Source organism: Anopheles moucheti, chromosome 3, assembly GCF_943734755.1.
Source record: "Anopheles moucheti chromosome 3, idAnoMoucSN_F20_07, whole genome shotgun sequence".
Classification (NCBI taxonomy): Eukaryota; Metazoa; Arthropoda; class Insecta; order Diptera; family Culicidae; genus Anopheles; species Anopheles moucheti.
The window spans coordinates 41,626,486-41,878,413 of NC_069141.1; the positions used below are offsets into that span (position 1 = coordinate 41,626,486).

Here is a 251,928-nt window from a genome sequence, read left to right on the forward strand (position 1 = left end):
AGTTCCGACCCGTTCGCGAAGCTTGACCCACCGATTGCCGGTTGTAATGAGCAAGTATTATAGAATCCGTGCTAATTCTCATCTCCCGATTCGTGGTCGGTCCGCTGATGAGCTGTTTTAGGATAAATTTAGCACTGGACTCATCGAACCCCGCATGCAGCTGGTTGACCCGGTTGAAGTGTACGACGGGTTACGGGTTGGTAAAAGTGCAACAATAGCAACAAAAAACATCCTCCACAAAATGATGCCCAGCAAGAATTGCACACCGATGCGCTCATTCGCGGAAGAACGCAAATGAGCGCTGTAACTTACAGTTAGGCGGTGCGTTCGGGGCTGAAGGTTTCTGTTGGGTTTTTGTGCGAAGCTTAGCTCGATTCCCGTTTCGCGATTAATGATTATCACAGCAACTCACCACCAACCCGCCGACGGTGTCAATTAGCCGTTAAGCGCTAGAAATTTACCTTGGTACGGCATGATTGCAGCAAATGTTGTTATCAACAAAAAGCCGCATGTGTTGCATCATCGAGATGTGCAATCAGACGGGCCGTTTCGATGCTGCTCAATAAAGAAACCGGCGAGCCGAACAGTGATAGACCGGAGAAATTTCTTCTCACGCCGGCCCGTGATCAACCTGATGGTTGTAAGCGATCGGAAGGTAGTAATAATTTACTTCTTGGCGCACTACCTATGCCCGAGAGGTCGAGAACAGCACACAGTGGATTGCTGAAGGTGGCCAGCCTTGAATACCGCTGCCGCCGATAAAGCTTGCTGGCCATATCTAATGGTTGACCTTGAGGATCCCTCGGTAGTGGGAGAAGAATTTCACACAAGCGACCGGCTGTAGCAGTGCGTTCCTTCTGTAGCAGTCCGGCTTGATTGGCCGCACCACCAATAAAAGGAAAATACATTACTGCGTAGTGCTCGTGTGTTTTCTTCATTTTCTTCATTCGTAGTACAGCGATACGACCGGCGCAGGGATCTTACGGCATGTTAGAAATGCGTCATGGAATGCACGAAGAACGGGGCGCAGTTTCGTGGCTCTTCGTGATTGCCAATAATCAGCAATTAATCGCATCAAATGTTGATAATGCCGGACACGCCAGGAATGACCGCGCGTAGTAAAATTACCTACGATGCGATCGTCACCATAGCCTCGTGTGACTTTCGTTAGCCAGCGTGTTGCGATCTGGACGCGGTTAACGGCTACAAACACCGCCAAGTGTGTGAGCCAAACGCTTCTATCGGAAACAGTATCCAAGGCGCATGGTTCTGCCGTTTCGAGCACATCATCGATTGGTACCACTTTTTAGTCGCATCGCTGGGTGACCGCTAGGCACCTGGAACTGGAACTGGACGAGAAATTGGTGGACATGTAATTCACCGTAAAATTGCACCGGTGCCGTGACGCCTCATTTCTTTTTTTACCTCCCGATTCGTTTTATTGCTTTATAATCTTGCTGTAATATGTTCGCGGTTAACCGAATTGAGGCGATGGTGTGTCATTGTTTAGTGATGGGTTACTTTTTTCTGGTGTATTGAGTCTTCGTACGCGACAGGAATTTGTAGTGAGTTGGTCTGCGGATCTGCATAAAAGGCAAAAGTAGGTTGACATCACACACACGTAAGAATGGAATCAAATGGGCAGTGACGAAGAATAACATTATTTTTGCAGAATGGCAATGGAATGAAATAGATAGAAACTGTAACTATTGGAAGATTAGTTAGTTTTTGTACGTGTCGTGTACGTGTTGATTGCTTGCCTGGCAACCCAGGCGATTGCAAAGGTTATTTCAATACCTTGATTGCAGATTGATTAAATAATGGTAATATGAATGGTTTTACGTATGAATGATTGGAAAATAGATTATTTTTATGAATAAAATCCGACAACTCGGTTGGCAGAAGCGCGAACTAGATTGAAGATGAACGATTCCGTTCCTTCCAGTAAAAGATTCTAGATCTGTCCTAGAATTTTTAGGTAATCTAGGTTTCTTCAAGGGATGGCTGTACACAAGACATGACCTGTACAAAATCTCATCTGGACCCATCTCCCAAACCTAGAACTAGTTATCCATCTACGGATCATTAAAATATGCTGTATGCTATGCGGACGAGCGCCGTCGTCAGCCAACCGTTTATCTAGGCCTTTCTGGCGGACGCATCAACGCCATCACTCCATCCCATTTTGGGCCTACCAAGCCTCATCTGTCCATGTGGACGACCTTAAAGGGCTATACGGTCTGGGTCGTCAGGAGCCTGTGGAGTCTAATATGCTGTACGACATTAAGTTCACCGTAGAGCTCGTAGAGATCGTCATTACCACACATACGGGGACAAAAAACCCTTCTGAGCATCTTCATCTCGAACGTGGATAAGAGGGTTCATTTGTTTCGGATGAAGTCCATGTCTCAGAAGCGCATGTACGTACTGGAACTATATAAGTTCTATATAGTCCCAGCTTCGTTCGTCGCGACAGGCGATTTGTGTGGAGAAGTTTCCTGACATCGGTTGGCAGGCGTATCTCAACATCAATGTTTATCGTCGATGCTGAGTTTTGAACCAAGAAATGTAAAATTTTGGACAACTTCGAAAGTGAGAACATCTATTTGTACGTAAGTGAGGATTTCTTCGCAGGGCCGCTGGTGGTGCTACCATTAATTTGATTTTTGCCTCCGTCATCTCCAAGCCGATGTTTTCTGTCACCTGCTCAATCCTTTGGTAAGCATCCGCTATGTAGGAGAACCGTAAACCAATGATATCTATGTTCATGAACATCTTAATTTTCCAGCAGGATAACGCCTCCGTTTGAGTAAGCATGGTGATAAGAACCTTTCGGCAATTGCAGAAAATTAACACAATGACCGGGTAAGACGCTCCATTCTGAAGAATCTTTGGTGTTTAGCTTATGAGCGGACACCAGTTTACCTAAATAAACATAAACATAAACATAAACTAGATCTGACTTACAATGTTAATGTTTGAAGAATACTAAATCCAAGAACTTACTACCACTAATCAAGAAGTCTAGAAATTGAGAAAGATTCATCAAACAATAGGCGGTACGACAAGATAGGCGGTTCTGAACAGTACACAATAAGAAAAAAAACTATCGTATGTCACTAAACATTTTCTTTTGTTTCAAAAAAAAGATCGTGAAGCAAATTTACGAATTTAATCTTCATTTGGCTACAACAAATGTGTTAACTTATATCAACATATAGATATCAACTTAAGCGATGATATCATTTTGGAACAACATCATTTCTACGTTTTTTGTTCCTACTGTTATCTTTACTTTATTAACAGTTCACATTTAAGGTAATTTGGCCGTTAAATGCACAAACATACTTGTCATACTATTAATAATCATTTGATGCTTTATCTTGACCTAAGATAGAAAAAAATACTAAAGCTATCATTTGGGTCATAGGGCAAATGGATCTGGTAAACTGACAGAAACCATAGTTCAGAGCCAATTTTGAGAATATAAGTTATTGCTCAACTGAAGTTCTTCATACGAATGCTTGACTTGATCATAATGGTAGGTCAAGGACCGACAAGAGTCGTAAAGCAAAAAAAAGAATCGAAGATGTCGAGTGCTGTGAGTATAAATAAAGAAATATAAATATTAACATAAACATATGAGTAAACATATCAGACAACGATACCATACTAGCGAATTGCAACCGTGATGGTAAAATCGTGCTCATAAACTCACCTGGAGACTTGACAAACAAAACACCATTACGTGTGCACACAATAAAAATATCCATGTCATACTGCAACCAATCAATTTTGTACGTGCAAGATTTATGGTTTGCAGTCGATAGATACAATTGAATTATTTCTCACTTAACACATACCGGGAGCACAAGTGCAATACGTTTCACGATGCAGAGTTTCGTTCGTTACGGTCTCTTGTATGCTTACCTTTTGCCAGTGGTAGATCTCACTTTACAGCTCACACTTTACGGCATTGTGGAGTATCAGTCGAACGGAATACAAGCCCGTCTGTATCTAGACACCGCTGATTGCTAGAGTTCCTTGGGCTCAACAACATAATAGCGATCATAATAATGATGCACAAAAACCGGTGGAATTCCCTAGCAAGATAAGATGGGAAATTAAAACAAAACAAAACCCGATTCTGGTGTAAAAAAAATGAAGACAAGAATGAACAAACGATCGCAGCACCCCGAGGACGATGCGCCCTTGCGGGGTGATAAGAATACAGAATCGCAAAGAAAGAACGAAAGAAAGGTGCAAAAAAAGCAAAAGTGTTCGATCGCTATCGCAAGCAACCCAGACATTGAATTGTTCGCTGATTGCATTCGCATACACAATGTAGCGCAGGAGGAAGTCACGAAACACGCTCAAATGTTTGTGTTGCAACAAACAGCCCTACAATGCGGGACAGTGCGGCGGAGTTTTTGTTCTGCGCCTTTTGAATCGTCCATTTCCTGTGGTTGTCTTCGTACAGACATCCTCCCGTTTATCGTCTATCGTCGTCTTTATGCACCATGCAACCTCAACCAAAGTCAAGGATGGTTACGCCGCACCGGGTGTGAGTATTTATGAACGAAAGATTTGAGTTTTCGAAGAAAAGCCTCAAGCAAAATCACTCACAGCCGGTCATCAAAATTTCAAGACGATGGCAAGAAGTATTCAATGCTGATACGCCGAGCGACGAGACGAAAGATGATGAAGTTTGAGAAGCCATTATCAGACCACCAAAACCGGCAATCGTTCACGGCAAAAGCCACGTCGGAAATTGTGGATTTTGTTGAAGTTTTGCCTTCAAACTGTGCACGAATGTTTGCCAACAAACAAACATTGCACCGAAACGGCGTCTTTTTTTGTGCGCGTTTCGTTTCGGTGTGTTCAAGCCTGTAACCGGAGATATGATCGCATCGATTGCCCGTTCTCGATCGAACCTATGTTTTGAGCCTTCAAAAGACTCGCTTTTTCTGATGTCCCTTTGCGGCCTTCGGCTGATGGGTCGGTGCCAAGGCAGGTAGAGCAGGTTCTGCTTCACACCCTTTTTGGCAGATGAAGTTGTGGGACGAGGTGGCCCCGGGAAAGGGGGCGTTAAATCCCAATTCTTTTCCGGTCAATCCCAAGACCCCTAACGCCTGTCGGCTTGTACTGCTGACAAATAATGCAATTGACCCTTTCCGGTGTAACGTGTTGCATGTGATGCGTTCGTCGCGTTATGCAGCGTTGATGTCTTTCCTTTAGCGCGTCATTCGCCGGAACAGAGCGGGCGAGTTTTCAAGAGTATGCATCGTGCTCGGAATGGAGTTTCCCGCAGCAAGCAGTCAAAAACGTTGAATGCCGGCAAGGGTGAGCAAAGGCATGAACTAGCTACACCGTAACTCACTCTCTCAGAGCAGAAATGAACACTGCATTAAATGTTGTAGGTTGCGAGAGTGGATTTTAGTGAAATTCACAGTTTCAGGGTAGACTCGCCTTGCAGCAAACAATCCAGCATGATGTCATCGATTGCACTGATGTGGAGCATATTTTAATCATTACTAAAGAAAACTATGCTACTTGCATTGGTAATTAATGTTACAATGAATTCATTACATATTAAATTGTGTGTGTGTTTTTTGCTGAAGTTCTTTTTCTAATTTGGCTTATTTTAGCAAATCAATGCAGCTGACATTTATCGCATATCTTGAACCTTTGCCATATCACTGAAAGGTAAGAGTGCATAAAGCTTAATTTCGCACAGCTAATTTCACAACGGATGAAATCACGCACAGCCTCCAGCTGGCGGCAGCATTCCAAAAAAGTAGCAAACGAAAGATGATTGACCTTAAGATCGACCCACAACGAGGCACTGCTAAACCGTACACGACTCCCACTTGGTATTTGAACGATCTCGACCGCGAGTCCAGCAAACCGTTGGCCACGTTAGTTCAAATCTCTCGCCGTGGCAGGGCGGGAAAATTTTGCGTGAATAATCTCCACCGGCAAAAGAGCGTGAGTGACGCTACGGCCACACATATTCACGGTCAAACGGTAGGAGTAGCTCGATCGTTCGAAAAATCGACGAACGGTGTTGTGCCTTTTACTCACCTTCGCTCGTGCGCTCTTTTTCTCGGGTGATTTTAAAGACACGCAACGACAACGCACCCTGACTCTCCGGCTGAAGTAAGGCTTCTTGCAAGGCACAAACTCCCACATTACGATCGTCGATCACCTCTTTGGGCAGCACTCTCTTGATCGACGATACGCAGCGCTGCCGAAGTCGCGGAGCACGAGAAACCCTCGAGATCAGTCTTGCTTGAGACTTGGAGTGAACTGGAAGTGTTTTCCCTCTAGTTTGTAGTGGAGCGGCCGTTAAAGAAAAAAAGAAAGGAAAAAAGGCAAAAGGCAGCAGAGTCTTGGGAAGAGCAAGAGCACCAAGTTGGCTAGTGTTGGAAGCTCCCTTCGGTACGGGTTGTGGAAAACGGGGAGCAACATTTGGCTGCCAAGCAAACTACACAAAGTGCAAAGGTGTGCGCGCGCGCGATTTGATGCTGAATCGTTTCGGTGCAGAAGGTGCAGACGGCATCGTGTTGAAAGTGCGCTCGTGCAAGTGATTGGCTGGTGAATTTTGGTGCGAATTTCTAAGAATCTTTGAAACAGTGCCGTTCACCCGTTCGAGCGAAAGGAAACGATTTTCTTCCGAGTTGTGTGGAAAAGTGATTACACGATTCTGATCAAAACAGCAGGTGAAGCGTAAGGTGCCCAGTGTCAAAGTGCCCCTGTGTGAGCTCGAAAAGCCATTAGGCAAGCGGATCGTGAAGCGTTAGCGTGTGCGTTTAAAGTTTGCTCGACGCTACTCTCGAGGTATTGCGGCATTGGAAAGTTGGAACACACATAGCGCTGTCGAGCAGGCAGGATCGATTCGATCGCTTTTTCTTTTCGCGGATACTGTGCCGTTTTGTGGATACAATATCGCCGTTGACTGGGCAGCTGCGGTAAAGCGTTTCGTGACCAGGAAGGAGGCAACGAATCAAACGAATCATCCCGGTTTCCTTCCCGTGTTGCCTTCGTTGATGGCAACGAGCAGCCATGGTGAAAAATGGTAAGTAATCGCAAATCGCGAGAGAAAAATCCGTCCGACCAGCGATCCAAAACCAAAAAGACGAAAAGCGGAGCACAAGACATAACAACAAAAAAATGGTGGCTCAATCGGTGGTCGGCTCATCATCAGCATCTTTGCTGCTGGCTGGTGGTTTAAAATGGCAGCCGAAGCAACGCTGGATGAACGTGAAAGATGAAGTATTGCCAAATGGTGCCAGTTGTTAGTTTGGATTTACTTCACAGTGTTGGGAAACACGAATTTACGACAAATAATGTGTGGTGGTGGTGGTGATAATAGAGCTCATTTTGTGTTGAACATTTTAGACGGACTGTGATATTAAAAGTCTCTAAGAACAGAATGTTAAGAAAACAAATAGGTATTTTAAAACAATAGGGTTATAAAATTGAAAAGCTTTCAAAATATGTTTAATCCACATTATTTTATGCTGATTCAACTTCAAAAGTGGAAAAGTGTTCAATTGAAAACCAAATTCACCACTCAGATGATTTTTTCGTTGTTCTGATATTCGTATTAAAGTAGCATAAACAATTCTCAATCATGAAATAATTGTTTTCATTATATCAGACAATGCCATGGACTTGCGAATTTGATTAATTTTTTTTTCGGTGCAGTTGTACTTGAATACCTGTTGTCCAGTTTCTTTCTGTTTCGCTGTCTCTCAATAGCCCGTGTGCTGCATTTCTGTGCAATTGTTTCACTCGTTCAGTGTGCCAAACGCCTTCGAGCGCAGAGCAGGAGGCCACTGGTTGTGCATTAATATTCAGCATTAGAAAGCATAAGAAACCATCCGCTTCATCATCCGTAGTGGCGTGTAATTCCGAAAATTACGTTCAAACGCTAACCTACATAGACGTCGACGTTGAAGATTGGCTCTCTTTCACGAAAAAAAAAACCCACCTCATCGTAGACAACAACAGCAAAAAAGCAACGATCACGAAAATATAAATTCCAACTCTCACTCACAATCTACGAAGCAGACAGGGACTTGCCGGGCAGTTGTATACTTTCTCCGTTACATACGAGTGATTTTTACGCTCAGATGTGTAGTGATGGTTTCTTACGCTGTGCACGAGGTTGAAGCAGCAACAAAGTGACCACCGATTGTGGCTGCCAGTGGCAAGTGCCATCCGATGTGCAACATGAAACACTTGCAAGGTGAAGCGGATCAAAGAATAGTCTTCTTAGGGCCGAGCGATCGATACAGTGACGCTCTCTATCTTAATATGATCTTTTACTTCATTTCAATTCGGTCAAACATCCACAAGCCCAGTGTAATCGACAACTATGGAGGGAGGGTAGAAGCACATGACCAGAGAATTAAGAAAAATCATTTTGAAATGGTTTCGTGCCCTGACGCCCTTTGCCTTTGCCAATGGCGGTGGTGGCAAATGTAGTGAACGTCAGTTGTCAATACACATCGGTAGCAAACGGAGCGGGGGGTTTCGCTAAGAGCGGCCAACTATAGACGGCTGACGACCGGACAGATGGACAGCTATCAGTGATGTACTGACGTGACCGGTTGTGTCTGATCCGTGCCATTTTGCGCATTCCACCGTGCGCAGCACCCCTCCCAGCGTTCCGAGAGCCCGAGAGCATTACCTTCCCGCCGGGCTGGGACATATCGGTGTTAAAAGGGGCAGTCCCGGTTGTCTCTGCATGTTCTGTGTGCATTTTGCCACCACCGTTTCGAAGCGATGGCTGGCGATGGTTTGTAGCACCGATGCAATGCTACCAGCGAGATGGCGTAGAAAAAAGGAATGGCTGAGCAATTTTTGCTAGCCTCGTGGAACATGCTGCACTTTTGTTTTTTTTTTTGCCGCTCCCATTTGGTGCGGTGCATGGTTCTAGCAAATTGGAAACATTGTAGTAATGTCTCGCCCCAGGGTCAGATAGATAGGAAACCAAGTTAAAAACCCACCACCGGCAGTACATGGACAATTATAAGGGGTGTTTGTGAACATCTTTCTGGGTTCCGTTTTCCGGCAGAGCTAAAATTTTTCTTATCTCGTCGCGGACGGCAGCCTGTTGCGCGGGAAGCTGTGGGCTCGGTAATAATGGAAGCACATTTTTAAAACAACCGTGTCCTCCAGGCTCACACGATGTGTTGTCAATATCTGTTACAATTATGACAGGTTTGTGAGCTGCAAATGGGTCCAAGGGGCTCCTTGCAGAGATGCAAAATAAAGATATCAACCTAAGAAGGGTTTACACTAGCTCGAATTAATGGCCTGCAGGAGACAAAGCCTGGCTGGCTGGCTTTGGACAAAACTGGCACAGCATTCTTTGATACAAATTATCACCTCACAATCACAACGTGCGGTGCGTTGGACGTTTTCCCTTTTGCAAGCGAAGAGCTTGAAGGGAAGCGCGGCACTTGTGGCATGAAGTTAATTGTTATCGTATCGCAATTAGTTCTTAAGTGCGCTCGGAAGCTTTCGGCTGAGGCGGGATGTGTTGCACCGCGCACGGCAGAATAAAGCGACGCAACTTCCTACTGTAACCGACCACACGTTTGGCTAATTCGTTATTCGCTAATTAAACTATCAACGTTTCAACTCCTGCCAACGACCTGATGGCGCGAGCTGCCTTTGGTGGTCGGTGTTGAATTTCAACCCCTCTTTGCGCTAGAACGAACCACAGCAGCACACAGTGGTAGTAGCACAGGGCTGCAGAAGCTTTGTCGTGCAGCGGCGCGCTGCAGTAAATGACACGCGGAGACTGCAGCGGGCCTAGTGTGAGACGAACCACACTCTTGGTAGCGTCAATTATCTACAATTATCGACCAGTGCCTTTTTGTCTTCTTTCTATTAATTGTTTGCGCTACGAGATTGGCGCACACAAACTAGCGGTCATTAACATTCCACCTGTATGTTACGATTTTGTTGCTTGAATTCGTTGTTTGAGGCTTTTGGCAGCACGGAGATCGTAAATTGGCGCGGAGACCATAAATAGGATGCCATGTAAAGGAACTGTTCGAACAGCACATAAATTTACACTCAGCGGGAACAAGCCGGGAACGTAACGATCTAGGCAGATAATGATTTAAAGGTTATGTTGCACCATAACTTTCATCGGATGGAGCAAAGCCATCCAAGGCCATAATTGTTTTTTTTTTCACCGAAAAACCATCTCGACCACTGTATGTATTTCCCTCTCTCCAACGACACCTTATCCTGTGTTTTTTTTTTTTTGAAAACTCAAGCGACCCAAAAACCGGTTGCGAATTCGGCTGCGGAATGGTTGGCCAAAGATTCGAAAATAACCCAAACCAAACCACCCCGACGCAGCTGGAAATGTCAAAAGCATAATTTGTGGAACAGGTCTCCTTTTTGGAGAAGTCCGATCATGCATGTGGTTTAGCGATAGTGGTAGTGGTGTTCGGATCGACTCCTTCCGTTCGCTGAGCAAACCCACGGAAAGATCCATCGGCACCAAAAGGTCGGTCCGCTCGCGGTCCAAACTTTGCCGCAAATTCAAAAGCCGTCCCCACAAACGCAACCGCTTCTCGCGGTCGGAGAAAAACTAAAGTCAAGAAATAATATTTTTTAAAATGCATACACGACAACAAAACAAGCAGAACGGCGCTTCACGAAACCTTCGAAAGTCAGCCAACCGGAGCGGTGGAAACGAAAGCAGCAGCAAAAAGAAAAAACAGCACCCAAACAACACTGCCTCCGAAACGGATTTAGTCAAAATGTCGCACACGCGGCTTACGGCAGCGGTTGGCTTTAAATGTCATTGAAGTAGGCGTTGCGGGCAATGAAGTGGTTCTTGCAAAAACGGTGCGCTACGTGTGTAACGATCTTGGTGGTTGCTGCGACAAAAAAAAAGTCGATCGATCGCGCACGGTAAACCGAACGGCCTTGGAGATTGTTGTGCGGGTTTGCTTTTGTTTGTCGCAAAACCCCAACCGGACCCGAATCGAAAACGGCTTATGACGTGGCCTACCAACATCGAAAAGCACTCTACATTCGCGTAGGCTTGTGGATGTGGTTTGTGTGTCGAGTAGGAGTAGGTCTTAAGATTGTCATACGTACCGTACGGCCTTCACCGCCATGACGGGTGTGATTCGTTGCTTCCTCCGGAAGCTCCAACGCTAATTGTTTCTTGCTGTTGTAAAATTACGCCCGAGAGCTCGGGCCGCTGACCCGGGTTGCAAAACTGTTTGGAAAGCACGGAAGAACACCATCAGTGCGCGAACGAAACGGACGAAAAAACAACGTGAGTAGAAACCAGATTATCATACAGCTGGTGACATCACCGTCCGATCGCTCGCGACGTGGCTGTTTAGCGATCGTTTAGCGATCGATCGGGAAGCGGGGTAAAAGGGGGGTGCGAGCGTGGCCCGCCCAGGTTCAACAGAATCATTCCGTAAACCGGTTGACATCCTGAGTAGCGGGGCTTCTTCATTACGGCGGTTAGCACCCCGGACGATGCGAAAGATGTCATCAGATTTGAATGCCGCCTAGGTGACGAACCTCCAGTTTTCATCCAGCCGTAAAATCATACTGCCGCTGCCTGCAACGGATACGATGCGGCCGTTTGGCTGTTGGCGCTGCACGACCAGCAAAAAAAACCCCTAAGCCAGCGGGAGTTCTTCCGAGTGGGCAGAAGAGATGGAAACATTCGCTGCAGGGCTGACGGAATGATAACAGGTCGCATGACCACACACCAGGGTTTCACAGTGTGTGCCAGAATGTGCAGCCACCACGCATGTGCGGTTTAGCGGTTACATTCGATACGCCTGTTCATTGAGCGTTGGTGTACATTATTTTTTTTCATATTTTCGTTTCACAGCGCATTGAAATGAGAGTTTAACGAAAAAAAAAAAACATGAACAACAAGAACTGCACGCTAGAGTGATAATCACCGAGCCTAGACTAATTTATTGCCGATTTAAAGATGCAGATTCTGACTAGAGTCACCACCAGAGAGTACGGGTTTGCCCGTTTTCGCCTTTTAAAGGGAGACATGGTGAACGGTGTGCTCCCACCCTCTGGGCGTATGTAAATGGTTCTGATTGCAGTAACGCTCCCCTTCCTTACCACCGCTACATGCACGTTGCATGTTCTTAACCGATAATCGACTCCATCCAATCGATTGGCCGATCGATCGAAGAGGGCATCGTCATTATCGTCAATTCAATACAACTTTTGATGCCTTCGGGGCGAACGAAACGAACGCAAAAAATGCATTCACCGGCGCCTTGGCCATGATATCTCGTTCGTCGGGATCACAGCGACACAAGCGACGAACCGGTGTGTATCCTGCCCGGTAAACTTGTTTCATCACCACCAGAGGTCAAATCCTTTACCCCTTAGCACATCACGTTCAAAGAAAAGGAAGATAGGAGAAGAGCCTCACACCTTCATGCATTCGAAACTGTACCGTTCCGTTGAATGTGTGCGATGGAATGGCATGTTTTAGATGATTTGAATACCGCGTGGGCAGAAGCCTGCCAGTCACACCTTTCCAGATCGTTGCTGTGCGTTGGTTGGGTTTCATTAGCATTGACTTAGATTTTCATTACCACCAGCGCGGGTTAGAAGCCGCCACTGGTCGACTGTTTTACGCAACCATCCCAAAACAAACAACCACCCAGGCCGACCACCGGTACGTGTTGCGTGCGTGCGTTTGCGGCAGACGAATACAATATGTGCATTACGCGAAATGAGGTCATCCCCGTGCAGTTTGTCGATCTGGCGCATCTGATGTCGCACTGGCATCGAGTCGATCACATGGCGGCATTGGAGTTTCGAGTGCAAACATATCGCAACAACTCTCTTGCTGTTTTCTCCCTCTTTCGCACACTGGCCGAAGCTTCATTCGGATCTAATGCATCGCGGCTTGTCAATGTCAGTTTTGCCTCCGTTGCCACACGGTTGCGTTTGCGGTTTAGCGTTTGTTTTAGAACTTCGGTGGTGTTTGATTAGCTGCAGTCCGCTCCGAGAGTAAAAGTGTTCCCGGTGCGATACGGTGCGCCATCGATCTTCAAGGTGTCGCACCGTTTCCGATGCGGTGTGTACCGGTGATCGGTCGGTGCGGTGCGAATCCGGTCGGCTTTATTCAAGGCAGTTTAGCCGTCCCCTTCACTAGCAGGTTAAATGCGACGTAATTTTCTGCTTTTCGATTTTGAAAGTACCACCGTGGTGGCACTGCCAAGGGATTTTGACCACGTCCGTGAGCGGTAGGATTTATTATTTTCTGCCGTATATCCTTGGGTGAACAGTAAGTAAAAATGTGTTTCATGTCTGGTGCGCTTAGTCCAAATGCTAAAAGTCACCGAGCGGGCTGATGTCAATCGCATACGCTTTTAATTCTCCGTTTAGCCGAGCTCCACTACTGAAATGATCTATTTTATATGATAGCAATTACCCCTCCCAGCGAGGCGGCTCAATGATGAACGATGAGGCATTTGAAGGATATTCTTGACGGTAAGAAGTATTTAAAAAACCATCCCCCCGTGGTTAAGCTTCAACTGCCAATGTGACTCGAACACTAGCAGCGCTTGACCACGGACACGTCAGCGCAAACAAGGGCAATGAATAAGTGATACCTGCCGATATGGGCCGCCCGTTCATGGGGGTTGTGTGTGCGGTGGCTAGACTATGACAGAACGTTTGTCGGCGGGCGCCTCTAAGATGCACTTTACACCATTTTACTTTACCGCGAGCATAAGCAAATGTACGGCGGAGGTAAACAGTAGATTCATCTAGCACTCTGTCGGACATCGAACGTGGCGCGCAAGCGGCAGTGTGCGTCCAACAATATGCCGGGGCACGAAGCATCAATTTTGCTTTCGAGCTATTATTTACCGATCCGTCAAATGGCAACCGCAAGGCGCCCTTCTCAGAGCCCAAACACACACACGCATCTTCTCCCAAGATGTAAAACGGTGCGGCTCGGCGATGTAAATGGCGCGAATCCACAGCTTATAACTCATAATCGCTGCACATTTGTCGGTAAATGAGTGTTCATTTGCACTTTACCATCGTGCATGCACACGCTCCAAAGCCGATCGCTGTCCGGGCGATGCAATGCGCCACTTTGGATTATGCCAGTAGAGAACCGATAAGTTGGGCGAGCTGGTGGCGAGAACACGGCAAAGATCGTACGGGCGATTCACGTCGATATAAGGATCGCATACCGCAAAAGTCAGCCAGAAGCAGGTTGCCATTTATTTTACTTAGGATATCGATGAATTATGAACCAATCTTCACAGCACAGGACTGGCACCCGGTATGTTGGTCGAAGCGGAACTCCCTTTTAGCGGGCGGTCTGCAAAGAAATGCGTATAATGAAATTACTCTGCACTCCAACAAAGTAGAGACGCATGTACATACAGTGCGCAGCACAAGAGCTGGGTGATTTCTCATCTGAGGAATCGAGTGAAACGAGGTGACTTTGATTGATTGGACGCACAGCGTCTTTTGGGGAGCCGTCTCCACAAGAAATAGGACACCACATGCAAATGGAACATCCAAAACCACAGCCTCGCATCACAATCCGACGCAAATATCCATGACGCCGAAAGTAAGTCAACGACCAGTGCAACGCGTTTGATGCGTTTTTTTTAAATTCCTCCATCTCATCCGACCCAACCGACAGCACAGATCCAAATCCACAAAAATGTGGAGTAGGAGAATGTACTTTTTTCGGGGTTCGGCGGCTTTTTCCTACCTTACTACCCTTTTTTGATAGCGTGTAGAACGAGCGTTTGGTACGTTTGGTTAATTACATGCCTGGTACACACACCGTACAAGATCGTTGAATGCCCGGCCATAACGAACACTGGGGTCTTCTCACCCGTGCACCAACAAGCTCATCGTACCGATGAATTTTCGTTTCCATTTTTCAACTGCGCGCCACAAAATTGGTTTCCTTGGGAGATTTCCCCTGGGAGCTGGATAGGAAGGGAATCTCCCTACATTTCGTCTTCCTCTAATTAACTTTTGGTTTCTTCTCCTTTCTCGACGCTCCAACATTGTACCGGGAGTTTTTGGGAAGCAGGCGGCAAGGAGGGTGCGGGTGTGACGAAAGTTTTCCTCGTTTCCTCTGTTGCGGTGTTTTTTGCTGCACCAGTATCACGAAACGATGAATGTTGAACATTTCTGCTCGACATGGTTGACAAGCAGCACTCACATCAGCTTTGCCGCTTGAAGGTCGTTCGATTGATGGACATCTTTAATGAAATTGTCATTTGATAACTTTGTTGTGCTTGGACATTTTTCTTCCATGCTTTTGCGCCTGTCGGTCGACCTCTCGATCAACGTCACTGGCTGGACTCATTACAGCAGCGTACGGGCATTGATTTGCTAGAACACAGAACACACAATCTTTCCTGCTGCTGTTACTAATGACGCCACCTAAACGCCCGCTAACGATCTTTAATCGCCATGATCGATGATCGTATTAACCGGTCCGATCGAGGAATGCAGTTCGGTTTTTGTTGATGACGAGACACCGTCCCGAAGAGCTTATCTAATGCATTTCGAATAAAATTCAGCTCACTCGCAGCAAACGTGGAGCCACGCAAGGCGGTTGAGTGTTGGAAACGAACGAAAAAGTGTTACGCCGTTCCACCGAATGATGGATTGTGATTTCTTCGGTTTTCCAATTAATTGCCATTCGATTGATGTGCAATGAATTTCAAGCAGACCTAGATCTTAAACCTAAAGCTTACCGAAAGTGTAACGAGTGCGTGGTGGTGAGCTTGGGCAGCCGTAGCATCGTTTTGTCGTATAAACTCAACAATAGCATGGATGAAGGCAACAATCGTTAACATCATTATTAAAACGGCCACACTGTCGGACCGGTGACTGTTCACGTTTATATAGGTTTCCTTAATGAGCGACGAAGTAGTCGAAACCCAATTGACTGAGTCGTTTCCCCACTTTGGCTGTGATGACAAGTACGTTTGCTGCCACAGCGGTTGCTGTATTGCTGGACGACGGTTTTACCACAGGTTTGCATTGTCACCGGTCACCGGTCGGTACTTCGAGTAATTCGTTCTTCAAGACAAACAGTCAAAAAATCGGTTCCATGGTCGGCCGTATAAATCAAGCCCCAGCAATCGTAATTACGAATTGTTTTACTGATTGGTTGACAGTAAAGAGAACTTTAAGACGTCCCGATGTCCATTATTGACTCTCACCCCCGTGTTGGCTGCACCGGTTGACAGACGCGTAATCTTCCTCCCATTAGGGTCACGATGAAATTATAACTATCGCTCACGGTCGTCCTATCCACCTGCGTACACCCGCTCACACCCGAACGGTTCGAGGAAGTACCTTCACGAAACAAGGGAGAACCCAGTCAGAACCGTTCTGAGCGTAGCTTCTCCACTTATGTTTCTTCGCATCACATTCTCTCCCTCGCGTTCTTCATGTGGTAAAGGGCCACTGACGTTTCAGGCTAGACCGCAGCTTAAGCTACTAGCGAAGATGTTGGTGCTCGGTGTGATCGTTATGTCCATTATAGCCGTCATCATCGTCATCGCTGTCGACTGCAGCGCTTCAACGGCAACGCACTCGAAACTACCTCTTTCTGGGACTCTCCCCAAACCCTCTCCCCAAAACGATGTACATTCTGCGACGACTCCGATCACGCACTTCACGACCAGCGTTCGTCCACCCATACAGACGCTCGGCGGATAAAACGCGCGGGAGATAGGGCTTCATTACGATTGTATACGAGCGATCCACTCATTCTGGAGCGTCCATAATCATCAGCAGCTCAGCTGGCTAATTGGTTGTCAGAGCTGGTAGCTTCTGTATGCATGCAACCGGACACGGATTTCCGTGACTTGTCGTATGTGTCCTGGGCCGTTTCTGGCAGTACGTCAGAGAGTTAGAAAACGGAACACCGAGAGCCATCGGGCATTGATTGATGCTCTCGTTTTTGGAAGTGCCATTACGAAGCGGATCGGTTGATTGTTTATGCTCACTAAACTATCCCTCTGTTCGGTGGGGTATTTTTAGGAATTTGCCTTCCCTGTTGCTACCTTGTCCTATCGACCACTGCCCCAAGGTTCCCAGATTTTCCTGGTGAAGTCGTTAGAAGATTGTTCGACAGCTTAAGTGACGTTTCAGAACGATGGAACTCGGGTGCTTAGAATCGAAGAGTTGCTTTTACCCTTATTTGACAGCCTGTTGATGACTGATGGAGAGCCTTCGGACGGACTTGGTATGTGGCTGAGTGCGAGATTATGCACAAAAGTGTCTACTTTTAACGGTGTAGTTATTGATCAGGTGCCGAGCTGGTAACAGTGGAGTGGATCACTTTTGTAGCGAAGAAAAAAAAAAGCGCACACGTACATTTCTGAATCTAACCAGCGGAGAGATGCTGCGAAAATGAAGTCGTACCTCATTACATGACTCCTCGAGTCACTCCAGGCACTCCAACGGTATTTTTCGACGCGAGCTCACGCAGACCAGATAGCATTCAAGCCATTCCAGCACCGAAGTCACGTCAGAATGGCCTGGATGGTTTATTGTTTACCCATCGGCAAAGTAAAAACACGCCTCACTTGATACCAAAAGTCCCGTGTTTCCCACATACTTCCCGAGTCACCGTTCCCTATCTCACGGCACACACCGGGTGCCAATACGGAGGAGGTAAAATGGCGCCTGACTCATTTCCCGCCAATGGCATGGAATACATTGGGAGCAAAAAGAGCGATGCGGGGAAAAACAAAATCCCAAACTGATCGAACGTGTGTGTGAGCGCGCGTGAGGAAAAAAAAGGTCACGACCCACTTCAGCACACACATTGCGGTTAGTTACACTTACTTACCTGAAGGTAAACACTAACACACTGGCACGCATGACGCGTAATCGTCTCCTTTTGCGAACCAAAAGCTTAAATCGACCGAAGTGCGCACCGGTTCAAATCAATTAAATTCATTATGCAACAGGTTTATCGCCCGGGTGCGTGCATGTGTGCGGGGCAGCGCCAACAAGCAACAAGATGGCCGATAACGTGGGGTGGGGCAGTGGTGGATCAGCAGCTTCCTGCGGGTGCAAGCGGGCCTGGATGACAGGCTGGGTGATTGGATGACTTAAACGCATCTAACGGTATCCAGCAACCCCGTAGCACCCGATGGCAATGTAACCTGGAAACGCCAAGCCTACTTGTATCCCACCAAGGAATCTTCCGATGGGGAGAAGGTATGGAGCTAGTTGTCTTGCACTTGGCGTGCACTTTTAGCACGATAGGGTGACTAGCATTAACAGTTATTTGTAAGACATAATCAACGCCAACTATTATAAACGAGTCTGTTGCGTCGATTTCGGCCCGATTTGGCCGGTGATGGTGGTCCGCTGGTAGCGTGGTTGAACAGGCTAGACCGAACTGCACGCTGGTGTTTGGTTTTAGTTTGTCACAACAGCGAAACAAGCTCAAGCCGTACACGCCACAGCGGAGGTGCGTGACGAAGCAAACGGACATGATAAGGTAACATAAATCACTTCCAGTGGTGTAGTGGTCCCATACGTGGGGAGTTTATACGTGTTGGTGAGTTTCTTCAATGGGTGAAACACATTATGCGATTAATTTAAGACGATCATATTTGCATGTGAAATTATATGTTCGCGATGTGACCGTAAATGTACTCGATATTCAACATGGTGTTGATGTTGGTTAAAGTGATTGTTATGTAACTATTTCGTAAAAATTGATGTCGCTGATTAACTGGAACTATACACCTAAAATGGATCCAAATTATTTTTTTCATATTATAACAGTTTCAGCAACAAGTTATAATAAATTCTGTTAAAAAGAATGAGAGATTTTGGAGAAAGAGGTTGAATGAATTAAACTACTTACTAAATTAGTTACATGTGTGGGAAATGATGAAAATACCTTCTGCATGTGATGTCTAATCAACATTTTCCAATGATATCGATTAACCACAGTCAATCTGTTACTTGGGCATACGCCACTAGTTGCAATGCTTGCACTTGCACAACAGTACAACACGTGCACATCTCCTGCATGTGTGAGTGCATGTACAAGTCAACCGGTTAGGATGGAGGGGGATAGGCTAAGAAAGAAAAGGCATGGCGGATATTCACGTGATAACATTTTCACGAGCAATTAAGTACGGAACAAGTCTTGAGCTGGAGGCTTGCTGTTGGGCTGTTTTACATGCCGGCGGCTCAGGTTTCACGAACGATTCGTCTCGCCGAACGGTTCGGTGTTTTGCGGCTGCTACATGCGTGCTGGAGCGCACAAAGCCAAGCAACCAACGAGCCCGATGCCTGTAGCGCCAATAAGAAGCGAAGCCTAATGCTGTGCGTTGCTGTGGATGGTTTGAAGCTGTCCATTGAGGTTGAGCTGGGACCTGGGAGGTTTTTTTTTATTATTATTTTAATTCTGTTTTGCTCAACAGTGATATCGTTACACTAAACTATTTCTTCCCCAATTTCTCTACCAAGCGTGCTGCGCATTAAACCATTCGTGGTATTTAATGTGTTCGATTACCGCAGCTTCTCGCCAGCGCTCGAACAGATTAGGGCGCATTACGATCCTTTCTTCCCTCGTGCGGCGCGCATCGTATCGGTGTGTTGTGGTGGTTTTTGCTTCCTACCATTTGTTTTTTGTAACCGTTCGTACTTAGGCCTTTTCGACTGAGACTGCTTAAAACAGTTATGTTAATAGTCGTGCAAAGATACTTGAGCTCGTTTGAAGCCAAAGAACAAGTTTTAGTTTTTTGTTGCCGTTGTGGCGTTGCGGTGGCTTAACTTCATCGTGAGGCTTTCGATCCCTTCGGGCTCTCCTCGTTGCATTCCACCGGCTTTTATAGGCTGGGGCATGTGATGGGATTGATCGCACAGCGCTGTTGCGCCGTGTGCGGAACATTTTTAGAAAAGCCTAAGTACATGATCAAAACGTTGTTTTTTTTCTTCTCTAGCTTCATTCTCCGGCGGCCTGGTCTGCTTGCCGTTCGTTCAGTCAAGTGTATAGCAACACACTTCGTGAGCATTGATCGCCACGGTCAAGCATCGGGTGGGAAGGGCTTTCGTCCACGGGGCAACCAACAACATAATAGCGGACAGATTTTACCGTTCGTCCGATACGAGGCGGGGATGGATGGTGCAGCTCGCCATTCATGACCTTTGTGCCCTTTTGTGAAGGGGTTCGGTAGCATTCACGCCGAAGCAAAACCGATCGGATTGGAAACATCAATACGTTGATTAGAAAAAGGGCATTCCAATTATCACACAACGAGGAAAGGCAAAGAGAAGCTCACTCCCATCTGATTAGCCCTACTGGTTTTTCCTTTTTTCTGGAAGAAGCACATTAATATAAATTAATCTTGGGGCAGAACAGTTTTCAAAACATGGGAAACATTACTATTTACAACAAACTCTCCCGCTAGGCTAGTAGGAAGAAGCACATCATTCCTTGCTTTAAAATTCCGTTCTCAATACCGCACCGTGAAAGGTTGAACTAGAATGGCTTACTCTCAGCAAGGAGTTGTGTCGTAAAATTAAAATTTTATAGCTTCCCCCATGCAGCGCGCGTGGATGAAATGATGCGCTGGAAGCTGTCCGTTGAAAGGAGGGTAAGAAAATTCTTAACTCCCGACGATCCAGCCGCCCATAAACCTAGCTCGTAACGATTTAAATAGTGGCCTATCGCTTGTTTATATGCTTCCAGATAGAAGCTGCACTGCCCAGTGGTTCTATTTTTAATAGAGATGGAGCTGTGTGCGTGTGCGTGTGTGTGTATAAATTTTTGTCTAAATTTTCCCTGTCACAGTACTGCAAAAGAAGTGGCAGCTAGACGTGCATTCCTGCTGAGGAGATGGTTCCAAATTAATTAGATAACGATGATGGTATTTATCCTAAAAACTTTAGGCCAGTTCGACCCCACCGTGAAAGACTCGGTCGACAGCTTAGACGACGTGACGAGCCATCAACAGCGAGGTCATGCTGTTTTGGAAGAAGATGGTTTGGCGATTTCTCTGGGAAGCTCGTAAGCATACAATGGATCATTGTGCCATTTCCTAATGACTACAACTGGGAATGATTTGGACGCTTTTTTACTTCTTAAATCCTGTCATCAATTTAGTTACACGAGCTTATTGGTTGCGGTAACCACTGCGGTACTTGTGTAGATCGCTAATCAACAACGTAACGAACTGTTTAGAGTTCGGAACGATTTCGTCAAAAAAAAAGTTACCTTTTGTTTCTGTGGAGATGCTTTACGGTCTCCCCCATCTAAAACAAAAGACTTAAGCGACGAACCCCTTTTAAATTACCAAATTTCTGTGTAACTTGAAGTCGTTGTGGTAGTTTAAAACTTCTCTAAACAAACGCTTCCTTCTAATCAAATGGATTGTAAAATTTTCATTCACCTCAAGAAAGAAAGTGGCCTAGGTAAATGTAAACTTCATTACAAATCTAACCGTTCGCTTACTGCTTGATCGACTCCGTTCGTGAAAGCTGCTTCGAACCCCTCTGCGTCTGTGCAGATTATTATATGTAAATGAGAGTAACGCCTCGCTTTTGCACGGCGATCCAAGTTGGTAACTATAACCCACACCTAGCGCACTGGTGGGAAACTGGATTCCACCATCTGTGCGTCCGGGTCCGTTACGGCGCAGGTTCGAACCGACCAAATGAGACGCGCGTAATGCTAAGGTGCCCCAAGTGTGGAGAGAGACGGCGAAGGGAAGGTCGATTGGATACGAGTGTTATGAGCGAGACTTGCTCCGCCGACGTGCAAAGCAAGTTTCCCTAGATGTCTCGAGCTGTTCGTTTTGGAAAGGCGTGATTTCTTTATTTTTCGATTATATGTCCCCCGGGCCGCACCGTGTGTGGGGAAGGATTGCGGGCCGTTACTGTCACCCGAGTTGCGCCCGAGCTTTGTGACTACACCTACGCCACGCAAAGGTTGACGAGGTTTGAGTAATTCATAACAGACGAACGAGGTTAAATCGCGCCTTTTCGAGCCATTGTGATGCCGTCATCTGTCGCTCTGTTACAAGGCAGTAGTATTTCACATTTTAACATTGATTTTCTTTACTTACCCCTATACCTCTCGTTCATTCTTTTGCTCACACTGCCTCTCTCTCTCCCTCTTCATCTCTCTTTACAGGTAAGACCAGTTGTACTTACACCGGGTTAAACAAATCTTGGTTCTGTAGATTCTGCCATCGTCAAGATGGGTGGTAAGACAAAGGTAGACAGGGTTGGACCGCACGGTACATTCATCAGAAGCCATTCACCCCTATTTCATCGATCAGAAAGTGAGAAGTTCATGTGCGATAACTATCCAAACGAGAATGAAGAAGAAGCGGGAAGAAAGAATCCAGGAAAACCAACCAATCCGCCCAACGGACCGGGGAAAGAATGAGAGGAAGGAAAACGGGTTAAAAGAGATAGCACTTGATCAACAGATGCGATGAAATGAGCAAGATCACGCAAGATGATCTCTCACAATGAATTCAATTAAAACGATGATCGACACCATCGCACACAAAGATTCGTGATCGATCACGAACACATCGGCTTGAAAGCACTGGCTTGGGGATGCGCGTTGTCCGAGAAAGAGATTCCATTCCCTTGGGCTGAATCAGCTGCTCTATTGAGGTCGTCGATGAACGCATGATTGAACGCTAGATTGTGATCGAATTGCGCCGCCTGATTTCAGAGCTAGTGATAGTACTTCACCTCTCCCGTATTTCTCTGTCCATCAATACCGTCACCATCGATTGGAGGTAGATATTTTGACAATCTCGCCTCTAACGAGCAGCGGTCGCTGTTACTGTTTGAACGACGACTGTGGTGCTTTGGTGTGGTTCTGGCTGCTGGCGTCATACCCCTTTCGGCTTGTTCGCGGATCCATAGCCATAGTTCACCCATACAATTATGGTGCAGCAACCGGTAGAGGTGGAAATCGGACAGCCCAAGAAGTGTGTTGAATAACGAAGTTTCTTCGCAGTTGTTCAACCACGGTTTTACCTCAATTTCTTGACGGCCTCCTTTTTTTTTGCCCGTCTGTTCCCCAACACACGAGTCATTTCCATTCCTTTTTACCTACCTGTGCCCCGTAGCCCCGGACGATCGGTTCGATGCTGCGGCCATCATCTCTTTCCGTCTCGCTGTGCAGAGTGCGCCCGCCACGCGAATGCTGCGTATGCTGCCATTCTCCATATGTGGTCCGCGGGCCACTACAGTGCCCAATATGGAAGAATTATGTATCCAAACCTTGACGTTTTCGAACGGAAACCGTTCGAATCAAATGGGTACCGGGCGGTTACCACCGACCGATAATGTTTTCAACCTCCCGTGCTATTCGGCTGTGGGAATGGGATGTTTTCGGAAAAGCGAGACAGAAGCTTAGTGGGAAAGAATATTTTTCAACGTTGTGAAATTTCACTCGATTGCGTAGTTTCTTGAGGCCAACAACTTCGCTAGAAGTCCATGTGGTAACTTTCAATGGAAAAAAGAATGTTGCGTACGGTTCCAGTAGTCATCACAAGTGTCTTCTGCTCAAATAGACAGCTCCTTGAAAGGAGTTTCTCGAAAGGAAAGAGTCCAAATCTAGCCATCTAATATGTTATGAATTTACTGCAATCAGTATATGTTTACGTTCCAATGATTTAAGCTGGCAAGAAGTAGTATCCGTGAGGTGTTTATGAATCGCAATAGGATATCTACTATCCATCAAATCATCCTTCAGTTGCTAATGAGTTAGAACATATGCACCGGTGGATAATGTACAAGAGTTCTCGTTATGAATCCCAATTAGCTGCAGAAGGGCGCTTTAGTGATAAGCGAACATTAAGAACTTAGTGCTCGTTAGAAAATGTTACCTCACGGGGTGTAGTAGAGCAATTACACTCACGCTTGAAAACGGTCACTTTGGTTCGCACCAGCTATTAGTGTGAAAACCCACAGCAAGAAGCGCAGTGCTGAAGATGCATACGCCAATGAAAGCCATAAATCATCAAACCCCCGACGAGCTTTCGGCCATCATTTGCGGTTTTCCCGAGGAAGGTTTCTAGTTTCAGTGCAATAATCTCTGCCTAATGAGTTCACCCGATACGTGCAAAATGCCATTCTGGTTTATTGCTGGTTCGATCCGAGAGGGAGTGAACCGCCAGCTGCCGCGATTGTGGAGCAATCGAAGAAATAGATCAATGATCTTTTCGTGTTGTGTACGCAACAACTGGTGTCCATCAGGAGAATCGGAACAGAAGTTCTTCAGTCAATACATCTGCGCAGGAAGAAGATGAAGCGGCAGATACTTATCCAAAGGAATATAACGTTGTTGAAGCTCAGCGCAGGCGGAGTCGTAATGATTGCATAAACATTTTGCGCTTCACGTCAACCACGTTCCACGAATCGAGCAGCGCGGAAAGAAGAAATAGCTAGGTGAAGAAAAAAACTGCATAAACACTGACCAAGCCGCCAATAGAATGGCAGCACTGCAAATGTCTCAGACGATAAACCCTGCTAGAGTGCATTAGTTCATTAAAAATAGATCATCCTAGTATGTGACGAGAGAAAAAAGGAGATAAAAAACGGAGAGAGTGAAAGAGCAAAACAGGTGGAGTGGAGTATGAAAGGGTGGTGTGTACATGATTGCATGAAGATTCTTAAGCCACTTGGCTTGCCCGGTGATCGCGCGCATGTAATCGAGATCAAGGGCAGGTGAGAATACACACACGCGCGCGCGCGCCGGTGCATCTCGTGCAGGGAAGGGTTGGCAAGAATTGCAGCATAACCGAGACATCGGAAGCATCGGTGCGTTGAGCTGGATAGAGCGCTGCGTTCGGAGTGCAGATTTAGCGGAAAAGCATGTTTTTCCAGCACTGATTAGCTGCATCGGCGCGGGCAGCGGTGGAAGGTGTTGTCGAACATCTGTTTGGTGGTTGGAGTTTTTGTTTGATCGCTTTTAATAGTTGTCTTAAAGAGTGGTCCGTACGGAACGCCAGCGTCGTCGCCGAGATCGACAGCTGAAGCAGCGGAATGCACCCGTACACACGATGCGCGTATCAGCTCGCTCGCTACATGCGCATTGCCGGATCCTCACGGAGTTTGACAGGCTACAAACTACGCGCGGACTAATTGCACATGCGTTCACTGATTTAGTTTTACTCCGTGCTACGCTCGGATTCAAGGTACTAATTATCGAACTTGGGAAGTTACAAATTACCACTTCTACCGCTGAAAAAGCCTCAGTGGTCCCCATTCCAATAGCGTCTGCGAAGAGAGCGAAGCTGGCAAATAAAGATTCTGAAATATTTCTTCGACCTTTGCTTTTGCGCCGGTTCGGACATTGTTCAAATGATTTTGCCTCGCAGACAGGTACGAGCAAACCAATGCGACGGATGATCGACAGCGATCAACAGCTTCGGCAGCAGACACGCTCTACAAGGCGCGAAGCAAAACAATGGAAATGGTTAAAAGGCGAATGAGAAAAATGTGCCCATCGCTCCCATCCTCAGGCAGCATCGTTCAATGGCTGGAATCAATCGTCAGTCCATCTGACAAGCGATGTCCATTGGGGTGGAAGATATGATTGGGGGTAGTGCTTACGCAGTTGGTGGCGTTGGTGGATGGTACCGGTGGCAGTCACCACCAAATCGGCCTTGCTTGTTTGCGTGATTGTTGTTTGATTTTTTCCTCTTTCCACAAGATGATTCAGTCCGTGTCGAAGCCTCGCATGCGAAAGACAAACGTATGCAGGAATATTCCTTCCACCGCCATCCGCCATTGGTAAAAAGTGAGAGTTCAAATAGAAACGAAGCGAAATCATCGCACGATCCATGGAGAAAGTGGCAAGCTCAAGCGCAATGCAAACGCACACACACCTATTTATGAAACTGGGATGAGATTAAAACAATCCGCTCGGAGACGAATGGCTGGTGAAGTGAATTTCACCATAGAAATGTTCCATTATTTATCGTTATCTTTTATTCTCGTCGAGTCTTTCTGCTTCAAAAACTTAAGAAGCAATACGTGATAGCTCGGGAGCATACCAACCAGAAGTGTGCGGGAAACTCGCAAGAATGTGACTCGTGGCAGCAATAAGAGAGTACGTTAATTACGGATATCGTTAGCTGACGGCTGCTAGTTTGAAGCGCTAAATAAAGGGAGCGGAGTTCGAGAACCAACTGAAAGTGACCGATTTGTACGAGTTGTTTGGGGCGTGCCTCCACTTGGGCACTAACCTTCCTGGCCGGAATGGGATTCTGCACTAGATTTTACGTAATTTGTGTATTCTGTTTTGCCTGATTGACCTTAATTATAGAGGAAAATCGAACATACAGTTTACATTCGTCGTTCGAAGGATCTGTGCGGAGGTGCCATTACCAAGGAATGGTAGTTTTTTTGTGTCGTTGTTGTTCGCACCACATTTCAATGAATATGTACTTGAAGATTTTAAAACTTACCGGATGAATACCGATGGACGCAGAAACGTGGCTCCCATATTCCAGAAGATGTAGGATGTAATTTCGACGGTCATCACGCTAGTGTCTTAAGTACAACGCACGCAATGTTGGTACAGGAAACGATTCAAAATACGCTCGCGATTCATTAATGACGGATGTGCGGCATCACTTAATGATTTGAAAATTTTTGTCGTTGTGATTCCAACCACTTTGCCCGCCAGCCCATTACTCATCATTGACGATTATGCGTGAAGTAGCAGTAGTTGGACCATTTTTTGCTCGTTAATCGCGCACAGTAACGTCCTGCTATTGGTCCAGACCGAGAAAGATGCTTCCGATAGTAAAATCTTTCATAAACGTGATGTTAACTTGTTTTTTTTGTTTACCCAAAAAGATGTGCCATGTTTGGGATTTTTTTAGATATTTAATCAGTTCTACCTTGGTCGGTTGACGTTTTACATAAAATACCATTTTGCAATCAAGGCCGCGCCGAAGGTTCTGGAAGCGATGAACCAAGGCAAGGTCGGGACTGTTAGGACAAAAGCGTTGAACCAATTGTTGCGTTCATTAAAATTGATGATTACCAGCCTTCTCTTCCGTGGACCTAGTGAACCGGCGTGTTTGACCTCCAGCACGGGAAGAGCTGGTGTATCCGTGGGTCCAACGCACGAACCGTCCGTCTTATGGTCCATTGTTTTGTGAGCGAAACTCCAGTGCTCTATGCGTTGGTGCGTACCGGAACACAGTGTCTCAAGCAACGCCCATTTCTATTGGATGCTGGCGCGTTCAGCAGTCAAGACTACTTAGTGCACTAGCGATATGTATTCCCTCCACTCCTGGCGGACTCAATAGTCTTCCAGCAGCCGACCCACAGTCGGTGACTTCCACTTCCGACCTGACCTTGGAGCATTACCAAGGGTGTAGTAGGGTTTTGTGCATGCATGAACGCGTGTCTGAGAAGCGGCTGCTTTATTTGTTGCTTTTCCAAATGTCACAAACCATCAGTCACACGCGCTGTGCTTCGTTCGACTTGTAACCTTCGTTCGCTACGGCGCGCATAACTGTGGAATGAAGTCATACCGCGTTGCCCCTAGGCAACTATGACAGAAATTCACTATAAAACGCCTACTGTAACGACTTCTTTACTGTTTTCGTCTCAACCAAAACAATCAAACCAACCAACCAGATGGCGGCGCCTCTTTGGTATTAAATTTCTCTCCATAACATATCTCCTCGTACTACGCACCTTCTGTTGTGCAGTTTTTCCCCATTTTGCTTACGTTCGGCTGGTCAAAGGTTTACGTCACAAATGTCAACTTTCACCTTAATGGTTGGAAACTACTGTTACTTACGGCAGATGTCCGATCGTTTATTGTATCTCTTCGGGCGGGAGACGGACACGTTATGATGGAGGCCGGCAATAAATAAGTCCTTCTTTGGTGTCATGGCTGGAATCCGGTTTGATTGTTTGGCGATATTTTTGCAAGATTTCACCAATCGGTGTGTGTAATGAATTGATTGTGCCTTGAAATGAATTGCATCGCAATGGTGCTGCTGCGTGTTGTAATCCAAGGATAAGAGCACTAAACATTTAACACTTTTTTACCTTTTAGGTGACAAGGCCATTACAAGCGTGATGCAAAAACACAATGATTGATTTTTAAACTTACTTTCCTACGAAATCGAAATACGAACAAAAAACTAAATCCCAACGCAAGCACTAAGAATTTGGTCAATCGCCAACAATTATTATAATTAGGGCCATCATATTTTGCTTATGTCACGATTTCATGCAAGGCGAATAAAATTTGCACAGTTGGAACTATTTTGGGAATTATGAAAGCACGATGACCTTGCTTCTTAGTTTTTTTTCTTTCTATGAGACATGTATTAAATGCATGCAAACAGTCACATTAATCATCATTTTTCCTTCATCATATTCATCTGAGGAAATTCATTTCCACTACCGTCTGCCGATCCCATTGGTGATCAATCTCCAATAGTAACATCAATCCATCAGACGGTATTGTGTGAGCAACTTAAACAGTCGCTTCGGCACGTCTGTGAATATGCCGAGTTCGTGAGAATCAACATTGTCATGAAGTACCGTATAATGTCTAAGCACTTTAACGCCACAAAAGGAAGTCGCAGCTTCCATCACAATCCAAGGAAAAGTTAACCTTGCCCTCGAAAAGACTTCTTCGGAGGGGATAGCAATAGGCGAAACCAGTCGCTACCACAGCTACGTAAACCATCTTTTGCTTGACAAGTCGATTAGATTCGAGCACTTGCAATAGCTCTTTCAGTCAACCGCCAAGAATGTATTTTATGTCTAGAACAGCGAGGCTCAGAATAGACGGTTGAAGGTATAAGATGAACTTTATGATGGTCTTACTTATTCATCCGGCCGACATCTTCATGGCTCAATTGTGTTGGCTACTCTGTTATTCGTCTCAGGTCAAACTTCCGAAGTCTTCTTCTGAGAAGTCCTAATCATTTAATACATACTGTTCTTATTGATAGATAATTTCATAATAACTAAACGAGTTTAGCAACTTCAACATAATCATAATGTTGGTTCCGAAATTAGCTTTTATTGAGTAAACTGCTATGTTTTCACTTTGCTCTCCGCCACTTTGCTTCCACGAAAGTGAACAAGACGTCTAACCTTCTGCTGCTAAAGTACCACGTTTCAGAATGTGGCATCGAACTGTACTTCACCGCAAGAACTGATTAATCTCATTCAAGCTGTACAGCGAAAGGGAGAAATGCTAGTAACTCCTCACGCAAGAAGTACACTGGAAAGGCGACGAACCCTTGCAAAGGGCTGTCTACTCCCGCCGTTGAAATGCCTCCTGTTGCTCAACATCGTCAACCTCTCATCACCAGCAAATGGTGACGAAGGTTTCACTCTTTTCGTTCTTTACGCCCAAGAATGAGGAGGGAGTCTGGTAGCGCAGCCGCACCGGTGTGCTACTTGAGCGGGTTTTCTTTTCACCTGAGTTGGCCCGTAACAGGAAACTATCATCTCCCATCCTCCCCCTTCCGCTCCAGCCGATTGTCGATCCCGGCTTTTACTACCGCGATGCGATTCGTTCGTTCGGCTGTGACGGGCGAGCACTGGTGAAGTGTTTTTCCACCAGCCGCGCGCAATGGCACTGTTTGTAATGGAAGCGTCTCGGAAGAATCGAAGCTGAAAGCAGAATTTAAATTGCTTCTCACTTCAGCAAACGCATTTCCATCCTTCCGCTTGTTCCGCGGATGATATCGGCTTCGCGTTGGATCATTTCTCGGTTTCGATGAACTTGAAAAACTCTTCTGCGGCCACTTGCGGCATACCATTGTGAGGCTGGCGTGCGGTTTTTGCGGACCACCACCCGGACACCCATCGCCTGACCACGCACCGGGATTGGATATTGAGCGGAAAATAGCTAAATAATGTGCTTACGTAACGTCCGACACTCGATACGACCGTGTGTGTGCGAGTGCGCGTGAGATGCTGCCGAGTAGCTTCAGGCGCGGTAACGCAGCCGAGGATAATGATGACAGAAGTCTTCTACCCGAGCGAATCAACTTTCTCCGTTTGTCTGTTTGGTCATTACCTGTTGGGAGAACATCTGCGCCTAAGCTACATTGCGTCGGACGGACGGGACCGCGCTCGTTGGTCACAATATCTTCCAGATAAATGGAGCTGTTGCCGCCACGACTCGGTTCGCCCGTCCGTGCTTGATTATTTATGCCAGCAAATGGCTTTTGCTGCATAAATGCGTCTTCTGCTGAAACGAAATCCCATTGAATGCATCTTGTTGAAATTCTTTTAGCGCAACATCAACAAAAAACCATCCAATCCGACCCGCACTCCGGCTCAGCGTAATGATATTCACCTCAGTGGAAGATGCGCACGGTGCAGGGGTTAAGTCAAATTGTAAGAACATCCCAATCCCCGCACCACATCTTTGCATCACCGCACCCAACACACAAGGATGTCTGAGATAAGTGGAAAGAAGGAAAAAGGCGAAACAGGTACAGAAGAAATGGCAAGCATATATAGTTGATCATAAAAGTGACCTCCAGCCCAGTCCAGGTCGGTTGCAGCTGGTGGTTTCTCATGAATTTTTGTATTGTGAAAAATCACCGATATATCAAGAAGGAAGCAACAACAACAACAACAACAAAAAAGAGTGGAAAACAAGGAATGATAAAAAATGGAACTGGGTGGTGGGCGGAGGATAAAGAACATGGCAAAAATCGGAACCACAATAACCGGGCAACAGGGCCTGCCTGGAGTTCTGCCTGGGCGATGTTCTCTCCCACTGCGCAAATTCATCGGGAATGTTACAGCATTTTTTTGTTGTTGCTTTGCTGTGCTTTGTTTTTTGGTGTGCTTTTTCACCTCCCCGGGGGTGGGGCAGAAATTGTAGTGGGTGGTGTGTGGGAGAAGTAAAATAGTTGCGATCTCGCAGGTTCGCGGCTCTGGGTAGTGGTCTTTGATGGGTTTGATGATTTTTCTATGCTGCATGAAACAAAACCAGCGAGATTATGCCGCAGCTGAAGCAAATTCAAGCGTCTCTCGCTCTCTCTCTCTCTCTCTTGCTCTGTGTGTGTGTATAATGGTGGTGGTATTTAAGTATGCAAAATTATGTTCCATTGTTTTCTAAGTACAACGCAGAAAAATGAAGACGCATCTCATATTTTCCCACTACACACTCCCGTCGGCTTGGTTTTGTCGACAAGAGAAGTGTGTGTTTTTTTTGTTGGTCTTTCTCTGCGCTCTTGTACCCGCCGATGGGCCACTATCGGCTTAATGACGAGACCGGCCGTGCACAAACACCGTCGACTCCAGGTTTGGGGTTGTACCGTGTTTAAGCACCTTCACGAGCAGCATTCACGACTGCGATGGCGGTTGTGCCGTTATGCCGTTATGTGAAGACATCACGAAACGTTGGTAATAATTATTCGCGCCCTTCGTACTAGTGGGGTTGCCGTTTAACGATTCGGTGCTTTAAAATGGTATAGAAGAGTAAGGTTGGATGTACATTGCCACCCGCCAACGGTCAGCGGATCGGTAATGTGTAGACCAAAATTTGTACAAAACCGAACACCGTTCCACACTCACCGACGCTTACGTGAAGAGGCAGGCCGAAAACTACGGAACCCCATCGCTTGGCGCTTGGCGCATGAATGAATCACCGCGACTTCCGAATTATTCGATTGCCTGCTGAAGAGCTCTAAAAATAACTCAGCGTTAAAGTGTTTGCCACTTGAGCTGGACAGCAAACGAAAAGAACCTTAAAAATTCTGGTGTACTTTTGGTGTAGGTGCATTTGTATTCACATCAGCAACCGATGATGCGATATGAATAAATTTCGTGTGCTTTTCACCGCCAAGGTCCAACAAACCCAAGTCCCAGACTCGAAGAAAACAACAAAAAAAAACATGTCTGAATATAAATACATTGCCTTTGATCGTGGCAGCTAGTAGCAATCCAAGCTGCTGACACGTTCCGAGTCGAGAAAAGATTTACACTGAATGCTTCACGTGATGATGACACGAGCGTGCGGACGAACGAATGCTACCGGCTCAGTAAGGGTTGGCGATTGTCAACAAAACGATCGACAGGATAGAAACGACGTGTTCGGCCTGGTTGAGATTGTCTAACTGTGCAGTGCACCGCACCGGATGCACCGCTTGGCGGACACCCATACACACACTGGCGGTTATTTGTTGGAGATGGGGTCGATCTTGTACGTGCCCGCGAGTAGTTGGTGAAGCCGAGGACAATAAGTGCATATTAATTATCAGGTAGCTAGGGTTACACAGGGTTCTCTGCCATGATGCTGCTGCTACTGCTTTTCGAGTCTCGTTACCAGTGCCGCCCGAGCATCGTGCATAGTTCATTACCATATTAGTGTCGATTTCCTCCATAACCGTACCCTGTTAGTGGCATTCCCTCTGCCTACCATGCTTCCGCACCATCAATCGTCCACCAGATGTGATGTCATCTGCACTGTCTTTTTCATTTCACATTATGCAATCCATTGCAACGATGATATTGAAATAGTTTTTGTTCCATTTTATTGCAATTGATTTGAAATTTATTTCATTTTTTGCTTTCATTTTCAGATGCATACGCTTAGGAAACATTCATCAATATTGGGTAAGTGTTTGTAATAGAGCTTCAAGATTTGCTTACCATATAGTTGCCTTAATGCCAAAGTGCATCCAAGTGGAAGATTCCGTTCGTACGTCAAATAGGTGGTAAAAGAAACCCATCTCATCGTGGTAGCAAGTTTAATCTACCCCACATCTTAAACCATTGTTTTCCATCTGACTGAGAGCAACAAAGAGTGCACTATTTAACATATTTCATGTACCATAGCGTATTAAGAAACCAACGGCATGGTTTTTGGTCTGTATGTGTGATGAGAGTTTGTACATTTCTTCAAATAAGTTGAATTTCCAAACTAAATGACAACCTACCGTATTATTACGATCGCCTCAATCACATTTTTCCATGTGTGCAAGAGCAGTGTTCATTAATAAAATGCAATAGCAACGGGACTGGTTTTCACACGCGATCCCAAATGCTCTCATGGAAATGATGAATTTGCCTCATTCGTCACTAGCGTGATGCGGCATCCACATAATCATCGTCCACTTTACGAACCGGACATGCCTCGCGAACCAGGCCTATCGCTAAGCCGTCCAGGATGCGTTTGCATATCACAAAATAAACTTGTTAACGCATGGCAAAATTAACCTTATAATCAAGTCCGCAAACGGTTCTGTAAACTGGTGCAAATCCCTCCGGGATATGCCCTCACAGTTGTGCTTTTGCACGCCTTACTGCAGGGATATTTGTTTGCACCAGTGCAATATCCACGCGATCGTTGCGATGCTGCGAGTCGTTAACGGACGCCGTGTGCATGTGTGACGCCACGAACCGGAGAATATATTTAAATACGGCCAGCAACAGGAAGCTGGAGCGCAGTGGTTTGGGTGCATAAAAAAAGTGAAACTTTTGCCTGGGTGTGGCACGGACATTGCACCGGTTTTTTTGAAGGTAAATCGTGGTGAACCGAGGCGCAAAGTAAAAGTATAAATGCACGGGTTAAAAGTACGTCGTACAGTACACACGCCCGCTGGAACTGGAACGATGGATTGAGTAATACGAGACCGCATAAGGGACCGTTTTCCCCAGGGGCACGGGAACACTCTCTGTGTTGCGGAACGTTAGGGAGGTCTTTTGGGTGAGCAAAATCAGGCAAATAATAAAAAATATATAAGAAACCTGATTAATTCCTCGACCCCACGGTGACGGGCCGGCCATGTTTTTGTGGGGAATTTTTTCCGGTGCTGCCTTGCCGAAGCCTTCCGCAGCTTAACGTGACCCTTGCGTGGAGGGGAAAAATCGTGACAGCGTGTTGAATTTCTTTCCAATTCTATGCTGCTGCCTTGCCCACACCCGATCTTTTGGGTGCGATCGTGCAGCATGCGGTTCGTGAGATTTGACATCGAGCAAACCCGACAAACGAAAACATTGCCGGTGGACAAAAGAAAAGAAGAAATGAAATGGAACAGACGAACAAAATTGCAGAAACAAATTGTTGCAATCGTAGCGCAACACATTGCGTACGCCGCCCGGATTCAGGGTTCGTCGCTTAAATTTTGGGCATTTTTTGGCACGGAGCGGGCATTGAAGTCGTTTGTTTTTCATACCACGGGTGTATTGATTGGATTGGAATTGTTGTCAAAAATGTATTTACATAATACATATGAAAATAAACACAAGCGTGATTAACGATTTGGGAAGGAATTGGAAATGGTATTCACGACATTTTGCAAAACCACGAACAGTATTAAACGTACGTTATGAGCTATAATTGGACCACACAAAAAAAAACCTAAATCCCATTCCTACGGAAACTTTTTAATCTTTTTTTCCCTTCATCGTTTGGCTGTATTAGTATTTAATTTAATGAAAACATACACCCCCGGACCACAAACCGGTTGTAAATCAGTTCTTTTAACCACCGATTCAAGCATCGACACGAAGTAGGTGTAGCCCAAGGTTGTTGCTGGCAAATGCGATTGCTTTACTTGTTTCGAACGCGGTAGGGTAAATCGAGCCACGGGTGCTGTGCGCTAGAAAACGTTTGATATTTAAACTGAACCTTCCTTCTGACCATATGCACAGTTAGAAGGCAGCTCAAAGTGTTCCGTCGGTTTTGCTTTCCAAACGAACCCGCTGACAAACGCCTAATGGGACGACCCCAGAGCCTAGCGCTGGTTGGATGGAGCATGACCCGTTTTCTCACTTCTGTAGTGTGTGCGCATACGATCACGCGAGAGTGTGTACGTGTACGTCATGTACGTCGACTAATTTCTCATGGAGTACGCATCCAACGCTGCCAACACCTACGAGCTTTTTTATCATCCAATAAAACCTCTCACTCGCTGTTACTACAGTTGTTGCATTCTGTAGCGGTGGGTGTACGCCCGTGTACTTTTATAGTCATGTGACGATGACGCTGCTGCTGGTTGGTGGTGAGTTTGCATATTACCTAATTGCATGAGCATCTCTACCTTGAGCTCAATTGGTACTCAAATCGCTGAGAAAAGATCTAAACACTTTTAAATGAACCATTTTCATTGAAAATCGAGCCAGTTTGGTTATTACTTTTTCTATTCCATAGGTTACCTAGAACAAACGATACGTGAGATGTGTTTTGAAGATTAAACTTTATTTAGACACGGTGTTGTGGTCACCGCGTACGGAGCGTTTTAATTCCTTTTGGAAATAAAAGTGAACGGTACACATCGAACGTAACGTTAATTTTGGAAAAGTAGAACGATCGAATGGACTGAGGCATGATTTGTATGTTTAGCTCGCATATCTGCACCATGCTGTTCGAAAACAAAACGGCCAACCAGCAAGTAAAAAGTAAGGTAACAATCTCCGAAAAAACACTACACCCGATTGCGATTATCGCTGCGCCGTACAAATGATCTCATTGGACAAACCCAAACACGAACCAATCGGAAACTCAGAAATGTTTGCGTGAATGTTGTGTGTTTTTTTTTTACTATGCGCCCCGGAAAGATAATCTCCCCGGGAAACGGCGGAAAAAAACCCTCCAACACCACCGTCAAACGGTGCTTTCCTGCGTACCAGAGCCAGAGCCTGAACTCGATGCGGCTTCGAGCTTGTTCAAGTTAAAACATTCTTCATCACTCTCGGACCGACCGGTTACGTTGGCCGATCGATGAGTTAAAGAAACTGATGAGCTGATGGCCGAGGTATTCATCTTCCCGATGTAGTCAACTCGTTGCTTACCCCCTTAACTAGTTGCATCACTTAGGAAGGTTTGGCGTTTCGGTATCATTTGAAGCATCGTACTTTATCTCGCTGCTTGAGATTTTTCGTCAGTCTAGCAAGCACAACACCACGATCTTCAACATTACCATATCGCATAAATTATACGGCGCACTGGGATCGTCTCACTTCGCCAAACGAATGTGAAAAAAAAACGAATCAACACACTCCCTCGAAAATTGGCTTTTAACCAAACAATGTGTGACTTTGACTAACACCCACCAGCAAAGGCCATGCAGTTTTCTTCCCTCGCGCGGCATTGAAGTCTTTCGTCGCGCCCAGTTCCCGGTCGGCCCGTTCGGTTGGCGCAGCTTTAATTAAACATTCAAACAGACGCATCCGCCAAACTGCGGGCTGCGGGTGGACCGGAATATTCGTGGAAGCAGCGAAAAATAAAATGCGGTTCCGCGTGTGCGTGCCGAAAGACACACCGCGTGCGGCAGAACACCAACACACCGTACGCGCTGCTGGCCGTATAAGCATCTTGGTGGTTTCAGTTGGCCGACTCGTTCGCTCGCTCGCACACTGTTTACGTAATCGACGTCCGCGAAGCGGTGACGAACGCAAACGCCCCGGTGACTGGCGTCACACGTCTTTCGTCGTCTTGTGTTGCGAGTTTTATTTTTTTCGGACAAGGGCAACATACACACACACGGCAGTGCGGCGCAGATGGTGAAAAATATAGCAAAATAACGGGATAAGCCGGGAATTTGAAATGGGTTTCGTAATCCAATCGATAAGCCGGTGGTGAAATGATCGTCCGGTACCAGTGCCGAATACATGATATGTCGCCAAAGCCTTCATTCCCGTAGGAATCGAGGCGAAACACGACAAAGGGAACATTCCGGACGTGCTGGGAACGAACAGTTTGAGAAGTTTATCGACTTTTGTCCCCATTTTTGCATACGTTGCCTGCGCTCCCAACCCAGGGTGCCGAATAACTTCACCGTGTAAATGGTGACGGTAGACTCCACCATCACACAGTCGCACATGAAGCTGTTTTGACGGTTGTCAACCATCAATCGAATTGGTTGCATGATCGCACGGATGGAACTGTGTGTGTGCGTGTGTGTGTTTGTGTGTATGGGAGTGTGGAAATTCGAACCTTCTTCAAAGCATTAACCCGCAAGGCATATGATATGTAGATGAGAGAGAGAAAAAAAAATCACAAAACAATAGTACGATGAGGCGAAGGTGTTTCCTGTTTCCTCTACCGGTTGTCGTAAAGCAAAGAACGAGAGATCACAAAAAAAAGTAATAGCTATGGGCTCAATCAAGCAAACGCCGTGTGGCACATCAAATCGGAAATCGCTATAGAGTAATTTCCTGTTTTTAATCACTGGTAACATTGGACCCCGAGGGAAACGAAACGAAAACAGTAAAAAAAAACATGGCTAACCATTTATGGTATTCATTCATTAAACGGTGGGAGTAGGAAAGAGAAAAGGAGTTCCAATTTTCCAACCGGCCAAGATTTATTTGAATGCAATTATGGGTTGATAACTGCGGATGCTGGAGAAACAAAAACACAACACAAATCAACAAGCAGTTGATACAAAATCATCAAAGCTTTTAAAAAGAAATATAACACACTATTGCACTTACGAGCTCTGGTGCCGAACACCTTACAGGCATGAAACATGATAATTATGCCGTACCCTCTTCTCGGAACTGTCCTCGGCCGTGTCATCATCATCATCGACTTCGCCTGGTTCGCCATCACACAGAGGACAGAAATTACAAACAATTGTCATGATTATTTTGTTTCCTCCTTCGACCACAAACCGGAGCATATGATTGCGTTCTTTCTGTGCGCATCCGGCACATCCGTGCGGTTTATAGTTCGTCACCGCGGGCTGGCGGGACAACGTCAACATCCACGTCAATCTTCACCCATAGCAGATTCTTTTTGTTCGACAATGAAGAGCTAAGTGCTTGGTGAGATCGATAATTTCCTGTTTGAGAAATTCCAGCCCTGGTGGCATCCCGTTCACGCAGAGCTTGCCTTAGCCTGCCTTCTCTTCGTGTCCATTTTGAAGCGTTTTATTTGTTTGGCCGATCAAACGTTCTTCAAATGCAGAAAAACGCACAAACGATGACTTGCGTGTAAGTGTTGCGAGAAAGGCAAATAATGTATTGCCCGTTTGCAAAGTGGCGAAAGGTGTTTGGTGGGTGCCCTTTTTCCCATAATTTCTCACATCCTGCGGGACATAATCGTTTGTGGATGTGTTGGGGGATATTTTCTAGCCACACACAGCCCGGTAAAGGGAACGTTCCAATCGATAATGCTGCTACCAACAGCTATATCCATCTTAACAAGCTAATAAGAATGCTTCTGAGGCGAATGGCGTACCTAGAAAGAAGTGTACTGACCCTTACCAAACCCGAACGGAATGCCGTCGCTATGTGGCTCTCTGGCTTATAGTTATGGTGGAAGCAACGAAACTAAAGCACCTGAGAGATGGCCACGAGCGGTACGGTAGGAAGGTGTTAAATTGCTTTAATTAATGGCTGCACACGATTGCATCCACTTAAACGCTCTATGCAAACAACCTCATAACATGCCGCACGACCCAACTTTCCCCCTAAATCATCCCAATGGGGGAAAACGGATTCACCAGTGGCTGCCTCTTTTTTTTCCCATCACCACTTCCACCCCAAAAGTCGCCCCATGTTTAGGCCCCCGTCTTTTGGGGAAGTGGAAGTAAAAAAAAAACACCCGAGCGGTATTTTCCTGCACAGCCAAAGGATACAACAGCATCATTGCCAGTACCTTCGGTTCGTACAGTTTACGAGATTCTGTTAAGTGATAAGGAAAATGAAATTCTCGCTTCGTTTAAATCATTTATTTATAAGAGATCCATCGGCGCGATAAGCCCACTAGGAGGGTTCACTGGAAGGGTGGTGGTGGTTTTTGCTTTCGGTCTATGTTTCGTATTAACAACCTCACCTCACAAATGGGCAGACACACACCGCGCGCGCGCAATGGCGAATGGGAGAGTGGGGCTCAAGAATTTGAGTGCAGCTCAAACAAAATGAGCATCCGCTGCACCAGCTGCGGCAGACGAAAAACAATCACGGTCCCGTCGGTTCGAAATAAAAGTACCGGAGCACAACAACATACTCAGCGCGCGCCACACAGCCTTGTGCCTTTCCATTGCTGATCTCGTAGCTGATCGGCTCGTAGCTGGGGCTCCGGCTCGAACCTGCTGCCTTCGCCGCCACGGCAAAGGTTTCATCGTAGAAGCATCCGCAAAAAGGGGAAGCAAATATTTATAAACACATATAATTTTAATAGACCGCAAGATCTAGCGGTCTTGGTTGGCGGGAAGCGATCCTAGACCTTTCGCGCACCACTACCAGCACTCGTTCTCTCGGCGAGGATCAACTCGCACCCGATAGAGATTGTTCTGATCCAATATGAATAAACATATGTTTGGCCATACATTAAACATGAGCCTGATGATACGAGATGGATGAGCGATGCTCTGTTGCTGCTGCTGGCCCAACCACCGCCCTGCGTCGCGTTTCCGCCTCCTGCAATCGAGTTCGCTTATCGCACATTCTTACGCAGCCCCGAACGAATGACGCGTAGATCGCGATCGTTCGAACAACACGTCACGTCCAACGGGTTTTTGCAGGCGGAAAAATGAATCTCCTGCTGATGATCGAGACTGATCGTGCGCTGCGGCGTGCTAAGCGGGACGGAAGGTAAATGAACGACCTTCTCGTATCCTTAAGCCATTATCAGCGGTCCACGGTCGTGTCGAGCGTGGCGTAATAGGAAGGGCGCATTTCCTTTCCCTCTGCAGCATAGCAGCTGGTGGGGGTTGTGAGAAAATTAGCATTCATATTTCCTACGCACCGCCTAACTGTTCTTCGACTAGTCGGACAGGACACTCTCTAATGGTACCCTCGTTACTCGTTTTTCCACCCTAAGGCGGGCAACGCCATCCCGAGCAACCTAACGTTCTAGTAACGTATCTGAACTGGGAAGAATCTAGTTTTGCCAAGTTAGATTCCATCACGAATGGCAAATTCCCGCAACATCCGCAGTTACTTTTCATATTTCTGCTCACCCTTGTAAACCCGTTCCGTTTCTCGTAATGGGGTCGGAATTGGTACACCTACCGGTACGGATGAAACTGCACCGCTTGTTCAGTGTATGAAAGTTGTTTTGATGCTTCAATCAATACCACAAACTGTATGAGGGAATGGAAATGCTTTCCGATTTGAAGGGTGACGTCCATTAGGGGCACATTTCTCCACTGTTTATGTTATGATTTGGCGTGTTTTCATGCTGGAATTTATTCGAGCTTTTGCCACACTGCAACACAGTGCATGGTAAAACTATCGTCTCCAAACATCTCACGGCGGGCTCGGGCAATAATTACTGGTCTGTAACTGATTTACGGACGTAATTAAAACGAGCTTAAAACAAGCCAACTTCTTGTAACTCCACGATGCACATGCTGTACAGACGCGAGTATGCGAAGCGCATGAGACAGCATCGAATGACAAGAACAGTGTCAGCGAATCGCTATGCTCACCCCATTCCACACACCTCCCTTTCCTTCCAATTGCAGCGGAAACGCACCCATGTCTGGCTTTCTTGTAGTCAGTCAAGTGTTTTCTGCCGTTGTGATTTTTTTTTGCCCTCTTTATTCCCGACCTGATCCTGTTTCACCTGCTGCCGAGATCTTTTGCCGAGACAATTAGTGTTGGGTTTGTGTGTTCATTTTTCTTCCTCGCCACCGTTGGGGTCTCTTTTGTTTCTGGCGCAGAATGCAATGCCAGAATTCTGTAAGGGAAGCGTGCTCGGTTGGCAGTGGCATGTGGGCAAAAATGGTCATATCAATTCGAGCACCAGCACCACCAACAGTTCCGGCGGTGTTGGGCGCGTGCTACACTGCACTACTGCCTATGGGGCTTTCCATCCCGCGAGGGGGGGGGTTTTGCGACATGTGGTGGGTTTAATAAATTTGCATTAACCTTTCATTGTCGCATTTCTTGTTAATATGTTGAGTTGCCGTCGTGTAACATGCTTGTCGCGTAAAAGCGATCCAATGTTCTGCCGTTGTTCCAGGGCTAGGTGGTACGGCTAGCCCGCACGCTGGTACATGCTATCATGACAGAGCAAATAATCGCTACATAAATTGTATGCATGTTATTAGGGAACGCGAACGCGACGTGTTCTTTAAGGGTGGAATCGTTCAATCATTTAGCTTAGCACAGGAACACTTAATTCTGGCACAAGGCGAGTATTAGCAGAGTTGTAGCATAAGCTACAACCGATGGCACGGAACATAACCCAACCCATTGTGGGTAGAGTTAGAGGAAATTTATGTCTCCTTAAATATATTACTTCTCTCATGAAACTCTTTACAATATGTATAACAAAGGTATTCTTATGCAGCACAGATCAGCATCTTATTTTTAATACGTTAAATTGAATTCAACGAATTTACAATCTTGAGCATAAATTTCCATTGCAAAACCGAAAAAAAAAAATCCAAACCTGAGTTTTATGATATGACGAACAAAACCTCAAACATTTTCCATCGCGCAATTGCATAATACATTCTAGTTAAGTCATTCGGTATATCGTTGCCGTCCCTCACGCTGTGATACGTTTCATAATGAACCGGATTGTCTCCTCCGCTTTAGTTAATTGTGAAAAGAAGGTCTGCCTCATAATCTCAGCCACATTGGGAATGTAGCTCCCCAACGCTTCAAAAAACAGTGCATCTGGAGCATCCCCGGTGCCAAGGGTGCTTAAAAACAATGAAACAGGGTAGAAGCTGGAGCACCGTGTGCCCATGCTCCCGATGCTAACCACGGCGCTGCTAACCATCTCAGGTCCCGTTAGCCATGCTACAACTAAAATAATGCAGAGGGAATAGGGAACAAACTGAGCCGAACAAATCTAGCACAAATCCGTAACCCTCCGGCGTCCGGCCACACCAACCTTCACGGATCTGCGCTCCGCTACGCATTCCGTGGAACTCGTTTTACACCGCACAATCAAGCGTGTTTAGACGCTGCAAAGCCAAACTCCGGACGCTTTTCCACCGTATCAGTGGGCAGCGATCGCTCACCGTCCTCTAGAGGATGCTGCACCATACGCCGGCAGCAAGCAAAACGGTTGCCAGCAGATGCAGCCGGGGCACCAATTGAAATAAAATCCTTCCTGGAGAACAACGAAGAAACAAAACGTAGCACACAAAAAAACCGTCAGACAAATCGAAGTAAAATTATATAAATTAGTTCACCTGGTTCTAGGTGGGCAACGGCATCAACCGTGAAACGTTTCGTCCTTCCTTGGCCAGAAGCGCGCGCGCGGGCCCAGGCAAAGCGGAATCACGATCGCGGGAAATCAAACCACTACCGAGGCTACAGTCTTGTCATGGTTGTTTTATTGTAATCATTATGTTTGCTCGCGGGTCATCTTAAGGATGAGCCGATAGTGGCTCATCGTTTCCTGGGTTGCTTTCGCTACGGGGACCTCAACGTGGAATTAAATGTTGTAATCAGTTGGCTTATAGAGCCTCTTTAAGCTAGTGTCGAAACAAACAAATTCCTGAATATCTTTCGCTTCTTCTTTGCGATGATGTATTCCAGCACGTCCATTGCTACTTTGAGTCAACATTCGACATCTGTGAATGACAAACAGACGTGCTACTGGCAACCGCATCCACTGAGATTGAGATCATCATCAGTCCGGCTAATTTTACATGTTAGCCGCGCTGTAGCATGAGCTTGCATTTGAGCGTTTGTACCCGTTCGGTACATTATGCGCAGATGGATCCACGTCGTCTTTTGCGTTCGTTCCGATGGTAGACTTCCTGGTTCTCCACACACACAAAAATCCCCACATGTTCACGATGGTAGGATTGCGATGTGCCCGAGATGGTTAGGGGATGGTTAGCATTTAGCAAAACGATCTCTCTTGGCCAGCATCAGACGCTTAGAATGTGGCTAGTCATTTCCTTTTCGTTGCGCCCAACTCTGGCAATGTTTTCTTTCCACCAATGTCCATATTCTTCGTGTATTGTTTTGTGCCCATATGCCATCCGGTACCGCGGGATGTCGATCGTTCCCGTCCAATGCCAGCGTTACATCTTCAGCGTCCTAATCCAGTATGGTCCAGTTTTACGAACTTGTTTCTTTTTTTATTTAGATGGATGGCACACCGGTGAACCGTTACGAAGCCATGAGTCCATGAGTTCATGTCTGTCCTGCCTCCTAGCACCAAATTGGAGTCACTCCAGTGATGCCCTCTTCCTCGATACCCATTTCGTAACAAATTGATTCCATCGTGCTCGTGAAAGCTCATGACGCTTCGCAGAATACGTGTTTTAAGGGCGCTTTCTTCCAACTCATCCTTGCGAATGACAATCATCGTACGGAACGCGGACGGAAACGGAGCGGTGATCGTGAATCTGCGCGATGCATTTCGAACCCCTATTCCCGTGCCCTCCATTGAGGTCCGTTGGTTCGGACTCAAGTTCGTTCGTTGATAAACGAAAATTACAACTTTTCCCGTCACTCCCGGAGGAACTAAACCCGGCACCGAGCTCCCACCGAAGAAATGAAGCTCCGTGCCTTCATCGATGGAGCGCTTTGACGGTTCGGACCAACATAGCTCAGTGCACTCCTTTTGTGCACTCGAACTTGCCTCGATCTAATCTGAAAATGATGAGGTTCACGAGTTGGATTGCGCACTCACACTGGCCGGCTCATGGTTCAATTGACCGGCGTGAGGCACCGAGATTCCCATACATCATGCAGCATCAGTGCCCCGTTGGATTAACGGGTTCGGTACATCTTCTAAAACGTGGCATGGGATTGTTGCTGGGAGGTTGCCCCGGGTTGAGATCTAGAACCCCACGGCGAGCTGCCCTTTTTTTGTTGTTGTTTTGTTTGTGCCTTGCCCATTTTACGGCAGAAACGATGTACTTCGGGGTGCCGTTGCATCACGACACCGAACGCGGGACACACTGAGTCAATTGCATCGGGTGAGCGAAAACAAAAATAACGAACCAAACGACAAAGTGCCCACGGGACAGTGACCTCTTACCCGTGGCGGTAGCGGCGTTCGGACCGGGCAGAGGGAAAGGAGGCTTCCTTCATCAGGCTACATCGATTACATTCTGATGATATGATGATGTTCCGGCCATGCCGGGGCCGGGTGAGGACCCGACTAATGGAAGGCTGCGCAAGAACGTTGTGTTAGAATCGCTCGGGTGCATCTTGTAGCTTGCAGCGCGAACCGAAACGAAACGGCATTGTTGTTGTGTAACCGTCCAACGCAGTTTCCCGGGGTAGCACTGGAATTACGGGCTGCCGTCGAGCGAACGATCATAGGACGCGATAGGGTGAATGGCAAACGGAAGATATGATGCAATAAGTGTAATCATAACTACTCACTCACTCTCGACGGCCGGCACTGCTTTGTCGGTGGTGCACGGTCTAGGCGTATTTAGATGTAGCAACCAGAACGGTAGAATCTTAACAGGAAGATACAAGCGCGAACTCCAGGCATAAATGGGCAGGAAAGAAAGACGAAGAAAAAACCGAGACGAGATAAACTTTTTTATCGATCGCAACGAGAATCGAGAGGCGGAAAATTACCGCCAGAAGGGACACTGAACTTGAAGTGCTTAAGCAATAACTCCCCTTAACAGTACTTTTTGTATGCGAGTACGCGAAACTACTCGTAATGCGATGAAAATGAAGAGATTTTGTCATTTACTCAAAAACAAAGATTAACCTCTCAAAGTTTCATCTAATTTAACCCGACGAAAACAACGAAATTTCCATTTGATTCGGAGAAGAAAAACACACACACACCTTTTTTAAAGTTCGTTGAACTGTTGTGGTTTTGTTACAGTTTGTGTTATGCGTTGAAGTCATTCGCTGGAGAACGAACGCACATTTCGTATGTTAATCAACCCGAAGAACCGCTCATGTAAATCAGACAAAACGGGACAAAACGGGGCAAAGCAAAACAGAAATCGAACGGGTTTCAATGACACACGATGCCGTAATTCTGATGCTGGCTAATTCATGCTCAAAATGGTGATCACCCCTCACACTGATGATGATAATGGTGATTATGATGAACATCACGATAGTAGCAATGATGTGTGTGCAACGAGATGCTATTGTTGGTAGAATGCGAGCAACATAAAGAACTGTTCGGCAGGAACCGAATGAAGAAAAAACAAACCAACAACGAACGTTACAAGGAATGATGAGAGCAACTACGAAATCTCCGAAATCAGTTACCGGCAAAGATGAATGTTCATGTGTCTGTGGGCGAAAGCGAGAAGGTTTGAACCGCTCAGAAAACTCCAGCGTCACCAGTCCCAAAAAGCAATGGCAATAAATAACGAAACAATAGAAGCAGCTTGAAGAGATGAGTGGAAGGGAGAGGAAAATACGCAGAACAATCTGTAACGGGATTGTGTAAAATGGTTGACTTTTCTTTTCTTCCCCGACCTCAAAAAAAAAAAACAAACCTCCCGTACCATGGAAATCATGAACTTTGCCGGCTTTTGAATGTCCAACTGGGAATATTTCAGTGGAAGGAATGAAATATACTACTTGAAAGGCTGGCATACATCGTTGACAGTTCGGCACAGCTCTACCAGATCGGTGACCATACGAACCAGACAGCCATCCAAGGATTTACTGGGTAAAAGATTGATAAGCATCAAGGTTGTTGCGATGTTATTCAGCAGCGGGTTGCCGGTCGGAGAAATCCAGCATCAAGCATTGTGTGTTGTACAGGAGAATAGGAACGTTATCTGAATTGAAGCCCAACTCAATTCTCTATAAGCAAGATTGATCCTTTCGAACCCATTCGAACCGGTGTGCTTAAGTTAGTTGTTCAAAGCTAACGCCATCGTGGAAAAAGTCCAACTCTCGGGACGGTAAATTAATCTGTCATCTATTTTTGTCCACCACTAGACTAGTTAGGACTACTGTACGGTTGCTACCTCAATAGACACTAATTCTCCAAACAGAGCAGCCCGAATCACTGCTTTAAACCACCGACGATCGATGGATGTTTTCAATTTTCCACAGTGACAGCGGGTGGGTATAGAATTTTTATGACGTCTCCCCGGTGCGTCGCCTGCGGCTAGAAACGAGCTCTATAAGGCGTGCAGCAGTTCTGCCAGAAACATGACATCGATCCCGATTAACGCAGCAAGATCCCCGTCGTTTCGGTCGGCGTTCACAATGGCGCAACATTCCACAGGTATCGCAGGCCGGGGGTAGGGAACTGTCACACCGAAACACTGGAATGGTGCGCGTCGCGAGTACTCCTTTGATAGAGCTGTCTACACACTGCGGCTAATGATAATGGCTTAGCGGATGGCAAACCCCAGCGAAGTAGTTGCCGCGAAATCCGACGAGAGCAGAATTAATGAAGAGGTAAAGACAAAACTCCCAACAGACAACGTGACACTCCGTATGTTGGCAGCTTCATCGCACGTCCTTGGCTATCAATTATCTGGAACGTAAGCTGCTCGGTTCCGTCCACACTGGATACATCTGTTCGAATGTTGCGCGTACCCGAATGGACAGCGCACCTCACAGGAATCAATAATCGGTCCGAGCTGGAGAAGCGCTTTGTCGATACTTGTGCCGCGCCGCCGCGGGTTTTTGTTGAATCTGCCGTGTTTGTTGTGCTTTATTTCTCGTCCGTGCAGTTATGAAACGCTTCACAGCCATAGCCTTCGCTTAAGCCGACGATTGACTAGACGGTCAACAGATCAGTCTGGACTTTGACTTCCTGATCCAACAACTTCGATGTCGGTTTTGCAGCTATCGCGTAGCGTTACACCTTCTAGTAACAGCAACAGAACGCCCACTCTCGCACCACGGGTAGAAGCATGAAGGTCACCATCACCGTACATTCGAAGTCAATCGACCGTGAATCATTGCCGTACTTATCACCCACTCAGTCGCCGGATCATTAGCGCACGCCTTAGGGTTACCTGGTACCAGCCTTTACGCCCGGTCGGTTCCGGCTGCGGGTCAAGCAAACAAACACACTTGGCGTTTCTGGCACCAGGGACAGAAAAGGGATACCTTTTCACACCTCATTCAGAGCTGCCGGGCTATCTCATGTGATACGCACCGATACCGAGGTTGCTCCGTACTGCGATGAGTAGGCTCAAGAAATATGATCCAATTTTAGGATCCGTGAAATGGGATGTGATTTATATTGCTCATTTCCTTCTGCTACTATCCCGTGGTGTGCGCACCCTCAGACAGTAGCACGTACCGCTCGCAACAGGTACCTCACTACTAGCACCACATATGTGCTCAACACCGACTATCCTTATGTGCTCGGAAATGTGATCCTCGCACCGGGACGGTACGTATGGAAGGTGAGCGTTTGGGATGAAGCGCTTGGAAAGCGTAGAACCGAACCAAAGTCGTAATGTTTAACTTCCAAAAGGATAAGCAAACAGAGGGTGAAAGAATGCACACATAAGACCTTTTCTTTGGCCTTGGAACACGGTCCATTCCCCTTCGGGTGTTGCTCGCAAAGGAAAGGTGATGGTGTCAAACGATCGATTATTTATCACCAACCGGTTTTGGCTTCAGGATGCGAGGTGAATTGCAATTCAACTTCAAGTATTCGATTTATACGAGTGATTTATACATGATTAATGGGGTGTGGCTTTCCAAGCCAGCGGTATGTTGAATGATTTTGGAGAACACTTTAAGATTTCGAAAGATGCTACCAGAATTTTGGTAACAATCGTCGTGACATTCGACAATTTAACGATCAGCAAAGAACTTCCAACCGAAGTGGACTTAAAGCAGGTCGAAAAGACCGGCCAGGTGTATCGCTTATTTTTCAGTAACCAAGAAGCATAAATCACTCTATGCAAATTGGAAAGAACATTATAAATTTCTCAACCCAGCAAAAAATCTTTAAGAAATGAGCACTTCTCGATCGTAAGCAGCTCATCAACAGAAGGACATTTACTTTTGCCCCAGCATGGTAGTCGAGTGGCTCTTTTAAGTAGTACTTAAAACCGGAAAAGAACAACCGAACTTAAGCTCATTATACGATCGTAACAAATTAGGTTCCTTCTGGCAGATTGCCGATACAGACAAAAACGGTTAAACGGAAAAATAATCCTCCTCCGTGACTGGTAGGATCACCCAGAATAATCACCTTGACAGTTCGTAATTCGCGAGGCCGCAAAAGAGCTTTGTATTCATTTGGCCTTTTTAATAACAAATCAAATGAATTGGCTATTAATTGCCACCGGCGAACCGGAGATATCGCACGATTTCACCTTGCGATGTACAATCTGTAGCACCGAAACCGACGATTCGCCCGATGCCATCTCATTGCCCCATTTTGCAGCGCACCTACAGCGTACGATTTGTATGCCCTCCCAGCACAATGCCGACGCCTTCGGCTGATGAAGAAGCAATAAGAGAAACTCGATACAGAACCCCACCATACACGCGGAAGGTTGTACAAAAAGCTTACACCAAATCTCACCTCTTTGCAACGGCACAAGGGGGGCGAGGTGCGGTAGAATAGTTCAAGTTTTTATTGCAATTTTATTTCTGTCACGAGTATGTAAGACAGCGAACATTGCCGTCGTCGACCATCGTCAGTGATCGAGACCTCCCCTGCAACGCGCAAAAAACCAAGGGAACAAGGGATGGAGCGTTTGATGCTTCTTCGACTTCAGGATTTTTTCGTATGTATATGTGTTCGATCTTCAATTTCTGTGCTCGCTTTTTTTGCTGCTGGAGGTGAAGAGTATGTCCGTCAAGTAGATTACCATAAAATGAAGCGGGGGCCTCTCGTTTGTTAGCAGCTTTCATTAGAATTCTTGATCGTGTAGATGGACCGCGCGACATGGTTCGGCTCCTTCAACTTACTCCCTCCTACTGTGCAGGCTCGGCTTGAGGTTAGTGATCTTACGACTTCTAATCAGCTGTCTGGGGCCATTTATCGTCTCGTGCGCGCGATTCTCCTGGTGCGAGCTGTTGGTCGAAATTTATGATTCCTGGTTAATGGAAATAAAATGAAGCCGTTTTAATGCGCGTAAACATAAGAAGCACCGCCCCAGTGGTAGTCAGATCGTACGAAAAAAAATAGCCGCGATTTATTCATTTCCCTAATTGATACTAGCTCGGGTACGACACCAGGAGTTCAATCACGTCCGGAAGCCTGATACGATACCATCAGCAGGATAAGGCGAAACATCCATCGCCAATGTTGTACCTTCACATATAAGGCAAAACACGTTCCCGGGGTCATAACGCTACATACATTCAAACACTCGTCCACCGTATCAGCAACGATCCAAAAGAGACCAGAACACCGCATTCCTGCGGCAGAACACCCTTTTCTGGCATTACCAATGACAATATTCACAGAACGCATCGCTCGTTGAATGACAATACACAAATGAAAGAGAGAAAAAAAAACAATAAAAAGGTTATTTATGATAGCAAAAACCCGTCAAGTCACGGCGACTTTGCAAGCTGCCGTTGGCTGCGTGTGTGATTAACATGGCATAAGATTGTAAGCAGGCTCCGTGCGGGAAATGTGCACACACATCGCTGACGGTGGTATTTTTATGTAGTGACAAGCAGGAAACAGTCCAACCGCGGCTGGATGCGTCCAGCTGCGTAAAAGCATAATTTATGTGTATCAAATACATCGAAATAATTCAATCACTCAACACCGGTTTCATCGCATTCTTTCGCAATTAAAATTCTTCCATTATGGATTACTGTCGGTGCGGGACAATGATTTTATTCCCGATCAATACATTCCGATCACCGATCGTAGTGACTGCTGCCTGTGATGGCAGTCGATGTTTTACGTGTGCAAAGATGCATCTCACCGCACTATTCGCCGCTTTCTTCATCTACAACAGCTACAAGACTAACCAGCGATCGATGAATGTTGATGCATGTTTTGCATAGCTTGTGATGCGTATTTAATGAAGCTTATTTGTATCGCTGAAGCAAGCTGAATAAGCTACCAACTGTCATGCAATAAATTAGATATCTTTTAACGTTGGAAAACGAATGCCTTGCCAACTGACTTGCGGAAAACCCAAGCATTTCTCGTCCACATTGCCGACCCAATGGTGCAAATGAAGTGTTCTTGCGCATTGCTCTAGCTTCTATTCTTCCCCAGGGGGGAAAGACCCTACTTTCTCACCAGCCGGACTTTGTTATTGAAAGAAAAAAAAACACGGACCTTCCCGAGCGTTCCTGTTAAAAGCATCTTAAACGAGACTGTATACCACTCCTGGCAATCGGTGTAACTTGTGCTATCAGAAAAACATTCCCCATCTCACGTAATAAACCCCTGCCGGGGGGATCTCCAACCAGAGAGTCGCACCCTTTTTCTCACGCCAAAGGAAAATCCGGCCATGTCCACGTTGGTACGCTCGCACTAACAACAGCAAAAAGGAAAAAAGCTCATTTAATGAATTATGGCCCCTTTTATCAACGCCTACGAGGTTTGCGACGTAAGCTTAAACAAGCGCGGTGGCGGTGAAATGGAGTACGTTAATTGTGTGGCTCGTGTGGTATTACGCTTTTCCGCTGGTTCACCCATTGGCGCACTTTCGTTCATTTTCACACAACGCCGCAGTGCTTTGGCGAGAATGGCAAAATTTATGGAGAACCCTTCGTACGAAAATGGCAAAAATGACACAGGTCTTTTAATGAACCAACCTTTCTTCGGCTCGCGGGGTCGCCTTGCTTGGATAGAGGCGAGTTTTCTGCGACGGCCTACCTTCATGGTGCACTCACTATACCTCACTTTATACGCTCAAACGGATGCTGTACGTGTGTCTGTTGTCAAGTGTAACTGTCTTTCCTTCCATTGGGTTCTATCTCCAGTGCCCTTCTTTCCGCCCCTTTTGTTCCGATTAATCCATTTCGATCTGCAATTGAGCTAGGGAACCCTGCTTGCCCTGTTTCGGGTCCAACCGAGATGACTTTAGCGGGACCACCATCGCCACCATCGAAGGCGTAATAAATTGTGCTGAAAATGTACACGATCCGATCGGTTTTGGTTGAGAATGAATTTTACACGCTTAATTTAATTCCATCACCTAGAGACCACCTAGACCAGGCTAGGGGCATGAGCTGCGCAAACCAACGCGTTCGACCGGTCGCTGTGCAGGGAGCATTCCTTACATGGGCCATTGTACTTGCTCCTCCACCTGATTGCTAAAAGGGTTCGCCTTATGCGAATGCTCATTTTCCCATACCGATCGAGAGCACTGCCAATAAATCTTTTGCACCCAAAATGTTATGGATGATACGTTGCTCAAGCAATTGATGTGATCCGGTACTGGCCATCCAACGCCCATCCTAGATCCCACCCACCCGTAATTGAATGTAGCCGGTTTCCGATTATTGGCAACGTTGACCATTCCCCATTCCATGGATACGCATTCCTGCAAGGATCGATCGGCTGGTCGGGGTGTAATTAAGGGAAACACTCATAAATCATGTCTCTTTCCTGTTCTGCATTTATTCCGGCACACTGGCACATTCAACGTCCCGGATGCATCTCGCACCTTGGGCCGTGGCAAAGCATGCGTGTGCGACCTGTTTTGAATTGTATGCTAATAGGATTTTTATTCTGCAAAAACCCCCCCTTGCGCCCATTATCTTATCAAACGGAGGCCGGCGCGCAAGAATGTGTGCGTAGCTGGGTGTAAGGAACATAGGAGCCCTTATGCTCGTCGTGCGGCATACGCAACGGGCGGGCGTAAACGTTCGGATACAGCCCCGGACGCTCAGACATCGTTTGTTTGCTGGCGTTAAGATGCGCTGAACGATTCCATCGATCGCGAAAGAAGGATCGCTTCAGATTCCAGTGAGATTATACGGTTGTGCTGGTCCCGGTACCACTGCCAGCCGCAGTCATAAATCAGTGATCGATTTCTGTGCTAACAAGCGGAGGGAATTCATTGTTTCTGCAATCATAAATATTGATAGTCGAGCCCGTACGAGCCCGTTCATGGGCTTGGGCTTGGGACTGCAAAACCCTCCGGATGCTGCGGGTTTGCAACGTGAGCTCGGTTATTGGTTTACCGGCACGTTCGGTCCTGTGCGATGCTCTCCCATTCTATTGGAGGGACTCCACAGAGGAAGTGAGCCTGCACGTGAGGCAAATTTGTATTTTACATACATCATTACGATCGTACTATTACAATCTCGTCATTCACGTTTTGTTTTTATTATCGTTTCGCTGTTACACCTTCGACAGCGCCCATCTTCCGAAGAGATGCGATAAAGGTGAACGAACGTTTGCAGACTTCATTCCCGACGGCAGCTCACAAGCATTCCCCGGTGCGAAAATGTGTACTGTACAGTCTTCGATCGGAAACGATACGGTCGAAGGCAGTAAATATGTAAAGTAGATGCACTTTTATAACACTACACTAAGAGAGCTTGCGGTCCAACACTGCGACGGTGACCGTTACGGTTGTTGGCCATCGTCATTAAACGAAACCAACGCGATGAAGTAAATCAGTGTTTGTCAAGTTAGCGTTCTATCCTAAACGTCTTCGAAGCGTTTAAGATAGAAAAATAAAATCTAACGAGCAATACATCACCTGCATCCTGAGTGCCAAACAAGAAACAGACACGTTCCACGTCCCAGAACGCATCGAATGAGCCGCCGTTCGAACAATATAACACGCAGCCAATCGCGACTGTGCTGATTGTTTTGCAATTATCCGTTGCGCAAAGGAGGCACCCATAGCGGTCAAACATTTGGCAACCAGTTAGCCTGCAAGCGAGGTGCCATATCAGGAGCGGTCACAACGGCAACACCAGCAGTACATTGCGCCACACGGTTTAACGGTTTCGCTGAGCACCGGACAATGCATCAACCTGCGCATCTCATGGCCGTGCGCTGGCACGGATCTGTCAAGCGGTGGCTTGGTTGCGTAAGAAACCACACTCTAGGCCCCGTTTGCTTTTGGCACCCCAGCGGTGCTATTATTATGCAAAATTGAACCGATTTCTAGCGTACGATAGGGGGCATCGGACGACGCATCTTTTGCATGTGTTCAGACGCCCTGAACGAGATGAGTAAGTAACGGAACGGTCCAAACGGCTCGGTAGGAGTAAAAGCTAATGCAACAACCGGAGTCTACCGGATTCAGTACAGCGGGGATGAAAAAGCGGTTTCGCATCTTCAGTGTTCTTGCTCCTGCCGGGCTCATTTGTGGCGGTGGGATGATCGTCACAAGCTGCTATCACCACCGCATTGTGACCTCCCTCGAGCAGGGCGACGGAAGTCTGCCTTCGGTGATGATGTGCGACAACGGTGGCCAAGATCGTGTCGTCTTTGCTGAACCATGCCTTAACCATGCCTGCCCAGCCTAAATGGGTTAGTCACGCATGCCACTTTACACCTAAGCGTCTGGCATCCGGAAGAGTAAAATAAACGCCGAGCCTTTCTCATAGCTATCCATAGCGCTTGCTCCGGTGCGCTACGTACCTCACCCGAACGGTGCAACCATTCGCCGCCATCCACGGTGACGATGAATGTTGGAATAACTGTAAAGATGCAACCAGAAATCATCAAACATACAGAACCCACCCGTAACCACAAATGGGATCGTGCTTTTTTTTTCGCCATGTCTTCCTTTTAGAACCATTACGTGAAATCATCTGCGTGTATACTTTATTTTAATTTGTTTCTTTATTTTCTATTTCGTTACAGCAAAAATGAAAATATTTTTGCCACTAGTGGTGTGGATAATTCTACTATTTCGAACGGTAAGTAATAGGCTGTGAACAAGCCCTGCATCATACTCACTAACTTGTTGAATTACATAAAAGTCAAAATCTTCGGTGGGAGCATATGCCAATTAAATAGTTTCCCGATTCGTGGCATACCTTTCTGCTAGCATTTCATCATTTCGTTTGATATGCAGCTGAAACTGCCTTCCACAGATAGCTGATTGTATTAAACTGATAGCCGGAGTTTTTCCGGTCGACATCAAGACATAAGTGCAGCCATGATCTTCCATAAGTACACCCCCAAAACCCGAACCCGATCGCACCGTTACTCAACAGTTTCCCACTCAAACACGACTCCGGACCACATTTATATCGCACATGCAACCATCGCCACCGTGCGTATCACTTACCAAACGAGCATGTTTGCTTCTTTTTTGAGTTAAGTTTCTTGTAGTTCGCTGTGTGGTGAGATTTTTTTCTTTATAACTATATTTCTCTTCTGTTAGCTTCTTCCCATTGCGTGAGTAAACGTATAGGGCAAGCCACTCGTTTTCGTAATTAGCGCCCTGTTCCCTGGCGACGGTTCTGGGATACTCGAGCCAGTGTATTAACAAGCTTTGCAGTTCGTAAGGCTACGAAAATGTGGCGAATGTGGCATGTGTGTTTGTGTGTGCGCATATGCTAAATTGGAATTTTATTGTACGTCCCAGGAGCGTACAGGAATTGCAATTGAAGTGCTTGAAAAAATAAATAAAGAAAAAACCATGCTCGTTCGTTTACCACCTTCGATCATTACGGTTGGTATGCAGACTGAGCCAAAACAAATAGCCAATCACATGCGCCATCCATTTGTGGATAATTGCTAGAAATTCTATGATTTCATGTTAGCGAAAAGATGGACACAGTATGAAACCATCGTTAACCCATTACATTAACCCAGCGCATGACATTTTACACGCAGCATTTTTTTTTAAACCTATTCAATTAAAAAGTCGACCTTATTTTTAATTGCTTCAGATGTTAATTTGAGAGTGCCTTCAATGCCAGGAACACTTTGTGGATCAATTTTGGTTGTTTATGTTATGTTTTGTAGTGTGCAAAGTATCGGAAAAATCAAGTGGATAAAATGAGCATCAAAAATATCAAAAATTCAAATATCTCAAACAGTACGTATGAATTTGAACTGAATGAAACTGTATGAATTTGTGATAAAATGATAACATGATCTACAACCGAAAAAAAATATATTTGCACAAAATTCGAAGAAATTAACAAAAAACGTAAAATTTCTGAATGAAAATTGATCATTTTTTTCTTCACATATCTCGAGTTCTGAAGATTACCATGGATTATGAATTTTTGAAAATAATGCTTCAGCCACCCCCTTTTACCCTTACCCTTTTTAGGTAATTTCTATAAGGACAACAATATTTCATGAAATTTGAAATAATCGTTCGTACCCCTGGAATGTAAGCGGTGAATATAATCATAAACTGTGGTTGACGATTTTTGTAATTTAAAAAGCGAGATATTCATTGTATAAATTCACTTCAAAAATGTACCACTTCATCTGCACATGCTGTGCGTGATCTTAAATTAACGATAGCAACAAACCACACAACACAACACCGCTCTTGTTGCAGCCGCAGACGTTTGTTAGCACTCGTTGCTCGTTTTCCTGCAGTGTTGATCAACGTGTAAAAATCAAACAGAACCCCAACATCCCCTCACGAAACCTACGGCCAACCGGGGGTAAACGGCGTACATTTTTCATACGACTGCTGGCAACAGCTGAAAACGATTACTATCGCTTCGTTCGCACTTCTGAGTTAAGCGAGTGCGCGTTTTCGCCAACCAAACCAAGCATTCCCGATCACCCATTTCATCCCCAATGGTGCCAAACAGTTGTCGTGCCTGGGATAATATTGTGGCAAATTTATACTCAATGAACACGGGCAGCTAAAGGAACCTCTTCCGCGCATCGATGTCGGAAGAGTTCAATTCAAGGCCGGTCGTTACGGTTGATGTGGTTCGAGCGTTACGCTACGCACCCTAACCCACCTCGGGGTGAAAAATGCTACAAATCCTTTTTCCGTTTTCGCTTCTTCTACCGTCTCTGCGGCGTGATTCAAAAACAACCGAACGTTATTGTTTGAAATGGGTTCGCTAAAGTGGGAGGCACCCACAATAATGGGTGGTGGTACTTTATGTGCCATTTTTATGATTGGAAAAGCATATTAACACCGCAAATTGAATATGCAACGCAGAGTGAATACAGATGTTCATTACATTTGCAGTATTTTACATCTGCCTTCACCTTCAACCTTCTGTGAACTTCGTCAGGACCGGGGGCAAACCACTCCAATCCAGATCTAGCATGGTTTTGATTGGTGGTAACATTCGAGAATTGTTCGATTATAAGCTAATGAGAAAAACGTTCTAATAGAGGAAAAGATCACATCATTTCCCAACCATTGGCAAAAGGTGCAAACCCGCTTGGGGCGTACGTGTTGTACATTCGTCTTCGGAAACTGTGTCATTAGCTTAACGATCGGGCTAAAGAATCGTACGACGTTGGGCTCCTCTTCTTCTGTGTGACCAGCATTGAATCATTGCCCGATACGTTCCGGTTTCTAACCGGCCCTAAACGGTTGGACAGCCGGTGAGCACTACCACTACAGCTAACACCTCATCTCGTGCTACCGTGGGAGAACCTCCGAGATCCGTTTGATTGATCAAAGGACGCTGGTGCAATCGGATCGGCTCGATCTTCACTAGTGGTGAGCTGCAGGGGCCCATGTTTAGGGATTACGGTACAGAACCAGCTTCTCTCACCAGTCTAGTGCACGCCATTCCACCAATGCCCTGGGACAAGTGACGGGAGAAAGAATAACTGTTCTTTTTTCCTCTTGACGACGACGGCGAAATCGACCATCACTTGGTCGGTCGTCTTGTGCTACACACGTAAGAGTATTACGCCGCTGGGTTGCTACCTCGCTTACCCCGAACGGAAAACGGCACAGCGCCCCGGTTTTATCTAACCTCGGTGAAAAACCCCCAACACCCCCGTGGCGTGGCCCTTGCGCTGCCGGAAGATGCACGGGTACGCCGTACTGGTTTGTGTGCGGAATTCCCATCGAGGTGAAATTATGTAGGCCGCTACCATCTCGGGCCGGGCTGCGTGCCCGGGCGCGAATAGTAAAAGCCAAATGTCATACGGCTGCTGCTGCAGCACTGCCAGTCTCCACCGACAGGCCAAGGCCTCATTTGCCGAACCAACGCGGCCCCGACCATCGTTGAAACCAATGGAGCCTGGATGGAGTGGTGCATCGGCGGCATTTGTTAGGTTTTCCTTTTCGGAAGCGGTATGGCCGCGACTCGACGAACGGTGGGGTTTTTGTTTTTCCACATTCAAAAAAAAAAACCGGTCAACAAACATACATTTCGAAGAAAGCAGGAAAAACCGGTTCGTGCCGTGCAAACAATCTGCTAATCCGCCACACTCCCGTAAGGCACTCCCGGGTACACAGCCATCGGGTACACGCGGCCCACACGCTATTCATCTCGCTTTGCACCGCACACATACAGGCGCGCTGCATGTGCGAATGCTGTCGCGTCGCCGCTTTTCCAGCGCGAGCGAACTGGGTCAGGAACCTCTCGGAAAATGTGTGGAAGACGGGTGGTAAAACCCTAGCCCTAAAAGGCCACCGGGCTACCTTACCGAAACAATGGTTGCCGCGGAGATAGACGTAATTAATGACAACGACGGAAGTGAGCGCTCTGAAACTGTCATCAGTGACCCGGTTGATGCCGATGCACTGATCACGCTCGTTCGTTTGTTATGATCCGTTGCTCAGTACAGTTTGTTCTAAGCGCACTCGATACATCCTGTGCAATCACAAGAACTAGAACTACCTTCTCCTAGCACTAAATCCACCGTCCATAAAGTATCGGTAATAAAAGCATCCAGATATTCGTATGTGCTTATTAAATTAAATCCTTCCCAATAGTGGATTGCGATGCCCCGCATGGTCCTATAATCAGAATATTATCGACAGCAATTTAAAGCCATGACTAGCTCAAGGACGGCGATACTCTGGTTGATTGTTGAAGTATAGCAGATAACACCAACAACACCTTCACGAAACTCATTAAATTCGGACGATGAATTCTTGAGTAGAGCGGTCGCCGATGTTCTCATCCGCCCATCGCGGCACTCCGCTTCTGATTGTTCTGCCGAGCTCACGGAGAAGAAGAAAAGTATATTCTGGGTGCCAATTTAGCGCGTAATGGAGACAGTGCCTCTGACAGTGCCGCCACCGGTTTTCGAGCTTAAAGGCGTCGACCGACCTTCCTCCTGCACCGCTCCACTCGCCCTTACCATGTGTCTATCGGGATTCCTTTATTTTCCGCTTATCCGCTTTCCACAATCCTATCGGCTACACTCTCGTACGCCCTTTTGCGATGCTGCCCCAAAAGGGTAACGCTGGCAGCCGTGCTTCTAATCATTAGCTAATAACTATTTCTCTCGGTTAATGTCCGCAGCTAGAATAAACAAAATGTGGAATAGAAAAGGATTGCGCGATTGTCCGCGCTCCCTAAAAGTGTGTGCCAACGGAGCAGAAACTAAACGGCAAGAAATCAAGCAACCGCGGTACGGTGTGCACGGACGTTGAACTTTGTGGAGCCCGTGTGTAGCGAGAATATTGACCGCATCGACTCTTGGCATTGCGGGCCGCGCCTAGCCTTCCCGGCGGACGCTTCCTCCCTTCCCGCCTCTCCCCGATCCCTGTTCCAGCATGATGAACCTTTTTTTGTTGATGTTGTAATTTTCAATTTCCTACGCGCATCACTCCCTCACGGTGGACCCACGGCGGACCCGTGTACATCAACCATGCTCAAAATGGTGGACCACAGCAGCCGGAACGTCGTTACTTGTTTTTTTTTTTGGTATTGTTGCTTTTTTTTCACCTTACTTCCCCAACTTTATTTGCTCGCCTACATACATATGCTATCGACCAAAACGCCAAATGGAAAATTGAATAATTTCAGGTGTTAATTGATATTTGTTAGGGGTGGAGTTGTGCCGAACGCCCGTTCGACTCATTGGATTTTCGATGCTTCGCATTCACATTTGCCGACTGTTGTTTGCAATCAATCGGATCACCGGGCAGTGGTTTGTCTGCTCAAGGCGTGGGGTGTATTTTTTTTTTTTGTAGTTCGATTCACCCAACAGCTTGGCGTCCGATGGGCGGCATGCCTGCCCCACATGGACCCACATTCTATCGATGTTATCGGTCCACAAAACGCTTTGAGGCAATGTTAATTTTTATTTTGCACCGATTCACGCACACTAATTACTATAATCGGTTGAATGTACCGTTGCTTTTGTGCGATAAGGCTAATAATTAGACAGTTGTGATAACAACGCCCGTGTGCAGATAGAGGATTATAGGAAAAAAAAGAATTAAAAGGCTTACGAGCAGACACAATGAATAATATAAGATAAATGATCCTCAAATAATAACATCGCACACAAATTTAGTGGTACACATACCACCACACCATAGCTGCAAACCAGTTCAACTGTCATGCGGTAGAAAGATTTGTGCGATGGAAAAGCGACGAACCCGTTTATTGGTAGCGAAACTAACACCACAGTTCAACTTCAACGGTTTCGTAGCAGCTGACCTTCCTGCAGCATCCATTTACCATTGATTTGCACACAAGACTCACACGTTACGGCATTGCTAGGGCCTCACTTTCCTTTTCTGCATCATTTATGATTCACTTTCACTTCTTGTCGTCGTTTCTTGCGGGTGGGGCCATTCATAATGCGCATAGTCTCGCTTTTTCATTTACCCTTTTTGCGACCAAAACTGCACTCCCGAACCGATCCAACCGGTTTACCTCATCGGATACATTCGATCTAAATGCAGCTTATGTGCAATGTTCTCATGCCACCATCACAGCGCCCTTGCCGTTGAGAACAATTACGAAAACTGTCGAATCATTAAGTGATTTAATTGAATAATTGACATAGGCATAGCGCTTCTTCGACAGGGGCGCTTTATTTTTGCTATCATTTCCCTGCTCGTTACTGATTAAAGGCCGTTGCATCGTGCAGTATCATCCGTACGCTGTTCGCGATTTAAACAATCTCGCAATGGTTGGGATTCTGTGCGGCAACGGTGCGGTGTTTTTCAACAAAACCGTCTGCGGATAATGGAAGAATTCCTTTATTTGCCTGCCGACATAGCTTACGCAAATATTTGCCGTAATGATGCACAGCCAGCATCCTAACCTTGAATACATCCCGACGTGAAAGCTTCTTTTTTGTTTGCTGCCGTTACTGTTTCGCCTTTTTGTTGCAGCAAGATTATTGCACTCCCCGCAGGGTGGCTGCCCAGTTTGCCGACGCTGTGTGTATAGCAGACCCTGTGTACGGGTGGTGGGGAATCTAAATCAAGGCACTGTGGTAGCCCGGCAGCCACCGGGGCTGGTGAACTGAATTCCTTTATGTTGGTGGATTTAATGAACGGGTTCGGCATCCCGCAGCCAAACGTACGGTCTTCATTGGAAAATTCCTCTCCAATTCTACTGCTGCTGCTACTGCAGGTTGATCTAGACACATGTTCAGTGATAAATAGTACCCTAAATTGCTAAATATCATCCTCTTCCAGTTCCACCGCATACGAGACACTCACACCATTTTCGTGCGATCTTCAAATCAAGCTCATAACTTCATAACTTCCAAAGCACACCACAGGGTCACGCGGGCAGCCGCAATGAGACGTTAATTTGCACTAATGTTCCTTTCATACTCAATTTTCCGCTTCCTGTCCCCTATGTGCTTCGTGCGCGATACACTAATCTCACCAGCCGGGCGACCATTTTAAGCCTAATTAAATTAATGGGCCACACTCAATGGTCATTGTTTTCGGACCGTGCTGCTCGGTGGAAAAGATGCGTTTATCCCTTTCGTAGCAAGCGGCCGGTAAAGTTGGTTAGCAGGCAATCACGAGTGCACGGGTCTCGGGTCCTTAGGTCTAGGGCGCCATAATCGTAGCCATTCGACATTAATGTGGCAACGTAAGGTGTTCACACTACTGCTAGCGTAATGACAAGAATGTTTGATAACCATCCTATTTGGCGGATGTCTTTGAACTCGGATCTCCAAACATTTGCTTCCACCGAGTTCATGACCGAGATGAGTTACGCTCGCGAGTGTGGACCTGAAACGTGATGTTTCTCCTCACGTTAAAACGTTAACATACTTTTGCTTGTTCTGTTTGTTCCCAGTCCGCTTCGGTCGGGCGACTGGTGTTTGTACGCAGCGCAGTTCGCAAACACTGAAACTGGACCGCTGCTGAAATGGAGTCCCGGGTCAGATTGGTCGTAAAGATCGACCAGCCTACAAACATTTGCCGGAGAGAAAATTGTGGCCACCACAAAAACCTGTTCCGCTTAATATTCGCACACACACATACCGTTCTGACGAATTCTGCACGGAAAGCAGCAAAATAAATGGCTTACTCTAAAGCATCTTGTTTGTGCTGCTCGTTTATCATCATTCTGCCTGGTTTTCGACTGCTCTTGTGATTTAAAACGATGAGAAATGGCAAACTCGCAAGATTTCACATTTTTGTTATGAAAAGAATTCCATTCCACGGTACGATTTGGAGACAGAACAGTGAAAAGTGCTACCGGCAGAGTGAGAACGACAGGAAGCCAAAAAGAAAAACTCTTTCTTTCTCGAGGATGGTTCGACAACGGACAAGAGAGTTAAGGTCGAAGAATGGGCTGCTTAAAATTAGCATCAAAAAAGGAAACCATTACCCTGATCCACATGCTGGAGTTTTACTGCACTCTTTGCTGAGGAGCTTTATATTATCGCACAAATACCAATTTTAGGGTAATAAATCGTTGTGGTGCCATAAAATCGAAGTTGCGGCAAATTAATAAGCCTCGCTTATTCTTCACCAGCCTCCACACACACATGGCACGGTATGATTATTTTATTACCGCACGCAGCCTGGTTTTGGCTGGCACAGCTGTGCGTACACTGCGGAAACGGAAAATACCTTTTCCATCGTTTCAGGCGCGCCCGAGTAACGGTTCTGGCACGATGGTGCACTGGTGTGCGTACCATTATTTACAGTATCACTTCAGCTTCAATGACCTCCGTACGATGCCGATAGAAATCGGCTAATTACCATGTCGAAAGCGTATCGTAATTAAATGCAATCAATAGCAACACCATCCCGGGAACCGAGAGCTCATCATGATGTGCGGACCGAAATCAATCAAGTCGCGTGACAATCAGTTTTACGCCACGGGGAATGATTGGTGCGCCGATCGGATCGATAGGGTGATAGCGTTTCCATGTCTACCGTTAGAAGGGTTGGAGCCGCTTTGCGACTTCATAGTAGGAAAGATGGGTGTTTCATACTCCGGCTGTGATATTGTCCTTGAGCCATTTAAATTGTTTTATACAAAAAAAAAGATATCATTACCCTGTGTTCTTACATTGTGGACATTATTGGAAAAAAAGACAACTTAAACTGATACCGCTAAGTTCCATGCGGGGATGAAAATAAATTCTAAGCGGAAAAGTCGACCAGAACAACACATCGGCCCTTCTTATACGTAGGCGTACAGACGGGCACTATCGTAATCCAATTTGCCGCCACCGATACATCTCTGTCCGGTGGCGTGCCATGGCGAGCAATGCGAATTGACTCTGCGTGTAATTTATCGATTAATGTAGGTCCACGATTCACGAACCAAAGCGTGCGCCTCGCCGCCCTCGTGGAAAGTGGAAAGAATGCAAGCAGAACGAAACACACCCGATAAACAACAAAGTTGCTGAAGCGACACCGCTACCATTATGACTATTATCTTCCTCGTCCTCATCATCATCATCATCATCATCATCAGCATCATGATCATCGTCGCCGTCGCCTGATCCTCGACCATCAGCTGCAGTCTGGAAGGAAAAGTTCTGGGATTAATTTCCCCCGAACGTTACGACGCCCTATTATTTATTCACAATGAAGAATCGGGCGCTGGCGCCAAATCGATCGACGGCTGATTTCCCTGCTTCCCGTTTCCCCTTTACCGTGCGTGGTAATAGTAGCGTAATGAAGCAATAAATTGCGTACATATCATACACATTACGCGGAATGTCATTTGTCAATCCGAATGACCAATGAATGAACGGGGCTATAAACAGCAATAATAGTTCTACCGCGATGTTGCACTGTTGGTGGTGGATTATCATTTTTCAAGATTATGGTACGCGTTTCCCTCAACACTGTCGGTGTGTTTGTCAGTGCACAGGAACGGCAGTCGGAGTCGGAAGCATAACTTAAAACGATAATGATTATCTTATCGCTAGCGGCAAACGTTTAAGATTCGATCGCAAAGTGCAAAATCGTAACATTGGGACTAAAGCTCGGTTAGTTGCTCGGTAGTAGTGTGCGAAAAACACAAATGCAATAGAAAACTTTCACTTCGGTTTATTTACAAAATTTGGCTACACCCGATTCTCATCCCGCATTCTGGATTAGTAATAACCGTACTTGAAAGTTCTTTAACCGCTGACTAATTGTACCATTAGCTTCGCCATCGTTACGTGTAGCGATTCGTTCCACACCGAAAACTGTGCACAAACCTTATGGCGCGAGAATGGCATAAAGCAAACGATTTGACACTTGTGAAGACGTTACTTTTAAATGGCCGCACACCTTTGGGTGAGAATTAAAATAACTTTCGAACCGGCAAGCGGCATGAAAGTGTATTAGAACCCGTTACATCATTTTCCTTTGCGTCCCATTACCTTTGGAGTTACGCGTACAAAATCCATACGAACTCGGGGTGAAATGGATGCGAAGCAACCATGCACCGTTACTTCAACCCAAGCCCATCTCCTCTTCCTTCTCACCGCATCAGCATTGAACAGCGATGCCAATAGTGTGTGCGCTCTTTGATCGTCTTAATTGTACGGTGTGGACAGGAAATGTTATTAATTAGCAATAATCATCTCTTCGGAGCAATAGCGTAAAAAGCCACGCTCCGATTCTAATTCACTTAGAACTATCTGACCAGTTCAATGGCATCTTAATTGGTGCCCCATCATGCTTGTGTGAAAAATTAATCGAATCTTACCGAAAGGGAAATATAAAATGAAAACCAGATTGGATACTTCTTATTCGTGTGCTTCGTATCAGTCGATTAGGTTTTTGAAGATGTTTATTGCAGATTGCAAAATCGTATCTTGATCTCTTTTTAACATCGTACTGTTCCTAAGACACCTTTCTTAGTCCTGGCTGAGCAAGGAGATGAAGTTGTAGATGAAGAACTTTCTAAGGTTTGGAATCCAAAGTATTAGTGGTGGATTGTTTCTAAGAAAAAATCCATGGGTCTACAGGTAGATGAGAAAGATATAAACAAACTCTTAGAAAAACAGTCTCTGGCGGTCTGGAGCTATTGACCGAAAGAAAATCCAAAGTTTTGAACAGGAGCCAGAGATAAAAGAAAGATATCCCTACAAGATACATAATGCATATCGTCAAAATATGGAAGAAAGATGTATTGCTGGTCGTGTTTCGAAGTTATCTTCGCAATCAAACCTTTTTGGACAGATTTCTCAACTTCATTACATCAGGTTTTTGTGCAATGGTATTGTGAAAAGTTATTATTTTTACTTTAAATATTTTTATTGTTAGCGGTTCAACAAATTCTGAAATTAAATCGCTAGCAATAGTGCTCATTAGCATTAGTGTACGATCGAAGGTAATGTTCACATTATTTTATGGCCAAGTGCAAAGTACCACATCCGTACTAGTATTGTTAACTAAATAGCACATCTGCCGTATCTGCAGACTCAAACGTCGTCATACACAAACCTACCACTTAAGGCTGATCGTAAATGTGTAAAGTTTAATGCAGCAGTAATCTACAAACATACATGCAACATTAAACAACACTCGGAATCACACGTGCTGGAATCACAGGTTCTGAAAACAATTACTGGCTAAAGCTTGTTTGTGCGCTTATGTTTCCAGTGCCTCGTAGACACTCTGTAACTATAAGACACACCTACATCTTCAACATGCCTCCCGCTAAATGTGGCTTGAAATATTCAATTTATTATAGCGTTAGTATCCGCGTACAGCGGTTGAATTAAGGTGCAATACCCATAAAACATGGCCAGCAGATAACGTGTTGGAAAAGGAAAACATGTTTCCTGCTGTACCAAGGGCAGAAAGATTGCAAATCGGAGGTTTATCTCCATCGAACTTAGGATATGGATATTGGCGCACAGTACACAACACAATAAATCAATGCTTCTTTCGATCGTTTTATGGCGAGGCACATAAATCAACGGAGATATAAAATCGAAAGAGGTTCATTCAGCGCTCATCGCGAAGAAAATTCTAAACATGTTTACTTTTGACTGTCCTCAGGTAAATCAGCTTATAAAATGTAAATGATACTATTTACAGCTGTTTTCAACCGGGTGTAAAACATCGTTTCGTTATTTAATCCTTCATAAAACTGTTTAGTATCTGATGCAAATACTGGAATACATTCACAACGATGGCATATCTATGTTTAAAAGCTTTTTTTCCTAAACTTTTTATAGCAGCATTCTTTTTGATCCAAAAAATCATACTTTGAACGATTTTTAAGACTCGCTCCATCACTTTAAAATAAACCTGTCATAATCACCAGCTGCCAATATTAACGCCTCATGCTGTTGCTGATGGTTGTGTCGAATGGTGGTGTCGGGCGAGTGTTAAACTTCGCATTTAAGAAAATAGTACCCTATCATCACAAGCATCGAATTCCAATTATTATCCCTCTACCGTCGAGCGTGTTTCGTCGCTTTCAACGCTCATCATTATCAACCGGGAGATCGGTGAAGCAACCTGGAAAAAAACACATCTAAAAACCGGTAACGACGAATCCGTACGTATATGTATTTTGCTAACAAGTTGACTCAGTGACGTTAGCTAGAGCATCATAACACGGATCCGAGCTAATAGCATAGCATTTTCTAAAGCTGGTGTCATGCTTTTTGCGATGAAACGATTATGATTTTATGACTCCTCAAACACAATTATCGATCGATCGAGGCTCGGAGTTGGATCGTTCCTGTCCGGCAAGGTCTGTTTATTGTACAGCACTAGATATATAACTTAATGTACACCTTACGCGATCACAAGCGCACACACACCCCTAATGTACGCTTGATTGCTTCCTGCTTCACAACGAATCTACCCTGATGGAATGTTGAAATGACGCACAGATCAATGCACCTTGACATGAAAGGTTACACCAAACAATCGGGTCCATTTCCTTAACATCGAAAGCGCTGTGCTGAGCGAAAAAAAAAGGATCCAGAACACATTATTCCCGCCACAGTAGCATGAAAACAATTTCTGGGATGATAGGCCTATTTAGATGTCAACTAGAGAAAGCATCATTTGAAATCCGGCAGAAGCAGCTGTCGTTCGCGTGGTACCAGTTTGTTTGTTCGCCTATTTTGGCAGTGAACCAAAATTACAATCGATACCCCGTTACGAAGAGATATCTCCTAGGGAGTTGCTGGCGTAGCCAACGGCCGAAAGACTCCAGACTGTGGGATTGTAAAGTCATTCGTCGTTGCGTTGATGAACGAACACGTAGCGATGGAGCGAGATTTTATACGCGTCATCGTTGTCAGCCCCTTTTCAATGGTTTCGGTATTAGTCGGGTAATTGTTGGAATGTTCTTTACGCACTCTTCGTTCTACAACGGTCAGTACGCCCGAACCACCCAGCGCGTGACAGTGAAACGCATTGCGCTAGCGTGAGCCAGAGCCAAGGTTGCCACCAGCACTATTGGTTCGGCCGCGATCCACACAATTTCTACATTTATCTCGTCCCGTTTTGCTGTTCTGTGCCGTGGCCGGATATTAATATTGTACTACTTCCACGGGAGTCTCGGACCGTAATGGAACAACTGGGTAAATTGAAAATTCGTCCAAGGTGCATCTCTATTCCCAGTAGCTGAAATTACTTTAGATAAAAAAAACCGCTCAATCATGCACTATAAACTTCGTGTAATGACACGAAGAATTTCATTCATGGCCAACACGTTTGACAAATGCATCAATTACATTTGTAGAGCGATCATTTGTTTACAAACAAGCAGAATTTCGACTCAATTGCAACAAACAAACAACTTACAAACGATGAATCAGGGAATAAATCTATGCTTTGAAATCACTTTAAGTAATTGATCAACGTGTTCGTTAAATATCTCCTAGTAATGTTCTCATCCAACATCTTTTCCTTGCAGACAAACGCACAGCTCTCCGCGTCGCGCAAGCACGTGGGAATATTCGGTTTGAAGCACGAAGTATTTTTTCTCAACCTCGAGGATGGCTATTTCGGTTGTCAAGTCAACGAATCCACAGACTATCTACAGCTTTACGAGCTGTCCAAACTTTGTGATGGTACATCGGATTGCTACATGGGCTCCGATGAACTTAGAAATAAGTTAAAGTGTACAAGTAAGTAACTCGTTCCTCGATGCGGCAGCGAAAACTGGAGTACATTAGGTCTACATTCGTTCGATTACTTGTTTCCTATTTACAGATGATTGTGATAAAGATGGCACAGCTTGCTCGAATGGAGTGTGCTTAGACGGTCAATGCCACTGCAATGATGGTTTTGGCGGCTGTAATTGCCAAGTTCCGGGTAAGTTCTCGTGATTTTTCTTGATCAAACTATGACGTATCTACTGCGCACTTACTAAAAGTCATATGTCTAGTAAGTATTAACTATTGTTGAGCAAACGAGATTAAGGCTCTCAAAGGATGTAGTACATACTGAGCCAGAACTGCCGGTTAGAAATTTCCAGTAACTTAAGATGTTTCAAAACCCTTAAGCTTGCTCAGATTTCAATTAAACGATCGCCAACCTATTCCATTTCGCAGATGAAAACGAATGTAAATATCGACCCTGTGACGTTTTCGCCCACTGTACGAACACCTTAGGCAGTTTCACCTGTACGTGCTTTCCTGGCTATCAAGGCGATGGTCTTCACTGCGAAGGTAAGTGCAAGCAATATAGGCAGACTCAGCATCAGATCCTTACCCTGTATGTCGACTGTGACTCATCCCAATAGATATCGACGAGTGTCAGGATCCAAACATTGCCCAACGATGTGTGGAAAATGCCGAATGTTGCAACTTACCAGCGCACTTTGTGTGCAAATGCAAACCCGGCTTCGAGGGTGACGGTGAAGAACGGTGTGCAGGTAAACAAGAAATAAACTATTTCTGCATTATCAAGAAACTCCACAACCTTTTCCACACGCACATATACAATCACACAAACACATCTTTATTCACTTTGCCGCAGATGTCAACGAATGCTTGGATCCGCAAGCTTGTGGCCTGAACGCGGAATGCGTCAACCTGCCCGGCAACTACACGTGTCAGTGCCGGGAAGGGTATTATGGCGATCCGTACAACGGGTGCATCGATGTGGACGAGTGCGTTCAGCCCGGCGTTTGCGGACCAGGTGCCATATGTACGAACCTTGAGGGTGGTTATCGCTGCGACTGCCCGCAAGGATTCGATGGAGATGCACGCTCGGCTCAGGGTTGTCTCGATTACGACGAGTGCGCACGTTCGCCGTGCGGCCGGAATGCGCTGTGCCGAAATGAGGTGGGCAGTTTCAGGTGCGAATGTCAGCAGGGCTTTTCCGGTGATCCGATGACGGACTGTCAAGGTAGGTACAGGGGATGGAAGCACTACACTGGCGGTGAGCCACACTCTCGCCGGTGTCGTCTCCCAAAAACAAAAAATGGTAAAACACATCGCTTAACAAACTAACGCATTCGGTATTCTAACTTTCAATCCTGCATTTGCCATATATCACATCCGCCTGTGGGCCCAACACAACACACACATACATGCGCAATTCGCCACGGACCACCTCACTCCGCCACCGACAACATACACGACGGGCGAATCGGGCACTGGTGCGCCAAACACGCCTGCTACTAACACGTCCATCGCTCACGTCACGGAATTCCATCTTGCCTACGTTCATCCTTTGACACAAACCATCCACAAAACCGCAACACGAACCATCGACCAACATCCGAGTCAGACGTGGACGAGTGTTCCGGTAATCCGTGTGCGGACGGTGCGATATGCATCAATTCGCCCGGGGGCTATCGGTGCAAGTGTCCGCCGGGATTGATGGTTACGGACGACGGCCACTGTACGGACATCAACGAATGCGCTAAAGCGAACGCTTGCGGAGAGAACGCGAAATGCATCAACTTTCCCGGATCCTACAAGTGCTTGTGTCCGCAGGGATACGAGGGACGCGGTGAATTGTTCTGCAAAAGTTAGTCCATTGCTTTCATACCTCATTGTTTGCTGCCCAATTCCAATACACGGCCGCCGGCAAGTCAGGCCGTCGATCGTGCGGAACACGGCTTGCAATTCGCTTTCATCGCTTCATCTACTAATGTACATCTCACCACTTCACACCTCACACACACCTACATATCACACGAACACACGCACACATACATGATTCTATTTTCACCTTCTAGATGTAAACGAATGCCTTGATAATCCATGCGGGGAAAATGCGATATGCACGGACACGGTGGGAAGCTTTATTTGTTCATGCAAACCAGAATACACCGGCGACCCCTTCCGGGGCTGCGTAGATATAGACGAATGCAGTGCGTACGAGAAGCCGTGCGGTGAGCACGCGGTGTGCGAGAACGCCTCGCCCGGGTATAATTGTCTCTGCCCGCAAGGATATGTGGGTCGGCCGAATGCGAAGGTGGCCTGCGAACAGGCCGACGTCAATGTGCTCTGCACGAGTGCCTTCGACTGTACCAACAACGCGGAGTGTATCGAGGGTCAGTGTTTCTGTCAGGATGGGTTCGAACCGCAAGGATCGGTGTGTGTTGATATCGATGAGTGTCGCGGTGGCGTGCGGTTCGGCAAAGGGTCCGGTGCGGGAGTTTGTGGACCGTCGGCGGTGTGCGTTAACATACCGGGCTCGTACCGGTGCGAGTGTGAGGCGGGCTTCATCGGTACACCGCCCCGAGTGCCCTGCAAACCACCCTGTGCCGATGTAAAGTGTGGCAAGAATGCGTACTGCAAGGCGGAAGGTCAGGAAGCGTTCTGTATCTGCGACGAAGGTTGGACGTTCAACCCATCGGACATTGCGGCGGGATGCGTCGACATCGACGAGTGCGATCCGGCACAGGGACCGAACGGGCGCTGTGGTTTGAACGCGATCTGCACCAACCACCCCGGCAGCTACAGTTGCACGTGTCCACCTGGGTTTACCGGTGAGGCGACGCGACAGTGCCAGGATGTGGACGAGTGTGCCCGACCCGGTGCGTGCGGGGTGAACGCGCTCTGCAAGAACCTCGAGGGATCGCATCAGTGCAGCTGTCCGGCGGGTTCGATTGCCGATCCGGACCCAAGCGTACGCTGCATCAGCATTGTCGCCTGCTCGAAAGACGCGGACTGCCCCGGCAATGCGGTGTGTGACCAGCAAAAGCGCTGCCTTTGTCCGGAACCTAACGTGGGCAATGACTGTCGGCATCCGTGCGAGAAGGTTACGTGTGGTCCGAACGCTCACTGTATGCTAGTGCCGGGCGGAGGAGCACAGTGTCTGTGCAGTGAGGGATATACGGGCCAACCGGGCCAGTGTGTGGACATTAACGAGTGTGGAGCAAACCCCTGTCCGAGCGGGGCCGTCTGTACGAACCTTCCCGGAGGTTACACCTGCCAGTGTCCCGGCGGAAGTTCGGGCGATCCGTACTCGGGTGGCTGCTCGAAGTCGGCCCTCAACGCCTGCGGTGAGAACAATCCCTGTCCGGCAGGGGAGAAGTGTATTCTTGACGCGTACAGTGGCAACAGCGTGTGCATCTGTGGTCAGGGCTACAAGCGAGATGCGAAGGGAAGTTGTCGCGATGTGGACGAGTGTGCCGACAGTGCGAAGGCGGCCTGTGGTGTGAACGCTATCTGCAAGAACCTGCCAGGCAGCTACGAGTGTCAGTGCCCGGCCGGATTCAACGGAAATCCCTACCAGTCGTGCGATGAATGCCACAGCGCAGACTGTCGCTGTGCTGCTCCGTACAAGCTAATGGACGGAAACTGCGTGCTCGATAGCTGTTCACCGGACGGAAAGTGTCCGGGTGGTGCCGAATGTATCTCGATTACCGGCGGCGTCAGCTACTGTGCCTGTCCGAAAGGTTTCCGTACGCTCGCGAATGGCCACTGCGAAGATATCGACGAGTGTGGCGAAGGGCAGCAGGTGTGCGGTTATGACGCGATCTGTTTGAACACTATTGGCGGCTTCGAGTGCAAATGTCCGCTCGGGTACTCCGGTGATCCGTACCATGGGCTGTGTACGCTCGCCCAGAAACGTTGTGCGGCCGATCGTGAATGTGGAGCGAACGAACGGTGTGTCCAACCCGGGGAATGTGTGTGCCCACCGCCGTACTACATGGATGCGTACGATGGAAACCGTTGTAAGAGCCCTTGCGAGCGGTTTCCGTGTGGAATGAATGCGCGCTGCACTCCATCGGATCCGCCCCAGTGCATGTGCGAGGTCGGTTTCAAGGGAGACCCTCTGACGGGATGCATCGATGAGGACGAGTGTGCCAACAGTCCTTGTGCGTACGGTGCGCAGTGCGTGAACCAGCGCGGCGGCTACAAGTGCATCTGTCCACCGGGAATGGTGGGCGACGCGTACAAAGGAGGCTGCATATTGGAGCAAGGCTCTGTGAAGAGTCAGTGCCGGAGAAACGAAGACTGCGCGGATACGTTAGCTTGCGAGCGAGGTACTTGTGTGAGCCCGTGCGCAAGTCTGCTTTGCGGAACGAACGCGTTCTGCGAGCCGGAGAAGCATGCGGCATGGTGCCGTTGCCGTGCGGGCTTCGTCGAAGGACCCAGCGGGGATTGCGTATCTCGTAAGTTCACAACAACACTTCGGGCTCGGTATGTGTTGGCTAATGTTCCTTTTCCCTTCTACTTTCCACAGAATGTGAAGGCTACATGTGCGGGCAGGGCGCATTGTGTATCGTGTCGAATACTGGACCGACATGCAAGTGTCCACCGGGCGAGATGGGCAATCCGTTCCCGGGTGGTTCCTGTACCACGGATCAGTGCTCCAACAGCAGACCGTGCGCGGATCCGCAAGTGTGCATCAATGGGCGCTGCAAGCATAAGTGCGATGGGGTAGTTTGCGGTGTTGGTGCAACCTGCGATGTTGCCAGCGGAAAATGCATCTGCGAGCCGTACTTCGTCGGCAATCCGGAACTTATTTGTATGCCACGTAAGTACACACGACACACGCTGCTGGTTACAGTGGGACCCCATCAGTAACGAACTCTTTTCCTTCTTTAGCCGTATCATCGCCTGCTTGTGAACCCTCGTGCGGGCAGAATGCACACTGCGAGTATGGCGTCATCCAGAACGTGTGTGTCTGCAATCCGGGAACGTCCGGAAACCCGTATGGACTGTGCGAACCGCAGCAACGCAACATGTGCAGTCGTATGCGCTGTGGAGCGAATGCAGAGTGTCGGGAGTCGCTCACCTCCGCGGAGTGCATCTGTCCAGGCGGATACAGTGGCAACCCCTACGTTGCCTGTCGAGATGTGGACGAATGTTCGGCGGCAGGTGTTTGTGGTGAGGGAGCAATCTGTATCAACTCGGCCGGTAGCTACGACTGCCGCTGTCGACCCGGGTACGGAGGCAATCCGTTTGTAATGTGCTCAGCTATCGAAAAAAGTGTCTGCGACAATCCGCGGCAGTGTCAATGCCGCAAGAATGTGCAATGTCCGCCTGGATATAGCTGTCAGCGCGGTACCTGCAGAAACCTATGCGCGAATACAAACTGTGGTCCCCGTGCTGCCTGCGATTCCGGTCGATGCATCTGTCCACCTGGGTACGCAGGTAATGCAACGGATCTCAACGCGGGATGCGTTCTGGAGGGACAATGCAACAGCGACGCCGATTGTGAAAGCTCCAAAATTTGTTTCCAAACAAGCAAGGGTCTTCGCCGTTGTGTGGATGCCTGCAGTAAGGTCCAGTGTGGCCCGAATGCGCTGTGCGTATCCAACGACCATCGCAGCACGTGTATCTGCGCACCGAGCTATGTCGGAAATCCCGGAGATCTTACGGTGGGATGCCAGCAGGAAGCAAAGTTGGTAGCGGAATGTAAATCGGATGGTGACTGCAAGTCGGGCCACGTGTGCACCGTTACGGAGAATGGACTGCACGCCTGTGTCAATCCGTGCAATGCGGTCGAGTGTGGAGTTCACGAGTCGTGCACGGTTAATGAGATCAATCAGCCGGTTTGTCACTGCCAGAATGGCTACCGGTGGAATCCGGTTTCGTCGAGCTGCGTTAAGCCGTCGATCCCAGACTGCACCACCGATGCGGATTGCCATCAGGTGGCGGCCTGCCGTCCGGATGCTGTTGGCGTGCTAAAGTGTATCGCCGTGTGCACAGAGTTCACTTGTCCACCGAACTCGGTGTGCGTGTCGTCGAACCATCAAGGCAGCTGCCAGTGTCTGCCGGGCTTCACCGGCAATCCAAACGACCGCAATGGATGTCGTCCGGAACAACAAAACACCTGTCTCACGAGTGCGGAGTGCGCGGAATCGGATGTGTGCGTAGTGCACGAGGGAGCGCTTTCTTGCCGTCCGGCATGTGAAGGTGTTCAGTGTGGACCATTTGCGCTGTGCATCACCAACAATCACAACGCACAGTGCCAGTGTCCACCGGGGTCATACGCGGGTGATCCGTACGATCTAACCAAAGGCTGTCAGTCGGTGTCCTGCGTCTACAACCGGGACTGTCCCTCGAACCAGCTGTGCAATCGCATGACTCACAGCTGCGTCGATGTTTGTCAGGAAGATACGTGCGGTGAGAATGCGGTGTGTATCGCAGAAAACCATCGTTCGGTGTGCCAGTGTCCGCCGGGCTATCGCGCAAATCCCATTGCCGATGTAGAATGCGCACAGGTGCGATCATGCGATCCGAATCCTTGCCATCCGTCGGCGTCCTGTGAAGCCGGTCCAGATGGGTACGTCTGCAAATGTCCCGTGGGACAGATTGGCAATCCGTTGACGGGTTGTCGCGATGAAGGAGCTTGCCCGGGAGGGGACAGCGAGTGCCCAGAAGGAGCTGCCTGTGTCAGTGGAAGATGCGTTGATCCGTGTGTGAATGCTTGTGGTATAAATTCACAGTGCGCCGTTGTTAACCGCGCCCCTGTCTGTAGCTGCAAGGCCAAATATGTCCCGGGCGCTACCGGATCTGCTCGAGATGGGTGTGTACGGTTAAGTAATGGCTGTATGAGCGATCTCGACTGCAACGGTGACGTTTGTCATGGTGGCCAGTGCATGGTAGCTTGTCGCAACACCAAGGATTGTTCAGCAGGGGAACGCTGCCTCAACAACATTTGTGCGGTGCCCTGTTCTGCCCACAGTCAATGTGCGGAAGGACAAGCGTGTGCCGGTGGCATATGTGCCATTGGATGTCGCAGTAGCCGGGACTGCAGTGGAACCACCGCCTGTATTGATTTCAAATGCACGGACCCGTGCAAAGCGGACCGAAATGCCTGTGGACCAAACGCGTTGTGCTCGAGTGTCGATCACGTACCGCAATGCTCATGTCCAGCCGGGTTCGAGGGCAATCCTTCGCCCGAGCAAGGTTGCGTGCGGATGCCAGCCAACTGCGAAACATCAGCACAGTGTGCGGCGGGTCATATGTGTATCAGAAATTTGTGCAGTCTACCTTGCACTGAAACAACGCCATGCGCCATTGGCGAGCGTTGCCACAATAGCGTGTGTGCGAAGGTGTGCTACACCAACAACAACTGCTTGCCGGGAGAGGTTTGCAGCGAGGCCGGAGTTTGTGTGCCGGGATGTGGAACCGATGCTGACTGCCCTTCACAACGCGTCTGTCAGGGTGGAAAGTGTAAGTGCATGAAGGGTTTCATCGGCACTCCGTTCGGCTGCACCGATATCGACGAATGTTCCGACGAACCGTGCCATTCGACTGCCGTCTGTGAGAACATCCCCGGTTCCTATCGCTGCCAGTGTCCGGAAGGCGCTGTCGGAGACGCCTACGCGAACCCAGGCTGTCGGAAACCGAACCAGTGTCGTAAGGATGCTGACTGTTCGGATGAGTTGGCCTGCATCGGTGGCAAATGTCGCAGCCCGTGCAGCACCAAACAGTGCGGACTGAACGCGGAGTGTCAGGTAGCTGGACATCAGGCGGAATGCTTCTGTCCTGCCGGATATTTGGGCGACGCTACAGACCGAGAGACCGGAGTTGGATGCTTCAAGGTGGAATGTGTACATAGCGAAGACTGCGGAGTGGATCGTGCCTGCAGCGACGAATCGAACCGGTGCATCAATCCATGCGAACAGATCAACTGTGGGCGAGGAACGTGCCAAATCGTAGACCACGAAGCGACCTGCACCTGCTACCAAGGCTATGCATTCGTTAATGGCAAATGCGAAGACATCGACGAGTGTACGGAAGCAAAGCCAGCGCCTTGCCACGAGAGTGCCGTGTGTGAGAATCTGCCTGGCAACTATCTTTGCTCCTGTCCGGTTGGTTTGGTAGGCGATCCAGTCTCCGGCGGTTGTAAGCGATCGGACGAATGCATCTCCAGCGAAGACTGTCCCAGCGGAGCGGTGTGTATCGATGCGCACTGCAAAAACCCCTGCGCCGAAGAGAATGTGTGTGGTGAAAATGCACTTTGCACTTTGGTTGGAGAACGTGCCACATGTGAGTGTCCTCCAACGACTCGCGGTGATCCGAAGGTAGCCTGCCGGAAGCTCGAGTGTACAACCGCGGATGAGTGTACGGCAGACAGAACGTGCATTGGGTATCGCTGCATCGATCCATGTTCGTTGAAGAGTGCGTGCGGCAGCAGTGCAAATTGTGTCACTAAAAACCACCTGGCGATCTGCTCGTGTCAGCCAGGAACGACTGGAAACCCTCTGCTGGGTTGCGTACCGCTCCAGTACTGCAACAGCGACCTGCAGTGTCCGACCAGCACGAAGTGTAGTGCTGGTGTGTGTTGCTCACTGTGTGCCACCAATCGTGACTGTCTCGACGATCAGCTCTGCATACAGGGCGTTTGTCAACCGACCTGTCGTTCTAACACAACCTGCCCCGACTTTCAGTACTGCCACAACGGTATCTGCACGAAGGAGTTCAAATGCCGTGCGGACGACGAATGCGACGCAGACGAGATGTGTATCACCGACTCGAGTGGACGCTCCGAGTGTCGAAATGCGTGTAATACGGGACGCGTGCTGTGTGGTCGCAATGCTGACTGTGCTGCCCGCAATCACGTGGCTGAGTGTGAGTGTAAGCAGGGATTCTTCCGAGATGCGGCCGGTATTTGTCGCAAAGTGGAGTGTGCAAGCGACGAAGATTGCTCTTCGGATAAGGTGTGCGATAACCATGCGTGCAAGATCGCCTGTCTGACGAGCGACACACCTTGCGGAGCTAATGCGCTCTGTTCGGCCGAGAACCACCGGCAGGTGTGCTACTGTCAGCCGGGTTTCACCGGCGATCCGAAGCGAGGTTGCTCGTTGATAGATTTCTGCAAAGAGCGGCCATGTGCGCCGAATGCCAAGTGTCGCAACAGTAGAGGCTCCTACCGATGCTCCTGTCTGGCAGGTCTGGTCGGTGACCCCTATCAGGGAGGCTGCAAGAAGGCAGCTGAATGCGAGCGTGATAGCGACTGTCCGGATGCTGCCGAGTGTGTGCAGGAGAACGGTGAATCGAAGTGTCGCGATGTCTGTGCAAACGTCACTTGTGGTCCGAACGCTGAGTGTGCAGCCCGAAAGCATAACGCCGACTGTAAATGCCGGCCACGGTTCGAAGGTAATCCGAAGGATCTTACCAACGGCTGTAAGGCAAAACCCCAGTCTTGCAAGCGCAACAATGATTGCCCGGAAAACTCGTACTGTCATGGACAGATCTGCAAACGTAAGTCGGTTGGGTTGGGTGCAAGCGTGTGAGCAACGTGGCGCGATGCGACGCATGTCACGCCGTTTTGTTCGCTGGTTTTCCGTTTTGAGAGTTAGGAAACAAAGAATTCTTTTATAATACTTTCTTTTTCTAGAAATGATTCCCAAGGTACCTTCGAAGTGTTTGATTCAAATGTGTTCATGCATTATTTATTCATGCGTTATTTATTTATTTTCCAACCAAACACAATCATGTCTAATTTCGACACTAAAATTTGATATAAACCAACAAAATCATACACTAGCACAGCATTGAAAACAATTATCTTTCATTATCAACTCGCTGAATTTCGCGAAAAACACAAAATTCATTTCATGTAATAATTCAATCGTTGCACTTAATACTTCAGTTATCAGTAACTTTAGCAGTATCAGTATAACCACTTAGTAATCTCATTCAACCGGCACTGACTGAAATGTCACAGCATAGACATAGTTCTTCGGTTTTCACAAAATCGTAGCATTAACTGGATCCCATCGAGGGGACTCTCTAATACGTTTACTTTATAATCCTTTAAGCACAAGAAGTTAGATTGCATATGAGCGTCAATATTGAACGACACACACAATCACTCATCAATGCACTATCAATTTTCCTACAGCGGCCTGCTCTGAAACGGACGAATGTAACCAGGACGAGGTATGCTCGAACGGACAATGCATTAACCCATGTCACGAAGTAAACGCATGCGGTATGAATGCCGAATGTTTGATGGGTGCTCACACGAAACAGTGCTCCTGTCCAGCAGGTTTCACTGGAGATGCGGCCGTCGAATGTGTGCGAGGTATGTAGGGGAAAAGTCATCGTGTGGTATGAAAAAGTAAAATCGGAACGAACCCGGAACTGATTCTTTTGATTTTCAATCACAATAGAACGGATAGATTCGTTCCTTTTCGGTCCTTTCGTTCCATTGGTTGGGATCGTGGAACTCTGTTAGTTACGGTCTGCATTTATTCGTAACTCAAAACTCCAAACTTTTTTTTCGGAACGAACATGTTTGTATACATTCAACCCTGTTACAAAGAGATTAAATTGTTACAGTTGATTAGTCGTTTTACGAAAAAATCGTTTTGCGCGATCGTCTTTTCGAATTTGTATGATAAGTGAAATAATACGTTCCGCGCCATTATAATATTCACTCAAGGTCTTCAAATTTGAATTTCATTTTAGTGCAATGATATTTTTAAAGATATACTCACTTGATTGTTTGATAATGTTCGTTGATCAGAAATGGGAAACAGCACGCCTCGTACATACATGGAACCACTACAACTTCAACAAGAAGTATGATAACATTGAGGATTGATGACTCTAATCTCTCTTGAGATGTCGTATTGAGTATTGCTTCTACCTTTTATTGCAGAATGTTTTTCTTTACATCAGTAACTGAACAACTTCCTTGGGGGATTCGAGGGAATTCTTCAAAGTTATCAATAAGAATCTTTTCGATATAACTGTTTAAAGTTCCTCATCCTGAATTATTGACCAACATCATATGTACATTCTAAATCTGAACAGTTTCAGATTCAGAATAACAAAAAAAGAGTTCTTCAAGCAGACTTGTAATGTGATATCGTTTTAAACTTTAAAATTACTTGCAATTACCTGTGTCTTGGTATCTTTTCGCTCTTGCTAATGTTCCTTCGTTAAATGTGTCTTCTTTCGGTCTTTACAGTTCCGATTTCGTGCGCATCCAACGCAGACTGTGTGGATGGAAGCATCTGCAAAGAATCCATGTGTTTGCCACGTTGCAGGAACGATCAGGAATGTGCACTGAACGAAAAATGTCTGCAGGGCAGTTGTATGCGTAAGTATTGCACATTATTCAACCCATGGCATGTGCGTTTAACCCATAAATTGCTCGTTCCTTCCTTGCAGTGACCTGTCGTCTCGATAACGATTGCTTCTTAGGCCACATCTGTCTAACCGGCCGTTGCGTTTACGGATGTCACGCCGATAGTGACTGCAGTGCAAGTGAGACCTGTCGCGACAATCGTTGCGTCAACCCCTGCTCGGAAAATCCTTGCGGACCGAACGCTGCGTGTACGGTGGTTAACCATCGGGCTAGCTGTTCCTGCTTCAACGGCATGGTACCAAGTCCGACGGCAAAGGTAGGCTGTGTCCGTGCCCCGGCTCTACAGTGTACGGAGAATCGTGACTGCGTGGACGGTACATCCTGCATCGAGCGGCTGTGCCGCCCGGTGTGTGGCAATGATCAAGGGTGCCTGAACAACGAACGCTGCGACGGTGGGTCGTGTAAACCGATTTGCCGCAAGGATGACGATTGTCGCACGGGTGAAATCTGTCAAGGGCAGACGTGTATGATTGGATGCCGATCGGACGGTGGATGCTCCGATCAGCTGGCCTGTGTTGGACAGCAGTGTGTAGACCCGTGCCAGGAACCGACCGCTTGTGGAACAAACGCCCAGTGTGTGGTCGTATCGCACAGGAAGCAGTGCAGCTGCCCGGGCGGGCTAGTCGGCGATCCGTTCAACTTGGGCTGCCGTCAGGAGACGCACCTCTGTCAAACACGCACCGACTGCCCGAAAGGACAGGCCTGCTACGGTGGTACGTGTATGCAAACGTGTCGCAACGATCAGAACTGCTTGGCGGATGAGCGATGCGTACGGGGAACATGCCGAACTGTGTGCAATAGTGATGCCGCTTGTGGTAACGGACTTATCTGCGAGGGGCGCATTTGTCAGGCAGGTTGCCGATCGGACAACCAGTGTGCCACAAATCAGGCCTGCATCAACAAGAAGTGCACGGATCCGTGTGGAACGCTGGGACAGTGCGGTTCCTGCTCGGAGTGTACGGTGATTGATCATGGAGTGCAGTGCAGCTGTCCCCATGGTTATCTTGGCAATCCGCTACTTTCGTGTAGTCCACCGGCAGAGAAATGTAACGCTCAGTGTAGTTGCGACGAAGATGGCATGTACTGCGTGAAGAACTGTCGCCAGGCGAAAGACTGTGGCTGCGGACAAACGTGTCAACGCGGCAAATGCCGCGCCAAGTGCAATCCGGGCAACTGCCCAGCGGGATTACTGTGCCAGAACGGTGCCTGTGTAGCAGGTTGCCGTACAAGTGCCGATTGTCCCAGCGAGCGGTCCTGCACGAATGGAAAGTGTGTGGATCCGTGCGCCGATGGCAAAGCCTGTGGCAAGAATGCCCTCTGCCAGGTGTCCGACCATCGGTCCCTGTGCCTGTGTCCGGATGGTTTCCAGGGTGATCCGTCGGTCGGTTGTGCACAGTATGAATGTCAAACCAACGATGACTGTGAGCTGGACAAGAAATGTGCGAGCGGCAAGTGCATCAACCCTTGTCTGATACCGGGCGCCTGTGGCTTGAACGCGCAATGTCGGGTCGTGAACCGACAGGCGCAGTGTAGCTGCACGCCCGGCTTTTTCGGCAACGCGCGTCAGGAGTGTCAACCGGTGCAAAAGAATAGCTGTGCTCAGAATCCCTGCGGCGATAATACCGTGTGCCGGGAGGATGAGCACGGTTACGAGTGCTCCTGTCAGCCTGGCTGCGTGGGTGACCCGCGGCAGGGCTGTTTGTGCGAGGGAAAGCTCAAGAAGGACGATTGCGAACAGTACGCCTGTGGTACGAACGCGGTCTGCCGCATGACGGAATGGGGCGCACCGTCCTGTGTCTGTTTGCCGACACATCCGCACGGCGATCCGTACATGTCGTGTAAGTATTGCGTATTTGGTGCCCTCACAAAACAGCTAATGGTAATGTTGGGTTTGTTGCATATGTTTACTTACAAACAGGCACTCAAGACGATACTGCGATCGACTGCCGTACGACCGGATGCGTAGAAGGCGAGTGTGTACGTGATGGTGCGAAGTTTATCTGTCGCAAAGGTAAGCTCGTTTGCTATATGTCCCCTATCTTTCCATACCTCAATCGGTGAACTAACGGTTCGAACAATCGTTATATCGTACGGACGGTGTCCTGCCGCAATGGTCCTTTCCCGCGAACCGATGCGGCGGCTCTACACTGTCAGTGTATGCTCACAAAATTCAAGCACCATCGCTAATAGAACCATTCCACTTCTCAAAGCGACGATAACGAAACAATCATGCGATTTTATCTTATCACATAACTTTTTAAATCATTAATATCGCTAATTTTTTTTCTACAATTTACATTTCAATAACTGATCTCATCGTTCATTAAATTAGCAGGATCGTTTATTTACTATACGTAATAGTACAATAATTGTTATATTTTATGAAACTAAATCAAATTTACGATTTAACAGTGTTTATCACACCTAAGGTTCTTGAATGCGTTCAACTTTCTGTTTTATACACCGTTTTCGATTCGGGCACCGCAGAAATAACGAACATCTGATTTTGGCTCATAGCAGCAGTATTATCAGAACATTACATTATGAGATTGGGTAAAATTATTGTCTATATATTATTACACAATTTGTAACATTTGAAAATTTAGACTTCACAATGTTATGAAATAATTCCACTTGTTCTGGCAAACAATTTGCCGTAACGTCAGAAATGGCGAAAGCTATCTCAAGCCGCGGGAAGCAGTTTGACAATTTGCAATGGTACTCCACCTGAAAAAAAAAAACACACACACTGAATCTGAACATACACCCTTCACCGTACACTTACGAATGGTCACTTTACTTTTACACACCCTTTTAGGTTAGAATTTCAACATATTCCGTTTCTGTATAAATATCGCAATTTAAGCAAAAAAAAACTACAACAATCTACCGCACGAATTATTCTACCGATCTCATTGCATATATAAAAGTACACCCTATCTGATCCTTAAGTTAAAACCAAAAACAAAATCGTTCTGTATTTCGGGATTTGTTTTCCTTTGTTTAATTAAACACATTTACCCTAACTGTTTCAAACCAAAACAACCGATCTATTGTTCAGAATTGTCACTGTCAACATCGCGGTTACCCAATCTGCGCTACATTCACAGTTTACATTTCTTTTTCACGTTCTCACATGCCCCGTATTGCGTTCCTGGAAGTGCAGTTGCACGATGCAACCGATGCACTTCCGCACAGGAACGATCGTGAGCGAGAACTTACGGAACTGTTCTAGCTTTGCTGGTTTACAAACTTTTTTCTCTGTTATCGTGTTTCCCTGTCAGACGACAGATTGCCTGTTGAATGTCGTTTCCTTAAGCTTAACTCTGGTAAAATGTATAATGTAAACATGTGTATGCAGCATCATGTGCATTGCCCTTGTTCCCGGTTAATGTTGAACCTGTTACGATTAAAAATAGTACCTAGTGTAACGCACTCCCTCCCCCCGTCCAGCGAATGGAGAAGAAATTATTTCAAATGTTTTACAAACGCCGTAGCTCGTTGTTACTCTCGTCTTTCTTTACCGCTCTAGCTTCATGTTTGTTGTTTTGTTTTGTGTATCGAACTGCTTTCTCGCCAGATTGGGAACTGTGGACGGGACACTTCTCACAAATAGTTCACTACTTGCACGTGTTAGGCCTCGGGTTTTTGTTTTTGTATGTGTAAACAAATTTAAGGTTTATTACGGGTTATTCACGTTTGTTTTGTCATGTTTGCTATTTTGTATTACTTTTTACCTTTGATATTTACAACAACAACAACAAAAAAACACACACAAAAATATTGGTTTGTTTTGCACTTGTTTCCCCAGTATTAAAAATTTATTTTCAGACTTTTCTCTCTTTCCATGCCTATTTTCCCCTATGTCCTGTTTTTTCCTTTCTGTTCACTGTCCTGTACTTTTCCATCGTAATGCAATTTGGCTGTTTCTAATACAATTTTGGATTGTGTTTGATGAAATGTCTATCGCGTTTATTTCTACTTCTATTTGCTCGTGTGATTGATCCCGCTTTAACTATAGCTTGTGTACCTATTCCGCATAGAAATGAAGTTGTACTTCATCTGTACATACGATTATCTAATGGCAAGTTTGACTTTTTTTATGCATTTCTATACGATTCGATCTACATTTTCCGATCGACTGCTAGGACAGTGTCGATAAAAATGTCGTCTTATTTATGTTATTTCGTTCAAAGGTAGACATCGTTAACGGTCGCCCGCTCTCTGGCGACTGTAGACTATTTTCCAATCTCGTCCAACTTTCGATCCCTACTTCTTTTGTTTCTGCTTTCCTACACCCCAAATCAATTCCCCCCCCCCCCCGGGCAGAGCGCATGTGTTGGATGTATTTCTATTGTGAGAACTAAGAACACCAACCGATAGGATCAGTCTCGTTGTCCATCGGGTTCTAATCCTCGATACCACAGTTCCTCACGCAAAGATGCGTCTATCTGGTACGTCGAAGGCTGCAGCAAACAGGGCACTAACCTGTAGTATTATTTTGAAATAATTTCTCAACATTTCCATTTTCTCGCCTGGCGAAGGCGCGGAGCCCTGCGAGAGAAACGTTTACATTTTGCGTGTTGTGAAACTACGTAACAGGATTGCATCAACGGCTCGGTCAATGCACCAGTGTTGCGCGTGAAAGACACATTGACAGTCTGCTAGGATTGTAAGAACATTCGTTTCGATCGGTTTCGGCCCATGCCCCTTCGGTTAGAAGCAGCAAACAGTGTTTAGGCAGCAGAACTTCATTACGACCATTTTGACAAGGACCGTTCCACCCCCACCCCCCCCCATTCCATCACCAAAACCGACCCAAACGACTACAGCCGACGCAAATGTTATCCGTACAGCCAAAATAATTGCGAAAAAGCAAACCACTTATCATCAACAATCCACTAATCATCATAACAACACCTCTAGACGAATCCTGTGCGAACGATTTACAATGCGCCAATGATAAGGCTTGCATAGGAGGCAAATGCTCCGATCCGTGCTCGCTGCGGGGCGCATGCGGTGACAATGCGCTCTGCCAAACGGTACTGCACAGACCAAGATGCTCATGCCCGAGCTGCTACATCGGACGACCGAACGTCGAATGCAAACCGGATCCCAAATGTGAAGAGGTGACCACCCCAAGACCGAATGACCCGAAGATAGTTTCGGTGGCATGCGAGACAAACGACGACTGCCACGAAAGTCTGCGCTGCGACGCCAGCGGACAGTGCAGCGATCCGTGCACGGTACCGGCACCGTTTGTGTGTGACGCCAACAAGAAATGTGTCTCGCGCCGCCATCGACCCAGCTGCGTTTGTACGCACGGTTTCATCGTGAATGACAGTGGCGAGCTCGTGTGCGCACCGGAAAAGCGCGAATGCTTCGGTGATGATGGCTGTGCCTCGAACATGGCCTGCCTCGATGGTCGCTGTCTCAATCCATGCTTTGGCAACGGTAAGCGCAGCGCTCCCTGTCCGGACGACAAGGCTTGCGTGGTGGTGGACCACAGGCCGACGTGCGTATGCATGAAGGATTGCAGTCCATCGCTGTCGATCTGCTTGCGCGACAGCGGTTGTCCGGATGAGTTGGCCTGCCGCAATTATCAGTGCGTCAATCCGTGCGAGACGACCACTTGTGCCGAAGACACGCCATGCTATGTCGAAGATCATAAACCAATCTGTAAATTCTGCCCGCCCGGCTTCGTTAAAGATGTCCGACATGGATGTTTGAAAGGTAACATGAACACAACCCAAAAACCAAACTCTCTACTCTGTTTCTGTTCGTTTAGTGGCGATTAGCGCATTGATCCATAGTCGAACTCTTCTATTTCCGAATCATTTCCGCAATCTTCCTACTCTCCGTCTCTGTACCGTTACCATTTCGATAGGGGCAAAGAATGGAGTGGTACACGATATACTTATTGCAAACACTATCGAATTTCTGTCCCTGTTCTGTTCCACAACCACTACCTTACTTCCAGCGATACTATTGAAATTACGTACAGTTCCTCTCTCACTGCTTCCACCTGTTCATTAATGTTATTTTCATTTTCTCGGTACATTCATGATTACACATTCATTGTCTTTTTTCTGTTGTAAGCCATTCTTTTTTATATATTTTTTTTGGAAATTATTTCATCTACTTGTATGATTTTGACCTATCATTCTATTTCAAGTAATGCTCAACATTCGACACACTCCAAAGAAGTTTCCATTACCTGTTTTGTGATCAATTTCTTTTGCTTCAATGAATGGATGTTTGTCCATTGATTGAAATTCCTATCGAAGTTGTACCATATTGAATTTCAACGTTTGCTAATTAAACATGGGTTCATTTCCATACTTTTGCAAAGTATGTTAGATTGGTCTACATTCTCTTCTTCTCCTTCCTATGTCGATCTTTCACATTTCCTGCTATCTTTAATTATCTGATGCTATCAGCCTTCTACTTAGCAGAACTGTTATTACCAGTGAATAACGCGCATAGAACGGAGTGAAATTTAAATGATTGATAGAATAGAATAAGATTCGTAACGCTCCGAATGCAGCGCCTTACTACCGATACCGAACTTGCTGTACATTACGGTCACTGTTGCACAAACATTCACACACGCTCATGCCTTTCATCGGTCTCTTGTTGTCCTACATTCCTGACATATCCCTTATCCTACACTTCAAAAAGTTCCTATGTACAAAAACTTACTCATCTGTCTATCTTCGCGCACAACTTGGACGTAAATTGACAGTAACGGGTCGAACAGCTGTTCACACTACAATTTAAATGAAACCAACGCTGATAGCATTCTCGAACGATGTATTTCATCTCTCTTCTGAAACATGCTGTTTAAATCGTTTTTCCAGCATGTTACATACTGTATCCAGCCTATCATTAGCATCTCTGTCTGTCTGTCTGTCTCTCTGTCTGTCTGTCTGTCTATCTGAATCTTCCGTCTGTTTGTTCGTCTGTTTTTCCACTATGCAATCGCTCATCCTTCCTTCTGTCGCTGTTTACTGTACAACTATCTGCTTGTATGTCGCATTATGTGTCTAATGCTACTAGCACCAAATATAGCCATGTCAATGGTGCATGTTTGTATATAATCTCTGTACTTGACACAATATCATAGCCGATAAATAATAATGCCACTTCTTCAGCATCCGTGGCCACACTTATCGTGCTCTGTTTTATTGGTAGCAACTGAAATATTATACTGTTGCGTTCTGCCTCCTCTTCACTGTACCCACTATCGATTATTGTTTCTTAAAATCTTAAATTATTATCATTTTTGCCACTATCCTTCTCTCCTACTCTTTCCTTCATTCAGTTCTCAATTGTGTTAAAATGTAAAAATGTGTACATTATTCTGCATATTGATTATAATTATATGTATCCTGTTTGTAACCTCACACCAACTACTTACACCTTACTTTCACAGCTGTTGAAAAAGATGAAAATGAAGGAGAAAAAACTCATGACATGAAGATTGTCAACTGTTCGGAGCACTCCGACTGCGGCGAAAAATTGCACTGTTTAGTCGACCTTTGCGTTGATCCTTGTAGGTCTGGTTGTGGTGAACGGGCGCTTTGCACAGTGAAAGCACACATTCCTATTTGTTCCTGTCCATACGGTTACACCGGGAACCCATCGAAACGGTGTTTACCATTGGACGGCATTAAGAGTAACACTTCTGTCACGTTGATGCCTGAAGGTACGACTGAATATCCTGAGGAGTACTATGATGGACACAAAATTGATCGATCAGATGAGTTTACCACAATCGACACTGATGTTGATATTGATACTACAATAAGCAACGAACCAGTCGCATCAAGCACACCGACACCTGCAGAAGATTTAACCACATTACCGACAGATACGAAACAAAATGAATCAATAGATGTAAATAACGTTGTAAGCTCAACTTCAAAAGATGAAATCATAGATGACAATGGAAAAGCAAGCAACCAAGCATTTTCAACCATTTACCCCAATACCCAAACGGATGATATTCTAACTACACCAGAAACATTTGCGTCTACTATTCCCACGGATGATGCGATTTCATCTACTTCCACTATTGTTCCGAAAATGAACCATTCGACAGAAAAACCCAATAATCATGCTGATACACTGACAAAACAGGATCGCAAATCTACCGATTTGGAAGATACAGATCAGGAACCAACTGTAACAACACCGATTGATGATTACTTCGTTGAGCTGTCTTCCACCTCCAAGCATTACGAATTAATGCAAAACAGTGAGGCCACTGTTACTCCGCTGGGAAAGAAAACCAGCACTACCAGCATGACTACTTCTGCAGATATTCCTACCACCACCGAACAGTATATATTGGATGATCGTAGCTTACCGCTTTCAACATCCGGGTATGATGGCGATGATTATATAGATGAAGACAGTACGTCAACAGCGACGGCCATAGAAACGACTTCAGTAGTGAAGTCGACTCTGACGGCTACGAACGCAACTAAACCGTACGACACACAACCATTGGGTACAACGGCGCAACCGATATTCGAAATCATGCAGTGTCGCACAGAACACGATTGCAGTGCAAATGAAACGTGCTTTGGTAACATCTGCATCGATCCGTGTACTCGATTTAATCCTTGCCCTCAGGATGTTCCATGTCAAACCTTAAATCATGCTCCCATGTGCTTGTGCAATAGCGATACCGTTACCGGTTACAACGTTGATTGTATGAAAAACTCAGGTAATATATTTCAAACAACCACAAAAATCATCCAACGCAACCAACTATCTATCCTGTTTAGTAGGCAGCCAGTTCAATTCGGTTCGTGGATTGTACGCAGTAATCTTGCGAATTGTTCAATTCTGTCGTCATTTCCATTTCCAACCTGGATAGTTTCTACGTATGTTTGTACCTTTGCATGTCTTGCACGCTAGATGGGTTTGAATTTTATCAATCGCAATCACCCTGCATGCTAAAGAAACATCGTCGGCCCAAGCTAATGCTGACAACAACACCCAACAGCGTAGCTGAAGTCGATCGGAACCCGTATATGTGATGCGATTTCAAGCTACTCTATAAAACCATCACTATCTTCGTAGTGTTGCTAGAACCCAGCGGATCAGAAGCTTCACTTTCAAGCGATCCTGTTCTGCAGTAGTCAACACATTTAGAAACTTTCTTGGCTATTCTGTTCTGTCTTTTGCACTGTCTGCGATCATGCTCATTCACATGATGCCTCAGTGTTCCACTATTTCAGTAGAATCTATCATTTCGCGATTCGAAGATTTACTGCGAACGTATAAGCTTTGCTGGTGCTGCACTGCTGATCCACGTACCGATAAAAACCGGTGTTTGTCTGGTTAGAGTTGAAGAACAACATACAATCGATCTGGCATGGCATTGGCAATGCTCTCATTACCGTATTTTGAATCATCTATCTTTTTCCGTCATGGGCGTTGCATATTGCTGTATGGAATTTGTTTCATCCAATGGCTCCCATACAAAGACATCCCCTTACTGCAGAACGGACCACTGCAGCCGCATGATAAACTCTCCTGAGATCAGAGTACCATCAATTATCCTTCTTCATCGGAAACAAACGAATAGTGACAAATTGTAGTGTGTAGTGTAATTATTGGGAACCAAGGAACGTGTAGTGTATGCTGATGAATGTAACTATTGTTGTACATGTGTAGCCAAACTTATGTCAACGCAGCTGAGTTGCGTATATGTTTACAAATTTGATTTCGTATATTCTGGTATTGCATAACATTTTTAATTCGCGGTGAAGGTGATATTAATGCACTTATTCAACTGTCTTATCCGTAAGCTTAGCTTAATCACTTAAATGGCGTTAATTAGCATGCAATGGGTGTGGTTTTGCTTTTGGTTAATGTTTAAATATGTTTCAATTCCATACCTATTTTTTATTTGTATGTGTACGGATTAAACATTCTCAATCAATTGAGGATTAATAATCCCCATTAAATTTGATATTCAAATGCTGCACTGATGTCGTTATATTAGCTAACGCATTTCCTTTGTAACTTCCAGAACTAGGATGTAGACATAGCAACGAGTGTCCTTTGGAAAGATCGTGCATCAACGGTATTTGCGTTGATCCATGCCGATCTGGCAATCCTTGTGATGTTGGCGAAGAATGCGAAGTGCAAAATCATGAAACAGTCTGTGTAAAACGTAAGTACATATTTTATTGTTTTAACAACACTTATGCTAGTAATTTCGATGCTATTTTTTCGCGCTATTATCCTTTCTTAGTGTGCCAATGCGAAAAGGCAGCCGACTGTGGCAGTGGGCTGCTGTGTGATGGATGTAACTGTGTGCAAAAGGATACCGACCGTACAACTGGTTGTGAGCATTGTCCGCCTGGCATTCCATGTGACCCTATTACTGGAGGTTGCGTCAAGGGTAAGTACTTAGAGCAACTCATAATCTCATCTACATTTACACCCATCAATATGGTAAAATTGCCATATTTCCATTTCTCACTACGAAGCGTCAACTCAAACACCTCCTCCCCGTGCTAAGGATGGTTATGATCCATTCCATATTCAGATACATGTATTTTCCATACTCTAGACTCATTTCTAGTCCCATTCTTAGTTAGCTAGTTCGAAACCCACTTTTCTTCTGGCTTGCTTATACTCTGTCGCTATGCTTATGTATTGGAATTTCTACAAGAATTATTCATCGTGATCGTAAGTTTTCGGTATCATAACATTATTATTAGATGCAATTTGCTTTATTTTAATTTCACTCACATAACTTCACAGTCGCATTATTGAATCACTACACTACACTGTCACATAGGCATTTGAAACTAAACAAAACAAAAGAGCAACACATGTAGCATAGACTCAAAGTCTCTGAAAAAAACTAAGCTACACCATCAAACAAACAAGATTCTCCATTTTGTTTTTTAACATACGTCAAAACACTATATAGATGACATTTCTCATACATCATACATTTTACAAACACATCATCAACAATTAAACATGTACATATGAAAATGAACTTAAGAGTTAATTTTGTTTTGTTTTATATCTAAAAAAAATGAATAACACAGAACAACACACAACCACCGACACTTATCCAGATGTAAATAGCACAGATACAGATAAATTTGTCGAAGGAGGGCATACGCAAACCGTTAACAACGTAACAATCACAGCAATAACAACGCCTTTGCCTGAAAGTGTAATGGAAGAGCTAACTACTGACACAAGCAAACTTACAACGGCTCGGAATGCAACAGCAACTTCTAATAACAAAGAAACTACAACAGCAAATGATGAATTAATTCTATATGAAACAAGTACTACAGAAACAATAGCCCATTCAACCATAAACGTTCCTACCGAAAATGATTACCAACAGAAAATCCCACTAGACTCGGACAATCAAATGACTAACGCTACTAAAACTATCGAACAAACTACCACTTTTACACCTATGACAATCACAACATGGTTATATACACACAACCAACCAAACTTCACAACACTAACAAAAGATGCTACACCGAAAACTACACCATATTTCCAAGAAAGCACTACTAAGACACACACAGAAACAACACGAGCATACATTATAGTAGATTCTACGGATCGGTCAACCATCCGAGATGATCAAACTACTACAGCAGGAGGAATAGACTCAACCACGCTATATTATGATGAAAGGTTTGCTCAAGGTGATACAGAAACAACACGATCATACACTACAGTAGATTCTACGGATCGGTCAACCATCCGAGATGATCAAACTACTCGAGCTCCTGAATCAGACACAACTACACCATATCCTGATGAGCGAACAACTCAACGCGATACAGAAACAACACGATCATACACTACAGTAGATTCTACGGATCGGTCAACCATCCGAGATGATCAAACTACTCGAGCTCCTGAATCAGACACAACTACACCATATCCTGATGAGCGAACAACTCAACGCGATACAGAAACAACACGATCATACACTACAGTAGATTCTACGGATCGGTCAACCATCCGAGATGATCAAACTACTCGAGCTCCTGAATCAGACACAACTACACCATATCCTGACGAGCGAACAACTCAACGCGATACAGAAACAACACGATCATACACTACAGTAGATTCTACGGATCGGTCAACCATCCTAGATGATCAAACCACTCGAGCTCCTGAGTCAGACACAACTACACCATATTCTGACGTGCGAACAACTCAACGCGATACAGAAACAACACGATCATACACTACAGTAGATTCTACGGATCGGTCAACCATCCTAGATGATCAAACCACTCGAGCTCCTGAATCAGACACAACTACACCATATTCTGACGTGCGAACAACTCAACGCGATACAGAAACAACACGATCATACACTACAGTAGATTCTACGGATCGGTCAACCATCCGAAATGATCAAACTACTCGAGCTCCTGAATCAGACACAACTACACCATATCCTGATGAGCGAACAACTCAACGCGATACAGAAACAACACGATCATACACTACAGTAGATTCTACGGATCGGTCAACCATCCTAGATGATCAAACCACTCGAGCTCCTGAATCAGACACAACTACACCATATCCTGACGAGCGCACAACTCAACGCGATACAGAAACAACACGATCATACACTACAGTAGATTCTACGGATCGGTCAACCATCCGAGATGATCAAACTACTCGAGCTCCTGAATCAGACACAACTACACCATATCCTGACGAGCGAACAACTCAACGCGATACAGAAACAACACGATCATACACTACAGTAGATTCTACGGATCGGTCAACCATCCGAGATGATCAAACTACTCGAGCTCCTGAGTCAGACACAACTACACCATATTCTGACGAGCGAACTACTCAACGTGATACAGAAACAACACGATCATACACTACAGCAGATTCTACGGGTCGGTCAACCATCCTAGATGATCAAACTACTCGAGCTCCTGAATCAGACACAACTACACCATATCCTGATGAGCGAACAACTCAACGCGATACAGAAACAACACGATCATACACTACAGTAGATTCTACGGATCGGTCAACCATCCGAGCTGATCAAATTACTCGAGCTCCTGAGTCAGACACAACTACACCATATCCTGAAGAGCGAGCAACTCAACGCGATACAGAAACAACACGATCATACACTACAGTAGATTCTACGGATCGGTCAACCATCCGAGATGATCAAACTACTCGAGCTCCTGAAACAGACACAACTACACCATATCCTGACGAGCGAACAACACAACGCGATACAGAAACAACACGATCATTCACTACAGTAGATTCTACGGATCGGTCAACCATCCGAGATGATCAAACTACTCGAGCTCCTGAGTCAGACACAACTACACCATATTCTGACGAGCGAACTACTCAACGTGATACAGAAACAACACGATCATACACTACAGCAGATTCTACGGGTCGGTCAACCATCCTAGATGATCAAACTACTCGAGCTCCTGAATCAGACACAACTACACCATATCCTGATGAGCGAACAACTCAACGCGATACAGAAACAACACGATCATACACTACAGTAGATTCTACGGATCGGTCAACCATCCGAGCTGATCAAATTACTCGAGCTCCTGAGTCAGACACAACTACACCATATCCTGAAGAGCGAGCAACTCAACGCGATACAGAAACAACACGATCATACACTACAGTAGATTCTACGGATCGGTCAACCATCCTAGATGATCAAACTACTCGAGCTCCTGAATCAGACACAACTACACCATATCCTGACGAGCGAACAACTCAACGCGATACAAAAACAACACGATCATACACTACAGTAGATTCTACGGATCGGTCAACCATCCGAGATGATCAAACTACTCGAGCTCCTGAATCAGACACAACTACACCATATTCTGACAAGCGAACTACTCAACGTGATACAGAAACAACACGATCATACACTACATTAGATTCTACGGGTCGGTCAACCATCCTAGATGATCAAACTACTCGAGCTCCTGAATCAGACACAACTACACCATATCCTGACGAGCGAACAACTCAACGCGATACAGAAACAACACGATCATACACTACAGCAGATTCTACGGGTCGGTCAACCATCCTAGATGATCAAACTACTCGAGCTCCTGAATCAGACACAACTACACCATATCCTGATGAGCGAACAACTCAACGCGATACAGAAACAACACGATCATACACTACAGTAGATTCTACGGATCGGTCAACCATCCGAGCTGATCAAATTACTCGAGCTCCTGAGTCAGACACAACTACACCATATCCTGATGAGCGAACAACTCAACGCGATACAGAAACAACACGATCATACACTACAGTAGATTCTACGAATCGGTCAACCATCCGAGATGATCAAACCACTCGAGCTCCTGAATCAGACACAACTACACCATATTCTGACAAGCGAACTACTCAACGTGATACAGAAGCAACACGATCATACACTACATTAGATTCTACGGATCGGTCAACCATCCTAGATGATCAAACTACTCGAGCTCCTGAATCAGACACAACTACACCATATCCTGACGAGCGAACAACTCAACGCGATACAGAAACAACACGATCATACACTACAGTAGATTCTACGGATCGGTCAACCATCCGAGATGATCAAACTACTCGAGCTCCTGAATCAGACACAACTACACCATATTCTGACGAGCGAACAACTCAACGCGATACAGAAACAACACGATCATACACTACAGTAGATTCTACGGATCGGTCAACCATCCTAGATGATCAAACTACTCGAGCTCCTGAATCAGACACAACTACACCATATCCTGATGAGCGAACAACTCAACGCGATACAGAAACAACACGATCATACACTACAGTAGATTCTACGGGTCGGTCAACCATCCGAGATGATCAAACTACTCGAGCTCCTGAATCAGACACAACTACACCATATCCTGACGAGCGAACAACTCAACGCGATACAGAAACAACACGATCATACACTACAGTAGATTCTACGAATCGGTCAACCATCCGAGATGATCAAACCACTCGAGCTCCTGAATCAGTCACAACTACACCATATCCTGATGAGCGAACAACTCAACGCGATACAGAAACAACACGATCATACACTACAGTAGATTCTACGGATCGGTCAACCATCCGAGATGATCAAACTACTCGAGCTCCTGAATCAGACACAACCACATCATATCCTGACGAGCGAACAACTCAACGCGATACAGAAACAACACGATCATACACTACAGTAGATTCTACGGATCGGTCAACCATCCGAGATGATCAAACTACTCGAGCTCCTGAATCAGACACAACTACACCATATTCTGACGTGCGAACAACTCAACGCGATACAGAAACAACACGATCATACACTACAGTAGATTCTACGGATCGGTCAACCATCCGAGATGATCAAACTACTCGAGTACCTGAATCAGACACAACTACACCATATTCTGACGTGCGAACAACTCAACGTGGTACAGAAACAACACGATCATACACTACAGTAGATTCTACGGATCGGTCAACCATCCGAGATGATCAAACTACTCGAGCTCCTGAATCAGACACAACTACACCATATCCTGATGAGCGAACAACTCAACGTGGTACAGAAACAACACGATCATACACTACAGTAGATTCTACGGGTCGGTCAACCATCCTAGATGATCAAACTACTCGAGCTCCTGAATCAGACACAACTACACCATATCCTGACGAGCGAACAACTCAACGTGGTACAGAAACAACGCGATCATACACTACAGTAGATTCTACGGATCGGTCAACCATCCGAGATGATCAAACTACTCGAGCTCCTGAATCAGACACAACTACACCATATCCTGACGAGCGAACAACTCAACTCGATACAGAAACAACACGATCATACACTACAGTAGATTCTACGGATCGGTCAACCATCCTAGATGATCAAACTACTCGAGCTCCTGAATCAGACACAACTACACCATATCCTGACGAGCGAACAACTCAACGTGGTACAGAAACAACGCGATCATACACTACAGTAGATTCTACGGATCGGTCAACCATCCGAGATGATCAAACTACTCGAGCAGCTGAGTCAGACACAACTACATCATATCCTGATGAGCGAACAACTCAACGCGATACAGAAACAACACGATCATACACTACAGTAGATTCTACGGATCGGTCAACCATCCGACATGATCAAACTACTCGAGCTCCTGAATCAGACACAACTACACCATATTCTGACGTACGAACAACTCAACGCGATACAGAAACAACACGATCATACACTACAGTAGATTCTACGGATCGGTCAACCATCCGAAATGATCAAACTACTCGAGCTCCTGAATCAGACACAACTACACCATATCCTGATGAGCGAACAACTCAACGCGATACAGAAACAACACGATCATACACTACAGTAGATTCTACGGATCGGTCAACCATCCTAGATGATCAAACTACTCGAGCTCCTGAATCAGACACAACTACACCATATCCTGACGAGCGAACAACTCAACATGGTACAGAAACAACACGATCATACACTACAGCAGATTCTACGGGTCGGTCAACCATCCTAGATGATCAAACTACTCGAGCTCCTGAATCAGACACAACTACACCATATCCTGACGAGCGAACAACTCAACGTGGTACAGAAACAACACGATCATACACTACAGTAGATTCTACGGATCGGTCAACCATCCGAGATGATCAAACTACTCGAGCTCCTGAATCAGACACAACTACACCATATCCTGACGAGCGAACAACTCAACGTGATACAGAAACAACACGATCATACACTACAGTAGATTCTACGGGTCGGTCAACCATCCTAGATGATCAAACTACTCGAGCAGCTGAGTCAGACACAACTACATCATATCCTGATGAGCGAACAACTCAACGCGATACAGAAACAACACGATCATACACTACAGTAGATTCTACGGGTCGGTCAACCATCCGAGATGATCAAACTACTCGAGCAGCTGAGTCAGACACAACTACATCATATCCTGATGAGCGAACAACTCAACGCGATACAGAAACAACACGATCATACACTACAGTAGATTCTACGGGTCGGTCAACCATCCGAGATGATCAAACTACTCGAGCTCCTGAATCAGACACAACTACATCATATCCTGACGAGCGAACAACTCAACTCGATACAGAAACAACACGATCATACACTACAGTAGTTTCTACGGGTCGGTCAACCATCCGAGATGATCAAACTACTCGAGCTCCTGAATCAGACACAACTACACCATATCCTGACGAGCGAACAACTCAACGTGGTACAGAAACAACACGATCATACACTACAGTAGATTCTACGGATCGGTCAACCATCCGAGATGATCAAACTACTCGAGCTCCTGAATCAGACACAACTACACCATATCCTGACGAGCGAACAACTCAACGTGATACAGAAACAACACGATCATACACTACAGTAGATTCTACGGGTCGGTCAACCATCCGAGATGATCAAACTACTCGAGCTCCTGAATCAGACACAACTACACCATATCCTGACGAGCGAACAACTCAACGTGATACAGAAACAACACGATCATACACTACAGTAGATTCTACGGGTCGGTCAACCATCCTAGATGATCAAACTACTCGAGCAGCTGAGTCAGACACAACTACATCATATCCTGATGAGCGAACAACTCAACGCGATACAGAAACAACACGATCAGATTCTACCAACACAGTAGATTCTACGGGTCGGTCAACCATCCGAGATGATCAAACTACTCGAGCTCCTGAATCAGACACAACTACATCATATCCTGACGAGCGAACAACTCAACGCGATACAGAAACAACACGATCATACACTACAGTAGATTCTACGGGTCGGTCAACCATCCTAGATGATCAAACTACTCGAGCTCCTGAATCAGACACAACTACACCATATTCTGACGTGCGAACAACTCAACGCGATACAGAAACAACACGATCATACACTACAGTAGATTCTACGGATCGGTCAACCATCCTAGATGATCAAACTACTAGAGCTCCTGAATCAGACACAACTACACCATATCCTGACGAGCGAACAACTCAACGTGGTACAGAAACAACACGATCATACACTACAGTAGATTCTACGGGTCGGTCAACCATCCTAGATGATCAAACTACTCGAGCTCCTGAATCAGACACAACTACACCATATTCTGACGAGCGAACAACTCAACGCGATACAGAAACAACACGATCATACACTACAGTAGATTCTACGGATCGGTCAACCATCCTAGATGATCAAACTACTCGAGCTCCTGAATCAGACACAACTACACCATATCCTGAAGAGCGAACAACTCAACGCGATACAGAAACAACACGATCATACACTACAGTAGATTCTACGGGTCGGTCAACCATCCTAGATGATCAAACTACTCGAGCTCCTGAATCAGACACAATTACACCATATTCTGACGAGCGAACAACTCAACGTGATACAGAAACAACACGATCATACACTACATTAGATTCTACGGGTCGGTCAACCATCCTAGATGATCAAACTACTCGAGCAGCTGAGTCAGACACAACTACATCATATCCTGATGAGCGAACAACTCAACGTGATACAGAAACAACACGATCATACACTACAGTAGATTCTACGGGTCGGTCAACCATCCGAGATGATCAAACTACTCGAGCTCCTGAATCAGACACAACTACATCATATCCTGACGAGCGAACAACTCAACTCGATACAGAAACAACACGATCGTACACTACAGTAGTTTCTACGGGTCGGTCAACCATCCGAGATGATCAAACTACTCGAGCTCCTGAATCAGACACAACTACACCATATTCTGACGTGCGAACAACTCAACGTGGTACAGAAACAACACGATCATACACTACAGTAGATTCTACGGGTCGGTCAACCATCCTAGATGATCAAACTACTCGAGCTCCTGAATCAGACACAACTACACCATATTCTGACGAGCGAACAACTCAACGTGATACAGAAACAACACGATCATACACTACATTAGATTCTACGGGTCGGTCAACCATCCTAGATGATCAAACTACTCGAGCTCCTGAGTCAGACACAACTACACCATATCCTGACGAACGAACAACTCAACGCGATACAGAAACAACACGATCATACACTACAGTAGATTCTACAGATCGGTCAACCATCCGAGATGATCAAACTACTCGAGCTCCTGAATCAGACACAACTACACCATATCCTGATGAGCGAACAACTCAACGCGATACAGAAACAACACGATCATACACTACAGTAGATTCTACGGGTCGGTCAACCATCCGAGATGATCAAACTACTCGAGCTCCTGCATCAGATACATATACACCATATCCTGACGAGCGAACAACTCAACTCGATACAGAAACAACACGATCATACACTACAGTAGATTCTACGGGTCGGTCAACCATCCTAGATGATCAAACTACTCGAGCTCCTGAATCAGACACAACTACACCATATCCTGACGAGCGAACAACTCAACGCGTTACAGAAACAACACGATCATACACTACAGTAGATTCTACGGGTCGGTCAACCATCCTAGATGATCAAACTACTCGAGCTCCTGAATCAGACACAACTACACCATATCCTGATGAGCGAACAACTCAACGTGATACAGAAACAACACGATCATACACTACAGTAGATTCTACGGATCGGTCAACCATCCGAGATGGTCAAACTACTCGAGCTACTGAGTCAGACACAACTACACCATATCCTGACGAGCGAACAACTCAACGTGATACAGAAACAACACGATCATACACTACAGTAGATTCTACAGATCGGTCAACCATCCGAGATGATCAAACTACTCGAGCTCCTGAATCAGACACAACTACACCATATCCTGACGAGCGAACAACTCGACGCGATACAGAAACAACACGATCATACACTACAGTAGATTCTATGGATCGGTCAACCATCCGAGATGATCAAACTACTCGAGCTCCTGAATCAGACACAACTACACCATATTCTGATGAGCGAACTACTCAACGTGATACAGAAACAACACGATCATACACTACAGTAGATTCTACGGGTCGGTCAACCATCCTAGATGATCAAACTACTCGAGCTCCTGAATCAGACACAACTACACCATATCCTGACGAGCGAACAACTCAACGCGATACAGAAACAACACGATCATACACTACAGTAGATTCTACGGATCGGTCAACCATCCGAGATGATCAAACTACTCGAGCAGCTGAGTCAGACACAACTACATCATATCCTGACGAGCGAACAACTCAACGCGATACAGAAACAACACGATCATACACTACAGCAGATTCTACGGATCGGTCAACCATCCGAGATGATCAAACTACTCGAGCTCCTGAATCAGACACAACTACATCATATCCTGACGAACGAACAACTCAACGCGATACAGAAACAACACGATCATACACTATAGTAGATTCTACGGATCGGTCAACCATCCGAGATGATCAAACTACTCGAGCTCCTGAGTCAGACACAACTACACCATATCCTGACGAGCGAACAACTCAACGTGATACAGAAACAACACGATCATACACTACAGTAGATTCTACGGATCGGTCAACCATCCGAGATGATCAAACTACTCGAGCAGCTGAGTCAGACACAACTACATCATATCCTGACGAGCGAACAACTCAACGCGATACAGAAACAACACGATCATACACTACAGCAGATTCTACGGATCGGTCAACCATCCGAGATGATCAAACTACTCGAGCTCCTGAATCAGACACAACTACATCATATCCTGACGAACGAACAACTCAACGCGATACAGAAACAACACGATCATACACTATAGTAGATTCTACGGATCGGTCAACCATCCGAGATGATCAAACTACTCGAGCTACTGAGTCAGACACAACTACACCATATCCTGACGAGCGAACAACTCAACGTGATACAGAAACAACACGATCATACACTACAGTAGATTCTACGGATCGGTCAACCATCCGAGATGATCAAACTACTCGAGCTCCTGAATCAGACACAACTACACCATATCCTGACGAGCGAACAACTCAACGTGATACAGAAACAACACGATCATACACTACAGTAGATTCTACAGATCGCTCAACCATCCGAGATGGTCAAACTACTCGAGCAGCTGAGTCAGACACAACTACATCATATCCTGACGAGCGAACAACTCAACGCGATACAGAAACAACACGATCATACACTACAGCAGATTCTACGGATCGGTCAACCATCCGAGATGATCAAACTACTCGAGCTCCTGAATCAGACACAACTACATCATATCCTGACGAACGAACAACTCAACGCGATACAGAAACAACACGATCATACACTATAGTAGATTCTACGGATCGGTCAACCATCCGAGATGATCAAACTACTCGAGCTCCTGAATCAGACACAACTACATCATATCCTGACGAACGAACAACTCAACGCGATACAGAAACAACACGATCATACACTATAGTAGATTCTACGGATCGGTCAACCATCCGAGATGATCAAACTACTCGAGCTCCTGAGTCAGACACAACTACACCATATCCTGACGAGCGAACAACTCAACGTGATACAGAAACAACACGATCATACACTACAGTAGATTCTACGGATCGGTCAACCATCCGAGATGATCAAACTACTCGAGCAGCTGAGTCAGACACAACTACATCATATCCTGACGAGCGAACAACTCAACGCGATACAGAAACAACACGATCATACACTACAGCAGATTCTACGGATCGGTCAACCATCCGAGATGATCAAACTACTCGAGCTCCTGAATCAGACACAACTACATCATATCCTGACGAACGAACAACTCAACGCGATACAGAAACAACACGATCATACACTATAGTAGATTCTACGGATCGGTCAACCATCCGAGATGATCAAACTACTCGAGCTCCTGAGTCAGACACAACTACACCATATCCTGACGAGCGAACAACTCAACGTGATACAGAAACAACACGATCATACACTACAGTAGATTCTACGGATCGGTCAACCATCCGAGATGATCAAACTACTCGAGCAGCTGAGTCAGACACAACTACATCATATCCTGACGAGCGAACAACTCAACGCGATACAGAAACAACACGATCATACACTACAGCAGATTCTACGGATCGGTCAACCATCCGAGATGATCAAACTACTCGAGCTCCTGAATCAGACACAACTACATCATATCCTGACGAACGAACAACTCAACGCGATACAGAAACAACACGATCATACACTATAGTAGATTCTACGGATCGGTCAACCATCCGAGATGATCAAACTACTCGAGCTACTGAGTCAGACACAACTACACCATATCCTGACGAGCGAACAACTCAACGTGATACAGAAACAACACGATCATACACTACAGTAGATTCTACGGATCGGTCAACCATCCGAGATGATCAAACTACTCGAGCTCCTGAATCAGACACAACTACACCATATCCTGACGAGCGAACAACTCAACGTGATACAGAAACAACACGATCATACACTACAGTAGATTCTACAGATCGCTCAACCATCCGAGATGGTCAAACTACTCGAGCAGCTGAGTCAGACACAACTACATCATATCCTGACGAGCGAACAACTCAACGCGATACAAAAACAACACGATCATACACTACAGCAGATTCTACGGATCGGTCAACCATCCGAGATGATCAAACTACTCGAGCTCCTGAATCAGACACAACTACATCATATCCTGACGAACGAACAACTCAACGCGATACAGAAACAACACGATCATACACTATAGTAGATTCTACGGATCGGTCAACCATCCGAGATGATCAAACTACTCGAGCTACTGAGTCAGACACAACTACACCATATCCTGACGAGCGAACAACTCAACGTGATACAGAAACAACACGATCATACACTACAGTAGATTCTACGGATCGGTCAACCATCCGAGATGATCAAACTACTCGAGCTCCTGAATCAGACACAACTACACCATATCCTGACGAGCGAACAACTCAACGTGATACAGAAACAACACGATCATACACTACAGTAGATTCTACGGGTCGGTCAACCATCCGAGATGATCAAACTACTCGAGCTCCTGAATCAGACACAACTACACCATATCCTGACGAGCGAACAACTCAACGTGATACAGAAACAACACGATCATACACTACAGTAGATTCTACGGGTCGGTCAACCATCCTAGATGATCAAACTACTCGAGCAGCTGAGTCAGACACAACTACATCATATCCTGATGAGCGAACAACTCAACGCGATACAGAAACAACACGATCAGATTCTACCAACACAGTAGATTCTACGGGTCGGTCAACCATCCGAGATGATCAAACTACTCGAGCTCCTGAATCAGACACAACTACATCATATCCTGACGAGCGAACAACTCAACGCGATACAGAAACAACACGATCATACACTACAGTAGATTCTACGGGTCGGTCAACCATCCTAGATGATCAAACTACTCGAGCTCCTGAATCAGACACAACTACACCATATTCTGACGTGCGAACAACTCAACGCGATACAGAAACAACACGATCATACACTACAGTAGATTCTACGGATCGGTCAACCATCCTAGATGATCAAACTACTAGAGCTCCTGAATCAGACACAACTACACCATATCCTGACGAGCGAACAACTCAACGTGGTACAGAAACAACACGATCATACACTACAGTAGATTCTACGGGTCGGTCAACCATCCTAGATGATCAAACTACTCGAGCTCCTGAATCAGACACAACTACACCATATTCTGACGAGCGAACAACTCAACGCGATACAGAAACAACACGATCATACACTACAGTAGATTCTACGGATCGGTCAACCATCCTAGATGATCAAACTACTCGAGCTCCTGAATCAGACACAACTACACCATATCCTGAAGAGCGAACAACTCAACGCGATACAGAAACAACACGATCATACACTACAGTAGATTCTACGGGTCGGTCAACCATCCTAGATGATCAAACTACTCGAGCTCCTGAATCAGACACAATTACACCATATTCTGACGAGCGAACAACTCAACGTGATACAGAAACAACACGATCATACACTACATTAGATTCTACGGGTCGGTCAACCATCCTAGATGATCAAACTACTCGAGCAGCTGAGTCAGACACAACTACATCATATCCTGATGAGCGAACAACTCAACGTGATACAGAAACAACACGATCATACACTACAGTAGATTCTACGGGTCGGTCAACCATCCGAGATGATCAAACTACTCGAGCTCCTGAATCAGACACAACTACATCATATCCTGACGAGCGAACAACTCAACTCGATACAGAAACAACACGATCGTACACTACAGTAGTTTCTACGGGTCGGTCAACCATCCGAGATGATCAAACTACTCGAGCTCCTGAATCAGACACAACTACACCATATTCTGACGTGCGAACAACTCAACGTGGTACAGAAACAACACGATCATACACTACAGTAGATTCTACGGGTCGGTCAACCATCCTAGATGATCAAACTACTCGAGCTCCTGAATCAGACACAACTACACCATATTCTGACGAGCGAACAACTCAACGTGATACAGAAACAACACGATCATACACTACATTAGATTCTACGGGTCGGTCAACCATCCTAGATGATCAAACTACTCGAGCTCCTGAGTCAGACACAACTACACCATATCCTGACGAACGAACAACTCAACGCGATACAGAAACAACACGATCATACACTACAGTAGATTCTACAGATCGGTCAACCATCCGAGATGATCAAACTACTCGAGCTCCTGAATCAGACACAACTACACCATATCCTGATGAGCGAACAACTCAACGCGATACAGAAACAACACGATCATACACTACAGTAGATTCTACGGGTCGGTCAACCATCCGAGATGATCAAACTACTCGAGCTCCTGCATCAGATACATATACACCATATCCTGACGAGCGAACAACTCAACTCGATACAGAAACAACACGATCATACACTACAGTAGATTCTACGGGTCGGTCAACCATCCTAGATGATCAAACTACTCGAGCTCCTGAATCAGACACAACTACACCATATCCTGACGAGCGAACAACTCAACGCGTTACAGAAACAACACGATCATACACTACAGTAGATTCTACGGGTCGGTCAACCATCCTAGATGATCAAACTACTCGAGCTCCTGAATCAGACACAACTACACCATATCCTGATGAGCGAACAACTCAACGTGATACAGAAACAACACGATCATACACTACAGTAGATTCTACGGATCGGTCAACCATCCGAGATGGTCAAACTACTCGAGCTACTGAGTCAGACACAACTACACCATATCCTGACGAGCGAACAACTCAACGTGATACAGAAACAACACGATCATACACTACAGTAGATTCTACAGATCGGTCAACCATCCGAGATGATCAAACTACTCGAGCTCCTGAATCAGACACAACTACACCATATCCTGACGAGCGAACAACTCGACGCGATACAGAAACAACACGATCATACACTACAGTAGATTCTATGGATCGGTCAACCATCCGAGATGATCAAACTACTCGAGCTCCTGAATCAGACACAACTACACCATATTCTGATGAGCGAACTACTCAACGTGATACAGAAACAACACGATCATACACTACAGTAGATTCTACGGGTCGGTCAACCATCCTAGATGATCAAACTACTCGAGCTCCTGAATCAGACACAACTACACCATATCCTGACGAGCGAACAACTCAACGCGATACAGAAACAACACGATCATACACTACAGTAGATTCTACGGATCGGTCAACCATCCGAGATGATCAAACTACTCGAGCAGCTGAGTCAGACACAACTACATCATATCCTGACGAGCGAACAACTCAACGCGATACAGAAACAACACGATCATACACTACAGCAGATTCTACGGATCGGTCAACCATCCGAGATGATCAAACTACTCGAGCTCCTGAATCAGACACAACTACATCATATCCTGACGAACGAACAACTCAACGCGATACAGAAACAACACGATCATACACTATAGTAGATTCTACGGATCGGTCAACCATCCGAGATGATCAAACTACTCGAGCTCCTGAGTCAGACACAACTACACCATATCCTGACGAGCGAACAACTCAACGTGATACAGAAACAACACGATCATACACTACAGTAGATTCTACGGATCGGTCAACCATCCGAGATGATCAAACTACTCGAGCAGCTGAGTCAGACACAACTACATCATATCCTGACGAGCGAACAACTCAACGCGATACAGAAACAACACGATCATACACTACAGCAGATTCTACGGATCGGTCAACCATCCGAGATGATCAAACTACTCGAGCTCCTGAATCAGACACAACTACATCATATCCTGACGAACGAACAACTCAACGCGATACAGAAACAACACGATCATACACTATAGTAGATTCTACGGATCGGTCAACCATCCGAGATGATCAAACTACTCGAGCTACTGAGTCAGACACAACTACACCATATCCTGACGAGCGAACAACTCAACGTGATACAGAAACAACACGATCATACACTACAGTAGATTCTACGGATCGGTCAACCATCCGAGATGATCAAACTACTCGAGCTCCTGAATCAGACACAACTACACCATATCCTGACGAGCGAACAACTCAACGTGATACAGAAACAACACGATCATACACTACAGTAGATTCTACAGATCGCTCAACCATCCGAGATGGTCAAACTACTCGAGCAGCTGAGTCAGACACAACTACATCATATCCTGACGAGCGAACAACTCAACGCGATACAAAAACAACACGATCATACACTACAGCAGATTCTACGGATCGGTCAACCATCCGAGATGATCAAACTACTCGAGCTCCTGAATCAGACACAACTACATCATATCCTGACGAACGAACAACTCAACGCGATACAGAAACAACACGATCATACACTATAGTAGATTCTACGGATCGGTCAACCATCCGAGATGATCAAACTACTCGAGCTACTGAGTCAGACACAACTACACCATATCCTGACGAGCGAACAACTCAACGTGATACAGAAACAACACGATCATACACTACAGTAGATTCTACGGATCGGTCAACCATCCGAGATGATCAAACTACTCGAGCTCCTGAATCAGACACAACTACACCATATCCTGACGAGCGAACAACTCAACGTGATACAGAAACAACACGATCATACACTACAGTAGATTCTACGGATCGGTCAACCATCCGAGATGATCAAACTACTCGAGCTCCTGAATCAGACACAACTACACCATATCCTGAAGAGCGAACAACTCAACGCGATACAGAAACAACACGATCATACACTACAGTAGATTCTACGGGTCGGTCAACCATCCGAGATGATCAAACTACTCGAGCTCCTGAATCAGACACAACTACACCATATCCTGACCAGCGAACAACTCAACGCGATACAGAAACAACACGATCATACACTACAGTAGATTCTACGGATCGGTCAACCATCCGAGATGATCAAACTACTCGAGCTCCTGAATCAGACACAACTACACCATATCCTGGCGAGCGAACAACTCAACGTGATACAGAAACAACACGATCATACACTACAGCAGATTCTACGGATCGGTCAACCATCCGAGATGATCAAACTACTCGAGCTCCTGAATCAGACACAACTACATCATATCCTGACGAACGAACAACTCAACGTGATACAGAAACAACACGATCATACACTACAGTAGATTCTACGGATCGGTCAACCATCCGAGATGATCAAACTACTCGAGCTCCTGAATCAGACACAACTACACCATATCCTGACGAGCGAACAACTCAACGTGATACAGAAACAACACGATCATACACTACAGCAGATTCTACGGATCGGTCAACCATCCGAGATGATCAAACTACTCGAGCTCCTGAATCAGACACAACTACATCATATCCTGACGAACGAACAACTCAACGTGATACAGAAACAACACGATCATACACTACAGTAGATTCTACGGATCGGTCAACCATCCGAGATGATCAAACTACTCGAGCTCCTGAATCAGACACAACTACACCATATCCTGACAAGCGAACAACTCAACGTGATACAGAAACAACACGATCATACACTACAGCAGATTCTACGGATCGGTCAACCATCCGAGATGATCAAACTACTCGAGCTCCTGAATCAGACACAACTACATCATATCCTGACGAACGAACAACTCAACGTGATACAGAAACAACACGATCATACACTACAGTAGATTCTACGGATCGGTCAACCATCCGAGATGATCAAACTACTCGAGCTCCTGAATCAGACACAACTACACCATATCCTGATGAGCGAACAACTCAACGCGATACAGAAACAACACGATCATACACTACAGTAGATTCTACAGATCGCTCAACCATGCGAGATGATCAAACTACTCGAGTAACTGAGTTGGAAACAACAATGCTGTATTATGATGAACGATTTGCTTTTGGCGATACAGAAACAACAAAAACACACACCATCCTTGATGACATTAACCCGAACGCTAAAGAAATGATAGGACTAGACTTATTGACTACATCACGTACAAATTACATCACTTCGACATTTCCATCCTTCAATATCGCTATGGGCACAACAATTGTTTCTGAAACTGATGAAAGTTACGGTTCAACTGAAGGATCTATAACCACCGCTACTTATCCAAGTGAAATGCCAAATAATTCAAGTTTGCTACCAGCCACCAAAGCCTGCCAATCCACAAAAGAGTGCACTGAGAATGAAATATGTGTAAAGTCACAATGTTTCGTACTATGTAACTCAACCAACCTCCCCCCTAACACTCCTTGTGCAAGAGGTATTATAGCTGCCTTTAAATCTGACCAATTTACCTTCACCTATTTTTGTCTTTGTAAATATGTTTTATCTGAAAACCTATTCTGTCTATGTTTTCCCTCGTTTCAATTCTCCTAACTTCCTTTGATTTTATTGTACCTGTCATTCCCTGTTTTAATACTGTCCAATTCGTTTTCGAGATTTTTCTTTCTGAATTTTTGCTTTTCCTATCCTAATTTCTAATCAAATCATTGTACTAATTCATACTTTTTAAACAACTATTGATAACTAATACAGAACCACCAGGGTCGCCAAAAACTCCCGAGCCTTGCCAATCTGATAACGACTGTCTAGGTAATGAAGCGTGTTACATGGGCTTATGCGAAAATCCTTGCTTATTCGACGGCGTTTGTGCGGAAACGGCTACATGTCTGGCTAAAATGCATCGTCCTATATGCACCTGTCCACCAGGACATGAGGGTAACCCAACCATCAAGTGCACAGTGCTGGAGCCAAGTAAGCAACACAACTTAATTACTGCTTTTTTAATTAAGACTTATATACTCTAATGCAATTAAAAATGTTTGTGCAAACTCCAATATCACCCTCAACAACACAAGTGCTTTATCATGTCCATTTCAATTTGCATTATTATGAATTTTCCGATCACTTTATATCTGTAGTATAAATTCATTCTAAGGCACGAAAATTGTCTCCATTGTACTTTATGTATATATTGGCACATTTATCACATGTACGAAACCACTCTCTTTCCATATGTTTGCACCAATCAGTACAATGCACCACAAACGATGAATGTTCACTTACGGAAGCCTGTGTTGGAAACGTGTGCCATAGACCGTGTGATGTAAAGAATCCATGTACGACAAATGCGGTTTGCATCAATACTAACCACGGTACTGACTGCAGCTGCATCGACGGGTATCATGGCAACGGGTTTGTGCAATGCATACCAGGTAAGATAGCTACAACGCATGGTCGGATAATTACGACGAATCATTTATTGTAACTTTGGACAAGCAATACTTACTAAAAGTTAACTTTTCAGTCACCACAGTTGGTTCGGTTTGCCAATACAATGAAGATTGTCCGCCGGATAAGCTATGCGACCGATTGAACCGTGTCTGTATTAATCCATGCCAGAGCGATTCCTGTGGCGATAACGCAGATTGCTATCCGGTGAATCATGGAATCGATTGTCGCTGCCGACCAGGTTACGCTGGTAATGCTTACATTGAATGTACACAGCCTCAAGGATGCCTATCCGATCGACAGTGCAACGATAACGAGGCATGCGTTAATGGGCGTTGTGCATCACCTTGCCAATGTGGACCGAATGCTATGTGCGATGTGAAGAAGCATAAGGCCATTTGCCGTTGCCCACCAGGCTACGGTGGTAATGCACGCATAGGATGCAATCCACCAAGCAACCCATGTGATCCAAACCCATGCGGAATCAATGCAATGTGTGAAGTAGACAATGGCAACCCTGTGTGCTTCTGCCCGCGTGGATTAACCGGAAATCCCTTCAAGAATTGCAGTAAGTATAGCGACTGATATTACTGCTTCCCTGCTTGTTACATGTCAGTTTATTAGCATTTTTAACTTCAAAAAACAATCTTTCTGCTTTTTTTTACCATTAGTTCCCGAAGGTGACGATTGCACTCCGAATCCATGCGGTCCCAACTCGGGATGCCGAAAAATTAACGGTAAAGCGACGTGTTTCTGTTTGCCAGAGTTTGAAGGAAATCCCCCACAGACACCATGCACATTGCCACAAAATCCATGTGTTCCGTCACCGTGTGGGCCGAACACGCAGTGCACAATACTAAGCAACGGTTATGCAAAATGTACTTGTGTGCCAGGTTACATCGAAAGTCCCAATACGATTCGTGGTTGTGTAGAACCTTCGACTCCATGCGATCCGAATCCCTGCGGTTTTGGAGCAATATGTGATGCTACGCGAAACCCCGTTTGCTACTGTCCAGACTCGATGATCGGCAACCCGTATCGTAGCTGTTTCGAACCGGTTATGACACCGGAACTATGTCAACCGGGACCATGCGGTGCGAATGCCGATTGTTACGTCGCGGAAGGCAGAGAACAGTGTTACTGCAAACCGAACTTTATTGGAGATCCTTACGGCGGATGCGTGGAGCAGCCAAGATCAGTGTGCGAACCAAACCCTTGCGCTCCTGGTGCAGAGTGTGTACTGCTGGTGGATGGTTCTCCGGGATGCCGATGCCCGCCAGGGTTGAGTGGAGATCCAACGACAACCGGTTGCCATGCCTTCGAATGTCTGAACGACGACCAATGTGCCACAGATAAGGCTTGTATCGGACTTCGGTGTTCGGACCCGTGCCCGGGATCATGCGGTACGGGAGCTCACTGTCGTGTAGAGAAGCATCATCCGGTATGTTTCTGTGACACTGGTTTGACAGGTAATCCCGCCATTCAATGCTACAGCTTAGATGAACGGCCTCGAGACGCTTGTAATCCTAGCCCGTGTGGTGCAAATGCTCGATGCACGATGAGAAACAAACGCCCGGTCTGTAAGTGCTTGACAAACTACCAAGGTGATCCACGGAAAGGTTGCAAACCGGAATGTGACATTAATTCTGACTGTACACCCGACAAGTCTTGCGTCAATCACAAGTGTGTTTCGCCTTGTGCATTAGGAACGGTTTGCGGTGTGAATGCGGAATGCAGTGTTAATTACCACACACCAATGTGTAAATGTCCTTCCGGTTACACCGGAGATGCTTTCGTTCAATGTGTGCCGATACCAGAGGACAGAAACATGACGAGACAACCGTGCTTGTCGGATCCGTGTGGTCCTGGAGAAATATGCTCGATCTACGGGAACGATGTAGCACTGTGCGATCCGTGCGTGGCCCCGGACGCAATTCACAATCCCCGATGTCGACCACAATGTGTGTTGAACACAGATTGTCCATTCAATATGGCCTGTCTGCAGTCACAGTGTCAAGATCCGTGCCCAGGATCGTGTGGCTATAACGCTCTCTGCACCGTGGAACGCCATCGACCCGTTTGCTATTGTCCACCGAACATGCAAGGAAACCCTTACGAGCAGTGTAAACCACAGGAAAGTCCACGGGAAACGTGCGATAGCATACGGTGCGGTGCAAACACACAATGCAAACAGCAGAACGGAGTTTTAGCATGTGTGTGTAAGAAAAATTACTACGGAGACCCGTTAGTAGGCTGCCGGCCGGAATGTGTGCTGAACACGGATTGTCCGATCAGTAAGGCGTGCGTAAATTCGCGCTGCGTTGATCCGTGTGTTGATGCATGTGGTGTGAACGCGCAATGCAAGGTTGTCAATCATTTGCCAATATGTTACTGTCCGCCCACGCACACCGGCGATGCACTGGTCGCGTGTACGGAACGCACCTATCTTCCGCCGGATAATACGCCCTGTGATCCCAATCCGTGTGGTCCGAACAGCAAATGTCGCTCTACACCGGATGGTTATGCCATCTGTTCGTGCTTACCGGGATACCGTGGAGTGCCGCCCGCCTGCCAGGCAGAATGTATGATCAATGCAGAGTGTCCGCAGAATAAAGCATGCATCAACCTGAAATGTGCCGATCCATGCCCGGGTACGTGCGGTGTCGGTGCACGGTGTGAGGTGCTAAACCATAATCCGATATGTAGCTGCGGTGCCAACCAGCAGGGTGATCCGTTCGTGATATGTGAATCTCGCCAGAATGAACCACCGAAGGAGCAAAGAAACCCTTGCGATCCATCACCATGCGGACCAAACTCACTGTGTCAAGTACGCGGCCGGCGACCGGTGTGCTCGTGTCAACCGAACTTCATTGGGTCTCCGCCCGCCTGCCGACCGGAGTGTGTGCTAAGTTCGGAATGTCCCCAGGACAAAGCGTGCATTAACGAAAAGTGCCAGAATCCGTGTGCAAACGCATGCGGAGCGAATGCTGACTGTCATATTGTGGCGCATTCGGCGTTCTGCAGCTGTCGTGCAGGGTTTGAAGGAGATGCATTCATCGGTTGCTCCGCTGTTCCGAAGGACACGCCCAGGGACGTTTGCTATCCGAACCCGTGTGCAGAAAACGCAATATGCAGTGAGCATAACGGTGCTGCAAAGTGTACATGCATTACACCATATCTGGGAGATCCGTACAATACGGGATGTAGGCCGGAGTGTGTTTTGAATTCTGACTGCCCAAGCCATACGGCGTGCGTCAATCAACATTGCCGCGATCCGTGTCCGGGTGTGTGTGGTACGAATGCGGATTGCACCGTAGCTAACCATATACCAGTGTGCGAATGTAGCCGTGGATACGTGGGCGATCCATTCCGCGGCTGTCGTAAGGATATTCCACCACCGGTGGCACCAAAAGATCCATGCGCTTCCTGCCCATCGAACAGTGTGTGCCGCGTGGTGGGAGGACGGCCAACATGCTCCTGCGCCGAGGGATACCGTGGAACACCACCGGCATGCAGACCGGAATGTTCTAGTAACGAGGAATGTCCCCACGATCGTAGCTGCATTAACTTAAAATGCAAAGATCCTTGCCCAGGATTGTGTGGCATCAATGCGCAGTGTCAAGTTATCAACCACAAACCGTTTTGCAGCTGCCAGCGTGACATGATCGGCAATCCATTCGAACAGTGCTATCCGAAACCAGCGGAACCGGTGCATCCTTGCCAGCCCAGCCCATGTGGAGCGTACTCTGAGTGTCGTGAAATTGATAACCGTGCGGTCTGCACATGTGCGGCCGGCATGCTGGGTGCTCCCCCGAACTGCAGACCGGAGTGCGAAACGGATCAGGATTGCCCATCAAATCGTGCGTGCTTCAACCAGAAGTGTCGCGATCCATGCGTGGGTTCGTGTGGCTACAATGCGGACTGTGTTGCCCGCAACCATCGACCGGAATGTTATTGTGTTAATGGTTTCGAAGGGGATCCATACAGTGGTTGCAATCCAGTCGGTAAGTGCCCGTCCTTTTCTATTTCCCGTAAACCTCAATGTCCGCTTTCGGAGGTTATGTTTTACAACATTTCGTCCAGTTACCTATTCTAACGCATATGTCCGTCAGTGTCAGTAGACTGATCGGTTTATGTCCATTAACAAACTAAATATAGAATTTACTATTTTTTTGACATCAATGATGACTTAATAACCTTAATACACCTTTTGTAGCGATTAAACGGGACGAAATTATTGAGCCATGTAATCCGTCGCCTTGCGGATCGAATGCGATCTGCAAGGATCGCAACGGAGCTGGTTCGTGTGCATGTATGCCCAATTATTTCGGTGATCCATACGTCAACTGCAGACCGGAATGCGTTCAGAGTTCAGAATGTCCGTCAACCAAGGCATGCGTTAACATGCGCTGTATCGATCCATGCCTTGGTACATGCGGTCCAAATAGTGAATGTCGTGTACATAACCACTCGCCGTACTGTAGCTGTAGTCCCGGTTATACAGGCAATCCATCACAGGCTTGCCGTCTTATTATTGTGGTAGAAAGTAAGATATCTGTCCAGACAATCTGTCCTATCACTCCTGGTAAATGGAATCACTTTCACTAACGTGTAATATACACACACATTCCATCTTCTATTCTTCTCTTCCATCTTTTGCACGTTTTGCTATGGTTTTGACACCTGTCACCTATCGTATTAGACCTTCCCGCTCGTCATCCGATTGATCCCTGTTCGCCGTCTCCATGCGGACCGTACAGCATATGCAGGGTGCTAGACGGTCATCCCGTTTGCTCGTGTCAAATCAGTTGTTCCGGCGTTCCTCCCAACTGTCGTCCAGAGTGTCTTATCAATGCCGAATGTCCGCGCGATAGAACGTGCCTGAACCAGCGTTGTATTGATCCTTGCCCAGGTACATGCGGCATGAATGCGCGGTGCCGTGTGGTGAACCACAATCCTATTTGCAGCTGTAACGCTGGATTTACGGGTGACCCGTTTGTGCAGTGCTCACCAGAGCCAAGTAAGCTATCAGTCCTGGCCAATGCAAGCTAATTGCCAAGCATTAAACCCCCTAGCTTTTTCGCTTAGTGCAAATGCTGTTTTCCACGCTCTTTTCAACTTGAATATCAATTGTTCAATATCATTTTCCCTTTTTCTCCATTTGTCAACCCTTCCCAACGTATGTGTTTGCACACGATGCAGCACAACCTGTGTTGCAGGAAGAGTACAGGAATCCATGTCAACCATCGCCGTGTGGAGTTAACTCTTTGTGCAAAGAGCACAACAATCGTGCTGTTTGTTCGTGCCTGCCCAATTACGTGGGCCGTCCACCAAACTGTAGGCCCGAATGTACCGTAGATTCCGAATGTCCTATGAATTTGGCCTGCATCAATGAAAAATGCGGCAATCCTTGCCTTGGATCGTGTGGAGTAAATACCGAATGCGTTGTAGTTGCTCACAAACCCTTATGTAGCTGCTCGCCAGGCTACAGTGGGGATCCTTTCGCTGGATGCAGCATCATTCAGAGTAAGCCACCGACAACCGTAGCGAAAAAAACTTGTAGTGGCGATAAGGCAGCTAAGCATAATATCTTATGAATTGCGAACAATAACTGCTTTTGAGGCAAAAATAATGCTTCTGGCTTTAAAAAAATATTGATACGGACTAAAATCTTTAGTCTAAACACGCTTGTTGGATGGGTACACTTGTTACATTACACACAAAAGCTAAAAAAAATCAACATTATACTATATAACAATGTTTACAACGGTGATATAATTTGTGTGTTCATGATTCGGTCATGAATAATGCAAGTATATTGAAACATTTCACTACCACTACACTGAATACACTGAAATATTTCAGAGGCTGTGCATGACGCACCCAAATACACCCAAAGATATTTGATAAGTTGGCTTCAGAGAGCTGATTAAACCATATTTAATTGCTTCAGTTGAAATTTTACATCGATTCGATGAGAACACGGAAACTTGATTCCAAAAACCCTAATGTAACATTAAGTAAAGCTATTACATGTATTTGCTAAAATTTAAATCATCCATTGATGATCAATTGCTTCAACAGTTTATTGGCATAGTAACGGCTACCTAACAAACTATCTCAAATGTTTCGTTCACTTTTCAGTTGTTCAAGAAGAAACGCCCATGCCATGTAATCCCAGCCCGTGTGGAGCGAATGCAATTTGCAAAGAACGCAATGGGGCGGGATCATGCACCTGTGCACCGGAATACTTTGGCGATCCATACGTTGGGTGTCGTCCAGAGTGTGTTATGAATAGCGATTGTCCTAGAACTCGTGCCTGTATTAATAACAAATGTCAAGATCCGTGCCCTGGAACATGCGGTGTTAATGCTGAATGTCACGTTGTAAATCATTCGCCGAGCTGCGTTTGCGTAGCCGGGTTCATAGGAAACCCATTCACCGAATGTAGACCCCAGCCAGAAAGTAAGAAATTCTGTAGGAAACAATTCTATTGTTAACGTTCGCTCATGGCGAAAAAATTCCTTGTTCTGATGCATGTTTTCCTCACCTTTTGTTTCCATGCTCGAATGTTACACTTAGTTCGAGATGAGCCGATAGTTCAACCTTGTCAACCGTCACCATGTGGTCCGAACAGCATTTGTCGCGTGTTGAACAACCATGCTGTATGCACTTGCCAGCAGAACTATATTGGTTCTCCGCCGAACTGTCGTCCGGAGTGTGTGGTCAGCTCAGAGTGCCCTCTGGACAAATCGTGTGTTAAAACGAAATGTACGGATCCCTGTCCGGGGACGTGCGGTTTTAATGCACGATGTCAAGTAGTTAACCACAATCCGATATGCAGTTGCAAGGCTGGTTTTACAGGAGATCCTTTTGTGCGATGTGTACCGGAAGAACGTAAGAATAATCAAAACGAACGTAGTTGTGTGGTGTCTGTAAGATTACTACAAATTTACTTTCCTCCCTGCAAATGCAATTTTTTCGACGCGTAGGTCGTCCAGTCGTACAGGAAACACCTGCCGATCCGTGTATTCCTTCGCCATGTGGACCGAATTCTCAGTGCAAAGCGGTTGGTCATACTGCCGCCTGCTCTTGTCTTCCAAACTACATCGGTCGTGCGCCGAACTGTCGCCCTGAGTGCACTTCCAACTCGCAGTGCACACCAATGAAAGCATGTATTAACGAGCGGTGCGGTGATCCTTGCCCTGGATCATGTGGCTCAAATGCGCTCTGCGCTGTACAAAACCATCAGCCTAACTGTCGTTGTATCGAAGGATACGAAGGAGACCCATACACTTCATGTACGCTCGTAATAAGTAAGAATCGGTCCACAAAAATCGTAACAACTGAACGAAACTATCAATTTTCTGATACAAATTCCATTTTGTTTCTTCGTGTTTATTGTGCATTGCAACATTACCTCTACTCTAGTACATCGCGAACCAGAAATTATAGACCCTTGCAATCCTTCGCCGTGTGGGATTAATGCCGATTGTAACGTACGCAACAATGCCGGATCGTGCACTTGTGTGCAGGATTACTTCGGTGATCCTTATCACGAGTGCCGTCCCGAGTGTATGCTCAGCTCGGATTGTGCAAATACGCGAGCGTGCTTGAACAACAAATGCGTCGACCCATGTCCGGGAATGTGCGGTCTGAATGCTGAGTGTTTCGTCATGAACCATTCACCTTCCTGCTCTTGTCTGCCCGGCTACACTGGCAACCCATCACAAGCATGTCGCGAGATACCGAAACGTAGGTTTTTTTTTTCAACGCTCGTCGTTGCTAGTAGTGGAAGAATACCGTTGTTCCTAACAGTCGTATTACTTATCTTTCTTCGGCAATGTAGAAATAGAACACACACCTATCGATCCGTGTCGTCCATCGCCCTGCGGACCATACAGTCAGTGTCGCAATGTTAACGATCACGCCGTCTGTTCGTGCCAAGCACAATATATTGGTACTCCGCCGGCATGCCGACCAGAGTGTACAGTTAGCTCTGAATGTGCTCTGGACAAGGCTTGCATTAAGCAATCGTGCTTGGATCCATGCCCAGGAACATGCGGTTTTAATGCCCGTTGTACGGTGATTAACCATAATCCCATCTGTAGCTGTCCCTCCGGTTTCACGGGCGACCCGTTCGAGCGATGCGTTCCGGAAGAAAGTAAGCCGAACTTCCCTTTCTAGTTATATCCTCGTTGGATATCCTCGTATGCGTCCATTCGTCACGGTCAATAATGGTCCTCCGAATTCCTCGTCTTCCGTTGTCCTTTTTTCTAGAACAAGTGGTTCAAGCGGAACCAACGAATCCCTGCGTTCCATCGCCGTGCGGACCGAATTCGCAATGCAGGGCAGTCGGCAATGTTCCGGCCTGTTCCTGTCTGCCCAACTATGTTGGACGGGCACCGAACTGTCGCCCTGAGTGTACGATCAATGCGGAGTGCGCTGGTAATCTTGCCTGCGTCAATGAAAAGTGCGCCGATCCTTGTCCGGGTTCGTGCGGCCCCAATGCCGTGTGTCATGTGATCGAACACTCTCCTACCTGTTCCTGCCAAACCGGATATACGGGCGATCCTTTCTCTGGATGTACAGTTATTCCTTGTAAGATTTCTTTTCATTTTCCTACTATCCCACTACTCTTCTTTACGCACTTTATGTGAAGTATTGTGCAAGCGTAGCTCATTCCTTTATATGACAGGATGACTGGTCTACGCTTGCGCCATTCTCACTTCCTCTGTAGATATGTACAGTTCGTTTGCATGTGTGTATATATAAATAACATTGGCTCTTGACTGCTGCGATACTGATCGACATTAACAAGACAAATTGTCTATCAGTTATCGCAGATGTCATCTCGTGTACAAAATGTGATTGTAACCAGTAGCTCTACAGATTGAACGATTACAGAACCGTGCGATGTAATACAGAGTAGTAGTAACATGCAATATATATACGTGTAAGGTGTGGGACTAGCAACTTTGTATAAACTACCTCTCTTCTTGTAGTAACACCTGTTCGTGAAGAACCACGAAACCCATGCAACCCATCGCCCTGTGGATCCAATGCGGTATGTAAGGAACGAAATGGTGCTGGATCATGTACATGTCTGCCAGACTACTTTGGCGATCCGTACAGCGGCTGTCGACCTGAGTGTGTTACCAATAGCGATTGTCCTCGCGTGAGGGCCTGCGTAAACAATAAATGCGCCGATCCTTGCCCTGGTGTTTGTGGCATCGACGCCGAATGCTACGTTGTTAATCACTCTCCAAGTTGCGCTTGCCGACCGGGCTTTACCGGTGACCCTTTCACGCAATGCCGTCTACCAGAGCAACCTAGTAAGACAGTTGTTCCCTTTGCTTGGGCTTTCACTCCTACGTGTATTGGATAAGCTTACTCATTTAAAACTTTTTTGTACACTTTGCCCACATTTTAGAACAAAATGAACCGATCAATCCTTGCTCTCCGTCTCCATGTGGTCCGAATAGCATATGTCGCGAATCGAACGGTCATGCCGTGTGTACTTGCCAGGCAAGCTTTATCGGTACGCCACCAAACTGCCGACCGGAGTGTATTGTCAGTTCGGAGTGTCCTCTCGATAAGGCTTGCATCGGTCAAAAGTGCAACGATCCATGTCCTGGTACTTGCGGACAGAATGCCCGTTGCCAAGTAGTGAATCATAATCCGATATGTAGCTGCTCGCTTGGTTTCACCGGAGATCCGTTCGTTCGATGTGTGCCTGTTGAAAGTAAGCACCTTGTACAGAATGCTAGCATTCTTCAGCGATACTGATGAGATGAAACTACATCATAAAACTTTTTTTTATTTTTCTATCCTACATTTCTTGACTTTCCAATGCTTTCTTGCTCTTCGCTATCTTTTTCTCTTGCTTTTTTGCTTTCTTGCTCTTTAAATCCATCGATCTACTGTTACGCGTCTCGGTATCATCGTTGATCACTACATAGAAGCTCCGGTCGTACAAGATCCAGTAGACCCATGCGTTCCTTCACCTTGTGGACCAAACTCTGTCTGTCGCGCCATTGGGTCGACACCTGCATGTTCTTGTTTACCGAATTATATCGGCCGAGCGCCAAACTGCCGTCCAGAGTGTATGCTCAATGCCGAGTGCCCTGCTACGTTGGCATGTGTAAATGAACGTTGTACTAATCCATGTGTGGGCTCTTGTGGTATTAACGCACGATGTACAGTAGTGAAACACAATCCGATCTGCGAATGCGAGGCTGGATTTACCGGAGATCCTTTCTCTGTCTGTACAGAAATAGTCACTACCAGTAAGCATAATAGTTTTAAGAATTGGCTAAAAATTGTCGATTCATTTAATAGTTTTAGCCCCTATTCGTTAAATTACCTCTCCAATTTCGTATTTGTCCACTGCTAAAAGATATTGTCTTCAGAAATGTGCATTTAAATTAATAACAACACTTTCCAATTGCTAATTTTCCCACAATAGTACGTGACGAAGAACCAGTCAATCCGTGCAATCCATCACCGTGCGGCGCTAATGCGATATGCAAGGAAAGGAATGGAGCTGGATCATGTACATGTATGCCAGAATATTTCGGAGATCCTTATACAGGATGTCGTCCCGAATGTGTGCAGAATACCGATTGCGAAAAGTCGAAGGCTTGCATGAATAATAAATGCCGAGATCCATGCCCGGGCGTGTGTGGGCTTAATGCTGAATGTGCAGTCCAAAACCACAGCCCAGTGTGCTACTGCTTGGAGGGATATACCGGCGATCCGGCCAGTACCTGTACGCTGGCTGAGATTGTAACGGAGCGGCCAAAGCTACCAGGCTGCCAACCGTCACCATGTGGGCCAAACAGCCAGTGTAGAGAAATCAACGGACATCCGGTTTGCTCTTGTCTGGCAGGTTACATCGGTACGCCACCGATGTGTCGTCCGGAATGCGTCGTTAGCTCGGAGTGCAGTCAGGATCGAGCTTGCGTAAATAAGAAATGTGTTGATCCGTGCCCGGGAACTTGTGGTACGGAGGCACGTTGTCAGGTGGTTAATCATAATCCAATATGCAGCTGTCCTCCTGGATTTACCGGCGATCCGTTCATACAGTGTGCAAAGAAGGAGGAACAAAAGGATATCACTCCTTTGAATCCGTGTGTACCTTCACCATGTGGACCGAACGCGAACTGTCGAACAGTCGGAAGCCAGCCTGCTTGTTCATGCGCACCTAACTATATCGGAAGACCTCCAAATTGCCGACCTGAATGCACGAGAGACGCCGAGTGTCCAAGCAATTTGGCATGTCAAAACGAAAGATGTCTTGATCCCTGTGCAGCTGGATGTGGTTTGAACGCGGTTTGTAGAGTAATCAACCATAAACCAGTCTGTACGTGTGATGAAGGTTTCGAAGGAAATCCGCTTGAACAATGCAGTCGCATTTTGCCGCGTAAGTATCTGGTGATGGGAATATCGCAGCTCTCGACAGTAGCTAAAACATTTCGGATAATCATTAATTCCTTTTTTTCTTGATTACAGCTACCACTGAGCGTCTAACGCCTTGCACACCTTCACCTTGCGGACCGAACGCTGAATGTCGAGAGCGAAATAATGCTGGAGCTTGCTACTGTCTGGCTGGTTACGAAGGAAATCCGTATGATGTATTTTCGGGTTGTCGGCGTGAATGTGACGTAAATTCCGACTGCCCAGATAAGCTAGCATGTGTTCAGTATAAGTGTGTTGATCCCTGTCCAGGTGTTTGTGGCGCTCAAGCTTTGTGCGAAATTCATAATCACGTTCCCACGTGTATCTGCCCAGAAAACATGGAAGGTGATCCATTCGTTCAATGCAATCTACGAATGGCAGATCCAATAACGCCTGCTCCTCCTGTATGTGATAAATTCACATGTGGTCCGAATAGCATTTGTCGTATCCAAAACGGTGTAGCCGTCTGCAAATGCCAACCTGATATGGTTGGTAGTCCACCAAACTGTCGACCAGAATGCCAACAAAACAGTGACTGTGAGGCGAACCGAGCTTGCGTCAACTTCAGGTGTATAGATCCATGTCCTGGTTCGTGTGGCCAAAATGCTAACTGCAACATCATCAATCACAACCCAATATGTAGTTGTACACCCGGGTTTACCGGCGATCCGTTCACTCGTTGCTATAAAGAAATCGTTACTATCTCAACAACGGAGGCTCCACGAGCATTATGCACGCCATCACCATGTGGACCAAATGCCGAGTGTAAAGTTGTTGGAGACAGGGAAGCTTGCTCATGTCTACCTGGTTATATAGGAGCACCACCCAATTGCAGACCGGAATGCATTTTAAGTACAGAATGTGCTGACCATCAAGCTTGTATCAGACAAAAGTGTACCGATCCGTGTCCTGGATCATGCGGGCTAAATGCTAAATGTTCCGTTTCACGTCATACGCCGAGCTGCAGTTGTGATGCTGGATTTACTGGAGACCCATTCACTGGATGTCAAGCCGTTATCGGTAAGTACTGCAAAAAATATTCTATTTGTTTTGCATTCTCACGCTATGACGCAGATTACGGCAATAGGCTTTTACATGTGCAGTCATTTCTCGAGTTATGCGAATAATGCGTGGTATTCGCGTAATAAACATTTTTCGCATAAGTCGAATTTCTTTTATAATATCGTTCATATGTAATATTCACGGATTGAATACTTCTTTTCACGTTACGTAGCACATTCATAATTCAAATTAAAAAATGGTGCTTTTATAAAAAATGAAAATAAAATAATGTATCGTGAAAAAAAATGAATTTCACGTATAAAATTACACGAACAGTCAAAATTTCTAGATTTGCGTATGTCAAATTCGCGTATCTCCGGAATCGCGTAACTCGAGAAATGATTGTATACATGTTTTTCAATAATAATGTATGTTAAATTCATGAATATTTAAAACAAATTTCAATCAACACCATCCTCAATGACTACAGCATTCTGCACAATTAGTAAATCAAAAACATGAGCTAGAAATAATTAGTACATTTCAGCTAGTTTTATCGCACATGATCCTAGCAAGGACTTTAAAAAAATCAAAAATAATCATGAATTATGCATACTGTTTAGAACGTTCAATTTGTTTGATGCTATTATTGTTAAGGGCTTTAGCTTGTCTCAAGAGAATTCGTAAAGGTAAGTTATTGAATTCTCCAACTATAAAAACGCACGCTGCTTCCAATAAAATATTATATTACGAAAACCACACTGTCACATAAAACTGCTATGCAAAGGAAAACACTCGCTTTCAATGGTTATTTGCCACAGGTTGGGGCTTCACACAAAAGAGCTTGAACATCGTGCTACCGCTTGCTTAAACGTGCAGTAGTTACACAAAACAATAAGCGCCAATGTTTGGTTTCAAAACTTGCAGAAGATGTACCTGTTATAAATCCCTGCAACCCCAGCCCATGTGGAGCTAACGCTCAATGTAGGGAACAAAACGGTGCCGGATCATGTACATGTATTGAGGATTACTTTGGAAACCCCTACGAAGGATGTCGTCCGGAATGTGTGCTCAACTCGGACTGCCCATCGAACAGGGCTTGTGTTAGGAATAAATGTCAAGATCCTTGCCCAGGCACTTGTGGTCAGAATGCTGACTGCCAGGTTGTGAACCATCTGCCCTCATGTACCTGTTTCCCTGGCTACGAAGGAGATCCATTCCGATATTGTAACATCCAACAAAGAGAACGTAAGAAACCCTTCATCGCATGCTTTGCCTGTTGCGTGCTTGAGACCTCGCTTCACTCGACCAAGCTTAGTTCGACAATCGCTGTTCACTGTTGACCCGCACCTCTTCTTGGACAACCAATGTTAGACAATCCCGACAAAACACACGAAACACGAGACTTTGACTTTGCAGATCCCTTTTCCATGGCATTGCTTTCGCTGTATGTGTTGATTAGTTTTGTTCAATGGCCTGTTGTGTCTCCCCTTTATCGCAGCGGTAAAAGAGTACGTCAATCCTTGCCAACCGAGTCCCTGTGGTCCCAACAGCCAATGTCGAGAGGTCAATGGACAGGCGGTCTGCTCGTGTCTACCCACTTATGTCGGCTCTCCTCCGGGATGTCGCCCTGAGTGTGTGGTGAGCTCTGAATGTTCCTTAGATAAGGCGTGTGTCAACCAGAAATGTGTTGATCCGTGCCCTGGAACATGCGGAACCAATGCTAGATGCAACGTCAATAATCACAGTCCCATTTGCTCATGCCAATCGGGATACACAGGCGATCCGTTCACGAGATGTTACCCCATACCACGTAAGCGCCCCTTTCTCCATACTCAAGCCGCAGACTCTTCCATCTCTAGCCCTACTGTATCGTTGTTCTTTTCTACAACAGCTCCGGTACAAGATACACCAATCGTTGTGAGGAACCCATGCGTTCCGTCTCCGTGCGGTCCTAACTCGCAGTGCCGTGATGTAAACGGCTCTCCTTCATGTTCATGCTTGATCAACTACATCGGATCTCCGCCGAATTGTCGCCCCGAGTGCTCCATTAACGCGGAATGTCCGAGCAATCAGGCATGCATGAACGAGAAGTGTCGAGACCCTTGTCCGGGATCGTGTGGCATCAATGCCAGGTGTAATGTGATCAACCATACTCCCATTTGTACATGCGAGGCAGGATACACTGGAGATCCTTTCACAAGTTGTCGACCCATGCCTCCGCCACGTAAGAATCTCTTCGCTTTCCTCTGGCTCCCAGATCTTTGCATAACGAATCCCCTTCCTCCTACAGCGCCTGAGCCCGTCAATGATGATCCGTGCAATCCTTCGCCCTGTGGCGCAAATGCGCAATGCCAGAACGGTATTTGCACATGTTTGCCCGAGTACCAAGGCGATCCGTACCGAGGCTGCAGGCCAGAGTGCGTATTGAACTCGGACTGCGCTCGGGATAGGGCCTGTATTCGCAGCAAGTGTGTAGATCCTTGTCCGGGCACTTGCGGTCAAGATGCACTGTGCGAAGTGATCAATCACATTCCGATGTGCCGATGTCCGGATGGAATGGCCGGAAACGCATTTGTGCAGTGTCGGCCACAACAAGCTCCGGCTGTGACCAATCCTTGCAGTCCATCGCCCTGCGGCCCTAATAGCCAGTGTCGCGAAATCAACGGACAAGCCGTGTGCTCCTGTGTCCCAGGATACATTGGAAGCCCTCCGACATGTCGTCCGGAATGCGTTGTGAGTGCTGAGTGTCCTCAGACTCAAGCGTGTACCAACCAGAAATGTAGGGACCCATGTCTAGGAACATGTGGCGTAGGAGCCCGGTGCTCGGTTGTGAATCATAATCCAATTTGTAGCTGCCCGGAACGATACACGGGCGATCCATTCGTCCGCTGTCAGCCAATGAGTATGTTTCTCAACCATATCACTCTGCGCTTGTTTTGGTTCGCGATCGCTTACGATCACTCTCTCCTGTCATTCTTCATCACTTTCAGTTGAGCCTCCAGTACAAATGACCCCAACCAACCCTTGCCAACCTTCCCCTTGTGGACCAAATGCACAATGCCGTGCAGTAGGTGATTCACCGTCTTGTACATGTATAGAAGGCATGATAGGTGCTCCGCCCAATTGCCGTCCGGAATGTGTCAGCAACTCTGATTGCTCGAACAACTTGGCATGCATACGACAAAAGTGTCAAGATCCATGTCCAGGCGCCTGTGGAGTCAACGCGGAATGTAGGGTTGTCAGCCACACACCTATGTGCATTTGTGCCGTCGCATATACAGGCGATCCTTTCACACAATGCGTGCCTTTCCAACAAGATACGCCCAAAGATCAAACGACTCCTTGCCTACCCAACCCATGTGGAGCTAACGCTCAATGTAGGGAACAAAACGGTGCCGGATCATGTACATGTATTGAGGATCACTTTGGAAACCCCTACGAAGGATGTCGTCCAGAATGTGTGCTCAACTCGGACTGCCCATCGAACAGGGCTTGTGTTAGGAATAAATGTCAAGATCCTTGCCCAGGCACTTGTGGTCAGAATGCTGACTGCCAGGTTGTGAACCATCTGCCCTCATGTACCTGTTTCCCTGGCTACGAAGGAGATCCATTCCGATATTGTAACATCCAACAAAGAGAACGTAAGAAACCCTTCATCGCATACTTTGCCTGTTGCGTGCTTGAGACCTCGCTTCACTCGACCAAGCTTAGTTCGACAATCGCTGTTCACTGTTGACCTGCACCTCTTCTTGGACAACCAATGTTAGACAATCCCGACAAAACACACGAAACACGAGACTTTGACTTTGCAGATCCCTTTTCCATGGCATTGCTTTCGCTGTATGTGTTGATTAGTTTTGTTCAATGGCCTGTTGTGTCTCCCCTTTATCGCAGCGGTAAAAGAGTACGTCAATCCTTGCCAACCGAGTCCCTGTGGTCCCAACAGCCAATGTCGAGAGGTCAATGGACAGGCGGTCTGCTCGTGTTTACCCACTTATGTCGGCTCTCCTCCGGGATGTCGTCCTGAGTGTGTGGTGAGCTCTGAATGTTCCTTAGATAAGGCGTGTGTCAACCAGAAATGTGTTGATCCGTGCCCTGGAACATGCGGAACCAATGCTAGGTGCAACGTCAATAATCACAGTCCCATTTGCTCATGCCAATCGGGATACACAGGCGATCCGTTCACGAGATGTTACCCCATACCACGTAAGCGCCCCTTTCTCCATACTCAAGCCGCAGACTCTTCCATCTCTAGCCCTACTGTATCGTTGTTCTTTTCTACAACAGCTCCGGTACAAGATACACCAATCGTTGTGAGGAACCCATGCGTTCCGTCTCCGTGCGGTCCTAACTCGCAGTGCCGTGATGTAAACGGCTCTCCTTCATGTTCATGCTTGATCAACTACATCGGATCTCCGCCGAATTGTCGCCCCGAGTGCTCCATTAACGCGGAATGTCCGAGCAATCAGGCATGCATGAACGAGAAGTGTCGAGACCCTTGTCCGGGATCGTGTGGCATCAATGCCAGGTGTAATGTGATCAACCATACTCCCATTTGTACATGCGAGGCAGGATACACTGGAGATCCTTTCACAAGTTGTCGACCCATGCCTCCGCCACGTAAGAATCTCCTCGCTTTCCTCTGGCTCCCAGAACTTTGCATAACGAATCCCCTTCCTCCTGCAGCGCCTGAGCCCGTCAATGATGATCCGTGCAATCCTTCGCCCTGTGGCGCAAATGCGCAATGCCAGAACGGTATTTGCACATGTTTGCCCGAGTACCAAGGCGATCCGTACCGAGGCTGCAGGCCAGAGTGCGTATTGAACTCGGACTGCGCTCGGGATAGGGCCTGTATTCGCAGCAAGTGTGTAGATCCTTGTCCGGGCACTTGCGGTCAAGATGCACTGTGCGAAGTGATCAATCACATTCCGATGTGCCGATGTCCGGATGGAATGGCCGGAAACGCATTTGTGCAGTGTCGGCCACAACAAGCTCCGGCTGTGACCAATCCTTGCAGTCCATCGCCCTGCGGCCCTAATAGCCAGTGTCGCGAAATCAACGGACAAGCCGTGTGCTCCTGTGTCCCAGGATACATTGGAAGCCCTCCGACATGTCGTCCGGAATGCGTTGTGAGTGCTGAGTGTCCTCAGACTCAAGCGTGTACCAACCAGAAATGTAGGGACCCATGTCTAGGAACATGTGGCGTAGGAGCCCGGTGCTCGGTTGTGAATCATAATCCAATTTGTAGCTGCCCGGAACGATACACGGGCGATCCATTCGTCCGCTGTCAGCCAATGAGTATGTTTCTCAACCATATCACTCTGCGCTTGTTTTGGTTCGCGATCGCTTACGATCACTCTCTCCTGTCATTCTTCATCACTTTCAGTTGAGCCTCCAGTACAAATGACCCCAACCAACCCTTGCCAACCTTCCCCTTGTGGACCAAATGCACAATGCCGTGCAGTAGGTGATTCACCGTCTTGTACATGTATAGAAGGCATGATAGGTGCTCCGCCCAATTGCCGTCCGGAATGTGTCAGCAACTCTGATTGCTCGAACAACTTGGCATGCATACGACAAAAGTGTCAAGATCCATGTCCAGGCGCCTGTGGAGTCAACGCGGAATGTAGGGTTGTCAGCCACACACCTATGTGCATTTGTGCCGTCGCATATACAGGCGATCCTTTCACACAATGCGTGCCTTTCCAACAAGATACGCCCAAAGATCAAACGACTCCTTGCCTACCCAACCCATGTGGAGCTAACGCTCAATGTAGGGAACAAAACGGTGCCGGATCATGTACATGTATTGAGGATCACTTTGGAAACCCCTACGAAGGATGTCGTCCAGAATGTGTGCTCAACTCGGACTGCCCATCGAACAGGGCTTGTGTTAGGAATAAATGTCAAGATCCTTGCCCAGGCACTTGTGGTCAGAATGCTGACTGTCAGGTTGTGAACCATCTGCCCTCATGTACCTGTTTCCCTGGCTACGAAGGAGATCCATTCCGATATTGTAACATCCAACAAAGAGAACGTAAGAAACCCTTCATCGCATACTTTGCCTGTTGCGTGCTTGAGACCTCGCTTCACTCGACCAAGCTTAGTTCGACAATCGCTGTTCACTGTTGACCTGCACCTCTTCTTGGACAACCAATGTTAGACAATCCCGACAAAACACACGAAACACGAGACTTTGACTTTGCAGATCCCTTTTCCATGGCATTGCTTTCGCTGTATGTGTTGATTAGTTTTGTTCAATGGCCTGTTGTGTCTCCCCTTTATCGCAGCGGTAAAAGAGTACGTCAATCCTTGCCAACCGAGTCCCTGTGGTCCCAACAGCCAATGTCGAGAGGTCAATGGACAGGCGGTCTGCTCGTGTTTACCCACTTATGTCGGCTCTCCTCCGGGATGTCGCCCTGAGTGTGTGGTGAGCTCTGAATGTTCCTTAGATAAGGCGTGTGTCAACCAGAAATGTGTTGATCCGTGCCCTGGAACATGCGGAACCAATGCTAGGTGCAACGTCAATAATCACAGTCCCATTTGCTCATGCCAATCGGGATACACAGGCGATCCGTTCACGAGATGTTACCCCATACCACGTAAGCGCCCCTTTCTCCATACTCAAGCCGCAGACTCTTCCATCTCTAGCCCTACTGTATCGTTGTTCTTTTCTACAACAGCTCCGGTACAAGATACACCAATCGTTGTGAGGAACCCATGCGTTCCGTCTCCGTGCGGTCCTAACTCGCAGTGCCGTGATGTAAACGGCTCTCCTTCATGTTCATGCTTGATCAACTACATCGGATCTCCGCCGAATTGTCGCCCCGAGTGCTCCATTAACGCGGAATGTCCGAGCAATCAGGCATGCATGAACGAGAAGTGTCGAGACCCTTGTCCGGGATCGTGTGGCATCAATGCCAGGTGTAATGTGATCAACCATACTCCCATTTGTACATGCGAGGCAGGATACACTGGAGATCCTTTCACAAGTTGTCGACCCATGCCTCCGCCACGTAAGAATCTCCTCGCTTTCCTCTGGCTCCCAGAACTTTGCATAACGAATCCCCTTCCTCCTACAGCGCCTGAGCCCGTCAATGATGATCCGTGCAATCCTTCGCCCTGTGGCGCAAATGCGCAATGCCAGAACGGTATTTGCACATGTTTGCCCGAGTACCAAGGCGATCCGTACCGAGGCTGCAGGCCAGAGTGCGTATTGAACTCGGACTGCGCTCGGGATAGGGCCTGTATTCGCAGCAAGTGTGTAGATCCATGTCCGGGCACTTGCGGTCAAGATGCACTGTGCGAAGTGATCAATCACATTCCGATGTGCCGATGTCCGGATGGAATGGCCGGAAACGCATTTGTGCAGTGTCGGCCACAACAAGCTCCGGCTGTGACCAATCCTTGCAGTCCATCGCCCTGCGGCCCTAATAGCCAGTGTCGCGAAATCAACGGACAAGCCGTGTGCTCCTGTGTCCCAGGATACATTGGAAGCCCTCCGACATGTCGTCCGGAATGCGTTGTGAGTGCTGAGTGTCCTCAGACTCAAGCGTGTACCAACCAGAAATGTAGGGACCCATGTCTAGGAACATGTGGCGTAGGAGCCCGGTGCTCGGTTGTGAATCATAATCCAATTTGTAGCTGCCCGGAACGATACACGGGCGATCCATTCGTCCGCTGTCAGCCAATGAGTATGTTTCTCAACCATATCACTCTGCGCTTGTTTTGGTTCGCGATCGCTTACGATCACTCTCTCCTGTCATTCTTCATCACTTTCAGTTGAGCCTCCAGTACAAATGACCCCAACCAACCCTTGCCAACCTTCCCCTTGTGGACCAAATGCACAATGCCGTGCAGTAGGTGATTCACCGTCTTGTACATGTATAGAAGGCATGATAGGTGCTCCGCCCAATTGCCGTCCGGAATGTGTCAGCAACTCTGATTGCTCGAACAACTTGGCATGCATACGACAAAAGTGTCAAGATCCATGTCCAGGCGCCTGTGGAGTCAACGCGGAATGTAGGGTTGTCAGCCACACACCTATGTGCATTTGTGCCGTCGCATATACAGGCGATCCTTTCACACAATGCGTGCCTTTCCAACAAGATACGCCCAAAGATCAAACGACTCCTTGCCTACCCAACCCATGTGGAGCTAACGCTCAATGTAGGGAACAAAACGGTGCCGGATCATGTACATGTATTGAGGATCACTTTGGAAACCCCTACGAAGGATGTCGTCCAGAATGTGTGCTCAACTCGGACTGCCCATCGAACAGGGCTTGTGTTAGGAATAAATGTCAAGATCCTTGCCCAGGCACTTGTGGTCAGAATGCTGACTGCCAGGTTGTGAACCATCTGCCCTCATGTACCTGTTTCCCTGGCTACGAAGGAGATCCATTCCGATATTGTAACATCCAACAAAGAGAACGTAAGAAACCCTTCATCGCATACTTTGCCTGTTGCGTGCTTGAGACCTCGCTTCACTCGACCAAGCTTAGTTCGACAATCGCTGTTCACTGTTGACCTGCACCTCTTCTTGGACAACCAATGTTAGACAATCCCGACAAAACACACGAAACACGAGACTTTGACTTTGCAGATCCCTTTTCCATGGCATTGCTTTCGCTGTATGTGTTGATTAGTTTTGTTCAATGGCCTGTTGTGTCTCCCCTTTATCGCAGCGGTAAAAGAGTACGTCAATCCTTGCCAACCGAGTCCCTGTGGTCCCAACAGCCAATGTCGAGAGGTCAATGGACAGGCGGTCTGCTCGTGTTTACCCACTTATGTCGGCTCTCCTCCGGGATGTCGTCCTGAGTGTGTGGTGAGCTCTGAATGTTCCTTAGATAAGGCGTGTGTCAACCAGAAATGTGTTGATCCGTGCCCTGGAACATGCGGAACCAATGCTAGGTGCAACGTCAATAATCACAGTCCCATTTGCTCATGCCAATCGGGATACACAGGCGATCCGTTCACGAGATGTTACCCCATACCACGTAAGCGCCCCTTTCTCCATACTCAAGCCGCAGACTCTTCCATCTCTAGCCCTACTGTATCGTTGTTCTTTTCTACAACAGCTCCGGTACAAGATACACCAATCGTTGTGAGGAACCCATGCGTTCCGTCTCCGTGCGGTCCTAACTCGCAGTGCCGTGATGTAAACGGCTCTCCTTCATGTTCATGCTTGATCAACTACATCGGATCTCCGCCGAATTGTCGCCCCGAGTGCTCCATTAACGCGGAATGTCCGAGCAATCAGGCATGCATGAACGAGAAGTGTCGAGACCCTTGTCCGGGATCGTGTGGCATCAATGCCAGGTGTAATGTGATCAACCATACTCCCATTTGTACATGCGAGGCAGGATACACTGGAGATCCTTTCACAAGTTGTCGACCCATGCCTCCGCCACGTAAGAATCTCCTCGCTTTCCTCTGGCTCCCAGAACTTTGCATAACGAATCCCCTTCCTCCTGCAGCGCCTGAGCCCGTCAATGATGATCCGTGCAATCCTTCGCCCTGTGGCGCAAATGCGCAATGCCAGAACGGTATTTGCACATGTTTGCCCGAGTACCAAGGCGATCCGTACCGAGGCTGCAGGCCAGAGTGCGTATTGAACTCGGACTGCGCTCGGGATAGGGCCTGTATTCGCAGCAAGTGTGTAGATCCTTGTCCGGGCACTTGCGGTCAAGATGCACTGTGCGAAGTGATCAATCACATTCCGATGTGCCGATGTCCGGATGGAATGGCCGGAAACGCATTTGTGCAGTGTCGGCCACAACAAGCTCCGGCTGTGACCAATCCTTGCAGTCCATCGCCCTGCGGCCCTAATAGCCAGTGTCGCGAAATCAACGGACAAGCCGTGTGCTCCTGTGTCCCAGGATACATTGGAAGCCCTCCGACATGTCGTCCGGAATGCGTTGTGAGTGCTGAGTGTCCTCAGACTCAAGCGTGTACCAACCAGAAATGTAGGGACCCATGTCTAGGAACATGTGGCGTAGGAGCCCGGTGCTCGGTTGTGAATCATAATCCAATTTGTAGCTGCCCGGAACGATACACGGGCGATCCATTCGTCCGCTGTCAGCCAATGAGTATGTTTCTCAACCATATCACTCTGCGCTTGTTTTGGTTCGCGATCGCTTACGATCACTCTCTCCTGTCATTCTTCATCACTTTCAGTTGAGCCTCCAGTACAAATGACCCCAACCAACCCTTGCCAACCTTCCCCTTGTGGACCAAATGCACAATGCCGTGCAGTAGGTGATTCACCGTCTTGTACATGTATAGAAGGCATGATAGGTGCTCCGCCCAATTGCCGTCCGGAATGTGTCAGCAACTCTGATTGCTCGAACAACTTGGCATGCATACGACAAAAGTGTCAAGATCCATGTCCAGGCGCCTGTGGAGTCAACGCGGAATGTAGGGTTGTCAGCCACACACCTATGTGCATTTGTGCCGTCGCATATACAGGCGATCCTTTCACACAATGCGTGCCTTTCCAACAAGATACGCCCAAAGATCAAACGACTCCTTGCCTACCCAACCCATGTGGAGCTAACGCTCAATGTAGGGAACAAAACGGTGCCGGATCATGTACATGTATTGAGGATCACTTTGGAAACCCCTACGAAGGATGTCGTCCAGAATGTGTGCTCAACTCGGACTGCCCATCGAACAGGGCTTGTGTTAGAAATAAATGTCAAGATCCTTGCCCAGGCACTTGTGGTCAGAATGCTGACTGCCAGGTTGTGAACCATCTGCCCTCATGTACCTGTTTCCCTGGCTACGAAGGAGATCCATTCCGATATTGTAACATCCAACAAAGAGAACGTAAGAAACCCTTCATCGCATACTTTGCCTGTTGCGTGCTTGAGACCTCGCTTCACTCGACCAAGCTTAGTTCGACAATCGCTGTTCACTGTTGACCTGCACCTCTTCTTGGACAACCAATGTTAGACAATCCCGACAAAACACACGAAACACGAGACTTTGACTTTGCAGATCCCTTTTCCATGGCATTGCTTTCGCTGTATGTGTTGATTAGTTTTGTTCAATGGCCTGTTGTGTCTCCCCTTTATCGCAGCGGTAAAAGAGTACGTCAATCCTTGCCAACCGAGTCCCTGTGGTCCCAACAGCCAATGTCGAGAGGTCAATGGACAGGCGGTCTGCTCGTGTTTACCCACTTATGTCGGCTCTCCTCCGGGATGTCGCCCTGAGTGTGTGGTGAGCTCTGAATGTTCCTTAGATAAGGCGTGTGTCAACCAGAAATGTGTTGATCCGTGCCCTGGAACATGCGGAACCAATGCTAGGTGCAACGTCAATAATCACAGTCCCATTTGCTCATGCCAATCGGGATACACAGGCGATCCGTTCACGAGATGTTACCCCATACCACGTAAGCGCCCCTTTCTCCATACTCAAGCCGCAGACTCTTCCATCTCTAGCCCTACTGTATCGTTGTTCTTTTCTACAACAGCTCCGGTACAAGATACACCAATCGTTGTGAGGAACCCATGCGTTCCGTCTCCGTGCGGTCCTAACTCGCAGTGCCGTGATGTAAACGGCTCTCCTTCATGTTCATGCTTGATCAACTACATCGGATCTCCGCCGAATTGTCGCCCCGAGTGCTCCATTAACGCGGAATGTCCGAGCAATCAGGCATGCATGAACGAGAAGTGTCGAGACCCTTGTCCGGGATCGTGTGGCATCAATGCCAGGTGTAATGTGATCAACCATACTCCCATTTGTACATGCGAGGCAGGATACACTGGAGATCCTTTCACAAGTTGTCGACCCATGCCTCCGCCACGTAAGAATCTCTTCGCTTTCCTCTGGCTCCCAGATCTTTGCATAACGAATCCCCTTCCTCCTACAGCGCCTGAGCCCGTCAATGATGATCCGTGCAATCCTTCGCCCTGTGGCGCAAATGCGCAATGCCAGAACGGTATTTGCACATGTTTGCCCGAGTACCAAGGCGATCCGTACCGAGGCTGCAGGCCAGAGTGCGTATTGAACTCGGACTGCGCTCGGGATAGGGCCTGTATTCGCAGCAAGTGTGTAGATCCTTGTCCGGGCACTTGCGGTCAAGATGCACTGTGCGAAGTGATCAATCACATTCCGACGTGCCGATGTCCGGATGGAATGGCCGGAAACGCATTTGTGCAGTGTCGGCCACAACAAGCTCCGGCTGTGACCAATCCTTGCAGTCCATCGCCCTGCGGCCCTAATAGCCAGTGTCGCGAAATCAACGGACAAGCCGTGTGCTCCTGTGTCCCAGGATACATTGGAAGCCCTCCGACATGTCGTCCGGAATGCGTTGTGAGTGCTGAGTGTCCTCAGACTCAAGCGTGTACCAACCAGAAATGTAGGGACCCATGTCTAGGAACATGTGGCGTAGGAGCCCGGTGCTCGGTTGTGAATCATAATCCAATTTGTAGCTGCCCGGAACGATACACGGGCGATCCATTCGTCCGCTGTCAGCCAATGAGTATGTTTCTCAACCATATCACTCTGCGCTTGTTTTGGTTCGCGATCGCTTACGATCACTCTCTCCTGTCATTCTTCATCACTTTCAGTTGAGCCTCCAGTACAAATGACCCCAACCAACCCTTGCCAACCTTCCCCTTGTGGACCAAATGCACAATGCCGTGCAGTAGGTGATTCACCGTCTTGTACATGTATAGAAGGCATGATAGGTGCTCCGCCCAATTGCCGTCCGGAATGTGTCAGCAACTCTGATTGCTCGAACAACTTGGCATGCATACGACAAAAGTGTCAAGATCCATGTCCAGGCGCCTGTGGAGTCAACGCGGAATGTAGGGTTGTCAGCCACACACCTATGTGCATTTGTGCCGTCGCATATACAGGCGATCCTTTCACACAATGCGTGCCTTTCCAACAAGATACGCCCAAAGATCAAACGACTCCTTGCCTACCCAACCCATGTGGAGCTAACGCTCAATGTAGGGAACAAAACGGTGCCGGATCATGTACATGTATTGAGGATCACTTTGGAAACCCCTACGAAGGATGTCGTCCAGAATGTGTGCTCAACTCGGACTGCCCATCGAACAGGGCTTGTGTTAGGAATAAATGTCAAGATCCTTGCCCAGGCACTTGTGGTCAGAATGCTGACTGTCAGGTTGTGAACCATCTGCCCTCATGTACCTGTTTCCCTGGCTACGAAGGAGATCCATTCCGATATTGTAACATCCAACAAAGAGAACGTAAGAAACCCTTCATCGCATACTTTGCCTGTTGCGTGCTTGAGACCTCGCTTCACTCGACCAAGCTTAGTTCGACAATCGCTGTTCACTGTTGACCTGCACCTCTTCTTGGACAACCAATGTTAGACAATCCCGACAAAACACACGAAACACGAGACTTTGACTTTGCAGATCCCTTTTCCATGGCATTGCTTTCGCTGTATGTGTTGATTAGTTTTGTTCAATGGCCTGTTGTGTCTCCCCTTTATCGCAGCGGTAAAAGAGTACGTCAATCCTTGCCAACCGAGTCCCTGTGGTCCCAACAGCCAATGTCGAGAGGTCAATGGACAGGCGGTCTGCTCGTGTTTACCCACTTATGTCGGCTCTCCTCCGGGATGTCGCCCTGAGTGTGTGGTGAGCTCTGAATGTTCCTTAGATAAGGCGTGTGTCAACCAGAAATGTGTTGATCCGTGCCCTGGAACATGCGGAACCAATGCTAGGTGCAACGTCAATAATCACAGTCCCATTTGCTCATGCCAATCGGGATACACAGGCGATCCGTTCACGAGATGTTACCCCATACCACGTAAGCGCCCCTTTCTCCATACTCAAGCCGCAGACTCTTCCATCTCTAGCCCTACTGTATCGTTGTTCTTTTCTACAACAGCTCCGGTACAAGATACACCAATCGTTGTGAGGAACCCATGCGTTCCGTCTCCGTGCGGTCCTAACTCGCAGTGCCGTGATGTAAACGGCTCTCCTTCATGTTCATGCTTGATCAACTACATCGGATCTCCGCCGAATTGTCGCCCCGAGTGCTCCATTAACGCGGAATGTCCGAGCAATCAGGCATGCATGAACGAGAAGTGTCGAGACCCTTGTCCGGGATCGTGTGGCATCAATGCCAGGTGTAATGTGATCAACCATACTCCCATTTGTACATGCGAGGCAGGATACACTGGAGATCCTTTCACAAGTTGTCGACCCATGCCTCCGCCACGTAAGAATCTCCTCGCTTTCCTCTGGCTCCCAGAACTTTGCATAACGAATCCCCTTCCTCCTACAGCGCCTGAGCCCGTCAATGATGATCCGTGCAATCCTTCGCCCTGTGGCGCAAATGCGCAATGCCAGAACGGTATTTGCACATGTTTGCCCGAGTACCAAGGCGATCCGTACCGAGGCTGCAGGCCAGAGTGCGTATTGAACTCGGACTGCGCTCGGGATAGGGCCTGTATTCGCAGCAAGTGTGTAGATCCTTGTCCGGGCACTTGCGGTCAAGATGCACTGTGCGAAGTGATCAATCACATTCCGATGTGCCGATGTCCGGATGGAATGGCCGGAAACGCATTTGTGCAGTGTCGGCCACAACAAGCTCCGGCTGTGACCAATCCTTGCAGTCCATCGCCCTGCGGCCCTAATAGCCAGTGTCGCGAAATCAACGGACAAGCCGTGTGCTCCTGTGTCCCAGGATACATTGGAAGCCCTCCGACATGTCGTCCGGAATGCGTTGTGAGTGCTGAGTGTCCTCAGACTCAAGCGTGTACCAACCAGAAATGTAGGGACCCATGTCTAGGAACATGTGGCGTAGGAGCCCGGTGCTCGGTTGTGAATCATAATCCAATTTGTAGCTGCCCGGAACGATACACGGGCGATCCATTCGTCCGCTGTCAGCCAATGAGTATGTTTCTCAACCATATTACTCTGCGCTTGTTTTGGTTCGCGATCGCTTACGATCACTCTCTCCTGTCATTCTTCATCACTTTCAGTTGAGCCTCCAGTACAAATGACCCCAACCAACCCTTGCCAACCTTCCCCTTGTGGACCAAATGCACAATGCCGTGCAGTAGGTGATACACCGTCTTGTACATGTATAGAAGGCATGATAGGTGCTCCGCCCAATTGCCGTCCGGAATGTGTCAGCAACTCTGATTGCTCGAACAACTTGGCATGCATACGACAAAAGTGTCAAGATCCTTGTCCAGGCGCCTGTGGAGCCAACGCGGAATGTAGGGTTGTCAGCCACACACCTATGTGCATTTGTGCCGTCGCATATACAGGCGATCCTTTCACACAATGCGTGCCTGTCCAACAAGATACGCCCAAAGATCAAACGACTCCTTGCCTACCCAACCCATGTGGAGCTAACGCTCAATGTAGGGAACAAAACGGTGCCGGATCATGTACATGTATTGAGGATCACTTTGGAAACCCCTACGAAGGATGTCGTCCAGAATGTGTGCTCAACTCGGACTGCCCATCGAACAGGGCTTGTGTTAGGAATAAATGTCAAGATCCTTGCCCAGGCACTTGTGGTCAGAATGCTGACTGCCAGGTTGTGAATCATCTGCCCTCATGTACCTGTTTCCCTGGATACGAAGGAGATCCATTCCGATATTGTAACATCCAACAAAGAGAACGTAAGAAACCCTTCATCGCATACTTTGCCTGTTGCGTGCTTGAGACCTCGCTTCACTCGACCAAGCTTAGTTCGACAATCGCTGTTCACTGTTGACCCGCACCTCTTCTTGGACAACCAATGTTAGACAATCCCGACAAAATACACGAAACACGAGACTTTGACTTTGCAGATCCCTTTTCCATGGCATTGCTTTCGCTGTATGTGTTGATTAGTTTTGTTCAATGGCCTGTTGTGTCTCCCCTTTATCGCAGCGGTAAAAGAGTACGTCAATCCTTGCCAACCGAGTCCCTGTGGTCCCAACAGCCAATGTCGAGAGGTCAATGGACAGGCGGTCTGCTCGTGTCTACCCACTTATGTCGGTTCTCCTCCGGGATGTCGCCCTGAGTGTGTGGTGAGCTCTGAATGTTCCTTAGATAAGGCGTGTGTCAACCAGAAATGTGTTGATCCGTGCCCTGGAACATGCGGAACCAATGCTAGATGCAACGTCAATAATCACAGTCCCATTTGCTCATGCCAATCGGGATACACAGGCGATCCGTTCACGAGATGTTACCCCATACCACGTAAGCGCCCCTTTCTCCATACTCAAGCCGTAGACTCTTCCATCTCTAGCCCTACTGTATCGTTGTTCTTTTCTACAACAGCTCCGGTACAAGATACACCAATCGTTGTGAGGAACCCATGCGTTCCGTCTCCGTGCGGTCCTAACTCGCAGTGCCGTGATGTAAACGGCTCTCCTTCATGTTCATGCTTGATCAACTACATCGGATCTCCGCCGAATTGTCGCCCCGAGTGCTCCATTAACGCGGAATGTCCGAGCAATCAGGCATGCATGAACGAGAAGTGTCGAGACCCTTGTCCGGGATCGTGTGGCATCAATGCCAGGTGTAATGTGATCAACCATACTCCCATTTGTACATGCGAGGCAGGATACACTGGAGATCCTTTCACAAGTTGTCGACCCATGCCTCCGCCACGTAAGAATCTCCTCGCTTTCCTCTGGCTCCCAGAACTTTGCATAACGAATCCCCTTCCTCCTACAGCGCCTGAGCCCGTCAATGATGATCCGTGCAATCCTTCGCCCTGTGGCGCAAATGCGCAATGCCAGAACGGTATTTGCACATGTTTGCCCGAGTACCAAGGCGATCCGTACCGAGGCTGCAGGCCAGAGTGCGTATTGAACTCGGACTGCGCTCGGGATAGGGCCTGTATTCGCAGCAAGTGTGTAGATCCATGTCCGGGCACTTGCGGTCAAGATGCACTGTGCGAAGTGATCAATCACATTCCGATGTGCCGATGTCCGGATGGAATGGCCGGAAACGCATTTGTGCAGTGTCGGCCACAACAAGCTCCGGCTGTGACCAATCCTTGCAGTCCATCGCCCTGCGGCCCTAATAGCCAGTGTCGCGAAATCAACGGACAAGCCGTGTGCTCCTGTGTCCCAGGATACATTGGAAGCCCTCCGACATGTCGTCCGGAATGCGTTGTGAGTGCTGAGTGTCCTCAGACTCAAGCGTGTACCAACCAGAAATGTAGGGACCCATGTCTAGGAACATGTGGCGTAGGAGCCCGGTGCTCGGTTGTGAATCATAATCCAATTTGTAGCTGCCCGGAACGATACACGGGCGATCCATTCGTCCGCTGTCAGCCAATGAGTATGTTTCTCAACCATATCACTCTGCGCTTGTTTTGGTTCGCGATCGCTTACGATCACTCTCTCCTGTCATTCTTCATCACTTTCAGTTGAGCCTCCAGTACAAATGACCCCAACCAACCCTTGCCAACCTTCCCCTTGTGGACCAAATGCACAATGCCGTGCAGTAGGTGATTCACCGTCTTGTACATGTATAGAAGGCATGATAGGTGCTCCGCCCAATTGCCGTCCGGAATGTGTCAGCAACTCTGATTGCTCGAACAACTTGGCATGCATACGACAAAAGTGTCAAGATCCTTGTCCAGGCGCCTGTGGAGCCAACGCGGAATGTAGGGTTGTCAGCCACACACCTATGTGCATTTGTGCCGTCGCATATACAGGCGATCCTTTCACACAATGCGTGCCTGTCCAACAAGATACGCCCAAAGATCAAACGACTCCTTGCCTACCCAACCCATGTGGAGCTAACGCTCAATGTAGGGAACAAAACGGTGCCGGATCATGTACATGTATTGAGGATCACTTTGGAAACCCCTACGAAGGATGTCGTCCAGAATGTGTGCTCAACTCGGACTGCCCATCGAACAGGGCTTGTGTTAGGAATAAATGTCAAGATCCTTGCCCAGGCACTTGTGGTCAGAATGCTGACTGCCAGGTTGTGAACCATCTGCCCTCATGTACCTGTTTCCCTGGCTACGAAGGAGATCCATTCCGATATTGTAACATCCAACAAAGAGAACGTAAGAAACCCTTCATCGCATACTTTGCCTGTTGCGTGCTTGAGACCTCGCTTCACTCGACCAAGCTTAGTTCGACAATCGCTGTTCACTGTTGACCTGCACCTCTTCTTGGACAACCAATGTTAGACAATCCCGACAAAACACACGAAACACGAGACTTTGACTTTGCAGATCCCTTTTCCATGGCATTGCTTTCGCTGTATGTGTTGATTAGTTTTGTTCAATGGCCTGTTGTGTCTCCCCTTTATCGCAGCGGTAAAAGAGTACGTCAATCCTTGCCAACCGAGTCCCTGTGGTCCCAACAGCCAATGTCGAGAGGTCAATGGACAGGCGGTCTGCTCGTGTCTACCCACTTATGTCGGTTCTCCTCCGGGATGTCGCCCTGAGTGTGTGGTGAGCTCTGAATGTTCCTTAGATAAGGCGTGTGTCAACCAGAAATGTGTTGATCCGTGCCCTGGAACATGCGGAACCAATGCTAGGTGCAACGTCAATAATCACAGTCCCATTTGCTCATGCCAATCGGGATACACAGGCGATCCGTTCACGAGATGTTACCCCATACCACGTAAGCGCCCCTTTCTCCATACTCAAGCCGCAGACTCTTCCATCTCTAGCCCTACTGTATCGTTGTTCTTTTCTACAACAGCTCCGGTACAAGATACACCAATCGTTGTGAGGAACCCATGCGTTCCGTCTCCGTGCGGTCCTAACTCGCAGTGCCGTGATGTAAACGGCTCTCCTTCATGTTCATGCTTGATCAACTACATCGGATCTCCGCCGAATTGTCGCCCCGAGTGCTCCATTAACGCGGAATGTCCGAGCAATCAGGCATGCATGAACGAGAAGTGTCGAGACCCTTGTCCGGGATCGTGTGGCATCAATGCCAGGTGTAATGTGATCAACCATACTCCCATTTGTACATGCGAGGCAGGATACACTGGAGATCCTTTCACAAGTTGTCGACCCATGCCTCCGCCACGTAAGAATCTCTTCGCTTTCCTCTGGCTCCCAGATCTTTGCATAACGAATCCCCTTCCTCCTACAGCGCCTGAGCCCGTCAATGATGATCCGTGCAATCCTTCGCCCTGTGGCGCAAATGCGCAATGCCAGAACGGTATTTGCACATGTTTGCCCGAGTACCAAGGCGATCCGTACCGAGGCTGCAGGCCAGAGTGCGTATTGAACTCGGACTGCGCTCGGGATAGGGCCTGTATTCGCAGCAAGTGTGTAGATCCATGTCCGGGCACTTGCGGTCAAGATGCACTGTGCGAAGTGATCAATCACATTCCGATGTGCCGATGTCCGGATGGAATGGCCGGAAACGCATTTGTGCAGTGTCGGCCACAACAAGCTCCGGCTGTGACCAATCGTTGCAGTCCATCGCCCTGCGGCCCTAATAGCCAGTGTCGCGAAATCAACGGACAAGCCGTGTGCTCCTGTGTCCCAGGATACATTGGAAGCCCTCCGACATGTCGTCCGGAATGCGTTGTGAGTGCTGAGTGTCCTCAGACTCAAGCGTGTACCAACCAGAAATGTAGGGACCCATGTCTAGGAACATGTGGCGTAGGAGCCCGGTGCTCGGTTGTGAATCATAATCCAATTTGTAGCTGCCCGGAACGATACACGGGCGATCCATTCGTCCGCTGTCAGCCAATGAGTATGTTTCTCAACCATATCACTCTGCGCTTGTTTTGGTTCGCGATCGCTTACGATCACTCTCTCCTGTCATTCTTCATCACTTTCAGTTGAGCCTCCAGTACAAATGACCCCAACCAACCCTTGCCAACCTTCCCCTTGTGGACCAAATGCACAATGCCGTGCAGTAGGTGATACACCGTCTTGTACATGTATAGAAGGCATGATAGGTGCTCCGCCCAATTGCCGTCCGGAATGTGTCAGCAACTCTGATTGCTCGAACAACTTGGCATGCATACGACAAAAGTGTCAAGATCCTTGTCCAGGCGCCTGTGGAGCCAACGCGGAATGTAGGGTTGTCAGCCACACACCTATGTGCATTTGTGCCGTCGCATATACAGGCGATCCTTTCACACAATGCGTGCCTGTCCAACAAGATACGCCCAAAGATCAAACGACTCCTTGCCTACCCAACCCATGTGGAGCTAACGCTCAATGTAGGGAACAAAACGGTGCCGGATCATGTACATGTATTGAGGATCACTTTGGAAACCCCTACGAAGGATGTCGTCCAGAATGTGTGCTCAACTCGGACTGCCCATCGAACAGGGCTTGTGTTAGGAATAAATGTCAAGATCCTTGCCCAGGCACTTGTGGTCAGAATGCTGACTGCCAGGTTGTGAATCATCTGCCCTCATGTACCTGTTTCCCTGGATACGAAGGAGATCCATTCCGATATTGTAACATCCAACAAAGAGAACGTAAGAAACCCTTCATCGCATACTTTGCCTGTTGCGTGCTTGAGACCTCGCTTCACTCGACCAAGCTTAGTTCGACAATCGCTGTTCACTGTTGACCCGCACCTCTTCTTGGACAACCAATGTTAGACAATCCCGACAAAACACACGAAACACGAGACTTTGACTTTGCAGATCCCTTTTCCATGGCATTGCTTTCGCTGTATGTGTTGATTAGTTTTGTTCAATGGCCTGTTGTGTCTCCCCTTTATCGCAGCGGTAAAAGAGTACGTCAATCCTTGCCAACCGAGTCCCTGTGGTCCCAACAGCCAATGTCGAGAGGTTAATGGACAGGCGGTCTGCTCGTGTCTACCCACTTATGTCGGCTCTCCTCCGGGATGTCGCCCTGAGTGTGTGGTGAGCTCTGAATGTTCCTTAGATAAGGCGTGTGTCAACCAGAAATGTGTTGATCCGTGCCCTGGAACATGCGGAACCAATGCTAGATGCAACGTCAATAATCACAGTCCCATTTGCTCATGCCAATCGGGATACACAGGCGATCCGTTCACGAGATGTTACCCCATACCACGTAAGCGCCCCTTTCTCCATACTCAAGCCGTAGACTCTTCCATCTCTAGCCCTACTGTATCGTTGTTCTTTTCTACAACAGCTCCGGTACAAGATACACCAATCGTTGTGAGGAACCCATGCGTTCCGTCTCCGTGCGGTCCTAACGCGCAGTGCCGTGATGTAAACGGCTCTCCTTCATGTTCATGCTTGATCAACTACATCGGATCTCCGCCGAATTGTCGCCCCGAGTGCTCCATTAACGCGGAATGTCCGAGCAATCAGGCATGCATGAACGAGAAGTGTCGAGACCCTTGTCCGGGATCGTGTGGCATCAATGCCAGGTGTAATGTGATCAACCATACTCCCATTTGTACATGCGAGGCAGGATACACTGGAGATCCTTTCACAAGTTGTCGACCCATGCCTCCGCCACGTAAGAATCTCCTCGCTTTCCTCTGGCTCCCAGAACTTTGCATAACGAATCCCCTTCCTCCTACAGCGCCTGAGCCCGTCAATGATGATCCGTGCAATCCTTCGCCCTGTGGCGCAAATGCGCAATGCCAGAACGGTATTTGCACATGTTTGCCCGAGTACCAAGGCGATCCGTACCGAGGCTGCAGGCCAGAGTGCGTATTGAACTCGGACTGCGCTCGGGATAGGGCCTGTATTCGCAGCAAGTGTGTAGATCCTTGTCCGGGCACTTGCGGTCAAGATGCACTGTGCGAAGTGATCAATCACATTCCGATGTGCCGATGTCCGGATGGAATGGCCGGAAACGCATTTGTGCAGTGTCGGCCACAACAAGCTCCGGCTGTGACCAATCCTTGCAGTCCATCGCCCTGCGGCCCTAATAGCCAGTGTCGCGAAATCAACGGACAAGCCGTGTGCTCCTGTGTCCCAGGATACATTGGAAGCCCTCCGACATGTCGTCCGGAATGTGTTGTGAGTGCTGAGTGTCCTCAGACTCAAGCGTGTACCAACCAGAAATGTAGGGACCCATGTCTAGGAACATGTGGCGTAGGAGCCCGGTGCTCGGTTGTGAATCATAATCCAATTTGTAGCTGCCCGGAACGATACACGGGCGATCCATTCGTCCGCTGTCAGCCAATGAGTATGTTTCTCAACCATATCACTCTGCGCTTGTTTTGGTTCGCGATCGCTTACGATCACTCTCTCCTGTCATTCTTCATCACTTTCAGTTGAGCCTCCAGTACAAATGACCCCAACCAACCCTTGCCAACCTTCCCCTTGTGGACCAAATGCACAATGCCGTGCAGTAGGTGATACACCGTCTTGTACATGTATAGAAGGCATGATAGGTGCTCCGCCCAATTGCCGTCCGGAATGTGTCAGCAACTCTGATTGCTCGAACAACTTGGCATGCATACGACAAAAGTGTCAAGATCCTTGTCCAGGCGCCTGTGGAGCCAACGCGGAATGTAGGGTTGTCAGCCACACACCTATGTGCATTTGTGCCGTCGCATATACAGGCGATCCTTTCACACAATGCGTGCCTGTCCAACAAGATACGCCCAAAGATCAAACGACTCCTTGCCTACCCAACCCATGTGGAGCTAACGCTCAATGTAGGGAACAAAACGGTGCCGGATCATGTACATGTATTGAGGATCACTTTGGAAACCCCTACGAAGGATGTCGTCCAGAATGTGTGCTCAACTCGGACTGCCCATCGAACAGGGCTTGTGTTAGGAATAAATGTCAAGATCCTTGCCCAGGCACTTGTGGTCAGAATGCTGACTGCCAGGTTGTGAATCATCTGCCCTCATGTACCTGTTTCCCTGGATACGAAGGAGATCCATTCCGATATTGTAACATCCAACAAAGAGAACGTAAGAAACCCTTCATCGCATACTTTGCCTGTTGCGTGCTTGAGACCTCGCTTCACTCGACCAAGCTTAGTTCGACAATCGCTGTTCACTGTTGACCTGCACCTCTTCTTGGACAACCAATGTTAGACAAACCCGACAAAACACACGAAACACGAGACTTTGACTTTGCAGATCCCTTTTCCATGGCATTGCTTTCGCTGTATGTGTTGATTAGTTTTGTTCAATGGCCTGTTGTGTCTCCCCTTTATCGCAGCGGTAAAAGAGTACGTCAATCCTTGCCAACCGAGTCCCTGTGGTCCCAACAGCCAATGTCGAGAGGTCAATGGACAGGCGGTCTGCTCGTGTCTACCCACTTATGTCGGTTCTCCTCCGGGATGTCGCCCTGAGTGTGTGGTGAGCTCTGAATGTTCCTTAGATAAGGCGTGTGTCAACCAGAAATGTGTTGATCCGTGCCCTGGAACATGCGGAACCAATGCTAGATGCAACGTCAATAATCACAGTCCCATTTGCTCATGCCAATCGGGATACACAGGCGATCCGTTCACGAGATGTTACCCCATACCACGTAAGCGCCCCTTTCTCCATACTCAAGCCGTAGACTCTTCCATCTCTAGCCCTACTGTATCGTTGTTCTTTTCTACAACAGCTCCGGTACAAGATACACCAATCGTTGTGAGGAACCCATGCGTTCCGTCTCCGTGCGGTCCTAACTCGCAGTGCCGTGATGTAAACGGCTCTCCTTCATGTTCATGCTTGATCAACTACATCGGATCTCCGCCGAATTGTCGCCCCGAGTGCTCCATTAACGCGGAATGTCCGAGCAATCAGGCATGCATGAACGAGAAGTGTCGAGACCCTTGTCCGGGATCGTGTGGCATCAATGCCAGGTGTAATGTGATCAACCATACTCCCATTTGTACATGCGAGGCAGGATACACTGGAGATCCTTTCACAAGTTGTCGACCCATGCCTCCGCCACGTAAGAATCTCTTCGCTTTCCTCTGGCTCCCAGATCTTTGCATAACGAATCCCCTTCCTCCTACAGCGCCTGAGCCCGTCAATGATGATCCGTGCAATCCTTCGCCCTGTGGCGCAAATGCGCAATGCCAGAACGGTATTTGCACATGTTTGCCCGAGTACCAAGGCGATCCGTACCGAGGCTGCAGGCCAGAGTGCGTATTGAACTCGGACTGCGCTCGGGATAGGGCCTGTATTCGCAGCAAGTGTGTAGATCCTTGTCCGGGCACTTGCGGTCAAGATGCACTGTGCGAAGTGATCAATCACATTCCGATGTGCCGATGTCCGGATGGAATGGCCGGAAACGCATTTGTGCAGTGTCGGCCACAACAAGCTCCGGCTGTGACCAATCCTTGCAGTCCATCGCCCTGCGGCCCTAATAGCCAGTGTCGCGAAATCAACGGACAAGCCGTGTGCTCCTGTTTATCAGGCTATTTTGGAAGCCCTCCAATGTGTCGACCTGAATGTACTGGAAGTTCTGAATGTTTGTTGTCACAAGCCTGCATCAATTTCAAGTGTGCAGATCCTTGCCCTGGTAGCTGTGGATTTTCGGCTCGCTGTACAACGGTTAACCACAATCCTATTTGTACCTGTCCTCCAAAGATGACCGGAGATCCATTTACAAGATGTTACGAGATCGGTAATTTTTGCCTTCAGTTAGGGATATCTGCAGTTCTCTTGCTTACCAAGTCGATATTTTTTCTTATTATAGCCGAAAAATCACCTCCTCTAAATATACCAGCCGATCCATGCCATCCGTCACCCTGCGGTCCAAATGCACTCTGTGTCAATGCAAACGGTGTTCCGTCATGTAGTTGTCAACCGGAAATGTTGGGTTCTCCACCAAATTGCCAACCAGAGTGCACTAGCAATTCGGACTGTTCCCGTGTTCAGGCATGCGTAAGGCAAAAATGTGTCGATCCTTGTCTGAACGCGTGTGGCACAGATGCTAGATGTCACGTCTCATTGCATGTACCGAACTGTTTCTGTCCCGACGGTTACGAAGGGGACCCGTTCCGCATTTGTACATTAAAAAGTGAGTGTTAATCCTTTGCTATAGCGTGTGTGTTTATGCAGTTAACTTAAGAAAACATTGCAATATTTGTGTGATAACATAATTTATGTACCTCGTTGTTTCTTATAACCCTAGCCCGCCTACACTGATGAATATTATGCATGATTATTTCTTTAATTATCGTTTATACATTACAGTAACCACACCGCCACCACAGGCTGAACCGCGAGACCCATGCTATCCATCGCCATGCGGTATCAATGCACGGTGCCGCCCAGCTAACGGCGGAACGGCAGTATGCGAATGTATTGAGAACTATTTCGGAAATCCATACGAAACTTGCCGTCCCGAGTGCGTTGGCAATGGTGACTGTCAAAAGTCGCTGGCTTGCATTAACAACCGCTGCAAGGATCCATGTCCTGGGGTGTGTGGCAGAAATGCGGAGTGTTCCGTAGTTAATCACACACCCGTATGTTCATGCCCAGAAGGCATGAAGGGCAACGCTTTCGAGCAATGTCTACGCGACGAAGGTAGGTTGAAAATATAATGATTGAAATGCAACTCACGCTAATGGTACTGCATCTTTCCACACAGTTCCTCCGCCACCTTCGGATCCTTGCTATCCATCGCCTTGTGGACAAAATACTGTTTGTCGTGTGTCGAACGGCAATGCGGTATGTGAATGTTTGCCTGAATTTAGAGGAAGTCCTTTCGGACGGGGTTGCTACCCTGAGTGCGTGATTAACAGCGACTGTCCACGAGATAGAACGTGCGTCAACAAGAAGTGCGTCGATCCGTGTCCCGGCGTGTGTGGTTACAGAGCGGAGTGTCACGCTATCAACAACAGCCCGGTTTGCTCGTGTCCACGCAACATGATCGGTGATCCATTTGTTGAATGCAAGGTTGCACCTCCAAAGGATCCATGCAGTCCTTCGCCATGCCGTACCAACGGCATATGTCGCGTGGTTGGTGATCGTGCCGAATGTCAGTATCCGGAGTGTATTATCAACTCGGATTGCTCAACGAACCGCGCCTGTTACAACCAAAGATGTCAGGATCCTTGCATCGGTGCCTGTGGTATAAATGCTCTGTGCAGTGTGATCAATCACGCGCCCGTGTGTTCCTGCCCGGCACGACATGCAGGTTCACCGTTCGTTCAGTGCATGCCACAACGTGACGAACCGCTACAGCCACAGCCGGAATGTACGAACGACAACCAGTGCACAAACGACAAGGCATGCATTAACGAGCAGTGCCAGAATCCGTGTACGTTAGGCACAGGACTTTGCACGCAGAATGCCGAATGCCGCGTACAGTTCCACCGTGCGATCTGTGCCTGCCGCGAAGGTTACACGGGCAACGCACAGCTAGCGTGCTACGAGATCGGATGCCGCAGCAATAGCGACTGCCCAGTGACTGAAGCATGCGTTAACAAGAACTGTATCGATCCATGTCGTCACACGCAGTGTGGTCGGAATGCGTACTGCAAGTCGGACTACAACCACAATGCACGTTGCCACTGTGTGGACGGGTATCGAGGAAATCCATTGGTCGGTTGTACGCGTCCAGAATGCACCACCAACGACGAATGCCCGTACCATCAATCATGCCAAAACGAGCAATGCCGAGACCCGTGCAACTGTGCGCCAAATGCCCAGTGTCGAGTGGACAATCATCAGGCCAACTGCCGATGCCCGCCAGGATACACAGGAGATCCGCTATTTTCATGCGAAAAAAGTATGCATTATTATCGTTTAATGGAGTGTATAGTTGTGAAGTCTTATTAATAATTCTTCAATGTTACCTTTTTTTCAGTTCCTGTGCGAGATCCAGCACAATGTACGATGGATGCGGATTGCTCCAGCAAGCTTGCCTGCTTCGGAGGTGTATGCAAGAACCCGTGTGCAGAAACGAAGCCTTGCGCAGAACATGCAGTATGTACAGTGCAGGACACCTTACCGCTCCGCACAATGTACTGCGTGTGCGAGGAGGGATATGCGGGTGATGCTGAAAGACAATGCTTGCCAGGTATATTCGGTAGATTCGTGCGAAGTTGCCTAACTACCATATTGCTTCTCTTCAACAGTTCCCGTAGAAACGCATTTTTTCCACGCTTTAACCTATTCCTTCTTTCTGGCTTTCAGACAACAGTATAATGTTTCTTTCTCATTTTTAGCTGTTATGATGCTTTTACATTCCCCTTTTTCTTTACACCCTGTATCTGCTCTGTCAAACAATACCCACATCCCTAGTCAACGCTTCGTAGTGTACAGTCCACAGCAACACTTGATGTGCAATCACTAATGGACGTTTATTTCATCGGTATCCTACAGTGTCCAAAGACGAACCCGGATGCTACAGCGATGTTGAGTGTGCACCGACCGAATCTTGTCGAGCGAGAGCGTGTGTTGACGTGTGCAGTAACTACAATCCCTGCGCACCAACGGCAGAATGTTTGGCTCAAAGCCACAAGGCCATCTGTTCCTGCCCCGTCGGTACGGTCGGTGATCCATTCCAGAACTGCTACAAGCCGCCAGTGGTGTCGCCGGAATGCGTCGTCGATGCCGATTGCTCATCCAGTATGGCCTGCGTTAACGAACGCTGTCAGGATCCATGCGCCGGAAGCAACCCTTGCGGTGGCAATGCTGAATGTCGCGCTGTCTACCATCGACCACACTGTACGTGTCCCATCGGCTGGGGTGGAGATCCAAAAACACAATGTTATAAGCGTAAGTATTCAATTATATCACACATCTAATGATGATGTACATATGACCACTGTACTGTACTGTATCATTAACGCTAAACGTGTCTAATGTGTTACAGCGGAATGTAAAACCGATACAGAATGTCCATTCGATAAGGCTTGCTTCAATGAAAAATGTATCAGCCCATGTACGTACGGTGCCACCCAGTGTGGACGGGGTGCGAACTGTGTGGCGCAAAGCCACCGTGCCGTGTGCATCTGTCCACCAGGCACGCAAGGAAACCCGTTCGTATCGTGCGTCACTGGCATGTGTCAGTACAATGAAGATTGCGCTGAGCACGAAGCTTGCGACCGACTGAATCGTGTGTGCCGCCCGGTATGCGACGACGAAACGTGCGCACGTACGGCGACCTGTGTGGCAAAGAACCATCAGGCGAGCTGCGAGTGCGCGCCCGGAATGCGGGGCAATCCGTACGTCGAGTGCATGCGCGATGTGCCGGAACCGGAATGTCGCATGGACAGTGAATGTGCCTCACAGCAGGCCTGCATACGCAACCGTTGCGTCAATCCCTGTACGGAGCTAACACCCTGCACGAATCAGCAGGTGTGCAGTGTAATCGACACTCTGCCACTGCGCACAATCATCTGCGCCTGCCAGACGGACATGTTGATGGACCGCTCCGGAAGCTGCAAGCCGATTGTGATAGACGAATGCCGTTTGGACAACGATTGCGCTGATACGGAGAGATGCGTGCGTGGTCAATGCATTACAGCATGCAAAGTGGATCCGTGCGGTATAAACGCCCAATGCACGTCTGTCAGTCACCGGGCGCAGTGTACCTGTTCGCCGGGATACGTCGGAAACGCTCACATCGAGTGTCTACCGGAACCACGCGTTATAACACCGAAGGAGTGTGTCGTTGACGATGACTGTTCCGATGATCGATCGTGCTTCAACGATCGGTGCGTCAACCCGTGCGTCAACGATGCTTGCGGACGGGGTGCACTGTGCCGCACGAACCAACACAAGGCGGTGTGCAACTGTCCGGCTGGATATACGATGGATGCCAATGGAAACTGTATACCACGTAAGTGCAATGGTTTTGGTGGTCCCATTCGTAATGAAACCTAACAAACCTTCTTTCTGCCCAATTTCAGCTGCTGGAGATCTTCCACGGTGTCGATCGAACTCGGATTGTACGCGAAGCGAAACGTGCGTGAATGAAATCTGTGCCAATCCATGCAACTGTGGCCAGAACGCGGATTGCTTTGTGAAGGATCACTACCCGGTGTGTAGCTGTCGTCCGGGTTATTCCGGTAACGCCCAAACGGGTTGCTTCAAACTCGAGTGCCAGAGTGACAACGATTGCACGAACGACAAACAGTGCACGAACGGGGCGTGTGTCGATCCCTGCCTGTACCAGAATCCTTGCGCACTGAACGCGGAATGTTACGGTGATCGGCATCGGGCTGCATGTCGTTGTTTGCCGGGGCTGGAGGGCAATCCTTTCGAGCGCTGCAGACGTGTGGAGTGTCACTATGATGGTGAATGTCCGCAAACGCTCGCATGCCAGCGGGAGCAGTGTGTGGATCCGTGTGCCAACTCACCGTGCGCCCAGAACGCACAATGTTTCGTGATTAACCATCTGGCGCAGTGCAAGTGTCCCGAGCGGATGCCGGAAGGTAATCCATACTCGTTCTGCCGCCCGCGGGCCGTGGAGCGTGAAGAGTGCCGCGTGGATGGAGATTGTCCGAGCCGTCTGGCGTGTATCGGAAACCGTTGCGTCAATCCTTGCGATGAGCTGAAACCGTGTGCTGCGTCGGCACTGTGCACTGTGCAGGACTCCGTCCCAGTGCGGACGATGGTTTGCGAGTGTCCGGCCATGCACGTGCCAGATAGCGCTGGGGAATGTAAGCGCGTCGTGCTGCAAACACCGGTTGGAGTTTGCACGACGGATTCCGAATGTCCGGAACAGGAGGCATGCATCAACCGACAGTGCCGTGACCCTTGCAGCTGTGGAACGAATGCGATCTGCTCGATCAAGAACCACCGCGCGGTGTGTTCGTGTGAGGATGGCTACGAGGGCAATCCAAATATCGCGTGTCGTGCGATTGGTTGCCGCGTCGATTCGGAGTGCGAAACGAGCAAGGCGTGCGTTAACGGAAACTGCGTCAACCCCTGTCTCGACCATGACCCGTGCGGTATTGGAGCCGAATGCTTCGGACGTGCGAATCGCGCTGAATGTCGCTGCCTGAGCGGTTACCGAGGCAATCCGTTGGTGCAGTGCAATGTGGTTGAGTGCCGTAGCAACAACGACTGTCCGGACGACAAGCAGTGTCGCAACTCGCAATGCGTCAATCCATGCATCTACGAGAACTCGTGCTCGGCACGAGCGGAATGTCGGGCGCAAAATCATCTGGTCGTCTGTCGTTGCCCGGTCGGGCTGGTGGGTAATCCTTACGTGGATTGCCGGCCGGAAATCGTCCCGGAATGCCAGTACGATACGGACTGTCCGTCACATTTGGCCTGCATTGACAACAAGTGCACGGAGCCTTGCAATGCGCTGACACCGTGTAATCAACCGGCCCGTTGCGAGGTGGTACCTTCTTCGCCGGTCCGCACGATGTTGTGTACCTGTCCAGATGGGTACGTCAGCAGTGGTAGCGGCACCTGCAAACCAGTGGTGAAGGCAGGCTGCATATCCGACTCGGATTGTTCTAGTGATACAGCGTGCATCAACAGTATCTGTCGCGATCCGTGCAACTGTGGACCGAACGCGGAGTGCCGCGTCAAGGACCACAAGCCGGTCTGCTCCTGTGCACAGGGCTATGACGGTGATCCAGAGACGCAGTGTATCAAGATTGAGTGTCGATCGGATAGCGATTGTTCAGGACAGCACACGTGCTACAACCGTCAGTGCGTGCCGGCATGCTCGATGGAAAGCTGTGGTACGCAGGCTGAATGCATAGGCGTTAACCATCGTGCCGTATGCGAGTGTGTGCCGGGTTACGAGGGCAATCCGAAAGTGGCCTGCAAGCTGATCGGCTGCCGGCGCGATTCCGAGTGTCCACTGGACAAGGCATGCATCAATGGAAAATGCGAGAATCCGTGCGAACTGCAGGCAGTATGTGCACAGAACGAGCAGTGCCAGGTGTACCAACACCGGCCCGAATGTGCCTGTCCACCACCGTTCGAGACCGATCCATTGCAAGGATGTGTGCTGCGTGACGATCGTTGCATGACGGACGGCGAATGTCCATCGCAGACGGCCTGCATACAGGGCGAATGTGTCAACCCGTGCAACGTGACGGAACCGTGTGGTGTGAACTCGATCTGCAAGGTATTGGATACGTTGCCAGTGCGCACCATGATATGCGAATGTCTCCCCGGATATCAAGGCAATGCAGCGATACAATGCGACAAAAGTAAGTGTTCCCGCTATTGATGAACTATTTTGGGGAACTCAATCGTTTTGCTAATGTAAATGATTCTCTTTTCTACTTTCAAACAGTGGCGTTATGTCCAACGGATCGTGGATTCGTGCGTAACTCGAACGGGGAATGTGTCTGCCCACCAGGGTACGGGCTGTCACTGTACGACGATTGCCAACCATGCCGGGAAGAGGATGGACTCAAAGTGGACGAGACGGGACGCTGCGTTTGTGCACTCGAACGTGGTCTGATCATCGACGAGCGTGGTCGCTGTATTTGCCCAATCGAGTATGGCTACCGGTTGACCAGCCGCGGTGAGTGTGTTCGCAGTGAGAAGCCGGAATGCGAACGGGATGAGCACTGTGCCGAATGGCGATACTGTAATCTTGATTCGAAGACATGCGATGATCCATGCCAGAGGAAAGTATGTGGCACCAACGCACTGTGCAATGCGACGAACCACCAGGCGGTGTGCCAGTGCATTACGGGATACACTGGAAATCCAGAGGAACATTGCAGTAAGTAGCATTTGGTGGTTGATAATTTGGTCGCAGTTTCCGAAGTATGCAGTACTCACCGTTTTCTATCCTATTGCAGATCAAACGACAAACTTCAGGACGGACTTCCCACAGCCAGAAATGGTAGTAACGTGCCAGGCTGACGGTGTTCAGGTCGTTATCGATCTAGCAGAATCGAACTTCAACGGGGTGCTGTACGTGAAAGGTCACAGCAAGGACGAAGAATGTCGCCGAGTAGTGAATTTGGCCGGTGACACATCGTCAGCTCGCACCCAAATATTCAAGGTACACTTCGGCAGTTGCGGTCTGATACACGTGAACGGTATCGCCAGCTTTGTGCTGGTAATTCAGAAGCACCCGAAACTAGTGACGTACAAGGCCCAGGCGTACCACATCAAGTGTGTATACCAAACGGGCGAACAGAACGTCACGCTTGGGTTCAACGTGCAGATGCTGACGACGGCCGGAACGATCGCGAACACCGGACCGCCGCCAACCTGCGCCATGCGCATAGTGGCGTTCAACGGTGAGGAAATCAATTCGGCCGAAATCGGAGACAACTTGCGACTGCAGGTGGAAGTACAACCAGCAAGTAAGTGTGGCCTTGATGTGCATCAATCTCACGACACGTACTAATGGACGGTGTTTTTCTTTCCTTGCACAGCTATCTATGGTGGATTTGCTCGCAGTTGCGTTGCCAAAACCATGGAGGAAAGTGTCGAGAACGAATACATCGTCACGGATGAAGACGGTTGCGCTACCGATCCGTCTATATTTGGCGATTGGGAGTACAACGCGGAAACAAACAGCCTGCTGGCGAGCTTTAACGCGTTCAAGTTCCCTTCGAGCGACAACATCCGCTTCCAGTGCAACATTCGGGTCTGTTTCGGCAAATGCCAACCGGTCAATTGCCATGGAGCGAATGCGTACGGTAAACGGCGTCGGCGTCGTGAGGCACTTGGCATCGATATGATGCGCACGATCGAAGTGGTGTACAACCGGACTCGGCGTGCCGCAGACGAGACCGCCCTGGCTACGGATGATTCGCTTGGCGTCGAAGGCACGCTGCGAGAGGAAATTACGATTCAATCGAATGCGATATTGACGCTAGAGAAGCGTGAAGAACGATCGTTTGACTCAAACAACAGTAAGTATAGCGGGAATGTTGTTCACAATGCTCATCATTCATTGAACGAACCATACTTACATGTGCTCTCTATTTACGTCACAGTCACACCGGCGGCACAGCGAGTGGAGGACATTTGTGTCTCGATGATTGGACTTATCCTGGCGCTGGTTATTACGGCTCTGCTAGCCTTGGTGGCCGTTGCAGTTGCCGTGTCGTGCTGGCTGATGGCCTATCGCAGAAGACCAACCATAACAGGACCATTGCCACATCCACCCGAATTCCCCAACCCACTCTTTGCGCACCACGAACCATCGGAACCGTCACATCATGATTTCATGGGATAAAATAGTAATAATTACGAGCGAAAGTGTAGACGAAAGCTACGAAACACAAACACAAATATCGAATTATGACTAACCGAAACGAAAAGAAACACAAAGAAACTGTAAAGAATTACTATAATACGGCTGCACATCGATCACTAATCCAAGATTAGGTGTAGTTGTTAACATTCATTAAACGAACAGCAATTGTAGACGAACCTGTTAGAGTTTCCCTCTATCTCAAACATTCTCAAACGGCGAGAAGCCACAAGTAAGGGATGAATCTGTAAATAGCATTAAACTCGATCGGAAATAGGGAGCTACAAAACAAAGGAACGATAGTTGCTCAAAGAGCACCCAGAGCATGCTCTCTTGCAGTAAGACCAATCGAAAACCACCCAGCAAGATTAGTTCGAGATAATCGTAAAGCTCATCTTATCGAACTCAGAATCAGTGTCCTTCCTTAGGTTCATTTAGTTAGCTTAGTTGCAAATTCTTATTAGCATTGTAAAGGACGGAATGCGAAAGATCAGGGGCAGTAGAACCATGATCGGTCGCATTCCAGCACATCCATACCATCTCCTCCGTCGATCGTTACTAGTCCTTTATTTATTAATGTTAATATGAAGGTTAAAACGTCACGTGGGGTTAGTTTCCATAGTCCCAAAAGTTTGCTGAAGTTTACGGTGCGTCTATCGTCTGCGTCTCGCAGCTGCTAGGCCACCCACCAAGGACATGCGGCACACTCCGCGCGTATAATTGCATCTGCGCCGTTGTACGAACGATAGCTTCGTGAGGCCCATTTCCGTTTTAACTGTAATTTATTGATATTTTAAAGTATGCTTTTGATATATACTGAACGAATGAACGACGATCGGCGGAGGATTTGACGACGGCATGTTAGGAAAGTATGAAATAATAATTTGTTTTTTTTTTTGTCAATGTTTTTTTTACATTTGAACCACTTGGAATGTAGTGTTGTAATATAGTTTTTGTGGCTACGGGCGTTATAGAAAAGGCGCATTGGAGCGTTGATGAGACGGCGACATACTGCTGCGAAAAGTGATGTTAACACACTTGACGATAAACTCTTGTTCTAGATATATGATATTTAAAAAAAAAAACAACTTTCCGCCTAACAACACTCACTACCTTTTACTGCCATAGATGGGTTTCACCGTGGAAAAGGACGCATATTCTTCCACCGGTTGTATGTAAGACTGGTTACCAAGGATTTTGGGCGACGTGCACAACATGCAAGGAGCAGCGACCTTGCTTGCTGCATATTTCCTGTAAATACGGTACCAACCAGACTACAAACCGAGCAGAGATATGTGTTTCACCTACGCTTCTAGAATTATCACCAACAATGAAATTTACTGCCAACTTCTACGCATTGTACCGATATGTCTATTGCCAACCTATATGCCGCTCCGAATGGTTCGGTTCCAGCAAGTGTTCAGACCCGATCAAATGCAATCGATGCACTAAGTCACATTTTCGGAGCAGAACTTCACACACAATGTGAGATCCGCTTACTTCCAAATGCCGTGCTTAACAATAAACCTTGACCCTTAAGTAGTTGTGTAAATGTAATCAGGTTCTCTCAGAAGACTGCCACCAAAACCAATCAGCACTAAAACCGTACTCTGCGCTTTCTTGCTTTGTACAGCAAGGAAAATACTCGCACAGCGTACCTTCCTGTTTCCGTTCATTTGTATTAGTCTTTGTTTCTATCGATGCAGCCGTACGGAAACTTGCAACGCACTCCTATACGAATACGAATAGTAAAAACGAAACGAATCTTAACTAATAGGAAAAAGAGAAAAAAATCGCGATAATAAACAATAATACTAATCAACATATGGTGTTTCATTCTCCCCTTTTGTGCTTTTCAACGTAAGTGTTCTGTAATTAAGCATTTGCCCTAACAGCTATTTCCAACCAGTCGCTACGATCGAAGCTAGGACTTTATCGAACCGACGTAGTTTCGTTTCCTCAATAGGATTGGATTGAGGATCAATACGACGAAGACAAAATACCTGCTTGCCGGGGGCTCTTATCGAGATAGAGTCTATCTCGGAAGCAGAGTATCAGCAGACGGCGACGATCTCTAGGTGGCAGTGGAGGATCAATCCGCTTGGAGGCCCAGGGCGGAATTGTAGTTGGGGCCTCCAATTTTTAAAACGATGCAGGAGGGAAGGGGAACATGGAACAGGGGACTTAAAATGAGACAAGGCGAAAAGCGCAGTAAGAAGGGGCCTACTCCGCCTACCGTTTGATCCGCCGCTGGGCCGCCCCTAATCATCTTCTTCAAATGGTCCGCCAGGGCCATAACCATCTTCGAATACAATATCGGAACCGGCTATATCACCACCAACACCAGTTACCACTGTACCTGTACTCTTCTGTATGTACGCTACAATCATACGTGCGCCAACTTCGAGAAGCTGCACGTGGTGGAATTTACAACTACAGCATCCAAGGAGCACTTTGCCATCGAATTGGTTCGCTCGATGTTCTTCCGGGATATTCGCCATGCAACACTCAGTTATACTTCTTCGATCTTAACTTAACTTTACAAAACATTCAAGCACCAGTATTTGGTGGTGGACATAATCGATATTGTCTGTCCTGCAGCGAGTATTTATCACTCGCAATCTCCTAACTCGGATGTTCAGTCATACGTATGAACGCATGAACTGTTCGCGATGAACTGCGCCTTTGCCTTCTTTCACGTATACCAGGTATTGACCAGTTCCGGAACAACACACCAGCGGCGGATCAAACGGTAGGCGGTGTAGGCGGTCGCCTAGGGCCTCGCCGTGTCGGGGGCCCCAAAAAATTTGTGTAGTAGTAACTTTCCACTTTGCACTTTGCACTATGCAAAATTTGCCTCATCCTTTCGAAGAAACTTGGTGAGCGAGAGTGTAAATTGTTCAGTTTTTCATCGGAAAATGTTTGCCATTTATTTTTGACGAAATTGTTGTTCAGACTATTAATACGGTTAGATTAGTGTTTTAAGATGTAGAGAAAGACAATTTATTATAGGACTTGTAAATTCAGTTCACCAAGAAAGAAAATCTACAGCATTTCGAATAAGGAACGATGTAACAAAAGAATAAAAATCACTGTAAAGTTTAGCATTACACAAATAACAAAACAATAACTCATAAAGTATAAAAAGAAGCTAAAAGAAGTTAATTTCCACTACGAAATTATGCACTATCCGTGAAATTATCTTTCCCCTCCACATTTACTATTGCTGAAACTGCTGGCAACTGAATGTGCCGAATCTAAAGCCGTGTTTAGCTTTACTGTAGCTGTAATCTGTAGCACAAATGCTTCTTAAAAATAGAACCATGCAGAAAAATAACTATTACATTATTTTTTTTTTAAATTCCATTATGACGGCAATGCCGTATTTTCAACTACTATTACATTATTTAATGAAAAAATCGTCATGCAGTACTTTGTTTTTAGTATCTTTCATTTCATCTTTTATTAATACATTCCAGATTTACTTGATTGGTCAATAAAGTACATGTGTGATATTTGCCATTTCACTAATTCGATGTAAAATATTATTTTTTTATCCGAGAATACGCGAATTTCTATTTTTAGTTCCAAAGGTACGATACAAGATAACGAAATATGTGTATAAAGAAATAGGTGTATAAGAAAAGCTGCGATTAGCCGGACATGTTGGAGAAATATCCAAAATCCCGAACAGTATCGCCATCTGACGGCATCGAGGCTTCAAAACGAAACACTAACTGTTGTGGTGTGGTTTACTTTTTGTTGCCCTTTCCAGCAGGTTTGCTTCCCTTCGCTGCAGCTCCAGACCCTTTAGCGTTCGTGACCGATATGCGAACTTTAGTGTTCGTAGCTTCCGGCCCACCGGCACTCGTCTTCTTCCCGGGTCCTCCTTTTTGGGTCACAATTTTCGCACCCGGTCCAGTGTTCGTAGCCTCCAGCCCACCGGCACTCGTCTTCTTCCCGGGTCCTCCTTTTTGGGTCACAATTTTCGCACCCGGTCCAGTGTTCGTAGCCTCCAGCCCACCGGCACTCGCCTTCTTCCCGGGTCCTCCTTTTTGGGTCACAATTTTCGAACCCGGTCCAGTGTTCGTAGCCCCGGCCCACCGGCACTCGTCTTCTTTCCGGGTCCTCCTTTTTGGGTCACAATTTTCGAACCCGGTCCAGTAGCTGCCCTGGAGGTGGCGTCACCTTTCCCATGATTCGATACTCCACCACGTACTCCGGGAGCTTTGGATTTTACGTCTTTCCGTTGGTGAAGCGTTGGTTTCTGCTTGTGATCCCCTTGTGCAGGATCATCCGTACGGAAGCCGACCGTTTTTTTCCGCGAAACGGGTACACTATCACTGACACGATCTTTGCCATCGGCAGTCGGCTGTTTGGTAGATTCGTCGTTGTCATTTCCATTTAGATTCGTCTGTTGCATCTCATTCGTACTTTTCCCTTTAGTCGAACCCAGTTTAACGGAGTCGTGTTTGGGACCGTGAGATGGACGGGACCGGTACGCCACGGACGACGGGTAACAGGTCTGGTCGTTGGAGCGATTGCAGATATAATCTGATGAGGAACACAGCTGAAAGAGCTGAAAGAGCTGGACGATTTGGACTCATCCTTCAGGCTCATTTGGTATGCGCAATCGATACAACGAATTTCGCAAATGTGGCACAATCGACACGATTGGGAACAACACGATTGGGAACTTCCATCGACACGATTCGGAACTTCCATTGTGTCCAAACCGTAGATAGATGGCGTTTTTCCATTGGGTGCCGGCCCCAATTCGGACGGGTCGTTGAAGCAGGTTGGCAGAATTGATTTTGCCAAAGGTTCATCCTTTTGAGTTTTGTCGCCACACTTTGGACAGCAGCACTCGATTGACAGCCACTTCAAGCAGGCCTTGCAACGTTCACAACATTTGAAATATTGCGAAAATAAACAGTCGGAAGTAGTCGTGGGATCTTCAATCGCAACATCATGCACGACTTGCCGCATCAACGTTATCGTTCCCACCACTTCATTGTCGGCGTCGTGTACGAAAAGTTGCTCTTGCACCGGTGAACCATCTCTGGCAGCGCAATTGAAATTCTTTACATACGCGTCCTTCAGATGAAGTACGCCCTTGTAAACAAATCCAGCGGGAATCCGTGGAATCAACACGAATCCTTCAGGTACTTCACTCAACACCATCATGTAAGCTGCTTGGATAGATGGTTGCTTGGATAGTAATGTTATATTTCAATGTTGCTAAAGGTTTATATTAGCTATGGTTGGTTGCTTCGATTGTAAACTTCTGAATGATTATATTTCAATGTCGCCAAAGGTTTATATACATGCAACTTCTTCCGACCTTATTATCGGGTTTCGAGTACAACTAATTAGTTCTTCATGGGATATAAAAACATTATTCACATACAGAATGTGTATTAAGTAATTACAGAATATATATATATACCCAAGCTCCAAACGTCACACGAAAGGGCGCCCGAAAATGCTCCCACAGGGCGCCCGAAATTGGTACCGTCGGGCGCCCGAATAACGATGGCTAAGGCAGGTTTTGACATTTGCAGTAGCCAAAAAATTGGCAACGCTGCCAAAAACAAAATTTTCGGTTCCATCTTGCCCCTCTCTCCCACCATTCCCTACCAGTTCATTTTTTCTTCTATGCATCCCCCAATCATTTTACTGTCTATATTTAGAATCGAACTCGTATTGTATGTGTTTGAATCTCTAATGTGTTATGTATTTGTCTTTTACGTCTGTGTTGAATTGGGGGCTAATATAGGGCTATAAAAGCACCCCATGATGGAGTCAAGCGAAATATGCACTGCTGTGTATGTCTTCGTCATGAATTTGCGCTAGATGCACCAAATTGATGGTGCAGTTAAAGGTCGGTATGTATTTTGGTTTCGTTGAAGCCTCGGCCTCAGCGAAAAGTGCTTCCTGAATTGAATGAAGGTATAAATAGTCTGCATTTAACATTCATTTTCAGACACTGATTCCAGTGGAACAGCATCATCATTACCGTCATGAGTTTGTCTCATCTTGTTTTCGTGTGATCGTAGCGTAAACTATTGTAAATACATTAGAGGAGCAAATATTATGTAGCAAGAACTCTGCTTGCAAACCATTCGTGCGATTATAATGTCTCTTTTATGACGCAGAATATCACATGCACATTCAGAGGTCGGTATCGCTGAAGAAAATTGTAACCCATTTTAACCACTGCAAGATGGCACTGGAGCTGTTGTGCGATGTAACAGGGTCATTTACGTGTTTAAGGACCTCTTCGGGTACAGGATGAACCTGTAGCATAGTAAAAAAGCACATTCATACGACATAAATTTCTTTCATTCCTTTGGTTCTGCCGGCAGCATGATCATGACGGTGGAACCAGTTGCACGAACATGGTGGTGATACAGAAGCGAATGACGCTTTATTCGCAAGGGTAGAAGCTGCAGAAGACTCCTCACTGTTATTTTCTGCATGGAAACAACTGTATTTCACACAATTGCAGAAAAAATTGGTTCGCTTCTGCAGCGGCTTCTCTCATGTTGTTTACGTGAGCTTCTTCTTCTTCTTCTTCTTGATGACGGTGTGACACCCAATATGCTGCCCAAGGTACCAACATCAACAATAGCAGTGCCCCCGAAGGTGGGCTAAAACTTGCAAAATGTTGAAAAATCGACTGAATGTTAATAAAACGTGTTTGCAAAATTAGGTAAAATCTTTTTAAAGTCATATAAGATAAAATTGCTGACCATAATGCAGTAAAAACGCCTTAAAAACACGTGCACTCTTGAACTGTGTTGCGTAAATCGACAATGTTAGCCCGTCCGGCTGTCTTTTGCATGTTGGGTATATATATATATATATATATATATATATATATATATATATAATATAAGTATATTTTCTATACTCGTATGCTAAGTGTTGTGATCCAACCTGGCCGAGCTGATTAGACCAGTTGCTCGCCGTTGACAGTCAAGCTGTCAACGTGTCGATGTATAGGTGAAGGATCAGCTCGGCAGGTCAATGGGCCCTACACCGAAAAAGGGAATGGCGCAAATCCGCTTGGTGCGATCGGTCGGTGTGCGCGCGCGAGTCTAATTTTATAAGTTATATTAAATATATGTAGTAACGTGTACTTTGTGAATTCGAATTAAAATAATATCACGACCGAAACATAAAAGTGGCGACGAGGGAAACCTGAACTTTTTCTGTTTGTGACACATTTTACTGCGTGTGTGTGCTTGTGACAAACATGTTAATTTTGTAATAGTTTCGTGCATTGTGAAAAATTCCGCGGCCACCGATTAAAAAGCGTAAGATGAGCACCAACGAGAACGGTGCATCAGACGCGAGCGAGGAGGAAACACGTCGATCTTCACTGATCCGTTCCAGCGCTTTTGGCCCCTCTCATCTCTTCGCTCCTCCGCCAACGCAGAGCGTACCGTCAGCGCCATCGCAGCATCCCGGGACGCCGTCATTTCCACAAGCGGGATCAGCACCGAATCCCGAAACTGCTGCGCTTTACCAAATGTTGCAGTTAATGCAACAACAAATGTCCCAGCAGCAGCAAATGATGGCACAAATGATGCAAATGCACACGACACAGCGTAACCCGGAATCCCAGCATCAGCAGCAGCCGCTTAGCCCGCAGCAGCCCGAGCTCATCATGGAAGCCTTGGCGCGCAGCTTAATAGAGTTTCGGTACGAGGCCGAATCCAACGTAACGTTTGAAGCATGGTATGCCCGTTACGAGGATTTATTTAAGCAGGACGCCTCCCGACTCGACGATGCGGCTAAAGTTCGCCTGCTACTAAGGAAGCTAGGAACGATGGAACACTCTCGCTATTCCAATTACATCCTGCCCCGTCTTCCGCGCGACGTATCTTTCGAGGAAACAGTGTGTATCCTGAAGTCGCTGTTTGGATCCGCTGAATCCATCGTTAGCAAGCGTTACCAGTGTATGCAGCTAGCAAAAACGCGCTCGGAGGATATTCTAGCGTTCATTTGCCGCGTGAACCGTTCATGCGTCGATTTTCAATTTTCATCGATGAACGAGGACCAGTTCAAGTGCTTGATATTAGTATGTGGGCTGAAGAATGAAACTGATGCAGAAATCCGCACAAGGCTTCTCGCGCGAGTGGAAGAGAGAAATTATGTCACGCTAGACGAACTAGCAGCCGAGTGTCGGCGTATAAAACATTTAAAAGGGGACAGCGTAATGATTGGTGCAAAATCAAGTGACCAAGTTCTGGCCGTTCATAGAGGATCTTTGCAAACGAAGCCTTCACACCATCACAGAGCCACTGTGCAACAGCGAAAGTCTCCGCAACGAAAACCGCGACGCGTTACTGCGGCGCGTCGAGGCGCAGTAGGAGACACGGAGCCTTTAGAAAGCGCGATCCGGTTGCCACACGTGTCGTGATGGTAAACGTGTGCAGAGTGAACGAACGGCGAAAGTTCATTTCGATAAGGATTTTCGGGAGAGACGTGCGGTTACAGCTAGATACGGCATCTGACATAACCGTAATTAGTCGTGCGTTATGGCAGTGTTTGGGTCAGCCGCCGTTAAACGCCGCAAGTGTCTGCGCAAAGACCGCATCTGGTGATGCACTACAGCTCGATGGGGAATTCGAAGCGGAAATCACGCTCGCTGGCAAAAGAATGAACGCTACAGTCCGGGTTGCTCCAGCCGACGTGAAGCTGTTCGGCGCCGATCTGATCGAGCTTTTCGATCTCGGTTCCATACCCATGGACGCGTTCTGCAGCGTGATAGGGTCCGAACCCTTTGTGAAGAAGCCCGAAACCGAATACGTCATCGCCAGCCTCGAACTAGAAAACGACGTAAGATCTGTTGTGGTAAAAGCAATCGACTCATTCCCTCTTAATTTCAGAGACGTTGAACAACACACACAAACTGATCCCCTACTGCGGAAGGTGCACAAATACGTTGTCGAGGGCTGGCCGCGCAATGAATCATTCGGAACAGCGCTATCGGCATTTCACAACCGAAAGGACGCTCTCTCAACGGTAGGAAGCTGCATTCTTTTTAAAGAGAGAGTGGTCATCCCCGAAAAGCTGCGACTTCGATGCCTAGAACAACTCCACGCAGGGCATCCGGGAATCCAGCGTATGAAGGCGATAGCACGCAGCTACATTTATTGGCCTTCATTAGATGGGGATATAGCCGACCGCGTAGCCAGCTGTACACCCTGCATGGCAGCTGCTAAATCACCTCCCATCGCCGAGCCGCAGTCTTGGCCGAAACCGTCGAAGCCATGGGAGCGTGTACATATAGACTACGCCGGGCCAATAGAGGGTCACTACTTTCTTATCGTCGTTGACGCACTATCCAAGTGGCCCGAAATCGTTAAGACGTCAACCACAACCGCCATGGCTACCATTTCAATTCTGCGAAATATTTTTGCACGTTTCGGTATGCCACGGAAGCTAATCAGCGATAACGGGGCTCAATTCACCAGTGAAGCATTCAGCGATTTTTGTATCCACAACGGCATCGAACATGTTACCACGGCACCGTTTCATCCGCAGTCTAACGGACAGGCCGAACGATTCGTGGATACCTTCAAGCGCGCCCTACGTAAAATTCGAACGGATAGCGTTCCTCTCGAGGAAGCTCAGGAAACCTTCCTCTTATCCTATCGCTCGACACCGCATCCTGGCCTTGATGGGCGTACGCCGGCTGACATCATGTTCGGTCGAAACATTAGAACGTCTTTGGAGTTTCTACGCCCACCGTCATCGTTACAAACCGAACCTGCCCATCCGCAAGCCAAAGAACCGTATAACGGAAGACAATTTCGGTTAGGAGATCCTGTATTCGCCAAAATGTTCCACCGAAATACCTGGAAATGGATCGCCGGTAAGGTCTCCAAACGAATCGGCGACGTGATGTACGAAATCACGACGCATAACCGGCAGACACATCGACGCCACGTGAACCAGCTTCGCAGGCGTGTATGTGATGGCTCGTATCTCGACAGCCATCCCAGTGATCAATTACCGTCGGACCTTCTAGACGAGAGTCCGCGAAACGCGAATGCACCGGCAAACCAACGAAGGGCTTCAATTGATGAAGTGCCCTTACCGCATTCACCGGGTACATCGCAACCTCACCGCCAGAAGCCATCAATTCGCCTGGATCCATCAATCCGCTTAGATTCATCAATCCGTCAAAAGCCTACGTCCGCGGTTACCAGTCAACCAGCGGTTCATTCGCCACGCCGGTCTTCTAGGCTTAGAAGACTTCCGCGTAGGCTCGACGCGTATCGGCTCTATTAAAGAGGGGGAGATGTTGTGATCCAACCTGGCCGAGCTGATTAGACCAGTTGCTCGCCGTTGACAGTCAAGCTGTCAACGTGTCGATGTATAGGTGAAGGATCAGCTCGGCAGGTCAATGGGCCCTACACCGAAAAAGGGAATGGCGCAAATCCGCTTGGTGCGATCGGTCGGTGTGCGCGCGCGAGTCTAATTTTATAAGTTATATTAAATATATGTAGTAATGTGTACTTTGTGAATTCGAATTAAAATAATATCACGACCGAAACATAAAACTAAGTTTGTTTTTATAAGTGGCGGTTCAAACGTTAGGCGGTTTAGGCGGTCGCCTAGGGCCTCGCCGTGTCGGGGGCCCCAAAAAATTTTTGAAGTAGTAAAAGGTACAAAGGTACTCCGCGAATTAAGAGCAGAGTTAATTTATAAATTGTGCTATAGCACAAAATCTAATTAAAAAGGTTAAAAAATTTACGAAAATATCTTCCTTGATTATATAAAACATTTGTTTCTATTTGACTAGCTATATCGGCCCGGTTACACGGCTACGCTAGATAAGTATGCAGTGTATTCAAACTCCTTCTTCTTTATCGGCACGACATCTTTAGGATGTTGAAGCCTACCATTTCTATTTTTTTTACTTTATTTACCCGTGGGATAGTCAATGCTGCGTACGGAGGTTTGGTGGTCCAAATGAAATTTTTCCGTGGTCCTGTCTTGTACAAACCGACTGCGCTACCAATACACCATCTGGCCGCCCCGTGAACCCTTATATTCCCTTTCACTTCAACCTATTCATGTATTCTCTTTCTTGAACGGGATTTTCGAGTTAAAGATTTTCATATTTCATATTTCCATTTTTTTTTCATCTGTTTGTAAATGATCCTACCGTTAGATGCTAGAATAGAAACCATTCTTGTTTTCACTTCCGTAATATTCGCCAGCTATTGCCATTGCGATACTCGTGGAGTGGTGTTCTTTTCTCTCACCGATTGTACCGTGAAAATGACCTGCCTGCGTGTTTCGGAACAGTATTGTGGAGGAGTATTGTGTTTAGAATTCCGATTGCCACAATTTTTGCAAGTTTGCAAGCCGGTAATGATGTTATAACCGACACAATCTGTCAGTGTACTACGACATAGCTAGCATTGTCATAGAATGAAATCATATTGCAATCATTAGAACTCTCTTTTCCATTTCATATTACAACCTCATGATTCTTGGAATACCATTTCTGGCTTTCTTGATTTTTACTTATTCGAAGCTGGATTGTAGGACCAGCTTATAGACTTTATATCTTCGGAAAAATGGATACACAGATACACTGGTAACTGGTGTTGGTGGTTATATAGCCGGTTCCGATATTGTTTTCGAAGATGATGATGGCCCTAGCGGACCATTTGAAGAAGATGATTGGGGGCGGTCCAGCGGCGGATCAAACGGTAGGCGGAGTAGGCCCCTTCTTACTGCGCTTTTCACTTTGTCACATTTCAAGGGCCTCAATGTCCCCCCTCCCCCCTCCTTCATCGTTTTTAAAATTAGAGGCCCCAACTATACTTCCGCCCTGGGCCTCCAAGCGGATTGATCCTTCACTGCGAGTATCTGAAGTCCGTAGATCTTCACCATGTCAACAGTATTAAACCTGTGTAGACCTTCCTAGCTCATCGCCGATACGTAGATCCAATCAAATATATCCGAATTAATTTTTTGCACCTACATGCGTAGCAGTCATTGTGTATTTTTAGGACTGCTACTGCCTGGTCTTAGGAGATTTCTCGATCAGCTGCTGCCAAACTGCTTCAGAGCTATTAATCTATGTATAATTGGAAATATTAAGAACAAAAACGCTACATCTAGGTAGGTATTGTATTTTTGTTTTTTATTAATGGATAGTTTTATTCTCACGTTTGCAAAACTATAATAATGAATATATACTGATAGCACACCCGTTGGAACCTGAACAAAAGTCTATATACTGTACGGAACTAAATGCTTAAATGTTTAGTCGCACTATTCGCAACTATGCGTTGGGATGCCTAACAAGATCAAGATGAATGGAGTAAACGCTTCGAATGGAAAACGAAGCGAGCTGCAGGCGAATGTTTTGTCTTACACGATTGGACTGGACAATTTAAATTCGCTTTGCAAGATATTCGGATCACATAAACGCATTCCGGAAATAAAATGTGCAACACTGAATGCAGTGCAATGCAATGCATTATATTGATATACGCTACTTTTCCGTACATTGACCGGCCTGCCCCTGATGTATAGTGTGCAAGCGAAAGTTATATCAAATAATCGGTGTTACACAATTTATTTATTTTGTTCTGTTTGCTTGTTTGTTTTTGTCAAAAATGCACGCCATGCAGTTACAAGCTGGAACGAGAGTGTTTAGCAGCCTAACATATAAGGTATAGGTTGGGTGATTTTGCACATTTAATTTTCGTAATTATTGCATATACCCTTTCTCGCATGTATGCGTACAGCAATGCAGTTTTGCCGTTTTGTCTGGTTATTTTTGGAATTGGCGTTTTAACTATGATTTGCAGTTTATCAACCTACGTTCATCTCGGTATCCCATACGGTATTGTAGTGTGTTGGATAACAGCTTGATAATGACATCTTTTAAAAGCTTGTGTATCTTTTTATCCGACACTACTGTGACAATACCGCGCACATTTTGCATGTGTGCTGCGTGTTTTGATGTGTTTGATGATGTGACTTTATACTTTCGTTCACTAATAACATGTATTCTTTGCTACTCGTTGTTACACACACAACACACACATTTCCATCGTACTAGGTTTTAGCAACGGTTTGGGAATAATCGTCCTTCTCCACTCGATCATCAACGTAACGAAGGTGATGTTCTTTGCACATACTTTCATGCACCTGCTGGTTTGTCATTTCTTCATTCGATCCTTAAGCAACTATATCTTCTGACTTTGACCGATTACAGCATAACGCCAGAACTCGAGGACTATTTGAACCTTTGTCGCTTGTTTTGTGTTACTCCGTACAAAAATAGGAAAATTTAATTTTTTTCTAGCCAATCGCATTCCGGAATTCCGAATAACTGCTTATAGCATAAATGTCTACCGAACATGTTGCAACGATTCGATGATCATAACCATGCCGAGACGGTTCACTCTTGCTAAGCAAAGTGCCAAATAAACCAAATTAAATCCTTGCCCCAGCGATTCATCTCAGTTATAGGGGATTCGATGTGTGTATTAATCAACATTTCTTTCATTCATCGCTTGTTTCCTTACCCAGCAACAAATGTTACCGCACACTGATTGTAATCCAGATGTCTTTTTCTTCATACTTTTTTGGCTGATTTGTTATTGATTATTCATCATTCATAATAAGAGATAAGGTATAATAGAGTAATTTCCATTACTCCGAACATTCCGAGTTCCCTAGAATGCACTTATCCACGATGTTTGACGCGCGGATCTGCGGATACTTCTACTTCTCAAGAAGATACCAACAATTTAATTGTGATTCTACTCATTTCCCGAGAGTGCGAATATATGAATCGTGGTAGAAACATTGCGAAATGGTGTGGGAGCGACAGGAGTAGAGAATGGAGAACACATTTAGAATCGTTTGAGGAGCGCAAACGAGTAAAAGTAATGATAATCTTCACATCATTCATCATTTTCTACATCCAGCTGGGAACCACAGTTGCTCACTAATCCCGATGCTGCTGCTGCTGCTGCTGCTGCTGTACGTACATTTCGGCATTTGCTCATGATGGTTCGAAGCACAAATTAAGAAATAAAAGTTTACAAAAAAAGCCCTAAATTGGAATAATGATTGATAAATGATAGGGTTAGATGTTGCCTCCATCGGCACTGCACCTTTGCTCCAATCATTAATTTCTCTTCAGCGAGTGCAACTGAAGGTTCTATGCTTTCCACACTCAGCTAATTGTTTGCTGGCTTTCCTCCCCTTTCCCATTTCCATACTGTGGCATTCTTCTGCAGGGTTGCGCAGGCCAGTTTACTGCTCCTCGTCACCAAGTTCCTGCTTGATTTTGGAAAAGTCAAAGTCCTCGCCAGTGCCGCGCTTGAAAATGTCAAGCACATCCAGACAGGTGGTCTCAAAGTGGGTGGTTGCATCGTACGACTGCGAGATGAACACCTGGGACTGCAAACCTTCGTCCGTCGGTTCGTAGTAATCCGTGATGGACACGAACTTTTGTGCGACGGGCCCGAGCAGATCAAGACCTGGCTTAATCTCCGCTTCAGGATTGGCGGTTTCCACGGTGGTCGATACCATGGCAATGAACCATCCCTTGGCCGATACCTGATGTGTCGAGCTGATGAGCGATACGTAAATGTCTGACTTGCGGTCGACCTGCATCTGTGGAATGATGATCTGAGTCGAAAGGGCATCCTTCGTATTCGGGATCGGGTGATCAAGCAAGCAAATGCAGCGAATAACCTTTCCCGAGATGCGTACCTGCCGGAAGAAATCGTAAAGAGACTTAGAAACACTGCTGCCTGAACATCGCACAGTTACTTTACCTTGTTCGGTACATAGGTGGGATCGCAGTAGACCTGTTTACATTTGGCCACCTCTTCACCGGAACGTACGCCAACTACTTTTCCGCTGGCGTCGTACACAATTTCATCGATCGGTTTATCTAGCATGTACGTACCGCCGTATATAGCCGACAGTCGGGCAAAGCCCTGGGGCAGTTCTCCCAAACCGTACATTGGGTACAGATACGGCGACTTGCCGTAACGTGCCAGCGAGTCCGAGTACAGCTTAATGCGATTGATCGTTTTGATGGCCGGTTCGGTAAGATACGAATCATCACGGTACAGGGCCAGTGCGTGACCGGTGAAATCTTGAGTGCTCTTCTCCAGTCCGAACTTTTCGTACAAGGCCTGCATGTCCTTGGTGGATGGGTCAAAGTCCTTCCATGTTTTTGGGTCGTCCGCGATAAAGTCCTGCACGTAGATCAGGAAGTTACGGAACCGTCGTTTCTCAAACAGCCCTGAAAAGATTGCGTGAAAATAATTATTAAACCAAAGCATTGCATTAGCGTATCAATCTTGCAGCTCTTTTTTTGTATTTATTATAGTTTAGTAAATTAAATCGAAGTCGATTTTTTTCTGTTTGACACAATGCTTGTTTTTTCTTCCTAAATACCAATGTGAAAACGAAAAACGAAAACGTGTGGTTGATAATCGTAGCTAATAAAAACTTTCACCGTTGATCGATGCCCGATCGGTGTTATGTTTGGTGTAATATAGCTGTCAAACGATTGGTAATACTTATGGACACTATTTAGTGTGTGGAATTGAAATACTAATGAGTAAGTTAATGCTACATGCTTTCGTACCGTCCGTCTTTTCTCTTCCTAGTGTGCTCTTTGAAACATAACTAGCAACGGTTCCTCTTGGAACGATATATTCATGAATGGATGTTTTCTTCCTGTTGTCCAAACGATTGCATTTATCTGCTTGTCTCGCCGTATGTGCTTTGATGTCAAGAATTGCCCTATGCCCTCAACACCATCATCACCAACAGCATCCATACATGATACCGTATCAGCGGACGAGAGAGGAACTGCCTCCCGGGTTGATTCTAGCAGGAAAACTTGGAACCATCGAGCAACGTGTCATTTTCCTTCTGTTCGTTTTGGTTCATTTTTCGCACTCTTCAACGAGCGTTTCCACGCCACAACACTCCATCATTACGTGTTTTCATGCGTATGCTTTCGCGCATTTCTGTGTGCGTGTGTGTGTGTATGTGCGGGCCCCCCATTACTGTGCAATTGGAAAATGGACAATATAATTCAGACACGGCTTGCTCGAGAGCGGGAAAGAAAGAGAAAGATACTACGGCAGGCGGCACTACGTCACCAACAGAAAAGGGAGAGACGACACTACGTGCAATCAACATGAGTGAATGCGTCGATGTGAGTAAGCAGCAGGCCCACACGACCAAAGAGAGAGATTTTGGGTGCAAAAAAAGAAAAGAAAAAGAACGAATCGTTGGAAAGTACCGAAATTTTTGTTGGAGCCTCTCTGTACTTCAATGGACAAAGGTAGACACTGCTTCAGGAATTTATTCTGCTGCTTCATACATTATACTACGTACCCATCAGATCCGACGCAAGAGCCTCCTTTTGATCGACCGGAACTTTGGAGATTTTGCCACCTTTGTAAACGTAGCTTCCTTCCACTGACTTGAACTCCAAATAGCGGGTCACACCCGTGTGTATTAGCAGCTTCACCAGCAGCCCGTTGGCCATCAGGAATTTGGGAATCAAATCCACGTTCCAGTCCCGACCGCGACCATACTTTCCCTCCGGGAGGTCCACGGCGAACCGCGAGAACAAATCCTCGAGGGGCGTAATTGAAGCCGATTCACCACCATAATACTTATTGCGGTCGATGTGCAACACTTTCTTGCCCGACACGGACAGCATGCCACTGAGGATACACTCCTTTAGGCCGGTTCCGAGCACGATCGCGTCGTATTCCTCATCCATGATGACGGTGGTTTTTTTCCTAGTGGGTCGAAATGTAACTGCTCGCACAAGGAAGGGAGTCTACTGCACAACGCACACGAGATTTCGACGCGACAAGGGGAGTGCCGATGGATCCGGGAGTTGCTGGAAACTTCTTCACCACCTTTCTGTTTGTGGCTTCTGCTTAACGATGGCTTTTGCGAATGTCGTTACCGTTGCTGCACTTGCAACAAATGCACAACAATTTCCTGCAGTGCACACTGCTCTATTCGGCGAGAAACTCGGCTGTACACCGCAAAGAAAATAGAGGCTGCAAAAATCGACCACTACGCTACTGTAGAAAAAACACGATATGAAAAAATGATGATGATGAAGTCACGGATGATGCAAATACACGGATGATACGATTTCTTTGTTTGACATATCACACTAGGAGGTGACATGGACATGTGCTTAAAATAAAAATATCCAAAGCCGAAAACGTTTTCAATCCACTTGTCTTGTGAAAAGTCTGTTGATGCTATATTTCATGCATCTCGTTCAACCATGATCATGAGTATGATCGTTTAATAAAAACTGTATGCAAAGACATTCAAATGCCCTCGCAATTTCTAACTACTTTGTCAAGCAGTGAAAGTTTGGTTCTATATAGACCGAGATCGCAAGCAGCTGCTGAGAAACTACTACTTATAATATCAGTCAGCTGCAATCATCATATGCTGTCAGTTAATTTCTCAGATCTCAGACAGTTAGGAAAAGTGCGTGTAAACAAAAAACAAGACAACTTCAATAGGCTAGAAGCGGTGTGTTTGCCGATTTGATGGAATGAAAATGTATGATTTTCCCCGTTTTCAAAAGATATTATATTTACTATTAAATAATAGAATTATATTGCATATCAAATAAAATATTTCCTCCTAAAATCAACCAAATAGAGTCATCAACCTGTATAAAAATAGCATATCGATAAATTTCATGCTCTACCAAGAAGGATGTTTTAAGTGGTCGTGCACAGGGTTAACGTAAGCTGTCAAAAGCCTTCATCCGCGATTCTGCGAACATCAACTGTCAAATCTTTCGGCGTGATAAAACCTGGCGTAGGTATATTTTGAGGACAGTTGACGATATCGCTGGTATTCCACTGGAAGGTGGAAGTTTAAGTTTGTCGTGCGTTGCGGGATTCAGTTCGTTTTCAAGTTTTCCGCAAACCTAACTTTGTTACCGTGCTTGTTGCTGTGTTTTTACTCATTTTCCTTTGCCCGTGAACGAGGTTCCGTTACAGTTCTAACGTAAAGAGGCGCAATCCACACGTGAATGATCCGATATTTGTCGTTCGCGAGTGCAGTGGCCGTTTTAACCGTTATGTCTGCCAAGGCAACAGCATCGTAGTGACGAAGAAAGTAAGCCATTCTGCGGATTAGCTTTCTCAGCTCTTTTCATCCGATCCGAGCACACGGTGAAGGTGGTGCTGTGGGATACAAAATTTTATGTGTTTTTAAAGTGTAAGTTTTGCTTGGTGATCAATTCGCATGCTTTCGCAAATCCTTGTGGTGGTTGTATGATGAAGAAAATGTCGTAAAAGAAAGGCAAAGGCCGTGGAACCGCGCACCAACTTCAATGCAAAAAAAAATTGCTAGAAGCACAAGAGAAAAGAATTCCGTGCGTTTCTTCGTGTGTGTTTATGTGTATGTGCGTACGTATGAGTGAGTGTGTGTGTTCGTTTACTTCCATACGTATTCGTTTGTGATTCACGCACATGGGCCTGGTGGATGCTGAACGGTTTTGATTGTCTCTTGCTCGCTCAACCACCCGTGCGCCATTGATCCGCCGTCTCTATCATTTTCTTCCTGTTGGTTATCCACGATTTCTCCGGCTGCTCATCTTTGGCATGATGATGGTTTTCGATGCTTCCTCTGGTGTTTCGAAAACCGTGCAGAGAATGTAGCGGCAACGCACAAGAAATGCTCCGTCCACATTTCTAGCGTAGGAGCAAAGCGAGTTGATTTAGAGCGGCAGAACAATAACATTCGCCACGACTACAACTATTCAGCAAAGGCCACACACAGCAACCCAGACTGCAATGTACTTCACCATGGCAACAATATCAGGATCAGGCAGGATGGTTTGTGCTTTGAATGGGACCTTCGATGGATGCATAAAAATATCATAATTTTCAGAAAAATCGCTATTACTGTTCTACTTCCAACGTTACCCCGTGAAATCAAGAGTTGTGAATGAAATATCAGCTAACAGATCATCCTTTGGCAGATGATCAACTTAACTTGAAGATCGATTCCAAAGATCGTATTGCATTTTTTCAAAGTCATGCAACCCTCGAAGCGGCCCCTTTTTTCACCAGTTGTGATATTGCATTATGTTGTTCCTGTTCCTAGAGTTGAACTGGTTTTATCAGATAACCGTTATCTTGCACAGCAATATACTTGAGATTGTTTCCAAATAGAGAGAATCGTACCAGACCCTCGTTCTGGCAAGTCTCCATTTCACACCCATTCTGTCTCTCGAAACGGTGTGCTGGTTCGTATGTTGCTGCAATGGGCTGTAAGTTGTACCGTACTGTACAATAAATTAATTACACCTGGCTGTAACAATGAGAAATTTAACGTTTCATGTGTCCACTGTAAATGTCGATAATGTACAACATTAATGTTGGTTTGTTTTTGTGGTTTCTAGTGTCATTCCTATTCCTTTTCTAATGATGAGTGAATCAGATCTAGACTTATGGATGCGAAAGGATCTTTGAACAGAATCTTTGAATGAACAGAAATTCTTGTTTCAGTAGGTAAAATATAATAATTAAATATTTGGGGGCTTATGAATCTTCGGTGCTATACGAATCTTTGAGGATTCGTGAATCTACAAATAGTTATGAAAGATGAATCTTGATTTACACTGCACTTACACTGCAAAGATTAATAAGGCACACTACTAATATTTTCCATGTATTATTTTTTAGAGTTTAAATTCAAGAAGACGAAAATTCGAAACTATCGACGCATACAAAAGCAATCGGCAATCGATATAGAAAGCAATAGGCCATCAACAACATCTACGCCGTCACCAACAACACGATTACATTCGAATAAAACGCATTCACAGCCGAGAATGCACAACCCCGCTGTATACCAAATTACTAGAAGGAATTCTGAAATGTGAATCCTGAAGATGGTCTTGTGAAATTATGCATTACACAGCATGTGCTATAGAATTGATGATATTCAACAAGAGGTTAGTACTTTTCATAGAATCCGAGGGATTAGTGTGATAATAACGATCTGAAAGTCTTACACTTTTCTTCCCTCGTTCTTAAACCTGTTTTCGGTTACGAGTTCCGATTACGTATACGTGTGTGTGTGTTTTTTTTTAAATCATGACCTTCAGGATCAAGTTGCTTAAGTAATGCTTGATTGAGTGTTTAATTTGGGGCTCCCAATTTCAATTAGCTCCTCGGTGGCTTAGCCTGGCAATCTAAAAACCACTGTCACAAACATCTCGTTTGCACGGACAGTCTTGTCAAGATATGAAAGGCAAACAAATTTCCATGACCTTTAGGTCAGCTAGTCTCTCGAACAGTAAGCAAACGCACACAACCATGATCATAACGCCACGATCATCAGAACCAGTGCTGTGTTCCACATTGGTTGTGTGCTGCTTTAAAAGGGCAGGAATGGCAAGATCAATTCACGGTTTACGATCGTGCGTCTCTTTGACCGTTTCACGATATCTTGTTTCATCCATCAACGGTCTAACAGCAACGAGAGTTAAAAAACGACCTACTTCTGTTGAGAAGGGTTTCGCTAGTTATCTTTGAACATTCTTGACAGTGTCCCACCCGCGAGCGACAACTGTTCTCATTTAGTGTTTATTTACAGTAGTAAGTTGCTATTGCCTTGTGACGGTTTGTCTCACTTTTCCGGTTTCACTGTAAGAGCGTGGAGCACATTCAAGAAAACAGTACACCGCAGCAATATTGGTGCATTGGTATAATTTGCTAGAACCACCCGGTAGAATATTTCCAACACTAACTTTAACGGCGAGTTACAATATGTAAATGCGGCTCGTGCTTCTGATCAAATCTAAAGCCAAACTTATCGCTGCGGGGAATTCTCAAAAGCCCGACCGATTCATTTATTTTTCCCCATCCCACGTACTTGAACGCTTAAACCGTACGTATCAGGCGCTCGGAAACTAAGCACTGGTGTGTGCCATTTAGGCCGCACCATAGCCCAAGGTGGACAACTTTCGGGCTGGGTACATTATTCAGTGCGAAACTGGCAAACTTTTGAACCTTGTACGGGTACGATCCGGTCAAGTCAAACCAACCAACCGAACCGGACCCTTTCAAGGCTTGAGCAGGATCTGGAGACAGCATCGGGTGATAATGTCTTTGTTGTTTTATTTCACCTCCTCGAGACCGTGTAGACAAAATATGCAGTATCACGTTTGATCTTTAATGGCAAACTTGCGGAATTCGTTTATCAATAAGTTCCATTAATGTAATGGAACCTTGCATTGCCTCAAGTGGCCGCGCTTCGATTAGAGCCATATGGTACCAGGCCACGCGTACCCACACATGGACGTGATTGTTGTTAGTTTTTTGCTGCGTTTTTTTTCTTTTTTCATGGATCGGAATGCACTTGAACTGTCAGCAACGGGCATGAGCAGCCTTATGCCCCGAACGGAGGCGAATAAATTGGATATACTTTACGAACGCTTGGTTTTCAATTAAGCACGTTATCTCCTTTTGTCGCGCTCTCTTCCATCGACGGGCGTAAAGGAAGGCCGGAAGAAAAGCATCGCGATACGGAGATTGCAATTCGATACTGCAGTGATTGCAATCATTTGATTGATTTGGTCGCTTCCCACCGCCGGTAACACTTTCTTTCCAACCTCCCCTCAGCGTGTAGTGTGAGTTTTACATGCGGCGTGGCCTTTCATTGCCGATGTTGATGCAAGATGTTGATGCAGCGTTTGCTGTGGCCTTTCCGGCCGAGGAAGTGAATTTCGTTTGAAAGTTCAGCAGCAGGTTTCGGTTTCACTGCTACCGTGAAAGAGGAGAAGGCGTATTTAAAGGCTTATTTGTTTTGCTGCCTATCATTTTCATCGCACCCAACCTTTCGTGGGGTGAAAGGAAAAGAGTTATGGTTCGTATGCATACATGAAGAACTCCCCCACATACTGAATGGCCGATAGGATGATCTTTTAGCTAAACTGTTTTGTTGGATTATACCGTTCATTAATGGAAAATTTGATGGGAACACCCGGTTACTGGTTTACCCGGTGGGAATACCCGAGTTTTCCTCACTATCGCCCTTGTATTCACGCACTGCACCTGCATTGTTGGTGCACTGCGTTGGGGTTGGTTTTCCTTAGATTTTCTTCATTCGCCATTTCTAGCGAGTTGAGCGTTGAACGGGTTTGAATTTTACAATTGTCTCACACGTGCATTGGCATTGAATTCATTGTGCCTTGCTTTTTGCATGTTCTTTTGTTATGAATGAGCTGCGTGTTTCCTCAACTACACTATGTTTGCCTTTTCAGTGTTGCTTCATATTAGTAGACAAACGCATACACACATTATATGATTGATTGTTTGCCGTACTGCTGCTTATCTCAAGCGTGCCTATGTTGAAATACACAAAGGTATGGAACCATTCGACAAAAGTTTGTGCGATATATGACGGTTTCGGTTAGATTTTTTTTTTATATTTCTCAACATAAGCAGTACTTATACAGTACAAAACTTGACCACATATTCAACGTTGTTATCTAGTAAGTTTGTTGGGAATGTAGAGATTTTAACGTTGTGAAAACACGTGAAACAAAAATAAAAGATGTGTGATTGAACGAGGAACTTATATGCAACAGTGAATGGACAATTATAGAGTCGGACAAAACAAAAAGATCATCTTATTTTTTACCCTTAATTAATATTTGATATTGAACGAACCTTCCTGAGTTCATGCATGACTTTTACATACCTATTCTTTAGAACGAACTCCAAAACATTTTAAATCATAACCCAGTTTTTCGAAATTGTACAAAATATAAACATTAATTAAAAAAAGCTTGGCAGTTTCTGGGTCAAAGTATGGGAATTCGAACTCCTCCGACTAATGAAGAATAAAATATTTTTGAAACAGTATGTATTCCACTGTTTATTGATTGGTTTGCCAATCAGACGAGGACAAATATGTTTGTATTTTAAGTTCGAGTAATTCTTCTTTGAACCGAATAAATACTTTGAATCACTATAAGGATGTTCCATGAATCTTTAAAGAATCAAGATTTATGAATGTCTGAGAATTTATGGATAAGTGACGATTAATGTAGTCTAATTCATGTTTTTAGATATTCCTTCTCCTTTTGCGGCAGTACAACTTCAAGTCGTTTAGGCCTTCCATGTCTGGCATATTTTTTTAATGTATTAACTTTTACAATAAAACAAATAATGCTAACGAAATATTTTTTTTTTATTTAATTAATTTATATTATGACGGCAATGCCGTATTTTCTGCTAATGAAATATGTCCTTGCCAAAAAGGCAACAAAGAATAGTAGAAAAGCCGCTACAATTACGAACTTTATGAATTATTCGATTAACGATCACGAAGTATCTTCAGAGATCCTGCAATCTTTTGAGTCCTGAGAGTCTGTTCATGATACGAATAAGTATACATAAAAGATTCTGACGAATACCGTTTTGCAATAAATCCATTAAGTCTTAATATACTAGCACATGTCGTCAAATCGACCACACGAGTATAGAGGCTTACGAAACTAAAATTTACCGTTGTTATTTTACAACCGATATATTCATTGCTACAATGAAATAATTCAATATAGTCACGAATTAATGGGTTCCTTGCAAAATTTAGAAGAATTTAATAGAAAAAGAGTTCCCCAGCATTATAAATTGCCATATTTCATTAATCTTACACCGAGCCAAACATATTTTTTAACCAACGACAACAATTTTGCATTCCTGTTCCTGTGTCTGGCGAGATTACTTTAATATCCAGCAATTTTTTTGCCAGATCCGTAACTGATCAAAAATGATTTGCAATAATTCCTCCATATGGTTTTCGCGCTAGCACATGATAGTAGAATTATTCCCGTATAACTAATCACGCCCGTCGCATCAACAGTGGAATGGAAAAAAAACCACATGAATTTATTGTGAGTATCGATTTGTTGCTTTGTGCACGAGAAAAAAACGCTTACTCTACACCGTGCACGGCAAAGAGGAACACAGACCGTCGGTGGAAAGGAACGGACTTCCGTTATTCTGAGGTTCCGGTACGTAGATTTAGCTGATGAGTCTCGGTCCGTAACCATATCGGACATAATCTGCTGGCTAAGCGCACCTGCGGCAAGAACGAATGAACCGGCGGAATGGAGATGAAACGGTGCACTGAATCATTCGAAAATTGGATCGGCGAGAATGACGCGCACGTGAGTGGAGGAGGTATGGGGAGATTGGGAAATCCGGCTATGGTGTTACTTTGTGAAAAGAACGATATATTTTTTTGCTTTCTCTCCGATTGGGTACTAATGGCGGCTGATGGTTGCATGATTTAAACGAAAATGATTATGCGTAGCGTTTTGAATCGAAAAGTTTGTTAAAGTGTAACGTTGCTAGATGCTCTACTTTGAAGGCACGATAAACAAACGTGTGAAATTCTTGAGGAATTTACGGCGTTTTTGTGCGAAAGGAAAGATTGATAGAATCACAAATCAAATTGGTATAAACATTTAAATAATTAACCAAACTAGCACAAGTTGATTAAACACATTTTTTCCCCAAAAACACTTCCTAGTATACAGCAGCTCTAGTTAATGATAATAATCGCTCTGCAAAGCAACGTACTGTATGTTTGAAGCGAGAGTGCGAAGCATCACGTGCAATGGATCAATCGAAAATAGAAAGCTAACGGAGAGAACATAGTTTTGTCGTTAGGTTGCTGGCTGCATCCGATTAAATTTAGATAAATTGTCTGTGTTTTCTTTCCGGATTGCCTTGCGTCGTGCTGCCGTCGTGGGCTGGCATTGAGCAATTCCGATGTTAAGCGTAGCGAATGTTACCCGGGGCTCAGCTTGGCACTACACGGCTAGGCCAGAGATTTAATTAGTGCTGCATGGTTTTTGTTACTTATTTTGCCTTTTTGTGTCCAGCGTTGAATTGTTGGACCTTTTGTTCTGTTGCCCCTATGCAATCTAGTTTGGTCAAGGAAAGGCCATTAAGTTTTGCACAAATTTGCATCACGCTGGGTAGTAACTCATTCGACTTCTGTAAACAACTATTTTCTTCTTGATCGTTTTTTGTATATTTTTTATTAGGAAGTGGATTGGGATAATCCATTACACATTTAAAAATATTTAGAAAGAGACCAATAATAATTACTGTTTTCATTATTTAATGTTGTTTTGTAGCAACGAAAGCTAAGCAGCCAGAAAGTATGTAAATTTTACGTCTCGTAACGATGACAAATCCCACTCTCGAACAGACCCCCGATGATCATTGCTGTTAGTGGTTGATTTGTATGTGTGTAAAAGTCGTGAAAGGTGAAGGTGCGCACCATCACGGTTTGCCTGCTGGGAACTCGTCATCCGCAACACTCGCGCGGCTTTCTTACACGTAGCAGCATCGGTTCGAATGGTGCGCTGCTTGGGTTTTGGTGGCGTCTAGTGCGGCAAGAAAACGCCAAAAACTTGATTCGAAGTCCCAACCCTGGCCACAAGCAGACGCGACAACATTCGGTCGCGTGTACTACACACTTCTTTCCGGCCATCCAGCCCACCCGCAATCGCGCCAAACACATCGCGCCAAGCGCAACATGACATTTATTTGGCAAAATATGTGCCGCAACGGTGGTTCAACTCGCACCGTGTCTCACCATTTCTTGTAACGCTACCAAACTTCACCACCACCCGGTTAAAGTCTTGGGTGAAATCATATGTTTTCTCCCACTCCGATCTCTATCTTCGCCCCAAAACACACACACACACTTACATACAGCGTTGTGAGGGAAGTGCAGAAGAATCCGCATATTGTGGGGATGATGACGGCGCTTTTCTTTTGAGATGATTGAATCGGTTTTGTGCGAGAAATGCACAGCTATCATAACGCCCCCCTTCAACAACAACTACTACTACTACTACTACTACTACTACTACTACTACTACTAACATAGTGTAACGTTGCTGTTGCTTCATTCATCGATCGTCGTACTAACCGAGAGGCACGTGCGGACGTGGAACGCGAGCGGAGCAGAGTGTAGCTAAGGGAAGAGGGTGTGAAAACAGTCCCATGAGAGAATAACAAGAAGTAGGAGAATGTAAGAAGATGTCTGAATATGTGAATGCGTCATTGGCCAAGGTTCGACCAACTTCCGCAGTAATAGCGTGTCCGGTTCCTTCCGCACAACTTCCTTCCTTTCCATTGGTCGTGTTAATAATTTATCATTTCATTTTTATATATTAATGGATATATTATTTATTTTGGATATATTAATGTTAAAGCCTTTCCATCATCCATAGAATAATTGGATAGATTTTTTGTGTTTTTTTCTGGTTATAAGTGTTGTTTTTGTATTAGATAATTAAAACATTTATGACGATGGTAAAATGTTTCTTTTAGAATAACTCACTGTTTGCATAGGATGCAACATCGATACATCATATGTATGTGACTGTAATATTTGCTAAGGTCGTTTCTGCTTAATGAAGTATCATAAATAAAAGTAAGAAAAAAGGGTCGCCCTAATTCGTGGTCAGCATATGCATTGGTGCTAGACGACGAACTGACTTCACACAGGGCGTTAGAAACTGGGTCACTCTGCTCACCGTGGTGGAGTTTAATGTTGGCTGAGCAAAAATATCACCGCGAGGGCAAAAAGCAGCAGCAGCAGCAGCTTTGGTGGTCCGTTAAAACGAGAAGGCGAGAGTTTGGTAGTAGTAACCCCACTACCGCGATGGAGTAGCATAAGACGATCGTCGGATCTCACAGGGTAGGGAAGCAAACAGCCAACTTTGTCAGTCACAGGTCGGGTTGAAGTAGGAAGTTCCAGGGACCTAGGCGATGAAGATTTGTGTGTGCATGCTCCATGCCGAATGACTTTGAAGCGTGGCTACTGCACGGACCACCGTTGGCAAAACGCTACTATTGTGAGTCTGCGTGACGAACGTATTTGTGTTGGGTTTGTGTGCGTCCAAGACGAACGTGGTGGCCTATATAGTTGGCGTCTGGTGGGGTAACTTGCATTTTCCGTCTTGAATACCAGTGTCTGGCGTTTGGTTGGGAAAATTGGAGGAATACTCGATTGTTTAGTTTAGAAAAATAAAACATTGGAAGAGATCATTTTCGATCAAAATCTACCAAAAATTAAAGGAAAGTAAAACATGTTAAAAGAAATACCATCCACAGATCATCACAACTCACTTGAGAATATGAAGTTGCTTAGATCATGCAGTTAATTTATTTACTTTTTACAATTAATACTCGAATTGTTGTATTATATCATAATATAACACCAAAAGAGTATATTATATTATGAAGCAATATTGATTTTTCACATCCAAAAATCATTATACCGTTGGGAAAGTTTGCTGTTTTTTGTTTAAATTTTTAATAAATTGCCTACGTTTACATCACGACACAGAAATTGTGGTGTTTTTCCTAGGCACTATTTGTCCTTCTTCGGTTCAAACCCGTCGTCAGCCCCATTTGGTGGTGTAATAATCATAGGAAACAGCACAACAATTTGCTGCAGTGTTGCTTTTGTGATCAGTTTCGGCTGTTTCGAACCTCTTTCCGTAAAAAATAAAAACCAAAGGCACACGTTTCGCTAAATTCGCATTTACAATGACGCAAACATATTTATGGTGTCGCACAGCAAGGTTTGCTGCTGCTGCTGTACAGTGACCCTGGTTCGAAAAAGCCGAAGCACACAAGCACGCCCGACCCCAACAGGAAGAAACGAACGCTTCCCGCGCACAGCACTACATCCCCCTCCTGTCCCAGGTCGCGGTAAGGGTGTGGGCCCATTTGCCAGAGCGGAACCACACATACCACAGCACGCGGGGCGTAAAGGAAAACGTCATCGCTTTCCCAGCCCCAAAAGTGCGGGTTGGCCAAAACAATATAACACCACCGCAAAACCACAGCTCCAAACGGTAAGCGATCCAAACAATTTGCATGGACCTGGCGCTGGGTTTGGTTTTCGGTGCGGTTGTAAAAACAGTCCGTCTCCGATAATGGTTGTTGTAGCCAAATCGTGAACCACCCGTGTCGCTGTAAAGCATACCCGACTGTGTAGAAATTCTGTTCTCTTGCTCTCCTGGTAATAGTTATTGTAAATAGTTGTTCATTGTGAAATATTGTTGTTCGTTTTCCTTTTTCAAAACTACAAACTCCAATTTGCCTTTGGTCAGTGTTCGATGTCTTTGATTTGTCTCCTGTTTTGAGTGATCCCTCTTTCTCTCTCACTCTGTCTCTCTCTCTTTGTTTAATGTGTCGGGTACGTGTATCTGCAAAGGGTAAACATAAAGAAGACAATCGTGAAGCTGTCATTTGGCAACGGAACCGGTTTGTTTCTGTGCCGCCGAACAGTGTAGTGCCCCGTGCAATGGTTGACCGCTGGCTAACTGGTTAGTGGCCTTGGCTTGAGTTAATAGTGCAGTGGTTTGAATAATGTTCCTACTGCCATTTTTTTGTGTGTGTGATACTTCTCTCCAGGATTGACGAGTGAGTAATATTCGATGATCGTACTAAATTGGTTGCACGTTCTACAAAAAAAAGCTCTGCCGAAGCTCGTTCGTTAGAGGAAAGTAATGTGTGCTTTCGCTGTTTGTTTCGTGTGTTTCTTTAAATGTTTCCTCGCGTACGTGCTGGATTTAAAGCAAACCCGTGACTACACCAAGCTTCAGATGGGGGCAGTGATGGTCAGACCCCAGACCCAGCAGGCAGGCGGGCAAGCATCGTGTCGCGGATGAGATTGACTGTGCTAAATCCATCGCATTTTCGAATGTACAATTTATACACGGTGTTTTGCTGTTTTTTTACGGTAACATTCACTTCCTTCCATCAGCTCCAGTTGCCCCACTGGCAGTAGTAGTATTTGGCAGCGTACGACACGGCAGTATTAGCCGTTGTTCCACTTTTCTTAACTTTGGTGAAAACAGAAACCCTGGAAAGACGACAACCCCAATCCAATGTAATGTTGGGCTGGTTAGACCGGCGTGGCCCAAATGTGGATTTAAAAAAAATACAAATCACCCTTTAAAGAGCGTGTGTGTGTGTGTAAATGAGTTAGTGAGTGACGAAGTGAAAGAGCGTAAAAGCAATATTGGAGCAATCTTGATGAGTTTTTACTAAGGCCGGCCTGGGATTAACGCTTTTTTTGTTATTGCTTTTACCAATGTTATTAGTTTGGACATCCCACAAGTCTTTGAGCTACCTTTTTCAGACTGTTCTTTAGAAGAAAGTATATCAAGGTTTTGCTCCATGAAGGTTTTTGTTTTCAAAGAAATAAAATACATCTGTATATCAATATCAGACAAAACAAAATGAACTCGTGAGATCTCGTCGAAAACGTTGAATATTTTCTTCGGGACTGCTAACGTAAGAAAATTAGTTCATTAAATCGTTTTCAGAGTAAATTTATAGCTTATTTATGCTTTGTGGGATGAAACAATTCCTCAGGAATCAAGGTCTCTCAAAGCCAGGCCATTATCATCAATTTCTGCAAATTTTATTTCATGTCCTTTGTCAAAAGTAGCTATTGGGAATACTAAGGCACTAAGAAATTAAGTAAGGACTCTAAATGCAATGTTGCAATTATTGCTCTATTATTGCAATAGTGTCGTTTGTTATGTCTAACAATTTAAACGTGCAAACATTTTGTACACTACAGTTAGGAAAACCCCAGGAACCAGACATAGGATGTGATACCGGTGACGAACTGAAAAGCTGATCTTCCAAGATCTTCCTTAAGCTTTTCTTAAGTGCACAAAAGAAGATGTCCATTGCGAAAACCCTGTAAAAAATTATCACAGGATCGATGGACGGTTGATGTCGACTCCGAATTAGACTTCCGAATTGTTACCCCTTCTGCGACATCAGATTCAATGCCGCATTCGACTTAAGAAAGTAGTCCACAGCCCGGACCCAACTTCAAATTTGCATCCGTAGCGTCGTTGAATAAACAGAAATGAACTGGATTTATTTTATACTGCAAATTAGAATAAATATACTCCAATAGTCAATATATCATTAACAAAGGTATAATTGTATAGAGAACTTTAAAAATGTAGTGCAGCATTGAGCATTGAGATTTTTCTATAAGAACATTTTTAACTATTTCATTATTTAAACATTTTACTATAAAGTTTATATTTTCCCCCTTTTTTCTTTATAGATTTGTGAGCAGCTTATTTGCCAACAACCACGTGAATGAAATGAAACGATTCTCTGAAAGTGAAGTTACATCGGTAGAAATAGAGTGGTAACCTAACAGGCGGTAGTGTGTGTGAGTGCGTTTGCAAACCGGCACGTTCAAATGTGATTGCGAAATATGCTTCGGTAGCTTTAAGTAAAAAAAAATAGTCGTTGTGTTCCAGGCGCAAACCTAACCGCAGGTCTTACACGGTGGTGCGCCCATGTGCATATGATTAGAGCGGGCGTGCGTGCGTGCATCAGTGCGTGCAAGCAAAAAAGTGAAAGTGTTCTCACTCGTAGGGCTCATCTAAATGGTGCATTCCGTCGCCACAGGCAGCAGCAGCAGCAGCAATGACGCAAGCAAAGGAGGATCTATCCAAGGATATTGCGCCGGCGGGCGACGGAGGGGGCGGTACCGGTATCGGTGCCGCAATCGGTTTCCATAATCATCCCCAGCAACATCATGCTCATCATCACCAGCAGCAGATACAACATCCACTGCACCCACATCAGGAGCATCCGCTTGAATCGTCCGAAGACCATAGGAAGTACGTGTTTCCGGGGTCGTCCCAGACGACCGGCTCGCAGGCGGTACAAGCCGCCCAGCTGATTGGTGGTGGGATGAACTCCATGGTCGGCACTAACTCAAATCCGTCGGCCGGCCGAATAATGCTAGAATACCAGCGTCCCACCGGCGGAGGCCACTCGCGATCGGTTAGCCATGGTGAAGGTTCGTTTGGTGGGTCGCTTGTTGGTAGTGGTGGCGCAGCCGGACGACCTTCCGCCTTGAAGTCGGCAGTCAAGGGAGGTCATCAGAGGGCCTTATCGCAGGGCCAAATCATGGATGCTCCAACGATCGCAACCCGCGGACACAGCAGGGTTGGCTCGAAAACGGATTTTATCCTGCCTCCCGGTCACAAGGATCAACCGGAGCAGCGAGACACAGCTCCGCCACACTCGGCCACCTCCATCAAGGGCCATTCGCGGCAAGCATCGCGATCCGAATCTATCTACACGTTACGCCGAGCTGACAAACCTCCCTGGTGGAAGCGGATCATGTTCTGCCGGACGGCCAACAGTAAGCTGGAGGATCGGGGCTATCGGATAGTCGTCCCGAATCATACCGTACCGCCGAAAACGCCCAAGCGAGACCATCCGAATGGGCGCCTGTGCGGCAATAAGATCCGTACCACAAAGTACACGCTGCTTTCGTTCGTGCCGAAAAATTTGCTCGAACAGTTTCATCGCATCGCGAACTTGTACTTCATCTTCATCGTGCTGCTGAACTGGTTCCCGCAGATCAATGCGTTCGGGAAGGAAATTGCCATGATCCCGGTACTGTTTGTGCTCGGCGTAACTGCGATAAAAGATCTGTTTGAGGATCGCCGACGGAAAGCGTCCGATAAGCGGATCAACAACTCAACCTGCCGCGTGTACAACGGGTGAGTGTAATTGACTGTTTTTATTTAGGTTTTTTAGGGACCTCATTCGCTAATCATTTCCGGTGTATACACCCCCATGCCTCATATCACGCGCTACGGCGATAAGATTATGGCAAGAGGTTTCAGTAGAGGATATGCTTCGAAAGCATGATGCGATAATCAAACGATATGGATATGGTGTGTTATTTTGGACTCATTTGTAGCTTATTTGATTGTACGATTAGAAGCGGATTGAAAGAAGGCTTATAAAATAAGCTATTTTATCTTGAAATAACGTCACCAAACTAGAACGATTTTGTGCTCCAATGGAACCATTTCTTCCAAAGCGCTGACGGAACTAGCGTAAAGGAATGGTGTCGTATCCTATACATCGCGTAAAAAGCGCAAAACAAGCGACCAAACGCAAGCAAATGCGCAAATGTGCTCGTGATAATATTTCCGCCAGAAATCACGCCTCATTTATGTTTAGTGTAAAATGAGTGACCATTGCCACCGCCGTTATCAATGTTTCCTAGTTCGGCACGTTGTGCCCACTGGAAGCCGGTTTAAATTATGCCATAAAAAGGCACTTCATAATTTATTATGGCAGCTTGTTGCATTGGTGTGCTGGGGGAAACAAGAAACGCTTTAGAAAAGGATAAAAAATTAAGCTAATTGCTTAAAGTTTTCTTCACTTGTTCTTACTTTACTTGTTGAAGGTTAACATGGCTAAATTAACTCGATCGCAGAAAAATACAATTCACAGGAAATAATTCACAGTACGCTTGTTACGTTTCGTTCCAGTTAATAACAACCCGTTAAGTAATTGACGGAACTTGTTTTGCTAAAATGCTAGCTTTTACAATAAACAATTTATCGCTTCGTTATTTCAGAAATGATTTCCTGTCAACGCACGCGTTACCATGTATTAGTGTGTGTAAGATTTGATTTTGATTTGGTTACGGCAGTGTAAATTACATGTTGAGTGTTATTTCCGCCAATGGAACTCATTGACACATTTTGTGGTGCTTCTGATTATAATTTTCCTATAGTTAAGGTTATAGTCTTATAGTGAATCCGATTCTAGAATCAGAATGAATCTTTAAACTGAACGAATGACTCTGAATTCAAAGATTCATGAATTATCAAAGGATCTCGCAGGATGTGATTGAATGCCGTTTTTATTTTTTTTTAGTTTTTGAAATAAGGATATTTGTACAAATTCAGAATAGTTAAATTGATTGGACGAGTGAATCGTCGATAGTACGTGTATCTATGTGGAAGCGTTAAAAATTCAGGAATCTCTAACAAGTGAATACTTAATGTTTGAGGTTTCATGAATCTTGTGAGACTTATATCATGATATGAATGACTCTTCATTGAACATTCAAAACCAAAGACATAGGTTCGTCGGTATATTCAACTTTATTTAATCAAAACAATAATTTTAATTTTCGATGAGCATATATAATCTAATCAAAACTTGATCCAGTCCGGTTCAATTTACTGCTGAATTGGTAAATCTTTTTCCTACGCGCTTTTCCAACATTTGTGTGCAGTTTCGGGACTATCTGTCAATAAATGTACGTTTGACAGGTGTTATTAAACTAAACTTTGATTATTAAAGGTTTTTTTTCCAAAGAACACAAATATATTGAACATTGTATTCACTTTATAGTTTATCTTTCTGATGGAATAATCATTTCCAAATGATTGATATCGTTATTTTTTGTTTTGTTTTTTAGGACATTGGCAAAAAGACATTCATTTCAATTCTTCCCTTTCTAAAGTATTCTACCCATCTTTGTTAACGATCATAATGTCGAAAATGTATTGGTAATTGTACTGCAAAATATATATGTTAACATTAGAAGGATAGCTAATGAGCATCATATTCTTCAGATCTAACTTTCTGGGACTTTTTTGCTATGACTTCTTCGGAATATCTTCTTGTGTCTACTAGTACACTCCATTTGTGTAATAAAACAAAAATCATTGCTTTGGATTTGAAGACTATCCTTGCCCAGAATTCGTAATTTCTTTTTGTTTACCATTGTGGGCAAAATCCAACGAAATGGATGTACATGATATTTTACTTCTGCCGCGTTTCGTACCATTTAATCAAAGCACGGTGACATGTAATTAGATACATAACATTATGAAGCTGTACAGCCATTTTATCACATACCGAATCCCATGCCAACAGCAGTGCACAGCTGTTCAAATGCCACATGCAGAAGAGGACGCGTTTCATCACTCTGTTCGGCGGACACTTAAATGCGACGGTGAACGCGGTTCGATGCGGTGGTTCAATGCCAAACTAAAAAAACTACCAACACGAGCCAATAGTCGCGACAGCAAATGGTGTTTGCAGTCATCGGTGCCACCGTGTTCGCTTGGCCGTGTCTCGCGTGGTGTGTTTTTTTCCTTCTTCTTGTTTCTCACTATCTTGTTGCATGAATTCGACATCTGTTTGCGTGCGTATGTGTGTGTGTGTATTCTAGTCTACATCTTGACAAGTCCCTACACCAATGCTCATAGACTTAGCAAGAGGATAGAAAAGTTTAAAGTTCTTTTTTTTCTCTGCACATCATTTACTCGCTGTCCCGCACTCTACGTGCGAATATGAACGAAGGAGAAAACCCTGCCAAACAGAGCCGTCGTCCACGTCGGCCACGACGTCCACGTGTCCATGGTTCGATGGGCGAGTGGATGGTTGAATGTGGCACGGATAGCGACAAATTATCATAGTGCCCTGCCACACAATGATGATGCATCGAGTGCGGGCTAGGAGGACAGCCATCGGCAATTGGCTCGTGGAAGACCACAGACTGTGAACATCAACACCATAATACAACAGGCTGCGGAGGCTATCCACAGTATGCTTGCTAGCAGCTAGAAGGATTTTTTCGCCAAATACTTTACCGCCCAACAACAACCGCAAAAAGCGAAGGATAATGTGATGTGCATGTGGTTTCTTTGGGGGGATAGAATGGCTTATTAGTGTACGCCACATGCCATAATTATAGATTGTTTGATGTTTGCTTACACCCGGCCCGGTAGTGAGGTGTTTTGACCAAAACCCCACCACTGTTTTACAATGGTTTGGTTCCGTTGTGCTTGGTTTTTCCTTTGCTTCACGTTTGTTGGTTATTCCAGTGTCAGCAGGATGTTCTTGTCTGGTCAACTTTTGGTCCACTTTTGAGGCCATATAAATAATGCGCTCTTTATCGTGATAGTTCGTGAGAGTGAACACAACATTTGATTTGGGAGAAGATGGATTAAATGGTGGGAAACCCATTTGGAGCTGATAAGCGTTTTTTTTTGCCTAGCAATAAAAACCCCGAAATTGACGGTAAATCATTACAATCTGCAACACCGATGACTAGCGATAAACGCAACAAAACGTTCCGTATACCCGGTACGCGAAGCGGACGAAAGTGAACGTTTCATAAATAGAAACCCAAAGTCGTCCGAATCGTCATGCGAGTCCACGGCAGAAAGTGCGAAAAGTAACGGAAGGCAACGGAACCGCAACAATTAGCGTTTGCAATTTTCTGCCACAATTTGTTCTAATACGAACCACGGTTGGACGAGCGCATTCATGTTTGTCCCCAAGCGGGTTGACGTCTTCGCAGTCGCGCTGGCCTAGCTCTTTCGTTCTGGCCAAAGTGAATCTCTGCAAGTGTTTGTGGTTGCGTAACTAAATTTTCGCCATTTCGTGACATTGTCGTGGCGTCCCCGGCGTTACGAGCGTGCCTTATTATTATTTATACTTCTATACCGTACTCGTAACCGTGCACAAACTGTGGCCATTTTGCCGCTAGTCCCGTGCGGTGCACACACACACTCGTTGCAGCATGTCATTGGGTCTCGAGGTGGCGAGGTCTCTATGTTTGCGTTTGCTGATGTTTGCTTCGGTTCGGTTCGTTGAAAGAACAGCACTTGGGTGACCAACAGAACCAACAATGCTTGCTGATGGCTCGCAAAAGCCAAGCGAGAATACAATTCTACAAAACCACGTCGGTGAGCCACACGACGTAAGCAAGAAATTGAAAAAAAACCTCCGACCCTCATGGGCACACGTAGCACACGGCAGCTCCATGGTGGACATTGTTCAGAAAAAGCGAACCATGTCCAACCCAATCTGAGCGTTATCGATCGAGAACGGACAGCGAAACTGTAGAAACAAGCAACATGTTAATGGTGACCGATAGCACAGTGGTTGGCTCAGAATCTGATAGACACCTGGGCCCCTGACCCCCGTGTAGGTGGTGTGTAGGAATTCGATTACATGCAACCCTTCCGTCGCCCGGCTGCGTCAACGTGTTTGGCCATTTTTGAACAGCGAAGAAAACCCCATTTTTTTATCAATGGAAGGTGTTTTATTGCGTTTTTTTCATTTTTGCTGGCTGTTTGTCCCTTGTCAGATCTTGATTGTCATTGTCGCGAACATGGGGGGGTGGATAGGAGGGGGCGACCTAATGTAATCGAAATATGTGAAAAAGGATGAAAACTCATCCAAACACCCTGCAAAACACCGGCACTCCACACTTTCCATCGAATGGATCAAACAGCCCTCTTATCTGCTCACGTTCACGTTATCAGTGAGGCTTTTGAAGGCTTATCGAGGCATTAGACCAAATTGGTACCAATAGACCTGATTCGTCGCTTACCACTACCAATGGGGGGGGTTTTTAGGTGCTATTTATTTTATCTTTAGCTAATTTCGTTCAATGCGCAAAAGTTAGTTCGGTGGGGAGAAGCGAATCGCCAAAGATCTTACTGATCCATTGCTGATGTAAGCGTGTGCGTTCCCTCTACGTGTGTTATCCATGTTTAATTTGCATCGTATGTAAGTTTATTTCCAGTTTTCCAGTGTGATCATCGCAATAGGAAGCTGTTCGTTGGACTGGCTAACTAAACACAGCATAAAAGCATTGATACTATTTTCAGCACTTCAACTGTCCATACAAGTGTTGAAGTTGGCAGAGGCCGTAATCAACTGTGCCGACAGCTCCGCACCTTTTACTGTCACACATAGTTTGGATCGATTAAGGACGGCATCGAGATTCGAAACCAACTGGGCGTAAATGGAAAATATGCTAGCGAGTGCGGGTTGCTGCGTATCCTGTGCTTGATTGGACGTTTGCTGAAATAGACGACGGGGAGAACAGAAATATTGAGTAACGCATACGCATCAGGAAGCATCTGGTGGTTTGGTTCTATGCTTACCGCCGTCAGCTTCGCCAAGGCGATATTTCTTGTGACGGAGTCGCTGGTGGCGGTGATTCCGTTTATGGCATCATTCCTCATTTTGACGTATGCCAGCCGATCCTTCACCAGTGCGTCGATTGCCACCAGTTGCACTCGGAGCACTGCTTCCACCTGGCCGGTCGTTGAAGAGATGCAACCGCTCAACGCTGGGGCCATGTTGGAGGACAGATACTGCACGTACGGGCTGATGAATTCGGTTGCGCAAGATTTTCCCTTGGAAGAAACGCTAGGAATGCGTCGCATTACACTGTCCAGAACGCGATATGTGGTAAACAGTAGATTCTGTGCCGCATTCAGTACCGTGTCGCTAGCGGTGTTGACCAGCAGCTGCAACCTTTCCTCGACGTTGGGCTTGATGATGGTATAGCTTGCACTGTATTTCTCGCTGAACACTCTTGTGATCGCTACAATCGTATCGGCTGATGGTGCAATGATATCGTCTTTAAAGGACTTGATCTTTGTGTTAAAGGACAGCACGCTGCTGGCAATCGTAGTATCCGATGCACGAAAATCTCTCAAGAAATCACTCGACAGTGCACTCAGGCGGGCGAAGAGATTGGAAAGGCTAGAATCGACGTTACCAAATGTCTCGGTCAGCATACCAATGTAGGAAGACATGAGCGCGTCGGATTCCGTCAATGTCGTAGCCGTTTCCTTGAGCTTTCCGACGAACACCGTGGACTCCACCTTAAGTACATCCAATACGCCGACCAAGGTTGCGATTTGGGACTTGGTCAGCTTTTCAAATATTGCTTTTGCCGTAATCGGTTTGCTAAACGTGTCGATGCTTCGGCTAAACTTGGACAGGGTTTTGGAGATGTCGGCCAAGATGAGCAGCATGCTGTCCACCGATTTTCCGAGCAGTGCACCGTTGGTGGACGAATAAGCCGTGATGGATGCAATGGCGGCCGGAGTTTCTTGCTGCAACATTGTTACCGCTTTGCTGTTAGCAGTGTCCAATGACAGGAACACTTCGGCGGGCGTATTGGTCGTGTTGACTGCCGCCCAGCTAATACGATCGGTGAGCGTTGCTACATTCGCCAAGACGAGGTTATACATCGTAAGTATGGCACCAGCAGCGGCGTTTTGTACAGCGTTACTAAAGGGCAGCTTGGATGCAAAGGTTACCATCGATTGCTGGGACGCTTGGATCACGACCCCCACAGCACGAGCGGACCCGGATACATCGGCTTCCGCTTGGAAACCGCCCTGCACAGACACTCCGAAAAATGGAGACCCGCTAGCGAGCTGCGTGTAATGGAACGGAAAGCAAGCAGAAACGCTTGCCAAATTTGAATGTCAATCGGTGGGACAATTTGTGGGTTTTTTTTTCGGTGTAACCGTATCGTAACGCAGAGCTTACCTGCAAGGACATAAACAATCCTACTGCCACGAACGCCAAACGAAGCGACTGCCGCCGAAGATCCATTTCTTTCCACGATCTGCCCCGGAAAGCGCCACAGAATGCACCAAAAATATGTCGCAAAGTAAATTACACGTTACGGACCCGACCGCATAAGGTGTGTTCGTTTGTGACGTTCCCTAGTTTAGGGTTGTTTGGCTATGCGACCGAAATGAGACTGGTCCGGTACCCCAATAGGACTGCGCCTGGCTACTGTCTGTTTTGTTAAAACCGCTTTCCTAATGCTTGTGTTTGCTACGGTGCCTGTTTCCACAAATTTTGTAGTGGTGTTGCGTCAATATCAATCATGCATTGTGAAGCTTTATTTTGTCAGGTGGTTTTGCTATCCCCGCCGCTGTTGTAAGATGAGTAGCATACATTGAACAAGAACTGCTCAAAAACATCCACTGGGTACATTGTGTTGCCGTATTCCGCGTGGTTTTAGTTCAAAACTTTTGGAACCAAAATGAAGTTGATAAAAGTGTGTCTGCTGGTTCTTTCGCTTGTGGTAAGTAGGGTTAGATTTGCGATAGCATAATGTGATGATGGATTATGTGCCTAATCGGTACGGAGCACTCCAAAGGGACTCTCATCATCTCATAATGGTGTCGCCGCTCGCAGCATACAAATAATAGACATTTTTTTTTTAATTTAAGGGATGCGAAGCATTGTTCGGCGTAGAAGTTTCCCCGAACATTCCCGAAGCGGCCACCATTACGAGTGCTTGCTCGAAGTTTGTGTCAGTATCGCAGCAGATCACCCAATCTGTCAACGGTCTGGGAGAGGTGTCGTTCACCACGTTTCTCCTGCAAGGTGGTGCTTCGTCCTTCGTCAGCTCAGTGTCACAAGCCTACACAACTCTCGCTGCGATCGCCCAGGAACTAAATTCGGTAACGAATGCGAATACCGGCAATGTGAACACTATTTTCACTGCTGCAATTACCAGTATGAAGGCGTTCACTGCAATCTCGATGGATGAGCGTTTTGCGAAATGGTTCGTACTGCAGAATTCCAGACCCGATTTGTCCATCATCATTCTGACGCTTAATGCAGTGACTGACTTTCTCGAAACTACCGCACAACCAGGTGTGAAAACGTTCTCCTCCAGCAGAATTTCGCAAGCGACATTTTATAACGCAATCCCAAAGCAGAAAGTGAGTGCCGTCGCACAGAAACTGAGTGAAATGGCAGATTTTCATGAGACCGTTGTACTGCCGTACATCAAGAAGCTCGTCAACACGTTTCGTGTGACCTCTGATAAGTTGGCCTTGTTCTTCACAAACGCGGACCAAGCGTTCCAGCATATGGATGGGACGTTGACTGCAACCTACGGACGGTTTAACGAATTGAGCAAATCGGCTATATCGGCAGCGAATGAACTGCAGCCTTCCATTCGTACGGCTGTGCAACAGTTCACCAGCCGGATGGAGGACTTCACCGATCTGTATGTTGGTGGATCGGCCAGTGAGTATGCCAAGTCCGCTACCAGCATGTACAACTCGTACATGTCCACACTAACCGCGCAAACAAAGGTGATAGAAAGTCGCTTAGAACGCATACGTAACACGTTCAGCGACAATGCGCTGGAAAGCTTCGGCCAAGCGCTTCAATTCGGACACAGTGCAATGACACAGACGCTGCTGTACACTATACTGCAGGCAACCAACCAAGCCAAACTATCCTGCACTGATCAGGTTTACAATAAATTCATCAACGACTTCGGTACTCTGCTGCGGAACGAGGTTTGTGACTGCATCACCGGCAGTGATTACGACCTGCCGCCCTTCGTCAACGAGCAGATAACCAAGGTTAAAGACATCCAGAAAGACGTGGCGCAATATTTCACCCAACTCACCAGCGCTATTGCTGGGCTCTCGAATTCTAGTCCGCCGAGTGCGCGAATTCAGCTGGACATGTTTCTCACCGCGGTACGGTTTTAATTCCTAATGTGCTATGTGATACGTTTGTCTTGCTTTCCTATGCTAATCGAAGTTTCCACTACTCCAATTTCCCGCAGTTCTTCAGCCAGAGGAACAATATAACGCCCACCCTGTTGCAGCAGTTGGTCAACATGGCGACAGAGCTTGGTGTTGATTATGATCTTCTGGTCGGTCGATCGCGTTACTGTTTGGCTATGAATGTGGCCGTAGCGAACCGGATGGCGGTAAACCTTTCTATGGCAATATCTGCCTGTTTGAATTAATTGGCAACGAAGAATTCATCCCGATTCAGAATTTGTTGCGCAGTATGCAAATAAAAAAAAAGATTACATTGCTAACCAGTTAAGCTTTTATTCATCCTGCATGTTATCAACACTCTACTGTAAATTTACGATGGGATTTTGCTTTTAGCATGTAAGTTTATATATATGATCGATACCAACGTTTGCATACCGAAGCAAAACAATTACCTTCTTAAGATGCTCATTTTAGATTGCAGATAGAACAACCAGTCACAGTTGTGTTGGCGATAGATAATTCATTACTTCCCGGGCGAAGAAACATAGCTTGAAGACGCCGAACGCGTGGATCCGCCTAGGCCGCATGAATAATGAATGCGATAAGTGCCACAATTATCAATGACGATCCACCGCGCGTTCCTGCGGTCTGTGGTTACCCCCGGCAGTAATTTCCCCGAACCTTGACCTCGGTCAGGACATCACAATCCGGTAATTGTAAATCGTCGTAATCATTTAAAGTGGCCCGAAGGTGTAATTGGTTGTTTTGGTTTGACTCAACAACCACAGGGCGTAACGTGTGCGATTATGATTTGAATGTCGGATGTCGATGCGATAAGACGGGATCTCGCTTTCATGGAATGGAGAATGGAGTAACTGTTGGAATTTGGCAGATAGTGTTTTTTATTTATAGTTCACTAAACCAAAGGTGGATTATTTTGGAGTTATCGCAATATGTGAATCAGCTTCTTGTGGACAAAAGGTTTAAGTTACCGATTTGAAAGAATTCGTTCCATTATTTCTTTTATAATTATTTATATTCAAACATTTGCTGCTTTTGGAATGGAATCTTTTTTGTGTTACACAGTCCATGTTCATCAACAATATTTGTAGTTTCTTTTTTCTATTCGTACATAATATTCGCGACGAGTTTTCCTCATTTCCCTGAGTTATATTCGGTACTCCTGTATTTAGTTAACTTAGTTCATAAATTAACTGCTCAAAACCGTGAGTCCAATAAATTACATTGCCCTTTTCGGTACTGTAGGACACACCCTTCAACGCAAGATCAGCCCTCAATGGGTGAAGTTTAGCCAACATGAACCGGTTATTGGCAGCGGTTGGTGGGTTTGGTCAGTATTGAATAAATACACTCCGTAATTTTTGCTAATCGGCTTCCAAGCATCAGCTAACCTTAAGGGCTTACATTACAATATTTTACGCTATGACTTTATTTGGCAGAAAAACTGGAACCATATTTCACATGCCGTATCTAGAAAAATGCTGGAAAATTATATTTACATAAGAAACATATTTACCAAACCAAATCAGCCGCAGCACAGCTGTAGCGTTGCGTGTTACGTGTGCTACGTTTTCTTCGCCTTCGAACATGCATATGAACACGCCCTAAGAGGAAAAGATCATTTGTTTACCGTACAGCAAAGTATAAAAGAAGTCATTTGTGCCGTGCAGCCGATGCTATCCTGGTTCCGTGTTGAGGACTGCGCTGCGAGTATACCAACACGGAAGGTGCGGTGAAGAGTAATAATCATAACAACAAAGTGTATGTTTGTGAAGAGTAACGATGCTTCACCAACATCGTTACAATCATCATAACCATCGTCTCAGTTCCGTCGTTTGGTGAAGGTGGCAGATAAACGGTTTGCGCATCGATGCTTCTGAGGGAAAAATATTGTCTTTCCCTGCCGTGAAAAAGACACCCAAGACACCGGTAGTGGGTCCAGTGCTAGACGAAACCAATTGGAAACGATCAACCATCGTGAGGAACTTGCACGCTGCATGATACTTTCGTAACAATTTCAAACGGAATCAATACAATTTGCTTCAATCTTTCGATCGTATGTGGTGCACCGGTAAGTCACCACAAAGGGAACATGTTCGGATGTTAGTAATTTGCACTTACGCCTGGAACCGCTCGAAACCAATACTTTTCGATTGCATAACAGCACACAACAGCTACGCAGATATTAACTGTGAACAGGGAACCCAACATCTGACTGACGGAAGGTGACGCATCCGTTTCGGCATTTGGTACTTGCCACCCACGGTGTGCCATCAATTACTGCCCGTTATTGTTAATCGTGGTTGACTTCTCGATACACGAACCAATGAATGTCCAGCCATAACTTGATGTTCGAAAGCACCGTCAACTGTTACTAACTGAGTAATCATCTTAACAGACAGTGGTATAAGGTTGTACCAAATTTCCTTTCGCGTTGTTTAAATAATTTTCTTGTTTTGCTTATTTGTTTGATCACATGTGAGCTATCGTTGTTGCCTTAATTTCAAAATCATGTGACACCATTGTCCAAACCCGGAACACACTTTGGCACATGTATTTGCGAACGTGTGTAGGGGACTGGGTAAAGGATTAGAGGTGTACCGAGCCCCATGCACGTGACAAGGAAACGTTTCATTATTGGACCGTAATTAGCGGACCTGGGCCCCAGCTGTTCCAATTGCCCAAAAGTGTAAGCAAACACCACTTGCCCTTCATTATCCGTTTTGCTCGAAAATACCGCGACGAAACACTGCCCATAGTGTGAGCCTGAGTACCTCAAACCAGTTTTCGAACGAATGTAGCCTTTTTTCGCAATCAACCTTATAGTGAACGAACCGGATCAACGGATTGGCAGTCCGGCTAGAGGGTGCCTTCGCGACTAGTAACTGGCACGGTTAGGTTCAAGGTCGTAACCATCCTTCCCTGCGCCCCCCCTCGCGGAAGTGAATGTGCGCCAACCGCCGAATAAAACGTGCACCTTCACTCACCGTTCGCATGTACAGGAAATGGAGTGTTGCACCTCAAACCCTATGGCTTTTATGTGTCCCGCGTTTGTCATCATGGGCTGCGGTTGCGCTTAAATGGACATACGTCACACACACATCATCATCGCAGGTGTAAAGTAAATTACCTTCGCACCGATACAACCACCGCCACTAGCCGCGGCAACAACACGCGGCGATTTGACCCTGACCGGACGGAATGTTCGGACGGTGGACAGGGCAACATAGTAAGGGCTTTTTGTTTTGCGCTTTGCTTTGATCGCAGTTCCTTTACATGATTACTTATGCTCGCTCGTCGATCACGTGAGGTTCGCGCTTCCGCTGCGGTCGGAAGAAATCGACATAGCAAACATGCCCCCCCCCCCCTACATGCACCACTCAGTCAGTCAATCGGTCAGTGGGCGGTAGTGAAAGTAAGATACTACCATCATTATGAATCGTTCATCATTTTCGAAACATGTGTATGCACAACTGACATAAACATATTTATTTTACCGTAAGGTAGAGTGCAGTCATCTAATTTTTAAATGTTGGAACATAAATTACTCTGCATATGACATAGGTAGTGTCAAAAACTATTTATGATAACTTGACATCTTAATATAAAAATTACGGTCTGTTGCTGTATGTATATATTTTAAACAACATTCAACAAGAAAATCACAAGAGCCCAATTGGTCATCAACAGATATTGGGAGAGAAAATATGTTTGTGCTTTTTTGATAATGGATGTCGCTACTAGTTTACTATCACTATGAAATGTCAACATTATATGCCATATAAAAATGTTGGAAATGATTTGCTCAGTTTTACGATTAGAATTTTATTTTTAAATTAGAGGTTAAATACTTAGAAAAATTTTTTTGATAAAGATACTTTACAAAAGCAAAAGAAACTCGGAAAATCTTACTTTTTTACTTATCAGGGTCTAAAACCACTTTACAGTCTTGGTCTCCTGAAGGAGTTCCCTAAACCGCTCACGGTCGAGAGCCGTTGTCATCCAATCCATTATGCTGAACTTTTTGGCGGACGCGCACTGCTTCTCGACGACCTAAAAGAAACAAACGGGCTGTGTCGTTCGGTGTCATTCTCATAACATGACCAGCCCAACGGAGTCTGGCGAATCTAATCCGCTGGACAAGTTCGTCGTACAGCTCTTCATTATAGCGGTTCCTCCATTGTCCTTCCACACAAATTGGGCCCAAAAGTCTTTTGAACATCTTCTCTGGAACGCGGCTAAGAGGGTTTCGTCAGTTTTGGACAGAAGCGTATGTGAGTTACCGGAGAGACTTTTTGGGAACCAACACCCTAGCACATATCTCAAGTTCAATTTTGTTGTCGCTGTTGACCTTAGACTCTTAGAGATCCATGAGAAATTTTGAAAATAGGTGGACGACTTCGAAAATACGCTCACCCAGCTGTGCGTCACCCCTGCGTAACTTAGGATTTGTTAAAACCATGACAAGAAGAATATTACACCATTTGCCATCGATCCCATACAGATTTGGCAAACCAAAACTTTACATTTACAGCTTTACATACACCGAACTCTTGTTATATGAAATCTTGGCTTTTGTAAAGATTACAGATTTTGTCATTGTAGATGTGTCCATGCATGTGGCGATTTCTCCTGACTCATAACGGCAAAATGTGGGAATCCCAATGTCGCGCGCTGTGAGTGAGATTACGCAAAAAAGGCTTTACGTTTATTGTAAAACATTCTCGCATAATAAGATATCTGAAAACATTTATTATGTTATGACGTTGATCCATACTAGATAGAGGGATAGTTTGTTAATTCACGAACTTTAAATCGTTAAAATATGTCGCCTAAAAATGTTTCCAAAGAGTTGTGAAAGTTTTGATTTGTTTTATTCAAAAAGCTCACAATATTAAGCTCTTGAAGATGCATATGTATAAGCACTTGAGGTATAAAAATCGTTATACATTATTTTAAAAACTCAAGTGCCGCCAATAAATCCTTAAGGTAGGTTCTAGTATTTTTACCTGTGTGAAGCCACTTCACGTGATGACCTAACGAAACGCGACGCACGCGACCCTCAATGTGCACACACGCTGTTGCACATATTTGTTTTGTTTGCTACATGTTTCATTACACACGTGCAAACACACCGGAGGCATAGAGCAATTCCATATCGCGCAGCATAGACGGAATAATTGCGAGTACGGGGATTGTAACCGAATGTGTCAAACGTACACTGGCCATGCGGGGCCTATACAAGCGCAAACCTTGGCGTGAGGCTATCGCACGCGTTGAAGAACACATTTCCATGCCGCTAGATATTAAATTCCTGGAGGACGAAGGTACTCCTCTCCCCGCTTTCCACGAATTGTGTCCCCACCGTCTTCTTCGCTTCCGCGATCCCCACTCAACTGGGGGGGGAAAATAGCACAGGGGGGAAACACAAGGGAAAGGGAAAGTCATGGCAAATGAAAGCTTACACCCGATGTCACCAGTAAATATCAATCAATGGCAACCGCAACGTGGGCATGGCGACAAAATGGCCCAAAGCCATACGGTGCCGGGCGTTGTGCATTGGCAAATGGTTCGCCACGATATATGGACGCCGTACAGAGGACGAATCGGAAACGACGGTAATCATGCTTTGGTGAGCGGGTGGGTCGTCAAATTCGTGCTTTTGCCTGCCGCCTTCCTAACGGCGTTGCAGTTCGTTTTACATTGAACTTTTTCACGCGTGTGTACACTTTCTTCTTCCGTGACTGACAGAACCGTGCCAATGTCAGAGGCCAGATTGAACATAGTAATGCATGCTACGCCGGTAATGAACCTTGCCGTGGAAAGGCGGATATTGATTGGTCAGTTCGTCTGGTGCACCGCTGTCGAGGCACTGAAGTAATTCTGTGCTTCCTGTGCTGTACTTTTATGATAACTGCTCCCGGTATATCGCGCATGTACATCGTGTATGAAGTTATTAAACGAAATTCGTTCCTTTTTTTTTGTGCTAGCATCACACGATGGGAAGAGCTATTTTCCATCAATATTCAATGTGTATCGGGTTATCAATATGATGCAATACTGTCGAAGCAGCAGTGCCATTTGTAGCTCGGGAGAATGTCCATTTTTTTCATCTGAAATGATGATTTCGTACCCCGTTTCATAAACGATATGCATCTTTCATCGATATCGATCACGTGAACATCGGTTGCTCTCGCTGCTAATAAGGCCGTGCCAACCCCAGTGTTTGTGGGAATGCACGATGGCACTGGAATGGTACGGCCCCATCTAATGGAATTTCCCGTTTTCCCCATGTGTGGCCACGTTCTTCATAGCAATCGTGTAGGAGCCGTGACGTTCAATACAGGAAGCCGGCAATATATACATATATATCGGTCGAATTGTCTGCAAGACCCGGTCGGGCAAATAAATCCGCGCCAGCGAGGTTGAATGAATTATTGATGACGATACCAGCGGCCCGGAGAATGCTCGGTAAATGATTGAATAAGTAATCAAAGGAAAACATCTAGCGTGTCTCAAAAAAAAAGGGCATTACCGGTTATAGTGTTCCAGCAGCTGCACAAGCGTACTTATTGTCCACCGGTTTGAATACACATGCAAACACAAGCTCGCCTGGCCGTAACTGGAACTTTGAGTCATTAAACGATCAGCCTTCAAGTATTTGGTCATGTTGAGTAAATTGGTGGTGACCGTGAGCGAACGGGAGTCCTCAGCCATGAAGGGATAAATATTGTATATATGACATACGGTTCCACGGGCTTTGCGACAATGCAGGCTTACGACGCACTCGTTATCAGCAGCATAACTCAACAAACGGAACAATGAACGGTTGACGTGTATCATTCGAACGCTGCCGATTGTAACCATCTGGAAATGAATATGTAGACATTAGGGATATGAATGCGATAATTACACAAAGCAACTTATTGGTCAAATTGTGTCGAGAGTTCCGTTCCGCCATTAATCAATCCACTTCGTCTAGAATAGCTACATGTTGATTCTTGCTTCAAATCATGCACGATGGTGTTTTTTTGGTCTAAGATCGTCTGTTCAACACTCTTTGGCAGAACAGTTCTGTACAAAGTTCCTAAAACATACCCGCTAGCTGCAACAAAATTTCCTAACAGTCTATATTGTAAAAGCAGGGCACACTTCGATTGCCTCAACTGGCGCATTGATACATCGACATGAAAAGGAAACATTGTATTTGATCCATTTGACACTTGGAATTGAATAACAAGTGCTACGTGCTCGAAATTGTAATGCAGTTGCCTCAGCGACGACCGTCGTCTGGAGCGCAACAACCCCACTCGCTTTAATCGCCCAACTCTTGAATTATGATTATCAGGTACGAACGATACTGTTAACATTCCTAACTGTATTTTAAACTAAACACGCCCCTCAACGATCACGATCGCGAAGTTAGAGAAAAATATGGAATTGAACTTTTGACCAGATGAATTATTCTATTAGCATAGATTAAATATTCTGGTCAGCTGTCGAGGCTGTCGCACCATTAAGAATGAAGTTTCAAATGGTTGTGGGAAGGCGGACACAAGGAAATGGGTGTAGAAGAAACAGAACCCGTTGTGACAGAAAAGCGTACCGAAGCTCTTGCGTACCAAATGCACGTGATTCGAAAGGCAACTTCCATGCATAAATCTTGGAGCAATCCGAACAGGAGACTGTTCTGTTCTCTTCTCTATCGACGTAATTATCACTAATGTTGTTTCCTTCTCGATTCCTTCTATATTGTTTTTGCAGGGAATCGGAACGCTACAAGAAAGTGCTCTGGCAAGATGTGCGTGTTGGTGATCTGATCCATCTGTCAAACAACGAAACTGTTCCGGCCGATATACTTTTGCTCAAGTCAAGCGATCCGACAGGTGTGTGCTACATCGACACTTGCGATCTGGACGGCGAAACCAACTTAAAGAGACGTCAGGTGAGTAGTAGTACCATGCTTTGTGCCCGTATCCAATTCTGAACACGATCATTCATCCGTGTAGGTGGTGCGAGGGTTTGTCGAGAAGCAGCACATCTTTGCACCGAATAAGTTCACCAGTCGCATCGAGGTCGATGCACCGTCAACAAAAATCTACCGCTTCCACGGTGCTGTGATACATCCCTCAGGCGAACGTGTCCCAGTATCAACTGAAAGTTTGCTATTAAGGGAAAGTCGCCTAAAGGTACGTATCGTCGAACGCATTAGGGATGATCTGAATGATAACAATGATTTTATTTATTTATCATCTAGAACACGGACTATGCGGAAGGAATCGTTGTCTACGCAGGACACGAAACCAAAGCTATGCTGAACAACAGTGGTCCCAGGTATAAGCGATCCCGAGTCGAACAACAGATGAACATAGACGTGATATGGTAGGTGATTGAGCCATTATGCATTTTCTTCTATTCGGTATTACTTTAAAAAGGAATTGTTACAATAAATTAGGGTTCGAATATTTTAATTATATCCCTTTCTAACATTCATTTCTAATCTCTTTTACACTTATCTTTCATTAGGTGTGTTATCATATTGATCGTGCTTTGTATCATCGGTGCCGTCGGATGTAAGCTATGGCTTGCTTTCTATGCTAACGATTCTGACAATGACGGTACGTCTAACGGCGGTAATAACGACACATTCCGAATACCGTTCCTGCCGTTCGAGATCAGTCCCGAGTATGAAGGATTTCTAGCATTTTGGACGTTTGTCATAATTCTTCAGATTATGATTCCGCTCTCACTATACGTCACGATAGAGCTGTGCAAACTGATGCAGGTATATCACATACACAATAACATTGAGCTGTACGATCCGGACTCGAACAAGCGGACCGAATGTCGTGCGATGAACATCACCGAAGAGCTCGGTCAAATACAGTACGTTTTCTCGGATAAAACGGGCACGCTGACGGAAAATCGTATGATATTCCGACGCTGCACGATCGTGGGTGTGGACTACAACCATCCTGAGACGGAGGAAGAAAGGGAGTTGAATAAAATCGGCGCACCTGTGCCAATTCTTCAGCCCAATCTAAGTTTGCTGGAAAACTTCCGAGGAAGTGCACAGCCCTTGCTAGAGACAAACCAAGGAGTGGGTCGAAATGGCAGTGAGGCTGGAAATGAAACCGTCGCCAATCAAATACAGGAATTCTTTCTGGTGCTTGCTATATGCAATACCGTGGTCGTTAGTGCGACTCCTCACAGGGACAACATGAATGCGAGCGGTGTGATCGAGATGAATGATAGTGATACCAGCGTTACGCTTGTTCGTCCAGCTTTGGTTGACTCGGACGGTGGAAGTCTCCCTCTAACGGCATGTGATCCTAACATCGGAGATCGCTATGCCCGACTGACGGAGTCTCGATCCATTACACCTTCTCCGCCGCCGAACGCACCGTCATCACTGCCCTTAAAAGCAGCTCATGTGCCATCACTGTCACCAATAAGTAGCTCGGCGGAAACGTCACCTATGTCGGAAAGCCCACCGATGCGGCTCAAATCACTGACTACGCCGACAGCAAGGGTGAAATCACTGGTAGCTAAGCTGGGTAACGTAGCCAGCGGTGGGAAGGGCAGCGGAGTTTTTAAGAGCGCCGACAGGAGCAGCACTGGCAGCACCAGTAGCAGTAAGAATCGATTTGCATCTAACAACAGTAGCAGTGGCGCATCAAAGTTCCACAAGTCCTTCTCGCAGGGTTCAACATCGCCCGCCTCTATCCGGCCTATTTACGAGGCGGAAAGTCCGGACGAACTGGCCCTCGTCAATGCTGCATTCAGCTACGACTGTTGCTTGGTAAACCGAAGCCCAAACCATGCCCTCGTGAGTGTACCAGGTGAAGGCGTTATTGAGTACGAGGTGCTGAAAGTGCTTCCCTTCGATTCCACCCGCAAGTGCATGTCCGTGGTAGTACGACGAACTGGTACGCAGGATGTGGTGCTGTACATTAAAGGAGCGGACAGTAGCATCATGCCCAATCTCGTACCTTGCACACCAGGCTCGGAAGAGTACCGTTTGCGGGAGCAAACACAACATCAGCTAAATGTGTATGCACGACAAGGTCTGCGTGTGCTAGTCATGGCCAAACGAAAGCTGGATCCGACCGATTTCAGCGAATGGTACAGCAAGCATGAGGAATGCGAGTTGAGCATGGAGAATCGGGAACGCAAAATTCGTGATTCATTCGGAACACTCGAACGAGGCCTTACCCTAGTCGGGACGACCGGTATAGAGGATCGCTTGCAGGAAGGTGTGCCCGAGACTATTAGCTCGCTGTTGCAAGCCGGCATCGTTATTTGGGTGCTGACAGGCGATAAGGCCGAGACGGCGATTAACATTGCATACTCGGCGAAGCTGTTCAACTCGCAGATGGATATTCTAAAGCTAACGGCACGATCGCGAGACTCGGCGGAAGCGAGCATAAACTTTTACCTCAACGAAATCGAGAAACAGCTAAACTCTAACGGCGCCTCCAACGATGAAGACGCGTTTGATCAGCTGGAAAAACCGCGTGCACTTGTGGTGGATGGGAAAACGTTAACCTTCATACTGGATCTGCGATCCAACCTCACCAAGCCATTCCTAAGACTGACCCGTTACTGTTCATCCGTATTGTGCTGCCGAGCGACACCACTGCAGAAAGCTTTCCTCGTGAAGGTGGTTAAAGAAGAGCTTCGTATCAGTACTCTAGCTATTGGCGATGGAGCAAACGATGTTTCTATGATACAGGTTTGTGTTAACGTTTTTTTTTCCTTTCGCGTGTATTTGTCGTCAGTACATTACCTGAATATTTTCTTAAAATTTTAGATGGCCGACGTCGGAGTGGGTATCTGTGGACAGGAAGGCATGCAAGCGGTAATGGCTTCGGACTTTTCCATTGCCAAGTTTAAAATGCTAGAAAAATTGCTGCTCGTTCATGGACATTGGAATTACGATCGATTGGCGCGTATGATCATATACTTCTTCTACAAAAATGCGGTATGAAAACTGAACTTTTTCATGTCACATCGAATTAGACGCTGGTTACTAAATGCATTGTCGTACAACTTTTGCAGGCATTCGTGTTTCTTCTGTTCTGGTATCAGTTTTACTGTGGATTTTCCGGTGCTGTCATGATCGATCAGGTGTACTTAATGATCTACAATTTACTATGGACTGCATTGCCGCCGATGGCGATTGGGGTGTACGATAAGAAGATTATCGACGACCTTCTGTTAACGTATCCACAGTTATATCAGCATGTAAGTGCAACGCTGCCAGTAGCAAATCGGTGAAATTATTTACAATCGCTTGTATTCTATCGCATTCACCTCCATTCGTAGGGTCGTCGGGGGAAGGGCTATAAGTGGTCATCGTTTTGGATCGTGACGCTCGATGCGGTGTACCAGAGTTTGGTGATTTTCTTTGTAGCGACGGCAGCGTACTGGGGCTCAGATGTGGACCTGTGGGTATTTGGTACAACTATAACGACCTCCTGTTTGTTTACGATGCTGCTACACTGTGCCATAGAAATTAAATCATGGGTTCGTATGCAGAACAACAATGATTTCCTGGTCATGCCCCTAAGTAACCAATTTCTAATCTTGTTACATCTTCTTTTCCAAACAGACAAGCTTGCATGTCTTATCGATAGTGATTAGCCTGGTGTCGTTCTACGCGTTTGCATTTGTGTACAATTCAGTTTGTGTCAACTGCTTCGGATTGCCGTCCAATTACTGGGTTATCCAGATGAGCATGAGTACAATACAGTATTATCTGATTACGATACTTTCTTCCGTACTTGCCCTGTTACCACGGTACGTATTCCTGTGATAGATTGTGCCGGAACACGCGTGTTTCGTGTGTTTTTGCTCTTGAGCACTATAACTGATATGAGCTTTACTGCATTTTCCTTCCTCCACAGATTTACATATCGTGTAATCATAAATACCATTTGGCCCTGCGAAGGTGTACGGGTGACGCTGCAGTACAAAGAAGAAAAACGAAGAGGTGAGAATCTGCTGGTAACCTGGTCTCGTTCGACGTCTGCCTCATCCATATTCAGGTACTTAACACACACAACCTCAAGCAATCACTCGAAATCCAGTACGCTGATCACGAGAAAGCGTTCCGCTACTACCACTGCGGTCGGTGGAATACTAGAGCGCAATGCACCACGGCAACGGTTTGGCTACTAAGCGCATGTTCAGGTTGTCATTAGCATGGCAGAGGAAACATCAGTGGTACAACCGGAATGGAACGACTTGCAATGTCAGCATCAGCCGATTTGCCCAAACTCAATATCTGTCTATTTTCGATATACTGCAAGATGTCTTCGTAGTAGAATGCAGCTTGCTATAACAATCCTGGGGGTAAATAATTTTGAATGCTTATTGTATGGTTGTATCTGCTTTTCATCCCGGAGTTTTTCCTTTTTTCTGGCTGTTTAAATTGGTATGTTTTTGTGTTCACTCTTTGGTGCTGGTATTTCATGATTAGTGGTTTTACAGTGTTCATATGTAAAAATATAAATTGTTTATACATGCTTCAACATTACCAATATTAATGTAAACTATGCTCATAATTTAGTGCACTGTACTGATTTTGTGAAATTGTATTAGATTTATATTTTGCAGCATAACTTTTCCGAAGGCTGCAATATGTTTCATTTCGTGTAACAATTTAGAGCTCAATTCTAACAGATTAATATGTTCAATATTGTCATGCGCATTTCATTTAATGTTAGAATTTCGTTTTCATGTAGAAATCGCTATGGACGAAAGGTAAGTATGGTTTGCTAATTAAACTAATATCACTTGTAATCAATCATTCTTCATATTAATTGCATGCATGTACATTTTAGCTCTTACTAACAACGCATACTATTGTTCATAGTTTATAATTTATAACTGTTTATCTTTTCATCAAATGCACCTGTAGCATATGAGATTTGTTGAAGTTGTGTGTGTTGTTTTGTTTTCCTAAATATGGCTGAGGTAAGTCTTTGAATTTGTTGTGTTTCTTTCTTCTATACACTACACTTTTACACTATGCTGGAGCTAAGTATGTCCTCTTTTTGTTCACAATATGGCTTATTCTTTTTAGATTGAAATCACTGTATAATTTGGAAGAAAACTTTCCTTTAAACCGTTTGTTACCACGAAACACCAAACAAGAAGCAACATAACGGGCTGTACAGAAGTTGGCAAAGTTTAGCGTGGGGTGTGTTTGAACTATTTTCTTACCTTTTGCTGTGAACGCCTTGTTTGACTTGCTGTTTACCATAATGGTTGAAGACTTTTTTGTTCGGCTTTCTATATCGTCAATGCTTAAATGTTGCCACTCTTTTATCCGGGTTGATTCATTGCACGTTTTTAATGTCCTATTTCCATAATATGTGTTTCGTTGCAGAACCTCCCATCACAGGGCTTCGCATAAGGATGTAATCGGCAGATGACGTGACTATTTTGAAAAGTATCCTCAAAATGCTTTGCTTCATCAGTCAGCAATCAGCAACAAGCTTTTCTAATTCGAACACCTAAGCGAACTTGTTAATAGAAAATGTATAACTATTAATAGAAACCAACAAGATAACACAAACTACTGCTCGGAAGGAAAATAACCGAAATTGAAACGCGCATAGAAAAAAAGGCTCTACTTTCCAGTGATACCCAAAAAAACAATCAAAAGAAACGTAACAGGAACATTGTTCTGGCGGCCTTATCAAGTTAAGCTGTTGAACTGAATTTCTCTCGTAGAAGTGCATACATCAAAGTGTACGAATGGTCCATATCCTAACCCTTTTTGTATTAAAATGGACAAGCTCGTGCATATGTAAATGAGAAACGCTTTGTAGAAATCGATAATGAAACGCAAAGTTTTGGATAAAAGAAATCAGTTATTTATTACCGAGCTGTGTTTTCATAGGAGCGTACAGAGGAAAAAACAAATGGATTCTCCTTTAAAAGCCTGGATGGATAATTGATCGTTGTTGTTGAGAACGTTAAAGTTAATATTAACGCGGATAAGTAAATATAGATGCTGCGACCACGGCTGTGAATGTGAATGCTTGATTTGGGGCGCTCCGTAAAGAACTGCGATTTGACATGAGCATCTTTGTTGATTTGAACATGCGAGGAAAATAATACAATAATTTAAAACTATCCTAGACGACAATAAAAAGTGATGGCGGTCGCAACAATGGAAAACGTTGGTAATGAAGTATGCATTTAATGTAGACAAATAACACAGAATTAGTATAGCTAAACGGAATCGAAAAGACGACCAAGTGCCTCTAACGTGCTGACGAGAGGACGCTTTATAGAGTATGTGTATAATCGCTAAACTTTAACATAATTTAACTACCGCTTATTGTAACGCTTATTGTAAAGAGAAGACACTGGAGACAGTGTGCATAAGTAGCGCTCACGCTAATAGTACGAAGAATTAGAAAGGATTGTGTGAAATGAAATGATGCTACCATCCGCAGCTGCTTGAAGTGTAGAATTATACACGTTTGGTGCAAACTTCGTGCTTAGCGCTTTTTGTGCAACTCGGCATGTGAAATTGCAAATAAAAAAAACACCTCGAAGACCCAACATCTGACGGAACTGGCCCTAGCAGAGTAGTAGGGAATAGAATTTAAAAAAACAACTCTCCTGTGGGAATGTTCGTTGTACATATGTATTCCGCAAATCATGGATCGTGGAAAGAGTGATCGCAAGTGTTCGTTGGAAAGTAGCAATTACAGGCACCGCACCGTTAAAAAAGAAACAGATGGAATATTTTTTATACATTGTGACAACAATAAAATGATGGTGAAAAATGTTAAAACTTATCACTTCTCTTTCTATTTTTTTGTGTTACTTCTGTATTGGTATATCGTTTTGAAATTTATAATTGAAAGAATGTTTATGTTGCCGATCAATCTGGATGTCCGCTCGATTCACAAAAATATAATTCCCTTTCCCTTTCCAGCGAAACATTAATGAACATTAACTCTCAGTCGCTATAACCCTCAACAGGAGCTCTGTTGCAAATGATCTGTTAACCCAACATCTACGCCGTTCTGGCACAAGCATCACCACCATTTCTTCATATTACTGTAGAGTTCATGTCTTAGAGGCGTGGGTACAAATAGCCACTCGTTAAACGATTATAGTCCAATGATATGAGAGCATTTCATATCGAAAATAGCATTCCTTGACTTGCACGTTGAAAATGCAAGAATTGAAGGATTAATTTGAGCTATCGATTATAATCCGGGATCAACATCGCTGCTGTACCATCTGAAGGATTCCGTGTCTAGTAGGGCAAGTGAACAATACGTGGATGACGTCTTGGATGGATGTTGGATTGGCCTTGACAGATACTTTTCTTGGTGAAATAGCTAACAAGGAGCCCGCAAGGAGCTTCGACCCCAAAGGAATTTTATCTACATCCGCTTTTTGATGTTTGGTTATGCTTTACTTATAACTGCAAGTTGTTATCAATGTGTACTATAAGCGGTAAAAGCTACGGAACTCCTAGATGCGTCTGTCCGTTGAGGTAGCATGATCGAAAGATGTCGTGCATTTACTACATAGCCATGTCGTCTTGGAGTATTTTTATGTCGATCGCTGTTTCAATTCTTCATGACCGGTCCTTCCGCTGAAACTATACTGTATATCAGCGACATTTCGTGAGTGTTTTTAGGAATCTTTTTCATGTATACTGGATGAATGCATGTATATTGTTTACTAAAGTTCTTTCGTCTTACGTCAGACAAAAAGCCGAATGCAAAATTAGTTAAAAGATAATATCAACCTTTCCACTTTATTCCATCAATAATCTGTTGAATCACCACGCTGTGGACATTTGTTTTTCGTGTGTCCTTCCTCTCGACAGATGCCACATTTCCGGACCGTTTTGGATGTTTTGTTCGAACTATCATTACTACTGCGTCCCCAGCTGGACCCACTCGTGGTTACTCCACCAGAGCCCCAACTGATTGACCCACCGGGTGCACCGTTTGATGATCCGGGAGGCATATTTTCATCACCCCATTTAAAGAACCCGCACGAGCTGGCCTGATTGGGGCAGGAAAAAAATGGTCTTCCCTTGTTAGGGCCATCTTTCTTCACCGTAAAGCGTGAGGCTGGCGTGCCACAGCGACACATTACGTCAGTCTCATCATCGCCACCAGTTCGTGAAGAGTTGGATGTATTTTTCCAACCGTTCTGTTTTGGTCCTCTATCTCCGAATCCATTGCCATTGTCGCTTCGATTGTTTGTCGGTTTTCCCCAGGTAGATGATGATCCACCGCGGTTTGACGATTGACTTCCACCCCAGTTGTTCGAAGTATTGCCAGATTGTCCTGTACCCCAGGTGCTGGAGCCAGCCATACTGGTGTTAGATCGTCCAATTCCGCTGCTGCTTGTGTTGGAAGTTTGTGGTGTTCGGCGCTCCGATAGGTTACCAGAGCCCCACGAACCTGCCGGAATGCTGGTGACGGATTGTGCCACGGGTAAAGCCGTCACATTTGATGTCGTGCGCGCAGCTGCAACCACTCGCACGCAGGATTCGTTAATGTTGAACAAATTTCGAAATTTATCATCGCATACGATGCAGAAACGATACTCCTCCATGTCCGTACTCTGCAGTAGAGCGTAAAAGCGTACACTGCGGAACTTCACGACTATCTTCTTGCTTCCACAGCGAGTACACGTATCGTCCAGTACGTTGATTTCACGTATCGTATCGTCGAACCATATGTTGTTCCGGCACTCTGGGAAAGCGATGCACCCGAGGTAGTATCCGGATGCATCACGCTTGCTACGAAGGCACATCTTACTTCCACATTTTGGGCATTTGCAGACCTCCTTCATGGGAGTCGCACCACCACCTGCTACGGATACACCGCCGCCATCTGGCGGTGGATCCCGCGGTGTTTGATTTAACCGCTGTCCCAGCGCACGATCAAGTGCTCGTGCCTTCTGGGACATTATCTGGTAAACCTCCTTGTACTTGGCGATCTGTTCCGCTAGTACATCGTTAGGATTTTTGCGCCCTTCGCATACCAGCTTAAGGTCGACTTCGAGACCAGCTCGCAGCTCGGGGTGGGCCAAACGCAGTTCCATCATTTCGTATCCTTCCACCAGCCCCATGCCGAGTGTACCGGGAACCAAAAACCCACGATCCCGCTCACCGATATAGCCACGCTCCTTGATGGTGTTGATGTGTTCCGCGTGCGTTGCATCAGTACCGATGCCATGTTTTTCCATCAGTGCAATCAGATCAGCCTCGGTCAGCATATTCGGTGCCGTCGTTGAGCCCTCGTGCAAACCCAGCTCGGTCGGTTCGAACGTGTGCCCGACCTGGTACGCATGTATTTCCTTCGCGTTCCAGCGATCGTACGGATACACTTCGAGGTAGTTACGCTCGTGGATGCATAGTCCCGATGCGGTAAATTCTTCCTCCTCACCAACGAGCACATTTACGATTGTCTCCGAACCGGTTGCATCTCGACTGACACAAGCGAGGAAGTGACGTGCGATCAGCTCATACACGCGCCATTCATCGCCGGACAGGTTTGTTGGAAGTTTGGTCGGATGTATGGGAGGATGGGCTTGATCGGACTTTTTACCGTTCCTTGGATTGACGCCCCATTGCAGCACTTTTTCGGCGAATGCACCCCACTGATCGCTGCTGACCTGGGCCTGTACCAGCGGAGCTAACTTCATGTCGCCCGTGAACATGTTTGTTTCCGTACGGGGATAACTGATTATACCTGAAAATTAAGCATTGGATTATCAAAAACATTCTGGCTAGTTTTAGACAGCAGCATCTTTCAGTTGATTACAACAAATATTGTAGAACATTTTCATTTGGCTATTATTCTCTTCATTTCCAATAATATGCCAGCATTCTTTTATATGACAATACTAACCTTGGGTATACAATTTCTCCGCAATGGTCATCACTTGCTTGGCGTTCATCCGAAGCTTACGCGAACCTAACTTTTCCAATTCTATTGTGTCCATCGGTGTTGGACGCCACTTATTTTTCGGCTTTTCTGTAACGGTCAGTACCTTCGCTACTGGATTTTGTTGGCACAGCATCAAATATGCCTCGCAACACTGCTTGTCGAACAGACGATTTCGCAACCAGTGGAATTCGACTGTTAATTCATTGATGGTGTGTGTCACTGCAAAATAAAAGAAACATTTTCAATAATAGGACGATTTTGTTCTTTCGGCTGCCATCACTTTATCACTTACACTTGATTTTCCAAAACGGTTGTGGTATGAAGTTTTCTATTTCCTTGTACCGTTGCGCTACAAAACCCAGCGTCGGTATCTGGCAGCTACCGTACGACACCAGATTGTTCGATATGTCTTGTGGGAAAACTTTCTGCAATCGCAACGTCTGATAGCGCGTGAAAGCGGCACCGATTCGCAAATCGAGCTCACTACGCACATTGACCGCATCGTTTTGTCGAGCATCGGGTTGGACCAAATTTTCGATGGCACGCTTAATCGATGGTGCTGTGATTTCGGAAAACTTTGCCCGTAAAACGCGTAGCTGCGGTTTTATCGCTCGGCATACCTCCATTATTTCGAAGCCAATGTTCTCACCTTCTCGATCGCAATCGGTCCAAATGATGAGTGTAGAGCAACCGCGCACCTCCCGTTCAAGGGTTTTCTTAATTTTTTCATACTGTTCCGGACAGAATTTGCGTACCGGGGCATCGAACAGATCTTCCGGACTGCAGCCCTGCCATCCACGAAAGCTCGGCAGGAATTCGTGGTTTAACAGATGGCCCGATACGGATGTCATTATCATCTGAATGTTCTGTCCCTGCAGGTTGTAGCTGAATTCGTAAATTTTGTTGTACGGTGAGTAGCCTTCACGCTGGGAGAGTAAATAACAATGCCGGCGGTTTTTATATAAAGAAAAGAATGACTGAAACATCATCCACGCGATTACATACCCTCTGCGATGAGCCTCGTGATAACAAGCCGGCAATCGTTTTCGCTGCATCATTTTTCTCCGCCACGTTCAAATATTTCATTTTGAGACCACATTCACTAGCTAACGCACGAGACTGGAAACTATGTTTTACCAAGAAAAAAGAGACTTTTGCCAAGCGTAACATTCAGCCACGATCATTTGAACCGTGGTCAGTTCGTAAACCACGTTCAGCACCGATGTTTGTACACACAACCAGATGTAAATATTCGAAACGTCAAACAGCGTTGGCGCCCTTTCACCAAGTAACCATCGAAAGACATCCGTTGTGACAGTCCCACATCAAAATTTGGAATCCTTTTTGAAAGTTGTTGCACGGACACAATAGGGAAATTTGTTGATTTGGTTAGTGGCATAACATCCAGTTGTTTGAAGACTATTCACTTACAATGTCTAGTTTTGGGTCTTGAAGTGTTAGTGGAGGTGGAAATGGAATGAGTGGAAAAAGAAAATTCAAATCGGCTAATTAAATTCACAGATCGCCTGGAAAAAGGTCTCGAAAAGAAGGCTCCCATTTCCGTAAACAAACCGCATAAAGATAACTTCTCGGTGAACATCCCCTACAGTGAATACAACTCAAAGTATGTTCTGGTTCTAATAATCTATTTTACTATGCATTAGTGCGCATGCAGACGAAATATCATGTTCATGTACGCTGGGAATGTCCGATATTGTTTCAAGATTGTGATTTATTTATCTATTTCACCGTTTTGTTACATTTAGTCTTAGCATATGGTACAACTAACTAAAATTGCAGAGTCTTGACGTAATTTCACGTTGATGAAAGCTAAATTAAAACAACTTTTTAGCAAACTTTCTGGATAAACGCACCTCTGGCCACATGTCTGCCTAGAATGCTACAATTGAAATGAATTGTCTTGTATGCGCTCGAGTACAGTTGTATTTGCGATAAACTCATCGAAAACAAGTTTACTGTTAGTTTTACGAACCAAGCAATGTGTTCGATGTGTCTGGTTCATAGGCAACCACAAAACCATGAATCGAACTCAATTCGCTTTTTAATGCGATCTGGTACTAGAAGTCAATTGCCAACATAGTCGCGACACATTTCGCGGCATCATATCGAACCTACGCGCTAAACATTTAATTGTGTTCAGTATGTTCGATGCACTCTATCACAAAAGAATTAAACGTTACTAGTGGCATGTTCAATCACTGAATTTATGTAATGAGCTTGATCAACAGCAATGTAGAAATGTGTTGAACTTTCGTGTTGAAGGGTTAATGCAAAAACATAACTGATTTAATTTTATCAAAAGTGTTGAAGTCAATTTTATCCCTTACGTACTGTTTTAATCAATTTTTACAGCTCCATAAATTTTTCTGATAAAACTGTACGCTGCGAAAAATCCTATCGTGCCGGTGAGAATGTAGAACGTTACAACCATGAGACCTGTTGACAAAAATAAACAAAATTTTTTTTTTAATTAATCATTAGTAAAACAATGATTTAAATCATGAGTTCACTATCAACCTCAGAGATTCATGAACAGCTAGGAACTGGTAATTTTACACCCAATATTGTAAGCTTCTGTAGCCCGATTGAGCAGAAGTTATTTTACTTGGAAAAAGTATGGATGATAAAGGGCTGGTTTTTTAAACAAGATAAAGATATTTTCAGCATAGAAATCATATTTGAAAAGATGAAAAAAAAAACAAATAAGTGCGTAAATTTGTGATTAATTCATTCGTGAATCTTCCACGATTCGTGTATCATAGAAGATAAATAAATCTATTAGGATTCAGAATCTATAACGAGTCACGATTCATCATAATACCAATTCAGAGTTATTCATTCGACCCAAAGAATCATTTTGAGATTCATCTAACTCTAGTAGTGTGCGTGAGTTGACTTACCAGTGTATCCCAAGTATAATAACGTCGGTATGAATTCTGTAATTTCGAGTTTCGTGAAAAAGTAAAATATACTATAGAACAGTATGTACACAGCGGATCCTCCGGAAACGATAAAACTTCTCCACCACCATCGATAGTCCTGTAGAAAGTAGATAGGAAAATATTAAACAGAGCTTTTTTTACCACAGATTATGTGTATAATTCCCCTACCTCAGCACATAGCTGGAAGTACGTCATCACGATTGATATCTGGGAACAGCTTACGACTAGTATGCAAAATACCAGGAACAAAAATCCAAAAAGATAATAGAACTGATTCTGCCATATGGCCGAAAAGATGAAAAACAGCTCGATGAAAACTGCTCCGAATGGTAAAATGCCGGCCATTAGAATGCACAGACAAATGTTCATGTACCAGTGCTGATGCGGTATCTGACGGGGAATCATATTCGTACGCACCGGGTGTTGAAAAGCTTGCTTCCGATAACCGAAGTAGTAGCCCAAAAACACTAACGGTAATGATATGCCGAACCACAGCAGCAACAGGGCTACCATCGTACCAAACGGAACGGCACCGCTTGAGTCCTTGTCCCAGATAAAGAAATTCAAAAAGAAACAGGTGCCAAAAACGAGACCGGGATAAAACGTGGCCGTCAGAAATGCAGCTCGTTCCCAGTTGCGACCCTTCATCGTTTTGTAAAGTCGAGCAGAAAAATATCCAGCGATTAGGCCCATGAACACGTACAACATTATACCGGCTGTCATCAGTGCCCCACGGGAAGAGGGCGACAGCATTCCGAGCATAGCAATAACTGGTAAAAGAGAAAATCACATAAGTAAATAAAGCTCACATTGGAGGAGTCTTTACCTTCCAATTTGGACTTACTAATCGTGATGAGTGCCATAAAAAATATCTGTATGCCGCTTCCGATGACAGCAGCGAACAGTCTTGGATGTCGTGGAGGACGGAACACATCGCCATGCACCAGCTTCCAACCAGTTTCCTCCAAAGTGTCTTCAATGCTGATACTATCATCTGTGTTGTATTTGGCAATATCTCTGCGAAGTGTACGGACCATTATCATCGTAAGTATACCTAAGAGATGTAAGAAAACACATTTATTGTATTTTGATAACTAATACCCTAAGCAACCGTTGTCATTTTACCTGATAGGAAGAATACGACGACAAGCGAGTTGATGATGCTGAACCAATGAATCTGCACATCGTTCATGCCAAGATAAATATCCCATCGGGAGGCCCACTTGACGGAGGACTCTTGCCATACCACCGAATAAGTGAAGAAAAGCTCCGTCCTGCCGTTTGGTGTGACTGCTTGTGGTTTGGGATTGTCTGGGAAAATGCAAGTGTCGCCATCGAAGCTTAACGAGTTTTTGCTTATCGAAAGTGTTTCTACTTCAAATCCGACGACGCGATACTGATTTCTAAGTTAAGTAACAACAAAAAAAAACATTAATATTTAAAAGTTTTTTAAGTTTGTTATACAACATACTCGCTGTGCAGATGATAAAACAACCGGAATCTTAAATGGTTGTTAATGAAAACATTCGGACCGTTGGTTTGGCCTAAACGGTAACCGTGCTCAAACTGCAGTTCCATCGTATCGGGATTAACAAACTTTGTGGCCACGGGAAGATTATCAATGATCCTTAAAAGAGAAAACATTTTTGGGTTCAGGCTTTCGGCACAATGGAAATCACCGATTACTTACAAATGGACAAAATATTCGTGACGTATCCGTTCGGCCACCTTGGCCGACTGTTCATGGTCCCAATTCATTGGCCGATCCTTCGAATTGCACAGCAATTTACATTGAATGTTTTCGGCCATCCGTACCTCGTACGGCGTATTGACGATACGATCACCGCGCAGAACTTCGCCGAGATTTTCACTTTTGTACACTACCGTTCCATTCTTTGGCAAGCATAGCTGTAACGAGTAATACTCGTATGGGAGCTGCGTGTGGGTGCTGGTCATTTTGACGGCTTTCACATCAATCTTCTGACCCTTTTTAAACTCTACCGGAGCCACACCGGGCACGTAGAAGGCAGAACATTGTCCGGCCAGCAGCACTAAGGTAGCAATACCTAGCATCCTCCGCATGGTCCATCGTTGGTTCTGCAGATTATACGAATCGGGAGGAAACATTACTCACTAGTGCACAGCTCATCGCACACTGCATGCAAATGTTTACTTTCTGTGCCTGTACCGAAGTGTCTGTTGTTTTGTGTGGAAAGCAAGACAATTTCAGTGAGATTTCAATTAAACGTACCTGGTTTTCCATGTTTAGCTTCATCTGGACCATAAATACAAAAAATACATCGGAAAACCGACGCAAATTACCGAAAAACAATGATTTCCACCTATGCGTAACTTTTTTTGGAGAAAAGGAAAACAATTTACGTACACAGCACTATGGTAGGTTTGAACGGTCATGTGCTTAGGACAACTAAATGACACTGGGAATTTGGGATTATTGTTGAAAACAATATCTTTTTAAAAATTGTTAATTGAATGGTAACTTTATTTTATTAAATCACAAGCTCGCTTGGAACAATTAATCATGAATTATCTAAATATTTGTTATAAGTAATTATTTAATATACCCTTTTCAAAATGACCCTAAACGCATACACGCTGCTTCACGATGAGCTTTTAAGCTTAATCAAACTTCTGGAAAGCTTGATGCTTGCGAGGGAGTATTCTACCAGAAACAGCATTTTGGATTTTTCCTCATAAAAATTGAACCTTTTTTACCATTTTATTCGAACCGAAATACGAGGGATTGTTTATCGAGAGTTTCATTCCATTGCTTTCATACTACAGGATATCTCATGTAATTTCCCAGTGAGGTAAATTAGTGTAGTACCCCTTCAAAATAACGAATGAATTAAACTATCTAAGATGAATCGTATATTCTACTTTAGTAAATAATTTCATGTTTTTCATACATATTGTATTGCAAATCTGGATGCCAGCATCCTCCTCACTATATGAAGGCCGGTTGTATAAAAAACCTGTTTATCTTGAACCACGCACGACTAAATGGAATCGATCCAAATCAAACTTTACTTTAAATAATAGAACAAATTTCAGACTTATAGCATAGAAACGATTACCTCTCCTCTGACTCTCTTTCTCCTTCTCTCCCTCACTCCCTCTCTCCCCCTTACTCTCTCTCCCTTTTCTCCTTCACACTCTTTCTCTCTTTCTATTTTTTTCCTCTCTCTCTCTCTCTCTCTCTCTCTCTATTTTCTTCTCTATTTTTTTTTCTATTGAAATGTGTAAATTGCTGCATACTGTGTCAATGATCAAATTATTAATTAGCCGACAAGTCTTTCGAGAAGCAAGTTGTATTGTTGAGAAGAGAAATTATAATTGATTGGTGAGATTATGATGTATATACGCCTCACAATTCCATTTTTTCTAGCTTGTTCTTGCAAAATGTTGTACTCATTTCTGTTCTGTAAAACGAATGGAATGTTTCAGTCACAGTCAACAGTTACGGAAGCAGTAGATAGACCTGTATTCATCACCTCCAAATCCTACTTTATTTCCAATTGTCATCAACTAAGCCGCAAACCGCGCAACGAAAATTATATTCAAGACAAGTCTATAAATTAACAATTAAGTCTCCTTAGGAAATGAATTATGCCCGGTGCTTGCAGTCAATTTGAATAATCGCAATCAGATAGGCGGAACTACCCTACTTTTTCAGGGCGAGCTTCCTTCGTCGTTCCCAGTATTTTTCCATTTTCCTCCTAATGGAGACACCACCGGGAAGGTGTAAGTTCATCAGATATTTTACAAATAATTGAGCGTCTTAACGAAGTGTCCCACATTCTGCAACGTTCCGCGACGGTAATGTACCGGGGCTGTTAAATTCTCACCATTAATTTTAAACTGTTTAGGATTTGTTGCAATAAATGAAACGTATCTGAAATGCGGTGAAATTTATGTGGTTGTGGATTATATAAAACACATAAGTGGATAAATTTGTGGTGTATCACGTTTTTTTACGAAAAAACTATTGTCTCCAAAGTTGCCATTGGCATTTAGCTGACAGAAATTGTAGCCAAACAACCTACGTTTGAGGACAGTATTTTTTTATAATAAGCATGCGTTTTACCATTTATGTAATGTGCGTTTGATTTGCAGAAGACATTTGAAGAAAAATTTGATGTGTTTGTTAACTTTAAAATGTGACTTAGATACACATTGAGCACTGGTTGATTATTTATAGTCCTGTTGATTCAATGCGTTTTTTTCTTCTATCGTCACATTGTTTCGCTATCTCAATTCCCCTCCGTCCCTGAAGCGGATGGATGGTTTGTAAAACTATTCCCTACACCTTTCCGGGAAGTCTCGTTGTCTAACAGTCATCAAGTGTACAGTAGAGTTGAGCGAAAAGCGCGCAATCGGCCGAGTGCATCATTTGGCCTTGTTTCAATCGTCGCGAATTCCACCATCATGGCGGAAGCTTATCTTTTTTCCATAACCCATACGTACAGGGACAACGAATATGGCAGGAAATCTCAAATGCAAACACAAACATTTTATCGTTCTTCAGTCTCGTGTCGCGATCTAGTATCAGGCCGCAACGGAACGCAAGTCTAGCATGAAGGTTGGCTATGTGTTGTGTTTATTTACATTTGATCCTCTCATCTTCTGTATAGTTTGTTAACCGACCGCAGGAATGTGTAACTGATACAAGCATTCAGATAAGATATAGATTGCACAGACGGCAAAGAAATGCCTGGCAACAATTATAGCAGAACGTTTTGCTGGCTTGGGTTGTGAGTTATAAGGATCTGTTTTATAATGGTTTTGTTACTGTAAGGTTTAAGGGTGATGCGATTGAAGTACCTCCTGGTGATACGACTGTGTTCCATTACATTCGGAAATCACAGTTACCGCCAACGTGGCAGGGAGAAACAGGGAGGAATTCAAATCTGCTTTATCGAACAGGAGATGTTTCACAATTTTCCCTACTACTATCGGTGCTTTCACTACTACACCGGAACACCGGTGCTACGACTACTACGACACGTGTTGGCATTCCAAATGAAACGAGCTTTTGGATCCGCCCACAATTTTCGTAACATGGCCACGGTTTGCGCGATAACTGGAAAAGCTCTGGATGCTGCCCCGTTACCAATGCTGGATGCTGCCGGTTAGCTTAGCAAACTTGATGGGTACCATTTCGTTGCAATATCGTACCACCTTTCGTCTGCTCAAGTGAAAACGCCAAACAGTCGGTGTTGTTTTTCTGTTTGTAGGAAATCATTACGTTTCTATGGAGATTCTGTAAGCTGTAATATAAGTTAAGTATTTTCCCAATATCACGTAGTCCTTCATTTGCATTGTGAAGCGTTTAATAATGTGCCTCCGAATTCTCATTCCGCTCATTGATAATCAATTACAGTGCTGTTTGCAATGTAAATGTTAGTTATGTAACCCGCTCTGTCGTCCTGATATTACAAGTCTTTTAAAGTCTATGTTTTTATTATGAATAATTCATTAATAGTTTGAGAGATAAATCTAAAGGAAAACTATTTAAGTCACACAGTAACACTTGGAAGTTAACAAAAATAGCCTTAGTAATGATTGTTATTACATATAGTACTGGAAAATTAAATCGATAAATCATAAATGAAGAATTATATTAACATTTATAGTAAAATATCGCTGAAGGTCACATCTGAAGTTTGAACTTAACGACATAGAGGTTGCCGTTCAAGGTCATAAATCTCGAAGTCCGCTAGGTTATTATGTAATTGATACATTTAAATTTGTGTTAAACAAATTTCATGATTTTGTTGATTTACTACTTAAAAATTATTCACAAAAGCGGATCAATAATTATATACGACGAAATTATTTGAAAAAAAAAGAACCGTTTGTTTCCGTTCTGCATCCACTAATTTCATTCATTCCACGATGCAATTTTCATTGTTCGCTGTGAGGTGTTCGCCATTACTCTGCGTGGTCCCATGCTCTGCAATCAACCGGCTGCGGTAATGAATTCTGCTCAATCACTCCATAATGAATTTATCGTCCTGCTTCTCGTGGGCCGCGTGGTGGATCAATAAATATTACCCACACACATACACACACATACGTTGCATAGTGTCTGGAATCTGCGAAATGTGCATAGCGTTGATGGCTCAATTGCAATTGATACAACTGAAAATTCATGGAGTGAGAAAATAATTAAAGGTGACAAAAATTACACTAAACACAATTTATTTAACTTAACACAACACTTTACTTAACACAACATACAACATTTTCTTTAAGTTTAAAATTGTTTTAGTCACTTTATGATTCCATACTTCCATTGCTTTACTCACTTTAAGAAATGTTTTGGGGAAACATTTATGGTAATCACGTCTTTCTTCAACACCACTTCTGCGTTGTCTGAGATTTCTGGTTCACCTTGTTTCTCTCTGTTCCAATCAGTATGCCACGTTTGACTGGCGCACTTTCGAAGGCACTGGGGTTTCGAGGGATCTGGTTATATCTCATTTACGTTGACTGACATCTATCCTGCACGCCCATTGAACATTAAACACGTTTCATAGCGTTCGCTTACCCCTCCAGCATGCTCTAGTGCGCGACAATTTGTCCGACAATCCACCAACGTTCGGCTTCCGGCTACTTTTTTTGCCAGCAGCAGCAGTAGAAGCTGAAACTTTATTGAGCCTCTTCGCTTTACGACACGGTGTACTGTGACCTTTCGCCAGTGACGTCACTGGGCATGCAGAAAGAGAACGCTTCACAAAAATCGTCCCTCTGCCTGCTGCCTTTCCTCTGCTCGTGAATGGACTTTTGGCGGGACAACGAGAAAAAAATGCTAGCAGTACGCCGATGCATCGACGAATGGATGTAGGGGGATGGGATGGTTGTCTTCCATAAATTAGACAGCTATCAGTATACTTCCTGGGGAGCGGGATGCCCAACAAGCGTTCGTATCCTGCTGGGTTTCACGTTCGCTCTCAAGCACATAAGCGAGAGCTCGCACAGTTACCCGCATGCCAGAAGTAGCAGCCATGCACTGCACTGCACCCGGAATTGATGAAAATCCGGGAAGCTGGGATCCGATGTCTTCGAACAGTGGAGTTATCGATTTTCATTGACTTCTTTTGTTCGTGCGTTTAAACACGCAGGGCGCTTGGGTAATGTGGAGTAGACCTTATCGCAGCACTGGCATCGTTCGATCTGGAGACATGTGACGATACTGTTGGGACATCTGGACATTGATTTTTGCTAGACGGCAGTAGCTATCCGGCAGTAGCTGTCGACAAGATGTAGAATGTGTCGCAATTTGAAGCGATGATTATTAGTGTCATACATCTCTTTTACCGCGGTGTTCCGACCGCATATTGACGCTTCGTTTTTTATCTTCACCTTAATACCATGCGATGGCATCAAGTTGTATTCTCTTAATTTCATCTTTGACTATACACGAAATTACGATCCTATATTGGGAAACGTTTGAAATGGATGCTTGATGTGGGTGGAACTTAACTGCACACTACATTGCCGGATAACTAATAAAACCAGCAAGAAATCTGTGAACCTAATTGATCGCATGATACGATCGTAGCCTCAAAGCGGTGCGAGCTGAGCGTCGCTTCGTGGTGGAAAATTTATTTTCCGTTCTATTTCGTTTCATCGCTTCTAATCGCATCGGATGAGTGGTGGATTTCGTGGAATTGGATGGCAAAAAAATAGATTGTCACCACCGAACGCTACGCCCCACGAAACGAAGGAATGTTTATACTTTCCCACAGTATTGATGGAAACTAGACAAGCTCGCCGGAGGAGTATGTTACAAATCTTCCCCCCTCCCCCCCCATTCCCGGCCCGTCGCATCCTTCCCGTGGTCGCCTTAACCCGGTTTCCATCTCCTTCCTTTTCTGCGATGGCCATGGCCGTGGGTAATGGTTCCGCCACAGAAATATGAACATGTATATGTCGTTTAAGGCGGATTACTTATGGGAGTATTATGTCAATAAAAAGGAAAACACTTCTTCCACCACATATCCCGGGGACGGGGTTTTTGGGCATGGGGACCATGAGTGGATTCCGCAAACCATACGCTTCCACCAGCATGCAAAGGGTCGGGCCCTATTACGGGCAGGGCTTGTGCTCACGGATGGCGCAGTTTTGCAAGGCGAGAACGGCACCGGAGCGACAGATACAGTCATCATATTACATGCCTATATGAACATCCAATCTTGTATGTCATCTAAGACGCATGCCTTCGGACGGTGTGTGGCGAAATGCGAAGAGCACTGAGTGGGGGACTACACATACACGCGCGCGCTCCCGCACTACTTAGGAAATGAGAGGATATGACGAGTTGCTGGAGAAGGAAGTCACGAAAATTATTGCCGTGGAATTTTGAAATCTTCCATAATGCGGATGCGGATGCGGATGGGTGGGGTGAGAAAGACAAAAAGATAAAAAAGCGAACGAAAGTGAACTCAAAACATCCGCAAGTATTATGTCTAGGAGGAGAGCACAAAAATGGAACAAAATCAAGGATAACAAGTACATAAATTGATAAACTTTATTGATTCAAATGGACCGTATAATCGTATATCTATTGAAAGGAACTCTACACGCCGTGTGTCCAAACACACACACACACATGGACATTTATCCAAGCGTGGGGCACGCGGGACGGCTAAGCAGCAATCTCTCAGCTCGGTTGTTTTTACTTTGGCTCGTTGTTTTGCGTTCCTCGACTTCGCTGTAGCTAGAGAATGGTTTTTGCCCCGCCGAAGTGGTAGCGGAACACTTGAACGGCAAGGCGTGAATTTATCTGTCGCTTCAAGATAGTGGAAGAAAACATTTTAAACGATGCGTTGCTGGAGAGCTAGTGAAAAACATATTTTTCCATCGAAAAACAACTTAGTTTGGTAAAAAAAACTAGCTGAACTGTATTTAAGTTGTTTTAAATGAAAAAAACACACTTTTTTTTCTTTCAAACTCGTAATGATTGAGTAGGAGTAGGTCTTGAATTTATTTATATAAAATCACCGATTTAAGGTCTCATAGACCTCAGATAAATCATTCGTTAACATCACGAGTTCACATTTGGCATACATTTGTTCACACTGTGAAACAAAAGTTACAGAAATGACTAAGAAAAACGTAGACAAATGAACCATTATGTTCGGAGTTAGCTTTTGACAAGTTACATGTGTCTTGTTTGCTTGTTCAATATTTCTGCCAACACGTGATCTGCTAGCGTTGAGATCATTAAAGTCCGGCTGATACGCCCAGACGCGTGTGTGCGTGTGAGAGTCGGTATGTTCAGACATGATAGCTGATGAATGTCTAATAATTGGACATAATCCGATCTTACAGTGGCAATTCCGATTTTTCAACGCTTGGGGTGTTTTAATTTAACGCCCCCTATCGCACCCGGAGCGCTAGTTAGACGTTGAGCAGTAATAGGTCACCAACACGGAGTACCGCATCCAAGCAGCAATCAAATTTAAAACAACAAATTGTTGGCTAAGTGATGTGATTTGTGGTTGTAGGGCTTTATACCGGTGGGAAGACTTTGTTGCCGCAGTGCTGTATTATGCGCTACGTCCAGAATGAAGTGTCCCATTTATGGGGTGATCTCGCAAACTTCCAAAATAGGGAACGGCATCCTTCGTTCGAGAGCGTTTTCCGGTAGACGCTCGATGGGTGGTCCAATTTTCACGTTTTATTATCCAGCGCATGGGAGCAAGAGCGAAGGGTACACAGTTTGCTAGTACGGGCGGCAGTCAGTCACATTGGTCACAGTTTACGCACCAGAGCACGACGACAAGTGGGAACAATGACGAAGGTTGGTTGAGAAGATCCTTATGCGTATAAGAAGAATATTTCCTCTTGAGGTGTATGCCACCCTGTGAGTTTCAAACAATTTTATGCAGTTTTTTTTTAAATAAAACAAAACTCTTAATTTTTCAAATAATTGCGAAGAGATTATTCAATAACAAATCTGCAATATAATAAACATGAATCTTCAGCATCTTTTGGGTCAACCCTACATTTCTGGTAACGAAACCATCTCGAAAACAAGGGGAGGAAGCGAAAGATGAAGTTACAAACGTAGGTGGCAAATTTTTCGGTGTGATTTCAAGCCTCCGTTTGTGCCGCGATGCGTAAACGATTCAAATCAGAATTTATGGCGTTTAAATTTTTCAGTATTTATATTTTTTTTACTTAGAGGATCTTCTTCTCAGGGATCCGGAATCCTTTGCAAGTTCGTCAAATTAGTTCTTCACATTGCTGTTGTCTTTCAATGTGCGGGATTTGCAACATTTGTTGTACTTTTAAACTATTGAAGAGTATGCAATATGTTTTTCATCCCTGTTACTAGACCAAGGATTAGAACTAGTTGTTCTATTATGTTATTCATATATTTTTTACTTTTTCTCAGAATTATTCTCATTTATAACAAACAACTAATTTCAATGCTTCATTTCAATTAATTCGGCCAAATTTCTTTCTCTGTAGTACATTTTAGTGTAGGTGCAGGAAGTTACTAAGGACATACGATAATTTAATCCATTTATGGAATTTTCTAGTCGTTTAACTGAAAAACTATAAACTACTTTTATATTGTCATACTTATTTTTATTCGTTTTTATTTTTAATTACGTTAAGTTCTTTTTTATTTATCGAAAGAACGTAAAGGCTGTATAACTAGACGGAGTTACTTAAACAAAGTTAATTTTACTTTCACTGCTTCCTTTATCTATGAACATTTATATAGTTTTTGTTTACGTATCAAGATTGTAAGCTTTAAGGTTTTTTTTTGGAGAAGTTACGAAAGTAGAATCAAAATCTTTCCTAAAACATAAAGCACTGCACTGCAAATGTTCAATTGCTTACAAATAGTACATGGAAATGGTAGAAAATACTATTAAACGTTCACGTAACGAAATGAGCAGTGATCCAAATTGGATTTGCTTTGAAGTGCTTTGCAGCTCCAGTCGACTACTGGCACCAGGATCAACTACCAGCATCGTCAGCCAGCCATTACCAACACCATTACCGGGCAGCCGCGGTGAAGAAAATCCCAACGGAGCAAAGAAAATCCCATTCATGTATACGAGACCACCTTCACTGGCGAACGATCGGAGGGGTCGGAGGATTTCCTTTTCCCTTAACTGATGAAGTGATTTTATAAACGCGTCTTTTAACAGGACTTTAATTGTCTGCCGGCAAGTGGAACGTGGCGTAGCGAAGTGGGACGGTGGGTGGTGATGTCGCACTAACTAACCACCGGAAGCCTAACCCTCGTCAACGCTAAAGTAAGGGATGCGATGTTTCACCCCGGCCAGAACACCCCGGCAATGAGATGACTTATTTATAAAACAATAAATTTCAAAGGGTCCCGTGGCTGTTAACGGGGAAAATGCACGTCAATGATAGCGTTTATAGAATGATGATATTTAACATTTCTTGGGACTGGCCCGTAACTGATATCTTATTCGAAGGAATGATTTTTTGTATCTGTCTCGATTACTTTCCCTCATCGACTTGATATTTGCCTCATGAGGTTAACTCTCCGGAATGCTAGCAGTTGATAAAAATTCCTTAAAGAAACAAGAAAGTCATTGTGTAAGAGGCTAAACCACCCCTTCATCACTTTGTTCACGCGGAAGGCGCAAATGTTATCGAATTTGCGGTCAGATTCACGCACAATCTTTTAAGTCATTGAAGTCTTCCGGAAGACTGCCGACATCGATGGGACAAATGAACAATTTGGCCTGGAGGGTAAATCCTCCACAGGGGATGAAAATGGGAGTGAAAAAAGGGCAAAAATCAGGTCTGCAAAAAAGGGCGCCGTTTGACAAAGGCGTGCAAATACGCATGCAAAGTACGCACCGCCACTATCTATTACAGGGATTTGGTCACGGTTTTACCCTCCCAAAGGAAAGGTGCCATTGGTGGCAGCGTAGATAATTAATTCAATTACAATGATACACTTAGCATAATGTTGTCATACTCGAATAATTTATAATCGTCTGGTAAATGCAACAAGAGTGATTTTTGCAGTGTTGGCATTTCTGGTACAGTTTTTTTTTGTCGTATTTAAGAACGGCACTCGAGCCAATGGTCGCTTTTGTTTTACAACAATATCTTTAAATACCCTTTCTGTCAATATGTTTCAATCGATGATCAATCACCGGAACGGCGTAATGATGCTGCGTACTCAACTTTTCCTTTCATTATTTAAATTAATGTTGTGAGTGTTTGAACTTTTGTAAATTTAAGTTCGACTAGGTAAACAAATTATCTTTTTTTCATAAAGATTCTCATTTATACACGATCAAATTTGTTTTAAATCATGAATCTTCTATACAATTCCGATTCATGCTATGTGAAGTCCAGCCGTAACTGAAGTTTTATAGCAAACGACGCCAAAGTCGATGAAGGATTAAAAGAAGGGGTATAGTATTTCAAATTCTAGGTCTGATTTACCTATATAATAACGATATAAAATTACGAAGTGGATTATTAACTTGTTTCATCACGTGTTTGTATTGCCAATTTATGCTACGAATTCGTTGATAAAATGAGAGTTAATACAACGCTTTCAACAATCTGACTGAACGCCGAGATAAAGGACATAGTTTATTATTTTTTTAATAACGTATTTTATGAACTTTTGTATCTTTTATAGTAAAATATATAAGCAATTTATTACCAAGTTTGATTATCATGTATAACTTCGATTTTATAATTGACTTGTGTATGCCTGAAAAGATAGACGTATAAGAGAAGACACGCACACAGTTGATAGTGAAAAAGCATTTTTCATTTATTTATTTTTAAGTTAAACTTCCTACCTACTCACACAAACTCTGGGATTCTTGACAAAGTGTCAGCGGCGGATCAAACGGTAGGCGGAGTAGGCGGTCGCCTAGGGCCTCGCCGTGTTGGGGGCCCCAAAAAATTTGTGCCGATTGTGCGATTTTTGAAAATTTTACAACAAAGTTAATTTGTAGCAAAAAAATTAATTTACAAGGTAAAAAATTTATCGAAAATATCTTCCTTGGTTATAAAAAATATTTGTTTCTATGTGATAAATTAAATGCAGAGAAGAATATCGACTTAGTGACTTTAAAGTATAAACGAAATTGTACCAGGACCAGGATACTAATTTTCCCGTTGGTCGAGAAAAATTTCTTCGAAAACTACCTGTTTCCGAATGTATAATACCAGGAGAGCATCCACGGAAGAGGTAGCACCTAGTACAGCAATTTTGGTCGAAAACCGCCGAAAGGTATGCAATGTTTAAACACTAACTTTCCCCTTGGTCGAGAAAAATTTCTTCGAAAACTACCAGTTTCCGAATGTACAGTACCAGGAGAGCATCCAAGGAAAAGGTAGCTCCTGGTACTGCGCCGTAATGTATGCAATGTTTATACACTAACTTTGCAACCAACTTGCAACGCAATGCGCCGTAAGGTATGCAATGTTTATACACTAACCTTGCAATCAACTTGCAATGCAAGTTTGGTGCATGCAAGAAACTTGCAGCAAGATGGCGCGCAAGATGGCGCCCAACTTCGTACTTGCATGCAAGTTTGCATGCAACAACTTGCATACAAGAACTTGCATGCAAGTTTGCATGCAAGAACTTGCATGCAAGTCAACGTTGCCAACGTTGCATACAAGAACTTGCATACAAGAAATTGCATGCAAGTTCTTGCATGCAAACTTGCATACAAACTTGCATGCAAGTTTGCATGCAAGAATTTGTTTGCAAGAACTTGCATGCAAGTTTGCATGCAAGCTTGCATGCAAGTACGAAGTTGGACGCCATCTTGCGCGCCATCTTGCTGCAAGTTTCTTGCATGCACCAAACTTGCATTGCAAGTTGGTTGCAAGATTAGTGTATAAACATTGCATACCTTACGGCGCATTGCGTTGCAAGTTGGTTGCAAAGTTAGTGTATAAACATTGCATACCTTACGGCGCAGTACCAGGAGCTACCTCTTCCGTGCATGCTCTCCTGGTACTTTAAATTCGGAAACTGGTAGTTTTCGATGAAATTTTTCACGAAAAACGGGAAAGTTGGTGTGTAAACATTGCATACCTTTCGGCGGTTTTCGAGCAAAATTGCTGTATTAGGTGCTACCTCTTTCGTGGATGCTCTCCTGGTATCGGCAATCTGAAAACAGCTGGTTTTGTATGGAATTTCATACCAGCTAATGGAAAGTTTGAGCGAGATGAAGGATGCTTTCCGTTTCATCCATCTTCCTTACACTAGCGATCGCTCTCACGGGTTTGATAGTATGCAATAGCAATAGTGATGGGCAAATTTATTCCACACTGCAGGTGTCACCTCTTGAAAAGCATGCTTTCCTGATTTCGCAAATCTGAAAACAATTGTGTTGTTCATCGCCTAAATCTTCAACATGAGCGAAACAGGTTTCTAAGAAATTTCTCTGATTGTAAACCGATTGAAAACTGTACCTTGGGCGAAAAATCCTAGAAGCGATCGCGTTGGACTAATTAGGAATCGAAAATGTACGTGAATCATAGAAAATGTGATCGAAGTAGTGGCGTTATGGCTCTCCTTAGCGCATACAAACGTTGATATATAGAGTAGCTTACTAGGCCCGTTTACAGGGCTACGCAACAGAACTCTGAGATGTACGCAAGGGAGCTTTCTTTCCGAGACTTTGCTGGTGTTGTTAAATCATGTTTGAAGTACATCTCCCTAACACCGATAATGCCGTAGCAAAATTATGGGCCCCCCTTTAAAAATTCCGCCCTGGGCCTCCAAAAGGATTGATCCTCCACTGCAAAGTGTACAAAGCATAAGTGTAAAGTATATGAAAAAACAAAAAAAAATCAATCAATGATCCAGTTTTAAGTGCCCTTCCACTATAGCTCGTAATTAATTTTGATAACACATACAAAACAAATCAGATCAATCGATTCACATGTTTTCATTTAGTTCGTTGCCAAAAATTTTGCACTTTTGAAAATTTTCAATTTTGTATTAGGATGAGTTACATTTCAGGAGTACAGAATCTTTATTCAAATGGCGTGAAACTTTATAGTCCATCGATAAAGTCAGTCCATACGAATGTCCCAAAATAAAAGACTAACACACTAATTACACATAGACATCTTCACGGCTTTTGATAACTTAAGAATAAATTTCAATTTCTTCTCTTTCCATTTTAATCTTTTAGTTTGATAAAACTGCTTTTAAAAAGGTGTATTTTATCATGAGACACCTCATACGAGATGCATTGAGATGAGTTTTGAGTTAAAAATTTCAAGTAAAATATATTATGAAGGAAGAAATTAAATTCTAGTACTTCGGATCTAGTACTAACCAATCCGAATTTGTTTTTTTTTTTTATTTATTTACGTTTAAAGTCACAAAAGCTGTTTTCGTTCGAAAATTTCTCAATATTTTGCGTATAAAATCTCTAAAACATTCGCGTATAAAGTTAATAAGAAAAATTATTTAGAAGTACTAATTAAGAACACCTGATGAATAGTTCTGGTTAATAAATTGCAAAACGTTGTGCTCAGAAACGTGTTTTCCTCAAAACAACGTTATGCTATTTAACTTTGAATATATACATTTCCGCATTAGCATGAGTCTCGTGAATGTATCTTTATGGCTGATTTGTTGTCCTGAACTCTAAAGCTTCGAGAAAATACAATTAAATAAAATAACATATTTGGAGCATACTGAATGTAAATCTCTGCTTGGTGTTGCATTACATAGTTCCGTGAATCTTTTAAATTTCTTTTATCATTATCCTATATGGCCTATCCTATCCTATATCAGTATAACCTATATGTTTTATTATAAATTAATATATAATAATATAAATGTAAATATAAATTAAGTATGATGCTCATGATGAGTATAATTTATATTAAAGAAGGATTTTTTTATGTCTGACTGTCAACCAACTTAACGGCAGTCCTACCCCTGACCTGTGCATTGGAAAAAATGGGAATTTAATATTGAAACATTATGCATGACAAGAGGTGAAATCAAGTGCAGAACAAATTTTCAACGATCCGATAATCGTTTGGAACGATTTCGATGTCTCCTGTCTTTTCGATCTCTTACTGTCGCATTGCAAAGCCACTTGAGACCAGGACATATCCCTGCAGATGATTTTATCTTCAGAATAATAGTAGGTATGGGAACTGCTGTATTCCTATCACTGGTATCTGTTCAACAATCGCTCGTTGTAACATATGATTTGATGTGTATGTCGTCTGTCATAAAGGCATTTACAAGATATTAAAAGAAGAAATTGATATAACATTTAACAGTGCTTTTTCTCATTGTTACAACACAAGTGATCTTGTGTTATATGTTGTAAAGTATAGTAAGTTTTACTTCGTTAATTTAGTAATGAAGAATTTATGCAACCTATTTGTTACTTGTTCGATTTTATGTTAAACATGTGCAAAACTTCAGTTCATTGTTTTCGTCCAATTCTCAATGTACTTCCTTGAGACGATATTAATGATGCATGATATCTGGAACAATGACTGCGTAAAATCTCATCACTGATTGTTTCCACCAAGTGCGCCACAGGAGGCCCTCATCTTCAAATGGCAGATGTCAAGGAGCAGCTGAGCGATGTCACATTTATTAAAACCATGTTTTATAATCTAGAGAGGATTTTGCGTATAATGGTAACGAATTTAGTGCTCCCTAACATCAAATCATGTGATGTGGGTCTAGATTTGTAATTTTTATCAGAAGTAGATAATCTTTGAAATACGAAACGGTGTGTTAGAGTCATATGTGTATTTGTCATATGTATATGAAAAAAATCATAAAATATTGTTCCCGAAAGTCATTTTTACAACAAATTCAATTCACACGGATAAAAACAGCACCATCCCTGCGGACTTATCCGCATTCCGCACGCATCATTCGGCGTGAGTGATAACTCTTTCAATTGCCCTCACCGACAATTAAATTTAGTCTCCATGCTTCCGTTCCGATTCCGTGTGTGTGCCGTGATTGAGATAATGCAATTGATGAATCGGGCGATGAAATAGAAATAATTGCCACCTTCGTAATTCCCGGCACGTTGTCAAACGCTTGTTCCGGCCAACGTTGAACATTCGCTGGACCCTCGTCCGGAAGCTGCGGTCAGTGCTGCAAACGACATTCCCGACCCGGGTCGCCCCATCCCGGGTGGTTTCTTGTTTCCCGCTTTCGCCATCGTTTAATTTGCCCAACAGTTCGCCCGCTGGCCGGGTCCCGTGGCAGGTGAAACATTTCCACCTTCAAGCGACACCGATACCGGACAGTTGTAGCAATTGTTTACCCACGGTTGATGTTCCTTGTTAGTGGCCCACTCCAGCAAGGACGCAATCATGGATAAAACATTATCTGCACCCTCATTATTTGTACAAGCTTCGCTATCGGTTCCAATCACTTTATTGGGAGCCACTATTTCAATCCTCGCTCTTCTCTTGCTCGGCGTCCCTCGGTGTAGCCGCTCGTGGTACGGTGGAATCGTTTTCGACACTGCACGAAGCACCTTCAGGCGACTGACCAGTCGCTTTAGTACGTCAATCGGTACGCTTTTGGGAAGATTTTGTTATTCCGAGCACATTTCAGCGGTAGTTCTTTTGCTCTTCTTGTCCCATTCTTGGAGCGTTTGCGAAAGAAGTTGTCGAGCGATTGCTAGCTGATGTCGTACCCGTTCTAGGTTAAACCGTGTAAGCATGTCCACCCTTGGATGATGATGGCTATTTTTTCCCCCCAGTTGCTCTTCAACTCGCCTCCAAAACATGTCCAGATTGCCCGAGAGCCAAGTAACGAGCTGCTGCAGGCATCGAATAGATGGGTAATTAAAGTGACATGTTGTTGACCGGTTGTTGACAAATGACAGGTTTGCTACGTAGAAGATCGATTACGGGTGTACAATGCAACATAGTAATGCAGTATAACACCGAACTTTGGGCCTCTGTAAAGGAACAGTATTCGTTATATTTCCAATTCTGGTGTAGAACGTATTAATGTTTTATTTTCAATATTTTTAGTTCTTAAGTTCCTAGTACGTAATGCAAAGGGATATGTCTTAAGTAACTTTTTGGCTTGACCTTTTGGCTTCGTTACACATAATTTTAAACATCTCCCGGTAGGGATGATTTCGCCACAAAGGATGGTACGATTAAATAGCCATTTCAGTACGCTTCACTTGCCCGAAATGCTATAAATTCGATTACCATCATTGGCTATTCAATGCCAAGTCAAACTAATGCGCTCGGTCACATATAAAAATAAATAACGACTGATTAGAAAAGACTCTCTCGCTTTCACGTAAAAGCAAGGAATATGGGCGATTTACTTCACTAAATAACAATAAATAGATTGTGCATCGTACTGTGCACGGACAGCACGGGAGCACATCCCAACGATCCGGTACTTCCATCCCAACTCCTCAACGCGTTGGTCTCCTCCAAGGTACGCTTTGTTAGGGAAATGTGACACTGGGCACTGGGCAGGTCGGCCGGTTTTGCAGCCCTGAAATATGCCACCCGAGCACACCGGTAACGGAACGGAACGGGGCGCATTATCACATTCCACTCCATAAAAACTGACCAACTCCTGACCGGCCGTGATGGACGCCCGTGTGGCCACACCACTAATATGTTGCATCCCTAGGGGTTGCTGGAGGGAAGCAGAGAGAGAGAGAGAGAGAGTGAGAGAGCGCGGAAGAAGCTGGACAATAGCCGATGATAAGACTGACGGGGAAATTTATTGCCCGGCACGCGTTCTCAACACGACCAGACACACGGGGTCCAGCTGGACCGAGCATCTAAAAAAGAAGCTGTCCTACATTTCGACTGCGCTATTTTGTGATTTTTTTTTTGGTGTTGCGCTATCCAAATCGTTTCCGTTCTAGCCTTTTTTATGCACAGCTAATTGTCCATGACTTTTGGTGAGCAACTGCCAGTGAAATCCCTTTGCTAAAGGATTGCCTTTTTCTGAACGGTCGCCTTAAAAATGCAATTCTTATAATGCTTTGCAGAAGTAAACAGTGTTGTGACAATCAGTCCAAAACAAATTGCAATCAATGAGATGAATGTGAAACGGTTAACTCGCAAAAAAAGAAAAGGAATAACATCCCAACCCCATTCGCCAATAGCTGTAAAAGCGGTGCGATCATCCATCGATTGCCGATTATTTCTCGTTCCGAATGACTTCCAGGTCGAAGGTGCTTGTGGTGAAATGGTGAAACCAAATGAATGGGTCTCCCGGGACAATTAGTTCATTATGTTCTCCTTCGGCTTCCGTTGTCGCCTTGCCCCAACTGCCAACGCTCGTGGGTTGACTGTGAGCACTAGATTATCCTTCCCTTTACCGATGCACACAAATCTAGCGGGATAATCGATAGCCGAAAGGCTGTGCCCAAAGGTCAGCGGCGCTACCGTGACGAAAGGCGGTCGTTCCCCACCCGAAAGGACACAGTTTTTCTTTTCCTTCCGGTAAGTTTGCTGTTGACCATCTTCGTTTGCTTTGTGTTTTCCCCCCCTTCTTTCTTTCCTTTTGCTTATGTTCGCGCGGCCAAATGTTCAAAGTTCGCCCCCTTTCCCGGCCAGAGACAGCGTTGCCGGAATTGTCCGTTTTGATTTATGCTTCGGACGCAAGTGTGGCATTATGCTGCACGCGGAGTTATTTATGGGAATCGATACAGTGGAAAACTCCCTCCGATTCTTTTGCCGTGTTTTGGTTGTTGTGTGTGTCATTGATATTTATATAGATTAGAAAATGTCCTTCAGCACCGGTTAGCACGGCCCGGTTGTGCGTTTGCGACATGGACCACCGGACCTTACCCGGTAACTAATCGCCATATGTCTCATTCCGCCGGAAGTTTGGCACGATTGCATCAATTACTTTAGCACTTCGGCGTCGGCTGGTAAGGAATTTCGTTCCGCCTTTGCTGGAATGTATCCAAATCGTTGTCTGGCACCGCGATGATCTCGTGCCTTTCGTGTACGGTAACAAGTGAAAACAGTGGATCGGGGCTGTCTTTGGAGCATTTAATTGTCCATCTCCTAGATTGGTTCCATTCATTAGGTGACCGAAACCGAACGTGCAGTAAGTAGAAGGACAAAATTAGCTATATTTGAAAGTATAATCCAAATATGAAACAATCGGCCTGTCCATCCAGCAAGGGGTACCGGCGCCGTCAACGAAAAATAAAAACAAACGATACAACCGGCACCGAAGATGAAGATGTGGAAATGAACGGAAATTATCCTTTCCGGTTCCAAGCGGGAGCCGAATCGGTTATAAATATTAATTCATTTCCGTTGCTAAATTCTGTTTACTTCCGATTCCGGACCGATTCGATGCTGGCTAATATGATTTGTACGAATTTATGCGTTTGTTCCTCGGTGATCGTTTCTAACGGCCAGCAGTGATGTTGGCGCCACACACCGATAGCATCCATTTATGCTGGAATTGGGCTAGGCGCAAGCTCATGCCAAGGCCCCTTTATAAAGAGCAATTTTTACGTCCTAGCAATTAGGCTACAAGCGAAACTAATCGAACTTGATTTACCACATTCAACCGAACAGTGGAAGTAGTAACTGCATAACAGTTGATTGTTGATTTTATCATAATTACTACCAGTTGTTGTTGATAGGTTTCTTTATTTCATATTTGAAAGGATAATATTGGTGCTTCTAAGTTTGCTCGAAGCTAGTTTTGCCAATAGTCTACGATGTGGTACGATTCGACGCTGAGTGGTATCCATTTATGCTTGGTCCATTTTATGGCATCAACATAAAGTACAAACCTTGTTGAGCAATACGCATTTTTAAATAGAATTTTAATTGTGGTTACAGTTCATCCATTTCTCATTTTACAGAAAAACCGTACGTTTGGTTGATACAATTGCAATTGGGTTACAATTGTAATTTGTTTCAACAATTGTGAATGGAAATTGGTAATCATCTTGATATCCGGTCCTGTGCTAAGTCTTCACTTTCTGAACTATGCGAGTATGGACTAAATTATTTTATGGGAGGTTGTACTTAATGTTTATAGTTTTGTTTTTGTGATGCAACTTTTGCCCCTTACGTAATTACGTAATTGACTGTCTATTCTTACAGAAGTTTAAAGTTCTGAGTTGCTACACCAGAGAAAGACCTCGAGGTGGCGTTGACAAATTGTTCCATATTTTTTGACAGAATTCCTTGCATACGTGACCTGCACATGTTACTCGATGGTAGGCTAACGTTTTGTACTCACGTGGTGAGCGATTTCGATTTCGACTTTTCGATCCTAATATCATTCTGCATTTCTCAATTATTTTCGTGCGGATATCTTCTTCTTATTTACCGGCCTAGCAACCCCCAGAAGTCCAGGTCTAAAATTTCTGGCTTTCTGTTCCTTTTTTACCCAGGGCTTTGCAGTCATTCCTGTGTATGGTGGATTAGTTCAGATTTGGACCGGTCCTGTCGAGAGAAGACCGGCGACGCTACCTTCAATACATCACCTGCCAGCTCCACTGAGTGGTCGACGATATGTTAATTATTAAAGTTTCTGTAAATTGTTATATGTAAAAACGCTTTTAGAAATAACACGACCAGACCAAACTTTACCACAGATGCTACAAGTGGCCTTGGCCTGCCACTCAAAGGACTCCTTCGAAGATCCAAAGGTCGACGTCTTTCAATAGTTTTTGTCAGTCTTTCTTCGCTCGGTGTCATTCTAATGACGGGGTCAGGCCCTTGGAGACCGACCAGAACCTAATTTGTTAAATGATAGTGAGGTCCTCGAGCAACTCATAAGGCTCGTCATTGTAGTAGTTATTTTTCTGTCCTTCAAATTCTTCCTCTCTAACGCGGGAAAGAGATTTTCAGTTAGTTAGGTTTGGATAGAATCATATCTTAGATACGTTAGTGCTTACCTACTTATCAATGGCTACTACCGACCTACTGCAAGAGTCCTCCAACCGCTCGACCGTGAGACGTTCAAACAAGTTCATTCCATCAGAGGCGTTAGTACAGGATCTAAAGTATAGCTCTGTTTGATATGGTTCCAGGTACACCCGTAGCGGCAAAGGGTTTTAACGAAGAAGCCTCCAGTTGTGAGAAGACATCAATTATCAATTATCCACAATGTATATCTCTACAGTAGTTCCGATTGATACTCGCGATTCCAAACCTCGTTAGCCTATACACGTAGATTAGGGATCTTTGTGCAAGATTGGCTACAGACTAAAAGTACTAGGAAGGTAACGTAAGTTTAACACAATAATAATTGACTAATTTTCTTTTATCCGCGTCAGCGTCCATATCAAGAATCGTTGCATCTTGGCAACCTTCATGTTCTTGCTTCTTGTCTGTCTGGTGATTTCCTTGGTTAGCATTCAATTCAAAAGCATGTTTACTTATGGTTCAGTAGTTCGAATATCCTGACAAATATACGAATGCGTAAAATATAGGCCATTCAGCAGAGCCTATAAAGCATCCCCATATCACGACCAAATCTGACTTCCCTAAGTCAAGACTTTCATACAAATTCACATTCAAATCTTCTGCTTATCTATTGTCTTAAAATAATCATAAAAAGCTAGCGATGGAGAGCTTATACATAATAATGCATTCTTTGAAACAAATTTTCAAATTTCTTGTAGTTTCTTCAGCGGAAAGTTGTACATCATTACAGAATTCATTAGTAGCTCGTACGTCTAACTGGTATGCTGCCGCTAACCTACTAAACGCTTCCATGCACGCTGCAAACAATGAACAACCATTTCGTCAGTAATTGTTGACCTGCGACTCTAACAATTAACGTAATTGAAAAGGCGCATCCTGCTGCTCATGTACCGGGTTCTGGTTTCTGTTTCTGCAACTTTCAACTTCGACATGAGTATTCCCTTCTGCCACGACAACAACCTCTCCAATGATTCAATCCCCTCGTTCTGAGCGTATCTTCAGTTAGTCACTGGGGGGTAAATGTCGGTTCCGAGATCCATCAAATCACTTCCCGAATCCACAAAACCACGTGCCACGAACAATTTGTGGCGCACATTATGGTACGTGTATTTACGCAAATCGTTAGGGTGTAAATAATTGTCATTAAATATTTGATTTCCCATCATTGTTCCACTGAGGTTAGGATCGGCTCGTACAGTCGGGGCGACGTCCGGTCGCGAAACTCTTTTTAACCCTTTGCCACGAACCGTACGCTGCGTGCCGTTGGCTTTCACTCTGCCATAAACTGTTCTTCGCTTTTCCCATTATGCCTGACGTTCATCTCGTTGAAACCAAGCTCGTACCAGCTTCGAGGCAATCTAGGCAGGCTATGATAAACAAACGATGCGTTGCACAATCTACTGGTAAAGTTTCACAAGGCTTTAGTTCCGTTCTATCATGCTTAGAGTCCTGAAGGGTTTTATTTAATTATCATCTGCATCCCGCATTCTGGTTCACTTTGTCGAAAGCGTGTAGTCGATTAGTTTCTCCAACCGAATCGACTGTCCCTAGTGGCCCAACATTGATGGGAACACCAGAGATGTTTTACCACGAACATTTTTGGCAAATCCGTATTGTTTGTGTGTAGTACAGAATTCTAGCGTTGAAATCGGAAGCATATGATTCTAATTAGCATACCTCAACCGATGATGCGAAACTGCTAAAAGATTACCACACTTTTGTTTGCTATTGGTTTGGTTGAATGATTATTAATTTGGATAAAAGCCAGTGTCGGGGTCTGAGTACTCAACATGTCACGTGCAATATTATTGATTTACAGTTTTATAAATCATTATGCTGATATTCTTTACTTCACTTTTTAGTTATAACATGGTTGGCATACACGTGTAGGCATGGATATTTTTTGCAAGAACTTGTACATCTAATGAATCACCGATAACCCCACGGGAAGGTCGTTGGTCGCCAACACGGCTCGGGAAACCACAGCTGTTAAGGCATTCTGCCTAGACATTGGCAAAGCACATAAAAAACGCATAAATGTCGATTCGGGTAGAATGAAAAATGGAAAGCTAGGCTCGTTTTTAACCTTTGCAACAATTTCCACACAAAAACAAGCGGACAACTTGACAACACATGCGCCATCATAAGACAAAAAGGGCTTAAAATTTGATAACTAATTTGACCGCTGCCTTGGACGACCTGGTAGCGTGGTAGGCGCGACTGTTGCTCTAGTGTTTCCATCAAATATGCCAACATATTGAAATACTACACCGTGTACGTACGTCATATGTGTGGTGACGGTTGTAAATCGAACGTGGCCAAGTGTTCGTTTCTGCATGGTTTCGATCAATCATTTACACTAATGCTATAAACTAATTAAAACCTCAAATATGCCATGTAATTGGAAACAACCATATCTTTTTTTAAACATTAAAATTTACCTTAAAAATCAGTAAATGATTCTTAGAACCGCTAATAGTTTCGAATAATTTACACAAAAGCTCAGTTCATACCATACGCATCGGGTCATTTACCTACTTCAAGCTGAAACATCGGCCAGATTAAGCGGGGTAGAAAAAACGATCACATACGGCCTAGAAACTGTTACTAACTGCAACATTGGCAATTTCGATATTCCCGTTGGTAACGCACGACCGTCAACGTGTTGCTGGTCGCACTGGCCGATGTGCCCGGCTTGAGTGAACATGTACCCAAAAAAGAGACTCCACTTCCAAACCCCCCAACACAGCTCGGTTACTGACTGGTTGGCGTGTGTACAGTGTAAGGTTAAATTTGCAATCGTTTGGTAATTTAATGCCCTGTCGCTTGCAAGACCCCCGAACAGTTTCGCACCAGGTCAATCCGTAGGACAGGTATGACATCGTGTGTTGGCTATCCTTTTTGCAGCAGTAATATGATGGTTAAATTTCATTTTAAAAAAGATTTCCGGTAAGGTATTTTTTTCTCTGAATTTGGTGTGGTTTGTGAGAGAAAATAAAATTGAACTAGACTAATCAATGGCGAAGCGGAATCCGTCTCCAGTGGGCATAAGAAGTAGGCATACAGCTGGACCATGGGAGTCGATGAGCACAATAAGAACTATTTAGCAGAAGCGAAGTTTGAATATTCATTTTAAATAAGTTTTCTTGGCCAAACATACTGAAAAGTTGTGCCTACCATTCACACCTACTAAAGACATAATAGATTTCTTTTTACCACTTGGTGGATGATCCGACCTACCGGCGATTCTAACGAAGATTATAACCGCTAACACCAATAAACATTGACCTTTTAATTAAATCCATTGCTCCATTGTAATGAGTTAAGTTAGTTCCAATTTATTTGGGATTGAGTTTTAGGGTTTTTTTTTAGATTTGAAGTATAGTTCAGAGAGTAGAGTCCAGAATAAGGGACTGTTGTTTTGCAGTTTTGATTAACTTCTTGGACATTTATTTGTTCTATATAAGCCTCATTAGGCCATGAATCTTTTTCTGCTTCGGCATAACAGCCTCAAGAGGTCTAAGGCTCACTTTGATTTTATGTCTGGTTTTTTCTGTGATTTATATCAAATTTGAAGACGATTGTGTCAGACTATTAGTGGGGATTATTTTGTTTCGATCGAGTGTTATCGATCCTTCACTCAACAGGGCTAATACGAAATCCTTGGAGACCGTGTTTTCTTACTCAGGATTGATGAAGACGGTCTAAGTAAATTCAACGTTACCTGAAAATGATATGCCAAGATCTCTTCAACATATGACGACTTGATCCAAGATTATTGAGACAAATCTGTATCCAATACGGAAAATGGTCATAAAAAATATGACGCGCATACTAGCGCACACCACACACAAACAGAAGAAGCATCCCCATGTATAAGTATCTAATGTGAATCAAATGTTTAAATAAGCGATCTGAAGTAATGAAGGCCATATATTAAAAACGATATAAATTGAAATGATCTTTGTCTTATTATTCAATAATTGATTCATTGGGGCGGCCCGGTGGCATGATGGTAGCGGAGCCGGTCTTCACACGAACGAACTGGACCAAAATCCCATCCGGACCAATCCCCCGTAGCAAGGACTGACTATCCGGCTACGTGGTAAAATAAGTCGCCAGGCCGTTCTAACAAAAAAAAAAAAATTGATTCAAAATTGATAACTATTCGATAGCAATAAAAGAGTACAGGATCAATTCTCACATTCGATCGGCATCTTTCTTAATCAATCTGTTTTTTTTTTACAAAAATTCGACAAAAAAGGGGGGAATTACATACATAAGGACCACTACATCTTCAATTTCTATCATTTTTTATGTCATTATTTGTATCATATGGTTATACAATTTTAGTAATAATAAAAAAAATAACATAAACCACCCGACCGTTCTTCTGAGAACAAAAAAAACATGGAATTTGTTCTAAAAGTTTAGAAAAGCACTGCATTTGTCGAACTTGCCAAAGTTACAACATATTATTTGAAAAAATACATTGAACGCAAATCACATGATGCTCTCATTCCTTCAACTTCACGTTATAGAAGGAAGGGTAAAGGCTTCGAACATCATCCAATCTGTTCATCTCACCCACCGAATGACGTTGTACTTGCCGGTACAGGTGAAGCTTCTTCTAGATTGGTTTCGTTTCAGCCAAGGAACTCGACCGCTGGGATGATTCCCAATTTATTTTCCGCCCGATTTGATCCGTACATTCGTGCTCAATCTGTGTTCCGTATCGAAAGGTTTCGTTTTGTAGGCAAAGTGTGTACTGTATCGTTACTTCCGAAACAATCGAACGGGTTCGTTCTTCCATCTGAGATGTGGTGGTAATTTGCAAGAGTTCCGAAATATGAAGAAACCAGGCCCGTACATCCCCAGACAACCGACAATCAGCACCCTTCGGAGATTTTTTTTTTGCCATTTGGAAAGAAATGTTTGGGAAACCTGTGGGGTTACCCAGGGAAAAGGACTCTGCTGCATGTCCAGGTTGGCGTGTCAACCCGCATGCTTACAGCGTGATCGACATCATCACCTTGCCCCCGGGGGCCGACCGAATGCAAAGTAAGATAAACCGTGATACATCCTTTCTACCACTATCTATTCATTCCTACGCCATCTCGCATTCAGTGGAGCATAAAACGGTGCTGTGGAATCGCGCGCAAATCGTTAGCGCTAGCGCTAATGCCACGCGTTCGCCAAAGTTGCATATACGGCGACACGTTCGTTGACGATTTGCTGATGATGTTTGTGGAAACGGTATTGTTGTGCGGTACAGTTTCGACGACTTTTTCGCAGCCCGGAGATTGTCACTGCCGGAAATTGTATCAATCAGCAGTCACATCCGCGGACGGGCAATTGATTCCAATCAGCTACATATCGTGCTGGAATCAAATTACCTTCACGCGGTCGACGGGTGTGCTGTGTAATGGTAGACATTTGTCACAAATCGTATTGTTTCTCAGGCTCAGGCGGCCCAAAAAACGCTCGATTTGTGGCGAATTATTTCCCGCTAGCCGTGATTGTTTCCGAATTTGGGCGATGAATGTAAACAACCTATGGCGTATCTTCAAGGGATTAATGGCAGAACCCCTTAAGGACACGCGACACACACGGGAAGGGTGGTTTATCAAAACACATTCGCGCACTCGCCCGTAGATTAAACGGGCGTCCATTGGACCGATATTTTATAATGTTTACGCTGGACGGCCACCGGTCACCCATCAGCCCGATACGATCGGAGCACGATGCACGGTTTGCCACACAACAAATTTATGCACATTAGCGCACAAGAAACCCACTTCCCAGCACATACACAAACACATTATCTTGCTGGTGAAAACTGATTTCACACCCCCGCGTTGACCACTGGCTGGGCATTTCAGGATGCTGGCAATGTCACGTTTTACTCATTAGAAGTCAAAAATCAACCCATCCGAGCGACGGACCTCCCGAACAAACACTTGGGAGCGGAGCGATCGAAGAAACGCTTCGCCAAAAAAAAAGAAACCCGCTTCGTTTCACGGTGACCCAAGTTGGACCTAAGCGGAAGCTGGAAGGGCTAGGTTGGAAAACGATGGTAAACAGCCATAAATAGGGATGCCGAACGATATCAAACCAAACTGACCGGTACCGGGCACCGGGACTCGAGTGTCAAATGGTCCGGCCCGGTCCAGTATCGCCAGCGAACCGGAAACGGATTAGATGTCTTAAGAAATGGTACACATAATGGACGTCTTAAGTAAATTTCATTAAAATTTTAAACGCTTTGCATTCGACCCGAACCGTACCCGGGGGCATGCACAGGTTCGAATTGGGCCCGGGAAGCAACGGGATGGGTTTCGGTGGCTGCGAAAAGTAATTTGCTGTGTACGTGGTGGGTTTTCCTTGGCAACAAAATATCTAGTCCTTTTCCCACCTCCAAACCCACCCCGCACATTTGCAAAGCAAACGAATCCGATTTATCATAAAGTGCGCATGCAATTTCGGTTCCAACAAAGGCACCAGAGGCTTGGGGTAGTTCGGGCAGTCCGCGAACCCGCTCGAGCGTGAATGTTTTTGAATTTAAATTCAAATCTATTTATTATCTCTGGTCAATATCTGCTTTGTACACTGGCTCACAAAGCCCACGACCAGTCCCGCTTCTTGCCGGATAGAGCGGCAGCATCCGGGTAGCATCTTAAACGTATCATAAATTTGGCAAATGTTACATAAACCCCTTTTGCTATAAACTCCCGCCTATTTGGGCGGGCATACGCTTCGGTGCACGTGGGTAAATCCACAGAAATCGTGTCTTACGCTGTGCGCGTTTGCGCTAGTTTGCTCTGTAAATCAACTCTTTTCAAAACTTTATTCCAGCGAATAAAATAAAACCCAAGGGGCAGAAGGGAAAAATCTTTTGATTCTCTAAATTTCACGCCTCATTCTCCATGCGCTTTAACTTGGTTCTATTATTTTAAGCACTGGTTTGATGCATTGCGCTTTACAATTTTCGTTCCAGTATTTGACAACCAACCCATCGCCGATAGACGCTTTGTTTTTTGGTTTTCTGGTTCAAAGGAGCAGTGAAAACCCCGTCTGTTGATGTGGTTCAACCTTTTCGTATTTTGATATGTTCCATTATCAATCATTGTAGTAAAATATAGTTCTTTCTATGTGATAATTGTGACGGCATCACAGTGGGTACATAGTGGCAATATCATGACAGGAATATATGAAACGAATTTTAAATTTAGTTTAGGAAAAATGTTTACGACATCAACTCAATGCATACTAAACACGGATGTAACGGAAAGTTTACTTTTCTTTTTACCAAATTTTCAAACTACGGAAACTTTCCACTACTTTACAAGGCACTTTTTGAAAATTCCGATTAACAAATAATTTAATCTGCTTGTTCTGTACTCTACGGATGGATATAATTTTGCTTAAAGTAATTGAATTGGCAGTGCATCAAGACAAAAGTATTACATAGACGAAACATCGTTTTTGATCTTTTTATCAATTGGGTGTGTATCAAATTTGCAGCTTTTCCAGGAGACATTCCAGTGGCATCAACAGATTTTGTGGAGCTAGTAGGATGCCATAATAGTTTTTACTAAAGAGTTTGCATTAAATTGCTAAATTAAATTTCAAACCAAATATCTTACCAGTATCATTATATTAGGATGGATAAAGTCCAATGAGTCCATTCCGCCTCACGCCTTTCAGTTTTCATGAGTACCGAAGTGTATGTCTATATTCTGGAGGCCCACAAAGGACCCTGGGAGAAGTACAACTGCTCAGAGAATGAAATGTTATCTTATGAACGAAGCGCCATTTCACACGTAGAATTGGACCCAACGATAGCTGATGGAAATCTTAAGGGTTAGCGATTTGTGGCACTTTCAATCTCAAACCTCGATGTTCGATAAGTTATTCGATTTAGGTGAATGTTTAGGCACTAGCCTGAAAAACATCTCAGCCTAGTGTCTGATTTCCTTGATATCACGCTAGTGCCAGTCAATATCTAATCTAATACGACGTGTTCAAGCTTAGATGCTTAGAAGCTGCTTGAGACTAACAGCTTAGACGAGATATCGATGGGGCTCAGTGATGCCGGTTCCAGACGACATGATCGATATAAAATCGCTTTCGGACGCAGGACTCCTACTACCATAATTTCATAGAAAGATAGAAATTGAAGACTTAGACCACTTGAGGATGGTAATAAGGATGGAAAGAAAAAATAATTTTAGCTCTAAGCGTAATCTAGAGAATCATGTTGATAAAAATGTGGATATATCTAGTGCAGTTGTTTAAAATGCGTTAATACTAAAGTATGAACCCGTGTCGTATGAAATCAAGTGTTTATGTAGTTCTGCAACTTCCTATTGACGTAAGGATATATTAAATCATGCCTGGTAAAACCGGTTTATTAATGTTTAATTTATCACGTTGCCAGGTAATCGTGATACACACTATAAGTAACTGAAAGTAAAAATGACAAAAAAGAAATGTGCAGTAAAGCGCGACTTAACAAATTTCCCAGTTGGAATTCAAATCTCAAATGCATCCTGTCTAAATAAATGGAAATAAGTATATTAAAGTATAGTTAATTCAAAACATTATTGACAAGAAAAGGCGAGCTATCAGATGTACAAAACCCAATTTTTAAACGACCGGGCCGAATATCTTATCTACTAAAACCAAATATGAATGCATGAAAGCGTAGTAAAGATAAACATTTTCAGTACCAAATATTCACCAAACAAATTAATTCTAACTCTCTACTAAGGCTCTTGGAAGTTATAACTTAAAAAGATTGTAGAAGAGCAACGGTCGCTACTCTCAAAATCTTTTATAAATTCTTCTTTATCGGCACAATAATCTGAAGAGAACTGCCTTTCTGTGACTTTATTAACCCGTAGCTGGATAGTACTGCGTACGGAATGGGAATTTGGTTTGGTCCGTTCGTGTGAAGACCGGTGACACTACCATCATGCCAGCGGGCCGCACTATAAATATAAGCGCCTTTTGCTGTATAAGTTTGATTACAACATATATTTTCGATCTAAAATTATGATGAAATTGTTGTTATATTCGTAATCGCAACGTTTGAACAACAGATTTAAATTTGCCTTAAAAAATAATACTATATTCTTCATTTCTTCCAACAAAAAAAATATCGAAAACGAAACAATGCCATCCGAGCAACAGAAAGCATACGGAGCTGGAAGAACTTCCAGGGCACACATATTGGTTTCCCATAAATCTTTCTTGGTAAACCCCCTGGTTGCTCGGACCGTGTCCCTCGGATTAACTTTCGGCTAATACGTCTTTACCCATAACCTCTGTGCCATTCAAACCGGCCAGTGTGCTACGTTTGTGCCCCATTCCTCAGGACGTGCTAGCTTTGAAGATTCTATTAGTGCTCGTTATCTTTAGTCCTTTACCATTATCATAATATTTAACCTCTGTCCCACGTCGGAGTGCCCTTCGTGTCCTTCCACACCACATCCCATAGCAGTCCCGTGATTTGGTCACATTTTTTAAGTCCTGCTCGCACATCACACAAAGCATTTGGAGATTGATAAAAGCCTCCTGCACATAATTTCCATCGTCCATCGGGTCGACGGTTTCTTCAAGAACCATTTCCTCCCCGTACGGTCAAGATAGTTCGCAATTTGCTTCGTTTGACCACATCGAATTTGTTATATGTTTTATTATTTATTGACACTCCCGTGTCCTTCGAGATGGTGTTTGCTGTCTTTGCGCGCCCTAGAACCGCCGAGATGGGTGTCGGAACAAAATATAATAAAAAACAGAACTCCAAAAAATTTAATATGATCTCCAAATCGCACGTGTTGGGCCGATGCCGCTGCCTTGGCAAACATCTCCCGAAGTCGAAGTCCTAAAAATCAGGAAAAACATAATGTCCAGCTACTACATCGGTATAGCGGGCACACCGGTTATCCAAATCAAATCCCAAAACATGCTGGACCATTTGCGGTTGCTGGACGTTTTATTTATTGTTTTTCCTCGCCTCGTGCTGTTCCGCATAACCTTCCCGATCGTGTGCCGCCACATGTCCGGTTTTCCCCTAACCATATTCATCGATTTTATATTCACTACAGCTTTCACGAACCATTTTCGGAGCGATTGCGGTTGCCAACAACCTAGCAATTGGGCTTTATGGGCAGAAGCAGAAGGAAGTGCGGACAGCAGTGCGGATGTTACTGCATTTTTTTATGCGTTCCATATGTAAATGACGAATCCAGCGTCCAGAGAGGGAACGGGCCATGAGTACGCAGCAGAGCTCGAGGGTGTATTTTTGTCCAACATACTCCCATGAGCGGGATAAAGTAGTGTACATCACCCACCGTAAAAGTGGATAAAATAACGAGGTCCAAAGGTGTTACCTGTCAACGCCATTTTCCGAATAGGCAATAATCCTTTTTTCATGCTCATGTACATGCTAAGCCACATCGAGATAAAGGCTAATAAATGTAACTAGCAGTGATTTTGTGGACACTTAAATAGGTGTGTAGCGCCATAGACTGTTCCCTCATGATAATTTTCTCAATTATTTTCGAGGTAAATTCTAGCATTTTCGTTAATGTCCTGAAATCAAATATCCTTTGCAATCAATACCATTAACGTAATCCCAAACTCCCAACCGAATGAAAAACTAGCGTACGATTTTTCCACACAACTTTCTAGAACAACTTTTTTGCTTTAAGCTCGGCGCGGTCTTTGGGTGAATGACATGCACACGCGACTACCCCGCACGATCACCGAAATGCTTCGCTCATCATAAATGAAATAGAATCATAACAAAACAATATTGACGAAGGTGCCAACCGAACCAATTAGCATATGATTTTCCACGGCCCAGCGTTGGCCAAGTTCAACGACCCTCGCGAGGCGTCGCACGGTCGCAGCGATCGATGGGCCAAACCGTTCCCGTTTAACAGCTCATCAAATAGTTGGAACTCGGAAAACTGCTAACGTGCACCAGTTACACGCGCTTTATCGAGCAACAACTGATGCACGGACAACAGCCCGCCAAACCGTTCCTCCATGGCGGATACGTACGCAGTACGCAAAACTTGGATTTTGCCTATTTTTAAACAAACAGAGGAAAAGTAAAAGTGACGAAAGATGTGATTTGGTTTTTCGTTTCATTGCGTGAAAATTCGGTTACAACTTTGGTGCTTTTCCGGTGCCAGTGCGTAAATCTTGGTCAGTGAGACCGTAGCGATCGTACGACTAATAACGAGAAAAAGGAGGACACCGTCATAAAAAAAAACTAACACCCGCTATGAATAGGGTAAAAGTGTGAATGTGCCTCCCAATCCCTCCACCAAAATCCGACCCTACCCCATTCCTCACCAAAGGGCGGTCCGGTGAAGCCAGGCGGTGTTCCAGTCCCATGGTGCCTTCGTCATCAATGTCCTTAGTGTGTCCTCGGTGTATCGTACTGTGACACTTTATATGAGCCAAACGTGACTTTTATGAATTTAATTTTCCAACCCTACCCGGCCCGAGTCCGGCATCCCTGCATCGATTAGGTTCAACACACCCTCCCCCACTCCCTCTCCCTCCTCATTCTCTCCCTACTTGCGAGTTTCCCAGCATCCCGTTCAGTGTGTTATAGCACAGCCTACTCAATGGCAGACGAGCGAAATAAAAAACTGTAACAATGCTTGAAGCAGGTGGAGGATGTTACTGTTTTTTTACTGTTGTGAAGACGTCTTAAATTGACCATGCAGTGGAGTTGAGAAATAAAAAGGGAAAACTGGAAATTTAGTATTCTTTGCTATATTTGAGGATAATTCTAATTCTGGTTTTCTCATTATTTTAATTCGCTATTGATTTGTTCCTTATTTTAACGTAATAAACTCAAGATTGATAACGAGCATCGAGCGTTAAACAATGGGAGATGTTTAACATTTATCTAAATAAATAGTAGAATCACAGTGCCGCGAATTTGCCGTGAAGAAAAAAAGGCACTACAAAAAAAAGTTCGTCCCTAGTGTCTCACTAACATCACCCTCCGGCTATACGAGGACACACACACACACACACATACATGTCCAAAAAAAAGTATTTATTAAAGCCCTGTGGCAACGCGTAAACAGTTTTATCGTCCCAGACTGATAGTAAAACCTATCCCGACCATTGATCGGTCGCTTCTTCAGTTGATTGCCGTAATGAGGTCTACACGAAGATGTCCATAGTTTAGAGTTCCTTTTTTTATTTCTGCATGAAAACGTTTACCCCTGTGCGAAACCAGGAGGACGTCTTCATTGCTGTGGAAAATCCCTCGACCGATTGAACGCACTTCTTTTTTTGTTTTCGTGCGTTTGTGAACTTCATTCGATATCTACTTCATGGCTTTCTCCCCTACCACGAGGCGAATAGAAAATGGACAAGTGACAGGAGCATTCTGGCATGAGGTGCAGCCTCTCCTGAACGGGAGGCAGCAGATGAAGGTCAGCGTCGTCGGCTGGAGGTAGCCGGCAGTTCCAACAACAAAAGCAACGCAGAGGGAAAAAATCGAACTAAACAATAAAAAGTGATTTTACCAAATTGGATATCAGCTTTTTCGACGTCGGAACGTGCTGAGCGGCCCGAGTGTGGTTATACCGATGGTTCGATGATGTTCGCCGAAGCAGAGCATACACCCTGGGCAGGTTACTGCTTAAATGCACAGGTCTTCAGATTGGATAGGCAGTTTGAATGATCCTCCGGGAGTTAGAATTACTGTCCAGCGTTGGTTCATTGGAAGCATGTGCATCGCTGCTAACCGGCTGAAAGGAACCTTTTTTATCGCACGGTTGTTAGCATGGCTTAGGATCTTTCTTCTCCAATTCGATCTAATCAACAATTTTTGGGGTGCGGATTTTACAGGGTTTATGTGAAGAAATGCATGTATAAATTCTCTCTACAAGGGAATGCTATATACAAAATGTTCTTCATCTCACATTAGACATTAGAGCAGGTTGAAGTTATTAGAACCAACTTCAAAAACAATGCAAAATGCCTGGACTGCTGATCATCGACCATCTATCATGTCACTTATAAAAGTTGGAAAGTCCCATTAGTATTTGTTTTGCTTTGAACATTTCAACACACCTATTCAAATAATGCGAATCGGTGCGGATTCCGCTGTGAATCTCAGGAAACTAGTGGTCCAATTACACAAAGACTTCCGAGCACACCAAAGGCTCTGGTGTTCACACCAACAAACCGTACCGTGTGCTTTACACATTCGCAGCCAAACCGCACAGCCATTTCCACTGCGCCAATAATGTTCAACAACAGCTGATGACGAGCAGACCCACTTTAGAACTGATGATCGTTATCATGATCGTTATTGGAGCCCCGATGGTAATCGGTGATCTAAAACGATGAACTTTCCTCGATGCAACAGTGTTGCAAAATTGTTTCCAGTTGCAGTTTATTGCCATTGGAGCAACCGATCAACCGAGTGTGGTATGTGTACGAGTTACGAAATAGATTATCAGTTATCAGGACTGCATGAAATACGGTCGCGCCTCGCATCGAGTGTTGGAAGTCAGCGGAAGCCAAAACAGTAGAAACAAAGAGGGAATGAGTGGAGGAGGGCAAAGGGGTTGAGGAAGATCGATAACAAAATAAAAAAAAAGTAAAAAAGAGGAAACGGTACGCCATTTGCCGCACGTCACTGTGATGTATGTGTTGCTGTTCCGTGGTTGTAGTTGTTGTTTTTACGGTCCAAAACGACTAAACGGTTCCGATTGACCATTTTTGGTTGACACAAGGGCAATAAAACGATAACGCACTAAATTTTGATTAAAAGGCATCCTAATAAAATGTAAACGGGAAACAAATGAAACATGTGAGCGGTTTGTTTTTATTTCTTTCGCTTCGTATGTGTGTATGTGTGAGTCCCTTAGCTAAAGGATGTGCGGCATCGATGGAAATGTTTTATGAATGTAGTGACTTTTATTGCTTATTGAAGAATTTTTTTTCCTATCCGCTAATGTAAAACAATTCGAACCGTAACCAACGGATTTAAGGACTCATTTGCAGTCGCCATGTTTTAGCCATCAACATGTAGTTTTTTTTTATGTAAAACACCTTTGGAAAATTGTAATTGAAATTTGTATCGGTAAGTTTGTGTCTGAGAGATAGAAAAAAATAAAGAGAGAGATTCTAATTACATTAGAAATAAACATTTTTCGAAATCCACTATCATTACCAATTACAGTTTATCTTGTGAAATAACTCCTCATCCTTGTATCCTGTAACGTGTAATGCGTATTGCCTAACCGTTAGGCGCAAACAGCATGTACATTTTGTATGAATGTACAGCGGATCCTCGGAATAAGGGTGTCCTGCAATACCAGTGTTTTGAGATTCGAGGCGCCGGAGGATGCTTTATGATACGAGCAATCGCATATTGCATACTGCAATGCTTTTTATTCAGTACAACGTTAGTTTTCCGATTGTTCGTGACTGTCTCCGAACAGATTACCTTGTTCTCTGCTTTGAGGTGACGAACACAACTTTAGCATTCGAGAG

At 45.4% G+C, this 251,928-nt stretch overlaps 9 protein-coding genes across 11 annotated transcripts; 5 read left to right on the top strand and 4 right to left on the bottom strand.

The window, feature by feature from the left end:
- Positions 1-6,302: 6,302 nt before the first annotated feature.
- Positions 6,303-155,335, top strand: LOC128302695 (uncharacterized). The gene is given in 85 exon segments (XM_053039559.1): positions 6,303-7,078; positions 32,634-32,667; positions 53,651-53,706; positions 67,021-67,234; positions 67,320-67,421; positions 67,661-67,777; positions 67,852-67,983; positions 68,088-68,459; positions 68,844-69,086; positions 69,298-71,685; positions 71,757-72,050; positions 72,122-76,732; positions 77,376-77,558; positions 78,450-78,581; positions 78,653-80,467; positions 80,548-80,640; positions 88,678-88,814; positions 88,974-89,052; positions 108,519-108,701; positions 108,803-109,285; positions 109,389-112,706; positions 112,934-113,287; positions 113,420-113,737; positions 113,920-114,243; positions 114,874-115,194; positions 115,306-115,614; positions 115,710-116,033; positions 116,164-116,472; positions 116,573-116,914; positions 117,013-117,318; positions 117,723-118,052; positions 118,151-118,462; positions 118,683-119,006; positions 119,186-120,142; positions 120,232-121,197; positions 122,107-122,427; positions 122,681-122,992; positions 123,074-124,084; positions 124,173-124,823; positions 125,068-125,388; positions 125,470-125,802; positions 125,869-126,480; positions 126,569-127,219; positions 127,473-127,784; positions 127,866-128,198; positions 128,265-128,876; positions 128,977-129,615; positions 129,869-130,180; positions 130,262-131,272; positions 131,361-132,011; positions 132,265-132,576; positions 132,658-132,990; positions 133,057-133,668; positions 133,757-134,407; positions 134,661-134,972; positions 135,054-135,386; positions 135,453-136,064; positions 136,153-136,803; positions 137,057-137,368; positions 137,450-137,782; positions 137,849-138,460; positions 138,549-139,199; positions 139,453-139,764; positions 139,846-140,178; positions 140,245-140,856; positions 140,945-141,595; positions 141,849-142,160; positions 142,242-142,574; positions 142,641-143,252; positions 143,341-143,991; positions 144,245-144,556; positions 144,638-144,970; positions 145,037-145,648; positions 145,721-146,050; positions 146,221-146,553; positions 146,618-147,760; positions 147,839-148,051; positions 148,357-148,752; positions 148,850-149,818; positions 149,889-152,156; positions 152,243-152,680; positions 152,760-153,272; positions 153,345-153,629; positions 153,669-153,827; positions 153,912-155,335. Coding segments are annotated over 85 exon segments (46,953 nt in total). The 5' UTR covers positions 6,303-7,075; the 3' UTR covers positions 154,154-155,335.
- Positions 155,336-161,498: 6,163 nt separating this feature from the next.
- On the top strand, positions 161,499-163,080 carry LOC128302696 (uncharacterized). The gene is made up of 3 exons (XM_053039560.1): positions 161,499-162,260; positions 162,728-163,021; positions 163,072-163,080. Exons 1-3 carry the CDS (start codon positions 161,499-161,501, stop codon positions 163,078-163,080), a joined length of 1,065 nt encoding a protein of 354 aa, XP_052895520.1.
- Positions 163,081-163,393: 313 nt separating this feature from the next.
- Positions 163,394-164,433, top strand: LOC128302697 (uncharacterized protein K02A2.6-like). The gene is made up of 2 exons (XM_053039561.1): positions 163,394-164,060; positions 164,321-164,433. The coding sequence occupies exons 1-2, from the start codon at positions 163,394-163,396 to the stop codon at positions 164,431-164,433; spliced, it is 780 nt and encodes a 259-aa protein (XP_052895521.1).
- A 3,256-nt stretch (positions 164,434-167,689) lies between these two features.
- Positions 167,690-171,300, bottom strand: LOC128302156 (rab GDP dissociation inhibitor alpha). The gene is made up of 3 exons (XM_053038906.1): positions 170,594-171,300; positions 169,009-169,484; positions 167,690-168,943 (listed from the first exon to the last, which is right to left on the bottom strand). The coding sequence occupies exons 1-3, from the start codon at positions 170,985-170,987 to the stop codon at positions 168,482-168,484; spliced, it is 1,332 nt and encodes a 443-aa protein (XP_052894866.1). The 5' UTR covers positions 170,988-171,300; the 3' UTR covers positions 167,690-168,481.
- Positions 171,301-172,207: 907 nt separating this feature from the next.
- Positions 172,208-209,301, top strand: LOC128301840 (phospholipid-transporting ATPase VD). 3 transcript variants are annotated; one of them, XM_053038479.1, is made up of 12 exons: positions 172,208-172,468; positions 184,403-185,864; positions 202,266-202,446; positions 202,511-202,690; positions 202,759-202,883; positions 203,028-205,236; positions 205,315-205,485; positions 205,563-205,748; positions 205,830-206,030; positions 206,116-206,303; positions 206,411-206,551; positions 207,898-209,301. In XM_053038479.1, the coding sequence occupies exons 2-12, from the start codon at positions 184,774-184,776 to the stop codon at positions 207,941-207,943; spliced, it is 4,719 nt and encodes a 1,572-aa protein (XP_052894439.1). In that variant the 5' UTR covers positions 172,208-172,468; positions 184,403-184,773; the 3' UTR covers positions 207,944-209,301. The 3 variants fall into 3 exon arrangements, with proteins under 3 accessions (XP_052894439.1, XP_052894442.1, XP_052894440.1); XM_053038482.1 differs by having other exon boundaries at positions 206,411-206,496; XM_053038480.1 differs by having other exon boundaries at positions 172,208-172,366.
- LOC128301841 (uncharacterized) lies at positions 190,804-192,549 on the bottom strand. The gene is made up of 3 exons (XM_053038483.1): positions 192,484-192,549; positions 191,079-192,368; positions 190,804-190,995 (listed from the first exon to the last, which is right to left on the bottom strand). Exons 1-3 carry the CDS (start codon positions 192,547-192,549, stop codon positions 190,804-190,806), a joined length of 1,548 nt encoding a protein of 515 aa, XP_052894443.1.
- On the top strand, positions 192,989-194,725 carry LOC128301842 (uncharacterized). Its single transcript, XM_053038484.1, has 3 exons — positions 192,989-193,030; positions 193,179-194,450; positions 194,540-194,725. The coding sequence occupies exons 1-3, from the start codon at positions 192,989-192,991 to the stop codon at positions 194,723-194,725; spliced, it is 1,500 nt and encodes a 499-aa protein (XP_052894444.1).
- A 1,000-nt stretch (positions 209,302-210,301) lies between the features above and the next one.
- LOC128302279 (DNA topoisomerase 3-alpha) lies at positions 210,302-213,674 on the bottom strand. The gene is made up of 4 exons (XM_053039065.1): positions 213,458-213,674; positions 212,745-213,378; positions 212,414-212,671; positions 210,302-212,254 (listed from the first exon to the last, which is right to left on the bottom strand). Exons 1-4 carry the CDS (start codon positions 213,620-213,622, stop codon positions 210,309-210,311), a joined length of 3,003 nt encoding a protein of 1,000 aa, XP_052895025.1. The 5' UTR covers positions 213,623-213,674; the 3' UTR covers positions 210,302-210,308.
- A 500-nt stretch (positions 213,675-214,174) lies between these two features.
- On the bottom strand, positions 214,175-217,791 carry LOC128302396 (transmembrane 9 superfamily member 4). The gene is made up of 8 exons (XM_053039213.1): positions 217,667-217,791; positions 217,106-217,512; positions 216,887-217,042; positions 216,541-216,818; positions 216,260-216,469; positions 215,584-216,185; positions 215,374-215,512; positions 214,175-214,909 (listed from the first exon to the last, which is right to left on the bottom strand). The coding sequence occupies exons 1-8, from the start codon at positions 217,697-217,699 to the stop codon at positions 214,809-214,811; spliced, it is 1,926 nt and encodes a 641-aa protein (XP_052895173.1). The 5' UTR covers positions 217,700-217,791; the 3' UTR covers positions 214,175-214,808.
- Between the last annotated feature and the right edge of the window lie 34,137 nt (positions 217,792-251,928).

Bases quoted from the DNA above. Each gene is read 5' to 3' on its own strand.
- LOC128302279 (XM_053039065.1), bottom strand. From the start codon at position 213,622: ATGTTACGCTTGGCAAAAGTCTCTTTTTTCTTGGTAAAACATAGTTTC. The intron at 213,379-213,457 runs GTATGTAATCGC...TTACTCTCCCAG, and splicing joins CACGAGGCTCATCGCAGAGG to CGTGAAGGCTACTCACCGTA. The intron at 212,672-212,744 runs GTAAGTGATAAA...TTTATTTTGCAG, and splicing joins ACCGTTTTGGAAAATCAAGT to TGACACACACCATCAATGAA.
- LOC128301841 (XM_053038483.1), bottom strand. From the start codon at position 192,549: ATGGATCTTCGGCGGCAGTCGCTTCGTTTGGCGTTCGTGGCAGTAGGA. The intron at 192,369-192,483 runs GTAAGCTCTGCG...CATTACACGCAG, and splicing joins GATTGTTTATGTCCTTGCAG to CTCGCTAGCGGGTCTCCATT. The intron at 190,996-191,078 runs GTAAGCATAGAA...CGTCTATTTCAG, and splicing joins CCTTGGCGAAGCTGACGGCG to CAAACGTCCAATCAAGCACA.
- LOC128302696 (XM_053039560.1), top strand. From the start codon at position 161,499: ATGAGCACCAACGAGAACGGTGCATCAGACGCGAGCGAGGAGGAAACA. The intron at 162,261-162,727 runs GTATGTGGGCTG...GCGTTATGGCAG, and splicing joins AGTTCAAGTGCTTGATATTA to TGTTTGGGTCAGCCGCCGTT.
- LOC128302396 (XM_053039213.1), bottom strand. From the start codon at position 217,699: ATGGTCCAGATGAAGCTAAACATGGAAAACCAG. The intron at 215,513-215,583 runs GTAGGGGAATTA...TACTTTCTACAG, and splicing joins ACTTCCAGCTATGTGCTGAG to GACTATCGATGGTGGTGGAG. The intron at 214,910-215,373 runs GTAAGTCAACTC...TTTTGTCAACAG, and splicing joins ATTATACTTGGGATACACTG to GTCTCATGGTTGTAACGTTC.
- LOC128301840 (XM_053038479.1), top strand. From the start codon at position 184,774: ATGACGCAAGCAAAGGAGGATCTATCCAAGGATATTGCGCCGGCGGGC. The intron at 205,237-205,314 runs GTTTGTGTTAAC...TTAAAATTTTAG, and splicing joins ACGATGTTTCTATGATACAG to ATGGCCGACGTCGGAGTGGG. The intron at 206,552-207,897 runs GTACTTAACACA...GTTTCGTTGCAG, and splicing joins TCTGCCTCATCCATATTCAG to AACCTCCCATCACAGGGCTT.
- LOC128302156 (XM_053038906.1), bottom strand. From the start codon at position 170,987: ATGGATGAGGAATACGACGCGATCGTGCTCGGAACCGGCCTAAAGGAG. The intron at 169,485-170,593 runs GTACGTAGTATA...CAATCTTTTCAG, and splicing joins TCTTGCGTCGGATCTGATGG to GGCTGTTTGAGAAACGACGG. The intron at 168,944-169,008 runs GTAAAGTAACTG...TTCTTCCGGCAG, and splicing joins CCACCTATGTACCGAACAAG to GTACGCATCTCGGGAAAGGT.
- LOC128301842 (XM_053038484.1), top strand. From the start codon at position 192,989: ATGAAGTTGATAAAAGTGTGTCTGCTGGTTCTTTCGCTTGTG. The intron at 193,031-193,178 runs GTAAGTAGGGTT...TTTTAATTTAAG, and splicing joins TGCTGGTTCTTTCGCTTGTG to GGATGCGAAGCATTGTTCGG. The intron at 194,451-194,539 runs GTACGGTTTTAA...AATTTCCCGCAG, and splicing joins TGGACATGTTTCTCACCGCG to TTCTTCAGCCAGAGGAACAA.
- LOC128302697 (XM_053039561.1), top strand. From the start codon at position 163,394: ATGGCAGCTGCTAAATCACCTCCCATCGCCGAGCCGCAGTCTTGGCCG. The intron at 164,061-164,320 runs GTAAGGTCTCCA...CCTCACCGCCAG, and splicing joins TACCTGGAAATGGATCGCCG to AAGCCATCAATTCGCCTGGA.